This window comes from Mesocricetus auratus, unplaced genomic scaffold (genome assembly GCF_017639785.1).
Source record: "Mesocricetus auratus isolate SY011 unplaced genomic scaffold, BCM_Maur_2.0 Super-Scaffold_100691, whole genome shotgun sequence".
Taxonomy (NCBI): Eukaryota; Metazoa; Chordata; class Mammalia; order Rodentia; family Cricetidae; genus Mesocricetus; species Mesocricetus auratus.
Window position 1 is genome coordinate 10,049,248 of NW_024429267.1, and position 251,512 is coordinate 10,300,759.

Genomic DNA, 251,512 nt, shown 5'->3' on the forward strand with positions numbered 1-251,512 from the left:
GAACTCAATGTTCATGCAGGTAAGCCTATGAGCGGCATTTCTTTTCTTTTTTTTTTTTAAAGATTTATTTATTTATTAAGTATACACTGTTCTGCCTGCATGTATGTCTGCATGCCAGAAGAGGGCACCAGATCTCATTATGGATGGCTGTGAACCACCATATGGATGCTGGGAATTGAACTCAGGACCTCTGGAAGAGCATCCAGTGCTCCTAACCTCTGAGCCACCTCTCCAGCCAAGTGGCATTTCTTATTCAGGCACAAGAAAAGGTAATAGGGTTGATTATGACCAAAATACATGTGGATGAAATGTCACAATGAAACCCATTAGCATATATTTATATATCATATAACTTATTAGTATATATTTAGTTATATTTTATATATAATTAGTCTATGTTTCAGATATATGTAAGCTCATCAATATATATTTATATGTACCAATATATGATCCATTGTTATATATTTATATATATAACACATTAGTATGTATTTATATATTATATAACTGATTAGTATATGTTTATATTTATATATATATAACTCATCAGAATATACATATATAGGTATATATAACCCATTCATCTATTTACATATAACATATATAACCCATTAGTATATATTACATCATTAGTCTGTGTTTATATATTATATAACCCATTAATATGTATTTAATATAAAAACAAAAATGGAAAAGGAACAGAGATTGGAGGGAGTAGTCCTTGGCAGAGAGGGAATACATGTACAAAGAGCCTGAGCCAGGTGTCAGCTCTGTGTCCAAAGAGCAGAGGAAGCCAACATCTCTGGGCAGAGTTCAAAGGGGGCAGATGATGGATGTTTCAGCAGTCAGAGCCAAACCTTGTGACTGGCCTTGGGAAACACACTGACTTCATCCTGGGTACCACCGATGAGAGTCATCACTAGAGTGATGAGCAGAGAAGCCAGTGACCTGATGTGCAGATTACTCCAGCCATCGTGGAGAAGACACTTTTGGATGAGGAACTCTCTTGTGCCACTGTTACTGGGAACACAGGCATGAGCATCTTCTGCCTGAAATGCCCTCAGGCCTTGTCTGAGGTGTAGGAAGTCAGAGCCAGGCTTTCTCATGGTAGTGCTGGTATGGGGAGACCTTCCCTTCAGATAGTCTCTTCCTCTTAGGCCCTGCTCTCAGAGACTCCTCCCATACCCAACCCCGACAGTTAAGGACCTGCCTGCCTATGGAAGCCTACCTTCAGAAACATTGCAATCTCTATCAGTTCTCGAAGGCAACGTTTGAGTCAAAGAGAGAAAGGAAAGATTGGAGGGAAGGGCTGGGAGCTGGGGATGTGGCTCAACTGGTAGAGAGCCTACCTAGCATGCACACAATCCTGGGTTCTGTACCCAGCTTGGCAAATACTGGGAGTGGTGGCTCAAGCCTGTACCCCTGCACTCAAAAGGCAGAGACATAGGGAGCAGAGGTTCAAGATCATTCTAAACTACACAAACAATTTGAGCCTACTGTGGGATACATGAAGCCCTTTCTTAAAAGTGTGTGTGTGTGTGTGTGTGTGTGTGTGTGTGTGTGTGTGTACATTTCCCAAGGAACCTGTTTGAAACTTCTTGGATTCTGTTATAACCTCTTTCATCCTTTGTGGCCACAGATACTGTGTAAAGTATATTATGCGCTCTGACAATTAATATTGGTAGTTATGACAGGTACAGAAAAAAATATACATGTATACACACATACACATACACTCAGTAAATTGGAACTGAATAAGAGTATTAAAGCCCACTGGGTGGTGATGGCGCACGCCTTTAATCCTAGCACTCAGGAGGCAGAAGCAGGAGGATCTCTGTGAGTTCAAAGCCAATCTGCAAGTTCCGGGACAGTCAGGACTGTTCATTAAGAAACCATGTCTCAAGAAACCAAAAATAAACAAAAAGTATAAAAATCATAGTAGGGAAAATAGGCCCAAGAATTACCAGACACCCCAGAGTGAGAGAGGCAAGGGCCTAATTCCTTCACCCGGACCTCATAAAGAGGACACGGAACCCTGGGATCAACCCCTCACTGTCCTGATCACCTAGGGAATGTGTCAAGGGACAAACCAGCAGAGAACTCTCGACTCTCTCAAGGTTTCCAGTGTAGCTCCCCACTGTTGACTTCCCTTCCCTGAACTGCCTTCCATCTGTACATTGATCGGGATCCTGCCCTCTGTGGCCCCACACCTCACGCTTCCGAGGCTCAGCTCAGCTCTGATCCAGCAACCTGATGCAGCAGCAACTGAAGCAGAAGCAGAAGCAGAAGCCTTGAACTCATTTTTCTGTCTCCCTGCAGAGACACCGCGCTCGGCCTCTCGGTTGGTCTCTTTGAACCCTTGAACTCTGCTGCGGCCCCTTTCGCCCTCCGTAGCCATTCTGTAACCCACAGATCCACTTTACCGTGTGAAGTATGATGTGTCCTCTGACAGTTAATATTGGTAGTTAAGACTGGAACAGAAGAACCTGCTGCCTCGGCCAGCTATTTATGGCATCAGGACTTCTTGACAAATTGCTGCCAGCAGAAGCGATATACCTTGTGATTTTACCGTTATTTAGTGATTGTGACATGATGGAAAGACACAGCAAGTCTGTTTCTGACATAACACCCTTTGCCTGTTTAATTTCCTTTCTAATTTCTCCCGGAGATAGCATCCAGGCGTTTGTGCAGGTTAGGCAAGTGCTCTACCGTGGACTTCCCACCCAAACCCCGCCCCCCTTCAGGACCCCATCTCTGAAGACTGACACCAAGGTTGTTAGGGCTTCAGTATGTGAGCTGTGGAGAGGAGCTCAACTCATAATAGAACGATGTGAGTAAACAAAGACAATCATCTGGAAACCCTGGAGCTCTCAGAGCTCTCTTAGGGAGCGTGAGACAAAGATTAAGTGGCTCAAACAGAGAAATTGCAGACTCATAAACTAAATGAGCTAGAACCGCCATCAGTCAGAAGTGATCCTATACACGAGCAAAAATTAAAATTCAACTCACAGACTAGCAACAATTATAATAGCCCAAGTTTCACCAAAGGAAGAATATATTATGAACAACATTTAGAAATACCAGCCAGCCAGGCCGTGGTGGCACACGCCATTGATCCCAGCACTGAGGAGGCAGAGGCAGGCGGAACTCTGTAAGTTCGAGGCCAGCCTGATTTACAGAACGAGTTCCAGAACAGGCTCCAAATCTATAGAAAAACCCTGTCTCAAAAAACAAAACAAAAATAAATAAATAAATAAATAAAATACCAGGAAGTAAGAGGATTTAATTAAGAGAATTGTTAGTGAGGGCTTGGGTTTAGAACTTAAGGGGGAAACTGAAGCACATTGCACTTTGGGACAATAGAGATTTATTAAGAAATTTGTAATGCTCCGGGCAGTGGTGGCGCACGCCTTTAATCCCAGTACTCGGGAGGCAGAGGCAGGCGGATCTCTGTAAGTTCGAGGCCGGGCTGGACCGACAGCCTCCAAAACAATACAGAGACACCCTGTCTTGTAAAAACCAAAAAAAAAAAAAAAAAAAAGAAATTTGTAATTTGTCCAAATTCTGAAACCCCAAAATCATCAAGAGGCCCATTTCGATGCAAAAGCGAAGAGTCTTTTATTGTCATTGTTTAACGAGCTAACCCCATTAGCTGGGCCCTTCCTCTGTTCATGTGGGGGGGGGGGGATGCATAGAGAAGGATCCTGGGGAACCACGAGGTGGGGAATATATTGGGTAGCATAAAGGGAGTGTCTAGGGGTACCAACAGTCTCAGGATTGGTGCACTTCCTGGTGGCTTTGGGCAACCTGTCCTGTATTGGTCAACTGGTTGTCATAGCCAATAACAGGGCAGTTGCTATGCTCTGCATGTCACTGTTGTGCACTTAAACCGTAAGGCACACCCAGAGCTGTAAAGCACAGCCCCACCAGCTAACTTCTGATTGAGTCCTTGCCACAAGGAGGGCATCTGACCTCCTAGTGACTGGGAGGAAGGGCAAGGTCAGACAAGCACGTTAGCCTGTCATGGCTGCTAAAGCAGGAAGCTGGTCCCTTCAGTAAATGCCATGGACGGACACGTGGACAGCAACATGGTAGGAGCAACATACAGTCAGGGTCCCTTTTGATAGATTTCAGAGAAAGGAGGTTTCCTGTGGTCAGGATACTCTCAGGAGTAGCAGAGAAGGGGATGTCTTGCATTGCTAGGAAGGAATGTAGGACTCTGAGGAAGTGGGGAAGTGAGAGGGGACACAGCTAACCTTCCTTGGGGAAGTGACAATGGTGCCTGCCCTTCTCCAGGAATCCCAGCACCTGAGGAGTCCCAAGGGGGAGTTAGAGGCTCAAGAAAAGGTTGGTTATAAAAGAACCAGTGTGTGTGTGTCCTGTCTGGATTCAAACATAAAAATATAATTTCTCCTGAAATTTTTATGTAAAATTTCTAATTTCTAGCAAGTTGGATTTCTTTTTCCTCTTTCTTGTCTTTTTTCCCCCTCCCAGTCATTTTAATTTTTGAAGATATGGTTTCCCTATAATGCAGGCTGGCCTAGAACTCACTACACATAGCCAATGATAATCTTGGAACTCCTAATCCTGCTGCCTCTAAGTGTTGGAATTATGGGTAGGCAGGCACCTCCATGCATGGGCCAGCAAAATGTTTGTGCAAGTTAATTCTACAATTTAACTGGAGAGCTGTAAGTCTTTGAACAGTTAGGAGAACTGTTAAAAGAGACTAAGGAGAGTGAAGACATTCTAAATAGATACCCGTGCCCCTCTCTTTAGCTATCAGATTGTTGAATGGTCTCCAAGGAATTAATAACATCCTCCTGGACAGAAGTCTCATGATAGAAGGAGGAAAAGGCTGGAGTCAGCTACTAGCCAAAAGAGTAACTTGTCCCCCACGAAGAGGCAACATGAAGTTCATCCATGTTGTTGGACTATTTTCCGGGAGAGACTGAAACCAAGACCGTGATGGATTGTAATGGGGGAGACCACACCTCCCTTGTCGGGGGATGGCTTAGTTATGCACCTACCCTCTATTTAAATCCAAATCTCATGTAAGATGCTGAAGAGGTAGTAGGGGGAGGGGTGTCACTAGACCTCTTAGTTCTTCCTCCCCATGTGGCCACACTGGAAAAAATAATTCTCCCTTGTCTTCTTACTGTTACTGTCTTTTTAATCGGCATACCGAGGCTGTGGATGCCATGGGCCAGTCAGCCTAGCCTAAGGAAAAGATACATTATAGATGTTAGTGACTCATGCGGTCTATCCTGGAAGCAGAGGGAGGACTGCATGGTCCCAGGAAGCTGCTGGAAGGAATCGTCTAATTCCAGGGACTTTTCTTACCCTCCCTCTTCAGCCAGCATCAGCTTTTCACCTCTACTTGTCAAGACAGAGAAACAGGTATTTGGACTTTGTGTTGGTCTTTGAGGACTGTAGTGAGACACTTGGATTCTGTTCAACCATTTAAGACAGAAGCAAAATACCAAGAGGAGGTGGAGGCAGGAGAATCAAGAGTTCAAAATCATCTTCAGACATATGTCAAGTCTGAGTAAGCCAGCCTGGGCTACACATGAAGCCCTCATTCGGTTTAAAACAAAGCAAAAAACCCCAAAACAAAAGTAAACAAAACCTACTTTGCCACAAATGGTGGATGTTTCGGGTCTTTGATCCAAACATTTCCGAGGCAGAGGCAGAATCTCCCTGTAGGTTCAAGCCCAACCTGGTCTTTTCTCCGAATGAATAAATGATCATAAGACCTTACATAAAAGGTAAAATAAAACTAACAGAAGAACACAGAATATTTTTGTGACTTCATTGGTAGAAGACGTTCCTAAACAAAATCTGTATGTGGCTATGTGAAGACAGTGCCAGTATCTGAGGGTGTCAGAAGAAGGTGTTGGATCCCCTGGAGCTGGAGTTACAGGTGGCTATGAGCTTGGAGTGTATAAGCCTTGAAGAAAAAAAAGAAATGCTGATTTTGACTCTAGAAAATAGCAAGGATGTTTGTTGTGCATGACAGCATGAAGTTAACAGACAAGTGATAGACTAAAAGTCACTTGCAAGATCTAGAACCAATGATGACTTTGTATCCAGGATGTACAAGGAACATCTACCAATTATCAGCATCTGAAACAAACAGAAAGGGAGCTAGGGAGGTGTCTAGTTGGTTAAATGCATGTACCGCTCTTAAAGAGGACACCGCTTGGTGACCAGCATCCACATCAGGCAGCTCATATAGCCCTGAGGCTCCTCAGGTACCTGCACTCATGCATACCTACGAATACACATACGCATATGCATACACATAAAAGTAAAATAAAATATTTTTTTAAAAACTACACCCAAAATAAAAACAGGCAAACAATGGGTAGTGGTGGCACGTGCCTTTAATCCCAGCACAAATATACTAGATTAGAGAAAACGGAAGGATATTAAGATAATACTATCACCCCTTCACCCCCAAATTAGGATACTGTCCTCATATCACAGTTGTTCATCAATACCTAGGAAAGCAATTAGGATTATTACTTCCTATCCAGATAGAGCAATGATGTCATTATAAAAATAAGAATCCTACGACACCCCCCACCAACACACACACACACACACACACACACACACACACACACACCCTGAACCACACTATAGCAGTAAACAGGACAGTGACCCTGAGTAGACCTCAAAGACTTTGCTAAAAAATACCTTATTCTCTGAGACAGCGAACCATGGAGAGGACGGGGAGAACTCTAGGGTTTCCACTGAATCCCAGAGAAAGAACTCTAACCCATGCATACCTCCTTTGATGGATGACAGCAGCGTTGTTACCTAGCACTGAATACTTCATCTCCTCACGGTGTCAAAGAGCAATGATGCTCTAACTGGGTGAGATGACAAGTTAAAGGACCTTTTAAAAAACTTTATTTTATGTATGGACATCTATTTTGCTTGCATGCATGTCTATGCACCATTCGTGTCCCTGATACCTACGGAGGCCAGAAGAGGGCATGAGAGATCCTGGAACTGGAGTTACAAATGGTTATGAGCTGCCTTGTGGGTGCTGGGAATTGAGCCACGGTCCTCTGCAAGAACAGCTAGAGCTCTTAACCTCTGAGCCACCTCTCCAGGCCCTCAAAGGCCCCTTACTTGACATATCCACAGCTGAGACTGATGCCTTTCCTTTTAATCTCAGAAGACCCACACTCCTATCTCTTACCAGATAAGACAACTGGGAACTGAACCCCTTCCATCACTGAACCTAGTGATTCCTGGGGACATAAGACACCTGGAAAAATGCATTGTTTTAGGCTCTAACTTAAAATAGTCCTCTTATCGGTGTACATCAGAAAAGGTCACTTCTCTAAATATGTAAAGAGGAAGTTTCTGTTCTTACATAAAACTTTGAAATCCTTTGGCTGGAAGCAGGAGAAATATTGTCTTAGTTACTTTTCTAACTAAGACAGGTGTTAACCAAGGAACCTATAAAACTATAAATCAACACTTGCATTAAAGGGAAGAAACACAAGCTGGGTTCAAGGAGGATTCACAGAATCCTGGGGATTTAGGAAAAAACTCTGAGATGGCAGCCAGGGCTGAGATCAAAAGGTTCCTGGGACTGGCCAGCAGGGAGGATGCCTTGTGGCTTGCGGGAAAGCCTTCGGATAGAACCGAGGGCAGAGCGTGGACAGAAAGTCTGTGGAGGTGGTAGAGTGGAAGGAGGGTGGGAGGCAATGCTGCCGGACAGAGAGGAGAGGAGTGAACCTGGCACTCGACTGAGCACGACTCTGGGAAACAGCAGCCTTGGGTTCCAAGTGGTGGGGGCTGGGGATCATGACTGGTGCTATACCGTGAAATGACAGCCCTGGCCGCAGCAGGCTCAGGTAGGAGAGAGGTCAGAGTTGATGCAGCTCACCAGACCTCCACCAGTGATGTTTGCCAGCAGAGGGTATCAGTAGCTTGGACTGGCCTGCACACAATGGTGTGGAGAGAAGGCATGTGGGAAGACACTTAAGGGAAAATCATCTGTGTGGAGGTGCACACCTTTAATTCCAGCACTCAGAAGGCAGAGACAGGTGAGTTTGAAACCAGTCTGATCTACAAAGAGAGTTCCAGGATAGCTGGCTGTTTCACAAAGAAACCCTATCTTAAAAAAAAAAAAAAGAAGGTTAAAAAATCAACCACAAGACACACGATTTATTTAACCTTTTCTGATAGGATCTCATGTAGTTCAGGTTAGCCTTGAGCTTACAGTGTAAGTAAGGGTGACCTTGAACTATTTTAAAATTATACTTATTTACAAGTATGTGTAGGTGAGCATGTGTATGCCATGACATCCACATGCAGTCAGAGCACAACTTGCAGTAGTAGGATCTCACTTCCCACCATGAGGGTTGCAGAAATCAAACTTCAGTCTTCAGGCTTGGAGCATTGCCTTTAACTGCTGAGCCATCTTGCCTTGCAGACCCTGGACTTCCGATCCTCCGCTTCCATCTCCCAAGTGCTGGGATGTCAGGCATTTGCCATCACCTGTGACTAACGTGGTACTGAGGATTAAGCACAGGGTCCTGTGCATGCTAGACACACACTACCAACCGAGCCACATGCCAAGCCCTGCCATGTGTTATTTCCATAAAACAGCCTTCATTGTCTGCTACCCATACATGTGACACAAAATCTGCTCTGCCAGAGTATGAGTTCTTCTCCCAGTGCATATGGTCCCAAAGATGTCCATGAAGCACCAGTGGCTCCTGCAAGTGCTCAGGAAGGGACCAGAAAGCCAGCCCAGTCAGCTCCAAGCAATGCCATGGAGTCACTTCTGATACCAGTCCCCAGCCTGGGTTGACAGTGTCTGGTGAAGCCATGGTTAGTTAAGACTGTGCCCACTTCCTTCCTAGTGCAATTTGTCTCTGATCGAAGAGTGAATAAACGATGCCAAAAAGCCCACAGCAAGCAACAAGACAAAGAAGCACATACCACACGTGTCCTAACTGTCATCTTTCAGTCTATAGTCCATCCTTATGTTGCTGTATTTGGATGATCAAAAAATAAATTTTAAAAATTCTGATGGTTTGGCATTTGGAGTACCGAAAGCAATCTGGAAAGGCCCAGATCCCAGCGTGTGCAGCTCCATCATTAGCTGCCTGGGACAGATTGTCAGCCTGAGTTTCTGCAGGCTCAGAGGAGTGAGCGTATCCGGTGGGTTGCTTCACTGCAAGCAGCCTTAATGAGTTTCAATGATGTGCTTTTCCACAGAAACCAGCAGTGAGTCAGAGCTAATTAGTTCACTTCTTCTCCTACAGCCAACCAGGGGTCAAATCCTGCACGACGGTGTTTCATAGCCTTGTCACACAGTTTCTGCTTTAGTTGTCATGTCTGTGATTAATAGCGGCTCAAAAACAATGTACGCAAAAGTGACAGCGGCAAAGATACAGAGACACGGGACCTAAACAGTGTCCTAGGTATCAGAAATGATTGATAATCAAGCATTAGCAAATGTCTGGACAGATCTGGTTGTCTTTAGCGTTGAAACTGCAATCATGCTGGGCTTATGTACTTAGATGGGTAGATATTTCTGCTATGACAGTTGATTTTGTTTGTTTGATGTGCGTATATGTGTCAAACACTACCGACTGTACCCCACCCACACTCTGAGTGCACACTCTTATGACCATGCTCTGCCTCCGCATATGTCCTCTGTAGGGATAGAGAGAGACACACTCCATGGCCATGAAGCCGTGGGACACTCCCAGGAGACAGACTTACATTTTGAAGACAGAGAGAAGAATGAGGTGTGCTGCAGTTTGGGTCTGGAATGGCTCTGAAGGCCCAGATGCTGAAGGCCTGCTGGACTGCATATGGTGCTGGAGGAGGGCCTAATGGAAGGAAACTGTGCTATTGGAGGGGTGGGTGCCTTGGAAGACAATGCTGGGATCCCCACCCCATGTCTATCTCTCTCTCTCTCTTTTAATTCCTGGCCACCATGAGGTAATCACTACTTGTCTTATTTTGTTTTTCACATAGTCTCACGTAGTCCAGGCTGGCCTCAAATTTCCTATGCTGCCGAGGATGACCTTGAACTTTCCACCCTTTGCCTCTAGTTCCTAGGTGTTGGGATTACAGGTTTATACCACAGTGCCAGTTTATACAGTGCTGGGGATCAAACTGAGAATCTCATATATACGAGGCAAAAACTCTCCCAATTGAGCTATGTCTCAGCCTGCACCACATACATGTTCTTAACATGACGAACCATGCAGCCTGAAGCAAGGGATGACAACCATGGCCTGCAGTCTCTGAACACATCAGAAAAGAAACACTTCTAAATTTTGTCTGATTTTTGTTTCATTGCTGGGCATCTAACATTGTCCCTCCCTTTCTAGCAAAATCCTCTGCCATGCGGCTTTAGCCCCAGTCCTTCCCTCTTTTCAAAGTTGCTTGGCTCAGGCTTGAGTGTGTGTGCGTGTGTGTGTGTGTGTGTGTGTGTGTGTGTGTGTGTGTGTGTGAGAGAGAGAGAGAGAGAGAGAGAGAGAGAGAGACAGACAGACAGAGAGAGACAGAGACAGAGACAGACAGACAGAGAGAGAGAGAGACACAGAGAGAGACAGAGAATGATGGGAAGTTCACTAACCAGGTGAGAGAAATATTTTCTGGGAGACATCAAGGTTGACAGCAGGCTTTACAGAAGTGCAGTTCAGGCCGCATCTTGAGGCTTTGGAGGAGATTATATTGCAAAAGCTATAAGGAGAAAGGTGATGGTGAAGGTTTGTCTTAATTCACCATTTCTCTTTATAATTTTGAACTTGCATTGTGGCTAAGTGGGGAATAGTGAGGAAGAAGGGAGATGACAAACGTGTAACAGCTAACATGATGCTTAGTAACTAAGAGAGGTTTGATAAGTGGGCGTTATTATCTCCTGGTGTCAAAAGCTTGCCTTCTTGATGTGTAGTCAAAATAAGTATTCTGATACGGCATGCATTGGCTGGAAGGAAATCACCCAAGTCCCCTGAATGAAAACAGTCTACTGTATTGGGACACAGGCTCTGCTTGCTTGCTTATCTTAATGTTTAAATGAAATGTAAAAATTGTACATGTTGGGGCCTAGGGAGGTAGTTCAGCAGTTAAGAATGAGTACTGTTCTTCCAGAGGACCCAAGTTCAGTTCTCAGAACCCACATCAGGCAGCTACGAGACACCTTCTTCTGGCCTCTTTGACACATGGCACACACACACACGGGGGGGGAGAGACAGAGACGGAGACGGAGACGGAGAGACAGAGAGAGCAGAGAAAAGAGAAAAATAAAAATAAAATGTATTCTTTAAAAATTGTGCATGTTGCTGCACACCTGCAATCCCAGAACTTGGGAGGTGGATGAGAAAGAAGTGGGAATTGAAGGCTAGCCTCAGATACATAGTGAGTTCAAGGGTAACCTGATCTACATGAAAAAAAAATATTGTAGATGTTTGTGGAAGTGCTTCAAGATATATTACCACTACTAGTTATTTCTTTTAAGATGTATTTGTATTTATTTCACGTGTGTGAGTGTTTTTCCTGCCTGCATATATGTATATGCACCATATTAATCTGGTGTCCTCAGAGGCTAGAAGAGGGAATCAGATGCTCAGGAACTAGAATTAGAGATAGCTCTGGGCCACCAGGTGGGTGCTGGGGCACAAAACTGGGTTCCTCAGCAAGGGCAGCCTGTGTTCTTAACACTGAGCCCCAATATATTGTAAAGTTCTATTTATGTCCATGTGTGTCTCTCTGTGTGGGTGGGTGTCCACAGAGGACTTAAGATTCCAGGAGCTGGAGTTGCAGGTGGTTGTGAGCCACCCAATGTGGGTGCTGGGAACTGAACTCAGGTCCTCTGCAAGAGCAGTAAGCACTCTTAACTGCTGAGCCATATCTCCAACCTCGTTCCACTACTTTGAAGTATATTGTTACTGGTTGTTTATCGTGGAAGTTATCATAGAAATTATTCTTCCTCTACGTTCAACTGTATCCTGGTACCTGCTAGTATTTTCTTCATATAGCATGTCAGGCTTTCCATCAACCATCTTTTGTCCATCCCTCCTCTCTCTGAGCCTTCTCCATTTTCTGTAAACCAGTGTTCTACTGTCTACTGCTTTGGGGGGAGTTGGGTAGAGGGGAATCTCATATAGACTGACCTCAAGTTCACTATGTAACGACGCTAGCCTTGAGCTCTTGATCAACCTGCTTCTAAAAACATACATACATACATACATACATACATACGTGTGTGTGTGTGTGTGTGTGTGTGTGTGTGTGTTTATGGATGTTTTGCCTGCCTGTGTGTCTGCACCTCATGCATGCCTGGAGCCTGAGGATGCCAGAAGATGGCATCAGATCCCGGGAAACAAGAGTTATAGATAGTTGTGAGCCATCATGTAGATGCTGAAAACTGAGCACAGGTCCTTTAGAAAAGCAGCCAGTGCTCTTAGCCACTGAGCCACCTCCTCCTGCTTCTACTGCTCGGTGCTGGAAATACAGTTTATTTGGTGTTGGGATCAAACCCAAGGTTCCACGCGTACTCGGCAAAACACTCTACCAACTGAGTCATAACCTCAGCCCATTTGAGGCGTTGTAGATTTCAGCAGGACTTCTTCCTCTTCATCCAGCATCTTTCCAGTGACCCCAAGTTCACACCTGTGCAAATTTAGGGCTTTGTTACTAAAGAAATCAGAGGGAATCGAAGACTTGAGGACACAGACTTAGCAGATTAAAAGGTAGATGTTATATATTGCTACCAACACCATTGCACTGGTGTCCTTTTATCTCTGCAATCCCAGGATGTTGAGGCAGGAGGAAAGGTAAGGGACAGCTCTCGGTTCATAGTGAATTCAAGGCCAGCTTGGGACACATAATGAGACTATTAGTGAAGTAAAACAGCAAACAAAAACCAAACAGCCCTAAAGCTAGAGTCTGATATGTTCGGGAACTTTGCCGATTGTTACAAAACATAAAGTTTAGAGAGTTTCCAAGAAGGACATGTAAGCTTGGGTTAGAGTCTCCAGCTAGGAGGCTCCAGGGAGAAGAATCTTCTCCTACACATCACCTCAGGAGGGAATTGAAATAAAATGAATCCTGGAGGTCATACTCTGGTAAGAAGACCAGGTTATTATCTTTCTTTCCTCTCTCTCCCTGTCTGCCACCCTTTCCCCTTTTCTGTGTATATCTGTATGCATGCATGTTTTTGCATGTATGTGTGGCTATCTGTGTGTACTGGTACATGTAGAGACCCATGGTTGATGTCAAGAATCATCTTTGATCTCTCGTCCATATTATTCAATGATCCAGGGTCTTCCAATCAAATTCAGAGCTGCCATGCCACACCCAGCACATATGAGGGTTGTGATGATTCAAACCCCAGCACTCACACTTGGGTGGCAAGCCACAGAGCTGCTTCCCAATCTGCCCCAAGGTGTCCAGTTTCTTTCCATCAGTATTTCCTATTACTAGCAGGACAGTGCTCACGTGATCCTATGTTCTAACACCTGTTACCTCTCCTTAACCCTACAGTTTTCTCCAATGACCAGAAGTGCTGCAAGCTTCTGAAGACTTAATGAGAACCTAGGTAAGCTGGCCTCTTAGACTTTATTCTATTCAGCCTAAAGTGCTGGGGAGTAGCCTGATTGTTTTTGACAACTTGACACAAGCTAGGGAAGAGGGAACCCCAACTGAGAAAATGCCTCCACCAGACAGGACTGTAGGCAAATCTGTAGGCTGTTTTCTTGATTAATGATTGATGTGGGAGGGTCTGGCCCACTGTGGGCTGTGCCACGCCCCCCCACGGGTAGTCCTGAGTTGTATCCAAGTCATAAGGAACAAACCAGCAAATAGTGCCCCTTCATAGACTCTGTTTCAGTTCCTGCCTCCAAGTTCCTGCCTTGAGTTCTTGTCCTGACTTCCTCAATAATGGAGTGTGACTTGAGAGTTGTAAGACAAAGTAAAGCCTTTTCTTCCTGAGTTACTTCTGGTCAGTGTTTTAGCACAGCAATAGAAAGCAAGCTAGGGCAGCTGGAGAGATGGCTCAGTGCTTAAAAGCATTGACTGCTCTTCCAGAGGTCCTGAGTTCAATTCCCAGCAACCACATGGAAACTCACAACTGTCTGTAGCTCCAGCTCCAGTAGTTCTGACACTTTCACACAGATATATATGTAGGCAAAATGCCAATGCATATAAAATAAAAATTAATTTAAAAAAGAAAGAAAGCTAGGGTAGAAAGTTAATTGCTTCTTGTCCCAAACTCCATCACATTCCTACTTACTTTCTTCTGAGATGACAACACAGGTATCAGAGCAAATATCAACTTAATGACTTTTAACTCAAATGTAGGCTGACATATTTATACATATCATTCCTTTCAGTGAGATGAGGAGCTGACCCCTGGGAAAGGTCAGGCTTCAAATTCCCCATGACATCTCACCAACCACCTCACTCCAAAACATTTTCTTTTGAAGACTAGGCCTGACATAAGGCTGCTGGTATGTGTGAGCACCTGTGTTTATCACCCACTTCAATCTTCACTGGCTGAAACCACATGGTGCTAGCCTCATGGAAGTCTTTTAGATCCTGGAAGCCAAGATAGGGCAGGAGGGACGCCTTGACACCTTCCCTGATTTCAGGGCGTACTGTTTCCCTCCCGTCCTCTATCACTGAAGGGGAGCAGTTAGGCCTTCTGGTCTACCACCCCACCTGAGCATTACCAACTGCTGACTGCTAGCTTCCCCTCCTTCTAACAAGCCTGGCTGCACAAAAACCATAGGTGTAGAGAGAGGATAGCCAGTGACCTTCTCCAAACTCTTCATCACTCTTTTACTTCCTCTTCCATGCAAGACTTTTTGTTACTGTCATTTCTCATCCCCATGTTCTGGAAAGGAATTCTAAGGAGTCCAAGAATTATAAATTCCACCTGGGCTTCCAGGTTGTTCTAAGGTATTTTTGTTGAGGTAGGAGGACAGAACATGTTTCACATTGATTTTTTTAGCTTGATATATATATATGTATATATATATATAGAGAGAGAGAGAGAGAGAGACAAAAAGAGAGTCGCTATGTAGCCAGGCTGACCTTGAACTTGTACTGGTCCTCCTGCCTCTGCAAGAGGCAAGTGTGTGGGTAATTTGCTGATTAATGATTGATGTGGGCGGGTCTAGCCCACTATGGGCTATGCTACCACTGGGCCAGTGGTCCTAGATTGTATAAGAAAGCAGGCTGAGTGAGCCATGGAGAGCAATCCAGTAAGCATCACTCCTCCACAGCCTCTGCATCAGCTGCTGCCCACAGGTCTTTGCCCTAACTTTCCTGGATGGTGGACTACAGACTCTGAGATGAAACAAACTCTTTCCCTCCTCAAGTTGTTCTTGGTCATGGCATTTTATTACAGCAATAGAAGCCTAAGACAGCTGTATGACAATCTGAGTGGCAACGGGACATTTATACCAAGTTGTGTGTGCTGGGTGGGGAGTTGGGAGAAGGTGAGGCTCAAAGGGCCCTGGAGCAATCTGGGAGAAGGAGAAAGGGCACTGAGCAGCCGCTAGGAGAGGCACTTTAAGGAAAGAGCAGAACATAAGCAGGCTTTTAATTTACTTGTAGGGTTTTACATTGTAACCCAGGCTAGTACAGAACTTCGAATCCTTCTGCCTCAGCTTCTCAAGTGCTGGGATTACAGGAGTGCACCACAACATCCAAATTATGCAGCTGTTTTCAGGAACACTCTACTATGCTTCTGTTTGATTTATTTTTATCTTATATGTATGAGTGTTTTGCCTGCATATATATCTGTGTACCACTTGTGTACCTGGTACCCATGGTGACCAAAAGAGAGTTTCAGATCCCCTGAAAGTAGAGTTACAGATGTTTGTTAGCCACAATGTGGGTGCTGGGAGTCAAACATGGGTCCTCTACAAAAGCAGCCAGTGCTCTAAACTGTAGAGCCAGCTCCCAGTTTCTTTTTTTAAAGATAGGGTCTCATATAGCCCAGCCCCGCCTTAAACTTGCCATATGGCTGAAGATGCCCTTGAACTTCTGATCTTTTTGCTTTCATCTCCTGAGTGCTGAGATTACAGATGTAGGCACCATGCCTAGTTTATGCAATGCAGGGTGTTAAACCTGGGGTTGCATGCATGCCAGACAAGCACATTATCAACTGAAGCTACACGCACATTTGGTGGAATGTGTTTTAACTTCCCAAAAGAAAGTCAGGAAACTCTTAGAAACTCTTATTCCTTTGCTGGTTTGAAGGAGGCTGATCAGGGTTCAAATAATGAGCCCTACTTGAAAGTGATTTTTGCGGCAACTGCAGCGACAGAGGACCCAGGTGCAGCTGGGTTAATTAATTTCATCAGATATGGAGACCTGCCTCTCTCTCCACCAGAACTCACAATGGAAGACACTAAGGATGTCACACTTAGCTCCCAGATCTCTGCAAATGACACAAGCCTCCTACAGTTGCAGCAGGTTTCCTTAAGGACTGGCTGGAAGGTGAATTGAGAGAAAGGGAGTGCATGTTGGGTCTTCTGGGCCCACCAAGCTCCATTTAAATGATGTTCTTTGGCTGTTTTCCTTTTCTGTCTTTATGATGACAGTGTTTGCTAAATAATATTTAGAAAATACAGTAAGCATTAAAAGAAGCTAAGAAATTCCTATGTGGTCTCACTGTCCACTCTAAACAGATTTCTTTCAGAGTGGATTTGTTCTTCACATAGATTAGGAGAGAAGAAAAGGAGGGAGAGAGAGATTTTAACCTAATTGGATGCACTTCCCTGAAGGGCTGTTTTCAAGGCATCGGGGCTAATGTGATTTTAAAATGCCAGGATGACTCATCTTAGAATTATTGAACAATTTCATGATTTTTGTTAAAAACAAAGTTGGCTCTCCTTTATCCTGTCATTAGGAATTACCTACTCCAACTCGCAGTTGCTCCTTTCAGGGTCCACGCTTAGGGAGAAAGGAGCACAGCACAAACCAAGATACTTAAATAGGAGAGGCTGCTGGAGATAGGATTCAATAAGGAAAGATGCTTGTGGCCAAGCCTTGAGTTAAGTCCTAGGCCCCCCATGGTGAAGGAGGGAACCTACTCCTGAAAACCATCCCCTGACTTCGCACCATGGCACGTGGGTAAGGCCCCCCCCAACACACACACACACACCACACACACACACACACCATACACACACACACAACACACACACCACACACACACACCACACACATACACACACACACCACACACACACACACACACACTGAAATAAATAGTAATATTTTTTAAGTTAAAAAGATATAAGGATAAGGGTATGGTGATATCATGCAGGAGAATGGTGAGTTCTAGGACAGCCTTGGCTATCTAACAAGAGTCTGTCTCAAAACGAGCAAAAATATCCATTAAAAATATATATAAGGTATATGCTAGTATGCCTTCAATACTTACATTACTAAACTGGGAGTTGTGGTTCATGGCTGTTATCCCAGCATGTGAAAGCCTAGGGCAGGAAAATATGAACCTAAGGACAGAGGGGGCTACCTAGCAAGACCCTGTTTAAGTAAACAAACAAAGCAAACACAGACTATTAGTCAAACAGACCTTCTTCTTATTAAAGCTAAAAGAGGTTTAAAAACACACAGCAGGCTTAATCATTTAAATTTTCTAAACAATTTCCTCGTGTAATACAGTTGGGGTGGAGCTGAATGGTAGAGTGTATTGACTATACACAGGGCTCTGGGTTCAGTTCCCAGTACCAGAGACATTCCCACCTTTAATCCCAGCTCCTAGGTGTCAAGGGCAGGTGATAGATGTGTCAGAGTTAAGCCAGCCCGATCTACACAGTAAGTTCCAGGCCAGCAAGGGCCGTATAGTGAAGCAAGGCTCTATGTCAAATGAAAGAAAAAGAAAAATCTATTCTAAAATGGAGTCAGATTTTACACAACTTTGTATTTAATAATGACTTTTTCTCAAAGATTAATGGTGGGTGAAATCTGAGGCAGGACTATTGACAGGGAATGAAGAGTATTTTAAATCACTTAACTGGATTGAGCAAAGATAGAAACAAGCTTCATTTTGCTGCAGCCCCAGAGAGAAAGGAGGACTCAGCTCATTTTTCTCAATGCATTTGAGAAAATGTTCCTTGGGGAATCATTAAAAGTCACAACTGTAAGTGTTCTAACCTTTGGGCTTTTGATATGTATTTCCTAAAACCTAGAAGGCCCCATCATCTCCCTAACAAATCCTATCCCATAATTTTTCACTTTTCTTTTATACGTGTAGATACCTGTGGAATGGGTACATGTGTGTACAGAAGCATGTGTGTCTGTACATGGAAGCCAGAGGAAGATGTCAGGTGTCCTGTTCTATCTCTCTCTGCCTTATTTCTTTGAGTCAGAGTCTGCCACTGAAACTCGGGCCCAGAAAGCCCCAAGGATCTCCCTGTCTCCACCTCCATGGTCGTGGTTGGGCGGGGAATTACAGGCAGGAGGTATGGCCCTGCCCAACTTTTTATTTGAGCACTGAGATCTGAACTCAAGTCCTCTTGCTTTTATAGTCAGCATTCTTACCAACGGAGCCATCTCTTCAGTCCCAATGTTTTACCTTTCTAGATAATATTTACAGCTGACCAGCTCAAGGACACCATACTAAGCAGTTCTCCGTGCGCTTCCAGAACCCAACTGCATGACCCCTATTTAACCTTTGTATTATTCTGCTCATGCGGCAATCTACCCGGCTTGATAACAGCAGTGTTCTTACATTTTGAAACTGGGAAGATGGCTTAGTCAGTAAAGTGCCTTCCGTGCGAGCATGAGCACCTGATTTTGGATCCCCATCACCCACGTAAATGCTGAACACAGACAGCACCAAGTGTCTGAAACCCCAGTGCTGAGGAGGTAGAGACTGGGGGTCCCTGAGGGTTTGCTGGGCAGCTAGCACTAGTCAAGTTGGTGAGCTCCTGCTTCAATGAGAGACTTGTCTCAAGACGTAAGATGGGAGGGCTGGGGATGTGACGCCGTTAATAGAGTACTTGCCCAGCAGCCACAAAACCTTTGGTGTCATTCTCAAGACCACGTAAAACCAGGCATGGTGGCACACACTTATAATCCCTACACTTGGGAGGTGGGTCAGAAATTCAAGCCAGGGGTAGTGGCACAAGCCTTTAGTCCTAGCATTCAGGAGGCAGAGGCAGAGGCAGGCAGATCTCTGTGAGTTCAAGGCCAGCCTGGTCTTTGGAATAAGTTTCAGAACAACCAGAGCTACATAGAGAAACCCTGTCTCAAAAAAAAAAAAGAGGCTCAGAAGTTCAAGGTCATCCTAGGTGAAAGAATGAGTTTGAGCCCAGTCCTGGCATCATGAGACCCTGTCTCTGGGTAAATAAATGTTGGGAAAATGGGGGAAAATGTACCCAGTGCTCTGTCTTGCTCCCATCCCTCAGACACATCCACAGACAGTTCTGCGAGTTTTTTTTTTTATCTTTTCCAAAGTTTTGTCGTGGAAACATAAATACCCACCTATTGATGTTTCATCTCTGGCTCCGCCCACCCTATGTTGGTGATCAAAGCCAGGGCCTCAGGCATGCCAGGCAAGTGCTCTACCATGAGCCCCGCCCCTGTCTTCCTATACAAAACTTCATGTACATATTATTGTGTGACTTTGCTGCTTTTGTTTGACCTTATCAATACGTCCCGGGAAAAAGTCCACGTTGGAAATCATTCTGCTTTTAAAGCTTTTTAAAATTTAAAGAACTCTATTAAATGCTGCCTCCTAATGTACTCAGCCAGTTTTGCTTGTGATGGACATTTGGGGTGCCTGCTGTCATCTGCTACGCCAGTGATGCTTTGTACAAATGCCAATCTGCATTATGTGTATGTGTCTTTGGAGAAATTCCAAGCAGTACAGATGGATGGCTCCGACACTGCATGCCCTAGTAGCGCTGAGAGGGAGGCCGTGCTAGCCAGACTTTCACCACTGTGACAAAACACCTGGCCTAAACAGTGTGAGAGGAAGGATGGTTTCTCCTGGCTCACGGTACCTTGCCCTGCCTCCTCGCTTCCAACACCTCCCCAATAGCCTGCCACTTGCGATCAAGCCTTCCACGAAGGGGCCTATGGGTAATGTTTTGAAAGCCAACCAGAACATTCCACACCAACCTCCAGAGCCTGATGACCATCTCATAATGAAAAACATGTTTCATTCATCTCAAGAGTTCCCAGCACCACTCAGAAGTTCAAGTCCAAGGTTTCCCTGATACCTCAGATGAGCTCACAGCTATGGATACCCACCAAAACCAGAAAACAAGTTACATACTGTTTAAAAAAAATACTCAGGTCATTGAGTGGACTCAGCAGGTAAAGACAGCTGCTGCCAAGGTTGATGACCTGGGTTTCCTGAGTTTGATGTCGGGGACTCACAGGGTGGAAGGAGAGAACCAACTCCTGAAAGTTGTCCTCCGACCTCCACTCACGCCTGTGCCACGGTGAGTGCAACACACGCAGAGAAACACGCACACGTAAATATGAATAAGATGCAATAAGAAGATTCAAGATATATTCTATATCTGAGAGAAACTCATTCTGTTTTTAAAGCTTTCTAGCATTGCATTTTGTTACATCTTATTTACTATCATATGTGTATGTATGATGCGGGGCCACACGTGTGCTAAGGCATGTGTATGGAAGTCTTTTCCATTACTTGATAAACCATGACGAAGGAAGGGTTTATGTGACTTACACATGTAGTTCACAGTCCGTCATTGAGGGAAGCCAGGGCAGGGAAGGAAGCAGAAATCTCGGAGGGATGCTGCTTACAGGCTCTCTTTCTCTCAGACTCTCCACCAGTTCCCTATACAGCTCAGGCCCAGCTGCCCAGCTGCCCTCCCACACCAACTAGCAATTGTGAAAATCCCCCCTAGAACGCCCAATCTGATGAAGGGGTTTCCTCAGTTAAGGTTCCCTTTCCGGTGTGGGTCAAGTTGATAGACAAGATTAATTATCATGAGGTCAGAGGGCAATTTTCAGGGTTAGTTCTCTCCTTCCTCTGGATTCCAGGGATCAAACACAGCTTGTCAGGTCTACATGGCAGGTCTTTCCACTTGCTGAGACACTGTATCTGTACCACACTACTGTTTTTTTTTTAAAGACATGTGTTTTTGTTTGTTTTAAAGATGTATTTTATTTTTAATTGTGAACATGGATATCTATATATGGGTTCATGTATGAGTGTAGGTACCCTCAGGACCCAGAGGAGGGAGTCCGGTTCCTTGGACCTGGAGTTAGAGGCTGCTGTGAGTTATCATCTGATATAAAGGCTGGGAACCGAACTTGGGTCCTTGACAAGAGCGGCAAGTACTCTTAATCACTGAGTCATGCTTTTTAAAAATTTATTTGAAACTAGGCAGTGGTGGCTCACACCTTTAATCTCAGCACACAGAGGCAGGCAGATCTCTGTGAGTTTGAGGTCAGTCTAACCTACAAATCAAGTTCTGGGACAGCCAGGGCTGTTACACAGAGGAAACCCTGTCTTGAAAGAATTAAATAAAGTAAAATTTTACTTGATGTGCACAGGTGATTTGCCTTCATATATGTCTGCACCATGTATGTACCTGGTTCCCAAATAGGCCAGAAGAGGGAACTGGGTTTCCTGGAACTGGAGTTACAGGGAGTTATGATATGTGTGCTGGGAACTAAACTCAGATCCTCTGAAGAGCAGCAAGCTTAAGCACTAGCCTGATCTGGGCTGGAGAGATATATGGCTCAGAGGTTAAGAATATTGCCTGCTCTTCCAGAAGTCCTGAGTTCAATTCCTAGCAACCACATGGTGGCTCACAACCATCTATAATGAGGTATGGTGCCCTCTTCTGGCTTTTATGAATACATGCAGATGGAACACTATATAAATAAATAAATAAATATTATGTAGGTTTGATTTATAGGTATGGATGCCTTAAATACATTGACCTACATTTTTTTTGAGACAGGATCTTTCTACATAAGCCTGGGTATCCTGAAAGTCACCATGTAGACAAGGTTGGTCTTGAACTCACAGAGATCCACCTGCCTCTGTCTCTTGAGATTAAATGCATGTCTCTGAGATTAAATGCATGTCTCTGAGATTAAATGCATGTACCACTATGCCCAGTTGAGCCCACATCTTAAAACTACACACTAGACAGCTGAGAATGAGAAGCCCAGATACTTTATTTTATATATTTTGTTTCATTTTACACATTTTATTTCGAGACAGAGTCTCAAGTATCTTAGCCTTCTCTGAAACTCACTATGTAGCCAAGCATGACCTTGAACTTCTGAACCTCCTGTCACTACTCCCAAGTGCTGGTATTGCAGGCGTGTGCCGTCATTGAAGTCAAAGCTCCATACAAGCTAAGTAAGCACTGGCCAACTGAGCTACATGTTTTTGTTTGGCTGTTTGTTTGTTTTTGAGACAGGGTTTCTCTGTATTGTTTTGGAGGCTGTCCTGGCACTCGCTCTGTAGACTAGGCTGGCCTCAAACTCACAGAGATCTGCCTGCCTCTGCCTCCCGAGTGCTGGGATTAAAGTTATGTGCCACCAACGCCCAGCTGAGCTACATGCTTTAAAAACATCTGCCAGATGCTGGGATTATAGTTTAACTGTGTACAAGAGACCAAGCACTATTGGGAGTTATTCTTTGTTTGTTTGATTGCTTTTGTTTTTTTGAGACAGGGTTTCTCTGCGTAGCTTTGGAGCCTGTCTTGTAACTCTGTAGATCAGGCTGACCTGGAACTCACAGAGATCCACCTGCCTCTGCCTCCCGAGAACAGAGGTGTGTGCCACTGCTGCCCTGTGGGAACTACTCTTTTTTGAAAGTCTGAGAGTGGAACCACCTCTTTTGGGTTTTGTAATCTGATACTGGTTGTGTGTTTAGGAACATGAATGAGAGTGTCCAGCTCCTATGTTGATGCAGGTGTTCTTTATACGCATAGAAAGATGTGATACTTCTCAGGGCAGGAGCTTGCCTAATGCTTCATTAATACCCACACCAGCACACCGTGAAGGCAGTGGGTGAGTGGGCAAGTAATGGTTTGGAACTGGGATGTATAGTGTATGCATGAAGCCCTGGACTTAATCCCCTGATTAAAACATTTTGATTAGAGCATTTCTTATTGCTGGTGCTCAGCATGTTGATAACATGGCCTCCAGATCATTGCTTTCCCCGTGTGTGTGTGTGTGTGTGTGTGTGTGTGTGTGTGTGTGTGTGTGTGTGTGTGTGTGTTCATGTGAATGGAGGTCAGAAGATAACCTGAGGTATCTTTTCTCAAGAGCCTTCCATCTTTGTTTTGTTTTCAAGTCAGGGGTCTCTCCTGGAACTAGCCACATAGGCTAGCCTGGCTGCTCAGCAGGCTCCAGGGGTCCACCTGCCTATGCCTTCTCAGTGCTGGGGTTACAGATGCATGCCATCACACCCAGCTTTTGTTTGTGTTTTAAATGTAGAACCTGGGATGGTGATCACATCCTCAGCTTGCTTGGAAGCATCTCACTGACCAGGCCATCTTTGCAGCCCTATGAGGTGTGTTAAGGCAGGAACTTGCTAATTGCACAGACTAGCCTCAAACTCAAGATCCTTTGCTGTCATATCCTGGTGTGATATGACAGGTTGAGACAGTGAGTTGGGCTCTGGAGGTCCCCCTCCCCGCTTCCTCCTTAGAACTCCAACCCAGAAGCCAAGAGACTAGTTTCCAATGAACTCAGACAACCCCGCTGACCTGTCATTCTGAGACCTGAGTCAGGATCCTGCCGTCTTTGCAAGCTGAAATTAACAAAGAAGAAACATTTCTGAGCTAAGCGAGGGACATTTAAATCGATAGAAAGAGCATCCTTTTACACAGAGAGAGGCTACGAGGCTCCAAAAGGCAGAAAACAGGTACATTCCTCTGCGATGTTTTCTTTTTCACACATGTGTGCACTCTTGTGTGTGTGTGTGTGTGTTGTGTGTGATTAATTAAAGGAAGCTACCACTTAAGTAAATAAAAGAGAACTGCATGATGACGGCCATCTGGGGTCAGAAAGCAGAGCAAAGTCATGTCACTCAGTGGTCCCCCAGGAGCTCATGCAGTAAAACAGCACGAACAGTGCTGACCTTGAGGTCTTCAAGCAGAGGCCGCCTGACATTCTGCATTTTTTAGGAAGGTGGTGTCCCTGAGCTTACTTCAGGTGTAGTTTCCCGTTAAGAAAAATAAAGTTTTTTTGGTGCTTTAAAAAAGACAAGGTTCAGGCTGGAGGGATAGCTCAGCCACTAAAGGCTAGGCTCACAACCAAAACTAAAAGAGACAAGGTTCATTCAATGATTTTGTTATTTTTGTTCTTAAAATGGTTCCAGTGCTGGGGATGTGGCTTAGTTGATAGGATGTTTATTTGGCATTCTTGAAGCCCTGTGTTTGATCCTCAGCACCCCACTAATGGAGCATGGTGGCCCTTACCTGTAACCCCAGCACTGAAGGCAGGAGGATAAGAAATTCAGAGCCAGTCAGGGATATAATGAGACCCAGCTTTACATCAATCCAGCTGTCTAGTTTAGCGGGGAAAGGTGCTTGCGTTGGATCTCCAGCACCCGCATGGTAGAAGGCTCAAGCCTGTGAGAGATTCTGTCACCATCACAGTGGCGTGTGTCCTCCCCTCCCCCACACATGTACACAAAAATAAAAAGAATCGGGGCTGGAGAGATGGCTCAGAGGTTAAGAGCACTGGCTGCTCTTCCAGAGGTCCTGAGTTCAATTCCCAGTAACCACATGGTGGCTCACAACCATCTGTAATGAGATCTGGTGCCCTCTTCTGGCCTGCAGGGATACATGCAGACAGAACATTGTATACATAATAAATAAATAAATCTTTAAAAAATAAAAATAAAATAAAAAGAATCTTAAAAATTCAGGAAGAAAGCAAAACTTGGGGGCTGGAGAGACGGCTTATGGTTAAGAGCATTTGTTCATCTAGACGACCTGCACTCAGTTCCCAGCACCCAGATGGTAGCTCACAACCATCTGTAACTCCAGTTCTAATGGCTCTGACGCCCTCTTCCAACCTCTACAAGCAACAGACGCATGGAACACACACATCCATATATGCAGCAAAACACTCATAAAAGTAAGTCTAAAAAGTTTTCTTTAAAAAAAAAAACCAGCAAAAACTGACAGTGGAGGAAAAAACAAATAAGATATAGACACAGAGGGGCTGGATGGGGTGGAGCTCAGCAATTAGAAGCACCTGCTGCTCTTCCAGAGGACCTGAGTTCAGTTCCCAGATCCCATGTCAGGCGACTCACACCCGCCTGTGAAACTGACTCCAGGGAATCTGGCGCCCTCTTCTGGCCTCCACAAGAATTCATATTTGTAAATAATACATTTTCTACATAGAGTGGATCCAAGAGACTTGGCCGTTTGTAACACTTACCTCTGTATTAGGAGTTAGAGTGAGATTATTATTTACTACTCCTAAGCACTAAAGTACGGTGAGTGTGTGGGTTTGTGATAGAATGCTAGATGTGGTCTGGAGTACTGTATGATCCCCAGCATCAGAAAATAATGAGAAGAATGATAACAATAGTGATGACGGTAATAATAATAAACATCTGGGGGAAAGGTCAGTTTTAAATTCTATATATAAAAATCAAGTTAACACTGGAAGAAAAGGGCTGGAGGTGGTGGCACACGCCTTTAGTCCCAGCACTGGAGGCAGAGGCAGGCAGATCTCTGTGAGTTCGAGGCCAGCCTGGTCTTCAAACTGAGTTCCAGTTCAGCCAGGACTGTTACACAGAGAAACCCTGCCTCGAAAAACAAAAACAACATCTGGAAGAAAAAATATATTGGTTTAAATCAGAAAACAGTGTAATTAGGACAGCAAAATGACTCTGTGGCTAAAGGAGCTTGTGGTCAGGCCTGACGACCTGAATTTGATCCTTGAACTCCATATGTTGGAAGGAGAGAGCTGACTCACAGCTGTGTCCTGTGAAAGCCCACACTCCTCCGTGCACATGTGCGCACACTCAGATGTGCACAAATGCACACACATTCCTTTCAACACACATGTACAGCTCCATAGTTACTACATACCACACTGTCCTACTGAAATTCTATCCAACATCACGCTTTCAAATCCTCATCCAAATATTTCAGGGAAAACAATGTGTAGAGCTGAGTTACACTTTTTGTGTACTTGTAATTCTGATTTCCTTTTGTTTGCTGGGGTGCTGGTGATCTGCTCCCCACCCACTCCAAGCATACACTTCCCTGTTCAGCTGCACCCTAAGTCCCCACCTGTAACCCTTATTATATTTCAAGAAAAGGTCTCTGGTGGCTCAAGCTGGCCTTGAACTTTGTGCAGCTGAGGATGAGCTTGAATTTGTAATCTTCCTGTCTCCAATTCCGGGTGTATACTTTGGGATTACAGGAGTATATCAATAAACCCAGTTTATATGACCTTGGAGACTGAACTAGGTAAGCACTACATGAACTGAGTTACATCCCTAGCCCTGGAGTCCTTGTTTTCCCTAGGAGCCTAGGTTTGGAGGGAGTCGGGTTTTCTAAGCGTGTTTCCTTTCACTCCAGACCTGCATTCTGGAAGCCTTCCTCTGAGGACACCACAGTGCTGTGCCGCCGAAGAAGCACCGCCCACTGACGTCACTGCAGCTGAAGAAGCACCGCCCACAGGAGAAGAGCCGAGCCGCAGAGTCGGGCTGATCTATGGATGTGAGGCAGTGTTTGCTTGGACAATGTAGTTTTCATTTGAGACAGTGCCTCTGTGTATAACCCTGGTCTTGTCTCAGTACGTAGACCAGGCTGGCCTTGAACTCGCAGAGATCCCTATGCCTCTGCCTGCTCAGTTTGTGGATTAAAAGCCAGCTCAGTTTAGATTTCTTGACTTCTAATGGAGTTAACAAGGTTGTAGGGAAGATGAAGCACGATCCTGCTGATACCTGCGAAGACAGAAATGGGGTGGGGGAATTAAACTGGACAGTTCACACGATGTGACAAGCCTGTATCCTTAGCTCTGAAGCAGGTTTTCCCCTAATTTTTTTTTCTTAAACTTTGTTGTGAATGCCTGTGGCGTATTCTTTCATGCTATTGCCATGGAAACTAGTTTTCTTGCCTGATCTTATTTTCCGGTTGGCTGTTTTATCGCCCCCTCCAAATGTATTAGTGAGAATTGTTTTAAAATCAGTATTTATTCATATAATACATTTTCATATAAAATTATTTTTGGATCTAGCTTTCTTCCTTTGCATTCAGCTCAGCTACAGTGCAGTTAATCAAGCTAAGGTGTGACTGGGGCTCTCATCTGGACAGTGCCATCATGATACGTTTGGGGAGGGGGACTTTACCTAAACAGTCACCATGTGTCTGGAGTAAGTTTTAAGTCAAGAAACAGGTTACCAAGGCCTTGAGCAAATTCTCTGGGCCGGGTGTGTGGGTTGTCGGTAGTAGAATACTTCTTTTGAACGGCCAAGCCCCTGGGTGTGTTCTGTAGAACCAAACAAGGAAATTCTGAGAGTATATTTCTGAGGTTTCTGAAAAATAGATACAGGTTAGGAAGACTGGAAAACTATTCATCTTAAAAGTTGTGCCATTGCTGGTCAGTCGTGGCATATGCCTTTAACCTCAGCACTTGGAAGGCAGAGGCAGGCAGATCTCTGTGAGTTCGAGGCCAGTCTGGTCTATAGAGAGAGTTCCAGGACAGTCAGGGCTGTTACATAGAGAAATCCTGTCTTAAAAAAAAAAAAAAAACAACAAAAGTTGTGTTGGTTAGTTTTTGTCAACTCTAAGCTAAGGTTATCTGAGGAGAGGGATCCTCACTTGAGAAACTGTTTCTAAAAGACTGACCTGTAGGCAAGTCTGCGAGGGCACTTTGTTAATTAATGACTGATGTGGGAGGGCCCAGCCCACTGTGGGCGGTGCCATCCCTCCGTCAAGTGGTCCTGAGTTGTATGAGAAAGCAGGCTGAGCAAGCCAAGGGGAGCAAGCCAGAAAGCGGCACTCCTTGATCCTTGCTTCCAGGCTTCTGACTTGAGTTCCTGCCTGCCTTCCCTTCTTGGTAGACTTCAAGCTGAAATAAACCTTTTTCTCCCCAGGTTGCTTTATATATGGTGTTTTGTCACAGCAATGCAAAACAACCTAGAACAAAAGGCAGGGATTTAAAAAAAAATCTTTAAGACTTATTAACTTATTACGTGTATGTGTCTGTGTTGTCCACCATTTCAGTGCAGTGCTCACAGAGGCCAGAAGAGGGCATTGGATCCCCTGGAGATGGAATTAACAGGCAGCTGTTAGGGACCTGACTTTGGTGCTGGGAAATAATCCTTGGTCATCTGGAAAAACAGAAAGCATTCCTAACTGCTGAGCCGTCTCTCCAGACCCAAAGATAAGGATTTTTTAAAAACATAATATGGGGTCAGACAGATGTGAGACTTTAATGGATAAAGGCGTTTGTTGCCAGGCTGAACAACCTGAATTCTACCCCGGAGACCACATGGTAGAAGGAGAAAACAGCGTCCTGGAAGCTGTCTTTTAATCTTCTCTCTATCTCTCTCCGACTCTCTGTCTCTGTCTCTCTCTCTCTCTGTTTCTGTCTCTCTCTCTGTTTCTGTCTCTCTCTGTTTCTGTCTCTCTGTCTCTGTCTCTCTGTTTCTATCTCTCTGTCTCTCTCACACACACTCACAAATATAATTCCAAAAGAAATTCATTATATTAAAACATAAAAATAGAAAAAAATTCTGTGAAAAATCTAGAGTATTATAGAATCTCTTACTCAAACTAAAACTAAGACTTTTGAGTGAAAAATAAGGCACAGTTGATGAATTTGTCTAAAGCCTGTAACGTCATCACTTGGGAGGCTGAGGCAGGTCTATTGCCTGAGATCAGGAGGTCAAGACCAGTCCCAGGCATAGTGAGACCCCCACCCCCACAGAAAAACAAAGGTGAAGGAAAGAACCACGAACTGGGGCTCCCCCAGGTAAATCAAAGCTTGTGACCATAGTCGCCCCAACTGACGCTGCACCGCTCCACTCGGAGAGGTCCCAAGGGGATTCTTGGTGAAATTAGCAGCTGAATCATATGATTGACTAGGGTTGATTTTTACACTCAAACAGAGACAAAGGCCCAGACAAACAAGATGAAGGAGACAGAGAGGAACCTTGATAAGGCTGGGCCATCAGCACTCCTGGGAGTTTCACGAACACTCATGCAACAGTACCCATGACTCCACATGCAACTTAGAGGCTGGGCCGCCTGATCTCTCTCAGAATCCCACATCTGACTGCCTGACCTGAAACATGGAGGATGGGTGGAGGAGTAAGGGACTCACCTCTGTGGATCATTTTCACATGTGTTTAATTTCAAACTCATGTCAGGATGCTTTCTTTCTTTTTTTTTTTTTTTTGTTTTTTGTTTTTGCTTGTTTTTTTGAGACAGGGTTTCTCTGTATTGTTTTGGAGGCTGTCCTGGAACTCGCTCTGTAGACCAGGCTGGCCTCGAACTCACAGAGATCTGCCTGCCTCTGCCTCCCGAGTGCTGGGATTAAAGGCGTGTGCCACCATCGCCTGGCTTCAAGGCAGTTTTTAATATATCCTAAATCAATAGATTACTGATGAGTCTTGCCCCAGTATCAATACAGGAGAATTTGGGGGTTCAAGAATAGCCTAGGTTATATATAGAGAGATTTTGTTGAGAGAGACAAGGGGGGGTGAGGATTGATTTTCAGCATCTTACTGTACTAAACTCTTAATGAGGTTGACCCATGGATGGGACAGTAGCTTAGACATGTGTCATTATTTTGGACCTAAAACCTGATGTTCCTTGTGCTGTTTGTAAATTCAGCTTTCCCCTTTGGCAATCTCTGTTCCTGAGTTCTTAAAATGCCTTATAGAACTTTGAAGGTGGCACGCCCCTATGATATAAGGAAGCAGGTCTGGGCACACAGAGGTCACACCTGGTGTGTCAAGTCTTGGCAGGCTCTGAGCTGCTTCCTGTCTGCTTCATCCTGCGCGTGTGGCCATTCCTTGTGCGAACCTTCTGTCACTTCTTCTTTTCATTTTCACGTCTAATTATATTGCATTTGGTTTTGTCTCAATAGGTCTCACTCTCACCCACGATGATCTGGACCTCCCAGGCTGAAGCAATCCCCCTGCCTCAGCTTCCAGAATATTTGGGACTACAGGTGTGTACCATTATACTCTGCTCTTGTTTTGCTTGCGTATGTGGGGGTGGGAATGTGGACATGCATATGGAAGTCAGAGCCCTTTACTCTTTTTTAAAAGATTTAAATTACTTTATTATTCTGGGTAGGATTGCTTTAACTGTGTATGTATATGTGTATCACATGCACACAGGGCTCCAAGAGGTCAGAAGAGGTTGTCAAATGTCCTGGGACAGGAGTTACAATGGTTCGGAGCCACCACATAGGTCCTCTGGAAGAGCAACCAGTGCGCTTATCCACTGAGCCATCCCTTCACCCCCTCCCCCCCACTTTTCCCATTGGCCTGGAACTCATCAAGTAGGCTAGGCTGTCTGGCCAATGAGCCAAACACTTTTTGGCATGCAGGCAGAAGACTGTATACACAATAAATAAATAAAATATTAAAAATTATTTATTTGTTATATATATAGTATTGTGTCTACATGTATCCCTGCAGGTCAGAAGAGGGCACCAGATCTCATTACGGATGGTTATGAGCCATCATGTGGTTGCTGGGAATTGAACTCAGGACCTCTGAAAGAACAGTCAGTGCTCTTAACCTCTGAGCCATCTGCCCAGCCCCATCTCACTTTTTTTTTACATTGGCTTTAGTGATTTAACTCAGGTCCTCACACTGGCAAAGTAGGTAGGTCCCAGCTCTAGGTGAGCCACCCCCAACTATTGCCTGTTCTTATACCAAACCATAAAGCCAGCAAAGTCTGGGTTAGTCGTGCCTCTAGTGCTTGGCTTATCTCCTGTGGAAGGAATTCAGTACTTTGCTGCCCTAACAGTGGGAATAGTTACAAAATTTCAAACAACATGAGCATCTTTCAAATTGGTGTATGGCAGCTCATTGGATAATGGCACTTGATGTGGAGCCTGACAACCTGAGTTCAATCCCTGGGACTCACATGTAGAAGGGGAGAATTAGCTCCCACAAGTTATCCTATGAATTCCACACATGCTCAGAGGCATGTGTGACCCTTTATCTTAAGAATTAACATAATGATGCAATTTGCATGCCCTAAGATTCTTGCTTTAAAATGTATAATCCAGTGGTTTTGGTTATAGTCAAAGTTTTACCACCATCATCAGTACCTCAGGAATATCTTTGGACCACCTCTCCCTAGACAAAGCTCCTTTGTTCAGTGAGTAGTCACTCCACACTCCATCCTCCACCCCACAAGAAGCCAAGATCTGCTACTCTGCAGTGTTCCCTACCTGCAACTGTCATACAGATGGAATTGTGCATTGTGAACTTTGGCCCTGACCTTTCACGTAACTAGTTTCCCCAGGTCCTTCTCTCTAGCAGGGTGTATCAACATTTGCTCCCTTTCCTGGCTTGATCATAGTAGCCCTCTGTAGGTATGCACTGCATTAAAACAAACAGCAAAACCCTTCCTAGCCAAGATGAGGTTTTACTATCGCAATTCTGGGGTTTTAGATTCATGTGAAGGGTGACAATCAAAGCTTACGATTTTCTGTGCCCTGGAACTTTCAGGCTATTCTTTCTCGGACACTAGGAACGCAGCCCCGTGGTGGCCCTGAGAGTTTACTTCCTCAGCTCTCGCCTACCCAAGGAACCAGGCTCCCTAATCCGGTTTAGGAATCTGCGTCCCCTTCTCTCCTAGGCTACCTGGTTTCCTGAAACCGGACACCGCAGAGGACAGAGAGCTCTCTATTCTTGTTTCCCAAGGAAATTAATTCAGGTATAAAGGACGAGTGAAGGAAATACTTTCGACTTTCCTTAAAATCCTGAAAGAAAAAAGGGGGGGGGGGGGGGGATTTCCTTTGGGCTGTGGTCCAATTCTGATCTTTTATGCAGATAAAATATTTCTCTTTTAAAAAAAAAAAGGAAAACTTCTAGGAAAATCATGCGACTTGGGGGCTAAATCGATGCTATGTTTCTCCTTAAAGAGAAGAGATGCGTGAGCAGTTTCCTCATCTCCCCGAGTGTTTTCATCCCCTGGGTTTGGGGGTGTTTCCCTGGGGACGGCTGGGACAGCAGCAGCGTGCTCTGCAAGCTAGTGACGCCAAAGGACTACAGGATCCAGAGTCCTTTGGAAACTTGTAGTTCCACGCTTGTTGGTTACCTCGGCTTCCCTGAGGAGTGACGCTGCGAAAACAAACTCTGATTGGTCAGGTCTGTGCTGAATTCTCCATTTATGGACAGATTGCCCGGCCCGAGCCCAGGCTGAGGCAGAGAAGAGTTTGGAATAAGTGTTAGGAGAAAGACGGTCCAGGCAGGGCAGCTGGACAAGCAGTCCCGCGGAGCGCATCGGGTGCATCTCTAGACAGTTGGGGATCGTCAGGTCCGAGTGCGCACCGGGTCTGCTAAGTCTTGCCTCACCTAAGGTCTCGGATCCCGCCTGGATGGAGTACCATCTGGGTTTCCATTGGCTCCTGTGAGTGCTTGGGTGTCTGGAGCTTGTTTTTTGGCGAAGGGAACCAACTTTTGAAGTTCGCCCAGGAGACCGCGTTCCAGTCCCAGTGTCCAGGCAGCCGGACTCGGCGGAGGCGCGACTGCGGCGGGAGTCACCATGGTGAGTTGGCTGCGCCGCGTCCCAGGACTCCTGACCCTGGGATGGGGCAGGAAGCCCCGGAGCGCCGGCACCTATCTTGGGCAAGCTGCCCAGGCAGGGGGTGGAGAAGGTGGACGCGGGAGTATGCACTTCTGAAGCGCCGATTTCCTGCTGTTTGCTGCAAACCGGGTCTTGGCCGGGAAGAGCGACCGAGGCGGGCAAGGAAAACTCTGAAGTGGCATTCTGAGCCGGGAAAGTTTTGTTGGCAATGTTGCTGTGGCTGCCAGCTGTCGGAAGCCAGGGCGTGAGCACATCTGTTTTCACCGACACAGGCATGGGACCGGGCACCTTTTTCTCCTTCAGGGAAGGTGGGGGGCACGCCTGTGTCCCTCGGGCTTCCCTTCCCCCGGGCGGGCACCAGCGTGAGTTCCCTGGCAAGCTGATCCTACAGCTGTCCCCCTGGCATCGGGTGGGACCCGGACAGTCCCGCCTGCACTGGTGATGGGCCCCTCGCTGCACAAAGGCAGGCGGGGGCACCAGGTACCGCGGGGCACCTGGCAGTGGCCTGGACTGCAGGGACCCTGTGACGATAGCGCAAAGCGGCAGTCACACTGGCCGGGAGCCCAGACCAGTAGGGTCCTTGTATGGGGTAAACACCCCCAGTCGCGGGCCCCACCCGGTGCCCAGCTCTAGAGGACCGCCACCCTGCTTCACACGCCATGAGTCCCCGAGAGCGTCCCTGGTTTTGTTCTTTCCCGCTTGGCATTTGGGGAGTGTGTGGCATGGACTGCCTCTCTCTCTTTTGTCGCTACCCGGAGGAGTCCCCAGTCTCCTTTCTCAGTTCCAATAACCTTAGCCACATCCCCTGGGCTTTGCTGTGGTGTAGTTTTACTTCAGAAGGACAAAAGCATAAATTGTATTTTGGGGAAATTGCCAGTTCACCAGGACCAAAAGAATAAAAAAAAAAACTTATTTTTAAACTTGAAGTTCTAAAAGTCTTCAAAGTTTCCATACTTGCTTCTCGGTGGAGGAACTTGTTCTCCTGACTTTGTCGTTGTTTACTGACCGTGAGGGTGAAGCTTACTAAAATAGATGCCTAGCATAGCGCTCACTTGAGAAATCTGTATCCCAGATCCCAGCGTCAAGCATCGGAGGCACAGGCTGGGCAGAGCCCACATGCAGTGTATACATGGCCCCTGCCCCTTCGCTGTTTATTCAAAAGGACGATTTAAAACAAGCGAAACCTTTAAAAGGCATCCTGGTCCCAAGATTTTAATTTTTACATAATTCAAAATTATGTCACCTTTGTCCCCCAGAGAGAATACTTCATTTATAAATACGCTTCCTCCTTCAGTTTTGAGGTTTCAGAAGTCAGTCTACACACACAGTGTACCCTGAGCTGCGGTTGGGTGGAGTTTCGAGCGCCTCAGACCACTTGAAGTTGAGCAGTGTGATAATCTTGGTGCCTAAGGATTGCTGTAATTACTTTCCATGGTTCGATATTTAAAAAAAAAAATCAATGTGTTTATGTCAAGTACTGAAAAGAATTTTACTGTGTAAGTGGTACCTTGAGGAAATGAACTTTCCCTTGTTAAACTCACTTTTTCTTGCCGGGTAGACCCAAAATTAGCCTGTGATGCTTTTTTCAGAGATGTGGGGAAACATGCTCAGTTTGGCTCCTTGCAATGGGTGTAACTGGTTGATCCATTGGATGTGGAGGAGGTGTGTCTTAGCATCCCTTTCATGCCTGTGTAGACAGGGTATAGTTACCTCCTCTTGGGCTCCCGCCATCAGCTGGGATGGGCATGTTGTGGGTCACTAGGAGGCTATCTGTGTATCAGATATGGATGCTGGGGCCACAATTCACTGCCCAGAAAAGCTGAAACAGCTGGCTGTCCTGAAATAGGTGTGCCATGTACAGAACTCTGGTGTCTAGAGTCATTTGGACAGAATTAGAGGAATTGCTTCTTCTATGACTTGAAAGTATGAGTGGGCCTATCAGCTGGGAGAAGTTGCCTGAAGACAGAGTACCCACATCTCAGATAGTTAGGAGCCCAGTGAGAACGTTTAATGTTTACGTAAGAAGTCTTAGGCTGAATGGAACTTCTGTGTTCTGCATCTGTCTGGGCCTGCCCAGTTGAATCCCTCAGCTGCTCAGGACAGGAAGGGATGGGCCATTACCCTTGGTGGGTGTGGCCAAGAATTAGCACAAAGCACAGGCCCTTGGCCAGGCCCGCAGGAAGAACACCTGTACTGTGAACTCTCCTGTGTGCTTGTGTGATGGCTACTCTTGATGGGAAAGCTGGTGGGATTTAGGGTCTGCACAGAATGAGACCTCAGGGCATATCTGAGAGTTTCTAGCTTACGTTAAACTAGAAGCTGGAAGACCCATTCTTTACATGGTGGCACTGTTCCAAGCTGGGTCCTAGGCTGAATAAAAAAGGAAAATGGGAGCTGAGCACCAGCAGTGTGTGTGTGTGTGGGGGGGGAGTGGAAGCCAATTAGACTATCTATACCTAAGGCCCTACGACTTACTCAGTTATGACTCATGATGAAAATTCACTTCAGACTCATGAATACAATGTATAGTTCACTCTTCCCTCATGAATATTAACTATGGGACACTAACTCATCTCGGAAAACCCAGGCTATATTACCAGGTCTAGTTACTGTTACCCTTTTCATTATGAGGCTTGAAAAGGTGAGAAAAAAAACCCATCTCAATACATCATCATATCTGAGTGAGAAGAGTCTACAAAGATTCTCTTGGCTCTAATACATAGCAGTGTATTGCTAAGGCTTCCTTCATGGACTCTGGCTTCATAGTCTGTGGCAGGATAGTTCTGTTGGTGGCTGTGGTCTGTTTGCTGGGTGATAGACTAAAACCTCTGTGTGTGAGGCTGCCTTCTGTTTTGACCCCAGAAAGTGTGATTCATAGGGTTTCTGTGAAGAGAATATGCAGAAGTGCTTGAGTGGGTCTCTCGTGGCCATTGTCTCTGCAAGTGTCTAAGCTCTGTTCCCTTTTCTCTACTGCTTATTATTCCCGAGTCGCTAGCAGACATAGCACACACAAATACCATAAACACAGTACTGATTTTTTATTTATTTTTTGGGGGGACAGGGTTTCTCTGTGTAGCCCTGGTTGTCCTGGAACTCACTTTGTAGACCAGGCTGACCTTGAACTCAGAGATCCACCTGCCTCTGCCACCGAGTGCTGGGATCACAGGTGTGTACCACCACATCTGGCTGTAGCACTGGCTTATAACTTAGGGATCTTGTAGACAGATGACCAAGGGGGTAAGTTAGGTTCCTTGGGGTAGAGGGTGGTCTGTATTTAATAAGCCTGTTTCCATTGATTAGCAGAGTCTAAACTGGAGAGAAGGGGTAAGTTAATGACAAAGGGAAGGTTAAGGAAAGCTGATTCTGAATGCTTCTACCTTGGGGATGAGAAGCCCAGCTGGGCCTTGGATGGACAGAGATGAGGCATGGGAAGGAGGTGAAGGCAGGCCATCCCGCCTCTTTCTCTGCTGAGGACTCCACTGGCAGGAACTCCAGTGACAATGACAGGCAAGACACAGCGAATCTGTCCTTGGAGAGTAAACAAGGAGCACATGTCCCGCGGTTGCACCAACCACATTACCAGGGCATCTTGTTGTAGACACTTGTGCTGGCACTGCTCATTTTTAAGTACCCTGATGTCATTGAAAGGCCAAGCGTGCTTATCTGCGGGTCATCTGCTTGCAGCTGCTTCAAGCTCAGTGTGGTGCTCTGTGAACCACAACACTTCCTCCATCTACTTGCTAGCCAGAAGGTCTAAATGGCAGCTGTGCACCTAGCAATGATGTCAGTGTTGTGTATCCACACCTTATCCTGGGGCGTTGACACAGAAGGCGGTGGCCTGGTTTTTTGTACCTGTGGAATCTGGTGGCTTAAACAGGGAAAACCCCTGTGCAGCTGCTAATGGGAGTCGTCAGAACACGAGTGGAGATGGCAAGGCTGCACTTCCAGCCTCTCTGGTTACCCTTCATCCCTCTCTTTTGGTGAAGTGCACAATACCCCTTACTCCTTGCCCCTGTCAAAGCACAGAACTTGAGGTGGGTTTCCAGGGTTACCCTTAATGTGTCACATGAGACTAAAGACCAAGCGGTGCTTCTCATCTACTGGTGGGAGAGGACGAGGGTTCCATTGCTTATCATCAGCATCTCTATTCAGATTTCAGCACACACACACACACACACACACACACACACACACACACACACACACACACACGCATGCGCATGCACGCATGGTCTCACTGTGTAGCCCAGGCTGGCCTCCAGCTTGTAGTCTCCTGCCTCGGCTTCCCAGCTGCTGGCATGGCTGAGGTTCTCAACCTTTCCAATGCTGCGGTCCTTTAATACAGTTCCTTGTGTGGTGGTGACCCCCAACCATAAAATTATTTCTGTTGCTACTCCATAACTTCTATTTTGATACTGTTACGAATCATAATGTACATATTTTTGGAGACAGAGTTTTGTCAGAGGGGTCATGACCCACAGATCGAGAACCACTATAATATAGGCATGTGCCACACCTAGCTATAACATGCAGACAACTGTAAGATACTCTGGACCTCACAATGGGATATATAGGGGTACGTTCAGTCCTGCTTTTCCAGATTTGAACTTGAGTAATTTATACATATGGTATATTAATTTATTATCTAAGATACAGATATAATATATACAATATTTAATGTATATTAAAGGGTTTTTGCCTGCATGTATGTCTGTGTACCATGTACATGACCATATATATGTTTGGTGCCTAGGAAGGCAAGCAGAGGGCATCAGAGGCTTTGGAATTGGAGTTACAGATGGTTGTGCTGTGTACTATGTGGATGCTGAGATTCGAACCTGGGTCCTTGCAAGAAGAACCAATGCTCTTATCTGCTGAGCCATCTCTTCAGACCCATTTTGTGTGTGTGTGTGTGTGTGTGTGTGTGTGTGTGTATGTGTGTGTATGTGTGTGCGCTCGTGCGTGTGCATATGTGTGTATATATACATCCATATGTACCAAAATGCAGCAACTTATATTTTTACCATTATGTGATTAAATTTTTCTCAGTAGCATTTTCTTTCCTTTCCTTTATTTATTTATTTTATTTTATTTTTTCTAGACAGGGTCTTACTATGTAGCTTTGGCTGTCCCTTTCCTGTAATTTATTTTGTATCCCAGGCTGGCCTCAAACTCACAGAGATCCGCCTGCTCCTGCCTCCTGAGCACTGGCATTAAAGGTGTGCACACCACTGCTTGGCTTATTTTATTTTCAGTTGATTATTTTTGCAATGCTGAAGATCCTTCCAGTGTATACAGGGCAAGTGCAGTATCTCCCAACCACATCCCCAGGCCCTGATATTTTTATTTCCCACTTTGTTTGGACTTGACATTTACAGAGCAAATAAGAGGTTAAAGGTTAAATGCCAATGGTATTAAAAATAAACATCTTAGCCCTGTAAGCTCATTCTGTAATAATAGCAAGCAAATCAAGTTCTGAATTTTGTACTTCAGAATTTATTTTGGCATAGCCAACAGCTTTTTGGTCATCTTAGCAGAATTTTTTAAAATATCTTTTTTGACAGTTATATCAAGTCAAGCAGAATTTACAGATCCTTTCCTGAAATAACACTGTTGGGTTTGACAGGCCAGGGGCCTTTTGCCGTCTGTCTACACAGACTTGGCCTTCATTTCTGAGGTCCCTTTGGAGAACACCAATATTGTCATCGTTTAAAGCCCTTTCGGTTTTGTTTTGTAATTTTCCTCCTTACACTTGTTTATTTTTGTGAGTACATGCATCAGTAGGGGTTGAAAGGCAACTTGCAGGAGTCAGTTCTTTCATTCTATATGTGGGTCCTGGAGATCAAACTTGGGTTGTCAGGTTTGGCAGTTAAGGCCCTTGCCCATTGAGCATCTTGTCGGCCCTCCAAGCACTTTTGAATGGTCATTTATGAGCTTCGGAAGAAATGCCATTAAAAAAAAAAAACTTCTTTTCTGACCTAAAGTACTAGTGGCCATGTGACTGCCACCCTTCTCACAGGGCTCTGTACCTGGTCCCTTCAGCTGTCTCTATTCTGCCTCTGAGGAGGGGACACCCACCCTACTGTGTGCGTGCAGTTTTATGTAGAGCAGGCTGTGGGGTCAAGGAGAGAGGTAGGTTCTGTCTTAAAGCTTTTTAGAGAGAGGGGGCCTGGGGAGATGACTCAATAAATAGGAGTTTGCCATGCAGGCATCAAGAATTGAGTTCAGCTTCCCAGCACCCATGTAAAAGCCAGGTATGGCAGCACTGGGGTATGGGAGCAGGTCTTAGGTGCTCACTGGCTGGCTAGTTTAGCTGAAACAGGAAGCTCCAATTTATGAGTAAAAGACCATGTCTCAAAAAAATAAGGTGGAGTGACTAAGATATCCCCACATCCATTTCTGGCCTCTACACGTGACCACACGATGAACACACACACACACACACACACACACACACACACACACACACACACACACACACACACACTGAAAAAAAAACTCAGAGCCTTCACAGAGAGTAGACCCAGGCTGCGATGCAGCTGAGTCAGCATGCTTGTCTGGCTTGCATGGAGCCCTGCATCTGAGTCTCACCACACATATACCTGGTGTGCTAGTGCACGCCTATAATCCCATAATTCAGGCGCTGGGTGGAGGTGGCAATACACTTCTGCAGGAGCCACAGTAGTCCAGGGATCATTTTTGGCTATGTAGGAAGTTTGAGGCCAATCTGGAATACACGAAAACCTCTATTTCAAAGAGCAAGGAGCAGGGTCAGGACAGGAGAGTCGGTCTTCCAGATTAATGACTTCTGGAGGCTCTGGGTTTTGACTGAGCTGGTGGCAAAGTACAGATTTTCTGATCCCAGTCTAAGAAGGGGATGGATTAGAATCTTATTTTTTCAACAGTCTAGACACAACCAAGATAGTTTTGTTTCTGAGTCCTTTCAAGAAGGCTCGCTTGAAAATGAAAGTGTGTTATTTTTGATTCATTGCCTCTTAAACTGTAAAAGATTGTAAGAAATAAAGTCTGAAGCGTTCACCCATAATACCATTGCTTGCAATGGGGTAATTATTTTATGTCTTTGGATTTCCTTCCAATCTATTCCAACACACACTGTTTTTATGTCATTGTAATTAAGAGTCAAATATATCACCCATACTCTGTATTTTTCCCCATTTATATTATAAATCTTTCAACTTGGTAGACATATTCATGGTCTTTGCTGGTGGAGTAATACTTTCAAGTAGCCTGAGAGCCAAACCTAAGTCATAACTGCAGAAAAATCTCCCCCATAAGTGTGTACATGGAAAAGTTACCCTGGCACTCACTACAACTGCCATTGTAATAGGCTGCTCATCTTTGTATGTCTCTGGAAATGGGGAGTCCCCTTTTTGGTGTACAGCTGGAACAAGCTTGGGGTATACTCTCATATCCCTAGGTTCTGACTTCCAAATGTGTGTTGATGATGGGAAAGCTCACCCTGATGCCCCCCAATCCTGCCACCATCTACAGAGTGGTACAAGATAAGACTTACTGTTTCTTCTGCAAGTCTCAGCTGAGCGGTGCCTTAAACATAGCTTTAGGGTGGTGGTGGTGGGGCCGAGATCCAGAGGTGATGTAAGGCTTGGGGAGAGAATAGAAAGAAGCTGAGTGCCTCCGATGAAACTCTCACTGATCCTGCAGGCCCTAAAAGCAATGGAGGATGGTGGCTTGCCTCGTCATGGCTGTCATTGGTGTCAAGGTCTCCTACCCCAGATAGCAGGTCCTGTGGCCTCCCCATAGCTGAAAAGGAACTTGTGACCCTTGACCCTTGACTTAGGGAAGGTCCTGGTCAGGGGAGTCAATTGAGGGCTGAGTTGCTGCTATTCCCTCGTTGTTTGAACAAATACCTACTTGGTTTGTGGATGCAGGGACAGGCATCCAGGAGCATAGCCAGACTCTCTGCACTTTGTGGCATCCCAGGTGCCTTATTCCAGGGTCCTGTCTGCTTTACCATGCTGATACCTGATGGCTAGTACCTGTTGCTGGTGTTGCTTGGAGCCTTTATCTTCCTCTTAGCCTCTGGAGACTCCTCTATGATAGTAGAGAGCAGGCAGAAGGCCAGCCAGGGCAGCACGGCAGCGGGCTTGCCTTTGAGTCTGGGTTCTCCAGCAAGCTTTGTTCTCTTAGTCTCTCCAGCAAAGCTGCTCCCTCCCTGTCTTCATGCGCCTGTTTCCACCCCTGCTTTAAAGACAGTCTGTGTAGCAGCTGCCACAGCAACTCTTCCACTGCCAGCCTGGGGTCCTTGGTCCAGTTTTCCAGCACACTCACATGCGTCTCCGTGTCCTCTTTCTTGCTCTCTGAGTCTTCCACGCCAGGAGCTGGCTTGCGAGTTCATCATGGCTCCCTGGTAGTAGTCTGTTTCTTCAGGGTCTAGAAAGTGGTCTCTGCCAGACAGCAGGTGTACTAGATGGTCTGTTTGTTCTGTACCACATCCTTGAGGGCCCCCAGCTTCTTCCCTCACTGATGGGCTTCCCCATGCCTTACACCTCTTGTTGAAGGAGACCATCAATTACACCAGGTACTGGCCCACCTTTTTTGTTTGTTTGTTTGTTTGTTTGTTTTTTCTTTCCCAGTCAGGGTTTCTCTTTGTAGCTTTGTAGACCAGGCTGGTCTAGAACTCGGACATCAGCCTGCCTCTGCCTCCTGAGTCCTGGGATTAAAGGCAGGTTGCCACCCCCGCCTGGCTTGGCCTATCTTTTTGATAGTCTGGGCTTGGAAATCTTCAGGAGTCAGGTCTAATGACAAATACTTGTTTAAAGTTTCTTCCTTTCCTTATCTTTATCTCCTATTTATCTCGAAAGCCCCAGAGAGCTGGTCCAGTTTGTTACTGACCTAGTTTTTATGGCAATACCGTGCACTTCCGGTAGCATCACTTTCTTCAACCTTTAACCCTTGGCGGAGCATAGGACCCACCTTCTTCATTGGTTACAGCCTGTCTCACCAATTACTTTCTATGTCCTTTTGACCTCCCTCCCAGGCGGTGTTGTAAAATAAGGTTTCTGGAGTGTGAAGGTTGTGTGTGTGTAGTTTCTAGATGGGGAGAAATTCAGGCGGCACCCTCAGGAAATCAGCAGCTGTATTAAAATTGCCACAGCAGACATGGTTGGTAGTCATTGTGTACCCTGCTCCTTTTCTGACTCATCAAATGTGTTTCAAGTGTCTGCCCCATGTGCTGTGCTCTGGAAGGACTTACAGGGCTCACATAGCCCTAATATTTTATTTGTTTTAGTCTATATTATTTGTTTTATACTTAGAAAGAGATAGAACACAAATGTAGTTAAGTAGCATTAATTTTAGGCAGCATGCACATAGATTCTTTGTTATTCTGTATGTTTTAACATCTTTTTCCAATTAAGAAAAATGCATATAAACACATACATACAGTTCTTTGTATAATTTTCAGAGCTGCAGAAAGCTGTGAAGCCCATACAAAGTCATCCCTAGAGTTGTAGCAAATGTTATTTTCTAGATGGATGTTAAGGTAAATGGTCAGCTTTGGGCTTCCACTAGGTTATCTTAATTTCTTGACATAAGGTGATGGCAAGAGTAAGTCCCCAATGAGTGTCACCCAGGGCACATGTACTATGCCTGTTGCTCAGTACTCCAACTTATCATTCCTTAGTCATCATTTCTTGCTTCGGGTGTCTGTATATGTTCTTGACATAACAACTCACTCCAGCCACTGTGATTGAAATAATAGACCTGTATTAGTTCTCGGGACCCTGTGGTCAGCTGGTGGCTTGGCTGGGAATGCGTGGTACAGAACGACCTCACTCACCTGCCGGGTAGTTGGCCTCCTTTCAGCCGTGGCAGTGGAGATGTCACAATACACTGGTCTTGGCTTGTTAATGTAGTAGTGGTCATACCACAGCATTACCCAGCACAGCAAGAAGCGTAAGTGCCAAAACATAAAAATTTTCTAAATTTTGTTTGTATCGTATTTACTGTTGTCCTCACTGGCCAAAGCAAGTCATATGTTTACTCCAAGAATCAGTGTGAGAATGGACTACCCAAGGGCTGAGATATAGTCCTCCTCCCCCCATCATCTTTCCTTAATTGACTGAATTATGTGGGGCAGGAATAATCATAGAAGCTGTGCCTTTGGAGCTTCTGTGTGTGACAGATACTCCAGCATTGCTCCTGACACACCCTCAGTTGATTTTTTTTCCAAGGCAGGAAGACAATTAGAGACCTCTCAGTCTCCTTCCCAAATTGCTTCTTTGTTGTTGAAAAGAAAAGGTCAAAGCGATAGTTAACAACAAAAAGAAAAAGTATTTTCTATCCACTGAAGGGAACTCTGTGAAAATAACAAGCATGTAACTTAAGCCCAAACTTAGAGTACCCTGAGTCATGCCAAGCGGGACAGGCCAACTGTCCTTCTGGACTAAAGACTGGAACTCACTGCCCTTCCAAGGTGGAGACAAGACTTCCCGCTGCCTGATGCTGGCTGTCCAGCCAGCACTGAGCTATCCATGTGGAGAAAAACAGTCCTCACACAGACAAAAATGCATAGTTTCCTTGACTGGAAAGCATGTCTCTGGACTAGAAGATGATTCTCCATATCATGTGAGCCGTAGAGCGTGCCGTCTGCAGGCTCCTGTATAACACAAGAAGTTATAGGATTTCTTTATTTTTGTTCAGGGGACTTCAAAAAACCGTTAGTCTACAAATCTTTCCATGGTTCCCCCCACCTCTCTGTCTCCCTCCTTTCTTCTCTCCTTCTCTCTCTCCCTGTATTTTATTTCTTTAAATATTTTTTGAGACAGAGTCTCACTTTGTAGCCCAGGCTGGACTCCAACTCACAACTCCTGCCTCCATCTCCGAGTGCCAGAATTACTAGTACTGTAGGCATGTGCCTCGCCACACCCAGTTCTTTTATTTAGAACTCCACCAGGGGAAAGAAAACTAGCTTACGATAACTCCTGACCCATCTTTCTCTGCTCTCACCTTCCCTTGTCATAGCTAGCACAACATCTCATACTTATTCTATTGGGTTTTAAGCCAAGCAAGACTTGGCACTTTGTGCTCCTTGGTCGGGAAGAAGGGGTGTGTCCCAGACAATCAGAGCTGGTTGCTTCCCTTTGGCTTGTAAGAGGAGAGCCCTTGTTTTATAGAACTGTGTAGAAATCTCTAGTCACTAAGGGGACCTCCCAAAGTGTGGCCCAGTGTCATTCACAGGGCGTCTGGCAGTAATGCCTTGGCATTTACTATCGTGATGTATAGGGCAGGGTGTTTTACTGATCCTCCAGTCTTAGCTTCACTCAGGCACTGCATTTAGATGTAAACAGTAGTGAGAGCATTTGCAGTTCTTAGCTTCTTCATTCCTCCTCATTTGTACCAGTGTCAGCTGTGAAAAGAATACCTAATTCTGTGAATGATCCCATGTCTTGAAATAGAGAATGTATTGAAAGTTGGTATGGGGCCATGGCTCCAATGGTAAGAGTGAGGAGCTGAGTTCAAACCCCTAGGACCCAGGTGCAAAGCCAAGTGTGTGCCTGTAACCCCAACACTGTGTGGGGGTGGAGGGTGGAAGATCCCCAGAGCTCCCTGGATACCAAATCCAGTAAGAGGCCTTGTCTTAGGGGAATTAGGCAGCAATAGAGCAAGACACCTGATGTCTTTCTCTAGGCATGTGCATTATGTGTGTGCAAGCTTACACACACACATACACACACACACGAGAGAAAAACAGAGACAGGACAGAGAGAGAGAGAGAGAGAGAGAGAGAGAGAGAGAGAGAGAGAGAGAGAGAGAGAGAGAACTACCCAGAAACGATTATAGAGGTGGTCTATGAAATCTATGTTAATATTTACAATTTTTTCCTAGAAAAAAGATGTATAAATCCCCAAGTAACCCTCTGATACCCATGTAATTTTAAGTGGCCTGTCCTCCACCTCTAGGTCACTTAGCAACTTAATAACAGAGTTGACCCTTGAACCCAAGTGTTCTGACTCACAGTCTAGGCCCATTTTAAACTTGGATGACTGGAAATGCTTGGAAATAAAGCATAATAAAGATTAGGGAGAAGGAAAGTTGAAAGTAAGTATTACGTTAAATCAACTTATTTATTTATGGCATTTTGAGGCACGGTTTCTCTATGTAACAACCCCTAGCTCTATAGACCAGGCTGGCAACTCAGAGAGATCCGCCTGTCTCTACCTCCTAAGTGCTGGGATTAAAGGTGTGTGCCGCTACAGCTCAGCTGGTTAAATTAGCTTTTGGAGGCCAGTGGGAAGGGAGTAAAGACACTTGTCATCAAGCCTGATAACTTGGGTCTGATCCCTGGCATGCACACGGAGAGAGGATCTTCTCTTACAAGTGTCCTCTGACCTCCACACACCAACTGTGGTGTACAGGGCACACACACACACACACACACCACACACACACACCACATACAATAAATAAAAGTAATCAATTTTTTTTTTCAAGATAGGGTTTCTCTGTGTAGCCCTGGCTGTCCTGGAACTCTATGTGGACTAGGCTGACCTTGAACTCTGAGATCTGCCTACTTCTGCCTTCTGAGTGCTGGGATTAAAGGTGTGTGCCACTGCCACCACCACCACCACCTGGCAAAAAAACAAAAACAAAACAAAACAAATAAACAAAAGACTTTCTGTAAGACCCTGAGAAACATTAAACTAGTAAGGTCAGTGAATGCATGCAGGCAGTAGGAGCTGTTTCCTAACTGACCTGAAACAGAGTCACAGCCCCCACCCCACACTCAGGTTTAATAGCCTCCTGTGGTTACAAATGCATCAAATATAAACTGGACTTCATGGAAATAATAGAATTCCTATTATTATTATCCTGCTAGAGAATTCATGGAGATTAATTATAAAATGAATGCTTACTAGTTGAGGACACCTAAGAAGGAGGTTGGTGGGTTCTAGTTACTGGTCTCTGAAGCAGGTTTCTGCACTTTGTCTCTCTACTGAGAGGTGGAGGCAGGTACGGAAAGGCTGAGCTAGCCTCTTCCTTTCAGGTCTTTCACGTGTGTCCACTCGGTCACGCCAACCTCACCCTTCCAGGAGTGTCCCTTCTTGCCCCACGACGCCTCTTGCCTGTTGTTCCAATTTGCTCTCTATGACCCTGGTTAAAAAACAAAACAAGCAAACACAGGAGACACTTGGGAAAGAAAGAGTTCGCTTTATCTTACAGCTAGCTCACAGTCCACCACAGAGGCCCCTGGCTATTAGCTCGCTCCCCATGGCTTGCTCAGCCTGCTTTCTTACCTAACCTAGGACCACCTGCCCACGGGTGGCGTGGCGGCACCTACTGAGAGCTGGGTCCCCTCACACTGATTATTTATCAGGAAAATATCCCCTACAGACCGATCTGATGGAGGCGTTTTCTCAACTGAAGTCCCTTCTTCCTAAATGATCCTGGCTTGGGTCAAGTTGACAACCAAAACCCCAAAAACCTAGCCAACCCACCAGTCCTCCATGGCTAAGGTGGAGCCTGAGAAGCCCGGGAAGCCTGCACTCTGCACCTGCTCAGAGAGAGAAAACAAGACAAAGGCCATCAGAACAAGAGGCGCTCTCTCCTACCACCTCTGCAACGTCTGTCCTCCTCTGCCCAGCCCTGTTTAGCACTCCTCTAAGCATTGTGAGCTCTGAGACAATGAGGTGCTTGTCCTCTTTGTCTGAGGCTGTAAATCCAGTCGGCAGCACTCTGTGGCAGTGGTGTTTAAGCGTCAGTTGGCAAAGGTGCCTCTGGATGCTGCAGTCAGATTCCATCACAGTTGCTCTGCCTCTTCGGGACTCCCGAATCCGCCCTTTGCTTTGATACCTGTGGATGGTCTGCCTAATGGAACTGTGCGACCTTCCTCTTCCAGGCCTGGATGTTGTTTACCATTACCTTGTCTCTAGGTGGTACTTTCTCTCTCTTTGGGGGTCAGCCTAGTCTACAGAGTGAGTTCCAGTACTGCAGAGACCCTGTCTCAAAAACAAAACAAAAAAGCCCAAAACCACAAAAGCATAAAAACAAGCAAACAAACAAAAAAAAAAAGAAAACACCAAGAAGTAAGCAGACCTGACAGGGGCATGATGTGGGCTTTTGTGTAAGAAGCTAGAAGATGTGGTAGCTTACTGGAGGGCAGCTTAAAATTTCTAGATAATCCGGAGACTGGCCAAGTCCCTCAAGTATCAAAATGGGCAAATCTGCATCTTTGGGGCTTTTTGTAATAAATGTTTTCCATGCTCAAATTCTAAGATCCTACAAAAGTGTCAAAGAAATAGTCCCCTGTGGACCTGGAGGCTGTAAAGATGTCTGGTCCCCAGTCACACAATTTGTAGAGAGGGATTTTAAATGGCTGTAGACAGACAGAAATGAAGGGGGCCTCCTGCCAGTGGGAGGTTTCCAAATGATATTAGATCATTAGATACTGTCAGCTGTTCTGTCCTATCTAGCAGCGAACTCCTGAAGAAGACATTTTCATGCTTGTAGCTGGGTTTGGCTTTTCATTACAAACTTTGGCCTTGGCAAAGTGGAGGCCAGACTGTTTTTCCCCATAGTGCAGAAGACCCTCAGGCCCTCCAATGCAACTCACTTGCATCGCTCCCTTTGGTGAATGAATGATTGATGACAACCAATGGGCCAAAGTAGACAACTGATTGTAAACTGGAAGTATTTTCAAAGATTAAAAATAACACCCCCCCCAGATAAAACCATACTTGGGTTTCCTCTCCAGTCTGCTTTTATTAATAGAACAGGATATTAGCCAGTGTGGCTGCTGAAGGAAGCCAGGAGGGCTCAAAAGGTTTCTGCATCTAATTCTTGTCTCTTTGCTTCCAATCCTTCCTTTGGGAGACTAAATCCTTGCCCAGGGCCACACAACCAGTCCTGACTTGTCACTCCAGGGGTGGTGCTGCTCTTTGCTAGGAGAAATGAAAATAAAATTCTACCAAGGCTCTTTCCACTCAGTTCCCATACCTGCAGGTCAGGGTCCAGTACGGTGTGTAGGTAGGCAGCCTCTGTTCACTCTGACCTTGAATCCTGAACTTGGGGAGTGGTCTGGCTGTTTCTATAGGTCTGAAAAATGGCGACCTGGTTAAGAGGGTGGGAAGGCTGTGGAGGGTTGTGGAGACTTCAGGCTGTGAGATTGCTGTGGTCTGTGTCTGTTCTGGTTTAAACTGGGGGAGAGGGAGTTTACTGCCTTTGTTTACCCTGCAGCTAACAGGTGCTTAGTAGGATTGGTTTTTGCCACCTACTAAAGCCTCAGAGTCTCCTTAGAGGCTTGCTGATGGCTTAATTGTTTTGTTTATTGTGCTGGGTGAAAATTCCAGTACGTTCATCTGCATCTCAGGAACGCTGCCTGGCCTCTTGGCACTTCCTTTGGTTTCAAATGGTTCTTAATGTTTTCTCTTAAGGTTTTGCCCTTCGTATTAAGTTTGACTTTCTCTCAATAGAGATGTTGCTAAGCCATGCAGAAAGTGACTCAGTTTTAAAAGCAAAACAACTATATACATTCTGTCTCCATTATCTTAGAACCTGAAACTTGAATTCACATAATTTAAGTTTTGGGGGTTTAAGAAAAAAAACTACAGGATCACAATATATATAGTGAGTTTCCTACTTACCTGTGATAATAAATCTTTATTATCCACATTTAAGGTGATTCCATGAGGTAAGTGCATTTTTGTTTGTTTTTCTAGCTTTTTTGAGACAACATCTCACCATATAACTCTCTGGCTGTCCTGGAACTCACTCTGTAGACCAGGCTGGCCTCTTTTGAACTCAGAGAGTCACATGCCTCTGACTCCCTAGTGCTGGGATTAAAGCCATGGACCACCAGTGCCTGGCTCAGTAAGGGCATTTTTATAATTTCTATATGAATAAAGCATTTTAGATCAAAGGAATCTGTGATATACTGAGTTCTTCATCTGGGTGGAGTTTGGCATTTGGGAAGGGGAAGTGAGGCTAACTAGGGTTAAATTCATTGATGGTGCTCCAGTCTAGATATGCTGGCCTTCTTAGAGAAGAAAGGGTTCCTCTTCCTGAACACTGGACTTGGAGAGTTCTCCAGCTAGGAAATCATGGGGTGGGTCTTAATGTTATAAATCACTGGAACAAACACAGGATAAGGCTATTTCTGGAAGTGTTTGCAACTATGCAGGCTTCTGGGCTGTAGCTCTTCATGGCTACTCCCTTGTCCAGAGTTTTCTGTTCTCAGTCATTTCCATTGGAGACTTCAGAACCTTCCAGGAGCTGTGTGTACCGCAGAAAAGAGATGGGGCTGGGGAGATGGCCCCATGGATAAAGAGCTTGCCTTGTAAGCAATGGGGACCTGAGTTCAGATCCCTAGAGTCTGAATTCTGGATGCAGTGGCATGCATCTGTAACTCCAGTGATCCTACAGAGAGAGACAGGGGAAGTTTGTGGGCCAGCTAGCAAGAGACCCTGTCTCAAACAAGGTGGAAGGACAGGCCAGACACTTGTCAAGGTGATCCTCTGATCTGTACATCTGTACAGGTGCACCGTGACACATGAGTGCCCACACTCCACAGACACATGTGGAAACACACACACACACACACACCATGTCAACAAGAAATAGACTCTGCCCTTGTTACTAACTGTTACTGAGAGCCGGCCTGTGCTGTCTAGCGTTGATGCATCCGTTGATGTTGATGTGATGGCTAGTTTTGTAGATTTACAGAAGAGGAGGTAAATGAGACAGGCACCCTACTCGTCGTTGCCCATCGGTGACATGGCACAAGAGGGATACGGATTCTGCGTTAGTTTTGGAGGGGTGCCCTCTGTTCCCAGAAGCACACATGAGCAAATTTTGGACTGAGGGACCAGTATCATTGTGACACAAGGAACATTATACACTCAGAACTTCCAGCTCCCACCCAGACCTATGGATTTGGGATCTGCATTTTAACCGGGACTGTGAGGGAGTGCCTGGGAACACGGTAGCTAAGCAAAGCAATGTGGGTCTGATCATGTCTCCAGAGGAAATCAGTTTTTGCTGTCTAGGATGTCATTTCCAAGGACAGGATGTAGGAGTATCTCAAACCTTCAGAATTATCCAACACCGAATTATCCTGCTCACTTAACATCCAAGAGCAGTTCTTAGGAGGAGCATTAAGGAAGTGCTTTTGTTCTGGACAATTCTAGACTCAGCTTATTCTTATTAGATGTCAGAGTGGGCTGCCCATAGCACGCCATGAGACTTTTTAGCTCAGAATATTCTTTCTGTGGCCGCAGCTGATTCCATCCTTGGGTACCACGACCAGAGGCGCTGAATTGGCCTGTCATATCTTCTAGAACCAGTGAGCCGGTCAGCAGGTTGTCAGCCAAGCCTGATAATTGGAATTTGACCCACATAATAGAAGAACTTTCTTCTCTGTACTGGAGAACTTACCCTTCTTTTCCCTCCGCCTTTGGACATCCCTGCATCTCCCTGTACATCCCAGCCACTTTCGAATATTAAATTTTTTCTTTTTTTAAAATTATATTTTTCTTTTTTTGGTTTTTCGAGACAGGTTTTATCTGTGTAGCTTTGGAGCCTATCCTGGCACTTGCTCTGTAGAGCAGGCTGTCCTTGAACTCACAGAGTTCACCTGCCTCTGCCTCCCGAGTCCTAGGATTAAAGGTGTGTGCCACCACTGCCCAGTATTTTAAAGATTTTTAATAAAATAATTTTATGTGTATGAGTATTGATGTGCATGTGTGCCTAGTACCCAAGGAGGCACAAAAGGGTGTTGATTCCCCTGGAACTCAGGCTATAGATGGTTATGGAAAGTGGAGGCAGGAGGATCTCCGAGAGTTCAAGGTTAGCCAGGACTACACTGTGAGAGCCTGTCTCAAAAGAAAACAAATCCACAAACACAGAGAGGTGTGACATCAGTAGCCTTGCCTGCTTACAGAGTCCCCAACCTGTGAAGACATCTGTCTTTAAAAAAAAGTAGTTAGGACACATGGCAGTACAGCAGCGCTCACATACACAACCTCCCCAATCAAGTGCACTAGCAGGCAGGCATGCATTAATAGGGCTGAGGGGGGCTGAGGGTGTAGCTGAGAGGCAGAACACAAGCTTCATAGGTGAGGCCCTGAATTCAATCTCCTGCATGGGTGGGGGCTTTCCTGCCTCTGACCACTTGTACTTTCTAGTAATTCTGTCATATGAAAGCTACAGAAGGAATCCTGAATTCTATGTCCTGCCAATGGCTTGCATAATCAGCTTCTCTGAAATACTGGGTGAATGAATGAAGTGATTTTCACATCTTTCTTTTGTAGTTCAGATAGAGCACAGTCCCCAAGGACATTTTCCATGGACTTTCCCTTTCTTGCCATTTATCTGAATTCCTAGAAGCCTAACTACAGGCTCATTTCCAGAAATGCTTTCTTCCCCCCTTCCTTCAAGACAGAGTTTCTCTGTGTAACCCTGGCTGCCCTAGAACTCTTTCTGTAGATCAAGCCAGCCTAGAACTCAGAGATCCGCCTGCCTCTGCCTCCCAAGTGCTGAGATTAAAGGCGTGCGCCACCATCATGCAGTATTTTTCACAAGTGTGTGTGTATAAATGACGTTTGTGTGCACCTAGGCATGCCACAGCTTACATCAGGAGGTCAGAGGACCGCTTGTAGAATTGGTTTTCTCCTTCGACCCTGGGGATCCTACCACAGATTCGGGTCACCTAGGCTTGTGTGACAAGCAGGCACCTTGACTTTCGAGCCAGCCAATAGCACATCCTCTTTGAAAGGGTTTCACCTGCCTATCCAGGAAATAGCTTCAAAACTGGCAGTAGTGAGTCAGGTTAGAAACACTTCAAGAAAACTGAAGCATCTGTCACTGACCTTTGCTGAGATAAGAAGCGACTGCCACTCCTTAGAGGCAAAGGCAGGCAGATCTCTGTGAGTTCTAGGCCAGCCTATACTCAGTTCCGGGACATCCAGAGCTATGTGAGATCCTCTCTCCAACAAACAAATAGACAAACAAATAGATAAATGAATACCCTAGTCTCATAGTGAGTTCCAATAAACAAACAAATAATAAAATGCAGGAAGTCAGTAGCTTGTATAAATGGTGACAATGTAAATGCCAATAATACAATTATAAATACTCAGATCTTCTCAGAGCCCGTCAAGTTCCCAATGTGATCAAGCTTAGTATTGGTGTCATCCCCTCCCATCCCCCTTTTCTCTTTTCTGACTTCCTCACCTGGCCCCAGAATGGAGGCAAGAATTGCCACTATCATTACCTCATTAGCTTTTTTATAGCCAATTTACTGAAGTTCCAGTGGACTGAACTTCAGGGGAACTCCGACATTCCTCTCTAGTTTTTGTTTTTGCTTTTGCAGATTGTCTCTGAAAGTGTTTCAGGTTGCCTGTTAAGGGAATACTTTCTAATTGGAGGCCAAGGGAGTAATCTTAGAAATGATTCAAGAAACTGAACGCTCTGCTTAACCAGCCTTTAGCTCTGGGCTGGTAGAAACACAACCTTGGCTAGAAGCATGCTTAGCAGGGGATTAAGTCCACTTCAGTCACACTGGGACAAAAGGAAATTACAAGCTTAAGCAAAAGCCCGGTGTGGCGGTGCACACCTGTAATCCCAGCATTAGGGAAGATGGAGGCAAGAGTTTGAGGTGACCAAGTGAGTTCTTGGCCCAGTGTAGGGCTATAGTTGTAAGACAATGACTCAACAAAACCAAAAATTAAAAATTGAAAAAAAAGTTACAAACATAATATCAGAAGCCCATGCATATCCTTATGTATTTAGATCTGAAGTTACAGGAGAGGTAAGCAAAATAATTACCAGGCAATTATTAACACTAATGGGGGTTTAAATCACCCTCTTCCTCTCTTCCGCCTGGATATCTATCATGCTCACATCTTAGGTAAGTTTCTAACCAGTTCCCCACATCCCCAAGTCTTCCCGGAGAGATGCTGTCCTCATTTGTACCATGGTACCTACCTCACTTGAGCTAGTCCTGTACCATGTATCATAGCTGACCTTTGGTTGCAACCATATACTTTTATATCATTAGGAAGCTGAGGTACAGAGAGCAGTGGTCTCTGTAGAGCTTAGCGTCACCTATGGAACTCTTACATCATCCTAGACCGGGGTGGGATGCAGACATAGCTGTGTGACTTATAGAAGCTTCTTGGATGCTTCCTAAAAGTAGTCAAGGTTGAGCGCCACAGTTGGTGGGTATTTAAGAATTATTGGGTTGGGCCTGTAGCTCAGTTGATCAAGTGCTTGCCTATCATATGTAAAGTCCTGACTGATTTCCTAGCATCAAATAAGCTAAGTGTGGTGGTACATAACCTGTAATTCCAGCATTCTGGAGAGTGTGAGTTCAAGGTCATCCTCCAATATAATTAAGGGTTAGCCTGGACTACATGAGACTCACTGTCTGTCTGTCTGTCTGTCTGTCTGTCTGTCGGTCTGTCTCTGTGCTGTGATTTGGTTGAACACCAGACGCAGCTGATCAGGCTTATTAAATACACTGACTTCTGTAAAAAAAATGGACTCATTCTGAGGAGATGAGCGGTGAACCTTTGGCCAGCCTTGGACACCTTCAACGATAGAGATGGTGGCCACCCAGTCCCCTGACCCCTCTCCACTTTGGAGCTCTGCCTTACACTGGAAATCTGAATTTTGGTGGTGACTTGGAAGCACTTGAGCAATTTGGGGATGTGACACAGGCCCATTTTTCACAGGGGTTCCAAGTAATTCAGGTAGGAAAACTAGTACCTAGGGCCACTGCTTTCCAGCTCCATGGAGCTCACTGTTGAGCGGATTTGTATCCTAGGGAGTGGACTGTGGTTCAGATTTTCCTGAAGTGTTTTTCTTATCCCCCAAACACATGTGTATGCAATTTTCCCCCTGGGCTGGAGATGGAGCTCCGGCTCGTATTCACTGGACTACAAGCTCTCTGCCTCTGAGCCACACCTGCACCCCTAACCTTCGTCCTCTACTTTTTTTTTTGTTATGATTTTCCTCCTTTGCAACATTCTGCAATTCTGCACTTTGCTTCAGATTCCTTTTCGGATTTACATTCCTCAGCTGCCTTTCTGGACAGTCACTTTGTGCCACTCCCTGGCTGTTTGGAGGAGGCTGTGGTCAGCGGCCTGACTGTTTCACACCCTGCAGCTTCCAAAGTCCACTCCTCATACAGAGAAGTGGCTCCCGTCCCCTGGGCTTTAGGGAATTAGGTAACCTCACTTTTCCTTGATGCCTCCCTCCCCGGTTCATAAAAAGTTACGGATTTTAGAGACTTTCTTTCTAAATAAATTGTTTCACAAGCTGTGATACTGTATCATCCATATGAAAATAGAATTGAATTTTAGTTACTTATTCATTTATTCAGTTCTGGGTTTTTTTTTTTTTGTTGTTGTTGTTGTTTGTTTTTTTCAAGACAGGGTTTCTCTGTGGCTTTGGAGGCCATACTGGAACTAGCTCTTGTAGACCAGGCTGGTCTCGAACTCACAGAGTTCCACCTGCCTCTGCCTCCTGAGTGCTGGGATCAAAGGTGTGCTCCACCACCTCCCGGCTCATTCATTCATTCATTCATTCATTCATTCATTCATTCAGTTTTGAGACCAAAATCTCAGTATGTACTCCGGGCTGACCTTAATTAAAGATCTTTCTGTCTCTGCATCCTAAGTGCTGGGATTATACAGACAGGTTTTTTTTTTTTTTAAAATTTGTTTGCTTGACACATGTATGTAGCCCTGATTGACGTGGAATTTACTATGTGGCCAGGCTGGTTCAAACTCACAGCGATCCTCCTGCCTCTGCCACCTGAGTGCTGGGATTGCAAACGTGGACCTCCACGGTGAACAGAAAACATGTTGTTTCACTTAATTTAAATGTCTGGCTGGATCTTAAACTTTTTATAGAAAAGGTTTTTGTGAAGCTAGAGTTGAAAGCAGGGAAAACCCCTCTTCTTTTTAGCTTTTTTTATACCCACCAGTCCCACCCACCTTGTGGGTCCACACTGCATGTCTGGCTTTAGTGAAAGTCCCCAGAGAGTTCTTGACAGAGCTTAGAACCCACTCGGTTTGGAGACTTTGAAAGTGACCTCTTTCTTTTTTTTCCTTTGAAGAAATTTAATTTATCCTCACTCAATTGTATTCTAGTAGTATTTTGATTTTTCATTATAAGTGTGTGGAAGAGAGAGAGAGAGAGAGAGAGAGAGAGAGAGAGAGAGAGAGAGAGAGAGAGAGAGAGAGAGAGAGAGAGAGAGAGAGAGAGAGAGAGATCTGTGGGCATGAGTGTGAAGGTCAGAGGTCAACTTTGTGGAGTTGGTTCTCTCCATCTACTTTTATGTTGGTTTTGGGGTGGAATTTGGGTCACCAGGCTTATATGGCCCATGCCATCTCACCAGCCCCCGGTTAGGCTTTAAAAAAGTTTGTTTGTTTTTTTTTTTCTCTCTATTTGGTTTTTTGAGAAAGGTTTTCTCTGTATAGCTTTGTAGACCAGGCTGGCCTTGAACTCACAGAGATCCGATTGCCTCTGCCTCCCAGTGCTGGGATTAAAGGTGTGCGCTACCACGGCCCAGTCAAAGTAGTTCTTTTTTAAAATAGGATTTCCCTTTCCTCTTTCCTTCCTTTCTTTCTTCTAAAGGCAGGGTCTCTTGTATCTCAAGCTGGCCTCAAACTTGTTATGTAGCCAAGGGTGATCTTGGACCTCTGATCTTCCTGCCTCTTCCTCCTAGATGCTGGTTACAGGTGTGCACAGCCATGCCTGGTTTATGTGGTGCCGGGGATCAAATCCAGGGCTTCATACATGTTAGGTGAGACTCTACTACCTGAGAATCATCCACAGCCATTCTGCGGCTCCACTGAATTCTGTCATGCATATCTCCATTTTCTTCTGGTTGCCATGCGTTTTTAGTTCTCACTCTAGGGGATCTTTAGGGAAGAAGAAGTTCTATGGGAAAGAAAAGAAGAATATTAACTGGAGGAGGCAAATAGGTGACAGAAAATAAAAATAGGAAGAGAGTCTGGGAAGGGGAAGCCTGAGACTTTTTTTTCCTTTTCTTTCTTTCTTTCTTTCTTTCTTTCTTTCTTTCTTTCTTTCTTTCTTTTTTTTTTTTTTTTGTGGCTCTTGGGAGGAGGTTGCCTTGAAAGAGAGTGATTGGCAGGCAACTGGACCACTCTGATGTGGAGGAGTTACCTGAAGAAAGCCCACGTTAAGTCATCTAGTTACTTGTATTTCTCTCTGAACTTGGGAGCCAAGCGGTCAGTTAAGCATATGGTGGTAGAGGCGCAGGCACAGTGAAACCTCTTTATGTTATGCAGAGAATCTACCCATAAATGTTATCATCCCAGTGTGCTCAGGACCCCTGGAGAAGACTGGACAGGATCTCTGTAATAGAGGAATGTGAAGTGGGAGCTGCTTAGCCCTTGATGGGACTAATTCAAAATAAGTAAGGCATGCTGGGTATTTTCCTTCTGGAGTGCCGACTCACATTTTAAAGGTCTATCTTTTGGTCTCTTGATGAGATCTTGTGGTTTCACCCACAAACTCTGGCTTGGCTTTCTCTTTTGCATCCTAATTTTTACCCAGAGGGTTGGAGACCTTGCCGCTCTTGCTTGTGGCAGGCTACAGACTTTGAACCTTGCATCTCCAGCAGGCTCTCTTTTCCCCTTCATGACTGCAGGCAAGGGGCTGTTTGGAGACTTCCCAGTGAGCACAGTTGCCAACTTGGGCAACAGGTTGGAAAACTCAGAGAGCTTGCTCTGCCCAGCGTGGATCTGAGGGTCAGGAATGTATTGTGTGCTGTGCAAAAGGAAAATTTCAACACCGACCTAGTTTATGTGGCTATTATAAAATGCCCCTATTAATGATAGTGGAGGGCAGTTCTAACTGGAAGTGGCTACCAGATTCCTAAAGTCTACCCCCACCCTCAAAGCTTAAATGATTCTATTGACCACACTGCACACACAACTCTGGCCAAGGGTCTGATGTAGTTAGACCTAGTAGCTTAATCTGTCTGTACTACCAAGTTTAACTCCTATAGAAGGATTTAGTTTGATTAGTTTACACTCTTTTTTTAAATTATTTATTTTATATACATTGGTGTTTTGCCTGCATGAATGTCTTTATGAGAGTATTAGATGCCCTGGAACAGGAGTTTGGACATTTGTGAGCTGCCATGTGGGTGCTGGGAATTGAACCCAGGTCCTTTGGAAGAGCAGTCAGTGCTCTTAACCACTGAGCCATGCAGAAGGAGGGAGAAAAATAGGGCAGCTTCATCTAAACACACTAGCCCCATCATGAAGGAAGAGAGGCAGACAGTATGTTTAAGCCATCCTCAGTTTTACTCAGGGAAGTTTGGTCTAAACTTGGGTTTTACATAGTCCTGCGACAGCTTTATAAACAATGTACTAGAGCAAGGTACATGCTGTGAGTATTCTGCTCAGGCTGGTGGGTCAGGTCTCTGCCAATTGGGAATACTAGAACATAGGTTTTACAAGGTAAAAAAAGTCATGAGTGTTCATCTTTAGAAAAACCATGATCCGGCCGGGCGTTAGTAGTGCACACCTTTAATCCCAGCACCCAGGAGCAGAGGCAGGTGGAGCTAGCTCCAGGACAGCCTCCAAAACAATACAGAGAAACACTGTCTCGAAAAAAAAAAAAAACAACAAAAAAAAAAACAAAAAAAAAAAAAAGAAAGAAAAAAAAAAGAAAAAGAAAAACCATGATCTACTCATCACAGATGGATCAGATCATGGCCTCCTTTTCTGAACAAAGCCAGTTTCATCGTAATCCATGTAAGTGTTGTAGTGAACTCTCTAGAAGTTTGTAGTAGCAACTGCAGGCTTGATTCCTGCTTGTATTAGGCAGTCCCCTTTGTTTTCATACCTGCAAAACGGAAGTCTTCATAATATTTTGTGCTGAGCATAATGGCACATGTCTTCTGATCCTAGCACAGGGAGGCAAAAGCAGATGAATATATCTGAGTTCTGGGACAGCCCGTATTACGTGGTGAAACCCTGGCCCAAAACAACAACAAAATGAATGTGTTCATAACAACAAAGCAGCTCAGGGATTGGCATTGCTTTAAGGAGCAGATGAAATAGGAATTAGGATGAGTTTTGTAAGCTACGCAGTTTGAACTGGCTAAGGTGACGTGTGCCTATAGGACCACACACGGGAGGCTGAGGCAGGGGGATCTCGAATTGGAAGCTAACCTGAGCTACCATAGCAAGACCTGTCTCAGAAACAAACAAAAGAACTATGAGAAATTTAATAAGTGTAAAAAGAAATTACATAAGCATAGATTCCTTTCAGAGTAGTTCAGAGGGTCTGTCATTGAATTGCTAGAGAATTCTTACATGGCCACACTTTTAAACTCAAGCCCCTCAAGCCCTATTTACAGAAAGTCTGAGGTTTCCAACTAAAGGACACCATGGTATTCTGAGGCCTTAAGGCATAATGGACACAAATGGACACTTAACAGACGGGATTTGGTGGTGTTTGTTTTTGTTTATAGTGACAGGGTCTTAACATGTGGCCCAGGTTGGCTTTGAATTTCTGGTTCTCCCTCAACTTCTTGAGGCTGGCTTTATAGGTGTAGGACATCCTTCCTGCTCCAAGGTTTTTTGTTTGTTTAAATGGAGGTGTGTGTGTGTGTGTGCGCGCGCGCGCGCGCGCGCGCACCGCCGCCGTACACTGTAGAGGTCAAAGGACAACTTGTGGGAGTCAGTCCTTTCTTCCCACTATGTTGAGTCCCAAGGGTCAAACTCAGGTCATCAGGCATGGTGCTAAGTCCCTTTACTTGCTGAGCCATCTTGCTGGTGCCTTGTTTTGTTTCTTTCCATGGGGGTTGGGGGGGTGTGGATTTAAGCCTTTGTGTTCACTGGGTGCAGTAGGGAGAGGGGTGGGCTGTAGGAACCTCATGGGACTCTTATTTTATTCTTTCACACTTCCAGACATGTACACAATGCATGTTGACCATACCCAGCCCTAAGCATCCTGGGTGTGTCTGCTAAGTCCCCTTCTACTTTCTCATCTCGTCTTTTGTGTTGTCAGGGAGACCCTATACTGTGGTGCAGGGTTATCGTAAGCTTCTCGAGGCAAGAGTGCAGACAGCACGGTGTCTGAACTGTGTCACACTAACCTTCCTCCACGTACGTTAGGTCTTTTCCCATCATCCTCCTGGAGACTGGCTTCTACGCAGAGGTGTCCACCTAACCCTTCGTACCAAGCGTAATTGTCAGTAAAGGCTTAGCTATCTAACGGTGACGGGTCTGGTGGGGGTGGGGTGGCATAAGAACTAGTGTGCTTTTAAAGTGAGTCCACTCTAGCCTCTGAGTAACTGGGAAAAGCAGGTGTTGGACTTCAAAGAGATCTGAGGATAGTCCAGCCAGGTCTCTTTTGTTTTTCCAGCCACGAGCATCATGTGGCAAATGCAGGAGCCGAAGGTGCAAAGCCGCCCTTGATGTAGGACCAAGCCCAGTTTTTATTGTTCTTCACATTCAATGTAGATTTATTGATGTAAAAACCTTGCTATCCTGATGCAGTCACCAGCTGCTTTCAAAACCCCTCAGGTCTCAAATTCTGACAAGGCCTGGCAGGTCCCTGTGTGTGCTTGCCAGTGACGTGTCCGAGTGTGGCTTCGAGTAATTTTGACAAATTCTTTGATGATAGTCCACCTTTTACTGGGGGAAAAAATACCACATGTCTACCAACCAGTATCAAAGCTTATTCTTTTTAGCATATGTTTTATTTTAGCATACAATTGATACTTTCTCTATCATAAAAGTTGTGGATTAAACAAGAGATGAGAAGAAAAGTTTTTTCAGTAGTCTTACGTGTCACCAGAGTGTCTTTGTTTCTCATTTTTAGTTCAGTTGGGGGTTGTTAGTTTTAACGGTCACCTTGCTATGCTACAATCCGGAATCTCCTAGGCAGAGGCTGCTGACCTGTACAGAGCAGGAGCAACCAAGCAGGCAGAGTGGCCACATTCATTTCTCTCTGGTCTGTGCTGTAGATGTGGTGGGACCAGCTGCCTTGACTTCCTCAAAATGAGGGACTGTCACCTGGGGTTGTAAGCCAAGAAAACCCCTCTCCTGTCTTGATTGCTTTGAACAGAATGCTGTCTCCCAGCAATAGAAATTAAACAGAAACACCTATTCTGGTACAAATATCTCTTTAACAGGGCCCTTTTTATTTCCTCTTCACTGCTGGAGATCAAACAGCACAGAGTAGGCTGGACAAGCATGCTGCCACTGAGCTACACATGATCACATGATGCAGGCTTTGTACTGTTTTGTTTCCCCCCCAATAGGGTCTCTCTGTGTAGCTCTGGCTGTAGACCTGGATGGTCTTGCATTTACAGAGATCCAACCACCTATGCCTTCTGAATACTGGGATTAAAGGTGTGCACCATCACCGCCTGGCTGTACTAACTTTTTTATTTTTGTTTTGTTTTGTTTTTCAAGACAGGGTTTTTCTGTGTAGCCTTGGCTGTCCTGGAACTCACTCTGTAGAACAGGCTGACCTTGAACTCACAGAGATCCCTCTGCCTCTGCCTCCTGGGTGCCAGGATTAAAGGCGTGTGTCACCACAGCCTGGTAACTTTTTTTTTTTAATCAAAGAACATAAAACACTCAGCATTACTCTCTGCTAGGGTTTGTAGATATAGTTTATAAACTGACTTCTCCTCCCAGACATTTAGAAGTTTGACTTGTGGGTGAAGCACACATGAGTGGTGGAGTAAAATGTCGAGGATATTATGTTAATCTGGAAAGTCAATAATTCTAATAGGTAGCAAGGCTCAGTGAGTTTTCAGCTGCTGAGACGGCTCAGTGGGTAAAAGTTCTTGCTTTGCAAGCCTGTTGACTTACTTGAGTTCACTCTCCAGGACCCATGTAAAAGTGGGAGAGAACCAACTCCGCAAAGTTGTCCTCTGACCTCTACCCACCTGAGAATGATCTTGAGTCTCTGATCCCCCTGCCTCTTCCATGCTGGAATTACAGACAAATGACACCACACCCACTTTCCATGGTTCTGGAGATCAAATGCAGGTGTCCCACATTGGGTGCCAATATGTAACACAATAAAATTAAAAACCCAGAGACTGATATTGGGGTTCAAACTTCAAGCTGAAGGTAAGAAAAGCAAAGCAGCCGTCACCATCCTTACCTCTACCTTAGGCTGAAATGGGTTGATCCTGTCTCCACGAGGTCTCACCAAGCCTCAGACTGTAACCTCTCCTCAGTGTGGCTGGAGGATGAATGCCTCCTACTGAATACCGAAGACCCTGCTTCTATCTTTTATATCCTTCTAGTGCTGGGAATAAAGGTGTGTGATCAGTACTCTTTTAGACTGATTCAATCTCATGTATCTCTTGGTAGCCTTGAACTCAGAGAGATCTGTCTACCTCTTAATCCAGAGTTTAGAATTAAAGGTGTGTACCACCACTTCCTAGATTCTGGCTGCTGGGATTAAAGGTGTGTGCCTGGCTTCTGTGGCTTGTGACTGACTTTGCTTCCTGAATCCTTAGGCAGGCAAGCTTTAATAAATCATGAATAATATATCACCACACTGGGCAAGCATTCTATCAACAAAATTATAAACCTAGCCTTCTCTACTGGTTTGAACAAGACTCTGCCTGTATGACTGGTAGGGGCTGCTGAAGCATTTGCCAAGTGACTTCCACAGCAAGCTAGACTGTGGACAGTATTAAGGTGACACCAGTAACAGTGTCATTACTGCCATCAGATCCCACTTTGAGCTAACAGCCATTTCTGCCTCATTGTCACCAGTGGGAGGAATGCAGTTACCACAGTGGAAAAAATGAGCCATTCAGTAGGATTTTCCTGTTTGCACTTCCGGAGGCATCTGAAATGCAGAGTCTTTGAAGGACATTTTGTTCATGTGAGCTGAGACTTTCACTCCACAGTCCTCTAATGTGAGGCTATGCTGTCAGTCATAACAACAATCGAGAACCGAGAGGAAGCGTGCCAGGGGCATGTCAGGTCTCCTGTGGTTGTGGGGAGGCAGCTCTGCCTTCTTTACCACCTTTCCCCTAGGAGTTGGCACACTGACACAGTCGCTCGGTTTGTTGAGTTAATGGATTAATTAGATGTTTGAATTAAGAAAAACCCCAGGTATAAAATGAGACCCTAAGGCTGGGGAGATGGCTCAGTGGATGAGGACTTTTTCTATAAGCATAAGGACCTGAGTTCAAATCCCAGGCATCCACATAAAAAGGCAGGCACAGGTACCTGTAACTCCACAATTGAGGGCACAGAGACAGGCTGGCAGCTCCTTCGAGTTCACTGACCAACTAACCTGGCTTACACAGTGAGCTTTAGGTTCAGTGCGGGACCCCTCCTCAAATCAGCATGGCGGAGGAGCTAGAGAGGAAGACCCCCCCCATGGTTTTACTCTGGCTTCTCATGGGTGCATGCTCACACGTATGTACTACACACATATAGGGATCCCTGCTAGAATACAGTCAGCGTCAGTTGCTTTGTGTATAGGATAGCCTTTATTTGGCCGAGGATAGGGGTTGGATCTTGAAATGCAACGATATTGGTGACAAATCATAGAATCATGGCAGATGTCAGTCTTCTGCTGTAGCGTTTATGATGTGGTGGAGAAATAAGGGTGGCCATCTCCAGCCTGGCCCCACACTTGGCCTTTATCTTGGATGTCACCAGCTATGACTAAATACCTGAATGTCTATTCCTGCCACGTGAACTCATGCAGACATGGCTGCTGGCCCTGAAGGTATGTGTTCTTCACCTGACAGTGGACTATATGATTGGCTTCTAGTAAAGTTTTGCCTATTCACTTGTTTATTGAGGGCAGAAAAGGGTAAGGAATTATGGAAATAAGGCATATTTGGGAATTATTGAATGTAATCCCAACTAAAAAAATACTAATTTTTTATAAGAACACAAGAATTTGAGAATTAGGGGTGTGTGTGTGTGTGTGTGTGTGTCTAGGTGTCTTCAGAGGCCAGCTCCCGGTGGTTGGATGATGGGAACTAAATTCAGGTTCCACTTAACTGCCTGAGCCATCTCTTCAACCCCAGCCCTCATCCCTGCCTTTTTTTAAAAAATATCCTCTACCACAGAGTTTCCTGATGAGGGTAATTGGTCTATAGTCAGGAAGTTGCCGGCCTGTCATAGGCTTCCCTCTCACTGGGACACGTGTCTAGGAGGGTTCGCTGATTCCAAAGTGTTTACCTACCTGTAGAAACTTAAGAATTTACTGAACCTACTCCTTCCAGTGTAAACATGGGAGCGGGGAGGGGATCTAGAAGCAAGACAGGAGGAAAGAACCAGGAGAAAGTGGAAGTTGGTCTGCCCAGGGCCAAGCTAGCCCCTCCCCCGCCAGGTCAGGCGGGCTGAGGAGGTTAGGAGGCACTTTCTCAGTGGTGTAGGAGATTGGCAAGGTCGTGGATTGTGTAGGAAGTGGTAGCAATGAGGCAACATAGTTAAAGCAGAAGCTTGAAAAGCGGCACATGGAATCGGAGCAGGAGATCTCAGAATTTTTAAACAAGTAGCACTACTTGGTTGATTGTCCTTGGGTCATGCTTGTGAGGGTTCCCTGTAAGGCCACCACAGACGGTAGACTCTCCAAGGCCCCAGAGAAAGGAAAGTCCAACCCAGAGCTCATGACCCACCAGGTTTACTGCGTCATCTCTTTCTGAGGGTGACGGGAAGATGAGAATTGTTAGGCTTCTTTATACGACAGAGACACCTACGTAAGACCCAGCATAAGCCTGGGGTGTGGTGTGTGTGGATTGGGCATTAGGCTGGCCCTTGACCCTTATGCAGGTTTATTGGAGGATGCTCTGACTTGTCATAAGACTGCCGCTTCTGTTCAGGTTGCATCAGCACGCATGTGCACTCCTGTGGCCACCACAAACTGGAAGTCCTAGGCTCCTGGGCTTACACTTTCTTCTCTGTATCAACTTGTGATCCGGGTTTACTTAAAAAATTTGAGATGGTAAATGTTTTTGTGAGTGCGATAGAAAGCCTATAATTTATTTCTATTCAATTGACTACACTGTTGGACATACTAATCTGGTCCTACACTTTTATCTTACAAGGGTGTGGCAGCAGCTAGAAGACTTTGAATCCCCTTTGCAAGCTGATTTTACCTCTCTGGGAACACAATTCCTCATGGGCCAATAAGAAAAGCTGTCTGTCTGCTTACTCTGTTTCAACTTTCAGTTTTTGTTTTGTTTTCAAAGAGTCTAAAGTGGCCAGTCTGGCCTGAATCGTTCTATATGGCCAAGGATGACCTTGAACTGATGATCCTTCTGCCACTAACCGCCAAGGTCCTGGGACTACATGCGTGCACCTCCACACTCAGTTTATATGGAACTTGGGGCTAGAACCCAGAGCTTTGTGTATGCTAGGTAAGCTCTCTACCATGGGGTTTGAAGGCCCCTAAAGATAAAAGGGTGAGAGCAAATGCTCTGCAAAATTGCAGGGTAGCTTTTGCTGTTTGCTTAATTTCTATGTGGTGTGTCAGTTCTTATCTGGTGTCTGCATCCCGGGCTAACAAAGGAGAGCTTTGGGCTGCATTCTGCTTGAATTAGCCTTACCTTATCCTTATTTTAAAATGAGGCCTTTCTGTTTCCCTTCGTGTCTTTTGAACATCACCCCTACCCTGCAATAATAGAAGAGAGCTGCAAGCAGTGAGATCAAACCGGGAAATTACAGGGGGAGTGAGAACGCCTAGATATAAAGAGAAAAGCAGTCTAAGGCAGATCTCGAGTAAGTGAAGCGGGCTTTCGGGTGTAGTTTTGTACACAGAGCCGCCATTGGCACCTTGAACAGATGCGCTGGCAACTAACCTAAGTACAGTTTAGATTGCAGGAGGGATATGCAGTGTTGATAATCTGAACTCTTTTCTCTTGAGCTCACTGGTTTTGAGCTAGGAAAATGGTACCTCTGTGTAACTTTGTATTAAGACACAGTTTGGCGCTGGACACGGTGGCACACACCAGTCATCTGGGTACCTGAGACTTTCTCGCAAAATAAAGATAAAAGGAGGGGACTGGACAAGTGGCTTAGCTGTTGAAAGCTCATTTTGCTTTTACAGAGGACCTGAGTTCTGATCTCAGCACCCATGCTGGGTGACTCGCCACCACCTTAGCTCCAGCTGCAGGGGATCCAACACCATCTTCTGGCCTCCGAGGGTACTCACATATACTCATGCGTGCATGCGTGCACTCTCTCTCTCTCTCTCTCTCTCTCTCTCTCTCTCTCTCTCTCTCTCTCTCTCTCTCTCTCTCTCTCTCTCTCTCTCTCATACACCCATGTTCTCTCTCTGTCTCTCTGCCTCTGTCTTTCTCTCTCACACACAAGGTAATTTTTTAAATATAAAAGACAGCTAGGGTTGTAACTTGATGGTGGAGTGTTTGTCCAGCATGTACAAGGCCTTTGGTTGAAGTATCTCAAACAAACAAATGAAAGAAACAACTTGGAGCTGATGTCAACAATGAAATGGGCACTGACAGTCATGCTACCATCTAGGAAGTACAAACCTGTCCCTTCCCTTACATGCACCACTTCCCTGACTTCTCACCCCCGAATTCTATGCAGTTTTGTGGTTCCCAAGCACCCATCTTCTGACCTCAAACTCCACCTAGGAGTGCTTCCCCTGAGCTCAGAGATGTCCATTCTTTCATCTTAGTCAGAGATTTGAAAGGACTAACAGGGCAGCCTCCATATGGCCACCTCCAATCCCAGTGCTGGGGAGACTGAGGCGAGAAAATTGCAAGTTTGGGGGCAGATATGTTTTCATTTCTTCCTTGCACCATGTGTCTGCGGGATGGTCTAGGCAGAGGGCTGGCAGCAGGCCTCAGGACTATTTGAGAGTGTTTACTGTAAGTAATTGTTCTATATGCACCTCTGCTGCCTTTTGCGCCACACTGTCTGTTTAACTTGAGAGCACTGACCTAACACTAAGTTGGTGCTAGTCTCAGACCTAGAATCCCACAGCAAGGGAGGACACAGAGCCATTTACCTTAAATGATCCTTGACTTGAACATTAGGTACCCCAGAAAGCCTGCCTGCTTTGACTTTCAAGATCTTCAATTACAGCACTTTGATTCTTACCCTTAAGAAAATTCTCCTCTGAGCATTTTAAGCCACGTGGAATATCTATTACTGCTTAGGAATTCACTGTGGTTTTCATTGATCGTGGCCCCAGACTTTGGAATATGTATTAATTTATCTGGGCAGAGAGTACAGAACTCCACATGCAGAATGCCATGAACTCTCTGCTGAAGCAGAAGACTGAAGCTGGGAATGATTAATTCTCAAAAAAAAAAAAAAAAAGACCAAAAAACCAGCATTAATAACCATTGAGTTCTGAGAAGGTACGAATGAGAAGGTATTTGCAGTTTACCTCCTAGAATGTGGAGGTAACTGGACTGACTTCTTGTTTCAAAGTGGGGGTGGTTTTCCCACTGTGGACAGTATTTGTTTAGAGTCATTGGTAAATTATTAATCCACATTTTGATGTTTCATGTTTGAAATACCAATCCACCCTCTCCATGGGGAACTGCACTTACACTGTAAGCGGTGGAGGCTTCTGGGAAGTGAGAATAACTGTGGTTTGCTCTTAAAGACCTTAAGAGGGAGTTTAAAAAAAGCAGTGGCTATGCAGGAAGTGGCCTGCTCAGTGTTCGACAGCTGGCAGCCACCATGTCCCAGTCATATGATGCCCCTGCACTTGGATGGAACGCTAACGTACTGTGGGAAAGTTTGGGTGGGCTTTTTCCTCTTTGCTTTGACTCACAGAGGCCCTTGAGTGCCCTTTACCAAGTTCCTGCAGCTCTTTGAACAAATGTCAAAATCTCTTTGGGTTTGGAGTGACCCCAAATGCTTATACTCTGAGTCTCGGGTCCATTTTTCTTCCAACTATGCGCAGGTCAGATTGCTACGTGGGTGTCTGAACCATTTAGTTATAAGATTCCGGGCCCCCGTGTTCTCAGCTGCATATCACGTGCTAACTGAGATACTATCAGGTCAGACGTTGGGCTCTCTGATCCCCACACTAGATGGAGAGGAAGGAACAGAGACCCCCTACCCTTGTGTTGGTTAAGGAAGATGGAGGAGCCACACCAGGCTCAGTGTGGAGTCTCATCGACTGGAGCTCAAGCTTCATGGAGGGGCTGTATTCCTAACGTCTGAGCCATGCTTCCCATAGAGCAAAGAACTCAGATGTAACCGGACTGAGCACCTAGCAAATGCTTGCTATGTTTTCTTGTTAACCATTTTTATATACTGACTACATATGTAACTCTTTGACTCAAGTGCTATTTTAAACACCTATCTGGATGGCAGGGTTCTAGTTTTACTGATATGTTGAACCCAAGCTAAAAAGTAGGATGGTGACACCCTCTTAGAGTTTAAGTGGTAAACCAATCCTGCCTTAGTTTTTGTGAATATGTGCTTACATATTAACCCTGGTCCCTTCTCCCACCGCATCCCTTAGATTTTCACATGCCCAGTGCTTAATTAAGCCTTGCAGAATTTATCTAGTCTGTGCAGAAGGCCACTCCCTGTCCCAGGGCAGGACAGTGCACCTCATCCTCTCACCTGCTCCCATTGATTGGGCAAAGGCCAAATTCTACAAGGCCTTTGACTGCCCAGGTAACACTCAGGGCAGCAGGTGCTCACCTTCGACGCCCAACACCTCAGTCACTTGGCTCTGTGAGATGCTGTGAGGCTATGGACTTGGGAACTCTGTCATCTCTAGCACAGGCCAACCCTAGCCACCTTGCCTGTCTCCTCAGAGAGATAGGAGCCTCATCCCTGTATTGACAGATGTGTGTGGAAACAGAACCAGCCTAGTCTTTCCTTGGCATCATTCCTTCCCCACCCCACACCAGACATCAACTTGTCTTACCGTTGTTTTGCTTATAAAGATACAGTTGGCCTTACAGCTCAGCATTGCTCTGTTCCTAACATAGCCATACCTCCTAGAGTAATGCAGAATGCTTCTTGTTGCTCTGTCTTCCTTCTTGGCCTCTGGCATTCTCTATACAGCAGTGCAATGTTTAAAGTGAATAGATGCAAATATTTGCATAATGCTTTCTCTGTCAGTATAGAAGCAGATATTTAGGGCTAGATTTCTTTTAAAATTGTATTTTAAATAGGTGTTTGATCTGGAGGTATAGCTTAGTGGGAGAGTACATCCTGTCTTGGGTTCAATGCCTGCCTCCCCACCCTCACGTCCCCAAATAGTAAGTCAAACAGGCACTAGTTCTACAGGTGACCTTGAGCTACGCTGGTAGTGGAAGCCGGAGTGTGGGAGGCACAGTCTTGGAACACTGGGTGGATGACCAGACTGGAGACTGGGTGTGTGGTTTGCACTCAGAGAGAGTCAGGAAGAGACGTTTCCTTGCAACGTGGCCCAGTGTCACTTTCAGTCTCTTTTCTTACTGGGACTTTCTACCCTTAAGCCACACCCAGTGTCCAGTCCCAAGGAGGGAAGGTGGCTGTCCTCTCAAAGCCTACTTTCAGGAGTGTCTTCCCCTTTCTTTCCCAACTGGAGGTTTTACATAAGCTTTTTATAGAGAGTAGGGGGGGTGGGCAGGATCTTGGCCATCGAGACAGGCTCACTTAGATGCTGTTGGTTCTCTCTATCTTACTGACAGAGGGAAGTCACTTTACAGACAACAGAGGGTTGCAGCCCTTAAAATGTAAATCCATTTGTGGGGGGGGGGGGGTCACATGGGCTCAGGGTATTGCTTAATAACCAAAAGTTGGGGCTGGAGAGATGTCTCTGTGGGTAAGAATATTTGTGCTTCTTCCAGAGGACGCAGGTCAGTTCCCAGCATCCAGGCTGGGTTGACTCACAACCACCTATAACCCCAGCTCCAGGGGATCCAGTTCTCATCTCCGGCCTCCTCGGACACTCACACACACATAATTAAACAGTAAAGTATTCACAACTCAACAGTTAACTTCTTGTAACACTGAAAAAGATCTTGGGATTTAAAAGAGTATTTTATTTAGTTTTTGTTCTCTGGCATGCATGTGATAGGCAGGGGTGTGGTGTCCTGTGGCAAGTGTGTGGAGGTCAGAGACAAGTGTATACAGTTGGGTTTCTCTTCACCGTTAGGTAGGCTCCAGGGATTGAACACTGGCTGTCAGGCTGAGCCATCTGACCAGCCCAGATTTCCTGATTTTTGAATTGAAATGTAGGTGGGTTTAGGTTGACCTCATGACTTATTTTACTGTGCAGTTTTCCAGAGGAAGTGAGAATTATTTGCGTATTAAGGGAAATACATAGTTCTCTGGGTTTTTTTTCTCTATTCTTTCTTTCCTTTCTTCTTCCTTTTTCATTTGAGCACCTGATGATAAGCATAAACCCAAATAGACCAGGAACTAAACTTCTGAGTTTGATCAGAGTCTAAAGAACCCAAAACCAGGAGCTGGAGAGATAGTTCAGCAGTTAAGAGAATGGGTCGCTCATCTGGGTTCTGTTCCCAGCACCCACATGATAGCTCACAACTGCCCATAACTTCAGTTCCAGAAGATCTGAGGCTTCCTTCTGGCCTCTCTGAAGGCCAGGTACACAAGTGGTACACACACATACCTGCAGATGAAGCATGTATACACATAAAATAAATTAAAATAAAAAGGGATGCAGCATAGTTGGTAGAGTGCTCGCCTCACAAGCACAAAGCTTGCACCCTTGCTGAATGTGACGCCCACACAGGAGTCTCAAGTCTGGTCACCCATTCATACCAACCCAAGCTGAGCCCCCAACTCTCAAGCCCTCTCAGCTAGTGACGGTCATAGCAAGAATCAATGCCTCTTTAACCTACGTTAGGAGAGAGAGAGATGGGGTGTCATGGATTGAACCCGGTATTCTGACCTTGAGCATGGTAGACAAATGAGCCACCATTGAGCTCTATTCCCAGCCTATGTCTTGTTTTAAGACATGTTATTCGAAGGATGGAGAGATGGCTCAGTGGTTAAGAGCACTGGCTGCTATTCCAGAGGACACAGGTTTGATTTCTTCGTCTCCCTGAAGTAGATTTCCAGTACCCACACGGGTTCTAACTCCAGTTCCAGGGATCCAATGTTCTCCTCTGGACCCTGTGGATACCAGACAGAGATGTGGTACACAGACGTACATTCAGATCACACTCAGGTGGTCATTCTTAGTGACCAGTGCTACTGAGCTGTCTCACCAAGCTCAGAAATATGACTTCTCCTGATGTGAAATTCAAAAGACAATAAAACACAGCTGGGCAATGATGGCACATGCCTTTAATCCCAGCATTTAGGAGGCAGAAGCCTGTGAGTTTGAGGTTAGCCTGATCTATAGAACAAGTTTCAGGATTGGCTCCAAAGCTACAGAGAAATCCTGTCTTGAAAAATCAAACAAAACAAAACACTCAAAAACACAATAAAACATAAAAGTACCAATTTTGGGGGGGGGGTTCAAGACAGGGTTTCTCTGTGTTGCCTTGGCTGTCCTGGAACTTGCTTTGTAGACCAGGCTGGCCTAGAACTCACAGAGATCCACCTGCCTCTCTGCCTCCTGAGTGCTGAGATTAAAGGCGTGCACCACCACCACCCAGCAAAAGTACCAATTTTAAGGCACCATTAAGAAAGAAAAGAAATCAAAGGCAAAGCGACGATTGTGCTTTTTGGAAGCAACAAAATCTGGGTCATGACTTGGTTTGACTTCTCTTTCCCTTAGGCAGACTAATGTTTTAAAAACAACCAGGTGCCTTCCTCCCTCATGCCTGCTTGCTCAACTTCCGCCTCTCTGGTTCTAGGCAAGCAGTTTGGACTTCAGAAACAACTGGGAACTCAGAAGGTGGGCCTTGGGTCTGAAGAGATGGCTCTGAGTTAAGAGCACTGGCTGATCTTTCAGAGAACCTGGTTTGGACCTCAGCACCCATGTGGTGGCTCATAACAGTCTATAACTCCAGTTCTGGGAATATGATGTCCTCTTCTGACTTCCTCTGGAACCTGTCATGCACGTGGCATGCATGTAAGCAGGCATTCACACATGTAAAATAAAAGTAATTCTTTTTCAGGGTGGTGGTAGCACATTCCTTTAATCCTAGCACTCAGGAGGCAGAGGCAGGGGCAGAGATCTCTGTGAGTTCAAGGCTAGCCTTGTCTACAGATCGAGTTCCAGGATGGCCGGAGCTATGCTGGGAAACCCTGTCTCAAAAACAAACAAACAAACAAACAAACAAACAAGCAACCAACAACCAAAAACCAAAAAAAAAAAAAAAAAAAACACCCAAATGTATACATGTGTTTTACCTGCATGTCTGTATGTGTACCACATCTGTGCAGTGCCCTCGGAGGCCAGTGGAGGGCATTGGATCTCCTGGGCCTAGAGTTGCTGACTGTTGTGGGTCTCCATGGAGGTACTGGGAATTGAGCTCAAATCCTCTGGAAAAGTAGCAACTGCCCTTAACATCAGAACCGTCTCTCCAGACCCTAAATAATTTTTTTTGCTTAAATAAATATTTTAAAAAGAAATTTGTACTTTTGTATCTAAGAATGATGTGGGGGAGTCAGGCGTTGGTGGCACACGCCTTTAATCCCAGCACTCGGGAGGGAGAGGCAGGCAGATCTCTGTGAGTTTGAGACCAGCCTGGTCTACAAGAACTAGTTCCAGGACAGCCTCCAAAGTCACAGGGAAATCCTGTCTTGAGAAACAAACAAACAAACAAAAAAATGATGTGGCGTTTTGTTGTTTGTTTTGTTTGTTTGTTTGGTTTGGTTGTTTGTTTTTGAGACAGGGTCTGGACCTAGTCTTGAACTTGATACAAATCCAAGGTTTCTTCATCCGTGGCACAGACAGGTGAATGAGAGTGCCTGCCTCACAAGGTCATAAGGTCAGCCATCAGCACTGAATTAGTCCATAGGAGGGGCCTGCTGATTGTAGGTGATGCCCTTTCCACTGTCACACCAGCCAGCATTCCTTCTTGTCTCTCAGTCTCCCCAGGCTCCTGATGAGTCAAAGTCTGAGCTCCAGTTCTCCATTGTGCACAGGGTTATGGCATCGGTAGACAGGTACTCCCTGTATCCAGCCTTCCTCACCGTGGTGGGAACCCTAGCTAGAGCACTGTCCCTCTTATGGCAGCCTGAGGGCTGTTGTACTTTCTGGGCAGAGGTAGCCGTACATAGTCACCATAACACTGGCCTTTTGTTGCTGTGTTTTTAAAATACTTAACATTTTTAATTATTATTTTTTCACTTCTATGGATGTTTTGCCTGAATGTATATCTGTGCACTGAGCCCCCAGCTCTTCTAGCCCTCTTACTGTGGTCTCACCTAACCCTTATTAAATGGGTGTGTGGATGGGGACACAAGGCTGGATTGTGTACTGTTTCTCTTGGTCCAAACACAAACATCAGGTGAGCTTTCTTCTGACCTGGTGGCGTGGGTGGGTGGGTGGGAAGTCTTAGCAAGAATGCAGTTCAGCATTCTGAAGTATTCTGGGATCCCTGAGGCTGTTCATTTGGCTTTGCAACTGACAGGGTCATGGGTGTTAATTAGGAACTATGTCTTAGCGATACTGCCTTTCACAGACCCTGTACCAACTCCAAGTTTATTTTCCTCTTCAGTTCCAACATCTAGTGTGTGTCACCTGCTCTGTATGACATTCCTTACGAAGCCCAAAGTGTTCATGGAAATATGGAAGGAGATTCTCGCCAACCTGAAGGACTTTGCATAAACCCTCTGTGCTGTGGAAATTGAGAGATTCAGGGTGCAGCCCACGACGCACAAAATAAATGTTATAATTAGCAATCTAGTCTGTATTGGCAGGAAGTGATCAGGAGAGGGATGAGTGAATAGGAAGCCGTCTATGCAGTCATGTGATCAATCATTCCAGAATTCTTTTAGTGCCTTTTTCCTTTTCCTCATCTTTCTGTAATACTGCTGAAAAGAGAGGGAGCTAACCACAGCTTTTGTTTGTTTTGTTTTTGGCAGACTTGGGGATGAGTTAATTAGCATCCCGGCCTCGGTCTGGAGAGCAGACCCTATTCTCTTTGTAAGGGATCTGTCAGGAAGGTTGCAAAAGCCCCGGAAAAATGGCACCACTCTGCTGTCAAGGACTTTTAGGAGGGTTAAGTAGTCTTGGCACAAGGGTAACCCAGAGAGTGACTTGGCTTCAGCAGAGAATGTCATAGCTGCCCTGTGACAGGTTTTATTAGTCACAAACCTGGACGAACTACACGTTCTGCAGAAGCAGAAAAAAAGGAGAGACTCTGCCTTGAAATCAGAGTAGATGGAAAGAATCAGCCTGAAAAGGTGTACCCTGACTTCCTCATGTGCATTGTGGCATGTTGGATCTCTCTCTCTCTCTCTCTCTCTCTCTCTCTCTCTCTCTCTCTCTCTCTCTCTCTCTCTCTCTCACACACACACACACACACACACACACGTAAATATAGCTTTAAAACAATACAGAAAAACTGAGGGCTCAGTGGCAGGGTGCTGCCTGGGATGTGTGAAGGTCCCTCTGCTCTCAAAGTTGCTATGTAAAATTCTTATGAGTGACCCCCATAGTATAATATTCTTTCCTTTCCCAGGTCTCCTTCTGTTTTCTCACTGCCCTCTACACCATTGTTTAAAATAGTTAGGCACATAGTTACCTTTTTTTTTTTTTTTGGCTGTTGTTTTGTGTTTTATACAAGGCCTCATGTAGCCCAGGCTGTCCTGGAACTCTGTGAAGCCAAGGATGACTTTGAACTCCTGATCCCACTCCCTCCGCTCAGCAAGTGTTGTGATCACAGGTGTTTGCCCACGTGCCCAGCTTATGCCGCACTGAGAATGGAAGCGAGGGTTTTGTGTATGGTGGGTAAGCACTTAGCACACCGAGTCACATCCCCAGCCCCAATGCCATTCTACCTCAGTAAAGAGGAAGCTGGAGTACAGAGAAAGAGTGATGATGTGTGCTGGCTGACTACGCACAGGAAGTAGGTGAGACACAGGAAGTAGGTCAGAGAGGACCAGACCCAGGTCCTCTGCAGCCCAGTGCTGGCTGCTTCCAAGACTACTGACTGTCTACTCCAGGGGGACTAAGGAGGAAAGGTCAAACAGGCCTGATCATATTTAGGCAGGATTTGCAGAGCAGGTTGGATTGGCTGAAGGCCTCCCTGTCTAACGCTTGCTGCAGTCAGTCTGGGTGTGACCCAGCCATTTTGGTGTCTCTCGGGCTCCTCCGGCACAGGAGTAATTAAGTCATCTTTGTAATTTCATGTGGTGCAGAAAGTCCCAAGCCACAAATACCATCCCCAGTTCCTACTTTTAAACTTCCAAGGAACCTTCCTGCTCTCTTCCTCCCTCCAGTTCATGTCGCGTCTTTCTGTTGTCTCTTTCTGAATGCATGGGCTGGATGGAAAGACCTGGTTTCCTTAGCAGGGTCCCCGGGGCCAGCTCACGTGAGAGGACATCCAGCCTTCATTTGGCAGGAGTCGGAAAAGTGAGGAAGGTGCCCACACTGAGAGCACAAAAGAGCGTGTAGACCTTACCCCTTGTGTGTGGAAACACACGATCCATCTCCATAATGGGCACTGAAAAACAACAGGGCAACAAGAGAAGTTTCCGTGCCTGTATTTCTGTTCCTATTTCTGTGTCCTAGGTAACCACAGTTAAATCACTTATCTTTAGGCTATAGAATTTCTTGCCCCATAGGGCCACTGCTACACCCCATGTTGTCCTTTGATGCAGGGTCTCATATACCCTAGGCTGGCCTCAAACTTGCTGTGTTTGAGGATGGCTCTGTTCTGGTCCTCCTGCCTGCGCTTCCCAGATGCCGTCATCACCATTGTGTGCCACCATGCCCAGTTTTATGTAGTGCTGGGGTTTGAACCCAGGGCTCTGTGCATGCTGGGCAAGCACTCTACCCACCAGCCACAGCCCCACCTCTCTGCTGCTTCCCTAGACAATAGCCTTTTCTTGATCTCTCTTAGATGTCTGTGAACAGCTCCTTCCTTTCAGTCAAATGATACATACAGTGTGTCTGTGTCTCCTACCTTATATAGTGATCTAGGTGAAATGGATTCTGGGATAGAGACTATGTCAACATTTTCTTGGTAGAAATAAACACTACATGCTCATTTATGACATGTCTAGGGGACTAGAGAGAGCACATACTGCTTTTCCAGAGGACCTGAGTTCAGTTCCCAGCACCCATGTTGGGTGACTCAACATCTGCCTGTAACTTCAGCTCCAAGGGATCTGACACTCTCTTCTGGCTTCTGGGCACCTACACATACACACACATAAATAAAAATGATACCTTTTTTAAAAAATTAGGGCTGGAGAGATAGCTCAGCAATTAAGAGCATTTGTTATTCTTGCAATGAACCCAGGTTCAGTTCCCAGAATGTATATGGTGGTTTACAGCCATCTGTAACTCCAGTTCCAGGGGAGCTGATGCCCTCTTCTGACTTCTGCAGGCACCAGGCACATGCAAAATGTTCACATAAAATAAATATCATATATAAATGTGTGTTTTCATACTACAGCAATTATGTGCTCACACATTTCACTCTGCATTAGAATCACATGAATGAGTTGGTCAGGTTGCTTGGCCTAAGCCCCATGTGTTGAACATCTTTCTTTAGGCTGATGTGGGAGCCATGACTCTGCATCTCTAGGAAGGTTGCAGATGCCTCATGTAGTGTACTAGGATAATCCCGAGTGGTGCTTGATTACTTAGTGTGTAGTTCAGTGGCAGAGCATCTGTCTGGGAGACACGCTGGGTTTAATCCCCAGCGCTACAGAAACAAAAGAACTAAGGGAGAATTGTGCTGCCAGAGCTGCTTCCCAGCAGTGATGGGGGACCCCTTCTGTCGTTGGAAAGTCCCTCCTCCTCCATTTGGCTGACTAAGGCATCTGCATTTTCCGGGCCTATACCAAGTCCCCATCTCTCACAGAACCTTCCCTGATCTGTCAGCAGAGCTCCCCTCCCTACTCTGAACTCTTTCCAGTTTTCAACTAGGCCCTAGAATTAAATCTGTTGTCTTGCATTATGTGTAGAGTGATATATGTCAGTCCTGTTGTCTTGCATTATGTGTAGAGTGATATATGTCAGTCCTTTCCCCAACTATGTGTCACTGACCATAGTGAAAATGAACAGGCCTCAGCAAGACACAGTCAATGAACTAAAGGCTGAAAATATTCAGGGAAAAGAATGCGTGTACGCTGAACATGTGCAGACATTTCCCTTGTCTTTGTTCCCTAGACAATACAGGACAGCAGCTATATACGACTTTTATGCCATGATGGTTAATACATGTGACCTGAGGGTGATTTAAATTATTCAGCAGCGTGTGCATAGGTTATTTGCAAATAGTTCATCTTTTATATTAAGGATTTGAGCATCCATGGACTTTGGCATCCTCCAGGTCCTGAAGCCAACCTCCTATGGATCTGAAGGAGCAAGTGTGGTCTATTGTATGTGTGCATGCGTTGTCGCTCTGAACCTGACACAAAGTGAAAAGTCTGGCAGATAATTCAGTGATCAAATGGGTGAAGATTCAAAGTGAGTAGAGAGGAAACTAGTAACTGTTGACTGCACTGGGGAGCCTGGAGCCCTCAAACACCACGTTCCTTCTTCCCTGGTGTTTTCTGAACCAAAGCCGTGGAGCCTTCGGCCCACTCATGACTTTGGTGATGGACACTCACATGTACTCTCAGGCTCTCGGTCCTGTGCTTGCTAAGTTCAGAAATTGTTGATGGAAGACTTCTCTCTGTCTCTCTCGCTGCACTAGGATGTATGAATGCCAGTGTGCATGTGACATGACATGCATGTAGAAGTCAGATGATGGATGGCTAATCATCTTAACCATTTAAAGCATTTATTTGTTTTTACTTTATGTGTATGGGTGTTCTGCCTGCATGAATGTCTGTGTACACCATGTGGGAGCAATGTCCTCAGCCGTCATCAGGAACTGGAGTTGGTAACAGGTGGTTGTCAGCTGTTAGGTGTGGGTGCTGGGAATCAAACCCAGGTCCCATTAGACTGGTCCATGGGCATGTATGTCTGTGTGGCATTTTCTTGATTGTTGATTGATGTGGGCGGGCCTACCTCACTGAGGATGATGCCATCCCTAGGCAGGCGGGCCAGGGCTATATACAAAAGTAGGTCAATGTGAGTAAGAGCAAACCAGGAAGTTGTGTTCCTCCCTAGTCTTTGTCTCAGTTCCTGTCTCTGGGTTTCTGCTTCTAGGTTCCTGCCTTGAGTTCTTGCCTTGGCTTCCCCTTTCCTCCCTGAGTTGCTTTTGGCAACGACAATCTCTTACAGCAATAGGGACGGGACAGAGGACAAACTTGGTGTCAATATTCACCTTCCATCTGTTTTGAAACAGGTCTCCTGACTGCTAACTCAAACAGCTGGGTGAAGGTCTTTGGGGATAGATAGGAAGCAGACCCTAAGGGTGAAGATGCCAAGGAAACCTCAGATGTAGCTCAAATCTGTGAGACAGAATTGGCTGGGACCCTGCCTTGCCCATGCTGGCTGATCCCTGCTGCCCAGATGCTGTTGTCCGTCACTTGGGGAAAGCAACCATTAGATCCTCACCCTCCCATGACCTCACACATTCCCACAGCTGCTGGAAGAGCTGGTCCAAAACACCACACACACTCCATTGTTGCTGGAGGTACCTCAAGACTGGCTACTGCCCAGGCTGTCCTGGGAGCTACCCTGGGTGATGTCCCCTCCCTTGGACGTGGTCTCAGTTTGCAGTTAGAAAACAGTGGCCTACATTTTTGGCTGAGTGAAAGCTAGGGTGGCTAATGATCTTGTTCAGCCTGTCCTCCTCTGTCTCTGTGGATTAGTTGCTTTTCTCATTGCTGTGAGAAAAGGGAGGAAGGCGTCATCTTGGCTGATAGTTGGAGGGAACAGTCCATCACAAGTGGACGGCACTGTGGCGGGGCGGCAGCAACTGGTCACATTGTGTCCAGCTTCAGGAAGAAGAGGGAGATGGACACTGGGCTTGCTTACTTTCTCTCTCCTTTTATTCAGTCCACATCTAGTCCAGTTGACCGTGAAGACTACCCAGTACCCTCAGTGTTCTCCATCTGCCTGTTGGGAATTTTTTTGTCTCTGTCTCTCTCCTGGCTCACATTTCATCCTCAAGTCCCAAACCTGCAGTCTTGCTTTGGACAGAGAGGCTTAGTCCAGGCTGCAAGGTTGAAGATACAGGGATGCAGGTGGGTGGGGGTGGTGCACGCCTTTAATCCCAGCACTTGGGAGGCAGAGGCAGGCGGATCTCTGTTGCGTTTGAGGCCAGCTTGGTCTACAGAGTGAGTTCCAGGACAGCCTCCAGTGCTACAAAGAGAAATCCTGTCTTGAAAAACCCAAAAACAAACAAACAGACAAAAAAGATATAGCTCACTCCACCTCTGCTCATTAAGGAAAAAGCAGCAAAATAACCCAAAGGTCCCCTATAGGGTTTTTTGCTTTGTTTTAGATGAGCAACACCATGAACAATGCATGTGCATTACTGATGTGTAGGAGTGGACAGTGACATGTACATTACTGATGTGTAGGAGTGGACAGTGACATGTGCATTACTGATGTGTAGGAGTGGACAGTGACATGTATATTATTGAGGTGTGAGAATGGACAGTGACATGTGCATTACTGATGTGTAGGAGTGGACAGTGACATGTATATTATTGAGGTGTGGGAGTGGACAGTGACATGTGCATTACTGATGTGTAGGACTGGACAGTGACATGTATATTATTGAGGTGTGGGAGTGGACAGTGACATGTGCATTACTGATATCTAGGACTGGACAGTGACATGTATATTATTGAGGTGTGGGAGTGGACAGTGATATGTGCATTACTGATATCTAGGACTGGACAGTGACATGTGCGTTACTGATATCTAGGAGTGGACAGTGACATGTGCATTACTGATGTGTAGGACTGGACAGTGACATGTATATTATTGAGGTGTGGGAGTGGACAGTGACATGTACATTACTGATATCTAGGAGTGGACAGTGACATGTGCATTACTGATGTGTAGGAGTGGACAGTGACATGTGCATTACTGATATCTAGGAGTGGACAGTGACATGTGCATTACTGATGTGTAGGAGTGGACAGTGACATGTACATTACTGATATCTAGGAGTGGACAGTGACATGTGCATTACTGATATCTAGGAGTGGACAGTGATAAGCAGGCAAGTGATTTGTAAAGTACAAATGGCTTTGCAAACAGACGGCATTTGCTGAAGCAATAGCAAAAAAAAGCCTCCTTTGAGGCCTTTTACAAATGAAGCATTTTATGCCTTTAAACCCTTTGACTAATAGTTTGAGGGAACAGCCCATCATGGTAAGGAAGTTACAAATTCAACATTTGAGGTTCTGCCAGCCTGTGCAGCAACCCCATTGCGATTTGCAGTTAGGCTAAGGTATGTGCTTTCTCCCATCCACAGATGACTATTTCATATGAGGCCAAGAGGGAATGAATCAATGAAGCACCAAGTTAAAATATGTCTGAATTATTCGTTTTTGTCTCCTCCTTTCTCCTTCTCCTCTTCCTCCTTCTTCATGTGTGTATGTACACGGACAAGAGGATAACCTCATGGGCTTTTTATTTTTTGAGACAGGATCTTTCACTACATAGGCTACATTGGCTGTCCAGCAAGCCCCAGGGATCCACTTGTCTCTGCCTCCCTGACACTGAGATCACAATCACGGGACACCACACCTAGCCTTTTCTTACAAGGGCACTGGGGGTTGAACTCAGGTCTTCATGATTACAAGGCAAGCAAGCCCTTTGAGCCATGTCTCCAGCCCATCTCGGTGTTATAGCAGGGTCTTGCTAAGAAGCTTAGGCTGGCTTCAAGCCTGAGGGGCTGCTGTCGACCCCACCCCCACTACATCCCACCACACAGCTATTCAGTGTTGGCATTACAGGTTTGCACCACTCTGCTTGGCTGAGTCTTTAAATGCTCCTCAAAACAGACATTTCTTTAGTGAAAACTAAGCCAGACCTGTAATCCCAACACTAAATTGAATGAGGTAGGAGAATTGGGAGGTCCAGGTCATCCTGGGCTACCTAACAAAACCCAATCTGTAAAACAATAATTTCCTGGAATTACAGACCAATAAAAAAGGCAGGGGGCTCAGGCAAAGATTTGTGGAAGGGCCTCGGTGGTTCTATCTAAGTTTACTGATGTTCCACCCTTAGGACTTGGAGGTCTGTCGGTGGTTATGGTGAGCTTCGTGTTTCTTTCTCCCCCTTACCATTCTGGGTCTGCTCAGCTGAGCAGGGTGCTCTGAAGTCACGTGGGTTCCATTTCCTGCTCTGCCGCCTTAGGGTGTGACTCCCGTCTTTTATGGATCCAAGACGGAGCCCTGGTCACCACCCTCTAATTTGGAGCAGGAGAGGAGGAAGGAGGGCCGCCCATGTCCTTCTCTGTGTGATACGCCCTGCGACTCTGGACACACCCCTCCAGTTACATCACTCAACCACGCTTAGGTGCTTGGGAGTTTGAGAATGACTTTTTTTTTTTTTTAATTCCAGCAGCCAGGTGCCCGTGGCTGAACTAAAGAGCACAGACACAAAGAAGGGAAACACAATGTGCAGTTTGGCCTCCATGCGCCCATGAACCAGCTGAGGAGGGGAAGGAAATCTAAAGAGAGGAAGATCTGGTCCCAGCAAGAAGACTGTGTGACTCAGAGCTTGTGTCATCTGCTGGGGAGTCTAAGAGCAGTTTAGATCTGATTGTCTTTTGGGTTTCACTAAACAGAGGTTTCGTTTAAATTGTTATGAAATGATTCTCCTTAACTCTTGTCTTAGAAGCCACCGGTAACGGAAGAGACAAGCGCTGACGTCCAGAGCTAATGACGGGGCTAGCCTACAGTGTTACTCAAGCTGGCCTGATGCTCACAGAACACTGTCCTCAGGCAAAGTCACTCTGAAGCCATGGCATGGGAAGACAGAGCAAGGGCATTTTATCATTTTGTCTGAACAAAAACGAAACCCAAGTTTCCTGTAGAAGCCACAGAGCAGCAAGGATGTTCCCATGTATCAGATGGGAGAGGCCTCTTCTCACCAGTTGGCTCTATCCTCATCAGCTCTTGTAGTCATAGAAACAAACATCTTGCTGTCTGACATCACTGATCTAGAGCAAACCCTAGTTTCCTGTTTTTTGTTGTTTTTGAGACAGGGTTTCTCTGTATTGTTTTGGAGGCTGTCCTGGAACTCGCTCAGTAGACCAGGCTGGCCTCGAACTCACAGAGATCCGCCTGCCTCTGCCTCCTGAGTGCTGGCAAACCCTAGTTTCTGAGACCCTCTGCACAAACCCTAACCCATATCATATGGGAGGGAGGTTTGACCATACTCGGCGAGGTCCGTCTCCTCCGCTACCCCTGTCCCCCTACCATGCACAGCTGCCTAAGCCCAGTCAGGCTCCTGTGTGCCCCTGGTGGTCTTTGCTGGAAAACTGAGATGCCTTGTGCAGAAGGAGGATTGATTCTATTCGCTGAGTTCAGCAAGTCTGGACTCATTTGGTGACCTTCTTGTCAGCTTGGGCCAGTTTCTTTGCCTCTGAAAATTGAAATTTCCTGACCTATAAATTGAGAATAATGATATCAACAAATATATGAAGAATGAACAACAACAAAAGGAGTGAAAATTCCCTCCCCCTAGGGCCTCACAAACTGTGCCTTTAAAAAAAACAAACACTTTAATCCTAGCTCACTTAATTCCAGCACTTAAGAGACAGAGGTAGGCGGATCTCCATGAGTTCAAGGCCAGCCTGGTCTATAGAGCAAGTTCCCGAACATCCAGGGCTGTTACACAAAGAAACCCTATCATGCAAAACAAAATCAAAAGAAAAAAAGAGGATTATTTTTTATTATTATTTTGTGTGTATGAGGGAGTGCGTATATATGAAGGTATGTGTGAGTGTTCATGAGTCTGTGTGTGTGTGTGTGTGTGTGTGTGTGTGTGTGTGTGAGAGAGAGAGAGAGAGAGAGAGAGAGAGAGAGAGAGAGAGAGAGAGAGAGAGAGAGAGAGAGATTGTTTACCAAGTCTCTTACTTCAGGCTCCAGCTGAGCTGGCCCACAAGCTTCTGGTCATTCTGTGTCCACCTTCCTACAGGAATGCTGGGATTACAGATGTGCACCACTGTGACTGGCCTTTTTTGTGTGGGATCTGGGGATGGAGCTTGGGTCCTTTGGCTTGGGTAGCAAGTGCTCTCCTCCTCTCCAAGCTAGCCTCCACACACCTCTCTCTCCCTCCCTCCCTCCCTCCCTCCCTCCCTCCCTCCCTCCCTCCCTCCCTCCCTCCCTCCCTCCCTCTCTCTCTCTCTCTCTTTCTTTCTTTCTTTCTTTCTTTCTTTCTTTCTTTCTTTCTGGTTTTGTTTTTTGAGACAGGACTTTTCTATGTAACAGCCCTGGCTGTCCTGGAACTCACTCTGCAGACCAGGCTGGCTTCAAACTCAGAGATCTGCTGCCTCCCCAGTGCTGAGATTAAAGGCAGGCTTGCTCCACCATTGACCCCACATACATTCTTAATCCTCACTCACCTGAGCTTGAGGTGTGCTTGAGCCTAGAGGCTGATCCCTGCTTGTATCTACTAAGGAAATTGTAGAGGACTGTCTGAGAAGAACCCATTGAAAAGTTAATTGCTCTAAAAACTGGGGTCATATCCATCTAGATGGAGGCAAAAGTCACATGTTGATTGATTTTTTTGCCATCTGAATGTTCCTGTAAGTGTTCCCCTGGCCTTCAGAGTTCTGAAGGGAAACTCTAGAACCAAGGCATCGTTCAGCCCTGGTTATTCCCAGCATTACCTTCACCCCAGTGTCATGAGGAGGTGGGAAGGGACTGCTCTCCTCAGGGGAGCCCAGTAACTCCTGCCCCCACCTAGTTGGGAAGGAGAAGAATCGAAAATTTAAGTTTGCATCCAGGCCCCAGTTTAAGCCTCTTGTCTTGGTCAGGTCTTGGAGGAATTGGGAATTTAGCCAAAACAAAGTTGTTTCAAATACCAAGGAAAGTGTCTGACTCAGTATCCCAGCATCCACAAGAAACCTTCTTAATTACCCATCAGAGCCCAGGAGTCACTGCTGAGGGTGGGGAGAGTGGGCCACATGCTCTCGTCTACAGCTTCAAGTGATAAGATACATGCTAAGCCCACTAGGGAATACCGCTCGAAGGAAGGCTAGTTTTCGGTACTGACTGGAATAGGTGGTGCTCTGTGCTCCCGGAAGGCTGGGCAGGTAGATCTGAGAAACTTAACTAGTGGTGGTAAATTGCTGTATCATACTTGGGAAAGTCAATCTCTTTGCAGGTGCTTAGGTGTAGATAGAAATTCCAATGTCAGAATCTTCTCCCCACGCCCATACACCCTCTTGGTTTGGTATTTCTTGGCATGCATGTGATCATTGACACTGCTAACTGAGGAAGAATTTTAAAGTCCTGAGGATCCATCCATAAGCTGGTCCTGCTAAAATTTGATAAGAAAAAGTAGACAGCCCCTCCCTCAAAGAAGCTATTTTCTCCTTATGAAGCTGACTTTATTATTTATGAAGCTGACTTTATTATTTAGGTACTTTCTTAGAAATGCTCCCATGAGCCTGTTAGGAATGTCTGCCAGAATTCCTCAAAATCCAAGTTGCTCGAGAGGAGCAACTTGGAAATTTCTGGTTTTTTTATTTTTAAGAATTTGGTTTTATTTACTGTGGTGTGTGTGTGTGTGTGTGTGTGTGTGTGTGTGTGTGTGTGTGTGTGTGTGTGTGGTGATTGCAGGCACCTTTGGAGGCTAGAAAAAGTTGTCAGATTCCCTGGAGCTGGAGTTATAGGTGGTTGTGAGCCCCCCAACATGGATTCTAGGAAACAAACTCAGGTCCCCTGAAAAAGCAGCAAGTGCTCCCAACCTCAGAGCCAGCTGGGAATTTCTTTTAAATTAAAACATTGCACGATGGCTGGCTGGAAGGTGGGCTCAGGTGTCTCCATCAGTAGACCAGCTCATGTCTCAGCCATCCTTCACTCCCCTTCTAGCATGTGGGCCACTTCCAGATTTCAAAGTGTGACAGCATGGGGACTTCAGAACCACTTCCTCTTGTGACTAAATCTGAGAGTGTGGGAGCGGTCTGGGGAAGTGGGGAGGGGTAGGCTGGGTCCTGGAGAAGTTGGTGATGAATGTGGAGTGCTTCTGAGTTGTGCTAGCATGCTTCATGGAATGGGCGTCTGTGACCTTCAGTGAGCACCAGGCAGGCAGCACCTTGGGAACAGGAAACCCCCCTCCACCCACAGCCTTTGTCCGGGGACTGGTTTAGCCTGACACACCGGTTGATTTGCCTAGAAGGCATTCAGGAGGACCCAAGAAGCCAGAATATTTAACCCTAGCCACTTTTCCTAGTGATGCCTTACCAAGTGGCTAATTGGTCTCTAAAAACTCGTTTTAGGGTCTAATATGGTGATCTTGCATTACATTACATTAAAAAGTTTTTCAGGTTCCAGTCAAGACATTTAAAACTCCTTACCGGCTCAAAGGAAAATGTATCTCACACCAAATGTCTTCAGTTTGTAGCTGAGCTTGTTAGAATAAGAAAAAAATGTTTGTTAGAGAAAATTTAGTCAGTTAATTTATATGGAGCAAATGATGATAAGAGCCATGGAACTCCTATATTTCTAGGATGACATTAAGGAGAGTGCTCTCTAAACAGGGTCACCAGGTTAGGGTTTACTTGCTTGGGAAGACCAGTGATGTGTGTAGACTGGTGTCTTCTCAGCTTACCTGGCAGCCTAGGGTAATATTTCACAGCTTGGTGTGAATTACATCTGTATTCTCTTTCCTGGTTAAGTCACCAGGCTCCTTCGTTGTGAAAGAACTGAATCTCATGTTAACAAACCGCAATGGAACTGTAAACTCGATTTCACTAATTAATTTGTGAACCTCTGATCTTAAAAAAACCTTCTCATATCCTCAGGGCCTACAACGGTATCCTGTACAAGTTTGATGCTTGGGTTAAAGGAATTAGTGAATGAGTAAGAGAAACAGCGGCCCCCGGTTAAGAGGCAAGAGTAGGTACAGCTATCACTAAAGAATGTCGCCCCTGCCATCACTGCATCTCTAGTTTCTGTTTGTATTTATGAGTCCTGAGGAAATTAGGGATAGCAGTTGCACATGGGAACAAAAATGGCTGGAGTGCACGCCTGGAGGGAGAACTTTCTGGTATGGCTTCAGGACAGGTACTCATCCATTCCTCTACTCCTGCTTTATTTATTAACCCCCCCCCCGTCCCTATTGGACTTTAAAGTCCCAATGACTTCCTCTCCTCCTCCACATTTTAAACAGGTTGAAAGGCTTGGTAGCTAAGGCAGAGAGGAGCAGGGTGGGGGCAGCGTGGACATCCAAACACGATGACTAGTGACACGCTAGCGATCTCTCTCATGCATGTGATAGCTTTGTATGCGGTGTGATACGGATGACTCACTAGTGATCTCTCGCATGCGGTGTGAGCTGATCTCCCGTCAGTCTTCTTTGGCCAGTGCTGTTGGTCATTAAGACACAGCTTGACTCATAGTTCTGCTTTTCAGCTTCCAGAGTGCCCTGTTCCTACCCTGTGGAGGTGGAAGACAGCCTTGCAGGTCAGCAGAATATCTGTCCAGCATCTTCACCCTCCCTGAGACCTAGCAGTCTATGAGAAAGTCAGCTGCCATGGCTCTTGGAAGCCCAGATAGACGTCTCTTAGCCCTTGTCTGCCTGGAAATAGGAAGCAACTGGTTTTAAGTTTTAACTTTTAAAATTAATTTCTTATTTTTACTATTTTTTCTATATTTTATGTACATTGGTGTTTTGCCTATGTGTATGTGTGTGTGAGGGTGTTGGATAACCCTAGAACTGGAGTTATAGACAATTTTGAGCTGCCATATGGGTGCTGAGAATTGAACCTGGGTTCTCCTAGTGTGCTCTTAATCACTGAGCTGTCTCTACAGCCCCATTCAGTTTCAATTTTATCAAAGTCAGAAAATGTTTGAAGTATAGGGAATTTATGTGGCCTCCAAGTATCTCCCCTCACACCACTTGGCAGTTACAGTAGGAAAAAAAATAGGATTTATTCCATAGGAAAACTGACTAGGACTTAACCAAGTCCTAAGAATGCACACCACCAGTAACCCTGGATGCTGTGTGATACCCTGAGGACAGCCACTTGCTTGTCTAGAATTTCAGCCCAAATCTTAAGAGCTCAATCTAATTATGAGCAAATATCAGACAAACCAAACAGGAGGGAAATTCTCTAAAATAACTGGCCTGAATCCTTTAAAAAATCAATAATCATAAAAAGCAAAGGAAAATTGTTACAAATGAAAGGAGATAACAAATGTAACAAATAATCCTGAACTGGAGAGAAAGATGGCTTTTAGGAGCATCATTAGGGTCATCAAGAGGCACCAAAGAAATTCTATCAGTGTTTCTTCTGACCTCGGGATATGAGAAAACTCCTCTTTAGGAAATACACATTGTAGGTAAGGAATGGGTAGCATTATGTATCCATATTCTTTTCAAACGTTTTAGGAGAACCGCTTGAGCAGGGCAAACAATGACAATGGGAAGAAGGAAACAGTTTTGCAAACTGGTAGCTGTAAGATATTTTTGTATATTTTTGTAAGTTTTGTAGCTAGAAATTGTATCAAAATAAAAGGTTCCAAAACCCCCATACCGTCTTTATCCTGCCTACAGAAACAAACAAAGGATGTAAAGGAAGGGAGGGAGGATGGTTAGTTATCTTCACTGTCCTGGCATGCACCAGCAGCTGAACTGAAAGGCGAGAAAAGAGCTCTCCATCCTTTTTTTGCCCCACACCCCTGCTCCCAAGTCCAGCCAACCCAGCTGGTGTTTGCCAACCCATTTGGAGGGCAGTGGGTCCAGAGAAAGAAGTGCGTGGTGCCTGAGATTGGCTCAACTCTGCCCTACAGAGCCAAGAAGTCTCTCGGCAGCAGTAATGGTGGCCACAAGTTGAGGTCAGTAAGAAAATAGTCCATTTGCCATGTTGCACATTGTGATGAGTGAACAGTGAAGAATGTCCCCCAGTGAAGGGACGGCCTGGGAACCCTGCATTTGCTTCTAAATATCCTTGTGAGTCCCTGTGTGGAAAACAGGAAGCAGCAGTTAAAACGGGAAATCGCTTTGGGCTGAATTACTGTAATCCCTCGTTTTACTTGGAAGCTGGCATGGACCCTTCATCCACAGCGGGATGCTTCTTGCCTTTCTGTGCCTTGATATTTTTGCCCTTTCACTAGGGTGGAGCATTACCAAGCCCAGAGGCTTTGAGGCTGGAATTGCTACCTTTAAGTGTGCTTAGAAATTGGGATCTCACGGGGCCGTTTGTTTTCTCCCAGGCTCTAGGAAGGAAAACAGCCTAGCTGCTCTGCTAGCTTGGGTTCCCTCCTCCTGCCCTCTCTTGATTTCTAGTAGGCGAGGTTGGAGGTTGAGCACACACAGAGACTTACAGCCCAGCCTAATAATAACCCCACAGTAAGCAACATGGCTATTATCAGACTAGGCAGCTAAACAGAGGTACATCCCCTGAAACACATTGCAGGGTAGCATGCTGGGTGCTTGCTGAGTGAGACTCTGACTACATGGCTTGAGCCTTTCTTCCCACTGGAAGGAGGGTGGTTTTTCTGTGTGACCTGGGCTCACCCTCTGATGGAGATTCCATCTTGGCTGCCTGCTTCCTGTCTCCAGTGCCAAGCACTCAACCATGCCTTCCTGGCCCTCCTGGATGCCTCCTATTTTTCCTATTTAACCCGGGCTCTGATTGCTTTCACACAAATCCCATCTATTCTAGCCTAGCTGTTCTGCAATTTAGGGGGTTCTCGGGAGCCAAGTTCAGTCAAACACAAGTGAGATTATTTGTTTCTCTTCTAAGCCTTTCTCTCTTTGTTTCCCTTCTTAGTAATGTCTGTTTCTGCCTTTCTCCCAATTCAGGATTAAATTTATTTGGGATCTTAAACTCAAAGCTGATCTCCCAGCAGCCCACTGGGATGATTCAACCTTAGTGATTTTTTTTTTCAATCATGAATTCTTTGGACACACATTTACAAACCTTTTCATGTGCTTGGCTCTTCATTAGAATAAGCCAGGCACAGGGTTGATGCAAATTCAGCCCTGGAATGGCTTCTGTTGTAGAAGGAGAGAAGATGTATGGATAAACTGATTATGAAGTAGAAATAGAATGTAGAAAATCCCTGGGAATCTGTGACTGTTGAAGAAGCAGCATTTGCAGTAGGTCCTCATAGATTAGATTTAGACACAGAACATTCAGTCTGGGTAGCAGTATTGTTATGACCAGCAGCAATCCCCCCCCCCCCCCCAGAGAGTATCAAGCTAGCACTGGCAATGGAGCCAGGCTTTGGATGTAGATTTCACTGCCTGATCATGAGGAACTGTCCCTAAAGGCAGGAGAAGCCCAGTATGTATGGAAGGGCACACGTTACCACTGTATGAGGGTAGGAAGGACAGGACATAGGGACCGGAGAAAGCTCATGTGTCTCTCCGAGATTGAAAAGCAGAGCGGAGAGGCAAAGATAGTGACATTCACAGGACAGATGTACCTTACTACCCAAAGGGATTAATTTTCAAGTTCAGCTGGCAAGTGTCTCAGTAGGGTAATTGGGCAACAAGCAACTCTATCAATATGTTTTTCATATTTAGAATAAGGATTCTGGGAAGGAGAAGGTTTCATGGACACTGTATGCAAATTCATTTGGTTCAGATAGAGAGATAGGTACCTGCATTTGACTGTAGATCCTAACATCTAGATGATCCCCAAGAGGCATGGTCATTCTATGGGATCCATACTAACCAAATGTCATAAATAGTTGCCTAGTCATTTGACATAACCAGGGGTAATTTATAAAATCTGTACATATGTAGTAGATGCACAATTAATCGATGAAAATAAGTGATGGTCTGAGGTTCTGCAGATAGGTCAGACTTTTGCTAAGTCTGATGCAAAGATGATTCTTCTTATCCTTTTTCCTTATTTCTTTTTTGAGACATGGTTTCTCTGTGTAACCCTGGTTGTCCTGTTCTTGAACTCAGAGATCCACTCGCCTCTGCCTCCCAAGTGCTGGGACTAAAGGCATGCGCCAACACCGCCCAGCGATTATTCTTTCTAAATATTTTTTTTAGATTTATTTGTATGAGTGCTTTGCCTGTATGTCTGTATGACAGATGCTTGCTTGGTGCCTGAGGAAATGGTGAACCTCCTCATGTAGGTGCTGGAAATCAAACCTGGGCCCTTGAAAATGTTTCTAAGATTTTATTCTTTTTGTTTTATATATTTTTATTCTTTTCTTTAAATCACATTTATTTTATTCTTTTTAAGGGGGGAGAGACAGGTGGCACATGTGCTACAGTGCTTGTGTTAGCGGTAAGAGGACAACCTGCAGGAGTTGGTTCTCTGGTTCCACCTTGTGGGTCCCAGGAATGGAACTTGGGCTTGGCAGCAAGTGTCTTTACCTACTGAACCATCTTGCTGGCCCAGATGCAAAGACTGTCGAGGGCTGGCTTTCTTGGAATTCCCTGTGATATGACCTAAGTGACTGGCAGACACTTAACACTATATCATTTGTGTGTTACTACAGACTCAGTTCAGCTGTGAGCAACTGTGGTCGGTGCCCTGTGTGGGGAGGAAGTGGGTGCCGCCGCAAGTCCAGTATCCCCTTTTGAACTCACCTCTGCTTCTCATTTCCTTTCTCACCTGCTGGTTTTCAGGCTTCTTTTATTATTGCTTTTGTATTCAACGTGACTGTCTTTGTGGGTGGGTGAGTTCGTGTGCACAGGCATGTGGAGGCCAGAAGTTGATCCCCGGTGTCCTCAAGAGCCATGCACCTAGTTTTTAACCTCATTAAAAATTATATTTATTTATTTATTTGTATATGTGTGAGCAAATCCAGAGAGGTCAGAGGACAATTGCCTCTCTTTCCACCTTGCAAGTTTTGGGGATTGAACTAAGGTCATTAGGAATGGCAGGAAGCACCGTTACTCAGTGGGCCATCTCACCAGCCCTCCCCCTGCCTGTTGTTTTAGGTAGGGGTCTCTTCCCGGTGTGGAGTGACTAGACAGTGCTGGCCAGTGAGACCCAATCAGTCCTCATGTTCCTGCCTTCCCTGTGCCTAGGTTACAAGCACGCAGTACTGTGCCCAGCTCTTTTTTTTTTTTTTTTTTTTTTTTACATAGGTCTGTGCATTGAACTCTGGTCCTTATGTTTATAAGCCTAGCACTTTACTTGGCAGGTCTAGAACATGGAGAGCTCGCTGACCAGATTGTAGACGTTTGTCATTCTGAAGGTCTGAACTGGCATTCTGGGTGGAGTGGGTGTGGACCATTTTGGTCACTGTGGTTGATTAAGTTGGATGTAATTGCGTTGACTTTGCCCTGATCAGGACTTGATAAGCATTTGACACTTGAGCCTCTGACCTGGGGCTTTACAAAGACATCCTAAGAGAATGACTGCACTGGCTTTGACTCTGCCCACAAAAACCAGCCCAGCTTCCCTAGTTGAGCACCTAGGGGAAGTCCCATCTTGTGGCCCCCTCAGGGAGTCTTTCTCGTTGGTTATTTTTATTATTGTGGCCCTGCTGAAATCAGTCCTCCAAAAACTCTTCAAACTCCCGACTCCTTCATATCATCTCACTTTTCTCCATAGCATTGTCAGTGTCTAATGTGACATGTCTTTGTCTTTCTGTTTATTATCTCCCATGCCAAGAGGAGCACCACTCTGTGAAATTAGGAGCCCTGCAGACATAGTCTGCTACTCAGCGCCGAGAACAGTGTTTATCTCCTGATATGGTGTCTGATGAATGAGTAAGTGAATGCAGGAATCAACAAATCAGCAAATCAGTTTGGGTGTCATGTTATGCCATGGCTTTTCACCTCATTCCTCAGGTACCTTCGTTTATTGTCTTGGACAAGGTCTCCTATTGAAGCTTCTTCATATAGAACAGACTAGCTGTTCTATAGGACACTATACCTGGCTTTTTATATGGCCTCTAGGGATCTGAACTCAGGGCAGGGGTTCACACCAGTCTTGTATTCCCTCCACCTGGCAGATTAGGTGGATGCTGGCTGCCCCCGCCCCATAAAAGCACAATGTAGACTGAATCCTAAATGATTTTCTCTCATCAATACCAACAAGGGTAGATGTTTTTCTTACCTGTTGCTGCTCAGTCCCAGCACACTGCCTTTCCAAACTGCTAAGCGGAACCCTCCCCTTTGCCGACCCCCTTACCCGCGCCTCCCACCCAGACACTCTGTCCAAGTTCTCTTTTCAAGCCCCAGTCCTAGAAAGTTTGCCCTTTCTTTGGCAGAGTGAATGATGCAGGCAGCAGATAGTGGGGTGTTCAGATAAGGAACCCCACCCGCCGTGCCCGCAATGGGCAGGCCCTGGTCATTTTGCAGCCTTGCTTTGTTGCTGGAGCAGTGTTACAATTCCATTAAGATTTTCATCATACCAGTCAGGAAACTCATGGGAGGGTTATACAGGACCTTCACTGTGCTCAGGGAAAAGCGCAGCCCTTACAATGGGGCCTTTGAGAGCCCGGCCCAGAGCCGGGCAGTGAGTGATTCAGTCTATTCAAAACACAATGGGGCGCCACAGAATAGAAAGGACCTGCACATTGTTTTCAGGCCCTTCTGCCATCTGTGGCGTTCCTGCGCCTAGCATTAGTTGTGCTCCTTTGGGGTCACACTTTTAATTTCACAGCACACTTGCTCACCTGATACCGTCACTTCACAGGCACTTAAGTAGTACAAGATGTATTGGTGTACAAGCCCAGAGTCAGCAGGTTCTCGGAAAAGGTAATAAAACTTTGGTTTAACTGGGCATGGTGGTGCCTGTAATTCCTGCACTTGAGAGGTGGAGGCAGGAGAGTTAAAAGTTGAAAGTCATCCTCCGCCAATATCGAAAGACACCCCCCCCTCAAAAACAAACCGTCCCTCCCCATGAAACAAAACAAAACCGGGAAACAAAACTTGGACTTGGAGACAGGAAAGCATCAGCTGGGTAAGTTTAAAGGTAATTACATCACTCTGAAAAACTAACACATTTGTCCTGGAAAATAGTCACCAGAGTCTGGGGAGATATCTGCCTCGAAAACATGCGGACCTGAGTTTGATCCCCACTACCCACATAAGAAGCTGGTGTGCCATCATGCATTGTAACCCAGCACCGGAGAAGCAGACAAAAGAACCTCCCTTGGGGCCCACTGGTCAGCCAGTCCAGCCTAATTCGTGAGCTTCAGGCCAATGAGAGACCCTGTCTCAAAGAAGGTAGACATCCTCCTGAGAATGACACTCAGCATTGTCCTCTGGCCTTCACAGGAACGAACACTGACACATTTTTTTTAAAGATTTATTTTATTGTGTGCATATGAGTGCTTTGCTTGCATGTATGTATGTATGTATGTATGTATGTATGTATGTATGTATGTATACTGCATGTATGCCTGGTACCTACAAAGGTCAGAAGAAAGCATCAGATTTCTTGGAACTGGAGTTATGGATGGTTGTGAGCCACCATGTGGGTGCTAATAACTGAACCTGGGTCCTTTGCAAGACCAGCTAGTGCTCTTAAGCTATGAGCATCTCTCCAGCCCCGCATGCGTCCTCTGACACAACCTCTGCTCCACCATCTCCGTGTCTGTATCTGTCTCCATCCCCATCCCTGGTCCTTCTCTCTTTCTCTCACCAAGACTATGTAGCCCCAGTGGGGCTTGAACTCTCCAGCCTTCTGCTCCAGTCTCCCAGTCAAATGTACATTTCTTGCTCTAAAAGAATGACTGTTAGAGAGGCATTTTAAAAGCTGAATTGACTACTTAGAATATAGAATATAGACTGTAGTTATACCATGCAAAATGAGCTGTGGTTGCCTCATAATGAGGCTGGAAAGAAACTTTTTTCCTATTTTTTTTCCTCTTCAGAACATGTATGGTATTTTATTTTATTTATTCATATGACTCACTCTGGGATCAAACATCTTTTCTTTGTTGTGTGTTTAGATCTCAAGGGTTGTTTTATTTCCTTGCTTCCTTAATGTTTTCCTCATGTTTAATTTAAATCATTTGCCTTTTATCTTTCTCAGCATCTCGAGCTATTTCGTTCTTTTCTAACCTTTGTTCTCCTTCTTGCTTCATGGAATTTAAAAACAATACATTGAAATGCATTTTCTTCCTAAGTGCAAAGTGAGTGGCTACTGCAGGGTTGCACACACAGTCAGTCTCCACCGAGCAAAGGCTAAAGACTTTTCCTTTTGGCTCCCATGCAATCTTGGGGTGTGGGATCTTTGATTAGTAAATAATCCCATGCTTTTGGCCCAACTCCCAGGAAGGGGAAGGCCTACAGACCAGGGAGGAGGTCAAAAAACCTGGTGCTTATTTCCCAGTATTTTGGGGCATGGACAGAAAGGGACATTTGTAACTGTAGAGACAGAATACACAGTACCAATATTTTCAGCACATTTTTTTTTCAAACAGAAACCATACAAATGTGCTTGTGAATAAATGTATGGTCAGGCTGGCCATTTCTAAGCACAACTTCCTGGGACCTGTTATGATTCTCTCTTCTGTTTTTCTATTCACCGTTGTCTACAATAAAAGGGTTGACACACTCTTTCCCACCTAACACAGAGAGAGCAGGTGTCAAGTTCTCCTCCGTGGTGTCACGCATGGCCAAAACAAGTGAGGCCAGCTTTAGAGGGCAACAGGCTGTTTGGTTTTGGAAATGACAAACATTGTTTTTCTTTAGAGGTTGGAGACAGTGGGGTAAAATACTTGCCTTGCAAGCATAAGGATCTGCAGTCTGGCCCCAGAACTCCAGTAAAAAGCTAGGTGTTTGTAACCATTGGTAATCCCACCTCCAGGGAAGCAGAGACAGGATCTCTGGGATTCCTTGGCCAACACCCAAGGTTGGCCTCTGGCTTTCATGTGCATTCATACATGTATTTGGGCCTGTCTGCACACCCCCTCCCCACATGCACACCTACTGAAGGCAGTAGATTCCTACCCGACTACTCTGGCAATTGCTATTCTGTCTTGTCTATTTTGTCTGAGTACGGATTTCTGTGAGGTGGTTTTTAGTATATTTGACTCCTGGTGGGACTGAGACAACTTTGTCTCAAAGAAAAGTAAAAATCTAGTGTTGCCCTCCACTGTATAAAGTTTGGGTGAGAAGCCTGAAGACCAGCGCAGATAACAAGGCTAAGACCTAGTGCCAAAGAAGGATGGCCCCAAAGCTCTGGCTTCCTGGTAACCTTTAGAGGCTTATCAGGGTGTGTTGGAAATGTCCCTTTGCTTATAGAGTGGCAAGGTCTGTTTCACAGCCAAGATCCTTCCTCTATACCCTCTTTCACCAATATGGGCCCAACTGCAAATTCAATCTCTCTCTCTCTCTCTCTCTCTCTCTCTCTCTCTCTCTCTCTCTCTCTCTCTCTCTCTCTCTCTCTCTCTCTCTCTCTCTCTCTCACACACACACACACACACACACAAATGAACATTAATCTTTGATAAATAAAATAAAGACAGTGTGCCAAACCCCTCACTTAGCCCCGGTACATAGATGGGGCTCATGAGTAGCTGCACACCTGGAAGTGACACAGGTCACTTTCTGGTGTGTCACCAAATACAGTAAAAAGTAAGTAACAATAACCAGAAGTTTGCTCACAGGGAGATTTCTCCACAGTTGTGAGAGTTTCTTGGTGTGACTCATCCATGCCCCCTAGTCACATCAGACACGGTCAGCTCACATTTCATTTTCAATTTTAGTGATTCCAGCAGGAGAAAGTAACTACCGGAAGGATCACCGTGAGATTCCATGGCCAGAGGTCTCAAGGTTGCTCTCTGATCTCTGGGGACCATCCCCTGCTTTTCTTCTTTATCCATCCTATTGCTGTCTGTTTTTTAAAGGCAATGTCCAGGCTTCCCTGCCCCCAACTTACAAACAGGTCCATGGAGGCTGAAGTCACCGGGAAAGTGTTCCCCAAAGTGGGACTGTCACACGAGTGAGGTCACCACTTAAAGGATGTATTAGGATGTACCACCTGTCTATCTTCTCATTAACAAACTGGGAAGACTGTAGGGGGGAGGAACTGGGGTAAATATGATCACAGTGTGCTGTTGATGTGATGTGTGATATTCTATGATGTCTTATTCAAAAAAAGAAAGAAGGAAAAAAGGAAGGAAGGAAGGAAGAAAGAAAGAAAGAAAGAAAGAAAGAAAGAAAGAGAGAAAACCAACTAGGAAGAAGCTGGTTATGCTGGCCCCTGACATTGATCCCAGCTCCCAGGAGGCAGAGCCAGGTAGATTTCTGAATTCAAAGGCAGTCTGGTCTATGTGGAGAGTTCCAGACCATCTCCATTCAGCGCTACTGTTGAGAGCTTGCCTCAAAAAACAAACTAGGAAGAAATTAAGCTCCACCAGTCTTTGTTATGTGAATAGGCACCAGAGTTCTTATCCAGACTGACTGCCAGGGGGGCAGGATTCACCAATAGTGGGGTAGTGAGACGGCTCGGCGATAAAGACACCAAGCCTGGGTCCCCAAGACCACGTGGTGGAGACAGAGAATAGATTCCCATAGGTTGTCCTTTGACCTCCACATACATTGTGGCACATGGATACCCACACACAAACATGCATATTCACACAAATGAATACTAATGTTTCATTGTAGAGTTTAAAACAAGTTTAAGTGCATAGACTCAGTTGGTTATGGTAAACATCCAAAATAGAATCTACTTTTCTCTAGGGCCTTTGGGATAATTATACAGTCAAATTTTTAAAAATTAAGAGCCACCCACACTACAGGTTTGTTAGGGAAGAAAAAAACAGAGAGTCATCCAGGGCAGGGTCAGGAGTTGGAAGACCCAAGTCTTGATTCCTCCAGGAATGGTTCTGTGGACCTGATGGGTCATCTCAGCAGCTTCAGGTTCCTCATTTGTGAAGAGAGCATCAGACTGGTCAGCTATCAGAGAAGGCACCTTCTTAGTGGAGTCAAAATTGTAGGCTTTTGGCCCTGTGGTGGCTGCAGCAGCAGCAGTGGCGCACACCTTTAATCCAAGCACGCAGGAGGCAGAGGCAGGCAGATCTCTGAGTTTGAGGCCAGCCTTGTCTACAGAGTGAGTTCCAGAACAGCCAGGGCTTCGCAGAGAAACCTTGTCTTGGGGGTGGAGGGGGAATAAGGTTTGGAATATGAATATGTAACTATTCTGGGAGTCTTGGGAGATGGGGAATTCATTGCCAAACAAGTAGAAGGGCCTGAGTTTGCTCCTTAGCACCCACATAAAAAGCCAGGTATGTGGAGCACAACTATGATCTCAACACTAAGAGGACCCCAGGGCTTTCTTGCCAGGCAGTGTAACCTAGTCATGAGGCCCTGGCTTCAATGAGAGAGACCCTGCCTCCAAAACCAAGGCAATAGCTCATGAGGAATGACATGGTCTGGCCTTGGTGAGCACACATATCACATACGCACCTGCTTATGTGCACACACACAGTGTTCTGCCCCGGGTTGATGGCATAATTGGGTTCTGAGAAAGCATGCCTAAAGCCCTGGGTTCAATCCCAGCAGGACAGAAACCAGGCACAGTACCTGTACCGTGGATACAGAAGATATTGCATACCTGCCGGGGTCCCCCCCCCCCCCCCGTAGATATTGAATTGTTCAGCTCTCGTCAGAGTGTTTAGCTGCAGGGTTGCTCTGGCCTCTACAGTTAAAGCCCTTCCTCCTCAGAGAGGGTGTTCTCTCTCCTCTGCCCATGAATTCACAGCTTCTTTTGCAGTTTGGGTTTGAAAACGTGTGTATTTGCCTACACTCAAACCTGGGTACCAGTGTGTGGCCACCACAGAGTCACACTGTAGCAGATTCAGGATCAGCAGGTCAGACCATCCACATCCGTGTTCTTGTATAGCCACTACCAGAACTTGCTCACTGAACTGGGAAAGCATGTGTCTACAGCTGTGCCTTGTAGTGGTTTAGCATTCTGGACACTGAATTGGGGTGTGTGTGCATAGCAAGAGCCCCTTTGGAATTCTTCAAGGAGGAGTGGGTCTCTGCTTGTTGCTTCACAAACCGTCCTCGACCCTCTCCACCCTCGGGCCATTGCACACTGCCTCTTGCAGACTGGACTTGCAACTTGGGTGTGGTTCCTGTGAGATAGTCCTTAACAGCGGCATTAGAAGATAGCCATCTGCCTTCTGGTCTACCCTGGGGCTTTTTGTTCCACCATCAAGCTCATTCTTGACATTTCTTGTCCCCTTCCTCCCATGACCTCTTCAAAATTCCTTGAACCCCAAGCCTTCTTTTATTCCATCCCTTAAGTCCTGGGTGTGAGTCTTGAGTGGGAAAGGCAGGGAAGGTCCTGAATCCCTTATGGAGAGAGAGAAAGGGCTTGCCCATGCTCCTGATGACACTAATCTGAACCATTGACTTCCTGGCTCCCTGGTGGCTTTCTTCATTTCTGCTGCCTGATCAGCCAACACCTCTGTGATTCGGGATCTGGTAAACCCTATCCCCTAGTACCTGAAGGGCTCTGAGAATAAGTTCTTTACGGTTCTGTTTCTCTAAAGGAACGTGTTTCCGGGGGTACAGGTCAGGCAACCTGAGGAGCCCTTCATGTTCCTGTCAGAAGCAGGGATTGCTCCCTCCTGGCTTTGGTTTAGCATAAGTGAGACAGTGGTGCCCAGATAGCCTTGTCCTTCAGCTCAGTGTGCCACTACAAAGGCTTCCTCACTGCCAGAGGCTGTGGGTCAGTTAGCACATCCTGTCACCCCCAAATGGCCCAAGATATAGCAACACTTCACCATTTAAAACCTTTTTCCTTTTATTCTTCTTTTTTTAAGAATTGAACACGTGAGTATTGTAGTTATACCTTTTTTACCCTTCTCACAGTAACCCAATTCCTCCCATACCCCCACACACTGCCTCTCAAATTCAAAATCTTTTTGTCTTTATTTACTGTTGTTATACACACACACACACACACACACACACACACACACACGCACGCGCGCGCGCACACACACACACACACAGAGCCTACTGAGTCCATTTAGCATTGCTTGTATGTAATGTGTTTAGGGCTGACCACTGGATTGATAACCTATTAGGGGGCTCATCCTTAGAGAAAACGGATTCTCCCTTTCCCAGTAGCCTTGATTGCCAGAAGCTCTCTATCTAGGGCTGGGGCCTTGTGAGATCTCTCCTGGCATCATTGGTGTGTCAGCTGGTGGGGTCACAAAGCAGGTCTAGGCAACCTTGTTTTTGAGATTTCATGCATTTCCCTGTTATGTCTAGGGAGCACTGTATCCCTGAAGGCATGCCACCCCCTTTTCTGAGAGATTTTGTGAGCCTTGGATGTGTTGTAGATATGCTAATTGGGCCCGGCACCCCATGGTTTGTGTTCTTTTAGTTTTCTGTGTTAGCTTTTAAAAACCACAGGCAGGGTTAAGGAGATTGCTTGGCTGGTAAAATGCTTGCTGCGAAAACTGGAGAACCTGAGTACAGATCCCAGGATCTACATACAGTCAGTACTGCATACCTTGTAATCACAGCAGTGGGGAGGTGGGGACAGGAGTGTCCCAGACCCTTGCTCGCTGGTCAGCTAGTGTAACCATTCTGTAAGCTCAAGGTTCAGTGAGCAACCCTGCCTCAAAAGGTGGAAAGTGGGGCCGGGCGTTGGTGGCACACGCCTTTAATCCCAGCACTCGGGAGGCAGAGGCAGGCGGATCTCTGTGAGTTCGAGGCCAGCCTGGTCTACAAGAGCTAGTTCCAGGACAGCCTCCAAAGCCACAGAGAAACCTTGTCTCGAAAAACCAAAAAAAAAAAAAAAAAAAAAGGTGGAAAGTGGTCAAGAGTGACACCAACTTCCACACACATGAGTATGTGAACCCCCATATATATGTGTGTGTATATATAGTCATATATATGCTAATATAGGAGTTCCTATATATTCATGCATACCATATTATACATGACAATGTATTCATATATGTGCATATTCATGTATATTGAAAATCCATATGTATTGGATATGTGTATACATACATATATATATTCAAAACATGGGCAAGAAAACAATCCCACCACACTTCCAAAAGCTCTTTTCTAAGTTGAATCCTTACTGATATATATTCACACAATTAATTTTCCAGAAAAATGAAATAATATACTGAAATAAAATAATGTTTAAAAATAAGATAGGAGTATTTGGTTATTACACCTCTTTTCCTGTTTTGCATAAGTAAAGTATATTTTTTCAGTCAATATAGAAGAGAAAAGGTGAATGGAGATATATATATATACATATACATATATATATACATATATATATAGAGAGAGAGAGAGAGAGAGAGAGCATATGTGTGTGAAGAGGCTACAGGATTTCAGATAACCCAGGAAAGCCTCAAACTTGCTATATAGCTGAGGATGACTTTGAACTTCCAATCCGCCTGCCTTCTTCTCCCAAGTATGGGATGTATCAATATGGTATCTACCATGCAAGTTCCATGCACCATCACACTTGGCGTATGTGGTGCTTGGGGTCTAACCCAGGGCTGTGTGCATGCTAGACAGGTACTCCGCCAAATAAGCTATATGCCTAGCACCAGGAGATTTTTGGTTAGGCTTAAATGCACTCTCTTGGTAGATCATTTCTCTCAGAATGGCATTAAATTTAGGAACCACTTGAGTCAGAGTTCATCTAGAAATTACCTTCTAGTTTTGTTTCTGTTTCAGTCAATGGCATGAACAAGACCCATGAGAGCTGTTCTTCCTAGCCAGTTTGCCTGCCTGATGACTTTGGCCTCTTCAGTGAATTAGAGAACTACAGTGGCTGTATTTGCCTCAGAGATGATCCATGTCTAACCAAGGTTTAGGACAGGGTGAAATGGTGTTTTGCTTTGTGACTCTTGTTAATGACAGTCTTGTCAATGAGGTGCCCAACCTAAGTCATATAACTTTTCTTCTTGTGAAGGGTAAAATTCTGTGAAACTGGCCTTGCCTGAGGCATGTGAAAGCGAGAGCTTGTGCTCCAGCCTGCCGATTGGTTACCTGTGATCCACTCACCCAAGACCTTTGTACTTGAATGCAGGAATGGTGGGGCATTTCCTTAAGGGACTCTGCCTGATGAACACCTCTCTAGAGCCCCAGCTGTGGAGACAGCCTGCCATTGTCGGGTGATTGGTTCATCACTAGTCTGATTAAATGATCACACACTTGCCACATGAGGCCATTTCAACCATTCAGTTCACGTTGTTCTGCAGTTCGAAATGTACTTCCCTCATTAACGTCAGCCTATTACCCTTAGCTGGACTGTGGAGTTAACAGAAGGATGGTCCAGCTGGGTGTAGTGGTGCACACCTATAACCTTTGAACTCTGGAGGAGGCGGGAGGATCAGGAGTTCAAGGGTGAGGCCAGCCTTGACTATATGAGCCCCTGCTTCAAAAACCCAGAGAGAAGGGATGTCTTTAAGGGGATTGCCTCTTTGTTTTGACTTCCTGAGGTTGGAGGCAAATAGGTGAGATTTGGTAACGTCTTGGTGCAGCCTCTGGGTCCAGCGTCCCCATTAACCCTGCCGGTGACTGCCACAGTGTGGTAATTAAGATATTCTGAGATGAGCCAAAGAGATAGGTCTCACTGTGTAGACCAGGCTGGCCTCGAACTTGCAGTGATCTTCCTGCCTCAGCCTCCTGAGTACTGGGGTTACAGGTATGCACCAACACGCACAGTTTTATTGGTATATCATGTATTCACTCAACTTGTACTGGCTGACACTAAGTGCCACATGTCAGACACTGGCCTGCATGCTAGGGACACCACAGGGGACAAATGCCCTCAAGGCTGGCTACATGCTGAAGAGCTTGGTGTTGTTGGAGGCCATGTTGAACCAGAGTGTTTTGAGTTCTGAGCTTTGGGGCCTCCCACCCATGCTCTCTATACTTTTGTATACTTCTCTTCAAGGAGAAATATTTCATGGCGTTATTACGCAGATGAAAGGACTGTCAGCAGCAGCAAGGAGTGGGCTTTAGAATGATCACAGGTGCAGTGCCACCTACTTTGTTATGAGCGGCAGTGTTTAAGTAGGATCCCCTGAGAGCCGAAGGCCTGGCTCTGAAACATAGGATGTGTAAGTATGTGTGGTGCTGAGCAATTTAACCTTTCTGTGTGCCAGTTTCCTTCCTGGCGATATTGCTGAATAAGTTATATATTAGGTATTAAAATGAATGATACTTAGTTATTCTATAATAATTATTATATTCTATATCATTCATTCAACAAATATGTGTGAGACACCCACACGCGCATTGATCACTGTATTGGGTGTTGGATAGATGATGAATGAGGCATAGTTCTGGGAGCCTGGCACTATGCTGCTGTTGCATGGGGGTGGGTGGGGTTCCCAGAGAGAGCAGCCTGGGCTGATGAGACAGGAGGTGTAGGAGGTAGAGTAGGGAGGAGCTTGCTGGACAATATTTTATCCAAATGGGACAGTGTGACTCAGTGATCCCAACACACACACACACACACACACACACACACACACAGAGAGAGAGGGGGGCTTGGAGCTACAGAGCAAGGGGAAGCCAAGATAGAGAAACCTCACTAGGATTTGCACATCAGATGCAAGGCCAGCTGCCCTATCGGGCGTAGCTTCCAGGGTCTAGACGAGGTTTGAAAGGATAGATTGTTCCCCGGTTTCCTGTCCCATTCCCAAGGGAGCCTCCAGCACATCTTTCAGCATGGGGGTTTGCACCTTCAGGGAACTCAAGCTTCCTGAGCTGGGTCATGGAAACCTATGACCCTCGGCACCCAGGACATGTGTTTAACCCTGCTCTAGATAAGGGGTAAAGGGGACTTTTGATGAGGACCAGAAGGGCAGGAGACATCCTCTTTTTCTAGGGGTTGAGAAAGAAAAGACTCAGAATCAACCTGGCAGTTGTTGAAGGGAGCTCTTTCAGGGAAAAAGGAAGAAGCAGTTGCCTAAGAGGGAATGTCTCCTCAGCTTCAAGCCCACCCTACCCTGGAGCCTCTATAAGGCATCCCAGTGTGACTCGCTGGGAGCGTCTCTGAGGTGAGAGGACTAGAGCAGGGAATTGCGAGATGAACAGCACAGTTTGATTTCACATTTCACCACCACTTACCAACAAAAGGGAGTCTGGTCTCGCCATTCGAGACTTCACAGAAAGGAAAGGCCTTCTGGGACGTAGAGTTAAACTCCGAATGCTCCCCCACGACTGTCAGAAACAGGTGGGGGCTGACCCAGTACAGGACAGCAGTAAGTCACTGCAGCAAGTCACATGGATGTGGACAACGTGGGGGAGGTGTGTGTGAGTGCACAGGCCACAGTGTCTGTGCGTGTGCCCACATGTGTGCACATGTCTGTGTGTGTGCCCCTGTGTGTGTGCGCATGTCCCTGTAGGTGTGAGTAGGTCAGAGGACAACCTCGGGGGTCTGTGTTGTGTGAAGCAGGGTCTCTGTTGTCATTTGTCTTTGCACACATCAGCCTAGCTGGCCCACCAACTTCTGGAAGTTCTCCTGTCTCTGTCTCCCTTTTCCTCCATAGAAATGCTGTGATTACTGACATATGTGCTACCGCACCCAACTTTTACATGGTTCTGAGAAGTCATACGCAGGTCCTCATACACTGGTGGCAAATGCTTTAGCCACAGAAATAGCTCCCCAGCTATTTTACATAGTGAGGCATTAAAAGAATCACCAAAGTAGCCGGGCGGTGGTAGTGCACGCCTTTAGTCCCAGCACTTGGGAGGCAGAGGCAGGTGGATCTCTGTGAGTTCCAGGTCAGCCTGATCTACAGAGTGAGTGCCAGGACAGATTCCAAAGCTACACAGAGAAGCCCTGTCTCGAAAAAACAAAAACCAAAACCAACAAACAAAAACCAAAATATCACCAAAATAATGCTCTAAAAAAGGAATTTATTTTTATTTTATGCGCATGCATGCTTTGGCTACATGTATATAAATAAGCTTATTGTATGAGTACCTGGTGCATATGGAGGCCAGAAGAGGGCATCAGATTCCTTGGAACTAGAATTGCAAATGGTTATAAGCTGCTGTATGAGTTATGGGAACTGAACTCAGGTTCTCTGCAAGAGCCATCTCTAGCTCCACTTTAAAAAAAAATGAAAAATGACTGTTTAGATTAAACAAATTAAAATGAATAAATTAACCAAAAATTCATGGCAGAAGATGGGTGGAACTTGGATGTTGAAAACCTTTAAGGAAGTTTAAATTGGTTGGGGTTTTAGGAACGGTTGGGGTATGATGTGTGCTAAGTACCAGAAATCTTAGTAATTGCATATAAACATTCCATTGTGGCGGGCAGGACACAGTCTTGCACACCAGGTATGTGAGCCCGGGTCTCTCTACCCATGGAGCTAAGTCCCTAGCCCTGTTTCCTTCATTTCTGTGGAAGTGATATATTCCAGTCAAGAGAAGAAAGACAAAAGGCAGAAAGCCAGAGGTCCACGAAATCGCAACTTGTAAGATAGACCCGCCCCTTTCCCAGTGTGAGTCATGGGCTAAAACAACTGAGCCCTCTGCTTTGCTGGGCATTGAGCCACCATCCCGTGCCTCCAGTAAAACCAGGGCTTCTCAGCTTCTCTGAGGGATGTACTTGAGGGGTGTCCAAGACTCGGGGATTTTGGAAGCCAAATGAGCTGTCCTGTTCTATGCAGGGACCAGCTAAAGCCCAAACGGGTGCCAGTATCTTTTAACTTCCTCCAAAGCACCTTCCAAAACTATAAGCCATATAGAATCCTGGTCAGTTAGCTAATGCCATCCTAGGATGTTATGTTCAAATTTTGCTATAGTTGAGCATCCATAACATGAAAACCCCAAGTCTAAAATGCTGCACAGAACAGATCCAATGGTGCCCAAGGCTGATAGCCTGAGTTCAGATCCTTCAGACCCCACTTAAAAAGCCAGAGCATCTGCAATCCCAGCATTCCTATGGGGAGATTCATAGATGTATCTCTTTGCTTGCTCTGTGTAGCCTTGGCTTTCTTGGAACTCACTCTGTAGACCAGGCTGGCCTCAACTCAGAGATCCAATTGCTTATGCCTCAAGAGTGCTGGGACTAAAGGCATGTGCCACCATTCCCAGCTTTAAGTAAATGTCTCAAAATAAAATGGCCAGATCAGAAAGTATGTGGATTTTGTTTTTATTTAGTTGACTAGTTTCTAAAATTCCAATACCTATTTTTAGCTTGCTCCCTAAAAATATTGTTTATGAGTCTGTGAGTGTATTTTTAGTGTTCCATCCTTCCCAACACTGGGTTTACTGTGTTTCTGTTGTATTTAACAGCATCCGTTTTCTTGACCTCTGAAGGGCATTGCCCATGAAGGACTCCTCCTCTCCTGGGTGAAGTGGGAAAGCCAGAGTTTGCAGAGGCATGAGGCAAGGGCCACCTCAGGGTGTGTGAGACTCCAGAGGGGATAATGCTGCCTGTGTGTGCCTCTGACTCACCCTTGCTCTCCTAGTCCCCACCCTGGTAAACACACAGAGGGAGGGAGGGAGGGAGAGAGAGAGAGAGAGAGAGAGAGAGAGAGAGAGAGAGAGAGAGAGAGAGAGAGAGAGAGAGAGCACCAGGGAGGCTCCACCTTTTAAAACCAGTCACAATAGTCAGCTTACCAAAGCTCCTGCATGTCACCCTTCCTTCCTCCTGGTGAGAGACCCTGTGTCTGGGTGTGGCCATCTTCCTAAACTAGGCTATTATATGGATATAGACATGCCCAACTTTCCAGAACCTTCTCATGAATTAACTGCTTTTCCCCAAACTGAATGGTCATTAGAAACTAACATGGGTCCGAGAAAGACCTGACAGGAGAATCGTAATGGTTGATAATTTCAGGGCTACAAGCAAGTCTTCAGTTTTGATACTACAATTCTCAATACTATTCATCCGTCTCCCTCTGTCTTACTCTTAATCTGTATTCTTTTTGTTTAAAGCCCTACTGGATTTTTTGTTTGTTTGTTTTGTTTTTGTTTTTTGAGACGGGTTTCTCTGTGGCTTTGGAGGCTGTCCTGCACCTCTCTCAGCAGACCAGACTGGCCTTGAACTCACAGAGATCCACCCGTCTCTGCCTCCTGAGTGCTCGGATTAAAGGCGTGTGCAGCCACCACTACCTGGCAGCCTTACTGCCTTTTAGGGAGAAGGGGACAAAAGGAGCTACTCAGAAGGAAACAGAGAGGAAAGGAACAGCTCTTGAAGGAGAGGAAGGGTGACATCATGGGGAAGTCTTACCCATGTTCCATCTGAGCGTGCCAGGCTGTTGCTGCCCAGCCAGGAGTAGGCGTAATGAATGCAAGGAAAACGAAACGCATGGTCAGAGTGATTTCCCCAGAACTGTGGCACATCGTCACACTTCTGAGACAGTAGTTGGTGTCCTAGGGCAACTGTCAGTCACTTGCCTCTCCTTAGAGGGCCATAAATGGTAACTGTGTTCCATCATGGCAAGCATTCCCTGACTCTGAAGACCTTTGTCATTTAGCTCAGTTGCCTCCTGTACATTACCCCAGGTACCTTTAAATTCTGTTGGGGAGTTGGCTGAGAGCCCTGAGGTCCACACTTCCCTGAGCACAATATCACCTCTGTGTGTTTCCCTGCCTGCTGGGTTCTGATCCCCTCCTCCAGTCTAGCGGGGGCAGCCTCCCCCCACCCCAAGGTGCTTGTCCTCCTCTTCTCCCCTCTGTTCCCTCTATCTTTATCTCAGCTAATTTTTAAAAATTTAAAATTTTCATTTCTAGAAATTAAATATTTTAGGTTAGCATACAAAAGTAACAGGTTCCTTTGTGGCTTCTTCATACATATGCGTCGTTGTATTCTAATCTTTCTTGTGACATTTCCTCTCCTGGAAACATTTTTTTCCGGTCTCATCTATGTGCCCGGTAGTTGTCTTTTTGTGGTGGGTTGGGACGGAAGGGAAAAGGAAGGTGAGAAGCTGAGAAGATTCTTTGTAATTTTACAAGACGTTCACAATGTTGGGGGGTTGTGGGGATGGAGTTCATATATGCAGCCATTGTTGCCTGGGACGTGGGGGAAAGAGAAAGGGAAGTAATTACACATTTGTGGTAAACATGAGATCTCTCTCTCCCTCTCTCTCTCTCTCTCTCTCTCTCTCTCTCTCTCTCTCTCTCTCTCTCTCTCGGAGATTCACAACCAATTAGATACAGAAAAGTTGTCTAATTAGAAACAACTTAGTGTTTCAGTCTTTGACATTGAGAAGAAGTAGTCATTAACAAAGATTATGTGTCTTCTTTAAAAAAATTCACACACATTTTATGTGTAGAATCTTTTGTCTGCATGTACGTATGTGCAGAGTATGTACCTATGCCAGTGGGAGGCTGGAAGAGGGTGCCCGATCCCCTGGAACTGGAGTTACACGTGGTTGTGAGCCACCCTATGGATGCTGGGAATTTAACCGAGGTACTTTGCAAGAGCAGCACGAGGTCTTAACTGCTGAGACATCTTGCAGCCCTGATGATGTGTCTTTTTAATGAGGAGTTCCACCCAGATGCAGTCTGGTATCCTGTTGCCATTTTAGTCTTGATAGACAGACGTAAATGCCCTATGGGCCGCTGGGAAGGCAGTGGGAAGAAGCCATGTTTGGGCGTGTCTGTAAAGAGAACCGGCTACACTTGTTGCCTTTGCTGCCTACTCACTGGAGGTAGTATGGAGTATAAACCCGTCTCTTGTGAGATTGTTGGGGATGATAGACAGACTGGTTACTGCAAGTGAAATAATTCTACAGAGACAATCACCATGACCTACGATGGTATCCTGACAAGTCATAAGCTGAAAAACTGAAATGCTTTGAATACAACTTGGCTTAGCCACATAGTATTGCTGTGCTGGGCTTTGGGGGAAGAAGAGGTGAGGTGGATTGTTGACACGGGGCTGCTTAGAGCTGTGGCTCTTTGCATATTACCAGCCAGGCTGGGAAAAGATCAAAGCAGGAAGAATAATTTTTTCTGAATGTCACCTTAGTGCCATTGTAAAGTAAAAAACAAATATCATCCAACCGACACTGAGCTGGGTTCACTTGTGGCAAGCGCTGGGCCATATTCTTGGTTCATGTTCTAGAGAGAAGTCTGGGAAGTGAGGAAAGGGAGACATAAGAGGCTTATAGCTTGGTTGGTAGAGCCCTTGCCTAGCATGCAAGAGGCCCTGGGTTCCGTTCCCAGCGTTGCAGAAACCAGGAATGGTGGCTTGTGCCTATAACCCCAACACTCAGGAGGTAGAGGCAGGAGGGTCAGAAGTTCAAGGTCATCCTCAGCCACATAGCAAATTTGCGGTCAGGATGACAACTTTTAATGTCAATTTCTCGGACAAAGTCAGCCAGTAGATTCAGCAGACAGGACTGTAGGATGGAGAGGAGACAGTGGACCTGGTGGCTGTCCACATGACACAGGCTACCTTGAGGGTCTGCATGAGAATGCACACTATGGCACCAATCTCTCCTGTCCCTCGTTCTTTGTAGACATTAAATAGCTACTTATTGTTGGCTTTCTGTTATCCTCAATCATGTTTACATTTTCACAAGGGAAATAACATTTTTAGCCGTGTGTGGGGGGGGGGGGGGCGATGGCCAGAGAACCAGAGGCAGCGTACCTTTGGCTGTGTCTGGTTGGCCTTGAGCATATGATGGGAGCCCTGTGAGTCAAGCTGTGGGCAGAGCCTTTCCGTTCTTTCTGCTTGCCACAAAGGAGGGAGGAACGGTGACATCTGAGGTAATTTTGCAGAATTGATGTTATGTGTGGTTCTGGGAAACCCAAATATATCATATGGACAGTTTCTCTCCACTAGACAGCATGGGTGGTAAACCCTTTGGAGCCTCTTTCCACAGCTTGGACCCTTGGCGTGTGGTGTGCTTTTCCTGATGGTGGCTTCCTCTTGGCTGGATTTTGATGATTGCTTTTCCCTCTGAGCCTCTTGGACTTACCTTCATATCTGTGTCCTTCTCAGACAAAACAAAGCAACTCCATATGTTTTCCCCACGGACGTTAATACAGCTGCCATCTTGGTTTTTTCCCACCTCTCCTGTCTCTCACAGAGCCTCTACTTTTGTTTTCTCGTGCTGGTTTCGATGTCTGAGCAGCTGGCCTTTCTAGATACCCTTGTCCATAAGTTTTCCCTGCTTTGTTGAAACTCCCCCAGGTCATGAGCTTACACAGTGTGGGCAGGGTTGAGTCTTACTTGGTCCATCATGGTACGTGGCACCTCTGTGAAGATGCCTGAGGTGTTGACAGCAAAAGACAGTGCTCCAGAATCTTGTCTCTTGTCGTCAGGGACACACGTTTGCTCCGGTTCCTTTTCTTTTTCTGTTTGCATGTGGGTTTTTTTGCTTGATGATTATACATGAGAACAAATGCCTTTCTTCTTCTAATTTCCTTGGAAAATTCAAGTGTTTTGAGATCTGGTTCAAAGGCCATCACTTCATCGTGCCACAGGGTAAAGAGCCCCGTGCCCTAGGTCTTATACATTTTGTGTGTTTGTTTTTTATATTATTAATTATTACTTATCAAATAAACAAAATATACTGTTTTCATCGTATATTGGACCACAGTGACTTTCCCCCACTTATCTGTAGGTGGCAAGGCTGGAACTCAAAATTTTTGCTGTGCTTTATAATACATTTTGTTTGGGAAAATACATATATTTGTGTGTGTGTGTGTGTGTGTGTGTGTGTGTGTGTGTGTATTAGAAAACTCCAGGAGAATATGAACTACCCTAACCCATTTTGTGCTTTTGTCTCCAGGGCAGCAAGGGTGCCTACCGGTACCACTGGCAGAGTCACAATGTCAAGCATAGTGGCGTGGACGACATGGTGCTACTCTCCAAGATCACAGAGAGCTCCATTGTGGAGAACCTGAAGAAGAGATACATGGACGACTACATCTTTGTATCCTTTATCCTCCCTTTAGCACCCCCTGGAATAGGACAGTCCCATAGGAGCGTGGGTCTCTGCCCCTGAGCCCTGCCCCGGAAAGTCTGAGCTGGCTCTCAGTGTTTTCATTCTGAGAATGGGGAGCTGCACTTCTCAGGGCAAAGATGAGACTGGAGTGCTTTTCTGGAAATTCACGGGGTCACAGTGCAGCTCCAGGAGTGTCCCTTTGAGCTACAGCAGCATAAATTCTAACTGTCAGACCTCTGCCTATCCTGGACAAAGTCCTGGTCTGCAGAGTTCTATATCCTGCAAAGGTTTAAAAAGATCACCTCATGAATAGAAAGGCCACCTCCCCAGTTTTTCTGAACCTTTATATTTACCGAAGGAAACATGACAAGGGATGATGGGCTATTGGAAATGCCTGGTGTGTTTCCCTGTTAGCTTGCCAGATGTCATTTTATAATAGGGCTTTAAAAACAGAGAGTGCAAATCTCATGGAAATGCGTGTTGACTTCATGGTAAAAGAGAACTGTGGTTGTAGAGGGTGTTCTTCCAGCAGTCAGGAGTTTTCTTTGGATCAACTATCCGTTAGTGAAATTGTCACCCAGGTTAATCACTGCCATGCAAAGTCTGTGTTATCTGTACAGTGGTGGCAGGTGCTTAATGCTAATGCTGGGGTGACTCCTGACGGTACAGTGTCTAAGAAACATGGGTGCTTTATGGCATAACATGCATCTTGGATTTCACCCAGAATGCCTGGGGAGCTTTTCTTATCAGGGTTCTCTTTTCATTATTTGCAATGCTTACCTGACTATTAGAATCACCGAAACCTAGACAGCTATATACTTTTGCAGGCTGCCTTGGCTACCTGCCCATCACTGGTGTGTTTAGGTGTTTTACTCACTAGATACTCATATGTCGATGCCCATTACTTCAAGACACTTGAACCATTACAAGCAGTACTGTGCTGTTTCTTATTGACCAAAAATGAATTTCTTCTAAATATTTATGCAGTTAAATTCCTAAAGTCCTCCTCTGAAGGCTAAATATATATTTGGATTTGTTGACTGTTATAACAGCATTATTTAAATTTTTAATGGACAGCAATGAGTTGTTCATATATTTTTAAAAGGGTTTTGTGGGTCTCATTATTATCCCTTGCTGGCCTGGAAGTTGCTATGTAGACCAGGCTTGCTTTGAATTCATAGAGATCTGCCTCCTTTTGCCTCATAGGTGCTGGCTTCAAGGGTATTTTTTTTATTTTTAATTATGTAACGCTGTGCGTGCACGCGTGTGCACTGCCCAAGAAGACCATAAGAGGTTCAGAACTCTGGTTCTCTGAAAGAGCAGTACAAGCTCTTAACCACTGAGCCATCTCTCCAGCCTCTATATTTTGGTGATAAGATGTGATGTTTTGATGCAAGTGGACTTTATAGAATAATTAAATAGTGCTAATTAACATGTCTGTTGATTCCTATACTTGGATATGTGGTATAACCATTTAAAATGATCAATTTTGACATACATATTTGTTCTACATACATAAAGTCCCGAGAATTATCTACAGTAGCTCTGCTTTTGGCTTGTTTGTTTGTTTTGTGTTATTGTTTATTGAGACAGTTTCTCTGTGTAGCCCTGGCTGTCCTGGAACTCACAGAAATCCTCCTGCTTCTGTCTCCCAAGTGCTGGGACTAAAGGAGTGCACCACCACAGCCTGGCTATGTTTGGTTTTTGAATGAGTGAGTTTATTAACCATGTAGCAAGCAAAAGTAGAAAAACAAATAGCACGTGGCAGATACAGAAAAACATCAGATATAAAACATTAGACCAGGCACACGACACCCTGCAGAGACAACTGGAGTAATTTGATTGAGAGAGCATAGACAGCATCATCAAACTGAGAGTTAACAACACCCAGCAGAAACTGACTGGGGAAACTATATTGAGACAGCCTACTGGAGTTTCCGACTAAGAGAGGCACACATGGAGCAGATTGTCCCCTGGGATGAGGTTCCAATAAAAAAACAAAACCAAAACCAAAAAACAGCAGATAGATAATATCAAATTGGATGGCTTACAAACATCCAGCAGAAACCTGGGTCTTCTGTTCGTGGATGAGCTTCTCCAGGCTGAGCTCCGGCCTCTTGTCCCTACTGCAGATATTTTACATTGTGAGACAAACAATAACAATAAGGTCAGAAATAGTGTGCTTTGTAGATATTCTCAAGGGCACAGTGTCTTTAGTGCCCTTAGCTGCTTGCTGATCATCTCCCCCACACCAGCCCCCACCCCCCCCACCCCACCCCACCCCCACCCCGTCAAGAGCCAGGAAGCCACCTGACTCAGGACAGGTAGTTTCAGAAGATACTTGACAATAACATGCTTAGGGCTGAAGGGGAGGCAGCTGCTTAGCTCAAACAGCACATGGCAATTTGATGATATAATGCACATTACAATATGGCATTATGTTAACTTGGAGTAAACAGAATCTTGGTTAGCTGTGGCCTGCAGCTTACAGACAGATCCTGCCCACCATGCTTTTTTTTTTTTTTTTAAGCTGAAGTTGCCCTGGGGCACAACTGTGCTTGTTCAGTGACAGATTCTGCTGCTTTCTTGGTACCATGGCCTGGCCTAGCCATTGAAACAGACCATCTGACCCCGTGAGGTCTAAAGTAATTACTTTCCAGACCTTTCCAGAGCAGTTAGTGACCCTTGCCCTACCACCTGCTCCGTGTCCCTTGATTTAACTGTGTGGAAGCAGTTGTGTGAACTTTTAGTTTTCATATTCTCTGGTCACACAAACTGAAATTGGCTCATTTCATCTGGATTTGACACCATCAAAAAAATGTTAAGCGGAAGACCCATGGCACATGGAAACTGGCAGATGAGGTTAGGAAGATCTGGGTGTGGGTTGTGGTTCTGGACATCCTGGCTCCTACCAACTGAGCTACATCCCAGCTCTAGAAACTGTTTAAAATGGAAGATCAAAAAGCCTTGGGATGTAAGCTTGGTTTTTTTAAATTCTGTACAGAGAAATGTGGTTTTCTCTCTTTGCTGGTTTGGTGTGTGTGTGTGTATGTGATATGCATACGTGTGTGCTGGTGCACATACCCATTCATGTACATATGGAGGACAGAGGAGTGTTTTTCTCTATTGCTCTCCATCTTATTTTTGAGACAAATGTCTCCCACTGAACTTGAAGCTCACCGATTTGGCCAGGCTGGTTAGCTAGGGAGCACCTAACATGAACCTGTCTCTACCTCCCCAGTACTGGGATTACAAGCATGTGCAGCTATGCCTGACTTTTATGTATGTACTGGGGATTTGAACTTGGGTCCTCTTTTTTTCACAGCAAGCATTAGTACCCACTGAGCCATTTCCCTCCCTACCCAGTACACACATGTGGTTTTCAGTAAACTGAATAAGAGAAGACAAAAATAATGATGGTAGCAGTTGCCTAAAGTCAGCCCAACCTCAATCCCGACAGCCTTGCTCCTCACTGGCTGTTTTCTAGTAAGAGCCCAGAGCTTCTTGCAGACAGACAGCACGACTTTTATACAGAGAACAGATTGTAAAAGCCCTTTCAAGCTGTATGTGATCATTTGACATGACTTAAGAAATGCAGCCTAGCAAAGGGAAAGACACTAAACCACCCGAAATCCTACCACCCAGGGCGAGTTCCTGTGGACGTACAGCTTCCTCCCTCTCGCACACACACATACACACGTGCGCTTTCTTGCTGTTTAACAAATCGCACCAGCCCTCCTCATGTATTTTTGGCTTTCCCGCACAGTTCTTGGCACGGGATGCCTTGTATTAAGCGTTCGCTGAAAATCTGTTGACTCTCAAGACTTTTTAAATTCAGACAGCAGAATTTTTTAATGACTCAACGGGGAAGGAAGTGGGGGTAGTGAATGCCTTTGAGTCAATAACTGACTAATGGCGTGTTCTCCCAAGGAAATGAGCTACTTGACCACTAATGACTTTATGATTTAGACATCTCTACCCACTCGGTATAAATGTGCTTTCTTTCGGCAGGTGGGAGGGAGTCACTTTCAGCTCTGAGGAGGCCTGGCGATGCTGACGGGTGTTTTAAACAGGAGGCTGCATCTGCCATCCCATCTCTCACCACTTCAGTCTTCTGAGATAACCCATGGCATGACATTCCTGTACATGAAAGCTGGCTTCTCTCTTTGTTTCTTCTGTGTTCGTTAAGGCAAAAGAGATGTCAATATATATAACCATTCCTTTTACCTCTCCTGCCCATAATACCAGCACTGTTTAGTATTGTAGGTCAGCACAAAGGGCAATTGGTGGCTAATGCATGCAGGCCAAGCATAGCTGCTTTGTTCTCCATTAGGAAACAAAATCCACTTAGAACACGCTGACATTGTCTGGCCGATAAAGCCCTGCATTTTGAGCTATTTATCCCCCCAAAAGGAAGGCTGAGTTTACCATCCATCCTTAGAGATGGCTGCCACACTGCTTACAATTGTTCTCTAAAATGTGTGAGGGAAGAACGTTCTGGAGTTTAGAGGGAAAAGAGCTGCAGCAGCGGCATTCTGCTGTCCATCCGTTCCAGCCGCTTGGCTGAGGAGAATTCCTGTGTGGAGCACTTCACACTCGCCTGCTCCAACTGTCTTTAAACAGTTTTTCCTCAAAGGCCACACTCAAACGTGTTTGGCATTTTTAATCCTTCAATGAGGAGTTCAGGCTGTCCTGCCAGACCAATGATTTCGAGAGGCAGCGTGCTCTTAATCATTCAGAGTGAAGCTTGTTCGTCAGCAGTCGGTTCACACAGAGGGGACAGTGAGCTGGGGTGAGACACTGGACTTGTGACTGGAACCAAATGTTTGAATCCTGGCTCAGACCTTCTCCAAATAAAGGACTTTGGCCACTGGTCTCCCCTTCCTTCACTTTCCAGTGCGCTGAGGTTGGCTTATCACTGCAGGCTGTCATCACATTCAGTAGTACAATGCTTTTCGCTTTACCTAATCTTCAAAACAAATATGAAGGGCTGGGCATGTAGCTCATTTGGGAGAGTGCCTCCTTAGTGTGCATGAAGCCCTGAATTTATCTCCACTACCCTACAAACCAAGCACTGTACTCCCAAGAGATGGAGACAGGGAGGTCAGACCTTCAAGGTGATCCTTGGCTGCGTTGTAACCTTTAGGTCAGCCAGGGATATCACAAAAATGGCTAAATAACAGACCAGAGAGATGGTGAAGTAGTCAGCAGCGCTTTCTGCTGTTCAGGGGCCCCCGGGTTTCCGTACCCTCATTGGGGGCTCATTCTCAAGTCACTGTGATTCCAGCTCCAGGGAATCTAATACCCTTTCCTGGCCTCCATGGCACCGGACACACTCATACAAGTAGAAACATCTTTAAAAATAAGAACAAAATGATTTTCGAAGTTAAGAATAAGGCAAGCAAGGCAGAATTATGTCCTAGCTCTACACCCCAGAAAATACTGCCTTACACTACATGTGTCAAAAGGAAGTATTCTAAATCCAAAGAGTAGTCCTTTATACCAGACGAAATGAACTTTATTTGTTGAATTCATCATTACTATCGGGGGAGGGGCACAAAGGTCCAGAAGTCAGATTCTCTCCGGGCACCTTTATGTGGGTTTCCAGGATGAAACCCGGGACATTAGGCGTGGTGGTGAGTGTCTTGACCGGCTGAGTCATCTTGCCAGCCCTGAATTGAGAGCCTCATGAAAAATTCAATGTGTTGTTCCTTTTTATTTCCCTTGTCACTTGTGCTGCCGGGGAATGAGCATTCACGGAAGCATGGACCAACATCTGGGAACCAATCAGTCGAAGATCTGCCTGCTTCCTCCTGCCTCTCATTGTCTATTAAATGAGGTGCCCCTCCCCCGCTTTCATTTGCTGTCATAGTTTCGTATCTGCCTGCAGTTTGAAAATTACCTTTGAGCCACACCTTTACTGTGGAAGATTATGTGTGTAGAGATAATGGCCTTGATGGTGCTCCCAGAGGCACACCTGAATTATGTATTAGGTGTGGGAGGGAGTGCTGAGGGACATTTTCAGGAGCTCCACCCCCAACCTGGGCCCTGAGCTCTCTGGGTATTAGCTCAGGTCTCTAAAGACCCAGCCAGTTGTTTAGATACACAATGAAGCCAAATTCCAACTGGAAGTGACTGATTTTGTTTCCTTGAAGTACGTTATTTCTGGCCAGTTCTGATGTAGGTATGTTTATACTCTCTCTCAATTCTGTTTCCATGTCAGATCTCATTTTAGATGGTTTTGAGCCACTATGTGGTTGCTGGGATTTGAACTCATGACCTCTAGAAGATCAGCTTGTGTTCTTAACCTCTGAGCCAGCTCTCCAGCCCCCCCATACCCCCCACATTGACCTTTTCAAACCAAACTTTGTTTTTATCAGTCGTCTCAAATGCTGATGCTCTTGGGAACCCTGTTGGGAAATCTAGGGGAGAGGCTGTGGAGTCCCCTTGCTCTCACCTGCATCACTGCCTTAGCTTTGGCCTAGAACAGTCTAAGAGAGATTGTTCATAAAGCTCACTAAAACAACCATGGCTCCATTTTCAGCCCATACTCACCTGAGTTCTATTTATTAGTTAGCTGAGGTTTGGGGGCGGGCGGTGCCTTTGTCCCCAACATCACGCTAGGCACACTTATAACTTAAACGTTTTCCTTGTTTACTTGATGTCCAAATTTGATGAGGTAGCCTGTATTTGTATTCACTAAATCTGGCAACTCAACTCATGATAGCAATGAAAGGACTTGCTAGTTACATAAAGATGTTTCTCACTGCACCCCTCCCCTACCCATCCAACAGAGTCTCTAGCCTAGGCTGACCTTCACCTCCCTAGGTGGCTGAGGATAACCTTGAACTTCTATCTCTGCCTCCCCAGTGCTGAAGTCTCAGGCATGTACCCTGTACACGGTTTAAGTGAATACTGGGAACAGAACCTGGGATTCCATGCTGCTGGATAAGTGCTCCTCCCGCTGAACTGTACTCCTAGTCCTTTGTTTCCCTTTTAATCAACACTATGGACTCTGGAGCCAGCCTGTCTGGACTGGGAAGCAGAGCTGCAGCTTCCTGGCCTGTGCCTTCCAGCAGGTTTTAAATTTTCCTTTCTTATAGCAAGGCAGGCTTAACAAGAGCCATGGCCCTGAAGGGCTGGGGATGTTGTGCAGGGGTGAGAGCTTGCCTAACTAGAATCATGGGATTGTTGTTCACGTACTGCATAATGTGCTGCAAAATTGAGTTTTGTCACCAATTATGAAGTCTTGGCAATAGGGATCTTTCTTCTCTTAAACAATTAAAATTAAGTAACTAAAAACACTTCCCTTTCTCTACTATTAAGTTTTTTTCATCTTTTCAGCTTGGAAGGTCTTTTAAGAACGTGAGTTGAGGGAATGGCATCTAGGTGCTGATTGCTGTCCATTGGTTATTTCATTTATTTCCATGGCAAAGTAGTTAATTAAGTAGGTCTTGGTTTATCCCCATCATCCATTAACCACAGCTTAGAGATATGTTCTGTACAGTCTGGAAAATGATCTACAATAGCTGTGCTTTCGATTTTGAATGAGTGAATTTATTAAGTATGTAGCAAGTAAGAGTAAAACAGTGAGGGGGGATAGATGGATGGATACATAGATGATAGACAGACAGACAGACAGACATCATCAAATCAGGTACTCAAAACATCCATCAGAAATCAACTGGGGAAGCCTCATTAAAGCAGTCAGCTGGTGTTCTTGACTGAGAGACTCCCAGGCCGAGTGGAGTGTCACCTGGGTGAAGCTTCCAAGTAAAAGAAAAGGATAGCAGCAGACAGGGATGATATCATCAACCCGGGAGCGCACAGCATCCATCAGAAACTGACTGGGGAAGCTGAGGTAATTGGCTATAGTTCCCAATTGAGCTTCCTCTTCCCCTTGGTAGACACTTTTCTATCAATGGTGAGCTCTGTTGGAAATAGTTTACCAGCTAGCTATACTCAGTGGCACAGTGAGTTTACTTTTGGGCTGTTCCTCTCCCTTGTCACACATGCATCCTTGGATAAGGGATCTTTGAGGACACTTGACATAAACATGCTTGTGTCTGAAATCAGGCTGGGGACCCAGAGCCAGCTTCTGAGTTCAGACAACACATGACATTTACCAGTATAATGTTCCGGGTAAGAGTAGAACACAGCTTGGGGATCCAGCTAACTCCCTGTTATGTATCCCTATAATAGAAATGGCTCCCCGGGAAGGGATCTCATAGCTTTGTGTTTGTTTCTTTGTTTGTTTTCAGACAGGGTTTCTCTATGTATCCTTGGCTGTCCTGGAACTCACTTGGTAGGCCAGGCTAGCCCCGAACTCACAGTGATCCAACTGCCTCTGCCTCCCGAGTGTTGGAATTAAAGGCGTGCACCACCATTGCCTCCCCAACACCCCGAGAAATCTCACAGTTTTATATCCCTTTTTAAAAATGTAAAACTGTTTGTTTGCAAATCAATTTAGTTTCATTGATTTATTTGTTAAAATGGAGCTATTTCTAATTCAATGATTATTGAACAATTTTGACTGGGACACAGTTGTGCGCACCTGTAGATCCCAGTAGTTGGAAGGCTGAAGCAGGAAAATCACATGAACCAAAAGGTGGAGACCAACCTAAGAAACATAGCAAGAGACACTATCTCAGAAACAAGAAAAAGGACAAAAATCCAATGGGGGGAGTGAGTAGTTTTTCATGATTTTCTTCCTCAGTGGGGACAAGATGCTTCATTGGTTTTCTTTGTTCACTGCTGGATTCCCGGCACCTAAAAGTGCCAGCTGCGTTGTAGGCAACCAACACAGAGTAGTTGATTGTTGACTGAGTAAAGGGGCGGGAGATAGGCAATCTAATAACATCCCCTTACTTGAATGCATTAAAATGTATAAAACTGGGTTGGGGAGCTAGCCCAGTGGACAAGAGTGCTTGCTTTGTGAGCGTGAGGACCCAAGTTCAAATCCCCTAGCATCTGTGAGAAAAGCTGAATATGGCTGTGCATTCCTGTAACATCAGCACGGTGGCTGGCAGAGACAGAAGGACCTCTGGGGCTCTCTGGCGACCAGCCTAGCTCCAGGTGGAGTGAGTGATAGAGGAAGACACCCAGTCACCTTCTCTAGCTTCTTCGCATGCACAGGGCACAGGTACAGACACCCTCACACTAACGTGTGCATGTACCGCACATACACCATACATCTTTCAGATACACACTCCATTTGTTTTTGTTTTTTGTTTTTTAATTAAAACCACTTCAAACATACATATGCAAAGTGAGACTTTAAGGGGAGCTAAACAGATGGCTCAGTGAGTAAAAGGGTTTGCAAAGTCTGAAAACCTGAGATTGGTTTCCGGAACCTTCGTAAGAGTTGGATGCAGATATGAAGTGCCATCACTGCAGGAACCACAAGAGAGAACCTGCCTCAAGAAGGTGGGAGGGGCGGACCAACTCCAGGAAGTTGTCTGGCCTCCATACAAATGTGGTGGACCCATCCCAACCCATATAACATAATTTTGAAAAAAAATTTTGTTATAAAAAAATAAAACTTTACAGCCAGACGTGGTTGTGGCACCCATGCCACAAGCAAATCTGAGGTCTCTGGAAATGAGAGACAAGACATGCAACCATTTGCATTTAGAGAATGTGTCTGCTGCCTTTATTGTCAGAGAATGCGTGTGTATACGTCTTTATTGCAAGTGCTAAGAGATCTCTCTGTCTGTAAAGAGGGAGCAGGCGTATATACAGACTTACAGCACAGGTGTAAGAGCTCGTGTTCTCCTCGTGCTAGATATTGATTTCAGGCAGGTAAGGCCGGGGCTGTAAGCCAGGACTAGAGAGCAGGATGCTCCTGTGGCTATCAGCTGACAAGCAATGCACCAAATCCCTGGAGGCTGGGACCCAACACGTGGTGGCACACACCTTTAATCCCAGCACTCAGTAGGCAAAGGCAGGAGGATCTCTGTGTGTTCGAGGCCAGCCTGGTCTACAGAGTGAGTCCTAGGACAGCCAAGGCTATACAGAGAAACCCTGTCTTGAAACAAAAACAAAACTCCAAAACTTTCCAGACAGTGCATACTTCTTCTCAAAGAATTCTTCATGGATCCCCAAATAATATCTTTCTCATCTAAACTATACCTATGTTGGATTGTTACTTTCTGCTCAGAATGTATATGGATAAAGATAATGAGATGCTGATCACTTTGAGAATTAGAACACTGGTAAGGTTGCTGCCTCTCATTTTCCTAAACTTCAGGGTCCCTCTATTTGTTAAATGGGGAAACTAATGTGTGGGTCATCTACCTCAGAGGTACACATCCCAAGGGAAGCAGAACATCTCATTTCAGGAGAGGATGCTAACTGACCTAGCTGTACCGTGTGTGTGTGTGTGTGTGTGTGTGTGTGTGTGTGTGTGTGTGTGTGTGTGTGTGTGTGTTTGTCCCTAGCTCTCCATTGCTGCTAGTCTGAAAAGAATGTGCTTTAGTTTCTGTAGAATAATGACTGATTCTTTCTGCAGCACCTTGATAATGAACCTCATTACTGTTCCTGGGGAGGAGTGAGACCTGAGCTAATTGACTAATTGCTTTTGTTTTCACCGTGTCTTTCAAGTGTCCACACTGGCTTTCCTTCCATTCAGCAACTCATTACATGTTCTGTAACATCTGTTGACTGACTGGAAAACATGTTTCTATGAAGGTGAACAATGGACCTTAACCAGGTTGCAATTCAGACATACATAGGGTCCGTATTGATCTCCGTTAACCCTTTCAAGCAGATGCCATATTTTGGAGAAAAGGAAATTGAAATGTACCAAGGAGCGGTAAGTTATGTACTTAACAAGTTGCTGTAGTGTTTAGGGATTTTGTCATTTATACATAGTTTTTCTTGAACTTAGCAATGCATTTGCATTTTCTTATGAATTATTTATCGGGGGGAGGTCAAGTAAGTGACATTGTTTGATTAATTTTTTTTAATTAGAGTTATCTTCAGCATGTAGCTCAAAGGCGGATAGACTAATGTGTGGGTTAATTTACATATAGAATTAGTTAAGTGGGCTTCGATACCCAGAGTTTGGGGTGGTCTTCTGCCTTACACATGTGCTTCAGAGTTGTAAGTCACACAAAGAAGCACCATAGGAACTGGAGAGATGTGTCACAAGCATGAAGACCTGAGTTCACACCCCAGAACCTAGGTGGAAATGCAATGCATAGTAATGTGTGCTTGTAATCTCAGTGCTGAGGAGATGCAGACAGAAGCGACCCCGGGGCTCACTGTCCAGTCCAACCTAGTGATGAGCTCCAGGCCAGTGAGAGACCCTGTCCCAAAGGAGTCAAACTCCACTCCTAAGAGTAACACCTGAAATTGTCCTCTGTCCTCCACACAGAAGTGTGAACACACATGCTGTGTTTACACACACACACACACACACTTAAAAACAAGTCAGCCAGGAAGTGGTGATACACTCCTTTGATTCCAGGAGGCATAGGCAGGTGAATCTCTGTGAGTTTGAGGCCAACCTGGTCTACAGAAGTCTGGGGCAGCCAGGGCTACACAGTGAAATCCTCATAGGTAAAAATAAACGAGATGCTGGTAACTTTGAGAATTAGAACCCTTGGTGAGCTTTGGCCATGGCTTGAAAGTGAATCCTTCATTACTTCATTTACTAATGTGACAACTCTCCATTCAAACCCACTCTACAGTCATTTCATCTGTGGGTTAAAAGTAAAACCAGCAATCCTTGCCAACGCGTCTTATTCTGCAATTTATCACACCCCTCAGCCCTAGACCTCTGCATGCCCTTCCTTCCTTCCTTTCTTCCTTCCTTCCTTCCTCCCTCCCTTCCTCCCTCCCTTCTTTCCTTCCTCCCTCCCTCCCTCCCTCCCTTCCTTCCTCCCTCCCTTCTTTCCTTCCTTCCCTCCCTCCCATCTTTACAGCAGAAGCACAGAGCCTTTATGAATCCTGGCCCCTGGAAGCCAAACAAAAGAACACATAAATCCAGTTGAAGCAGAAGGCTTTTACCCAGAGCAAGTGTGCACCCCATTGTTGCTGGATGAATGCTTCTGGTAGCCAGAGCCCAAGGAGGCTGCCACAGGAGACCTTTGATAATGCTGCCTTTATGGGGGGGGTGGGATACAAAGACCCTGCCCTGGTACCCCAGCCCATGATTCTGGTACCCCAGCCCAGCAGCTGGCGTGGAGCTGGAATGACTCCTCTCCCCCCATAACAGCAAGGCTTCAACATGAAGAGCTCACACAGACACACACACACACACACACACACACACACACACAAGCACAGACCTGTGTTTCTTTCTTGTTCTCTGAAGAATCACTGTGTGCCAGCCCCCCTTTTACATTGTTGTTTATCTTTTCAAGAGTTCTCAGTATAGAAATGTCATAAAGAAAAAAATCCTTTTTCATTGCTCATGGTAGCACTGTTATACAATTGTTTTTTTTTCTGCGTATTAGGTACTATATGTGCTTGCAACAATACTAAACCAGTCTGTATGACTGCTGCATTACATTATCTACCCTACTTCACAGAGGAGGAAGCTGCTGCCCAGGGGAGCAGTATCTTCCAGAAGCTATTGAGCTAGGAGTTAAACTAGAGTCTTAATGGCTTTGGGGGTCTCCACTGAGAGATAGGAGTATCAAAGGCGATGTCTACTCAGTGCTCCATAGGCACCCAGCTCAGAGGCTCGGTGAAACTGTAGATGGGAAACCCAGCTGAATCTATAGGACTCCAGAGATGGGGCTGTAGCTCAGTTGGCAGAAAGATTGCCTGTTATGCACAAAGTGTGGGCTTCCACCCCCAACACTCAATAAACCAGGCCTGGTACAATGTAGTTCAATATCATCCTCAGCTACATAGGGAGATGGAGGCCAGTCTGAACCTCATGAGACCCTGTCTGGGGGTTGGAGGAGTATAAGTGACCCTCAAGGGCTAAGGTAAGGGTATAGCTTTCATTAAGCAGTTTTGGAACCTTAATGGGAAAGGCTTGTGTCCTAGTCAGGATTACATTGCTATGGTGAACACCATGACCAAAAGCAAGTTGGGGAGGAAAGGGCTTATTTGACTAACACTTCTACATTACAGTCCATCACTGAAGGAAGGCAGGACAGCAACTCAGACAGTCCTGGAACCTGAAGGCACATGCTGATGCAGAGGCCACGGTGGGGTGCTGCTTACTGGCTTGCTCCCCTGGCTTGCTCAGTCTGCTTTCTTATAGAACCCAGAAATCCCCAGCCCAGGGATGACTCCACCCACAATGAACCGGGCCCTCCCACTTTAGCCACTAATAAAGAGAATTCGCTACAGGTTTGCCTACAGCCCAATCTATGGAGGCATTTTCTCGGTTGGGGCTCCTTCCTAGCAGATGACTCTAGCCTGTGTCAGGTTGACATGAAACCAGCTGGCACAACTTGTCTTCTCTTTTCCCTCCACCACTCAGCATTCTCTCCATTCCCGCTCCTTCTGGTCTTCCCCCTCTTTTCTTCCCTACAGTGTTCTGCTTGCCTGTTTTCAAAGAGTCATTCCACAGTTCTGATTCAGTGGTCGTGTAGAAAGAAAGCCATCTGAGACCACGTCCTGAGGTCCCAGCAGGCCTCCCCTGGCACCGTGAAGGCAGGCTTAACATACACCTTGACCCCTGTCAGGAGCCTGCATTCCCAGGGATAGCCCCCCTCTTACTAGGTGTCTCCCTATGGGTGGGGGACTCATGAATTCTTGACTTATACGAAGTGTCTCGCCCACTTCCCCCACTCCCTTTTGCCACTGAATCACTGCGGCTCAGCTTTGAGCTTGGCGGTGAGTAGCAGGCCCCCTCTTCCTCCATCCCTACGTCAGAACATACGGCAATGGTTTAAGCGAGTTGTTTCTTATGCTTCTGTATGGCTTTCTCTTTGAAATTTACTGTCCCGCTCATATTCTCACTTTGTGAGACCCTCAGAGACAGGACAACGTGTCGTCACCCTAGACTCAACTCCACGGCCTCAAGCTTATCGAGTCTTATTTTCTCCACACCAGCGCCACCTGAAGCAGTTTTAGTTTTGTTTTAAAAATATTTTCTTGCACTTACCTGTTTTCTTGTGTGCGCCGTGGTCTGCGTGGGGGATGTCAGAGAACAACTTGCAGGAGTCTGTTTTCTCCTTCTTCCGTGTGGGTCCCAGATAGCACTCAAGTCAGCTGGCTTAGTGGCAAATGCGTTTGTTTGCCGAGCCGATTTACCAGCCCTGCTTTTTGTTTGCTTTGTTTTGACTTTTGAGGTTGAGTCTCATGTGGCCCAGGCTGGCCTTGAACTCACTAAGTAGCCAATAATCCTCCTGTTTCACCTCCTAAATTCTAGAGGTATATGCCACTGTAGTAGTTCTTTTTGCTAATTTTTGAGGGTTTGGTGAAGGCGGGTGCCTAGCTGACAGAATGAATTAGGCATAGGGCATGATTTGACTGTTGGGCTTTTTTTTCCCCCAAATTTAATTTTGTTCTGTGTGTATGAGCATCTGCTTGCATGTGTGTCTGGGTACCACCATGTGTATGCAGTGCCTGAAAAGGCCAGAGGAGGGCATCAGATACCCTGGAACTAGAGTTATAGATGGTTGTGAGACACCATGTGGGTGCTGGGAATCGAACCTGGGTCCTCTGGAGGACTAGCCAGTGTTCTTAACCACTGAGCCATCTCTTCAGTCTCTAGTTTAAAATCTGTCCAAAGCTAAAGACCCTCTCACATACCCAGGAGACTCTTCTTGTATCGTGTCACCTCCAGCCCTCCACTTTAAAAAGGAGACTAACTAACTGAATAGTTCATTCCCATGAGGAACCACATCTCTTGCCATCTCCTTGGGGAAAATCTGTAAGTTTCCTTCCTCATCCATGGATATATCCCTTAGTCCCCAGTGCGACCTCAGGATAGCAACTTACCTCTCAGAGAAAAAAATAAATGGCATCAGCACTTAGAATTCTGATCGAAGTGGTACCCAGGTCTTGGCAGACCCTTTTCTGATAGTTGCCAAGTGTCTCCAGAGTTCAGATGCAGACTGTCCTTGCAGAGGCATGCCTGGGTGGAAGGGTGGTGTACCTGTGTCATGTCTGAGGGCTGAATCACAGGCATGCCTATGGAGGAGTCCTTCCAAACTCCATCTTCGCTTCCCCAGCATATAACAGCCCATAATCTAGGACATTTTTATGAGCCATTGAATCACAAAACCTTTGCCTGTAAATGCTAAACACTGGAGCTGTATGCCATGGCGTCATTGATCAGTCCGCACAAACAAACTTACTGTGGTTTGGTTTTGGTTTCTGTTTTTGCTTTTCTAGGCTCAGTATGAGAATCCACCTCATATCTATGCCCTCGCCGACAGCATGTACAGAAACATGATCATCGACAGAGAGAACCAGTGCGTCATCATCAGGTAGGAGAAAGACCCAGGGCAGCAAGCCTCTAGCCCGGCTGTCAGAGCAACCCTAATTAATGTTTGAGGCCACTCAGCATGTCTGAGGAGCCAGCAGGCACTGCTTGCTTGGCTTATTTTGCAACTGTCCCTTGTCCAATGCCAGCTCATAAACACTTTTAGGGGAGGAGCTCTTGAGACCCCACCCCTCAGTTAATGATTGTTGCGGGAGGGGAGGCATTTTCTTCAATGGTGTAACCTCTGGCTAGTCACCGAAAAGAAACAAATAAATAAGTGAATAAGTGATGTGAAAGTACTAGGGGATCCGGGAGATAGTGGCACATGCCTTTAATCCCAGCACTCTGCGACTTTGAGGCCAGCCTGTTCTACAGAGCAAGTTCCAGGCCAGCCAGGGATACACAGAGAAACCCTGGCTCATAGGAGGAAAAAAAAAGTTTTCTGCTTCTGTGAGGTTGATGTTAGCCCTCAGTTGTTCCAGGCACTGAGACTTCAGGGTGCATGGTGACAGGCGGGTTGATAAAGGATGTCATCGTTGTGGGTCTGGGTGACATTTGCATGCATCTCCCTGTGCCTGTAAGTTGGAGATCCTCTACATCTAAGCATAACAATTGTGAATCACTGTAGCATCTGCTGCAATTCCTTTCCCAAGCCCAACTCTTTCTTCCTTTAGCAATGAAATAGTTCGGGTTTGAATGTGTGTGGTTTGTTTTTAAGAATTTATCATTTGCATCGATGTTTTTAGGGTATTAGTAGCAAATCCCAGCATTAGGTACCTTCACCTATGCTTCACAATCCATGTAACCTGAGCTGTCCCCACGTGGTGGCTGGGTTTAATTGCTTTAAAATTCATTCACTGTTGTGAACACTTTCTACATTAGAAAGTGTAGCATCCATATCCTATCACTTAAAAGTTACTAGTTTTGTTTCAAACCTTGACTTACATGTTTGTAGTCATCCTTTTTTTGTGTGTGTCTGAATTTTAAAAATTATTTTATTTTTTTGAGACAGTTTCATGTAGTCCAGGCTGGCCTCAAACTCAATATTATATCAAGGATAGCCTAAAACTTCTGATCCTCCTACCTCAACCTCCCAGTGCAGGCTGGTATTACGCTGGGTTTTTGAAATGCTGGGATTGGAACCCACGTGCATGCTAGGCAAGCATTCCAGCTGAGCTGCACCCCAACTACTGAAGTCTTTTTGAAAGCGCTACTTGTGATGACATTCACAAACACTCAAAATTAGACAAAGTGTAGTATGTTCCTCCTTCATTCTGTTTGGTTGTCGATATGGGGACAATCCTTATTTACCTTTCCCTCTTAGCCACCTTGGTTATCTAAAACAAATCCTAGAGAGCAAATCTTTTCATTTGCCAATACTTAATATATAACTTTAAAAGAAAAATTTTCGTGCCTGTGTGTGTGTGTGTGTGTGTGTGTGTGTTGCATATGTAGAGGTCAGAGGATAACGTGTGAGAGTCCCTGGTGCTGGGATTCAGGTCATCGAGCTTGGCAGCAGTCATCTTGACCCATGGAGAGCATCTCTCTTTGTTTTCCAGTGAGGACTCGGGAGATGGAATTCAGGGGCCCTTGTTGCATGTACTTTACTGACTAAGCCCTTTTCCCAGATCAAGATAATTCTTATCACACCTTAAAAATAAATCCTTCCTGGTTTGGGTGCAAGTACTTAGCATGTCCAAGACTTTAGGTCTGGTTCCCGACACTGCTGCACAAATGGAAAAGGAATCCTGTTATTATTTGATCTGTTCCGTACTCCAATGCCAGGACTGAGTTACATACACACTCTTTTCAGCAGCTGGCTTGTTTGCATTTAGAAGCCAAACAGAGCCCACACATCATCGCCCCTGGTTGCTGTGTCTCTCAAGTCTCCTAGTTGCAGAGCCATCTCCTTCATTCTGTTTTTCTTGGCATTCATTTGTTAAAGAGAAGGGCTGTAGACCTGTCTGTGCTCTGTCTGGCTGCGTCCTGCTATGATGCCAACACCTCCCACCATGCCCTTTATTTCCTGTTGTCATAGTTACTTGTCTCCTTGTAAGGACAAAATACCTGACAATAGCCATTTACGGGTTGTCATTTGGAGGTCATTTTCATTGTAAGCATAATAGTCATGTGTCCGTTTTTATTTGGGGGTTTACTTTGGCTCACAGTTTTAGGATACAGTCCATCATGGACTCAAAAGGGAGATGAATGATTTCTCCTTTTTATTCAGTCAAGACCCCAGCCCATGATGCCCCCACATTCTGGCTGGGTCTTCCTGCCTCAGCTACTCCAGTCTAGAATCTTCACAAGCATGGCCAGAGTTTGGTTCCTGGGTGATTCTAAGCTCTGTCAAGTTGACAGTTGATGTTAGTGACCACAGGTATAAATTGATACCAAATACAGATTCAATTTTTGCAAAAACACCTGTTATGCAATGAGGCTTATTCCTGTTGGCCTGTCTTTATTCGATGTTCAGAATGCCAAGAGACCCATCCATTTCTGCTTTTATTATCATGCCCATTGCTTAATTAAAGTTATTTTCTCATTCCGTTATTTCTTTTACATGTGCTAGTTGGACTTTTTTATTGATCTTAAAATATAATCTTTATGGGAAAACTAGATAAAATGCCTACTCATTGTTTTTTCTCCTCACTTTTCAAAGTAATGAGTTGTTGCCCTGGCAACCTCTGAAGGTAGCGTGTATTTATTTTCAGTGTCATTTCTAACTAGTGAATCTCAAATAGCTTTCCTGTTTACATTGCAGTTATCCCTTTAGTATCTCAGGTAATCTCCTTTCTCCCTTGTCTTGACCTCCATGTCCTCTGACACATCTCTAGTCCCCTTGGATCATTTCCTTTTTGCAAATGGTCAAAGTTCATCTCGTTCATGTCCTCTTGCATCCTAGAACTGGCCCTTTCTCCAAGGGGTCCTTGTTTCATGGACTGGGACATGATATTTAGACACCACTGTTCTGGGTACCACCTGTCAGTGTTTCTATTCTCTTCAGTGGACAAAGCTAAGGAATTTGAATTTTTAAAGAAAATAATGAGGCATGAGTTTATTTCTGCTATTTCTAGCTTCTTTTTAAGGTTATAGAGAATTGTTTGTTTTAATTCATTATTACTATTTTGTGTGTATGAATATTTTGTCTGAATGTATGTTTATGCTCTATGCATGTCCAGATTGTAGCATTTTAAAATATCTTTTTTATATTCATAACTTATCTCTCCTACTAAAAAGTCTTGGTCTCTGATGACATAGACATAATTACTTGCTTTATACTGTATGCATTATAAATGTGTATATATGAATATGTATACATATACATGTATTTAAAATAAATGATATCAATATTACTATAACACCAACAATAATAATGCAAATTCGTAGAAATACTGAATTCATTTTAAAATTTCTTTTTGTTCTTTTGGTCCATATAGCCAATAGTTTCATATAAATCTTAGGTAAATATAAATTTATATATGTAATAAAGTTAAATTAATTAGATCTAAATAAAGACTTAACTCATTTTTATTTTATGCATATGAATATTTTGCCTGAATGTATGTCTGTGTACTGTATGTATGTCTGGTGCCTATAGAAGCCAGAAGATTGCATTGGATCCCCTAGGACTGGAGTTATAGATGGTTGTGAAAGACCATAGGGGTCCTGGGAGTAGAAGCTGGATCTTCTGCAAGAGCAACCAGTGGCTCTTAATGACCGAGCCGTCTCTCCAGTCCCTAAATATTGGATTTTAAAAGTCAGCTAATTTAACTTTTTTCTATGCTCTCATGTGTTCTACCTTGGAGTTATTTACGCTCTTAATTTAAAATTGTAAATATTACACCTATCACTGACTTATTTGGGATTTTTGAGGAAGGGTCTTGCTGAGCAGCCTGTGCTGATTCCCGCTTCCTAGTCCCCCTGCCTCAGCTCCTGAGTGCTGGGATTAGAGCTGCGTGCCATCACACCAGACTTAAGATCTGAGAACTTGGTTTCTTACCACCTTCTGAAGCACTTACTTGGTGCAAAATGAAAACAGTAAAGCAAGATAACAGAAGCATTTTGAGGTAAATGCAGGTCCCCAGGGTTTCAGGATGACGAGAGACTCAATGACATTTTCTCCCAGGGGTCTGGAGGAAAATATTCCAACCAGAGAACTAGCAATCCTTCATTCTCCAGTGTCTCTGACGCCCCGAAGCCTGTGTTCAGTCTCTCAGTTGTCAACAGCTTGCTCTTCAGAGTGCTTTATGCAAATGGAGGGAGGATAGTTGTACTTTCTGATGAATCCTGAGTTTATCTTTGTGTTGCCACAGTTTCCCTATGCTCAGCTTTTATTTCCCCCATAACATTGGCTTTCTGGTTCATTTTGCTCCTGCTGGCTGCTGGCCACAGGTCCTCGAGTGTGTTAAGCGTGCACTCTCCCTCTGTGTTCTGCCCCCAGAGCCCTGTGCTATAGGTTGTTTTGGGAGACCATGCCAGTTCTACTAAGGGTGTCTTTTAGGTTTGTCTGGCTGATTCCTCATGTGCTTGCTGTACTTATTCCTTTAAGGGATTCTTCCAGAAGTCGGAAGTTAGATATAGATGGTAGATTAGATACAGGTTAAACCATTTCAGGGATGCATAAGGAATGGTGATTTTGCTTGAGCAACAGGAAATGCTTTTGTATGACACCAATTTGAGGTCACTGGAGCGGAGGGGGTGTTTCCTTCACTGTGTTTAATGACAGAGGTCAGTATGAGTTTTCTGGCAGGTCCCTGTGTTCCTTCGCCTTCCTCGTTCTGCCCCTCTCCTGGATGTTTCCTGGGAAGGGAGGGATTGTGTTTGTTGCACCAGTGGGTGCCTCTTCCACACTCAAATGGCAAGGGTGCCCCTTCAATTCCCATGCCCCAGTGTGGAACTAGAGACCACTTCCAAGATCCATCTTATTTTTGCAGCCATTCAGACGAGATACGCTTTCAATTCAGGAGTTGGTAGAACGGGGAGGCAAAATTAAGATTAAGGATCCTGTCCCCTGACAAAACGGCACTCCCTTCTGTCTGGCTATAGTCAGTTCTCCCTAACTGTGAGGTTCAAACATTCATAAGAACCACTCTTATGGGGGTTGGGGAGGCTGGAGAGGTGACTCTGAGGTTAAGAGCATTGGCTGCTCTTCCAGAGGACCTGGGTTCAATTCCCAGCACCAACATGACAGCTCACAACAGTCAGTGACTCCAGGTCCAGGGGATTCAACCCCCTCACATAGACGTACATGCAGGCAAAACACCAATGCACGTAAAAATAGATTAATTTTTTAAAAAAGCATTGCTCTTGGTACCTGTGGTTATAGTTCTATTGTGGTGACAGAATACAAAGTATAACTGCAGGAAAGAGTCAGCATATCAGATGAGGTGGCAGAGGGTCCAGATGTGAAGCTTCCAGTCATGGAAGGTGTGCACATGGAAGCATGGATGGTGTGATCTCCCTCCCTCCCTCCCTCCAAAGGGGATGTGCAACAGCTACTTATGGACCATCAGGGGTATTTGCTTGAGTGTCTAAGGTCTAGAGTTTTTATCCAGCCATCTACTGATGGCTCAGTCAGTGCCTCTAGCCTCTACTTCTGTGGAAGTCAGAGGTTCTATTTTGTGGTACAAAGTATCTGCCATAAATCACTTTTGATGGTTTGGTGGCCTCAGTTCCCAGGCAAACAAAGAGGGATCTAAGAGGGAGAATGTTGCACGCACCTTGACTTTATTCTCCCAGTTACAGAGGCCAAATGTCTAACCTCTAACAAACTATTCTTCAGTATGTAGGTTTCTTTGCTTTATGACAGATTTTCAGCCTGGCAGACTCACCCTTGACCTCAACAGCTCATGGAGCTCCTCTCTGGGCTTCAGTTTCTTCTTCTGCTCATGAACAGATGGAGCCAAGTTCATAGATTTCTTGGCTTGAAAATTCTTTATTTCAAGTCATGCATGCTAGGTTATCATCTTGCCAACTGACCAGCCCCCTAGTTCTGATCTTGATGATGTGAAGATACCCCTGGACCATTCTACATCCTTTTGCCTTGCTGTCCCTGGATTTGTGTGGGGCCCAGAGCTCTGTCATCCGTTTCTTTTTTATTTCACTATGGTCTGTTTCTACAGTATAACCACATGGCTTTTATACAATAGTGTAAAATTGTTTGATCCGGTGGTGGATTCCTCCATAGATAACAGGCTGGGTAGCCTTCGGGTAAGGTAATGTCCTGAAGGTATCTGCATAGGGTCCTGAAATCACAAAAGGCCATTCACAAAGGTAATACCCTTTATTCGTAGAGAGAAGATGTCTTTAGGGATCCAGAAATCTAGTACTGGGAGGAGGGCAAGGCTGAGTAGGGATGGCAGGTACATGGCATTCGTAAGCCTGAGAAGGGACACAGGAACCAGCAAGCTAGTGTGGGCTCCAGGCAGCTCCATGTAGGTATTTGAGAGTCACGAGCAATTGAAGGTTTAGGGATCACCCTCAAACCTGGTCACCAGGCAGCCCATGTCTGCTTAGTTCATTCATTATCTATTCTCCAGAATCCATGTCTGGATCTGAGTGTTAGAACTGTGTCTGGGATGCTTTTATATGTCAGAGACAGTTACGCAGATCTTCATGGTGTGGTTTAAGATGGAAGAATAAGGCATTCCCTGTCATCTCTGTGTCATCAGACAAGCTCTTGGCAGTGTGCTCACATACGGTTCTGAAGCCTCTGCCCCCTAGCCTCTGGGGGGACCATAGTAGACCTCAAAGAACATGTCTATGGCACATGAATTCCTGTCCCTTTGGGCCTCCTGCACCTGGGTAACCTTAGCATATTTAAGAACTGAGATATCACATATATCACATTTGTTATAGTTTCATTATTAAAAAATATCTTGAAGCATTTGCTTTCTGAAGAGTAGGTTGTCAGTCTTTAATGAATCCACTAACATCTGGCAAAGTTTTCTTATATGTTTGTCCATTTGTTAGTTTGTTAGACATAAGGCTTCATATAGACATAAGGCCTCATGTAGCTCAGCCTGGCTTTCAACCCCCTCTGAAGCCTAGGATGATGACTCCTGATGCTCCGTCTCCACCTTCTGAGTGCTTAGATTATAGGCATCTACCATCATCGTGCCTGATTTACATGGTGCTGGTGTGAAACCCAGGGCACTGTGCATTCTGGGAAAGCTTTCTGCCACTTGAGTTACATTCCTGCTACCCCCATTTCAAATTTATTTGTTTCATGTACATGTCGGGCGGGGGTGGGCAGTGCATGTACGCACTTGGTGCACAGAGGACAACTTCCAGGAATCAGGTCACTCCTTCCACCACATGGGTCCCGGGGATCAAACTCAGGTCTTCAGGATTGGCAGCAGGTGCCTTTACCCACTAAGCTATTTCACCAGCCCCCTCCTCCCTGCCTTTAGAAAGAATACATAAAGATAGGGCAGGCATGGTATCACCTGCCTTTAATTCCAGCCCTCTAGAGGCAGAGACCCGTCAGATCTCTGTGACTTTGAGGCCAGCCTGGTCTGCATAGCCAGTTCCAGGTCAAGCTGGGCTGTGTAATAAGACCCTGTTCCAAAACAAAGAGGAATTAACAAAGACATATTTTGAAGGGATTTGCTAACGAGTTGACTATAATAAGTGGAGTAGGGCGCCAGCTGCCAATCCTGGATCTGAGGCTGTTGACCTGCCTGCTTGAAAAGACATTTTGTGTTTGGCTTCTCTAATACTTGTAGTGGTAAAGAGTAAAAGAAGGCAGTGAGGATGCCTCTAATGTGTGGCTGTGTCTGCTCCGCTCTTGGCATCTACATCATCAAATGTCTCGTCTCCTGGTTCTCAAGCTGCCTTCCTGTCTTTGATGTATTTCAAGAGCCTTTCATTATTATCACTGGGACCCTTGTCAAGGCTCCCCTGGGTTTCTGATGGCCCACGCAATGTCTTGTTTATTCCGGCAACCTCGGCCTTTGATGCTCACCGTCTCTCTGATGGGCCCTGTCAGCTTTTGCCTCTGACTAAGAAAGGTGGTTGTGAATTGCTGTTTTGTGTGGATTGGAAGAGTAGAGACCCACATCTGGGCAGCATCCCCAATTTAGCTTTTAGCTTTCATGGTTCTAAAGATTCCCTGAGTCAAGGAGGGCTGGCAACTTAACATTATCTCAATCACATTAGCATCTCTTATGTGTATATGAGTGCACACGTGTGCATGTACATGTGTTCCTGTGACTGTGGAGGCCAGAGGTCAGCCTCAAGTGTCATTCGTCAGGTGCTGTCCACCTTGTCCATTTGAGACAAGGTCTTTCACTGGTCAGGAACTCAACAAGTAGGCTAGGCTGGCTGGCCCATGAGCCTGTTTCTTCCTCTCCCACCCCGGAATGTGACACATGCCACCAAGCCCAGCTTTTAAGTTTTGTCTTGTTTTGATTTCTTTTCCTGTAGATTCTAGGGATGGAACTCAGGTCCTCATGCTTGCAAGGCACACACTTTACTAACTGAAACATCTTCCAAGACCTAATTATACCATTTTTGTCAACAATGTGGCCAACTAGTAACTGTATGCCTCTTTGACAGATCAAGAAATTGAGTGTTAGGTAAAGAAACTTGTGAGGTGTCTTGCATTTGGAGTATGGTCACACTGTGGTTCAAGGTAGAGCAGCCTGCCCCTAGGAGTCACCTCTCTCTGCTGCTGTGAACTAGCCTGTGTTCGTTTAGCTGGTACATAGCTGTTGCAGCCCAGAATAACTTGAAAAGATCTCTGGATGACTCTGGACCTGGACTCTGTTTCGTTCTGTTTTGGGTGCATGCCTTATGCAAGCCTTATGCTGCATTTAAAAATTGGAGACTGCTGGGAGCTGGAAAGATGGTTCAGCAGTTAAAGAGTACTTGCTGCTCTTGCAGAGGACCCAGGTTCAATTCCCAGAACCTACATGACAGCTCACTGTCTGTAATTCCAGTTTCAGGGGTTCTAATAACCTCTTCTGGCCTCATAGGGTGCCAGGCACAAAATGGTACATACATTCAGGCCAATAAAATAGAAACAAATATTAAAAAAACAAAAGCAGGGATCAATAAGTTAGAAGAACATAAAAAGGTTAATAAAGAACTAAACATCCTTATAAACTATTCAATAATGATTTGAAATATCCTCTAGTAGCATCAAAGGTAATTTTATATATAGCAAGGAGCCAACTTTGGATTTAAACGATCTTCAGACTAAACACTGGGCCTTTCCTGTTTATTGGGTTGATCAAGGTGCACCTTGCCACACAGCCACTTTCTGGGCAGAATCGGAATGCTGTCTGTCTGACAGCATTAATTCACTGGGTGTTTGGGGCTTAGGGAAAGTAACAGCTGTTGTCTTAGTTACACTTGGCTCAGTGTGTTAGCATGTTTTTCCGTATTGTCTGCTCAGGATAGCAGTGGGGCTATGGCTTAGTATTTTAATGCAATGGAACCTATTTGAGAGTTTATATTTTAGTGTGATTTCAAGGTCTGAGTAAGGATCCTTTACTCCTCTGCCCAGAACCTCCCAGGTAGCCAGCAGAGAGGCATGCCACATCTGACCAATGCCAGTCTCAGGCCCCATGGGCTTTCAAGAAAAGAAACTGAACACAGTGGTTGGAGAGGGCTGTCTAGAACCTTCTTTGATGTGGTTTCCCATTCTTGCAAAGTTTCCAGCTTCTGATCATAGCTATGTAGACTGCTATTTGTTCGAACTGTGTGTAAGATAATATTTTTGGCAGATTTGCTTAAATGGGTATATATCAGTAGACTCAAGAGTTGTTAAAATTTGACCATCTGGAGCTGAGGAGGTAGCTCAGTATGCGTAAAAGACCTGTGGAGCAAACAGGGACCCGAGTTTGGATCCACAATATCCACATAAAAAGATGGACATGGTCATACACATCTGTAACCTTAACAATGGGCATGGGGATCGAGAAAACTCATGGAGCTTGTGATCATTAGATTAGAGTCAGTGAGCACCATATTCAATGAGAGATTGTGTCTCAGAAAACAAGGAGGAAGCAATAGAGGAAGACACCTGATGCCAACTTCTGCCAGTCATTACACACACACACACACACACACACACACCTTTAGCTTCTGTCAAGTTGACATAAAACTAGCTAGCACACATTCCAGAGGCCCTGGCTTTAATTCCCAAGGCAGGAAACAAAAACAAAAACAAAAATTAGGAACACAGGGGCTGGCAAGAGGACTCAGCAGGTAAAAACATTTGTTTCCAAGCCTCGTGACCTGAGTTCAGCCCCTGGGACACGCAGTGGAGAGATAGTACTGAGTCCTACAAGTTGTCTTTTGAATTCCACACACTCACTGTGGCACTCATGCACACACAGAGGTACACAAAAAATGAATGAAAATGTAAAAAAAAATAGGAAATGAAGAAATCTCATCAGTGGTCCTTCACTCGGACAGCCAACAGAACCCAGAGTATTTAAATTACCGCTTTCCAGATTCTTCTCTCACCATCAGAATTCTAACCACCAAGGGCAGTTCCTAGAGTAGGAACACTTAGATAGTGTAGTGCCCCTGCTTGTTCCCAGCCGACTGGAGATCGGTAATTCAAAATCAAAATCAACACAGACTTTATAGGAAATACCTACCCAAATAGGAAATAATAGGACATTTGTGTGTTAACTGTAAAACTTTAAACTTCAGCCATTTGCAATATTGTATTACTAATTGGATTCAAGAAGACTGTAACTATATTTGTAAGTCAGGCTGTTCCTTGCATACAAAGCAACGGTGCTTCCAATTTCCATCCTCCACAGGTTGCTTTTGGTCATGGTGTTTCATCAGAGCAATAGCAACCCTAGCTAGGACAGCATGAGGTGAGCACTCTCCCACTGAGCTACGTCCTTAGCTCTTAGTTTTTGAGATTTTTGAGACAGTCTTGCTGTGCATATCCCAAACTGTCACAGAATTTGATCCTCCTGCCTCAGCCCTAGGGTTGAGATTGCAAGCACACACCACCATGCCTAGCTGAACTTTTGTTGTTTTCTGCCCTTCCTCCCTAGAAGTCAAGCAAAGCAATGGGTTAGGAAAGGTTGTCTGTATACACAGGCAAAGCCAGTTGCTGTGACTGTTGTGAGCAGTAGAGTGAGTGTTTTGGGCTGTGCTGTATAATGTCTCATGCCTTCATAGTCTTATCACTTTAGACAGTGCTTTCCCCTCCCAAGCAGACCAGTGCAATTATGGTTACGTATACTGTAAGCTTCAATAATTGTTGAACATTCCATTATTGTGCCATTATTTTGAGCAAATTACCGGCTGTGATCAATAAAATTTTCCTTTAAGTGCCTATGAACTGAAACCAAGAAACGAGCATTCAGATCAATGTTTAGCCAGAACTAATTATTTTAAATTGCCTAGAAAAGAAAATCACAGCTACTGAGGATATGGATGTCCTATTTTTGGAACTGACATACTTATTTTAATATATGAAAAGAGATAATTTTTCCATTATAATTCTGTTCTTTTGCTGCAAACAATGAGATACATTGCTTGATCAGGCCTGGGAGACTGGCCTGGCCATCAAAGATGCTTCTTGCCCAGTGACCTGAGTTCATTCCCTAGGATCCACATGATTGAAGGCAAGACATCTCCCTCAAATCATCCTGAATTCTGAGTTCCACATGTGTACCATAGGCATGAGTGCCTCCCTCCCTGCCCCATTTAAAAACTTTCTTTTTCTTTTTAGTTTTTTGAGACAGGGTTTCCCTGTGTCGCTTTAGAACCTGTCATGGAACTCACTCTGTAGACCAGGCTGGCTTTGAACTCACAGAGATCCACCTACCTCTGCCTCCTGAGTGCTGGGATTAAAGGAGTGCACCTCCACCACCCAGCTAAAACATTTTTAGAGAGATGCAGTAATTCATGTCTGGTCACACTGTTAAAACAAGGGCACTACAGAGGAATAGTTAGACTTTTACTTTAGAACTGTACTAGGGTTTTTTTTTCCTCTCTGGCAGCTTATTCTAAGAAGTTCTGAATACAAAAATCTAAATTTATAGAAATCTGATTAGTCATGGTGATATATAAAAAGTTGAATAGTAATGCAATGAAAGTGATGAATATTCAGTTTCATCATGATGTGATCCTTCATTCTTTGTGAAAAGATGTTTTTAAAAATATAAAATACATGGTTAATTGATTGTCTCAAAAACAAAAATATAAGTGGTTAGCCCTCTGTAACCTAGGCAGTGGAAGGGAGCAGGAGAGAGACAGCTCCCTGGAGCTCAGTAGTCAGCAGTCTGGCCAACCAGTAGTAGGCTGTGGGTTCCATGAGAGACCCACCTAAAAACAAACAAACAAATAAATAAATAAAGTGTAAAGTAATGGAATAAACTTTCTGACATCCTTCTCTGGCCTCCACACACATGTATGACACCTGCGTGTACATAAATACCACATACAATCACACACACACACACACACACACACGAACCATAAAAAACAAATAAAAATGTTAAGTGTTAAGAGAATCGCAGGGTCTTTAAGAAGTAACCCATGGTTAAGAGTATGTACTATTTTCACAGTGGACTGGAGTTCAGTCCCAGCAATTGTGTTGGGAGACTCTCAACTGCCTATTAACATCAGCCCTAGTGGAACTGATGCTCCCTTCTGGTCATCATAGGCACTGCACTCACATGCATGCACATACCCACACACATATACACATAGTTGAAAATAATTTTTTTAAAGAAGAAATCAGTATCAGGGCTGTGTTTGTAGCTCGGTGATGGATCACTTGCCTGGCATGCATGAAGCTTGGGGTTCAATGCTCACTGCCATGGAATTTTAAGGAGAAAATAATAATTTATGTAGCAACCCCCTGACAAGTCTATGCTGGTTATTTTGTCAACTGGCACAAGACAGAGGCATCTAGGAAGATCAACCTCAATTAAAAAGGTGTCTCAGATTGTCTGTAGACATGTTGATGGGGCATTTTCTTGATTAATGATTCATGTGGGAGAGTCCAGGTGATTCTGGGGTACATAAGAAAGCAAACTGAACAAGCCATAGGGAGCAAAGCAGTAAGCAACACTCCTTTGTGGTCTCTAAGTTCCTGCCTCCAGGTTCCTGCTTGGGTGTCTCTTGTTGCTGACCTGCTAGAAACCCCACCTTCCTTAAGTTGCTTTATCATGATGTTTTATCACAACAACAGAAAGAGCAAACTAGGACACAGGCATTCTTTTTTGTTTGTTTGTTTTGTTTTGTTTTTCGAGACAGAGTTTCTCTTTGACTTTGGAGGCTGTCCTGGAACTAGCTCTTGTAGACCAGGCTGGTCTCAAACTCACAGAGATCCACCTGCCTCTGCCTCCCGAGTGCTGGCATTAAAACCCAGGCATTCTTTTCTGGTTGCCCTACCCTTTCTTTTTCCTGTATCGTTTTTTATATTGTTATCAAGCTGTTGTAGATACATTGTTGCCATTGAGCCTTAGTCTCCCCTTCTGTACTTATTACACAGTCTCCTAATTTTCTTAACTGATTGTGTAACTTTACACTTCCTTTTTCCAAAGTTCTTCAGTGTTTACATTGTTACAACTTAAAAAGTAAGTCATAAAATAGAGCAGCTGTGAGGTCAACTGCAGCTGGGGTAAAATAAACAGCTGGAAAGGAGAGAGTTGCCAGGGGGCTCCCTGGAATCCAGGTGAGGATCCAATGACCCTCTCCCCTGCAGAAATATCAACACCTAACAGGCAGGCTCTTGAAAGTCACTTATAAGGAATCACAGCTGCACTGACTGGTGGCTGGGAGGATATGGGTCTACAATTGGCTACATCTGCTGATGTCAACTAGCCTGAGTTTCATAGGATGTGAGATGTACACCTCCAGTTTTTTGACTACCAAGAGAAACAAGTCTGGACCTATGAGCTTATGTCAGCCTGCAGTTTTCATGCTATAGATGTGGGTTTCTTTAACAAACTGTTTTGGCAACAGCAAGACTACCCACAGAAAGATGAGACTTCAGATGGAACCGAACATGTTTTGAATTGAGGTCATTATGAATTCAGGGGGATTTTGAGGGAAGAATGGGGATTTTTGGAGAGCAGACTATTAACAAAAGGCTACTGCTGTGCAGTCAGGCTGCCCAGCGGAAGGTAGTCTTTGTTTCTCAGGATGTGATTAATATTGCCTCATCATTTAATTTTAGCATTTCTAAAATAAGGAAGCTTGCATTACATCAAAGCAGAGTCTGAAGCCTCAGAGTGCCCATTTTTGCATATATGTGTATATGTTCACATGTATATATATTTATATATACATCTATGTATATATACATGTCTAGATACAAGTTTATTTGTATGCATATATATAAACAAAAATAGCACCATGACAAAAAGATTAGAAGATAATTATCTAAAATAAACAGCTCTTCCACTGTTGCCTTAGCCTGAACAAAATCTCTGCTAATATTTTGAAAAATGGGGCTTTCTGTGCTTGAACTTGAACCCTGGGTCTTCGTGCATCTAGGGAAACCTACCTCTGTGCTATACCTTTGGTCCTTCAAAAATCATTTTTGTTGGCTGGGAGTGGTGGCTCTTGCATGCCTATAATCCCAGCACTGAGGCAGTAGGATTTTGAGTTCAAGACTAGCCTTAACTATGTAGTAAGACCGCATCTTAACAATAAAAATAAAATTAGAACTATGTTTTATCTATAATTAGAATGGAATATGTGAGGTGAAATTACTTCATAGCCTTCTTTTTTCTGTTTATAAGTATGGGTGTGGATGTCACTTGTAATTTCTGGATAATTCCATCCTTCTCCATTTATAGTTTCCTAATCATGCCTCCCTGTGATTGGACAATTAGAAAACTCTACTGTGCCTCTGCACAATAGCAACGGTAAAGGCTCAGTCTGTGTCCACCTGGGTCTGAGGAGTGAGCTGGGCTTTCTGTGATCCACCTTAACTAGTGTGGTGCTGGTCCCCACCCCCACCTGAGTTTCTTTCTTCTTAGTTTCCCTGTGATTTGTTCCTTTGTTGGAGATAGTAGATGAAGGAGCTGGTAGGGACCGCTTGATGGTGTTTGTCTTTCTTTCCTCAGTGGTGAAAGTGGTGCTGGAAAGACAGTAGCTGCCAAGTACATTATGAGCTATGTCTCCAGAGTGTCCGGAGGTGGCCCCAAGGTCCAGGTGAGTCTTGGCGTGGTCAGGGACTCCGTTTGTAGCTGGCCAGGGTGACACACACCTTTGATCTATTTGTAGTTTTGAAAAGAATTTACTTTGCAGAGCACAGGTTGTGTAATCAAGGTACATGAAATGCACAAAGAAATGGAATGTTTCCATAGTGACATGTCTAATAGATAATGAGCTCTCAGAAATTAATCAAAAGGGCCACTGTTCAAATGGAGAATAAGAGACATGAAAGATAGCTCAGATGAAAGGAAGTATAAGTTATTCATCAAACATTAAAAAAAGATAAATTTGTATTAAAACTGCACCAAAACTGGGGCTGTGGATCTAACTCAATCAGTAGAATGCTCACCCAGATGAACAAAGCCCTGAGTTCCAATCCCAGTTCCAATACCACTCAGAGGTAGAGACAGGAAGATCAGAAGTTCAAGGCCTTTCTTGACTATACAGTAAGTCCAAGGCTATTGAGGCTAGACTGGGCTATATGAATCTCTTCCTCAACAAAGCAAGAAACCCAACAAACAAAAATCCCACTACCATCATCATTACTTATTAATTATACCCATCCCATTGTCAGAACCCCTGTAGCATAAGCATTGCTGGTAACAACGTTGGGGCACAAGTCACTTTTGTTACTGGTAGGAGCATAAAACAGTTCAGGTCTCAATATCTCAATAAAATCTAGGAAGGTACACACAGGCACTATCTCACACAGCAGTTCTGATGTTGTCGTTGTTGTTTTGAGATGGGATCTTACTAAGTTGTCAAGGATAACCTTAAACTTCTGCCTCATCCTCCGGGGATACAGGAGTGCGTCACCATGTCCAGGTTATTTGATGCTTGGGGCAGAACCCAGGCTTCACAAATGCTAGCTAACCACTTTACCAGCTGAGCTATAGCCCAAATCCCACTTAAGGGTTAAGTAGCTCTCTTGAGCTGGGCATGTGGCTCAGTGTCAAGAAGCTTGTCTGGGCTGGGCAAGAGTACTTCCCTATCTTGCACAAAGCCCGAGGTTTCATCCCCAACACTGCATAAACCAAGTGTGGTGGTTCCATCGTTGTAATCCTAGCACCAGGGAAAGGGAGGCAAGCAAATGGGGGCAGCCACAAATCAGTGTAGTGTGCTGGAGGGCAGTCTGGGCTGTATGAAACCATCTTTTGAAATGTAGTAAAAGCAAGTCAGGTGTTGGTAGCACACACCTTTAATCCCAGCCCTTGGTGGGCAGACTCAGCAGGATCTTTGTGAGTTTGAAGCCAGCCTGGTCCCAAAGTGAGTTCCACGACAGCTGTGACTATTACACAAAGAAGCCCTGCCTCAAACCAATCAACCAACCAACCAAACAAACAAATAAATAAAGTAATAAGATAAATAAAAAACAAATTAATAAAAGGGAGGAGAGAAAGAATGCATGCCTAGCAAGCCTGAATCCATTGTCCTGAGTTTGTTTAATCCTAGTACTGCAGCCAAAAATAAAAATAATAAATAAGGCTGTGATTTTTTAAAGGAAAAGCTTCAAGATCTTTTCTTTCTATTTCTCCCTAAGAGAAACTGAGTATCATTAAGTGGTGTAGCACATCTATCCCGCAAATAGGAGATTAAAAAGAATAATAAAGATACACACATTCCAAATTGACCTTACACAGAAATGTGAAGTTTATGTAAAGCCCTGGGTTGTAAAGGAGAAAGGCAGTTTAGATATGGAACTAAGTCTGGATGATGGGACCACCCAGAGTTTGCCTCGGTGCAAACTTATCACTCCCTGTGTGGAGTGGGATGCTCCCTCCCAAGCCTTGTGGCATTCTCTCTTCTGGGATGTTTGAGTATACCATAGGAGCACATAGGCTTGTCCCGTAGTCAGTTTTACTGCCTTCATCTTGCCCTGTTTGCTATGGCCTGTGACCCAGTGGCCGAGCTGCAGACGGTTAATGTTGATTTTTCTCTTCCTGTTTTCCTTTGAGGAGACTGATCCAGAACTCTTGGCTTCAAATTAGTCAGTAGCTCAAGAGCACAAGCCAGAAGACTTGTTATTTCTGGAACACATTTAACCATAGCATGTGAATAATTAGACGTACAAGGAATGAGTCACTGTCAAAAGCCCTCTCCAACACCGGGTCCTATCAGCTGAGAAGCCTCATATCTGTGAAGTGTTTTTGCACACTAAAGTCTGGCATGGGACTGGGGTGTTCACACTAAATGCTTCTCCTGTTGCTGGCCAGGAGTTGTGTCACACAATGTGGTGTTGCCCCTGGCTGACCTGAGTGTGAGCCCATTCTAGAAGTAGCAGTAATGTCGGGGCTGCTTTAAGAGTATTGGTTCACTCCTTCCACCATTGTGGGTCCTGAGGAACAGACCCAGCCTTGGCAGCAAGCTCCCCGGGAGCAGGGATTGCTTTGGAATGCAGCTTCCTGGGTCTTGCCCCAGACCTATTAAACCTACCTCTGCATTTTAGCAAGACCCCCAGGTGACTGGTACACACCTAAAGTTTGAGACAACACAAGGTTGTGTTTCTATAGATGTTTGGGAAGGAGAAACTTATTCATTGCTATCTAGCTAGTCTTGCCTCTAGTGTTTGGAATGGAACACATGGGGAAGATGCAATGGCAAGGAGACCTCACGCTTCTCTTTCCTCCCCACTGTGATCACCAACATTCCCAGGAGTGCAGGAGGGGGTCACAGCAGGCAGCATGGGAAACCAGTCCCAGGCTGTGTGGACTCCGAGCTCCGGGTGGCACCCCAGCTTTGGGATGTTGCTTCAAACCAAGAGGGTTTGGGAAACCTAATCACATAAGTAAGATGATTCTGTGGCCATGCAAGAATACATTAGTAAACTATTAACTGGAGAGGTGACTCAGGGAGCAGAGTACTTGACCAGCAGACACAAAGTCCTGGGTTTGATTCCCAGCACTGTATAAACCATGTGTGGCACATACCTATAATCTTAGCACTTGGGAAGTGGAAGCAGGAGGATCTGGAGTTCAAAGTTATCTTCTGCTACATATCACGGTTGAGGCTAGCCTGAGCTACATTGCACTCTGTTTAAAATAAAAATAATTTTAAAAATACAGCTGGGCATAGAAATGCACATCTTCAATCCCAGCACTCAGGAGGCAGAGCAGATCTGTCTCTGTGACTTTAAGACCAGCCTGGTCTACATAGTGAGATCCAGACCAACCAGGCCTACATAGTAAGATCCAATCTCAATAAAAAACAAAGCAAAACCACAATGAATTCTCCAGAAACTCTCCAGGACACATATAGATTAGGCCTCTTACCTTACGATATTCAGAAAGTGGGACTTTGGGGAAAGTTGAATTCGACATTATGTAATAGGCGTACATTATCTTCCTAACACCCTCTTGTCTGTCTCAACAGCACGTTAAGGACATCATCCTGCAGTCCAACCCCCTCCTCGAGGCCTTTGGGAATGCCAAGACAGTTCGAAACAACAACTCCAGCCGGTTTGTGAGTGTCTTGTGCGCACCTCCCATATCCTGAGGAGACAGGCTTTTCAGCCTCTCCTTTATCTTCTAAGCACTGTGCCCTTTGACAGAAATTACTTTTAAGCTTTGAACACAAACATTTCAAAATTGCCTCACCTCTTGAGTTGTCTTAGCAAGAAAAATAACAGTTGATGGAAGGTAGAGCCATTGTCCTGAGGACGTTTGTAGGTGCCTGGAGGAAAGAAATAAGTAGACTAGAGAAAGCCAGAGATCCAGGCCTGCTTGTGGGGACTTTGCTCCTCTGAGCTTGGTCTGAAGGGAGTAGACGCTTCGGCTAAAGGAGCACCTGGGAGATTTTTCCTCTCCTTTAGGTCTCTTCCTGCCTCACCTCCTGGATTTCTGAACCTGCTTTCTGTTTGCTCACAGAATGAAGAGTCCCCGGCCTCGGTGCCTCCCAATGCCATGTCTCCAGGGTTAGGACAAGGTCACCCTTGTAGTGCTGTGAATGCCTTTCTTAAATGTTTCTGACCGAAAGTCTTGGCAGTGGGGTATTGAAATATGACCATTCCAAAAGGTGTATTTCAAAACAGAATACAGATGCCTAGAGATTGAGTGTCCTATTTCAACCATATAGCCTGTCTGGCACTCAGGCAAGAGCCATCTGCAAGGCTGACAGTGAGCTGTCTGCAAGATAAATAGTGGGTGGGACTTTCAAAGAAAAACAGTTTCTTTTTCACTTTAGAAAAAACATTTACTTAAGTTTTTTCATTTAATTATTTTTCTTTAGAGGTAGTCCCCCCCACCCCACACACACACCGCAGGTGCTGGGTCTGCAGATGTATACTACCATGCTGGCATTGGTCTTTATCAGAAAGGAAGGTCTTATTTCCGAGGGAAGCCTTCCAAAGGTCTCGGGCAGTCATTGTCAAGGTCTCTAACGACTATCTGTAAAGCCTGCTTCATGCTCCTCATGGTCTGGCATTATTCTTGCTTGCTTCCTCTTTCATATTTGGGATGTTTTATTCTGATCTTTCTAGGTAATGACAGAAGAAAGATGCTGTGAATGAGTTTTCCACATGACCTTTCTCCCCCTAATTATCATTCTTAACCTGCCTTGTAAAAATAGACACTGTCAACTTTGGCCCTTTAGCTAGCCTCCCCCCACCCCGTACTCACCTTCCTTAGAAATCAGGGAAAACATGGTTATGACTTCCCTTGCCTTTTCCTGTTATAATACGTTTATTTATTTTTTTTTAATTCTGAGAGGATAACTAACTCAGTCAATCTTTAGGAATAGCAAGAGCCCAGCATTTATAACCAAATAACCCTAATAGAGAGAGGGGGAGAGTATAGATTTTTTTTTCTCTGTGTGTCATGCTTAATGATGTCAAAAAGGGGGAAAGTCTGTCTGTCTGTCTGTCTCTCTCTCTCTCTCTCTTTGTGTGTGTGTTCCATGTCCATAGCATCAAATGATATTCTTGCTAATTATTAGGAAATGTAAGTGTAAAGCCACATGCAGTTTTCTGTGTCTTAGGCAAGCATTACAGAGAATGGTAATAACCAAGATACTATTGATTGAAGATTAATACATTCATCTAGAACAACAATATGGCAACCTTGGCGTTGTGTGGTTGTCTGTCCCAGTCTTCAGACAAACAGATGGGGAGAAAGTGAGCGAGTTATAAGCATCTCCTTATTTAGTCTGGCCGTGGGATTGATCCTCTGAATGCAGAATTGTGTGACTGGCAAGCTCGAGGGTATTGTTTTCCATGAAAAAAGTAAGGAAGTCTAGCCCAGAGCTGGGGGCAATCCAGAATGTCTTCCATTGATGAATTTCCTTGAATTATACCCTGTATTCAAAATCTGTTTGGAGCAATGTGTGTTTGTTTACCAAGTCCTAAAGGAAATTGCTAATTTTCTTGCAGGGAAAATACTTTGAAATCCAGTTCAGTCCAGGTGGGGAACCAGATGGTGGCAAGATCTCCAACTTCCTTCTGGAAAAGTCCAGAGTGGTGATGAGGAACCCGGGCGAGAGGAGCTTTCACATATTCTACCAGGTTTTCCTTTATTGCTTTTTCCTTCCCATTTCCCTATTTGTTCTCCATTATTAAAAAGCAAAGCTGGGGTGGCCAGCGAGATGGCTCAGAGGGTAAAGGCACTTGATGCCAAGCCTGAAGACCTGAGTTCAATTCCTGGGACCCATGTGGTGAAAAAGGGCCCTAGGCTGTCTTCTGGTCTCCAGGTGTACAGTAGCATGAATAATAATGTCAGTTTTTCTCCTCAACCCTCAGGGTTAGGCGGTAGTCTAATAAGCTCAGATTGATGCCCCTGGGGTTTGTGCAAGTGTCTAAAAGGGGCATAAGAATGTCCCTGTCCTCAAGGAGTATTGAGTTCTAACTAGGGTGACAAGGCAAATTTCCCTGAAGTTAAATAATTAAGAAATTGTTGACAAGCTTCAAAACAGGAGTAGGAGTGTTTATTTGACTATTTGCCAAATAGGAATTTGTGTGGGGAGAGTTGGAGGTATGGGAAGTCAGGGAGGCAGGAAGCACCCTAGGTAGAGAGGGGGATGTGTTGAGCAAGGAAGTCTGGTGATGGGAGTGAAGTGTCGGGCAGGGCAGTTACCTCCAACAGGTTCACTACTTGATGAGAGCGGTTCAGTAGGCTTGGGATCCTCAGAGCAAGCTAGGATGCCCCTACTCAGACCTCAGAACCAAGCATTCTGGACCAGTGTAGAGGCCAAGACACACACACACACACACACACACACACACACACACACACACACACACAAAGGCTTTGTTTTGTTCTTCTTAAATTATTTTATTTTATTCAATGTGTATAAATGTTTTGCCTGCATGAATGTCTGTGTACCGCACATATGCCTGATGTCAATGGAGTTCAGAACAGGGTGTCAGATCCCCTAGAACTGGAGTTACAGATGGTCATGAGTTATCATGTAGGTGCTGGGATCTAAACCCAGGAGTTCTGCAAGAGTAGTAAGAGTACTTACCCACTAAGCCATCTCTCCAGCCCCCTAGATGCTTTGAAGTCTGTTGCAGGCTTTAGCAATTGTCCAGTTCAGTTGTTATTTCTATTGTTCAGTCTCCCATGCACCAGGCAAGCACTCTTCCACAAAGCTGTATCCTCAACCCTCTTTTTACTTCTTCCATTTTAGACAGAGTCTCACTCCGTTACTAGGCTGGCCTTGAACTCACTTGGTAGCCCAGGCAAGCCTCAAAGTTGTGATCCTCCTACCTTAGCCTCTCGAGTAGCTGAGATGATCATAGACATGCACCTCTAGACCTTGCCAATCCAGCTACTTAGAAAGCTGTTTCTGAGTAAATAGAAATATAAGCATGCCATATTCGAAATTGTAATGTTTTCATTAACTTAATGATTATTTTCATAATAGGAATTTGTAGTTTGGTTTCTCTTTGGTCTGGTTTTGTTCTAGGATCTCTAGTTTAGAAAGAAATTAGCTTGTGGGAGATGCTCACAGTCAACCTCAGTTACATAAGCATCTTCAATGGCAACCAATTCTTTTAGTACCTATTTGTTGAAAAAGTACATAGTGGGTATGGAGAGAAACATGGTGTCTCTCCAGGACCAAGGGAACACATATGTAGGATAAAGAGGCCTGACAATGTCAGTGCTGCTCACCAGAAAGCCTGAGGGTCAAATCTCTTGGAAGAGGGAAGCAGGCCAGGACCAAGAACAGCCTGCTGGATTGAACCATGAAAAAGGACAGGAGAGCAATTTTGTCAGAGCAGTAAGAGGAGATACTATAGGGTGTGGCTCAGTCTTGGTGAGGAAGCAGACTGTGTGGCTTGAAGAAGCTCAGCGTCAAGAAAAAGCATCCAGTGAAGGCAGAGAGCAGCATGCACGGACGGAGTTGGAGATGCGGGTGTTTGGAGATGCAAGATGGAAGGGTGCGTGTGTCTGACGGAGAAGACTGAACTGGAGGGAGTTGAAGGGAGGAGGGAACTGGAGGGAACTGAACTGTTGTCTTCAAATGAGAGCAAAAATAGGGGAAGGGAAGATTCTGCAGGGGCTGGGATGTGGCCTAGTTGGTAGACTGCTTGCCTAGCATGCACAAAGCCTCAGGTTCAATCCCCAGCACTGAATAAACTGGGGACAGTGATTGTATTAGTTACTTTTCTGTCGCTGTGATAATGCGACATGACCAAGGCAATTTGTGGAAAAAAGCTTTTATCTGGGTTTACAGTTTAGAGGGTTGGAGGTCATCCATGGTGGGGACAGTATGGCAATAGGTGACAGGCATGATGACTGGAACAGGAAGCAAATAACAGGCATGATGACTGGAACAGGAAGCAAATAACACTTATCTTGAACCATGAGCATGAAGCAGGAGGTTTCAGGACATCAGAGAAATAACCCACAACCGTTCTAAAATATACATCCTGGGGGAGAAGTGTGGAAGAGCTAAGCTGGACAGGAATTCAGTGGCTGCTGTCTGTTTTGCTTTCTCCTTTTCCACAGGGTCACTAGTATAGCATTCAGTTCCCGTACTAACAGGAAGAAAACCTGAACTCTCTCAGGCTTTATCAGAGTTGAGAACTGGGAATTGGGCTGGGGAGATGACTATTAAGAGTGCTCTTTCAGAGGACCAGGTTCAGTTCCCAGATCCCACATGGAGCTCATAGCCATATCTAACTCAGTTCCAGAGGATCTGGTGCCCTCTTCTGGCCTCCATGGGCACTGCCTGTGCACATGGTACACACACACATACATACATACATGCATACATACATACATACATACATACACATAGGCAACTCCCATACTCAGTAAAACAACAAAACCTGGAGCTTGCAGACTGATCTGGGGCTTAGACAGATGCAACCCCAAATGATATTTATAAACTCCCTCAGATACTTCAGGCTGGAACCACTGAGAATTTTTGGAATACAAGTTTAGAGACTTTTCCCCACCTGGGCTCAGGATGGTGTTCCTGAAATTACAAGGTGTCTGTGGTGCTTTGTGGACCATGTCCTGACACGTCCTGTGTGCTCTTGTGGCAGCTCATCGAGGGTGCCTCTGCAGAGCAGAAGCAAAGCCTTGGCATCACCAGCATGGACTACTATTACTACCTGAGCCTCTCGGGGTCCTATAAGGTGGATGACATTGATGACAAACGGGAGTTCCAGGAAACCCTGGTAAGTGTGGGTAACAGGTGGGGCTGTCTCTACTCTCCTGCCTGAGTGTCAACTGAGGCAGGAGAGTAGAGAAGGTCACTGAAGCAGACAACAGTGTGACCTGCTCCCCTCAGTCACTGTAAGCACTTCTGAAAGCCTGTGTTCAGCACCTTGGAGAGCCATACACCCAATTGCCAGGCAACGGTTTGAGATGAATCAAAATCTAGTTTATTACTGTCCTGCAAGACTAGTCTGATAAACAGACCAAGACAACTGAGGGGGTGTGTTTAGCATGCTTGTCTGCTGAGCAGCCAGTACTTGGAGAGCTGTTCCTTAGGAAGGCCACAGACAATGAATTTTAGGGGTTGGAGAAAAGTGCTTGCTGTTCTAGTAGAGAGAGGACCCAAATTCAGTTTCCAGCAGCCATATCAGACAGCTCACACCTGCCTAGAGCTCCAGTTCCAAGGGATCTAATACATTCTTCTGGCATCTGTGGGCTCCTGCACACATATCTACCACACAGACACACAAAGGTAAAAATTATATATGTATATAGTTTTAGACTGGACATAGTGGCACACACCTTTAATCCCAGCACCAGGGAGTCAGAAGCAGGTGGATCTTGCTGAGTTCAAGGCCAGCCTGGTCTACAGAGTAAGTTCCAGGATAGCCAGAGCTACATAGTGAGACCCTGTTTTGTTTTGTTTTGTTTTGTTTTCTTAAGTTGAAAACACTTTGAAGTTTTGCTTGTTTCATCCTCTTGACCTCGTTTTTTTTTTTTTCTTTTCTGTTTCCAAAGACTTTTTTGTTACCTCTGACTTTTAAGGTCAACGGACAGTCACTGTGCTCTGGACTGTCTACATCATACACATGTCACAGTCTGGGTTACAACACTAGATCTTCAAGAGTTTGTGACCCACCTGAAATTAACCTATATCACCCAGTCTAGAACATCCTTCAAGGACTGCACTGCCACTGTCCTTTGAGTCAACAACAAGCTCAGGCCTGTTTGTCTACTGAGAACTGAGGGGGGACCCAGAATGAGCAGGGGAGGGTCAGCTGGAGGGGTGTTGGTCTATTGCTCAGAAGTGACAGGAAGAGTCCCAGGTCCCAAGACTATCCAGCCACAATCTTCAAGGAACAAAGAGGAAACTGTGGATGAAGGATCCAAGACTCTCCTTGGGAATGCTTTTCTCAAGTTACAGAAAACCAAGACTCAGCCACTTTAATTTAATGTACTCGGAAACTTGGCTTTTAGTAGTAGTCTGTTGTTCTAGAGGTTTTAAAAATTTTTTTGCTAATAAAAATATTTTTTGCTAATAAAAAATGCCTCCCTCTCCACAAAAGGGAAGGCATTTTGGTGTGGTTGGAATGGGATAGTAGTATCCTTGGAGAGGGTTGGCATCCAGAATACACATGGGACAGGACAAAGCTGGAAGTTTGTGCCCAGACTCCTGTCCCCCGAGTGTCTCTCTTCTTGGAGATACTCTAGGGTTTAGGGTGTTCCTAGAGAGTATATATTTCTCTCTCTCTCTTTTTTTGTTTTTTTGTTTTTTTTATTTCTGAGACAAGGATTCTTTATATAGTAGTCCTGGCTGTCCTGGAACTCAGTCTGTTGCCTAGAGAATATATTGTATTTAAAAACAGACTTGCCCTTCCAGCAGGACTTCTAATAGCACATGAAGACTACTAGGGAGATGGTGGGTTGGTCAGCAAATTACTTATAACAAATTGTTTGAGGCCCTGAGTTCAATCCCAGAACCCATGTTGATGATGAAGAGGAGGAGGAGGAGGAAGAGGAGGAGGAAGGCTTGGAAGCATACACTGTAATCCCAGCTCTGGGGATCCCTGGGACTTGTTGATCATCTAGCCTAGCCAAATCAGCAAGCTCCAGGTTTCATGAGATATCATGTCTCAAACAAATAACATGGAAATCAAATGATGAAGACACGCCTAACATCAACCTCTGACCTCCACATGCACATGCTCCTGCACACATGAGCACGTACACACACTTGTGCTCACACACAGAAAGAGGTGAGTGAGTACCCACGTCACTGATCACATTGTATGCTGGAGATTTCCCATCATGGCTGCAGGCTAAGCGACACACTAGCTGTGCAAGCCTCTCTGTGCCTTCTCTGTCACCCGCTTACCCAGTCAGCAGCCAGCCTGCCTGCCTGACTTCTCTCTGTCTTCCAGCATGCCATGAATGTGATCGGCATCTTCTCAGAAGAACAGACTCTGGTGTTGCAGATTGTGGCTGGAATTCTCCACTTGGGAAACATCAGCTTCAAAGAAGTGGGCAACTACGCGGCCGTGGAGAGCGAAGAATGTAGGTAGCTCTGTCCGGGCTGTGGAGCAAGGGATGTGAGGGGTTATCTGCAATCAGACACGACCTACGCCTTTGCTTGGCCTAGTTCGCTAGTAAGGTGCCTTGGAAAGCAATGAGAAGTCGTGTGTCCTAAAGAACAAAATGGCTTCAGGAGAGACTGGATCTTCCATGTCCCTCCCCTCCCCCTCCCTCTCCTCTCCTGTTTTTTCGCTCTTCCTCTCCCTTATCTCATTCCCTCTTCCTCTCCTCTCCCCTTCCCTCCTTTCCTATGTGGTTTTCTCTCCCCCTCCTCTCCCTCTCTATTCCTCTTCCCTCACACACCTACATGTCCTACACCACAGATGATTTGAAAATTATTTCTATTCATTACTAATCTTGGAGAAGCCTTGCAGAATTTAACCTTGAACTAAACGTGGTATGATAATAAACATCTCGTTTATTGTCATTTTTTAGTTTGGGGCTACACACACATGCCATGGCATGTATGTGGAGGTCAGAGGACAACTTCTGGGAATCAGTTCTCTCCTTTGACCATGTATGTCCTGGGGATGGAAATCAGGTCATCGGAACTCACTGAGCCATCACACTGGCTCTTCATCTAGTTTCAAAGATGACATCACACTTTAATGATGACTGGAGGACTGGCTTAGTGACTTAGATGAGTCACTGGGTGAAAACCTTTCCTGTGCCTGGCCTTTATGATGAATTGGTACCTGAATGTCCTGACAAGCAAGTGACAGGATGCTCATGGGTTTGCAGTTTGTCCCATGGATCTGATTTAGATTAGATTTCTGGACACAGAGAAATGAACTTTGACCATTGGGTTGACAGTTCTGGTGACCATGTCTGTCTTAGCCACATCCTTGAGACCCAAATGGTCATTTTTTATTCTTTCAGAGGAAACTAGAGTCCTTCCTATAGTAAGTTCCACTGGTCCCCTATGCCTGCAATCCACCACAAACCCTATGACCATGTGACCCCAGCCCCTCAGGCACCAGTGGTACTCCAGGCCGTTCTCAGAACTCACACCCACTCTAGCCACCCAGGAAGGCATCTCTTCCCTTCTCAGCATTCTTCGGGGGATAATTTTAGATGCTTGGTAATAAATAGTATCCCACTCATTGCTGACAATGCAGTGGGGAGATTTCCATTCCAAATAAGGATCCTTTTTTATGTTTTTCTTTTCTCATAAAAGAGGGAAGTTCTGCTAACGTCTGATGTCGATGCCTATCTTTATCTGATAAAGACAAAATATATTTAACAAGGGAGGGTCCAGAAAACGGTGAAAATGCAGAGTGTTCATGCAGCTTAGGAATATGACCTAGTCATATGGTAACTCTGCCTATGGACTCCCTGGACTTCACCCTTGATATGAAAGAGGTGTACCCATGTGCATGGCTAGAGTCATTGGCACCTAGCCCTGTCACTTTAGCAGCTCTGGTGTGGTGGTGGTGTCTATGGAAGGGGCCTGGAATTCTCTGGCTCCCTGAGAAGTAAAACCCTCACTGCCTCCTTGTACTTGAGTATCAATTCAAGACCCTGACCCAGCAAGCATGTCCCTGGGTCCTCCAACTAACAAGGAGTTCACTGCTCAGTGATGACATCTGGGGTTAGCAGCCTTCCCTGGTACATGTGGAAAGGCTTGTGAAACTGGTAACTGCTTGTGAGATTCCCTGAGGGATGGTGGGTGGTACAGTGGAGGTCAGAGAAGGCTAAGCTATGAGCCAAGTCAGTTTAGCAGAGAAGTAACACAGCCCTAGCCATCATTCCTGAGTTCTGTGTTCTTCATTTGGTTGTGTAGTAACATGGTCTGCTGGATACCTGTTTATGCCTTTGCCAACCTCTGCCTCCTCTCCCTACTGGTCACTAGGGTTCCCAGAGACAGGAGCTGCAAAGTGGCCATATATACATTCTCCTATTTTCAGACTATGGTGTGAGCTTCTTTCACCATGTTCCACAGGTGTTTTTCCAGGTAGCATCGTTTATGGAAGATTATTCCGTGTCCATTTCTTTTTTATGGCTGCATAGCATCTATTGCTTGGCTATACTTTGACTCATTTGGCCACCATCTGTTGCTAAGTATGAAGATGGTGACTGGGGTGTGTAGCTCAATTGCTATCTGATATTCATAAAGCCTTGGGTTTGATCCCAGCATCACATAAACAGGGCCTGGTGGAGCATCCCTGAGACTCTAGCACTCAAAAAGTAAAAGCAGGGTCAATAGCCTTGGTTCATCCCATCTTTCTTATGTCTGAGTATATCTTTGGAATAAATTTATCAAAGGAAGCTTTATTAAAGACTAGCCAAGCTGGATGATGGTGGCACACGCCTTTAATCCTAGCACTCAGAAGGCAGAGACAGGCTGATCTCTGTGAGTTGGAGGCCAGCCTGGTCTACAGAGTGACTCTCAGGACAGCCAAGGCTACATAAAGAAACCCTGTCTTGAAAAACCAAATAAATAAACAAATAAATAGCTACCTGAGCATTTCATAATTAGAAACAACAGGTTTCCAGCCGGGCGTTGGTGGCGCACGCCTTTAATCCCAGCACTCGGGAGGCAGAGGCAGGCGGATCTCTGTGAGTTCGAGACCAGCCTGGTCTACCAAGCGAGTTCCAGGACAGGCTCCAAAGCCACAGGGAAACCCTGTCTCAAAAAAAAAAAAAAAAAAAAAAAAAAAAAAGAAACAACAGGTTTACTAGTAAAAAGCTAAAATCTCTTTCAAACTGGCCCACTAAAGCACTCTAGCCATCTAGTGGACCTTGGACTAATGGGAGCATAGATTTCCTTTATGTTGCTGAGAAGCCAATCAAACCTTAATGCTGTGTACTTTTCCATATCAATATAGTAAAACTGTGTACATTGAGTCAAGCATTACCTGAATGTGATTAAATATTAAATTAAGAACTTTGTCGATGAAAAAAAATACTGCTTTAAAACCACTGAGTAGTTCAAGTACATATGATGTCACTGATCCACCCATTGATAAACGGGTTAGAAACCTTCGCCAAAGCCTAACAAACCTTATTTACTTGATCTTGGCCTTCCTCCTCATGTAGCCCAGGCTGCCTCAATAGCCAAGGATGACACTGAACTTCTGGTCTTCCAGTGTCTGCCTCCAAAGTGGCAAGGTTACAGGAAAAATATGCCTTCTCATTGAGAACTCTGGCCACACACTTAGAGATGAAGAAATACTGTCTACTTAAATGCTTGGCCAACTGAGGCCAACAGCCAAGTAACAGTCACCCTTGAACAGGAGATCTTACTGGCATATTTCACTAGGTTCATGCATTCCACAAACACTGTCATTCCTAAACCTTTCTGGATAAGCCCAGGTTACACTTCAAACAATTTAAAAAAACAGGACTGCAAGTCTGGGCACTCGAACAGATAGATTTACACAGCTGAGGCATTGCATATTGCCAGAATTATTTAAGTACACCAGTGTTGTTCTTTTTCAACCTGGCAGAATTATGTTTTTCCCCATTAGAGAACAGTGGACTTAAGTGGGACAATGGAACAAGACTTAATGATAATTATCATCCTGTGTTGCCCATCTTGAGTAGTATGTCTTTGAGGATGGGAATGGAGTCTATTGGCTAGTTGAAAGTTTCCTTTGTCATAGGAATGGAGCCTAATGACTGGTCAATCCTGGAGAGTAAACATTTAAACCCTAGTGTCAAAAAAAAAAAAAAACCCAAACCCTACTGTCCTAAGCATCCCTTATCTCTAACAGGCCTCATTAGTAGGCTACTTATCTTTGGGAGGTTTTGGAGGCAGTGCTCCTTTAGCTAAATTCCATTTGTGTGACTTAATGTCCCCTAAGCAAATATATTAGTAAATCCTGTATAACATCAATTTTATTACTTTGAGTTTCCTCTACATCACTGCCACACCTGTTTTCTATGATGTTTGGGGGTGGAGCCAGGGGCTTGTGTATTCATGGACAAGCTCTCTTCTGATTTACATCTTCAAACCTGCCACTTCCTTAACTGTATGAAGAAATAATTTTATTTTGCCACATCCTTCTGACTTTTCTGTTTTCCTTGTAGTTCAAATTTAAGTGGGAAACTTAGGTTGAACCTCACCTTACATGCTAACGTGTTGAAATAGTCTCCTAACAGGTTCTTCCTGGTTCCCATGACTGAATGACTCCACTGGTCTTACACCAGCTTTTTATGATCAGTCCTTGCTTCTTGCCTCTCCTTCCAAAAGCCTCAGTGCTCGAGTTTTTCCCCAGCCTCGGTCCCACTCACACACCCTCATGGAAATTCACAGCCTGGAGGAAATCAGACTGAGCAGAACTATAATTTCAGCACCAGGGCAGCCACAGAAGAAAATACAAGGCCATAAAACCTTGTGTTTGAAAAACATGGCATGGATTTTGTCCAAACCAAGTGCCGTACTTCCTCTCTAGTCTGCTCAGCTCTCTCCCCCAGCTGTGGCTCTGGCTCTTGGCCACACTCCATGCCTTGTTTCCGAAGAGCCTGCAGCCCTTCAGACCCACCCTCTTCTGGTGGAGAGCTACAAGATGTGGAAGGATAGCACATGTCCCGTCACTCCCCCCATCTGCTTTGTCTCAGGGGGTCTCATCTCAGCCTTGTTTGGTTTTCTTAGCTGAGGCCATAAAGATAACAGCAATAGCCGTTTACCAGAGGCTCAATTCTTCCCCCCTTTTGGCATGGGTATGGGCTTGGGGAGAATTCCATGTTTACTAAACAGACACACTGAGCTAACTATTCACTGTATAAAGCTGTTCACTGTGGAGTTCCCATAAATGACGAGAGAAGCCCTAGTGAATATGCTCCAATTTAATGGAATCCCAATAGGGAGATTTTCCAATTTTTAATGGAATCTTAATAGGGAGACCAACATGGATTTGACCTGGAAGGCTCCCACCTCAGCTTCATGAGTAACTGGAATTACAGGTGTGTGTTACCACACTCAGCTACTATGCTTGTATGTGTGTCTGTGCAGGGGCACATATGTACATGTGGAGGCCAGAGGTCCACCTCAGGTGTTGTTCCTCAAGATCCATCTGCCTTGTTTATTGAGATATGGTATCTCACTAGCACCTGGGACTCCCAGTTATGCTAGGCTGACTGCCCAGAGAACCCCAGGCAACCCCAGCTCTGGGATTACAAATGTATAATTACAAATCCCACCACACCCAGCGTTTCTATCTTGGTCCTAGGGATCGAACTTGGTTCCTCACACTTACTTGCACAGCAAGAACTTTACCACCTCAACTGTCTCCCCAAACCCTTCTATAAACTGCCAATGAAAAACCCATGACATCTAGTGAGATGTCCTCCTTGATGCTCCTGGGAATGGCTTATTCCATCTCTGACACTTGGTGAATGCTTTCCTGGTGCCTACAACTCTACATGTCCAGTGTGATTGATGGATGTCCTCTGTCCTTACTCAGTGCAAAGGAAGAGTTAGATTCTAAGAGATAACCATTGGGGGAAATCAATGCCTAAGAGGTAGATTTTTGTGAGAGGACATGTGTGATATCCTCATGGGTGAGAAGTACACTGCTCTGGGATTGGCTTTTCTTTTTTTCAGAGACATGTTCATTGACTAACTCTATTAGAAGTTAATGCTGAGAAGCATCAGTTGGTTAAATCACAACACTCTCTGCAATCTAAGATCAATCTTTTTGGGAGGCTGATGATGTCTTCCCATTGTCAAAGAGCCCTTTAGTGATTTTGTTTTGTTGTTATATATTTGTTTGTTTGGTTTTGAGATGGAATCTCACTGTTTAGCCCAGGTTGGCCTTGAATTTATAATCTTCTAGCCTCCACCTTCTCAAGTGTCTGGATGATTGATACGTGACACCATCCACAAGATCTCAACATATTCTTTATATCAGCAACATTTTATACTGAGACAGAGAGTGCTATTCAAGTTCAGATTTTTCATTTGTATCTGTTCCACGAGTCACGTGACAACACATAGATGAATAGAAATGGGTTAATTTAAGTTATAAGAGCTAGTTGGAGCCAGACAGTGTTGGCACACGCCTTTAATCCCAGCACTCGGGAGGCAGATCAGGAGGATCTTTGTGAGTTTAAGGCCAACCTGGTCTACAAAGCAAGTTCCAGGACAGGCTCCAAAGCTACAAAGAGAAACCCTGTCACAAAAAATTAAACAAACAAAAAAGAGCCAGTTAGAAGCAAGCCTAAGCTTGTCTCCATGTTGTTTATTGGGGAGCTGGCAGTCCTAATGAATAAAATCTATTTACATTCTATAAAGTCCTTCATTTGTATTAGAAAATCTGAATACTCTTTCATGCCCAAGAACATTTATCCAGATTTGAACGTTCTGACCAGAAATCATGGGAATTCCATTGGTCCTGATAGCTTTTCTCTTAGAAGTCTATGGTCTCAAACAACTTGTTACACCCATGGTTGTTTTTGGTTTTCTCTTTGAAGACCCAAAGATACCCCAGTACATGTTGTGAGGCAGTGCGAGCGTATGTGATACCAATAACATCAGTTCCCTCTGTTCACTTGTGGCCTCAGAGCTCTCTCCCTGTGATGTGTCTATTAAAAGCCCTTCTGGGTGGGGAAATAGCACCGTTGGTGAAATACTTGCCATGCAAGTATGAGGACTTACTTTCAGGCCCCAGAACCCATCTACAGAAGTCATACTTAGAGACATGTCATCCCAGCGCTGAAGAGACAGTGACAGGAGGATCCCTGGGTGTTGCTGGTCATCCTCAATGGCAAATCAATGAGCTCCAGGTTCCTTTAGAGACCTTGTCCCAAGAACTAAGGTGAAGAATGGCCAAGGAAGACATCTGTCATCGACCTCTGGGCTCTATGTGTACATGTGCGCACCCACACAGACACAGGAATACATACACACAGGCCTTCTGACCCCTCTGCCTCCTGCTCCCCCAATCCAGAACACCCTTCCCCAGTGCATGGAAACCTATCCCAATCTTTTAACCATAGCTTCCAGCTACAGCAGACACTTATCTACACAACACAGACCACAGCCCAGCCATGCCCCCCCCAGCTTGTTCCCCTTAGCAGATACCGCTCCCCTCTCCACATCTGTACAAGTCCTACCCTTCCTTGCCTGCCTAGTCTCTTCCTTGATTACCCCAAAAATCGTTAATAGTTTCCTGTTCTAAATATAGTCTGTTCAGATGCATTCTGCTCTCCAGGAGGGTGGTTTCCTTGATAAAATTTCTAGATTGTCTTCTAGGTTCACTAGTTATTTACCATCTTTTCCTCTTTGTTTTCTACTTTTTGTAATCCTCACAGTGTAAGCGTTTGATCAGTAGGGGATTGTTGGATTTACTGGGTCCATGACAACAGATGTTACAAGGTCTCTGTAAATGAGGCCCATGAAAACATTGCACCAAAGGAAGGAAACATTCATTATTCAGAGGCAGAGAAACGTTTGGTGACTGAGTTCCTGCTGATGCCTTTGCCTTAAGCACGTAGAAATGTCCATTTCCAGTATCTTGGTGTGATCTCAGTGGTGGGAGAAGCGGGGAGGACTGGCTTGCATCCTTTTTGGACCACTGATTTGAGTGACTGGAAGTCTCAGTAATTATAGGGATTGATTTACAGAATACAACAACTGGGGGAAACAAATAGGGGTGTGCACAGCGTTGGTGATAAGTCTTCCCCAATAGAGTGGAAAGTTAACTTTGGTGGCCATTATCTGTTCACACAAGGGCTTCAATGTGCTTGGGAGATAATGGTTACAATTCTGAAAAACAATCGTGTTTTATATTCTGCAGTTTTGGCTTTTCCTGCGTATCTGCTGGGTATAAACCAAGATCGATTAAAAGATAAGCTAACGAGCCGGCAGATGGATAGTAAATGGGGAGGAAAGTCGGAGTCCATCCACGTGACCCTCAATGTGGAACAGGCCTGCTACACCAGGGATGCACTCGCCAAGGCCCTGCACGCACGGGTCTTTGATTTCTTGGTAGATGTAAGTAAACATGGGTGGACCTGGGCAAAGCTTCAAGTTTTAGATATAAGGAATACAATGACTAAGAGTTTGTTCTCATTGCTCTGCATCATTACCGTGTCCCTTTCTGCCCTGTGTATCCTCTCTCTCTGTTTCTCGTGAATCCTGAATCCAACTTAAGATATCCACAGCAGCACAGAGTAGCTAAAACCAACACAGCAGCACGAGATATTCAGTAAAAACCAGGACTGGGATTGAGGAAGCCTGTGGTCCAGGACCATTCTTGATTTCTGAGTATAAAAGGCTAGGAATGTTGTATCTGGTAATGATAGTTAATTTGTGACAAGTAATTCCAAACATGCTATGATAAGCACATGTCTTGCTTTGCATTTCTGTGGGGGCAGAAATCTACTTAGCTGATCAGTTCTGACTCAAGCACAGTTAAAGCTGCAATACTGATGGAGAGCAGTTTTCCAGGCTGGCCTGGAGCTGGGGACATTGTGTCAAGTAGAGTCTTCATGTGCAGTTGGTTAGAGGTCTCTGTTTGTAGTTGTGTGGACCTCTTCTTAGGGCAGCTCAGTGTCCTCATAGTTGGCAGCTGGTTTTCCCCAGAGTCAGTGATCTAAGACAGAGTGTGCAAGCAGAAGGCCGTGAGTTGTTTATGTCTTGCTCTTAAACTTGTTATCACTTTGACATATTCAGTTTGTTCTGAGCAAGCCACCAAGAGTAGTCCACCTGGGGTGGAAACCTTTCAAAGGGGGAAATATCAAAAGTTTTGGATATCTATCTGTTGAGAGAGATTTTTTGTTTTGTTTTGAGATGGTGATTGTCTGTTGGTTTGGAGCTTTTTTTGTTCTTGTTTTTTTGCCTTTGTTTTTCAAGACAGAGTTTCTCTGTGTAACCCTAGCTGTCCCAGAACTCAGTCAGACGGCCAGACTGGGCTTGAACTCACGGATATCTACGTGCCTTTGCCTCTTGAATGCTGGGATTAAAGGCCTGTGCCACTTGAGATAGTGTATTATGTAGGCCATGTTAGCCATAAACTCAATATACAGCTGAGGATGAGCTTTAACTTTTGATCTTCCTGCCTCTACCTCCTGAGTGTTGATATAGAAATGTACCATCACCTATGGTACATTAATACCTAGTTTATGCAGGGCTGGGGATCATGAACCCAGGCCTTCACACATGCTAGGCAAGCACTCTTCCAACTGGGCTACAACCTCACTTTGACTTTGGATGTGCTTTTAAATTAACTCTGATACTTTTAGACACAGCATACAGCATAATCATATACACGCTGATATGTGAATATACTTATTTTTTGTTGTTGTTGTTGTTGTGTTTGTTTTTCAAGACAGGCTTTCTCTGTGCAGCCTGGCTGTCCTGGAACTCCCTCTATAAACCATGCTGGTCCCAAACTTGGAGATCCATTTGCCTCTTCCTCCCTAGGGCTGGGATTAAAGGTGTGCACCACCACCACCACCACCACCACCACCACCACCCAGCTACTTAAGATTTTTCAAATTTATTTTTAGTTAATTGTGTGTGTGTGTGTGTGTGTGTGTATGTGTGCATATGTGTATGCACTCAAAAGCATGCCATAGCACACATGTGGAGGTCAGGAGATAGCTTGCAGAAGTTGGTTCTCTCCTTCCACTGTGTGGGTCACAGGGATTGAACTCAGGTCATCAGTATTGGCAGCAAGCACCTTTACTCACTGAGCCATATTGCTGGCCCTGTCTCTGGTATAAAGATGTATAATTTATATTGTCAGGTGGAAAGCCAGCAGCGTAAATCTGGGTTAACCAGCAATATCTTTAATGTTAGAATAAGATACAGTCTATACTCTGCTCCAAATATTACTTAAATATTTCAGAGGGAAAAAAAAGGATCTCATTTAATTTCTCCAACAATGCCAAAGCTTAGATATTGTGTTAGTTTTCTAAATAAAAGGAAGAAGGAACAGAGAGGTTCAGAAACTGGCTGGAACCTTCATGGCTCCTGTGTGGCTATTCTAGGAAGACCTAGATTCCTGCTGTTCCTACTTCGCTATGTTAGAGCAGGAAACCCAAGGCAAACCCTAGCCAGGAAAAGCAGCCACTGGGTCCCAGGAGTCTGTGCCCAGATCCACCCACAGAGCTAGGTGGGATGGGAGAGCTCGGCACGTCAGAACCCTGCTCCCCACACTGCTTGTAATTATGTTCGATTCTGTGAGAAGTTCAGGGTCAAGTGTTACCCAGACCTCTTATTTGCTGAGAAGGGAGTCTCGGGCGGAGATGCTGGTCCATGAGCAAATCTGAGGGGCAGGAGAACGCAGCAGGGGGCCCAGGACCCGCAACTTTGTGTCAGTTCAGGGTGTGTGGCTGTGTGCTGGTTGCCATGCAACTGACATTAATTTGACCTGGCATTGACTAGGCTGTGCTGTCTGTCTGTCTGTATGCTGTGCTGTATGTCTTTACTAAGTAGCTCATGAGAGGCTACCGTCTTCTTTGCCCAGGAAACACCCCATGAACACCAAAATCAGGAATGGTCTTTTATGTTCCTCTGCTATCTGCCTCCCCCGCTGCCCCTGTCCTGCTGGGGTTGAATCTCTTCCTTTGGATCACGTGGCCTCTTCTCTGAGTGACCTAGAGCTCAGACTCAGGCATTGTGATGCTTCGGTTTAAACCTAAGCCTTGCTTCTTGTCCAGTATGATCTTGGGCATCCATCTGGAAAGTGGGGGCATGGTAGCCTGACCGCCACTGTGAGCCTTGATGAACTGGCCGGGCTTTCTAGATGAAACATCCAGTGAGAGACTGTCTCAGAAACTAAGGTGCAGGGGCTGAGGAAATAACTTAGTGCATAAGAGCACTTGCTGTGAAAGCAGGAAGACCTGAGTTCAAATCTCCACTACCCCCACAAAGGCCAGGCTGCTCATGCCTGTAACTCCAGTACTGGGGAACAGAGACAGGCAAATGCCCGGAGCTCACTAACCAGCCATTGTAGCTAAAACATTAAGTCACAGGCTCATTGACAGACCCCTGCAAAAACTAAAGTAGACGGCAATAGAAGAGGACACCTAATGTCTCCTGGTTTTCACCTGAGCACACACACTCACATACACACTACACACATGCCAGTAATAATAATAATAATAATGGAGACAGCAATAGAAGAGGACACCTAATGTCTCCTGGTTTTCACCTGGGCACACACACACTCACATACACACTACATACATACCAGTAATAATAATAATAATAATAATGGAGACAGCAATAGAAGAGGACACCTAATGTCTCCTGGTTTTCACCTGGGCACACACACACTCACATACACACTACACACATACCAGTAATAATAATAATAAATAATAATAATAATAATGGAGAGAGCAATTGAAGAAGACACCTGAGACAGATGGCTGGCCTCCACATGCCCGTACACACGTGTGCATATACATATGAATGTGCACACATACACTCTTGCAATAGTCGATATTATGTGTAGATGGTTCACCTTCTGCACACGCCCCTGGGAACTTGGGACCTCTTTATCTTCAGCGTCAGTGACACATTGTGTCCTGTGAGGGTTAAGCGGCTGCTGAGTTGGGGACATCTGACTGGCAGTTGCAGATTTTGCAAGAGTGGAGACTCATTCAGGACAGGTCTTACTGTGTCACCCAAGATGACAGCTTCTTCCAGGTCTCCGGACTTCTTAAGGAGAGCTAGCTCTGCTGTCACTGTACAAAGTCCCTAACTGCAGCTGTTGATTGAATCCTCCTGAGAACTTTTAAAGCATACACCCCACCTTCAAGCTGTCCTGTCTCCAGGGGTCAGTGTGGTTGCTGTGCAGGGCCCCTGCTCCACCTCTTGTCTGTTCAATAAGGACGAAAGAAGTCATTTGTGCTGTCTTTGTTTTCTCCTAGTCCATCAATAAAGCCATGGAGAAGGACCATGAGGAATACAACATTGGTGTCCTAGACATCTATGGCTTTGAAATATTTCAGGTAAGGAAGACTGGGGAGATGGCTCACTAGGTGTGAGTACTGCCATGCAGGCCTGAGGACCTCAGTTCAGACTCTTAGCACTCAGGGAACATTAGCTGCACACACCTGTGATCCTGATGCCGGGGAGGCAGAGACAGGGCTCACTGGGACTTGCTGGCCACCAGCCCCACTCTACGGTTGGTAGGAGACTGTCTTAAGAGGATAAGGCAGGGAGTCATCACTCCAGGGCCCTCTCTTAATTCTGTATTCACAGTGAAGGCTCCTGCAAACATACTCATGAATGTACATACACACACGAAAAATAAAAGAAAGGAGGGAGGTGAGAAAGCAAGAAAGAAAAAGGGGGGATGCTGAAGAGATTGCTCAGTGGTTAGAAACCCTGGCTGCTCTTCAAGAGGACCTGGGTTCAGTTTCTTACACCCACATCAGTTAGCTCACAACCACTGTAATTCCAGCTCCAGGAGATCTGAGGCCTTCTCCTGAGCCTCTGTGGTCATGCCCACGTGTGGCACACACATATGTACACACACACACACACACACACACACACATATACACACGTACACACACATATGCAGGCATTCACTGATATGCATACACACATGCATGCATATAAATAAAAGTAATAGGAAGGAGGAGGGAAGGGAGGGAGGAAGGAAGGAAGGAAAGAAGGAAGGAAGGAAGGAAGGAAGGAAGGAAGGAAGGAAGGAAGGAAGGAAGGAAGGAAAAAGTTGATTCAGGGTAAGTCAGTTTGAATTAGCAGACCTTGGGTGGGGGAAGGTGATGTTTCCTCTGGCCAACAGGAATAATTCTAAGCACTGAAGAAGCAGTGAGCTCCGGCTCGTCTTTGCCATTGTAAGTTCTTCGTGTACCTTGACCAAATTAGTTTCTCCTAAATATAAACCATGCTTCCTCTATTGACGTAGCCAGAGTTTCTGAGGCAGCTCTTTCACACAGACATTTTAGTGCATCACCAAGAAATGACTTTTAAATGATTTTGTGAAATGATTTTAGGAAACGACCTTCTTTTTTTCCCTTCTCCTTTTCCCCCAGAAAAATGGCTTCGAACAGTTCTGCATCAATTTCGTTAATGAGAAATTACAGCAGATTTTTATTGAGCTGACCTTAAAGGCAGAGCAGGTAAGTGGTCCCTCTTCCTTTATGATCTTCTCTGTCTTCTTCACTTCTGAGATACACATCTCCCCTTGGATGACTGAGTTGGGTTTCTGTCTTGTATTAGGAAATATACCTACTAAAGTCAGCAGTAAAGCCATATGCCTTTGCAGTACTTCAGCCTCTGAAATGCAAATACCATCTGCTGCATGTTTCTTTCTCTGTCAGCAAGTGAAGCTGGGAGGCTGGACTGACAGTGGGCTGTTTGTTCCTCTCTGTCCCACTCACTGACCCAGGCGAAATGGGCAACCTTGAGCTGACCTCCATTGTCTGGGAAACACGTGGCTTTCCCAGATGTGCAGCACCCCCAGTCTTCCCCCTAAACTACACACATTTCTAACAACGCTTGCATTGGAATTCTTCCTTGAGCTATGCCTTGCTTACATTCTGTTAAAAGTGCAGTGCAGGCTCTGAAATTCTTGGTGCCATGTTGTTTTAGATTTCCAGAGTGACTCATAAATCAAAGCGGGGAGTTTGAGGTCATAGACATTTCTTGGTACGGTTAGATACCAAGAGTTTAAAATCCAGTCTTACAGCCCCTCCAAAGGCTAGAGGGAGACTCCTGGAAAGCTAGTGTTCTTTCTCTGCCACATCTTGGTGGCTCTTGGCCTTCTGTGCCTGTGGTGCCCAAACTCTGCTCTCTACTTTACCTTCTGTTGCTCCAAGCCCAAGCTTCTCTCTCCTTTCTCTCATTAAGACACAAGTATTTGGGTTTAGGGCTCAACCTATGCCCGGAGTGATGTAATCATGAGGTCCTTTATAATTATTATCTACAATGATTTTATTTCTAAACCTTGACTCCTGAGGTTCTGGGTGCACATGCAATCTGGTTAGAAGCTAGATATATCAAAAGCTGTTTAGGGACCAATTAGTTATTGGAATGTTAGCTGTCCACCACTGAAGAATGCAGCCAAAGGAAATGGTGATAACAACTAAGATAGAAGGAAGTGGGCAGGTTCTGGCTCATGTAGGCACTTTATGAGGCTTAATACAATCAAGACCAACCTGGTGACAAGAGAAGTTTGGGGTGGAGAAACTCAGAAAACAATGGTAACTGTAGAGGGGAGATCTAGTATTTATTCTATCAAACATACAGGATTTGTTTAAAATAATTAGCACTGGAGAGATGGGTCAGCAATTAAGAGCACTGGCTGCTCCAGAGGTCCTGAGTTCAATTCCCAGCAACCACATGATAGCTCTCAATCATCTGTAATGAGATCTGGAGCCCTCTTCTGGTGTGCAGGCATACTTGTAGTCAGAACATTCTATACATAATAAATTAATTAATTAAAAATACAATAATTAGCAATTAGCTAAGAGTCACTCAGAATGACTCCTAGTTTTGTGTCTTCTTTTAAAATTTTACTTTATGTGTATGTGTGTATTACCAGCATGTATGTCTGTGCGCCACATGTATGCCTGGTGACTGTGGAGGCCAGAAGAGGGCATCAGATCTTTAAGAACTGGAGTTACACATGTTTGTGAACTACCATACGATTGCTTAATTAAACCTGAATCATCTGCAATAGCAGCCAATGTTCTTAATCTCTGAGCCATCTTACCAGATGCCGGGCTTTGTATCTTGAAGAATCGGACAATGGTAAGGTTGTTACTGAAGGACAAAATTAGAAGGGTCAGGACTATGGTGCATGTAGCAGGTGTAAGAGGCTCTCTGTACATCTACCTGGAGATCTGCATGAGGGATTATGTCGATTGACTGAAACCACCGATAGAAGGAGGGTTGAATAAACAAGACAGATGAAAATCGAGACCCCAAACTGCCCATCACATACGAAATTCTAGAAAGATAAAAGATCTGGCCCTACTTTTTTTCTTAATTGCTGTGATAAAACACCATGGTCAAGACAACTTATAAAAGAAAGCATTTCAGCCGGGCGGTGGTGGCGCAGGCCTTTAATCCCAGCACTTGGGAGGCAGAGGCAGGCGGATCTCTGTGAGTTCGAGGCCGGGCTGGACCGATAGCCTCCAAAACAATACAGAGAAACCCTGTCTCATAAAATAACAAAAAACAAAACAAAAAAAAGCATTTCATTGTTCTTATAGTCCCAGAGGTTTAGAGTCCATGATGTTAAAGTGAAGGGATGGTGGCATGAACAACTGAGAGTTTACATCTCAAACCACAGGCAGAAGGCCGAGAACACACTGGGAATTGCAGTCTTTTGAAACCTCAAAGCCCACCACCAGTGACACACCTCCTCCAACAAAGCCACACCTCCTAGTTCTTCACAAACCGTTTCACCAACTGGAGTCTGTTAGGGCCATTCTCATTCAGACCACCACATAGATTCAGGAGGATCAGGAGTTCAAGGTCATCCTTGGGCCAGCCTGGAATACATGAGACCCTGTCTCTAATGACAAGTAACAGTTTATGGCATCAGTTTTTACTGCGCAGAGGAAACATAAAGACCATTAAGTTATGAGATGTTCTGTTCCTATCACCTCTCGTGATGGGAAAGTTCTCAGTGTATGTGAGAGGGATGCAGGTTCTCTTTCATGGTGGTTTATGCAAGCTTCTAATTTCTGTCACCCAGGAAGAATACGTTCAGGAGGGAATAAGATGGACACCCATTGAATACTTCAATAATAAAATCGTGTGTGACCTCATAGAGAGCAAAGTCGTAAGTACTAGCCTGTGGTTCTCTCCACTGGTCTACCCTACCCTTCAATGAGCTTTCATTCTCTGCTGTTCCTGGTGTCAATTGCTTTTCAGCTGACTAGGAAACTACCCTTGTACAGAATGTCAACAGTAACATTAGTAATGTGCAAATGTGCAGCGAGAAAATAAAATAATAGGCTTTTATTACCTCAGTAAATGAGAATGTGTACAACGTGCCAACTTGCAAATGGAAGTTGTTCCTGAATTCTAGAAGATAGCTCTTGGTTGTATGACATAGCCAATGGGGAGCCATAAAAAGGGTCACACCTTCCAGCCCCATCGTGCACCTACATACACACATACAACAAACAAACAAACAAATAATGATAAAGCACTCTAGAGAGCTAGCTAGCTTCTTGGAAATGAGTTTCCTCCATCTTTAGGTCTGAATGATAAACTCTCCTCTGGGAATGTTAAGTGCATTCTTCCTGGAAGGAACAGCTAATGATCAAGATGGTGTCTGGGTCTGGGGACCAGTCTCCTGGCTTAAGAAGTGACCCCATAGATGCTGAGTATTTGGAGGGGGTCAGTGACCTGGGCCTTGCCTTCTTGGTCCCACCAGAACCCTCCTGGAATCATGAGCATCCTGGATGACGTGTGTGCCACCATGCACGCCGTGGGGGAAGGCGCCGACCAGACCCTGCTACAGAAGCTCCAGATGCAGATCGGGAGCCATGAGCACTTCAACAGCTGGAACCAGGGCTTCATCATTCACCACTATGCCGGGAAGGTAAGGCCCGAGACCACAGTTCAGTGGGCCAGGATCCATCCGTTTTCCATGGACCAGTAGATACCCGTGTCATTTATTCGTCTGATAAATAGGACCTTTAAAGAATTTGAAGAGTTAAAGCAAAGCACTGTCTACAGGGCCGTTTGCTTTTTTTTTTTTAATTGTTCTCTTTTATTTTTTATTTTTTTAAGATTAATGTATTTATTACATATACAGTGTTCTGTCTACACGCCAGAAGAGGGCACCAGATTGAACTGCAGATGGTTGTGAGCCACCATGTGGTTGCTGGGAATTGAACTCAGGACCTCTGGAAGACCAGCCAGTGCTCTTAACCTCTGAGCCATCTCTCCAGCCCCATGGGCCGTTTGCTTTTAAAGCACAAATCTCCGTGGTGTGAATTGCAACTGCTGAAGCAATGGATTTTTTGTCTTGACCGTTGCAATCACAAACTTGCATTCTTTTGCTTTCCCATGGACATGGGACTAACTTTAATGTTTCCCCTACAAGGTGAGTAACTAGGTGCCTGCAGGGTACACAACCATGTAGGGTCCTAACAGAATTTGGGGTCGTGGCTCTTGGATGCTTCCTGGTTCTATGGAACTCCACAGATAAAATCTTTCCTCCCTGCTAGTCTCTTGTTAACCAAGGTCCCTGAGCATCGAGTTCAGGGCAGATGGGCACAGCTCTGATGCCGCTTCTAACAGCAATTCAAGATTCAGTTGACATACTTGATGAGTGAGCACGAGGGCTCTCTTTTTCTTCACTTAGTCAGAACTTCACGTATTGCTCAGACATGCTTAGGGGTCCACAGACAAATGGACATGTGCTCTTGAGAGCTGTAGTCTCACTCACAGATCATTAGGGAGTCACATTTTCATCACCCACCATTAGGTCATGGTCATCTAAGCCAGCTGACAGCCTTTATGGGACAGCACACGTGTGAAACCTCAAAGGCTACAACTAGGAACGTCCACCTTTGATGAGGATAGCCATACCCACTTAAGGATGCTTTTAGCCAGAGAAATGTGTCGGACAGAATTTGATTGCTTCCCATTCTTGACCAGGTTTCCTACGACATGGACGGCTTCTGTGAAAGGAACCGGGATGTGCTTTTCATGGACCTGATTGAACTCATGCAGAGTAGTGAGCTGTAAGTGGCCTTTATCTGCTTCATCTGGCATGCAGTTCATTTGGGTTGATGTTGTTGCTGCTGTTGTTGTTATTGCTTTGTTTTCATGTGTATGGGTGTTTTGCCTGCTTGTATATCTGTGTACCATGTGTGTCTGGTATGCACAGAAGACAGAAAGGGCCTCAGATGCCCTGGAACTGGAGTTACAGATGGTTTGTGAGCCACCATGTGGGTGCTAGGAATTGAACCCGGGTCCTCCAGAAGAGCAGCCAGTGCTCTTAAACCTCCCCAGCTCCGTGTCATCACAAACCAGTGATGGTATTGTTTCCCTGTGCAAACCAGAGTGATACTGGAGTGCTCAGCATCCAGTTCCTTTAGAGCTGTTGAGTCTGGTTTATAATTTGACTATTTGTTTTCTCCAAAGGGCTTCTCTTCTTCCAGGCTTTGTCTCTCCCTTCTGTCATTATGTTTCCTTCCCCCAAGTGCCATCTGTATGTCTGGCTTCAACACTGTTACGAGGGTGAAGCGGCCATATTGGTGCAGGCCTGGAATAGCTATTTCTGATCAGCAAGAGTAGAACAATCTACTTCTATGGTACTTTGCCCTTGGGGCAAAACTGAAAGGATTTTCCATGGTCACTCCATTTTTAAAGGTGGCTAATTAGCCTGAATTGCTGAAGCAATTGGAGGCTGAGAAGTCCAGGAGAAACTTTCCCCTGCTTTCCAGGGAGGGATCTCTGTGTTCTTTTTCTTTCCTTTTTTTTTTTTTTTTTTTTTTTTTGGTTTTACAAGACTGGGTTTCTCTGTATTGTTTTGGAGGCTGTCGGTCCAGCCCAGCCTCGAACTCACAGAGATCCGCCTGCCTCTGCCTCCCGAGTGCTGGGATTAAAGGCATTGGCCACCACCACCTGGCTTTGTGGCTTTGTTCTTGATTCCCATTGTAATGTAAAGAGAAACTCACATAGTATCTGGAGCCCTTGATGTCCTGCAAATGTTGGAAAAGGATGTCCTCACATTCCTTGCCACAGGAACATGCTTAGGTGGCACTACTCTTGACCTCCAGATGGAACAACATATCTACGAAAGGAACAGTGATGGCATCTACATCAAGAGCCTGAAGAGGGCCTAGGAGAAGCTGCTGCTGGCAGCTCAAGCCTTTGTTGTCATTGAGAATTCCGCTGAGATCAGCATCATCTCCAGGAACATTGGCCAATGAGCTGTACTGACATTTGGCTGCCACTGTTGTTGGTTGCTTCATGCCTGGAACAGTCACAAACCAGATTAAAGCAGCCTTCGGGGAGCTATGGCTTCTGGTGGTGGCTGAACCCGGGATTGGCCTTCAGCCCCTCACAGAGGCATCTTATGTCAAACTGTCTACCATCACTCTGTGTAGCACAGATTCTATTCTGTGCTATGGGGACATTGCCATCCTATGCAACAGTGGGAAACTCACCTAGTGGGTCTGATGTAGACGCTGACCTACGAAGGCCTCAGGATGTGTGGCACCATCTCCCACCTGTGCCCACTGGAGGTCATGCGCCAGCTCTGCTTCTACAGAGACCCCTGAGAAGACGGAGGTGATTCCTGAAAAGGTTTTGACCAAGGAGGAATTGCAGGGAGAATGGACCTTACCAGCTCCTGAGTCAGTGGTCTGAAGGCGTGCAAATGTCCTCTGTGTCTGTCTAGCAGCTCCCTACATATCCCTGAGGAATGGTCTGCAGCTCCCATTGCTCAGCCACTGACTGGGCTGGAACCAGTGGCCACAAACTAGTCTGTAAGAGCAAAGTAGAAAGGTGGATGGGAATAAAGGTTCTTAAAAAAGAAGAAAAATGAAAAAAAGAAAGGAAGGAAGAAAGAAAGAAAGAAAGAAAGAAAGAAAGAAAGAAAGAAAGAAAGAAAGAAAGAAAGAAAGAAAGAAAACCCTAGGAGGAGCCTCTACAGTGGGATACATGCAAATATTCGTTTTTATTTACTTATTTCTGAGGTGGTATCTTCCAGGCTGACCCTGAAATCCTGATCCTCCTGCCTTCACCTCCCCAGTGCTGGGATTATACACTCCTGTATGTGATGCTTGGATTGACTCCGGGACTTCTTGCATGCTAGGCAGGCAGTCTACTGACTGCACTTACATCCCCAGCCAGTGATAACTACTTCAAGGAACAGCAACAATTATAGCAGCTTTCTGATAAAATCCTAACTGCAGATGAAAGCAAAACAGGGCTTTTTCCCCCATAGCCCCAGTGAGGAGCTATTCTTGCTTCATTTAAATGACTCCCCCCAAGCCCACCATCTTCCCCTCTCCTGGGGCTCCCCTCCCCGTCCTCCCCCATGCTGGGGCTCCACCACCATCCTCTGCCAGAGCTTCTCCACACTCACTTCAGATGTCCCCTTTCTTTTCACTGAAAATGCACAGCCTCAATGTGCTGTCCTCCGAGAAGGTCGGGGAGGCTGCAAGTCCTGGCTTGTGGGTTTCGTGGCCAACAGGTGAAGGCATCTCACTTTCAGAGATGGCTTTTAATTATTAAAACTCCTGCCAAGTTAAAGAGCGATTGACGGGCCCACATAAGCTCCTGTCATCTCGATGCAGCGTATTGTTTTTGTGATGTGATTGCTATAATAAAAGTCTGTGGTTATGTCTGGCCAGGTTAGAAGTAGATGTCTGGGGAAACTTCCTGGAAATTTCTAAAGACCAAAAGGTCACTCGGGGGCAGGGAATGAGTTTGGGTTAGCATATCCAATTGTCAACTTATGTGGGCCACTTCACTCACTAAGGCAGTTAGAAGATATTTATTGAACTATAGTTCAGACACCAGGTGCATCAAAGTACCTAAGCAAGCCCCTGCGCACCTGTTGGGGGCTTGGTTAGCATTATGAAGGGAACATATCCTGCAGACAAAGCCTCAGTGACTTGTCACTGCAGCACTTGAAAATGTTCCTACCCAAAGGCAGTTTGTCAAGGGAGTGGGGCCAGTGTTGCTTGCTGGCCTGTAGCCAGCAACAACCACTTATGCTACCAGATGCCCTGCATTGCAGGGCAGGGTATGGCTCAGTGCTTGCTTAGCATACACAACCCCCTGAGTTTCTTCCTAGCCCCTTATAAAACCTGGCACAGGGGCAAAGGCTTGTAATCCCAGCACTTTGGACTGCCAGCTCCCAAATAATGACATGGAGACTTATTAATTAGGAAAGCTCAGCCTTAACTTACGCTTGTCCCACTAGCTCTTATAACTTAAATTAGTCCATATTTTTATTAATCTACATCTACCATGTAGCTGTCACCTCTCTCTGCCCAGAAGTCCCACCTATCTCTCTTGCTTAGCTATTGACCATTCAACTTTTTATTACACCACCAGCAGCAATAACTCTTCACAGTGTACAAATATTCCACAACACACTTGGGGATCAGAGACAGGAAGACATCCTGGGCTACATGGAGAATTCAAGGTCAGCCTGGACTACATAAAACCATGCCTCAAAAACAAACAAACAAAGATCCTAAGTTGTATAGGACATTCTCCCTTAAGCCCCATCAAAGAATTATTCAGGTGTGACACCCAACCATGATCAGACTCAGAAATAGGTTCTTGCAAGCAGAGCAGCATGAACCTCCAATGCTCCCAACTCACACCGTCCACAGGGCTCCAATCTAGCCAGCCTGTCTTCACAAGCACATCCCATCCTCCCTCTCCCATGATAACCCTTCGTTCCAGAGGCCAGGAGGTTCCAAACGCTTTCTTTTGTGTTTTCTGCTGTTCATTTGCCCAAGTTACATCTTGCAAGTTTGTACTGCATGTCACATGGCTTTTCTGTGGCCAGCGTTAGATGCTTCTGGACAGCACATCCAGCCCCCACAGAACTGAGAGATTGCTGACCCATCCTCTTTCTCATTTTCCAGGCCTTTTATAAAATCTTTATTTCCTGAAAACCTGCAAGCCGACAAGAAAGGCCGCCCAACGACCGCAGGAAGCAAAATTAAGGTTGGTTCTATTCTGGGAAGTGTTTGGATCCCTATAAGAGCCGGAGTTCTCTGGTAGTCAAGAACTGTGCCTTGGGCAATAAGGCCAGGTTAGTATAGGGATATGGTCACAGAAATGCCCAGAAGTTAGGCTACTTGCCAAAAAAAAAAAAAAAAAGTCACAGGATATAACTGAATTTGACTTGGCCATCCTGATCTCCCAGTTGGAAATCAAGTACCTTGTAGCTTAATGGCTAGCACATAATAATCAGTTCTTTTAAAGAGGAAATGGCTTTAAAGCGAATCTGGAAGAATTTATGTTAAACTATCAGGAATTTTGTGGTTCGGAATCATGTTCTGGATATCGATGGTGCTTTTCCAGGCCAAGCCCTCAAGGCATGCCAAGTATGAAACTTGCCAGAAACCCCAGTTCGTCTTTAGGGGCGATTTACACATCCCTCCTGCCTGGGTCTTACAGGCTCCTCCTTGCTGTTAAGTGCAAACACATCTGGCTGTATAGTGGTAGCAACTCTGAAATACTGTGGGTGGTGAAGAGTTTGCATCAAGGACACTTTGTTCTGTAACTTTGACAACTATTTGCTGAACTTTCTAAAGATAATACCAGCTCAGAATGTTTTTTAGGACTGAGGATGGTCATAGCTTAGTTGGTAAAGTGCTTATATAGAGTGTACAAATCCCTATCTTTTGGGTCCACCCCTATCAACCCATAAAACAAGGCATAGTGTTGCATATCTATAATCCCAGCCTTGGAGAGGTAGATACAGGACCATCAGAAGTTCAAGGTCATTTCTTGGCTATATAGTAAATTCAAGGCATATCTGGGCTTTATGAGCCCGTGTCAAAAAAAAAGTTTATCTGTACATATGACTGTATATGTGTGTGTGTGTGTGTGTGTGTAGTAGTAGTAGTAGTAGTAGTAGTAGTAGTAGTAGTAGTAGTAGCAAATCATACTGGTTAAATATGTCCCTGGTTTTATAATCAAAGAGATGGCATGATTAATATTTGGCATTTTGGATTCAGTTGCTTGTGACTTTTACTATCTAAGTTATTACCAACCCATGATTTAAATTTTCAGCATCTGGAGCAGGATAGATGACTCAGTGGTTAAAAGCACTTGCTACTCTTGCACAGGACCCAGGTTCAGATCCCAGCACCTACAATGTAGCTCATAACCATCTGCATCTCCAGTTCCAGGGAATCCGAGGCCTCTCTTCTGACTTCTGTTGGCTCCTGCACATACATGGTGCACATATACGCATAAAAAGACACAACTAATTAATTTAGTAGTTCTCACCTCTTGCTTATTTGTAAGGTGGAGATTGCATCACTGACCCAAAAGTGTTGCCTTGATGGTTAAATTCAGTCTTCCACCTACAATCCTGCATCCTACTCTGTAAAAATGCCCAGTGGCAGCTCTTACATTCTTGACTGTGAGTGTGTTCTCTCTACCATGCCCAAGCCCTCGTCTCTACTTACAGCTGTGGGTGTTTTGTTGTTGTTGTTGTTGTTTTGGGTTGTTTGCTTGCTTGTTTGTTTGGTTGGTTGGTTGGTTTTGCACATGCTCATTCCCTGCCCTAGACTTCCGTTCATCCTCCTGCACTCTGGATTCCATTCCACGATGCCCTTCAGCCTGTGCCTTCCTGATTGACATCAGGGTCACAGATGCCATGGTTGTTACTGCACCGCTCTCTGCCCTTTCGCTTCCGACTGTTTCCTGGATGAAGCCTGCCTTCCCAAGGCTTGATAACCTTCCTGGGGATAGAAATGCCGGCTTCAGCAAAGGACGTGGCTCCGTAAGAGAACCCTTTAGGGTTTTTGGATGAAGTGAGGTGGTGGTGTGGCTTTTTGTTTGCTTTTATTTTTAGAATGGAATATCTGGAATGTCCAAATGGATCAACAAATAGTTTTTTGATTCCCAGCACCATAAACAACAACTAGACAGTTTAAGCTGCTCCTGCCTGAGTGTGGTAGCACACAGACAAGATCCCAGCACTTAGGCAGCCTAAGCAGGAGGATTACAAGCTTGAGTCACAGGAAGATGGTGGAGGATGGAGCAGTCTCACCAGGTTTCTGATACTTGCCTTATGTTCTGGTGCTTATGAGACTGTAGCAAGAGGACCATGAGGTCCATGCCAGTCTAGTTTACAAAATGAGACTGTCTCAAAGAAACAAAGATGAAATCTTGTCATTGGACCCAAGCCATCCTCCTGCATCACACCACAGACATGGGCTCCCATGTCCACTAGTGCAGGCTGTTTTGAGCTGGTAGGGGGAGCCCTCTGGTTATAGGGACATTTGAGCCATTCTAAGACTTGACTGGATTTGGGTCTCTGGGACAGAGAGATGAGGACAGAGAACAGATGTGACTTTCCTGATGCTAACATCTGCATGAAGGTCTGACTCATGCCTTAGCCTGAAGGACCTGGATAAGGACAAGCTCTGGGCTGGAAACTCTAGTCATGAGACTGTCACGCTTAGATCCAAGGGCTCAGATCCCCCAAGGTTGCAGTGACTCATTTTCAAGTGGTCTGGAATATGCCTCATGACTGGGGGTTGGAAGCCTTTTACTTCTCCTTTGAAGGCAGTTTGCTTCCTTTCCTTCGTATTTGTGTGTAGTTTAAAAAAAGTTACCATCTTCTGGACTGTACCCAGAATGTTTAGAACAGCACCTTTGGAGCCTTCGAGGTCAGCCTGAAGTTTAGTTATCTGAAGGGATTATACTTGTATTCTCACCCAAATCCCACCCTCTCTGGTGGATCCTGTGACCAAGGTCTGTCTGGTGATCTACAGTAGAGGAAGTCTCTATTTTATGTTCCCTCCCGAAACATCTATGAGGGATACATAGCCATGACCCTTGTTCCTTCCATATTCACATGATCTGACAGATGTCCCAAGAGTATATTGAAAGGGAGCTCCAGGCTTCTGAATAGAAAATTTTATACTGAAGGTAGTCTTAGTGTTGTACGTTTAATTGTTTTAATTATTTTTTTAAACTGATCTACAGGATTTAATTAGAATTGTCATTTGATGGGCACTCCTATCAAGTTACTAAAGCAAAACAATATATCACATTTATGTAGCCAGAGAGATGTCTCAGCAGATCAGGTTGGTCCAGCATCCACACGGTAGCTCACAGCCATCTGCAACTCTGGTCCCAGAGAATCCAACTCCCAGTGTAGGCAGAGTTTTTCTCTGTCCTAGCAGCTGCTTCCAAATAACCACAAAGAGGCTGAATATTAATTATAAATGTTCAGCCGATAGCTTAGGCTTGTTTTTAGCTGGCTCTCATAACTTAAGTTAACCCATTTCTATTAGCCTATGTGCTGCCACATGGCTTCTTACCTCATCTCTGTACACATCCTGGTCCCTCTGCGTCTGGCTGGCAACTACTCTGACTCCACCCTCCTTCTTCGCAGCATTCTCTCTGCCCTGAAAACCCTGCCTAGCCACTGGCCAACCAACCCTTTACTAACAACAAAAGCAATACACATTTACAGGGTACAAAGGTTGTTCCACAGCGCACTATCCACAGCGCACTAAGGGCACTTACACACACATACATGCCTACAGAACACTCATATGCATAAAATAAAAGTAAATGCTTTCAATAAGATCACGTTACATTTAATAATGCTTGATTCTGAGGCCTCATTCAATTATATGTTATGATTGGAAGAGGCTAGTGTTGAGATCAGAGTGAAAGTTTGATGGTAAACAGAGAAGACCCAAGCTCCTAGTAAGCCAAGGTAGACCCCTCCCCCCAGGCATTACCTGAGTGAGCCAAGGTAGACCCTCCCCCCAGGCATTACCTGAGTGAACCTGGATCTGTGAGTAGGAGAGGGTGAACTGCAGCACCATGCGCTGCGGCATCTGTTCCTGCCTTTAAATAAGACATCAGGGATTTTCTAGTTTTATCCACCTGCGTGTAGGCTGCAGCTGGAGGAACTGAAGCCTAGAAGTATAGATAGACTCACTGGGTACCGCCTTTCACATACCAGAGCCAGGAGCACCACTGAGGCTAACTGGTCAGTACCCTGAACCTCTCCTCACTGTCCCATCTTATTTTGTATTTTGATTCCCGCTCTGCTGAATAATGCTGGTACCTCGCTATGTAACCAATGCATTCTTAGCTGGAGTCGGAACTAATCCAGTTTACTTCATAGTCACCTCAAGGACATGGAGAGTGATGCATAGCCACTGAAATTCAGGATCACGACAACTCATTTGTATTCCTGTTTGTTAAAATTAGTTATTCCGTAATATGGCCGGTCTATCTTGTCCAGGGTCACCCAGTTAACTCCTTCCCTGCCACACCACACTATTCCGTATCGCTCACAGGAAGGCAAAAGAGCGCTGTGGGTAAGAACACATGGACTTGGCTTCAAATCCACGTGGTTGCTTACAGATTGTGTTGTCCCAAGGAGTCCTTCTTCCCGAAAAGCTTGATATTCTCATTTGAAAAAGCAAAAGCATGAACAGTGATGCCCATGACTGTTATAAAAAGAACTATGTCAGGTGACATGCACTGGCCGCTGGGTACTTTTCTTAGGCTGCGGTGCAAAGGAAGTATGATGCTACTACCTGCTTAGGGCTGGAGAGCAGTAAATGAAAATTAGTATCAAACACTGAACATGAGCAGGAAATTTAGAGACTTAAGAATGGAGAGTTGGAAAAGGAAGAAAAAAAAGAATGGAGAGCTGAGTGTGGTGGCACTCGGAGGCAGAGGCAGGTAGATCTCTGTGATTTTGAGGTCAACCTAGTCTATACGGTAAGTTCTAAGACAGCCAGGGACCCTATTTTAAAAGACAGGAAAGGAAATGCCAGGACTGGAGAAAAGGCTCAGCAGTTAAGTGCCCTGGATAGAGGACCCGCATTTGAATCCCAGCAACCACGTGCTGGGTGGTTCACAGCCATGCATAACTGCATGGGATTCAATGCTCTCTCCTGACCTCCATGGGCACCATGCACACACAGAGTGCACATAGGTACCTGCATACAAAACACAACACACGTAAAACAAGTAAATAAAACTTCTAAAGCTTTGTCAGAGAGATCCTCCCTCCTTCCCTCGCTTCACCTGGCAAGTAGCAGAGATCATCAGATTTGTTTCCAAATGTAACTTTGTCAGCAAAGAAGATAGACAATTTCCTTTGTGGTCAGACTCTTTACTATGGCGGCAACCTCTGTACCTCTGTCCTCAATCACAGGCGGTGCAAAGAATGTTGTTTTCTGCACGCTCACACAAGAGCTCCATTCACTGATGAACATCCTGCTTTGCTACCCATCAGTTTTCTGAGGGTTTCCGATTCCCAAGCACAGGAAAACAGAGAAGCCCTAATTGAGAGCGGTTGTCTCTTGTCAGCAGAGCCCTTCTGCTGACTGGGAATCGCTCCCTGGTTTCCTGGCAGGCCTCCCCACTATTTTCTTTTAGAGGTTTTTTTTTTCCCCCTCTGCATGCTGACTGGCTCAGAAGGAGAGTTTGCCTAAGTGGAGCATCATGGACCCCCAGGGTGTACTCAGCTGTGTGGTGGGTTGCTGATGTGAGCGCTACTCCCGTTTCTTCCATGCATGCAATTCTCATGATTTGAAATACATCCTAAGCAATTCCAGCTTTATTTATGTGGCTTTTTCTGCTTGAACTCAGTCCTGCTCTGGGTACCCAGGGCACAGTTAATGACACATGATTTTATACAGACTCATTTTGCTATGTGATTAAGTTCTGTCCCACAAGAAAAGTGCAGAAACCCTGCAGAGAGCCTTGTAAAGGGACAAATCGAGGGGCACACTGGATGAAATGACAAGTAAGACATTCATGAATTATATATTTTAATGAATTTCACTTTGTTTAGCTGTGAGTTTACATAATTAAAATAAATTGTTATTATTGGTGGTGGGGTGTGTGTGTGTGTGTGTGTGTGTGTGTGTGTGTGTGTGTGTGTGTGATATGTGATTCTGGTCCCCAGAGATCCCTTAGAGCTGGAGTTATAGACAGTTGTGAGCCACCCAATGTAGGTAGTACTAGGAACTGAACTCGGGTCCTCTGGAAAGTAGCCATTTCTCTAACCTCTTCCTCATTTTAATAAAGAGATTCTTCATAGATGGCACTATCAGGAAAGAGATTTGAGATTTTATCCCTGCTCATAATTTTAAACAAACAAACAAAAACTTCATTAAGAACCAGGCATAGGCCAGGCATTGGTGGCACACACCTTTAATCCCAGTACTCTGGAGGCAGAGGCAGGCGAATCTCTGTGAGTTTGAGGCTAGCCTGGTCTACAGAGGGAGTTCCAGGACAGCCTCCAAAACAATACAGAGAAACCTTGTCTTGAAAAACCAAAAAAAAAAAAAAAAAAAAAAAAAAAAAAGAACTAGGCATAGTTGTGCATGGCTGTAATCCTGGCACTTAGGATGCTGAGGCAGGAGAATCAGGAATGCAAGGTCATCTTTGACTAGATAGTGAGTTAGAATAGCCTAGGATGCGTGAGATCCTGTCTCAAAAACCAAAATCAAAGCACACACACGCACGCGCACACACACACACACACACACACACACACAGAGAGACAGAGACAGAGAGAGAAAGAAGGAGAGGTGTATTTACAGTGACCTCAGTCAGTACAAAGTGGACTTTGTTGACAATGGCATTGTCCCTGATGAAAAGAATCCCATGAGAAGATTTACTTCGGTGTGTATATATAACTTTTATTTATTAGCTGTACTAAAATGCCGAATTGTTTTCAGTGTTCAATCTTCTAACTCTGGGTTTGATGAAAATCATCGTAGAAGTCAGCAGCACTTCAAAGCTCGGGCACAGCGAGCAGAAACGTGATTTGTTTCCAGCCATGTGCTCCAGAGCTAGAGTCCTATAGGCTTTGTTTGGAAACTGGTCCACCATAGAGAGTTCCTTATCTCTAACTGCTCTTATCCCTCCCACTAGAAACAAGCCAATGACCTCGTGAGCACCCTAATGAAGTGTACGCCCCACTACATCCGCTGCATAAAACCAAATGAAACCAAGAAGCCCAAAGACTGGGAGGAGAGCAGGTATGTTACTGGGAAAAGAGGAGTGGGCGGGGCAGCTGGGGTGGGCGTGGCATGCATGACCTCCCCCTCGGGTGAACCAACCTCTGTCACAGAGGAGGCATGGCACTTCCTGTCTCTTCTATTTTTTTTTCTTTTCCTTGACAACATCTTTGTAATAGTTCACCTCATCTTGTCTTTAATATGTTTGCAATATCATTCCATTCGGAATTAATTTTCGATGTTGATCTTGGCTAGTTTGGGGGCAGGTGTTAAAACAAACCTTTGTACTGAAAAGTCACGATGGTTTTGAAATTAGTTTGCAGCTCTGTTTAGATGTACAGCATGTAGCCTGTGTAGGAGGCTTAGCTCCGGGTGGCAAGGAGTGGTGTAAGGTGACCTGCCAGTGACTGTAGCGCATGAAGACGCTCAGACAGGCTAGAGGCCCTGAACTCTCCGTAGACAGAGTGAAGGAGGCATGAGCCAAAGGAAATGGAGGGGCTGTGAGCGCTCAGACGTCCTGCTACCTGAAGAACCTGTGTCACTATTGTGTTTGGGAAGTGACCCATGCAAGGGGAAGTGAGTTGACAGCTGTAGGGTGTTGACTGAGGAGATACGATTCATCTCCAGGGGCTGGAGAGAAGGCTTTCCAGTTTACAACGCTTATTCTTGCAGAGGACCCAGGTTCAATTCCCAGCCCTCACATGGTAGCTTACAACCATCTGTGATGCCAGTTTCGGGGGATCTGACTCCCTTTTCTGACCTCTGCAGGCACAAGGCATGCACATGATACATGCATGCATACATGCATGCATGCAGGCAAAACATTCATACACATAAAAATAAATATTTAAAATGTATTTTTAAAAGATTTGTCTCCAACTGGGAAATTCAGGGGCCATTCCTAGGAGGCCTGATCTTACTGTGCCCTCGTGGGAAGAAGATCTGGGGAGAGGCCTCATGGTGGAGTAATAATAACTACAGAGGTTACCCCGAATACCACATCACCAGGTCCTAGCTGTGAGCCTATCCGAGTGCACTGTTCTCACCTGGGAGAAAAGAAGACTGGATTTTGTAAGGTGTCAGGTGACTAAGTAAAGGTAACAATGGGAAGAGACCAGACATAAAGTGGACAACTGCTGAGTACATCCTCTGAGAGGCAGGGGGAGTCCCTTTCCCTTGCTGTCCCCAGGCTCCATTCTCAGCAATGAAGGATGGATGGTTTGATACTTAAGCCTGTGTAGAGGGTGAAGGACAGACAAGGAACAAAAGAAACACAGGCTGGCCTGGGTTGATATCACTGTCTGAGGGGTGTCCTTTTGTTATTAATATTAGGGGATGGGCCGGCATGTGGTTGAGTTGGTAGAGTGCTTGTCTAGAATGCATGAAGACCCGGCGAGGCTTTGACCCCCAACGCTATATAAACCAGGCACGGTGGAGCAGGGGTACCACCAAGTCTGTAGCGACTGCTGTTTTGCTTCCTTTGATCCACGGTTGTATTGTGTAGTGCTGGATGGCCTTGACTCATGTAAGCCAGACTGGCCTCGAACTTACAGAGATTTACCTACCTCTCCCTCCCAAGCTCCTAAGTGCTGGGATTGCAAGCATGTGCCACCATGCCCAGCCTAGCTTATTTTAGACATGGCTTCTGGGGATCAAACTCTGGCCCTCATTTTTGCAAGGCAAGCACCTAGACCCAAAGTGCCACACTGGCGTCACACCCAGAACTAGACTGGGACTAGTTTGACTGTCAATAACTGATTTGCATGGGACTCTTTGTCTTCCACATTGCTAGTCTGGCCCATTTCATATTTTTGGTTGTGAGCCTAGCCTTTAACGGCTGAGCCATCTCTCCAGCCCATCTGGCCCATTTAAACAGAGGGTCTAGGGCATAATGTCTGTCTGAGATCTCTAACATGTAATATATGCATGGCCTACCCACTCGCATGTACAAATGCATGAGCTCGTGCACACAGCAGGGTGGTGTCATGGACAACCTCAGAGAAAATGTTGGCAAAAGAAGTACCGCTAAAGCCAGGCGGTGGTGGCGCACGCCTTTAATCCCAGCACTCGGGAGGCAGAGGCAGGCGGATCTCTGTGAGTTCGAGGCCGGGCTGGACCGATAGCCTCCGAAACAATACAGAGAAACCCTGTCTCATAAAAACCAAAAACCAAAAAACAAAAAAAAGAAAGAAGAAGTACCGCTAAGAGGTACCTAAGTCCACTCTTTCTCCATTTCAAACTCTCCCACTTCTCCTTCCCCACCGCTTTCCAATAAGCAGTCTTAAACAAGAGCATGTTACTTGAAGCTGGAGCGCTGGCTCAGCAGTCAGGAGCGCGCACTGCTCTTGCAGAGGGTCCAAGTTTGGTTCCCGGCACCCACACCACGCGCCTCACAACCAACCTCCTGTAACTCCAAACTCCTTTGGCCTCTGCAGGCACCTGCACTCACTTGTAGGTGGTCACACTACAGACACACAAGTACACAAAATTAAAAATAATAAAAACAAACCCAGAAAAGTAGAGTACTCCTCCCAACCTCAAGCAAACACCTGTGCTAAAAGGCTTTCTTGTGAAGAAATTGTGCCATAGCTACTGCTCAGACCTGCCCCAACCTTGATGCTTCCTTCACACAAAATCCACCTTGACCTGAGCTGGCGTGACGGCTCCGTCTGTAAAGTGCTTGCCTTGTGAACATGAAGATCTGAGTTTGATTTCCACTACCTTTATAAAAATTCTGAGCCTGGTGACATGTGCTTGTAATCCCAGCACTGGGGAGCAGACACAGGCAGATCCTGAGGCTCACTGGCTCAATCCATGTAGCATAGTTGGTGAGCTCTAGGGAAGCGAGAGACACTGTCTCAAAGGAGATGCATGGTATTCCTGAGGATGGCACTGAGGTTCAGTGATAGTGTGTGGTTTTTGCACACATGTGAGAACTGTGTGTGTGTGTGTGTGTGTGTGCATGCGTACGCATGTGCATGCGCGTCCAACCTGATTCACTGGAATATCAGAAAAATAAAAAGGCACACTATAATCTTTATGGGATTTCATGTGGTGTTTTCCTCGGTCTACCCCCTTCTCCCTCTCTTTCTTCTCATTTACCCTCTCTCCCATGACCGGTATTAGCTTGATTTCAGCAAAGACACAATAAGCATCCGCAGGTCATGGTTTACGGAAATGCAGGGTGCAAGCTGATGAGTCAAATTGGTTCACATTTCCAGCGGGACAGCTCCCCCATAGGCTTAATCTCAGATTCTTCACTCCCTGTGAGTATGGAGGGCTGAGTCGCTGGTGGGAATCACACGCTCAATTGAAGTTCTTGGTGGAGAGGGTTACTTATTCCACAAGTTTATGAGGTACGGGGTTTTTCTTTTCCTGTTGAAATGTGTTTTTGTTTGGCTTCTGGCAAAGTGGCTGGCCTTGGATTCTGAATTGCTGCCCTCACAGAGTTCTCAAGCTGTGGCTTTGCTTGAGGGAGGGAGGGAGAGAGGGAGGGAGGGAGGGAGGGAGTGGAGACAGTCCTGGGGGTGACTCCTCCCACAGAGTGGAAATGGTGAAAGGGGGAAGAGTCAAGCTGTGGCTTTGCTTGAGGGAGGAAGGGAGGGAGGGAGGGAGTGGAGACAGTCCTGGGGGTGACTCCTCCCACAGAGTGGAAATGGTGAAGGGGGGAAGAGTCAAGCTGTGGCAAGCCAATGCCTACCCATAGCGATACTCCAGCAAAGGTATCTTGGGTCCTTTGGTGCCTTGAAGTTTTTTTTACACATTACAGGATTGGCTAGACTGACATAACATCAGGAAGTCTATGTAAGAAGTGCCCTGGACCTTGAGTTCACTTTAACAAAATCTAACTGATTCAAGCTGAGGACCAGAGTTCAGTTCCCAGCATCCTTGTTGTTGTGTACTCACAGCTGCTCCAGGGGGCCCAATAAATAACAAGGTCCCAATTCAGTGAGAGACCCTGACTCAAAAAGCTAAGGAGATAATTAATGGACTGAGGAAGACACCCCAGTACTAACCCCTGGCCTCTTCATGCACCAGGATGGACAAGTACATTGCGTGTGGGTACTCATGAGCCACACCATGTGTCAAGATCAGAAGACAACTTGCAGGAGTATAGTTTTTGCTTTCTGTTATGTGGTCTCAGGAACGAAACTTAGCTCATCAGCCTTACTCGATGAGCAATCTCACCAGGCTGTGAAGCAAGATCTTCACAAAGAGAATATCCTTTCCTGTGTGATTCACGGGCAAGGACTATGTGTGGTGAATCCGTGTGTGATGTGGTCCCTGCATGAGCCTTGGAGAGAAGACGGTGTTTGTGGATAGTGCATTGAAAGCAACAAACATCCAGAGTTGGCACTTTTGGGATGGAGCAATGGCTCAGCAGTTATGAGCTCTTGCAGAGGACCCAGGTTCAATCACCAACACCCAGTTATAGGAGCTCTATTGCCCTCTTCTGGCTTCTTCTGGTATTGCATACACACCATGTCCATAACATAGCTACAAGCAAATACTCGCGCATATAAATTGTTTTGTTTTAAGATCAATGGGCACATCTGCATTTTTCTTACTAGAGAAAGGGGTTGTAGTGAGTTTGTATTTGGAGAAAGGGAAATTATTTTTCCAAGTCAGGTTTTTATAGTGTTTCTAACTCAAAGGAAATGTGCATATTGAATATCAGTCTTCATTAAAGCTGTTTTGGGGGCCAGGGGAAGAGGGGAGGGAGAGGGAGCTGGAATTGACATGTGAAGCAAGCTTATTTCTAATTTAAATTAAAAATGGGAAAAAATTAAACACCTCATCCAATAAATAAATAAATAAAAGCTGATTTGTCCTGGAGCTAAAGAGATGGCTCTATGAGCAAAGTACTTGCCATGCAAGCAGGAGGACTGGAGAGCAGCTTCCCAAAGCCAAAGGGAATGCCAGATGGGTGTGGCAGCCCACTTCTAATTCCAGCGCGGGAAGGCAGAGACAGGGGCTCCCCAGAGCGAGCTGGCTAGAGGCTACCATGTCCACAAGCTCTGGGTTTGAGCAAGTGACCATGCCTGTTGAGTAAGGGTGAAAAGAAGATGACGTCCCACATCCGCCTGGAGCAGCCCCACACACGTGCACCTGTGTGCACATGCCGCCATGCACACATGAAAATGAAAAGTAGGAAAAAGAGTTGTCCTGAAGGAGTCAACTCTTGATGACTGAGAGGAAAGAACCATGCTGTGGGCCATGTTTCAAGGAAGACCTGTGAGAGTCCAGCTTGGAAAAGCATAGCTAGAAATGAGCCATCATGACTGGTGGGGCGCTTGTCTGATCTCTGTAGAGATGGGCTGGGTCTGCACTCCAAGTGGGCTGGCTGAAGCTAGACCCTTGGAAGCATGCTAGATGGTCACTATTTACAAACAAGCCAAAGAGACAGAGACAGGTGGGTCTGTATGTGTTAAAGGCCAGCCAGAGCTACCCAGTAGACATATAACTGAAATATATTTCCATTCTTAACCTGGTCATTTGAAAAATCTTACAAGTGTAGCTCATTGAGTCTAGAATTGGTATTAAAGTTTAATGATTAAAAACACCTCCAACAGCATTTAATTCAGCAAGTTATTTTGTTGAAAAAAAACAATTTTGTTTGTAATCCAAATGTCAAGTGTATGGGGCTTTATTTTTATCGATTAGTTTTAGTGTTTACATTTATTTGTTTCTTTGAAGGGGGTACATATGTGTGCCAGGGCACATGGATGGACGGCAAAAGACAGCTTATGAGTCTTTTTTTCTCTATCATGTGGGGCTCATTTTATCAGGCTTGGTGGCAAACGCCTTTAGCTGCTGGGCCGTCTCACGGCCCCACTTATTTTGAGCTGGGAACTCACTGTAATATTCAGGGTGGCCTTGACCTTCTGTGCTCAATGGATTGGATCTCTCGCCTCATCCTCTCTAGTAGCTAGGACGATAGGATAGGCACACAGCTTCATGCCTGACTTTGGGTTTTTATTTTACTGTTGTTTGCTAAATAGATGTGTATTGTCTTCTTGTATGATTGCAGTGGTTCATATTTTTAGGTTAATATCACCCAGTTCAAGAGTTCAGCTTGGACACTATAATTACAGTCTTGTAAAAATGTTCCCTGCAGCTTGGTAGTAGCAGGTATTGGGGGAGGGGCAAGTGGAGGGCAGTTAAGAAAGTTGTCGAGGTGGCAGGGTTACAGAATTTCCCAGTAACCTCCATGTTCCATATTCTTGTTTAGGGTAAAGCATCAAGTAGAGTACCTGGGTCTCAAAGAAAACATCCGAGTGAGAAGAGCTGGTTATGCTTATCGGCGTGTCTTCCAGAAGTTTCTACAGAGGTATCAAACCAGTTACCTTTAGACTATGGAGTTTTTGGTCCAAATAAGCTTATTTGTCCACTCAAAGCGCCTATCAAACAAATTTTAATGTAGTCCCGAAGTGGGCATCCATCACCACAACTAATTTTAGAGTATTTTATTGCCCTGAAAGTAAGTCCTGCTTTCTGTGGTCCTCGTCTCTCCTCTACTCCACGCCAGGCAGTCACGCATCTGCTTCCTGTCACTGTCGACTTGCCTGTATGTGTCCTCTGTGACTGGCTGCTTTTAGATCATGGTGTTTTCAAGAGCCGTCAATGGCATATAGAGCATGTCTACATCTTAACCTTATTCATTGACCAATAATATTCTGTTACGTGGATATACCACGTTTTACCTACTCATTCATCAGTTGGTGAACAGCAGTTGCTTCCATTTGGGGGCTGACAGGAATAATGCTGCTGTGACAGTTCTTGTCTAAGCCTTGGAGAGAAAGAATGTTCCAGTTCTCTTGGATGTCAACTAAAAGTGGGTTGCTGAGTCATATGGTAATTCTATGTTTAACTCTCGGAGTTGCCACCGGGCTATTTTCCCAAGTGGGTGCATCATGTTGTATCTGTACCCACAGTATTTGAGGGTTCCATTTCATCCCAGTCTGTGCCAGCATATGCTAATATCTGACTAACCTTGCCAGTGGGTGGGAAATGGTATCTCAATGGGGTTCTGATTTGCATTTCCCAGATGGCAAAGGATATTCAAAACTCTTCATGAGTTTATTAGCCACTTACATTTCCTCTTTAGGGCAATGTCTGTTTAGGTTCTTTGCCCCTCTTTTTTGGGGGGGTTTCTTTTTATGAAGACATAATATAGAATATGTCACAGTAAGCCTTCTGTAGACTGAACCACCAAGTACAAGAATTTATGATAATCATGGCATGGGAGGGATGGGGCTGGACCTGACTGGATGGATTAATAATATGAAAATGATTGGAAGAAAATATTTAGCCTAGGGGACTGGAAAGCAGTTAAGAGCACTGGCTACTCTTCCAGAGGGCCTGGGTTCAATTCCCAGCACCCACATGGCAGCTCACAACTGTCTGTAACTCCAGTTCCAGGGAATCTGGCACCTCACACAGACTTGCATGCAGGAAAACAATAATGCACATAAAAATAAAAATAAATAAATCTTTAAAAAAATACTTAGCCTAACAATTGGAAGAAAATATTTAGCCTACCTAAGAAATAAATTAGGACACTTTGTAGAATCCATGTTTAAATTCTCTATGTAGCTCTGGCTGTACTGGAACTTGCTATGTAGACCAGGCTGGCCTTGAACTCACAGAGATCTGCCTGCCTCTGACTCCTGAGTCCTGGATTTAAAAGCATGGGTCACTATGCCTAGTTCATGTTTAAATCAAACTAATTTTTATATTCCCTTGAAGGTGTGTTTGACAGGACATTGTTTAAATGGTCTCACTCTATGTTACAAGTTTTGAAAAGGATAAATTTGGTGTTCTTAAAATATGAAGTCATGCCGGGCATTGGTGACGCATGTCTTTAATCCCAGCACTCAGGAGGCAGAGGCAGGCGGATCTCTGTGAGTTCGAGGCCAGCCTGATCTACAGAGCGAGTTCCAGTACAGCCTCCAAAACAATACAGAGAAACCCTGTCTCAAAAAACCAAAAAAAAAAAAAAAAGAAAAGAAAAGAAAAATGAAGTCATTCTAACCTCCTGGATCCTTCTGATGAACTGTTCCATTTATTTAATTTCCTTAAAAAAAAAAAATAAGGTAATGGGAGTCAGATGGTGGTGGCACACACCTTTAATCCCAGAATTCTTGAGGCAGAGACAGGCAGATCTCTGAGTTCAAGGCTAGCCTGGTCTACAGAGTGAGTTCCAGGATAGCCAGGGCTATACAGGGAAACCCTGTCTCAGAAAAAAAGAAAAAATAGAATAGTGGAAGCATTAGGCATATAGCTCTGTTGGTAGAGTGTTTGCCTAGCTTGCAGGAAGCCCTGGGTTCAATCTCCAGCATAGCACAAAACCAGACTTAGTGATGCCTGGAGAGATGACTCAGCAGTTAAGAACAGTGCTTGCTGCTCTTGCAGAGGACCCAAGTTCAGTGCCCAGGACACATGGTGGCATCTCATAGTTGACTGTAACTCCTGTTCTAGGGGATCCAATGCCCTTCTCTGGCCTCCTAGGATACCAGGCGTGCATGTAATATACATACATATGTGCAAGAAAATTCTTATGCATATTTTAAAAGTTTGTAAAGCTAATAATAATAAATCCATAAAAAACGAAAGAAAATATAAAAACAAAAGCAAGACTGGGAGTATATCTTAGCAGTAGAGCTCTTGGCTACCTTGTACGAAGTCCTGGGTTCAGTTCCCAGCACCACAAAAATAAAAAATAAAAAAAAATTAAAATGAAATTTAAAAGAAATTAAAATCTCTATGTGCAACAGCTGTAGAAACAGTTCCGAGGTTAAAAGCACCCACTGTTTACCAGGGGACCAGGGTTCGGATCCCAGAACCCGGCTCACATACACTTGTAGCTTCGGCTCCCCAAGGATCTGATGCACATATGAGTGTTCCAGCATGGGTGCTGGGAATTGGAACTGCTGAGCCACCCTCTCCACCATACTGTTTTATATGATGGGCTCTCTGGCTGGTCTGTGGCTCACCAAGTAAGCTGCACTGGCCAACAACTGTAAGGACACTCGCGTCTCCTCCTCCCAGCATGAGGGTCACAAGTGTGTACCGCCATACCTGGCTTTTTCACGGGTTCTGAAGGTTGAACTCAGGTCCCCATGCTCACATGGCAAACATTTTACCAACTGAGCCATCTCCCTAGCCCAGCTTTGTGAAACTTTTTGTGCTGCTGAGTGCCCTGAGATCTGAACAGATTCGGATTAAAAAGGAAAATAATATTTAGCTTTGCCTGAAGAGTGTCGTGGGAACCCCTAAACAATGAGGGGGGAGGAAAGTGGGTTTCTATCAGGGTGTGAACACAGAAACACCAGGATAGGTCAGGCAATGGTGGCTCCTGCCTTTAATCCCAGCACTTGGAAGGCAGAGGCAGGTGGATCTCTGTGAGCTCGAGACCAGACCGGGTTCCAGGACAGCCAGGGCAGCACAGAGAAAAACCAAAAGAAACACAGGATAGGGAGGGAGGGCTATAAGCACTGTAGCAGTTAGATCAGATGTGGAAGACCTTTCTAGTCACTGAGACCCTCACCTGTCATTGAGAGAAGTTGAGGGAACCCAACTGCACAGTGACAGTGTTTGCCTTCAGGGCCCTTCTTGCCCCGCCAAGAGCTCACGATCCCCCCTAAGCATGACCTCCCGACCTCATAGGTATGCCATCCTGACCAAAGCCACGTGGCCTGTGTGGAGAGGAGAGGAGAAACAAGGTGTTCTCCACCTGTTGCAATCTGTCAACATGGACAGCGACCAGTTCCAGCTCGGGAGGAGTAAAGTGTTCATCAAAGCCCCAGAGTCTGTAAGTACCAGCTGCAGCCCCGCCTCTCGTTGCTGCTGCCAACTGCCCCACCACACAGCGGGATGCTAGCGCTCCTCTGCCTCATGCCCTTCATAGCCTTTCCTTGAAGAAGCCTGTCGCCTCCATGTCTCCACTCCTCTACCAACCACACCCACGTATCCAGTTGTTTAGTAAAACACCACCCAGTGCAATGGCTTCCTTTCCTCTTTACTTCTTTCCCTCTCTACTAGGTCAAGGTCATGAGGTTGCTTTTATGTACCAAAACCTCAGCAGAAACTGCCCCAAGGTTGCTGTATTAGTAATGCGCCTCACGCTACAACAAAACGCCTGCTGAAAACCCCTAAGGAAAGGAAAGGGTTGGTTTGGCTCGTGGTTCCGGGAGATGTGGTCCACTGAGGAAAAGACAGTATGATGGCAGTCACAGTGTGTTCACGGCTAAGAGACAGACAGCAATGGGTCCTGGTGCTTACCTTGCTTTTTCCTTTTTATGTCACCTGAGAATTGAGCCCGTTAAATGGTGTCATTCACATTTAGGGTGGGTCTTCCCTTCTCTATTAGCCTACTCTAGATAATTCTACTCCAACATGCCCAGAGATTTGTTTCCATGGCTACTATAAATCCCATCGAGTCAACAAGATTAATAATCATCTAAGTTATGAATGACGTGAGCTGCAAAGGGGGGCATTTGTGCTATAAGGGAAGTTTGGGCAGCTGTGTCCTCGTCTAGGTTATACCAGACAGGCCAGTTACACATGGACTCGGGATGCAGCTGAGCCCAGAGTGGGAATTTCAGGAGGAGCCAGGGAGTAACTCTGTGGGGACGAGACAAGAGAAGTGTCTGGACTGTGGGACCAAACCCCTTGAGACAGCTATGCATGTACATTTATACTTCATAAACTTAAGAGAATTCTACAGGTGGATCATTCAGAGTTTTACTCTATCCTGATGCAGATGTGGGCGCTGGGGTCCTAGGGAATGTCTTCATGTGTAGGAGTCCGACAAAGCCCTGAGTACTTCTGCCCACCTAGATCCGCGGCTGTACAGTAAGGACATTGTTTTGCAGAGATGGCAGTTGGATCAGAACTTCAAGGTCAGCCTCAGCTATAGAGTGAGTCTGGGGCCAGCTAGGGCTACAGGAGACCCTGATTTAAAGAAGAAGAAGAAGAAAAAAAAGAATTGATAGTGAAGTTGGCAGATTTACATTGGAGAAATTGCTAGAACTGAAATCCGACCCCTTGGTTTTCTTTCCTGTTGCTGTGATAAAATTACCCTAATAAAAGCAACGTAAAGAAGAAAAGGGTTCAGTGAGCTCACAGTCCATCATTGCTAGGAATTTGAGGCAGTAGCAACTGAAAGCAGCTGCCAGTCACATCCACAGTCAAGGGCACAGGGCAATGAATGAGCGTATGCGTATTGTACTGATCTTACTTGCTCTCTTTTTCGTTTGTTTGTTTGTTTGTTTGTTTGTTTGTTTTTTCGAGACAGGGCTTCCCTGTATTGTTTTGGAGGCTGTCCTGGAACTTACTCTGTAAACTAGGCTGGCCTCGAACTCACAGAGATCTACTTGCCTCTGCCTCCCGAGTGCTGGGAATAAAGGCATGTGCCACCAACGCCCGGCTTTTTCTACTCTTAAGTAATCTAGGATCTCCAGCCTAGGGAATGGTGACACCCATAGTGGGCAGGTTTTTCTACTTCAGTTATCATAATCAAGATACACTTGCCCCAGATAGGCCCATAAGACAACCTGGCCCATAAGACAATCTCACATTAAGATCCCCTTCCCAGGTGACTTTAGAGTGTGTCCCACTGACCATTAAATTAACCCTCATAGGCACCATCATTTTTCCAGGTTCCTATAACCATCACAAAACTCCATCTCAAGGACTGGGGGGGGGGGCGGGGGAGTCTGGCTCAGTTGATAAAGTGCTGACTTAGCCTGCTGGAGCCCTGAGTTCCGTCCCCAGCACCACATAAAATGAGTGTGGTGGGACAAACCTGCAATCCTAATAATTGAGTGGTAGAGGCAGGAGATCAGAACTTCAAGGTCAGCCTCAGCTATATAGTGGGTTTGAGGCCAGCTTGGGTACACGAGACTGTTTTTAAAAAAGAAGAACTGACGGTGAAGTTGGCAAATAACACTCATCAGCCCAAGAGGAACTAGCATGGGCGTGAGGAGTGTTGCAAGAGATAGGCAAATTGTGCTCTAACGGCAGTCTCCCCATCCTGATTCCAGTCTTGTCTATGGGATGAGCCCGAAACTCAAAAGTGATGGAGGCTGTAGCTGAATGGCTTGGCAAGCCATGGAAATTATTAAGGAAGTAAGTGGCACCCACCAGTAGACCAGCTATAAGGTTGTGGTAGTGTTTCTCCACTCTGAGTTATTTATAGCCTCGCGGCAATTTCATTTCCAAATATAAAATGAGAATGTTGTGGCATATGCCATTAGGCAACCCACAGCACAGCTCCTGTTCTACTAAAATGGGCTGGAATGATTAGTCAGAACAACACAGAGCTTCGCCGGCTCATAAGGCTCACTTTCCGACTTAGAAAACCTTCATGTATAATTAAAACGGCCTGATTTTTTTTATTCTGATTTAATTGAGCTTTGGAATTTATATCCGAAACCCATGTTTATTTTGGCTTTCCGTTAGCGTGCCGTCCTCCCAACAGCTGTTAGCCAACGTTTGATTCTCCTTTCTCCATCTCTGAACTGGTGCGCACATAGGCGCCCTCACCTTCCCCTCCTGCTCGCCTGTCCGAGTCTAGCCTTGACTTGGAAGCACTTTCCCCTAAGTGTAGTTTTTTAAACCCACCCTAGGGAGCTGCTCCATGGTGAAGAGTGCTTCCTGCTCTTCCAGGGGACCCAAGTTCAGTTCCCAGCAGCCATGTCAGGAGCTCCCAACTGCATGTAACTCCAGTCCAAAAGATCCTGTGTCCTCTTCTGGCCTCTAAGCATACCCACACTGACACACACACATAAATAAAAATAAATCTGCAAAACAGCAAAGCCACCTTGTGATTTTTCCCCACCTCTTATAGTGTTTGCTGAATACACACCAAATAACCTCTGTTCTTCAAAACGGGTGTAAGGCATCAGACACCAAAGCGTTTGTGTTTTGTTTTATGCATCTGTCTGTTTGACTTTTCTCTTTATTCTCAAACCTCCCTGATGTCTAATGCCCTGGACCTTTGATGGGTGAAAAACAAAAACCAAAGAAATGCCTAAAACCCAGTTAATCTTTGAAATCATCTCTTGGATGTTGGGAGCTGTTGATGTCGCCTCCTTTCTGGTCACAGGTGTGTTATGTGTGTCCTGCCAGATTAGTCGGAAGTGGGAAAAAGCCAAGATGAGAAATATCAGCGAATGTTCTTCCACAGGCAACCATGGAACTGAGATTTTAGGCACCTGTCTAGTTACTAAGTTGTGGGCCCCATTTTAGGTCTAGAAATATGTTCTTTTGTCCAGCTGGGACTGCACTGAAGGCTGTAGGTTTAGTGTTCCTCCCCATTGGCATTTGTTGTTCTGGATGTTTCTAGGTGGTCAGGGCTGTGAATGGGAAACACTGGGTGGCAAGAAAGTGGCTCCTATCTGTGTATATGCTCAGATGAACACAGACAACATTTTCAGCTTCCTTCAAACCAAAGTCCTTGTTTAAAGTTGTATTTGCATTCATTTTTGTTTACGTGTGTATGTATGCCTGTGTGGGTGTGAGTGCAGCTGGGTACAGGTGCCTCTAGAATCCAGAAGAGGGGGGCAAGAGTCCCTGGAGCTACAGGCAGCAGAGCGCTTCCTGATGTGGGTGCTAGGAACCAAAGTCAGGTCCTCCACAATAGCAATTGGTAGTCTTAACTGCTGAGCCTTCTCTCCAACCCATTTCTGGAGCATTTTTCAGTGATTATTCACCATCTTTACTTGGAGTTTATATTGAGCTGTTTTATTTGTTTTCCCCTCAATGGCTATGTAAACTGCTACAGGGAGATGGATTATGCTTTCCACCCACAGTTTTACAAGCTGATGAAATCTGGAGAAAAGGAACCTGCAATGCCTAGAAAACTTAGGCTCTCTGCTTAGCCGTACCCAATCTAGGTCCTATGTTCTCATCTGTGAAATGGCCATATGTGTGCTGAGGAGTTAGAGCACAGTCTGAAAGGACTCCTGACTATGGTGGACACTTGGCACACTGTGGCTCCTTGTTAGTCTTCATAGTTCCAAAGCCCAGCTGCATGTGAGCTCGTTAGCATAAGCTGTCCACGTGGCCTGGCTCTCCAGAGTCTGATCTGGGCCATCTGCTGTGCCAGCTCTCCAGAGAGCCCAAGAACGACGCTCCAGTCTGGCTGCAGTCACTGTGGTTTCTGCCCTGTGCCCTAGACAGTCCTTGGAGATTGCATGAGGCAGGAAGTCTAGACTTCAGTGCAACCAAAAGTAGGGCAGCCTCTCCCACAGCAACACGAACTCAGTTCTGGCAGAAACTGGAGGCTTCTGTTCTGAGACCATTCCCAGTAGGCTGCATTTTCTACTCATTAGACCTGGCTACCTGCTTCCTTCTTGGACCAAGGAAGGAGAACAAGTCACAGAGACTCTGAGCAAGGGAAGACAGAGACCATTCATGTACATGCAGACTCAGCCATTTTCCATTTCCTTTCCATTAAGGGAAGAAACATAAATTAAAAGCGGGCAGTGCTCATACATCCCATAGTAATCATTTCACTATTTGTTATAATATAATATAACAAATTAATATTATATTATAATGTTATAATATAATATAATGGGAGATGCGTTTGTATTTCTTCAGTACAGAGAACCTCCTTGGAAGGACAAGATTTGATGCTCAGGGCGGGCAATGTCTTAGTTGTTACAAGTACCTGCTCTTCTGGCTCTTCCCACTTGGTGTCTCACAACCATCCTTAACTCTTCTTTTGGAGATCCAGGGGCCTCTTCTGGCCTCCAAAAGCACCAGATGCACATGGTACAGACATACACTCAGACAAAACACTCAAACATGTAAAATAAATACCTTCTTTAATTAACATATAACTTTGTTCAGATCATGTGGACTGACTCATGTGTTTTCTCTGCTGTTGCAGCTGTTTCTTCTAGAAGAGATGAGAGAGAGAAAGTATGATGGGTATGCCCGAGTGATACAGAAAACATGGAGGAAGTTCGTGGCCCGGAAGAAATATGTCCAAATGAGAGAGGAAGGTATTATTCATTTAGCATTTCTTAAATCATATTGTGTGTGTGTGTGTGTGTGTGTGTGTGTGTGTGTCTATCTATGTCTGAGTATGTGTGTGTGTACATGCCACAGTTCACATGCAGAAATCACGGGACAGGCCGGGCGTTGGTGGTGCATGCCTTTAATCCCAGCACTTGGGAGGCAGAGGCAGGTGGATCTCTTTGAGTTCGAGGCCGGGCTGGACCAATAGCCTCCGAAACAATACAGAGAAACCCTGTCTCGTAAAAACCAAAAAAAAAAAAAAAAAAAAAAGAAAGAAAGAAAGAAAGAAATCACAGGACAGATCTTTCATTCCACCCTGTGGGTCATCAGACTTGGTGGCAAACATCTTTAGCTGGCAAGCACTTTTACCCAGAGAGCCTGCTCCCATTTAACAAAGTTTAAGAATAAATGTGAGAACCAGGAGTGCTGGCACACTCTTAATCCCAGCACTCAGGAGGCAGAGGCAAACAAATCTCTGTGAGTTTGAAGCCAGACTGGTCAACATACTGAGACCCTCAAAAAAAACAGTTTGAGCTTAAGATAAATTTCATAATGTTTACTTACTGTTTTTTTTTTTCAAGACAGGGTTTTTCTCTATGTAGCCCTGGCTGTCCTGGAACTTGCTCTATAAACCAAGCTAGCCTCAAACTCAAGAGATCAGTCTGCCCCTGCCTCCCGAGTGCTGGGATTAAAAGCATGTTCCATCACGCCCAACACAAATGCTTTTTTTTTTTTTTTTTTTTTTTTTTTTTGGTTTTCAAGACAGGGTTTCTCTGTATTGTTCTGGAACTCACTCTGTAAACCAGGCTGGCCTCCAACTCACAGAGATCCGCCTGCCTCTGCCTCCCGAGTGCTGGGATTAAAGGCGTGCACCACCAACACCCAGCACAAAATGCTTCTTATTCAACAAATGGCACATGTTAACTAAGCTTGCATCGTTAAGAATCTTTGGATATTTTGCTCTAAGTATCTTCCTCCTCTTCCTGCCTGATCCATTTCCCTTCTCTGCTCTCCTGGGCATCATAGCCTCGGACCTGTTGTTGAACAAGAAGGAGAGAAGGAGAAACAGCATCAACCGGAACTTCATCGGGGACTACATCGGGATGGAGGAGCACCCGGAACTGCAGCAGTTCGTGGGCAAGAGGGAGAAGATTGACTTTGCTGACACTGTCACCAAGTACGACAGGAGGTTCAAGGTACACACTACTACCTGCCTCGAAAGAGTCAGAACAGAGTTCTCATTTACAACAATAGTTTGTGAATTTGCAGACTGTGTTCATTGAAGAAAAATTGTAAAGACTCAGATGAGTCAAAAGGAAAATAGGAGCCAACAGTAGACAAGCATCCCTGTTGGCATGTTTCTGGGTGTCCTTCAGACATATTTGCATATTTAGCTTTGCAAAATAAGATCTGTTTGCATTAAATGTTCTTTTATGTCCTATTTATGCCAGGAAGAACTTCCCATACTTAATATGGTATTCTATTTAGTAGATGCTTTGCATTATGTTTTGTTTTTGACACAAAGCCTTGTGTGTTTGAGTGGTATCAAATTCCATATGTGGCCAGACATGACCTTGAACTTCTGATCCCTTTGCCTTTACTTCTGGAGTGCTGAGATCACAAGTGTACAGGACCAAGCCCTGTCTATGCTTTGCAGTGCTAGGGACTGAGCCCAGGGCTTCATGTATCCTGGGCAGGGGCAGGTTCAATCACCTGAGCCACACCCCCATCTTACTTTTTTTTGGGGGGGGTTTCAAGACAGGGTTTCTCTGTATTGTTTTGGAGGCTGTCCTGGAATTCGATCTGTAGACCAGGCTGGCCTCAAACTCACAGAGATTTGCCTGCTTCTGCCTCCCAAGTGTGCACCACCAATGCCCGGCCAATCTTACTTTTTAAAAAGCAACTTCGTGTATTAGTCATAAAAAAATAATGGCGTGAATAACAGCACTGGCTTAATAAGACAGATGTTGTTTGACTAAAAGGAGGTCATTACTCTCACCCTGAAAATGGACCAGCTGCTGTGAAGTGTGTTCTCAGGGCTCCTGAATTGCACTATAATAAGGTGGTCGGTCATATATTCTAAAGCACATTATTTATTTATTAATGGCTAACTCCAGCAGGAGGCCTGTTTGGAAACCATGCTATAACAACCCTTTGTAAAGTCACCATGTTTGTGGGTTTACTTGAGACTGTCCCTTTACACTTGTTGTCCTGATGCCTTCCTATAGAATCATATGCAGATGCCATTTTATAAGTTGAAAACAGCTAAATGTCATTATCATCATGTATGCCAGACTCTTTTCCGTCAAGGGGCCTGAGTCAGTAGTCACACCATTCTGGTGAAAGTGAATGTTCACCAGCCAGGACAGCTGCCCTTCCGCTCAGCAAGAATGGCGCACTGTTGTCACAGTTGTCTTTCTGACCGTGTCTAGCTGCCTTCTGAAAGTCTCTCTCCTCACAGGGTGTCAAGCGAGACCTGCTGCTAACCCCGAAGTGCATGTATTTAATCGGAAGAGAAAAGGTGAAGCAGGGCCCAGAGAAAGGTCTTGTGAAGGAAGTCCTGAAGCGGAAAATCGAGATGGAGAGGATCCTGTCGGTGTCTCTCAGGTAAGTGGGACATGGCTGAGGCGGGGCTTCTTTCCTGGCCCTCCTCACATCACCCACCACCTGCTGTCCCAAGAGACCACCAGGCCCGTGATGAAGAGAACAGAATTTCCATTCTCTGGGGGTGTAGCTCAGTTGGTAGAGCACTTGCCTGGCACTCATGATGTCCTGAGTTCATTCCCCAGCATCAAATAAAGCAGGCATGGTGGCACACACGTAATCCCAGTACTTAGGAAGTAAAGACAGGAGAATCATAAGTTCAAGGTCATCCTTGGCTACATAGTCAGTTCTAGGCCACCCTGGGCTACATGAGACCCTGTCTCAAAAAGAAAGTAAAACATTCTGTTCACTGGAAATGGAATATCCCTCTCTAAATGAAGCTGCTGGTCTCAGAGGAAAGAAGGTCTTCACAGATGCAGGTCTCTGACTGACCAGGATGGAAATCATATCTACAGTAGGATAATCCAAAACACATTTGTGGTATGTCCATTCTTGCCTGTGGTTCTGTGGCTCTCCCTTTATTATGCATTCCCAGCATTCCTGAATAAAGGGCCAGGTGGGACGGTGAAATTAAATGTTTAAAGCACTAACTCAGGATGTGGTAATATCTCACAGCTGAGGAATATACCAGCATCCTTCCTCAACACTACCTTAATAAGAGCCCTGGGTCACCTGGACAGGACGGCTGTCTGGGTCATCTTTAAGCTTTGGTTCATTGGCTATGTTACACCTTGCTGGTCACACCCTTCCTGGCTACCTTTGGAGTTCTAAAGAACCCATGGGAAGATGATTTTCTTCTTGTCATGCCTGAAGAGAGACACTGAACCAGGACGTAACTGGGTGAGATGAAATGTTCTGGGTCCACCTGAGAGCTGTGGCTGAGAGCTAGGAAATCACACCTGGAGGCTGCTTTTGTGGAAGCCATGGTTGCTTCCTCTGTCCTTAGTGTCCAGGCCTGTCACTGGGCCATCAGACTTCATCTTTTGTCGAGATCCTCACAAAGCTGGCCACCCTCTCACCAAGCACTTCTGTCCTGCTACTGCGACTTTAAGGTTTACCCAGTGTGATTTTTTAGTCTCAAATTCTTCCTTCTGGTTTCCTAACCCCTTCTCCCAGAGCCTCTGGGGATAGAATATGCACTGGTAAAGCCAGCTTTTTCTCCATCCCTCTTATAGTATGCATGGTCTACAGGCCCATTTCCTAATGGCCTTCCTTTCAGAGGTTCCTAGCCTAGAGGCTTTCCTAACTCCAAGGGGAAAGCTTGTACCTTTTAGTCACTTTGCAGCTACTGGGCCTCCCTCTTACCAAGACTACTATCATTCCCTCATTTTCCTGACACATTGGGTTGGGCCAGCAATTCAAAACCAGGTTAGTTAAACAGCTGGGAGTAGAGGGTGGTGGGCTATGCAGGATTGAGCCCAACGTTGAAATGAATCGTGGTACCAGACTCCGGAGTGGTGGTGTAGGTGTGATGGAGGGTGGATGTGTCTTGGAACTTCGATGCTGGTGTAAAGGCATCGAGGGAAGAGCTGTCTGGTATTTCAGGGAAAAAAATGTTGCAACATCTGTACGTGTTTTCAAGAATTTATGAGACTTACTGTTGACTTTTGGCTGAACTGACAATCACCGGATATGTTTCTCTGGTTCAGACACTTGATCTCTGAGCCCACCACTAACTCTTAGGACCTCAGTGTTGGTAGGAAATAGCCCTCTTCAGATAAACCAGCCATCCAAAAGCAATTAAGAAGCAATCTGGGAAATGTGCTCAGGAGTAAATATTTTATATGAAGGGTTTAATGCTAGTTTCTCTTAGCATGATAATGGCCTCGTGTTTACTTTTATATATAAAGAAATTTTCCTTTTTAATGGCACATACTGAAATATTGAGCATAAAATAATATAATATTTATACTTCACTGTAAACTTGATCATAGCCAAAAGGCTGAGAAGAAACATAAAGTCTTCCTTGAAATAGTCTAGTTTGTGTACAGAAGTATCTATAGTGTGGATAAATACAAGTGTTCTTTCCTTCCCACTGTGGGTACCAGGAATCGAACTCGGGTCATTAGACAGGATGATCCCTGGGGCTGAGATCCAGTTCAGTGAGAGATCATAACTCAAAGAAGTAAGGTAGAGAGTGAGTGAGAAAGGCTCTGGATGTGGGCCTCTGACTTCTGTGAGTGTGTATGAGTGTGCGTGCGTGCGTGCGTGCCTGCGTGTGTGTGTGTGTGTGTGTGTGTGTGTATAAGAGAGTGCGTGTATGAGTATGTGTGTGTGAGTGTATGTGTGTGAGTGAGTGGGGGGGGGCTCTCACCATCTGTTTTACTGACCTGAAATGGTATTGAAACTGAACTTGCTGCCTGTAATTCAAAGAGAAAGAGATCCCAACCCTGCCTCTCAGGCTCCCTCCCCTATGGAATGGGGAACAGACACTCAAGTGAACTTGTGACCAGAAGGATGGGAAGGAAAGAGATGGACCTCTTGCCTGACAGTCGGGGAAATCTTCTCAAAACAGGCCCAACGCAGTGTAGGGGAGCTCTGGATCTGCAGCCTCTAGTCTAGTGGTTCTCAACCTTCCTAATGCTGCAGCCCTTTAATACAGTTCTTCATGTTATGGTGACCCCAATCATAACATTATTTTGTTGCTACTTCATAACTGTAATTCTGCTACTGTTATGAATCATAATGTAAATATCTTGGGTGACCCCTGTTAAGGGTTCAGTTAACCCCCAAAGGGGTCACTATCCACAAGTTGAGAACTACTACTCTAGCTTCTCTGGGGAACAGAATTCTGGGCAAGCTTTTTAAAAATTCATTCACCTCTTTATTTCCAGTTTATCAAGAGGAACATGTATTTCGTGGTCAGGAAAAAAGGTTAAAAAGACTTAAAGACATGCTGTATTTGGAAATTGCCTTTCAAGCTTAAAAAACAAAACCTCCTTTAGGGCTTTAGTCTGTTTTGTAACAGACAGTTTATAAAGACAGCCTGTTGGCTAGGAGAGTGAAAAAGAATTGTCGAGTGTTGTCAGCAGAGCTGTAAGCCACAGGGGAGGAGAATGAAGAGCAGGTCAGAGCCAAACCAGAGCTGGTACAACACCTAGCACAGAGGGCTGCAGATGCCTGTAAGGAGTTCCCGAACCTGCGTGCGTGCGTGTGTGTGTGTGTGTGTGTGTGTGTGTGTGTGTGTGTGTGTGTGTGTGTGTATGTGTGTGCATATGAAAAAGACAGGGGTGGCAGGGCGGTGGTGGCGCATGCCTTTAATCCCAGCACTGGGGAGGCAGAGGGTGAATCTCTGTGAGTTCAAAGCCAGCCTGGTCTATAGAGCAGGACAGACTCCAAAGCTACACAAACCCTGTCTTGAAGCCCTCCCACCCAAAAAAAGATAGGGGTGAAATCTAAAAACAAGTTTGTTTGGTTTTTTTTTTTGTTGTTCATTTGTTTCCAAGTCCAGGGGCCTGACTGATGTCCACCTGGGTGACTGAAGGGAGGGGCTTTTGAATTTGATGATTCATAACTGCAAATGTCCACCTGCATCTCATGTTCAGATTCATGCTCCTAACTGGCATGAGGTTTGAGTCTGCTTGCACACATGCATGCACTAGCACACACACACAAATGATAGACAATGACACTCAAGTCTAAGCACATTAAACATCTCAAGTCTTGCTCACTTCATCCTGTTAAATAATGAGTAGTCTTCCAGAAACTACCACTAGGCTGGTCCAGACATGTCGGAGCTGGAGCAACAATAAAGGCCCGTCAAGGGAAAACTGGTCAAGAGAAGAAATCTCTGACCTGGGTGGAGACTCAACATTCCAGTTGGGCAGGTCAAACACCTGGCCAAGGGAGCACCCTAGGAAGGTGGGTTCTCCTTACGCCATATTAAAGAGATAAGTGGAGTAATTATTCTCTAATGGGATACTGTACTTTTCCTTCCCAGAATTCCTGCCCCTAGTACAATTCCTCCAAGCCATCAATCAGGTTACCATGAGGTTCATTGTAATTATAATCCCCCAAATAAGTCAAATCAAATAAATAAAAGTCAAAAGCTTTTTGAGACAGAAGTTACATTTAAAATTTATTTTTAATATTTCCCTCTGCTTTTATTTTATGGGTATGTCTGTGGGTATTTTATGGGTATATATGTATGTCTGTGCACCACATTGCACATGTGTGGTACCTACAGTGGTCAGAAGAGGGCATCAGATCCCTGGCTACTGGCATTACAGACCATTGTGAGCAACCATGTGGTTGCTAGTAAAGGGGTCTTCTGGAAGAACAGCCAGTGCTCTTAAACTCTGGGCCATCTCTTTAGACCTTAAAATTTATTATTTAAATATAGACCACCCTTGATTTTGAGACCACATGGAAGTGTTTTACTTACCTTAGTGGTTAACCATTAACTTTTTTTAAAAGATTTATCTTAAATTGTGTGTGTATATGTGTCACACATTGTTATTAGGAGGCCAGAGGAGCTGGATATACAGACAGGTGTGAGTTGTCCTGCATGAGTGCTGGAAATTGAACTCCAGTGCTCCTAACCTCTGAGCCATCTCTCCAGCCCTTCAACTTCCCCTTGAAGGCAGATTTCATCGAGTTCGTTATGTAATTCTTGGTCTCTGTTCTGTTTTAAGTGATACCTTAACTTATTTTTCATTCCTACAATTTATGTGTTGGGGGAGAGCAGTGTACACATTGCACAGAGTGCTTGTGGACATCAGAGGACGGCTTACAGGAGCTGTGTGTATCCCTGGAATCAAACTCAAACTCAGGTCATCGTTAAAAAGCTTTACCTGCTGAGCCATTTCCTGGTCCTGTTTCCAATATTATGAGAGGGAGAGAAGAGAAAGGGACCAAGGGAAGGAAGGTAGGAGAAAGGCGCTTGGGATTATGTTACAGGATGTTTTTGAAATAGTAAAAGTAGTAATGACAGGCCTTGTGTGTAACACAAATAAATAAGAGACCCAGAGACAAATATTGGGCTTCAAACTTCAAGCTGAAAATCAGAAAAGCAAAGTAGCTGGCCACTAAATACTGAAGACTCTGCTTCTATCTTTTATATCCTTCTTGTGCTGGGACTAAAGGCATGTGATCTGTTACTCTTTTAGACCAATTCAATTGCGTGTATCCCTGGGTGACCTTGAATTTAGAGAGTTCTGTCTACCTCTTAATCCTGAGCCCTAGGATTAAAGGTGTGTACCACCACCTCCTAGCTTCTGGCTGCTGGGATTAAAGGTGTGTGCCTGGCTTCTCTGACTTGTGGCTGACTTTGCTTTCTGAATCCTCAGGCAAGCTTTAATAAATCATAAGTAATATATCAGTATACTGGTGTGTAGCTTAGGAATGTTTGGAACAGGTTTGGTGTATACGGTGTGCAGAAGTACAGTGCTGTATGTTTAGCATACATAACCTTCTGCCTGTCTCCAAATAATAAAGATGGAGCTGGTAGGTAAGCAGAGTGTGGCCCACGTTAACTCAGTCTGATCTCTCTCAGTACCATGCAGGATGACATCTTCATTCTCCACGAGCAAGAATATGACAGTTTGCTTGAATCCGTCTTCAAAACAGAGTTCTTGAGCCTCTTAGCAAAGCGATACGAGGAAAAAACCCAGAAGCAGCTACCTCTGAAATTCAGCAATACGTGAGTTGGGATCCAGAGTCCAGACTGAGAGGTGGGGAGGCCTACAGGGCAGGCTGTGTGGTCTCAGCGGTTCCATCCCTTTAGCTAGCCCCTCTGGGTGTCTCAGTATCTCCAGGAACAGGGATGCCTGCTGAAGACAGCCTAGGTGCTCATGGGCTTTGCTGGGTCACATTTGTGTTTCCCTGAAATAATCAAAACATCAAAGGATATTTTTTATTATTTACATAAAGAACACTCAGGTAAGACTGGGTAAGGCAGGTATTAGCAGAGTGAATGGTAGAGTCAGGCTGGGAGCAGGAAATAGGGACTAGAATAGGGTTCTGACCCCCCCAGTTGTTGGTGGGACTTGGGGTATGGGTAGTAGCCCCTTATGCCTTGTCTCACCTAATGGGTAAGACACCACATGTCGTTGAGCTTCTAATCTCACTTCTGCTGAGTGAGAGTTGTTTAGCTTTCTTGAATTACCCATCTATAGAGTAGAAATAGGATCCATCTCTTCTTGCTCATAAAAAATGAGGCGATCACAAGACTGTAATGCCCAGATGAAGGAACCTGTCAATAGATGATTACTTAGAATCATTATTATTCCTTAAGGGAAAAGAGAAGAATATGCAGTGTGTCATAGATGTATAGACATAGTGTTAAGTTTGGCTTCTGAGGTTCGGAGTCCAGTCCATCATAGCAGGAATGTCAAAGCAGGAACTTGAAGCAGGTATGGAATCATATCATATCCATAGACAAGAGCAGGGAGAAATTAACATAACGCATACTTACTTGTGCTCAGTACTTTCTATACATATACAGTCCAGGATCCCCTGCATAGGGAATGGTGCTGCCCACAATGGGCTGGATCTTCCCACATCAATTACCATTAAACAAAACAATCCCCACCGGGCGACGGTGGTGCATGCCTTTAATCCCAGCACTTGGGAGGCAGAGGCAAGCAGATCTCTATGAGTTCAAGACCAGCCTGGTCTACCAGAGGGAGTTCCAGGACAGCCTCCAAAGCCACAGAGAAACCCTGTCTTGAAAAAAAAAGAAAAAAGAACACTGTAAACACTGTAAACAAAACAATCCCCTACCTGCCCACAGGTCAACCTGATCTAGACAGTCCCTTAGTGAGCCTCTCTTAGGTGATTCCAGAATGTGTCAAGTTGGTAATTATAACAAACCATCACACCCTCCCTCCCATTTGGATTTCGGTGTCCCCATCCCCACCCCCAGCCTAGGTGAGTGATGGTGATGGAATAACAGAATATAACAGAACAGTAGCCGCAGCCTATGATGCGGAATCTTCTGCCCTCTTGTATCTGGCAGCTCAGTCCTCCACACAGCAAACACAACTATAAGCACAATGTTACAACACAGGGAAGCTGTCCCTTTCTCCTGTCCTCCATCCGTGACCATCTAAGAGTGATCCTGTGACATAAATGAGGGAAAAGCACTCACCAACTGGATTCTCACAGATGTTGCACTCCAAATGCCTGTGCTTCCGGCATGGCACTGACCCAGCAGCTGTGCCACGCCGAGGTGTACCGTCCCCTATGGGAGGGCTAGGTGGTTTGGGCTTGCCCCCATCCCGTAGTTGTCACCATCTGGGAAGTAGCCGGTTCATGAGCACGGTTTTCTCACTAGTTCCTTCTGGCTTATAATTTTAATCAATGTGCTTGTCACAGCCTTGAACTGAAGTTAAAAAAGGAGAACTGGGGTCCCTGGAGTGCGGGAGGCTCCCGGCAAGTGCAGTTCCACCAAGGCTTCGGTGACCTGGCCATCCTCAAGCCCAGCAACAAAGTGCTGCAGGTCAGCATTGGACCTGGGCTGCCCAAGAACTCTCGTAAGTGTCCCCCAGGCCCCGCCTCCACTGGTGCCCTGCACTTGGCTCTTCTGTGCAGATCTGGGGACAAAGAGTCTATGTTTCTGCTGCTGGCTATGGTGGGGCTCTCCAGAGATACGGCACTGCAAACTAAAGCAGCATCAAAGAGAATGGGCAGGCTGAAGCATGCTACCTGTTTGTATACTTGTACACACTATACCTGGCATTCATGGCCTAGTTATATCTAAAGCAACTTGTTTGGTCTGATATAAAGACAAGAACCTGAATTTGGGGCTAATGAGATGACTCAGTGGGTAAACGTGCTTACCACCAAGCCTGATGACTTGAGTTGGATTCCTGGTTGCTTGTTTATTTCAGGCCCTACCAGAAGGAACACCATTCAAAGCAGAGGGTATTCTAGTGGAACAAAGAATGCCAATTACCCAATGAGAGCTGCCCCTGCTCCTCCAGGTAAGCCACGCTTGCGCCATGGAGAGGTACCAGTAAGTCTGGACCCACAACTTACAAAGGATGTTTGGAAAGCTAGAGAAATTCTTCAGCCTGACTTGAGTATCAAGCTCCAGCATCCACATAAAACGCTGGGCACTGTGGCGTGACTTGGAATCCCAGTGCTAGGAAGATAAAGACAGAGAAATTCTTGTTTGCTGCCTTACCTAATCAATGAGCCTTAGGCACTAGTGAGAGACTGTCTCAGGAAATAAGGTGTATGAAAAATAATTCATGAAGCTGACCTCTGACCTCCACATGCAAGTATACATACACAGGTACACACACACACACACACACACACACACACACACACACACACACACACACACTAAGGAAATAAAGAGTGAGTGTTTGGGAGGAAACCCATATGCTAGTGAATACACAGCAGCCAAACACATGACCCTAAAATTTAGGAAACAAAGTCAGTGAGCCCGCACTGCAGCAGAGTGAACAATCTGGGCTTCATTCCCCAGCTCTGTCACTTCCTAGGGCAGAGAGAGACAAACGAGTTCCTCTTCACCACAAGCAGAATGCTGCTGGTTTTATGATGCCAGATAATTGCCTTGATTGGCCCAGGAGTGTTCTGGGTATCCACCCACCAGCACCAGGTTCCAGCCGCATACTGTAGCAGTGGTTCATAACTACTTAATGGCCTGGTGAATTAATAGAAAAACATCTGTTCTTAGTGAAATGAAACCCATGAGACATCTCTAATGTAAAATAATATCCGAGAGAATTACAAAATGTTACAAAAGCCTTTTGGGCCCTTGTTTCATATTTTTCAGCTTGTTGTTTGGTTTCTAAGACAGGGTCTTCTGGGCATGGTGGGGTGCACATTCAATCCTAGCTCTTAGGAGGCAGAGGCGGGTGGATCTCTGTGAGTTGGAAGCCAGCCTGGTCTACATAGTGAGTTCCAGGACAGCAGGGGCTACACTTTGTAGAGAAACCCTGTTTCAAAAAATAAAAGCAGGTTCTCACTATGTAGTTCTGACTGTTCTGGAACTCAATAAGTAGATCAGGCTGGCCTCCAACTCAGAGATCTATCTGCCTCTGCCTTGGAACACTGGGATTAAAGATGTGAATGACCCAGCATTTCTGTTTTTAAAGAGGGTTTTATAGCCCAATCTGTCCTCAGCTTGACTGTGTTGCTGAGCATGGCCTCGAGTTTCTGACTTTCCTCCTGCCTCTGCCTCCAGAGTTACTGGCATGGACAGCAATAAATACCCAGTTTGTGTGACACTGAGGCTTGAACCCAGGGCTTTGTGCATGCTAGACAAATGCCCTGCCAACTGAGCTACCTCCCCAGTCCCCACACTTTCCAGTAGTTAAATTAAAACAAGTCTCCATCACTCACGAAGTTCAGACCGTAAGATGCTGTCCTCAGAGTAGGCTATTAGTCATTTCAGTATAGGTCTGAACAGGTCAATGCCTCAGTGTCCAGGATTCCAAGCCATTCTTGAATCTCCTCCCCTGGGATCTCACACTTGTACTCTAAGCAGGAACACTGCCCAGCAGTGAGAAATGAGTTCGCCTCTCTTTTAGAATCTCAGTCCTACCTTAGCCCAGATCTCTTTCCTCTTTTTTTTTTCTTTAACCCCTGGGGAGCATCCAAGCTCAGAGGGACCCCAGAGAAGCAGGGTTCACACATACTGTGTTACTGTTTAGAGCTGGCCTCCTGCAGGACCACCTGGACACTCCTTTGCCTCAGCTCTGGCTGGAGTATCCTCTAACCGAATCAGCCCACAGTGACCTTGAACATAGCCTCGACTTCTAAAATAGTTCCACATCAGTCAAATGAGGAATTAACCCAAGTCCATTAAAACAGCACTTCTCAAAAGATCTATAAAAGTGATGACCAGAACTTTATATTCCTTGGGTTTGTTTATTTATTGGAGGTGGGTGTTGGGGGAAGTGTGGGGGTGTGTGCACAGGGCTTGTGCGATTGTTGGTGGTTTGCAGGTGGAAATGGAGAAGGGGTGCACATATATGTTATACACATACATGTAGAGGCCAGAGGCCAACTTCAAGTGTTGATTCTTGGGAACGATGTACCATAGTTTTTGTTCTGTTTTGGAGACAAGATCTCTCTAAATAGCCCTTGCTGTCCTGGAACTCACTCTGTAAACCAGGTTGGCCTTGAACTCACAGATATCTACCCTCCTCTGCCTCCCAAGTGCTGGGATTAAAGGCGTGTGTACTACCATCAGGCCACACAGAGTCTCTTCCTAAGGCCTGAGGTTAGGCTGACCTGGGTGCCTGCCCAGCCACAGGGATTCTCCTGTTACCATCTCCCCAGTGCTGGGGCTAACAACATGAGCCACCACACCTGACTTTTAGTGTGGGTGCTGGGGATTGAACTCATGTCCTCATACTTGCAAGGCAGCTGAGCTACCTCCTGAACCCTCAGTTCCTTTGAATTTTAAAAAGTTTCCCAGCCTATCACAAACCACACTTTTATGAAATGTAATAAAAATGAATCTGTAGAACAATGAAATCTGAAAAACACATATAACACAAGCCAAATTTTATTATTAATTTTAACAGGCATAAAATATATCTGCTGAGTGCTTATTCTCAGTCTCTGAACTCAGTGTGGACAAATGAGTCTCTGGTGACATGGGGACACTCCCCTACTTTTCTTTGCCCTAGGAAACACTCCACTCTAACATACTCCTTTCCTCTCCTTAGCACTCTGGGCAGGGAGTGGGGCCTCGATGTCCTCCCCAATCCCAGATGCTACAGGAAGCCCTTCAAATTCTTATTCACTGGGTCAGATGAGGAGAAAGTGTTATTTGTCTCAAGCATCTAGTTTCCATTCAGCCTGGAGCCTGTGGGAGGAAATGGCAGGTTGGATGAAAAGCCATACTTCTAAATGCTCTGCCCTAGAACACTACCATTAGAATAGGAACTTGCCTCACTGTTGCCGGGGAGGGGAAGTTCACCTGGCCCTTTAGAAGGGTGCCGAGAAATGAGTATCAGAGCTGGAAGAAAGCAGGGAAGTGCTGGACCAGTCTCCTTGCCCTTTAATGAAGAAGCTGACCTGAAAGATTACAATACTTGCTCCAAACCAATGTGGTTTTCAGAGCCAGAACTGAGTCTCTGAGCCTTGGCTGCTCCATTGCTGAATTCTGCAGTTTTCTGGCCTGCCTACTGAAGTGGGCCTCGTTTTCCACTCTGCCTGGTGTGTCCACAGGAAGGGAGACAGGGCTACTTCATACATGGCAAGGAGTAATGATGCCCTCATGATTGACAGCCCACGCCACCATCCATCCATGACTCACTGGCTAATGCAACTTTGGAGATCTTAGCTAGAAGTCACATTTGTGTACACAGAACTCACTTCATCTACTTGATCTAGCTGGGTGGCTGCATTTCCCTCGCCTATGTGAAGGGTTTCCCCGCTTCACACAGCAGTTTTCAACCAAGGACACCTGAGACTGACTCCTTAAAAATGATTGTCCAACTATTTAACCCACTGCCCACTGTCCTCCTGAGTCATGACCGCATGGACCCAAAAATGGCTTGCCAGCTAGCTGCAAGCTCAGCTTGCTCTGACTGTGGACTTGAACCCAGATATCTAGAAATTCTATTGCCACATTCAACAAGCTCAGCTGAGGCGCTTCCTAACCAGGTGACATTTGTGCTATCATGTTATAGTCCCCAAATACAATCTGATTCATCAGTTATACCTCAGTAAAGTTAGGAGGAAAATAGTGTATTAACTTTCTTACAATAGATTACCAGTAGTGATGTTTTCAGATGGGAAAACTGAGGTCCAGAGTTGTGAAGTTGCTTGCCTTCAGCTACTTATAATGGAATAAGTATGAAGGACCTTTTGGCAAAGCATCAGAAATTGACATTGTTTCTTCTTTTGCCTCTCTAGGATGCCATCAAAATGGAGTCATCAGAAACCAGTTTGTGCCTCCTCATGCTCCTGGAAACCAGAGGTCCAATCAGAAAACCCTGTACACCTCTATGGCCCGCCCACCTTTGCCACGGCAACAGTCCACAGGCTCAGACCGATTGTCACAGACACCAGAGAGCCTGGATTTCCTCAAGGTCCCAGATCAGGGTGCTGCTGGGTAAGACTTCCCATGTCTTGTGGTAAAGTCAGTGAACTCTACTCCACCAATCATGCAGACAGTTCAGGCACTCTGTGAACTCTGATTTCTGAAGTTTAGTTTTCTACCCAAGTGCTGTAATCTAGGACCCATGGCTGTCTCCTGGGAAGGGGCTTACCTTGGAAATATCATCAGCACGTGGTCTCAGCTGCAAGAATCTCCTAGTGAGTGATCTTTATGTTTTCCTCTAGTGTAGTTGAAGAGTGATAGTTGTTTGTTTTATTACTTGTATCTGTGCCTTCAGTTGCATAAATGGAACAATTCATAGTCTTAGCAACATTTAGTATAGGATATCAAGGTCTGGGAAGAAATGGCTCAGCAATTAAGAACACTTGCTCTTTTTGTAGAGGACCTGGGTTCTGTTGCCAACACACACACACACACACACACACACACACACACACACACACACACACACACACACGCCAGCTTATGACTGTTATATGACAAAACATTTCCTGGGGAAATGTAACACACATGTCTACTCCCCTCCAGATAGGGATCCCACAACATGCCAAAGTATGGATACCACTACAGTCTAACTTGACAAAGCAATGAGTTTTATTGGGGTTATTTACAGGGCTAGGGGTGAGGGGTTACTTACAGAAGCAGAAATGGCTCACAGACAACTGTGTCACCAAGGCCCACCCCAACATGGGTGACAGCTCACAAACCTGGAGCTCGCCTGCAGGCAGCTCAGCAGGTTACAGAGTGTCCTTTACAAGTGTCTCTGGTCTAAACCTCATCCGGGCAGGTTGGCTGGCTTCTGCTTCTTCCGGGCAGCTAGTCTGGTCGCAGAGTCTTTGTAGCTTTTCTGAGAGTTGTCTTGGCCTCTCAGCTCCTCTGGGTCTTCTAGGTAGCTCTGCTCCCATCTCAGAGTCTTCTTTGCAGCTCAGCTCTCTTTAGCCTGAGGGACTCTCAATTTATATTGTTTATATTGGCAGGGAGGGCCACAGTGAATCTGGTCAGTTTCAGGGACTTCCTGAAGCTACCTTGAGCTGTTTGCCTTCCTGTTGAAGGAGCTTCCCTTCAGGATGGAATGTTTCAACCTGAGAGCAAACTGTTACACAGCAGTGACAACAGTGACCCTTTCACTCCAGCTTCAGATCTGCCACACCCCTCTGGCTTGCACCTGCACCAGGACATAATGTGGTGTGCATAGACAGACACACACATACACACCTGACATAATGTGGTTCATGCATACACACACACACACACACAAATAAAAATAAGTATGTTTCCATAAATATTTCAAAAGCATCCAATCCTCATGTCCTATTAGATGGGATTGTCTAAGCCTATCCATCCTGAAAGCTCCACAAGAACCTGTGCCTCTCTGGGAGAGAAGGAACCAGGCTGTTCAGCCTGAAGAAGGGAACACCCTGCAACTGTGTGTAGCTAGTTGACTTTGAAAGGGCACACAGTTAGAGACAGGAAGGAGACCCTGCCTATGTGGTCCCAGAGAATGCACTGAAGTCAGGGGCAAGACCAGTGAGGGATCTCTGCCAGGAGGTATAGTTGGCACCCAGTGAAAGAAATATCCCCTAGCCCCTCAATAATCATCATGATGGTTAAGCAACTACTAAGTTGTCTTCTACATACAGGTACCATGCTAAGCATATAATGTATATTATACTTCTAACATGCCTGTGAGCATGATGGTATGACATCAGTCTATACAAAGAAACTGAAGCTCAGGAAAGGCGAGGGGCAAGTTTAAAATAAAGTGTCGTTGTCAGCTTGGCCCTTCTGCCTAGGGTTGGTACCACGCAAAGTAGACTAAGCTCTCCCACATCTATTATTATTATTATTATTATTATTATTATTATTATTATTATTTGGTCTTTCGAGACAGGGTTTCTCTGTATTGTTTTAGAGGCTGTCCTGGAACTGGCTCTGTAGACCAGGCTGATCTCGAACTCACAGAGATCCACCTGCCTCTGCCTCCTGAGTACTGGGATTAAAGGCATGCGCCACCATCTCCCGGCATCATCCACTTTCTTACCACCTTATTATTTGAGATATTGTCTCTTGCTGAGCCTAGAGCTCACTGATTGGCTAGGCAGCCTCATCAATCCTCCTCTCTCCACCTCCCCAGAGCTGGGATTACAGGCACACACTGCCCCATCCAGCCTTTCGTGTGGGTGCTGGTTATCTGAACTCAGGTCCTCATGCTCATGTAGCAAGCCAAGTACCAACTGAGCCGTCTTCCCAGTTACATTTCTACCAAGTTCCCAGACGATGCTGATGCCATTCATCCCAGGAAGGACCACATGGTGCACAGAAATCTAGAGGGCAACTGGTGTCCTATTGATATGCTTCATGGAGTGGTGGGTTGGGAAGGTACTGCTGAGGTAGTGGGCTTTTCACTCCACCCAGATGCTATTCATATGCGCTAGCATCACTAAAACAGTCCTGAGTTTGCTCCTGGGCCCCGTTTTGTGTTCCAAAGTAGACAGGGGATTATAAGCAGCCACCCTCCAAGTCTCCTCGCTCTGTCTGCTGGCTTCCTATTTGCTTTGGTTTTGGCAAGCAACACCATCTTTTCAGCCTGTCTTGCAAGTTGCAGACTTGCATATGGGCCAGCTGGGAGCATCTGTCAGCCAAAAGTAGGAGCGCTGGGTCTTCACCAAAGCTGCTCCCTTCCAGCCCTGTTGAAGTCGTATCACACCTTCCCGTGCCTCCAGGCCCTGGTTCTGGGTACACATGGTGCCACCTGGGAGACTAGCTGGGAGGCCAGGAGGAAGGACAGCTTCACAACTGTCCCACAGGCAACTCGATTTTCCTGTCTGCTGCACGTATACTCTGACATTAGCATACTAAGTCCAGTAGCTACAAGAATTCTAGCCAGTCTTCTCATTACACACCTAGACATGCTTCGTAGACAGTCCTTAAAAAGTAGGAACTTAGCTGAGCATGGTGGCTCCTGCCTTCAATTCCAGCCCTTGGGAGGCTGGGGCAAAAGGATCATTATACTTTGAGTTCCAGGCCAACTTCAGCTAAAGACAGAGACTATGTCTCTAAAGAAAGAAAGGAAAACACAAGGAAGTAGGGAAGGGGGGAAGGTACGGGGGAGAGATGGTTCAGTGGTTATGAACACCAGCTGCGTTCACAGATGACCTACGTTTAGTTCCCAGCCCTCACAGCCCCATTAACTCATCTAGGGTGATTAGACACCCTCTTTTGGCTTCTGGGGCACTGCACTTGTGGTGAACATACATAAAACACACAGGCACATAAAATAAAGATAAATACTTTTTCTAAAAAAACAAACAAAAAGGGGAGTAGGAAGTAGGAACCTAGCATTTGTTTTCTACAACACAAACTTGAAAATTCAGTTTCTGATGTGGCAGAGAACTTGGCTGTGGCATTTCAGGAGTCTCGTGGTTACCTAAATTTTACAGTTTCTCTTTGCCAAACTCATAGAGAGTTTGAAGCTCATAGAGAAGCCCAAACTTGTACTTTCTCCCTAGACATGGAGATTCCTATTGAGACCAAAGTGCCAAAGGCTCGCCTTGAATCTACCAGCCTAGAACTGGACCACCAACTCCCTCCCAGTCCTCCACATCCTGGGCTTATCTTCCCTTTCCTCCTCTCCCTTCGATGTTCTTTTTCTTCACAGACACATTTTGTACAGCCTTCATTTCTTTTGGATCTTGTACCCTGGCTGACACCAAATGGTGTCATTAGTGTAGGAAAAGGGACCAGTCAAAGAAACACACCCTGAGCAGAGCCAAAGAAACACACTTTGGCCCTGCAACCAGAACCAAAGAAATGTACCCTGACCCTGAAACCAGTGCCAAAAAAATACACTTTGTCCCCAGAATCAGAGCCAAATCTGACCCTAATCCTGTGCAGAAAACTAACCAATCCTCGAGCAGGAGCTCTAACCAATGTGAGCTCAGCATTGAAATCTGACCAGTCCCTACCCTGGAAAAACTTACCCTGCCCCCAAAAATTCCTATATAAACCCTGTGTATGTTCAGCTTGGCTGGTCCAGCTGCCTTCCAATAAACCACTTTGACCAGTTTTGGGTGAAGATCTTCTTTTGGGGTGGAACAAAGGCGATCCTGGGCAGAGCAGAGCGAGCAGGGCTGTAACACTTCTGCTGGGGAAACCTTCCCTTGGCAGAGCTCCCCTCTCTAAGCAGAGCTGATACACTTGGGAAGCCTTTCCCTGAGGCAGGGCTGTAAGCAGCTAAGCTCACTGCAACCTGTGGTAGTCCTTGGCTCCCGAGCTCCAGGATACCTTTCCACCTGAGCTGTGTAACACTCAATATTCTGACTCCCGAGTTCCAGAATACCTGTCCCACCCGATCTGTCTGAAACGCTTACAATTAGCACCTTAGGTTTGTTCAGGAAAGTGTCAGTTAATTTCCATTTAGCCAGTTGGTTTGGGAGAGAGCAAGAAGTTCACTAAATTTTCATTCCAACAAAATATTGTCTGTCTGTCTGTCTCCTCCCCTCCTCCTCTTTGTCCTGTTCTTTATACTTTTTCTGTAATGTTGGGGACCCTACACATGCTAAGCAAGTACTTTACCACTGAGCTACATCATCGTCAGCCCTCATCCCATGCCATCACATCATTCTCCAGATGACACTAAGCTTAGTGATACTGCCAGGGTAAATGTATGTCCTGATTTGTTTTCCAGTCATGGCAGTGCACACTTTAATCCCAGCACCCAGAAGGCAGAGGCAGGTGATCTCTGTGAGTTTCAGGCCAGCCTGGTCTACAGAGTGAGATAGTGCGCTCCAGGCCAGCCAGGGCTATATCGTGAGACCTGTCTCAAAAGATCCGCCCTGCTTCTCAAGGGAAGAAGGCAGACTCTGCAACACTCACCGAAGCAGCCACTCCCCCCCATCTTCACACTGATTCTATCCACCCTTGACCTGGCCATCCAGTGTGCCGACAGCTTTTCCCCTGGTCACTGTAATGGGATCTGCCTACAGGCCGCTGTGGAAGAACTGAAGCCAAGACTGGAAATGTCTGTTGCTGCTTTTAGTCCTGTGTTCTGTTTCACGAGAGAATGGCTATAGGGGCTTCCAAAGATGCTTCAGAGGTTAAGCCAACTAGAAGTCAGGGAAACAGGAATAGGGCAGGTGCTGGGTGGCAGGGCTTCCCTCCGTGCAGCAAAGGAAGATTAGCTAGGAAGCTGTAAGTGCTGCCTGGGTGTCTCCTGTCAGGCAGGACTCTCCTAATGCAGTCATATTTTCAAAAGGCTTAAAATTTCCAGCAAGTGTCCAATAGCAATAGTCTCAACCTACAGTCTACAGGAGCAGCCAGAACCTGGCCCAAGCCAACTCCAGGCCTTAAGAATTCCTGGCACCCGCTTTCATACTTCCAGTAATGTCTATGGTTTCAACCTTTGGAGCAGAACGTGATTTTTAAAGCCAATACAATAAGACTCTATTCTTCTCCTTCTTGGAAATTCAAGACCCAAATTTCACATCTGCAGAACAAATGCAGTGATATTGAAAAGCTTAAGCCCAGCTCTCCCTGGCACACCCACCTTGGGAATGACGGGAACTGCTCAGAAGGTTCACAGAAAGTGGTGTAGCGCGGTTGGAAGGGCTGGGCATGAGCCTAGCTCCTTTGTCAGTTCCTTTTACCTTCATTCATCAAACATGTAGTGAGCCATGCTTGTCGGGCAGCTCATGCCTGTCGCTTAACCTGCGTGCCTTGGTGTTTTCCTATGTATAATGGGGAGAGTGAGTTGCCAATAACTGAGGTGACTCAACAGGGAAGAGTATTTGTCACCAAGCCTGAGGACTGGTGTTTGATCCCCAGGGCCCACGTGATAGGAGAGAACAGACCCTCTGACTTCCACACACACAAGCCCTGGCAAGCTTATACACCCTGGAAAATTGATTATTTAAACCTTTAAAAATGGATAATGAATGAAAAGCCCACTTTTCTGGGTTTTCTTAAAGATTATAGAAGGACTAAATGTATAAGAAAGCACAATGCAACTTGAGTTGGGGGGAGCTGTTTTTCTGTGGTTGTAGGGGTCAAGGTCAGAATCTCACACATTCTAAGCAAATTCTCTACCGTGCTCTTTTGCATTTGCTCCTAGGAAGCCAGGCAGGGGAACACTCCCTAGCACACTGTGGACTGTCGTGCAGTGATGGTACAGAGCAGAGGCAGGGCACACCGACACAGGGATGCTGCAGCTGTCCCTAGACACAGAAACCAATAGGGACAACTTAAAGCCACAAATTCCTTCTTGCTGTAAGCTCCATGTGCCTCATAGAACAACCTCATCACTGATCAGCATCACACCCACATCCTATGGACCAGGGCAGGGGCATCAAGTAGTCCTCAGTTTAGAGGTGATTGATGCCAGTTAGGTTTTCTGATCTCAGGAGAATCGCCCAGCTCTATGAGGCCCTAAATGTCAACTGGCATTGATCTCAGTGCCTGCATGATAGTCTTCCCAAGCCACTAATGAAGGATTCACCTTGCAGGGTAATTTCTCAGCATGCAACTCAGATGTGCTGTGCATATGTCCTTAGGAAAAATGAGTTGCATTCTGGGTTATAGTGTGATTCTACTTGAGCAAAATGCCCTTCAGACAGAGAGAGAGAGAGAGAGAGAGAGAGAGAGAGAGTCCATTTCTTCATACATTCATAGTTAAGGGACAACGTGAGTATGCAAATTGCCTGAACTTAAGGGGTCCATCAAGTCACAACAGGAAAGCTAAGTTTCTTTGTGCAAAAATTCCATATGGGGGCCAGTGAGATGGCTTAGCTGTTAAGAGCCCTTGCTGCTCTTCCTGAGAACCTGAGTTTTATTCTTAGCACTCATCCAGCAGCTCACAAGCCTCTGTATTCCATTTCCAGAGTACCCAATGCCCTCTTGGCTTTCAAGAGCACCAGGCACACACATGGTACACAGGCATACATGCAGACAAGACACCCATATACATAAATTTTTTAAAAACTTAAATATAGCAATAGCAGGATGGTTCAGCGGGTAAATGTGCTTGCTACCAAGCCTGTTGACCTGACTCCAGTCTCCTGGATCCCCTTGGTGGAATAAGAAAACCAATGCCAGCAAACTGCCCTTAGACCTCCACAAATGCTATGGTATGTATCTCCTCAACACATGCGCGCGCACGCGCACACACACACACACACACACACAAATAATACAAAAATTTTTCAATTAGGAAAATTACATATATTCAGGTGCTAGATTTGTTTGGTAGTGTAAGTCTCATAGCTATATACTAACGTTTGTCTGCACAGATACAGACAGGCCCATAAATAAAGTAAACTTTGGCCATTGCAATATCAGCAGGGATAGAAGCTTTATTGCTAGACTGATACTCTCACTACAGTCAGTCCCCATTCTCCCAGTGAAGGATCTGCCTTTATAACATGATTTCAATCCTGGAACCGGGGCGGGACATAATTAGAAATACAAACAGCACAAAATAGCAGAGGGGACAAAATTACCCAAACCTTGTACAGCCAGTTCAGAACAAGTGGAGAGAAAGCCTGCTGCTTTTTTTTATTTGATTTCTGATACCTGATTTGTCTGAGTCTGGCCTTGAGCTCACAGAGATTTTCCTGCCTCTGCCTGCTGGGTGCCAGAATTACCTCGGGAAAGCGTTTTCATTTTTATCTTAGTTTATGTGTATAGGTGTTTTACCTAGGTGTCTATGCACTATATGTGTGCCTGGTACCCTCAAAAGCCGGAGGAGAGTGTCAGATCCCTAGGAACTAGAGTCACAGACAGTTGTGAATCAACATGTGGGTGCTGGGAACCAACCCAGGGTTCTCTGCCAGAATAGCAGATGCAGGCTGGAGAGATGGCTCAGCAGTTAAGGGCACTGACTGCTCTTCCTGAGGTCCTGAGTTCAATTTCCCAGCAACCACATGGTGGCTCACAAACATCTGTAATGAGGTCTGGTGCCCTTTTCTGGTGTTGGTGTACAGGCAAACAACATGCACATAGAGCACTGTATACATAATAAATAAAAAAATCTGTAAGAACTCTCCAGCTGCACTCGGGAGGCAGAGGCAGGGGGATCTCTGTGAGTTCGAGGCCAGCCTGGTCTACAGAGTGAGTTTCAGGACAGCCTCCAAAACAATACAGAGAAACGCTGTCTCGAAAAACCAAAAAAAAAAAAAAATTCTCCAGCTTCAGAAAGAACTCTCCAGCTTCAGGAGAGCATTTTCAGATGAGGATGAATTTGGGTTATTATTATTATTGGAAGGGTCTCCCAAGCAGTGACATATGGGTGAGCAATGGAACTGGGCAAAAGTGCCTGAATTGCAACAGTTTGCCAGTTCCTTTGTCACCTTGACATAAGCTAAGCTTGTCTGGGAAGATGGGCCTCAACTGAGGAATTACCTCCACCAGATTTACCTGTGGGCAAGTGTCTGGAACATCTTCTTGTTTTATGACTGATGTGGACAGGGCTACCCCTAGGCCCTGGGTTGTGTAAGAAAGCAAGTGAACACACTAGTAAGCAGTATTCTTCCATGGTCTTTGCTCAGACCCTGCCTTGAGTTCTGCCCTGACTTCCCTTTGTAGATGAACTGTAACCAGGACAAGCAAGCCAAAAGTCTCCAAGTCACTTTGGTCAGTGTTTTATGGGCAGCAATAGGAAGCAAACTAAGACATGTGGTAAACACACGCACCATGGCCATATGTCAGGCCTCGACGTGGCTACACTGAAGGGGGCGTGATTGGCAGTCACACCGAGTTAACAGTGTTTCCATTTCACATCAGTAAGAGACTCTTGTAACCTCCAGAACAGAGACAGAAAACCGGTTCTAAAGGGACGAAGCTTGTATGTGTATTTCCTTTGCTATTTAATTAAGTTTGTAAGATTTAATTTCCAATGACTGTGTTTCACAAGTAGTTGACACAGTTCCTGGAAGTCTGAGCCATCAGTTCCGATGGGGACTGAGCCAGCTCTGCTCGGGGGCCCTTCTGCACTGAGTTGGCAGTCACCCTGGCTGAGAGTGGCCAGCTCCTAGTACCTAGAAGACCTCATTAGCCAATTTCTGGCAGTGTGTTGAAAGCCATTGGTTCTTCATATCTATGATGAAGCATTGCCATCTAGTGATACAGAAGAGATTGGCTGCGTCTCCCAGGCTGTTGGGACTTTTGCTAAGCTACCCTGGGTAAGAGCTGTTGTGACTGGCTGTGCTCTGTGCTGCTTCCAGATCCCCAGTCCGCCAGGCCCTAGAGACAGTGGGCTCTTAGCGTAGACCTTCTTGTTCCCTAGCTGCACACTGAATTCAGGTACAGACCCTGTCTCAAAACAGTAAAGGACATCAAAAAGACTCTGTGTAGCTACACGGAGGCAGATGTTTGAGCAATCCTCCTGCTTCCATTCTAACCCAGCTGCCCATGTAGATCGATTGTCTTATCTTCCCACGCCATCCCTCAGGGGGACTTCCATGGAAGAGTGTGTGCTGTACCCCAATATCCTTGAATACCCCCATCTGCCCACACCAGACTTCATCACTCTGCCCTTTGGATGCAGGAACCTGAATTTCCTTATACAAGTATTTGGGGGCGGGGCTTGCGAACCCAGGTGTATGTGGGCATCTGTGCGTGTAAACTGCCCACCATGCCCCGCGAATTTTCAGGTTGCAGGCTTCCTCTATCTTTCCTGGGGTGTTTGACCCATCACATCCCTCTGTCCCCCACTTCTTGTTGCTGAGAAATCAAACGTTAGCCCCGGCTCAGGGCTCTTCTAACCAAGTGCTGGCACATGCCCAGTATATATAGGTGATTAATCAAAGGCTTGCTGGCTGGCCAGGAGCAAGCGCTCCTCAGAGAAGGGTGATGTGCAGTGGATGCTGAGTGTGAAGTGATGTCATTGTGATGATCCATGGTTTAGTCTGTCAACAGCATCACAAAAGAGCTTTGTGTGATAGCCTGAGATGGAGAGCTGGAGTTGTCCTGGGGTTTGCTGCTTTCCCCAGGCCTGGGGACAGAGACCAGGCTCAGGGGCCTCACCCCCACCTGGTACCCAGTGCCCACCTGATGCAGCTAGTTCACACCTAGTGCACATCTGTCTGTCATCACAGGGACTCAGCAAGTACAGCCTCTTGAAAGCATGGCTCAAAATGGAGTGATGGGTCTGTCCATCAGGCTGTCCCCTTTGCCCTCTTCATATAGGTATTAGTAGATGTGGCTAGGCCTAGGAGACAGCAGCCCTTCCCATGTTGATACTTACCTCAGGCCCTTCTGTTTTTCATCACATTTATTTATTAGTGTGTTATGTGGGTACGCACATGTTGTGGTGTATGTGTAGAGGTCAGAGAACAATTTTTGAGAGTCAGTTCTTTCTTTCCACCACGTGGGGCTTGGGAATCAAACTCAGGTTGTCAGGCTTGGCAAAAAGTGCCTTTTCCCCATGGAGCCGTCTCATCCCCCCCCCCCCCCCCCAGACCCTTTTAGGAGAGTGCATAGTCTAAGTTCCCTTTGTAGGCTTTGCTTTGGGTTGGCCTTAAGCAAAGTGGGGGGGAAATGTTTTCTGACTTTCTCTGTCCTTTTTAAAAAGTGTTCTTTATAAGCATTCACAATAACTGTTACAGATGCAAGTTTCAAGAACTCGCTCATAGGACTGGGGATGTAGCCCAGTTAGGAAAACGCTTGCCTAGCATGCATGAGGCCATAAAGATGCGATGGTGCATGCCTGTAACCCCAGCCCTTGAGATGCGGAAACAGGAAGATCAGAAGAAGTTCAAGGCCATCCTTGGCTACATATCGAGTTTGAGGATAGCCTGGGGTACATGAGGTCCTGTCTGGAAAAGGAGCTCACTCAAAGGAACACGTTGAAATTACGCACCTTAGAAACACTGTAAATGGTGAATTGAGGCAGCGTAGTATAAAGGCTGGCAAGATTGAACTCAGCAGGTAAAGGTGCTTGAACTAGACAGTGTAGTCCCTGCTGCAGCCACCAAAACATACTGCCGCCTCCTGGTGGTGTCTGTCTCATATGGTCCTGCTCTCTCCACAGAGTCCGAAGACAAACAACCAGCCGGCCTCCCCCAGCAGGGGGCAGACCGAAGCCCCAACCTAAGCCCAAGCCTCAGGTGCCGCAGTGCAAGGCTTTGTATGCCTATGATGCTCAGGACACAGACGAACTCAGCTTCAATGCCAATGATGTTATTGATATTATTAAAGAAGGTAAGTGTGTGGCTGGCTTCAATCGCTTCCCAAAGAGCATGTCGGGAGTGCATGAGTTCTCTTAGCAGAAGTGTGTAGACCAAATGTTCCTCAACCTGTGGGTCACAAACCCTTTGAGGGTCAAATGGCCTTTTCACAGAGGTTGCAGATCAGGTATCCTGTATTTCATTATGATTCATAAAAGCAGCAAAATTACAGTTATACGTAGCAACAAAAATAATGTTACAGTTGGGGGTCACCACAACATGAAAAACTGTGTTTTAAAGGGTTGCAGCATTGGAACAGTTGAGAATCACTGGCGTAGACAGAGGGAAGCCAGGCCTCAAACTTTTCACAGTGTCAGGGCTTGAACCCAAGGCCTTGAGCATGCAAGGCCTGTGCCACTGGGCTGTGCTCTCAGTCCTCTTTTGACTTTTTGTTTTAGCATAGTCTCACTAAGTTATCTAGGCTGGTCTTGAACTCATGCTATAGCCAGGCACAAGTTTAGACTTTTGATCCTCCAGCCTCAGCTTCCCAAGTAATTGGGTTTATAGGCCTGGGCTCTCAGGCCCATTGAGACTTCTTTTTTAATGCCCTCTTTAAGGAAGGAGGGGTTATGTACAAGTGTGTATTCATGACATCATATTTACACACATGTGTGTGTGATGTGATACATCGAGTGTTCACACTCAGTTGGGGGAAAGTTCCCAGACAAATCCATATCAGTTCAGGTCAAGTTTTCCCACCTGATGAGTACCCAAAACCTTGCTTTTCAGAACTTTCTAAGTGCTGGGATAACAAGCATGTACCACCATATTGGTTCATGCAGTGCTGGAAATGGAACCCCAAGGCTTGCTTCATGCATAGCAGGAAAAGCACTGTATCAACCGGGCCATATCCTCAGCCCGAGAGCAGGTCGTCCATATGAGAAACCTTTTCACAACAAAGTAAAACACAGAAGGAAGAAACTGAATGGAACCAAGTCACCTGAGCCCACGGGAGCAGGGGTGAGGCTCTCACGCACCTGTACTTTTGCCTCCGCAGGGGTGAGGCTCTCACGCACCTGTACTTTTGCCTCCGCAGATCCTTCCGGCTGGTGGACGGGTAGACTACGAGGCAAGCAGGGCCTGTTTCCCAACAACTACGTCACTAAGATCTGAGGCACCCAGAAACTGACATGCAGGCAGAGGAGCTCCAGGCGTGGACTGGGGAGGGGACTTTCTGGGGACTCCCCTTCTGATCCACAGTGAACAAGGCCTGAAGCTATTCTGGCACCTTCCCCACGGAAGACACAGAAAAGCTTGGATTAGGGACAAGGAGTGTCACTCCATAAATGATCCTAAAAAGTAGCCTAATCCCCAGGAGTGCAAAAACAACTACCCACTAAGATTTATTTATTCTATTTAAATCTGGTGAGAGTAGCAGGGGCCCACTCGATCACTCTCAGTGTCTATCCCACAGCCCCTAGCTCACTCACCAGGCCCAGGGAACAGCGGGTGGCCACCCTTGACAAGTGCCTTTAGTTGAAGTGCACATTTCATTCATTCCTCTTGCACCTGACACATTCCTCTCTGCTGATCCTCCTTCAGGGAGGACCCGCCCCCTGGAGGCTGGACTTGGTGTGAACAGGCATCCTGTGTGAATGCCAAGGAGAGGCCGCTCTCAGAGCCCCCAGGAGCCAGGGCCACTAAGACTGCTGGTGGGGAAGTGGCTGGATGCCAGCCTGATGGTCTTGCTTTCTCTTGGTCTTTGGTTGTAATATGGCTGGCCCATGTTGGTTTTATGTTTTAATGCTGTGCTTATAATAAGAAAGATCTTTTCCCCCCAAGCTGTACATTTATAAAAAGTGATCTATACTGTATATAGAAAAATCTAGAAGCACGTATGAATGCAGCAGGTAGTATTCCACTGTACCCATTCATGAAGGTAGGTTTTATTACAGGACTCGCACCAGGTACTTACAGATGCGCCCTCTCCTCTTCGCCTACAGAAACAGTCACTGCATTCCTGCACAGCCCCGCAGACCTCCCCCCTTATCTTTTCCCTGTAGGTAATTCTCCTGTGACCCCTCTGCCACCCTCCCCTACCTCCTAAATAAACGTAAAGGAATCAGTGAAATGCCTTGTTCTTTCATGACATTTATTATGGGTTATAATCTCCCCACCCCCCCAAAAAAGGGGGTACAGTGGTACCCACTATGGATTTCTCCAGTTTCTGTGACTGGAACAAATACCTGGGACAAGCAGCTTGTGGGCAGGAAAGCTTAATTTCAGCTTATGGTGTAAGAGGTCTCTGTTCATGCTCCCGATCCTGGAAGTCTAACAGGAGAATCAGATGAGTTAAGAGGGAGCTAGAGAGACGACTCAGTAGCTAAAAGCACTTCCAGAATGCTGGATGGTGGTGGTGCACACCTTTAATCCCAACACTTGGGAGGCAGAGGCAGGTAGATCTCTGTGAGTTTGAGGCCAGCCTGGTCTGAAAAGTCAGTTCCAGGATAACCCAGACTGTTACACAGAGAAACCTACTCACAAAAAAAAAAAAAAAAAAAAAAAAAAGCCCTCCAGAAGACCCTTATTCAATTCTTAGCATCCACATGGCAGTTCACAGCCACCTGTGACTCTAGATCCAGGGGATCTGACACCCTCTTCTGGCCTCCATAGGCACAAGGCATGCTGGAAAAACACCCATCACATATAATAATAATAACTTTTATGATTAAAAAGGGACACACAACTCCATAAACTCAGGGGGTGATGAATGAATGCCTATAATCCCAGCACTTGGGAAGTACAGGTCTGAAGGTTGGGAGTTCAAGTTCATCCTCAACTACATAGCCAGCTTGGGACACATGGGATCCTGTCTACGGACAAACAGAAAACCCAAGGAAAAGCCTAACAAGGCTTCAGAATGAGTTCATAAACTACCGCCTTTGTGCTAGAGACCATGCTGTGATGGCTTGATCCATCATAGCCTGGAGAAAAAAAATCCATCCTTATCCCCGTGGGTAACTTCTACACCGTAGGAGGCAGGCAGCTCAGCGGAAGCAAGCCCAGGCCATCACCTGTGGGCACATGCTCCTCTGTACCTCACTGAAGACATCCATCTCATCCTCTAACTTCAGAATGTCGGGTTTTATTACAGCATGGTTTTCATTTTTACCACACGTATCTTTAGCTTTCAGTACTAATTGTGTGGTGTGAGACTCTTCCAAGTGCTTCTTGACACCTAGAAACTCCTGGGTCTGGGCATTTAATATTGAAGGGAAAAAAATATAACAAGGGTGATGGCTATTCTTGGTTGTCAGCTTGACTACATCTGGAATTAGCTAAAACCTATGTGGCTTGGTACACCTGTGAGATACTTTTTTTAATTACATAATTTGGAGTGAGAAAACCCACCTTTAATCTGGGCCACATCTTCTACCGGCAGCCTATATAAAGGACGTGGAAGCTTTCTCTCTCTGCCCACTTGACCTCACCTGGTCGACAAGTTCATTTTTTTTACTGGCATTGGGGCCTACTTCTTGGAGACCCTGGCATATACTGCAGACAGGCTGAGACATCCAGTCTCATAGACTAAACCACTGGATTCTTGCCTTTGGGTTGGCAGACAGTCATTGTTGAACTAGTAGGATCACAGCCTGTAAGCCACTCTAATAAACACACACACACACACACACACACACACACACACACATTCACCATTCACTCTATCTGTTCTGTTCCTCTTAAGAACCCTGACTAATATATAAGGACTTTATAAACCATCTTTGGAAAATGCCCACAAAAATCTGTCCTCTCATGACATCCAAGGTTGTTCTCTGGCTTCACATGCACACGCATGTATGCGTGTGAATACATGTGCATGCACAATCCATCCTCTCATGACAGCCAGGGTTGTCCTCTGGCTTCCATGTGAACATGAATGCATGTGCACGCACGTGCATACACAATCTGCCATCTGCTGGGAGAAGCTGAGCTCAAGCATCCTTGAGAAGTCGTGGACTTTTGGTGCTAGTAAAACTCTGTTCCATGGTCTCACTTCCTTACTGTTCCTTACGGAAGGAAACCGGTCCAAGGCTGCCATGGGAACAAGCTTTACTAACTCAACAAGGGCTATTTATAAAACTGCAATAGGATTTCAAACCATAAAGATGTTCGATGCCACAAAATGCTGGAGACTTACAGACGTCCTCATCAGGCAGCTCTGACATGTTCAAGGATGGGGAAGGCAGCCATCACTGGAAACAGGCCTTCCTCTTGGGCCTGCTGTATTCAGCGCACCAGATCACAAGAGACCAGACAGTGGGATCTGCTGTCAGGCAGAGGGCAGCTTTCACCGTACTCTCAGTAGAGGAACTGTTGAGTGTCTTAGGGTGTCTGTTGCTGTGAAGAGACACCGTGGCCACAGCGACTCACAAAGAAAGCATTTAATTGGGGCTGGCTTAGAGGTTCAGAGGTTTAGTCCATTGCTGTTGTGGTGGGAAACACAGTGGCATGCAGGCAGAGGTGGGGCTCATGAAGAAGCCAAGAGTTCTGCATCTGCATCTCCAGATGTGTAGGCAGCAAGAAGAGAGAGCCACTGGGCCTGGCTTGAGCCTCTGACACCCCAAAGCCCACACCCAGTGACACACTTCCTCCAATAAAGCCACGCCTATCCTTTCAAATAACCTATGAGAACCATTTTCATTCAGACGACCACACTAGGTTAAATGTTGATTGTGGAGCTCAGAGCATTTGTGAATCCTGAAAAATCTGCAGTTTCTTGGGTTTGACTTCTTCCCTCCAAACACCTGTCAATGTCTTCTCACATTAAGATGTTAGGAAGTGGTTGCTATAAATGGCACTATATGGGGGCTGGAGAGATGGCTCAGCACGGTTAAGAGCACTAACTGTTCTTCCAGAAGACATTTGATTCCCAGCTCCAATCCCAGGGGATCCAATGCCCTCTCCTGACCTAGAAGGGCACCAGGCACACACATACACGCCGGCAAGAGCTTATTCATAAAATAGACTTATGCTTATAAATTTTGTTTGTTTTATATCAGTTGCTGGAGATGAAGTCCATATCACAACCCCCAGCCTGCAGGGGGAGCATCTTAGGATGAGGTAGAGTTTAGTGGTAGAACACTCTGGATGAACTTGTACCCCTGTGCCAGGCCTAGGGTTCTATCCTCAGTAGTGAAAAGGACGTAAGACATGATGGAAATGCTTGATCCACTTGTAGCTAAAACAGCATGCCAGGAAAAGTCGTCCTAGTTTCACACCAACAGGATGTCCATCACCCAACAAGATGTCTCTCAAAAGCCCCCTACTTGTTTGCATAGTCACCCCAACTTGGCTGCTCATTCTAGTCTTACCCATCATGAAGGTCTCTGGTCTCTGTGATGGGCCTCACCCTAGTAAGACAGCTGTTTCTATGCAGGGCTATCCACTCATTTTAATGTGTGTGTGTGTGTGTGTGTGTGTGTGTGTGTGTGTGTGTGTGTGTGTGTGTGTGTGTGCATGTGGAGGCCAGAGGTCAACCTCAGTAACTGTCACCTTATTTTGAGGGACAGGAACAGAAACTGCCTGTCTGAAAGAGAGTTGGAGGATGTAGGTAGACTCCGTAAAATGGGGGAATCCTTGTTCCTGGAAGACATTGCCTTGAGAGAGGAAACTGCAGGAAGGCATTGGTGGTTGGGTGGGGTAGGATATCTAAATAGGAGCAGTCAAGGAGAGGGGAACACCCAGAGGCCTTATAAAACACCCAAGCCAGCTTCAGTTCAGGGCCTCTGAGCCTCAGGCCTCTGCCTGCCAGAGGTGTAGAGCTATTGCATCTCCTTTCTCTGCTGCTTGATCTTGTCATTCCCAGCATTCAGTTCTTCCCACTGAGACAGGAAACGAGTCCAGCAAGCGCCAGACAGCCACCAGCAACCCTGTTATGTTTCTTGGGAACTCTTGTCTAGGATTTGAGAAGATCTCCACTCAAGGTCACAAGCCTGGCTAAGAATCCTGGAGGACTGGGAAGTGTCCAAGACCCATCTGGCACTCTGAGGACCCCTTCCAACTAAAGGGACACCCGAATTAACCACCGCTTTGAGGATGGCTCTACAGCTGGAAGATTTCTCTCCTGAGAACCACAGCAGAACCAGGCCATCGCTCCTGAGCCAATCCCAGGAAACAGACCATCTTCCTGGGGAGGAAGCGGGAAGAACGCAGACTCCACACTCCATACACCTGGAAAAGGTGGGTGGGGACAGTCATGCTTCTGCTTGATGGCGCCCTACAGGCTTTTGAGCTGTAAATAGCTAGGTGTAGGCACCTGGGATTTGGTTGTCTGGAGGAAGGGAAGACCCAAAGAACTTGCTCAACTTTCTGTTTCTCGAGTCCCCAGGTGTACAGGTAAGGAGTGCCACCAAGCTTGCTGTAAGTACGAAGTGGAAAGTGCCTGAAGTTCAAATGGAGGTGACTAGGAGGGCAAGTCCTGTCTCCATGCTGGTACCCCTGAAAGAACCTGGAGCCTACATGGCTACTGGAAGTTTACCTTTGTATGGTCTGTCTCAAAGCACAGTCACAGTATGTGAACTCAAGGGAAGGGTCGGGTGCAGGAACAGGGTCTCCCTTAGCTGGACTGTGAGGGGGATAACAGCTCTGACCCTGCACACATGCTCCTCCAGCAAATGCCCCCTCCACCCATGCTCCTCCAGCCCAGGTGCCCCCTCCACACATGCTCCTCCAGCAAATGCCCCCTCCACACATGCTCCTCCAGCCCAGGTGCCCCTAGCCTTGCAGGAGACACTGAGCCTGCAGTTCTCTTGGCTTATGGGGGTCCGAGCTGACTGCCTGGGGCGGGGGGGAGTTGTCGCCTAAACACTCAAGAGGGCCTGGCTTCCATTCCCAGGACTGCAACAGTCATGGAGAAAATGATAGAGGACTGGCCACCCCACTGGCAGTTTCCCAAGTGCCAGGAACAGCTGGAGGCAAAGCAGAGACAGCTTGCTTGGGAGGGAGGCTGAAGATGAGGGCTCTGCTGGCTTAGTTAATTCTGTGGGTTTTCTTGTGGTGTCCTTGGTCCCTCTGGCTCCCATAATCCTTCCTCTTCCACAGGATTTCCCCGAAGTCCGTCTAATATTTTTCTGTGTGTCTCTGCATGTTTCTATCCGTTGCTGTCTGAAGCCTTTCTAATGGTAACTGGGCTAGCTAACAATCTATGAATATAGCAGAATATTATCAGGAATCCTTTCACTGACCATTTTTTTTTGTCATGTTTGGTTGTATCCTAGGTCTCTGGGCTGTCCAGCCTCTGGGTCCTGGCCCTCTAGGCAGGATCAGAGATGGGCTCCCTCTCATGGTATGGCTCTCAAACTGGACCAGTCCCATAATTTCTGTGCCACCTTTGTCCCAGCATGTCTTTTGGGAAGGCAAATTGTAGGACAAAGATTATGTGGCTGGGTTTGGGTCCAGTCACTCCAGAGGAAGTCTTGCCTGGTTACAGGAGATGGCCGGTTCAGGCTCCATAGCTAGGGCCACCCTCATAGATTGCTGGGAGTTTCCACTGCACTAGATTTCTAGCTCACTTCAGAGTTGCCCCTGATTCCCGTTGTCTTTCCCAATGCTCTCTTCCTTCCCCCACCTGATCCCTCCTCTTCCCATGCCCCACCCACCCCATGTAGACCCCTCCCTGGCCCCATCCATCTGTGATGTCTTTTCCATTTCCCCTTCATGTGTCCCCCCTTCAGCACTCCTTGTTTCTTAGCTTCTTTGGGTCTGTGGATTGTAGCATGGTTATCCTTTACTTTATGGCTAATACCATTGCTTTGCCATGTAAGTGAGTACATGCCATATTTATCTGGGTTACCTCACTCATTTTGAGACAGGGTTTCTCTGTGTAGCCCTGGCTATCCTGGAACTAACTCTGTAGACCAAATTGGCCTGGAACTCAGAGATCTGCCTTCCTTTGCCTGGGATTAAAGGTGAGTCCACCACCTCCTGGATGATCACCATCCAGCTCTCTGCTGGGTCCTAATGCCTGCTTTTCCAGTCCAGCATCCCCAAATCTATTTCTCTCTATTCTTTCCTCTTGGGTGACTGCTTTTGTTTCTGTCCAGTGACACTTTTGTTTTTACTTTTCAGTTTCTGTGACATACACAGGCTAAGGATAAAGGACATTCCATAGTATTTAGATTATGAGTAAATTATTCAGAGTGATCTAAATGTCAAGATTGCTTTCAGATTATAAATTAGAGAAAAAGTCAAAGGGAATTTTTACTCGAAGGCTTTTAAATGCTGGATTTTTTTTTTCAGGATTTCTCAGTGTAATAGGCCTGGCTGTTCTGGAACTCACTTTGTAGACTTGGCTGGTCCTTAAGAAAGGCATATGCACCTGGCAGTGGTGATACACACCTTTAATCCCAGTACTTAGGAGACAGAAGCAGGCAGATCTCTGTGAGTTTGAGGCTAGCCTGGCCTACAGAGTAAAGTGCCAGGACATGCAGCATCCAGCATCCAGGGCTACACAGAGAAACCTGTCTCAAAAAAAAAAAAGAAGAAGAAGAAGAAGAAGAAGAAGAAGAAGAAGAAGAAGAAGAAGAAGAAGAAGAAGAAGAAGAAGAAGAAGAGGAAGAGGAAGAGGAAGAGGAAGAGGAAGAGGAAGAGAGAGAGAGAGAGAGAGAGAGAGAGAGAGAGAGAGAGAGAGAGAGAGAGAGAGAGAGAGAGAGAGAGAGAGAGAGAGAGAAAGGAACACTCAGGAATTCAGGAATTCTTGTACAAGGGCCTGGCCTGAACTGGAGGATAAAAATGGGTCCCTGTCAGAGTATGTAACTACTTAGTGACTAAACCAACAAGGTACAAAGTCTCCACCATGGTGAGCTGATCCTGGGGTGGGCTGAGAGTTAGATGGACCAGTTCCTTGCTGGGTGAAGCTACAGAGGCTACTGTGCCACAATTTCTACCAAGTGTTAGCAACAGGAAGCACTTTCAGGGCAGTCCCCAGAGGCAACAGAGGGCACATTAGGTGTCAAGTCATTCACCAGGTTAATCACCAGGGCTCTGAAGTCAGTCTACTCTGTTCTTAGTACCCAGGGTGATTCTCATTCTGGGTTCTGGCTTCATATAGTTTTTTGGGGGACAGGGAGTTCAAGACAGAGCTAACCTGCATAGCCCTGGCTGTCCTGGGAACTGGATCTCTAGACCTGGCTGGTCTCAAACTCAGAGATGTACCTGCCTCTGCCTCCCAGGTGCTGGGATTTAAGGTGTGCACCAGCACTGCCTGGCTCTGGCATCACAGGTGTGCAGCATCCATTTTTTTTTTTTTTGCTCCTTATGTTTTTCCATCTCAGACACCCCTCACCTGGTCCCCATGGCCAGGGGCATTTCCTGAGGCCAGAGGATACTATTATCCTATTGTACCAGTGTCCTTGGAGGCATTCATCTCTGGGACCATGACAACTTTTCCTCCCCCAAATCCCCCTGACACCAGGGATGACCCTAGACCTCTCCAAATCGAGGATCCACCCTGACTGCTTCCTGTCACAGGTACTACTTGCACAACCTTGAAGGCTTGGCCTCATGGCTTTGTAGTGAAATGCAAGAGCAGGTGGATATGAACAGCCAGTTCCTGCAGGGAGAGATCTTAGATAAAGCCGCTGACCATGCCTGCTTTGGGGTGGCTAGAGGTGCTTATTTTACAGTGACAAGTTCCCGTTGAAAAACAGAAAAAAAAAAAAAAACCAGTAGCCTTGGCTGCATACAGGCCCAGCGAGTGTCTGAAAACTTACTGGACAGCCTGAAAGGCCCCATGAACTGTATGTAACCTATTTCAGTTGAGTGACACTAGATTCAGGGCCACATAACAAGTGTGAAACTCCCCAAAGCTTCCAGCCTGCGCATCTGGAGACCAGATCGGCACGATGGGCACAAGAGGAACAGGAAATAGGGCCAACTCTGCTCGCCAGTTGTGGCTGGAAATTAGAATTGCTTTCTGGAATTTCTGCAAGTGACTGACACTAGGATAGTTTCTGATGATGGATTGGCTCCAGAATGAGGCAGAACCTGAATTCTGAACTTTTTAGAAGCTATCCGTGATTCATGTGGGCCCCAGGCCCCCTGGTAGACAGGCTCATCTCTTTGAATCTGGCTGTCTCCGGCCCTGTGAACTGTGGGGAGTGGGAGTTCCTAATCACTGGAAATGGTTTAACCTCTGGTTTTGAGATCATGTGAGGATATAGCAGAACAGTGGTCATCATATTACACGTGTTCAACGAGCTTGGTAAATGGGGCTTCTGGTGTCTCATGGAGCTGGTGGGGTTCACAAGAAAGTGGCTCTTAGGACAAACCAAGTGTTTTAAGGATTGGTGTCATCAAAAAATGGAGCTATAGGGCCGGGCGGTGGTGGCGCACACCTTTAATCCCAGCACTCGGGAGGCAGAGGCAGGCGAATCACTGTGAGTTCGAGGCCAGGCTGGACCGACAGCCTCCAAAACAATACAGAGAAACCCTGTCTCGTAAAAACCAAAAAAAAAAAAATAGGGGGCCTGGTCCTGAGTCCCTATGGCCAGAGACGCGATGGCAATACGGACCTAAGGAAGACTGAAGGAGGAAATGGGAGATGGCAGGGGACTCAGCAGTGGGCAGTTGTGGAAATCCCTCTTCCCTGGGACACTCTAGACAACACTAGCTGCTCCCTGCTGACAGGCTGGATATGCTCATCCGGGTAGACTAAAGAATGAAAGTGGGAAGAACCTTGACCAAGACTTCTCATGCTCCAAGAGTCCCCCAAAGTCACCATTCAGCTGCCTTCTCAGATACTAGGCAGCATTAGCTCATCAGACACTCAAACTCTTCTGTCAGGAGGCGTGACCCCGATACCCCTTGGGATGTTTACTTGCAAGAATTGACTGACCTGTGTTTACAGTCTTGTTATCATCAGAGCCTAAAGAAAAATACAGTACTAAGTGTTTTGGGGGATGTCTCCACTTACAGGCACACAGCAGCTGATTGTGGATACAGGTGTTCAAGCAGGTGCTCACCCCAAGTCTAGACAGGGGCTGTCTCAGGTTAGGTAGAAGCAGATACTCCTACTGGATTGATCCGGGTGCTCACTGCCACTCACTCATGAGCTTATAAAGCTTAAAGACTCTAAAAGGAATGCTTTTCAGTCCCCATTCCCAAAGCACAGACCAACAGCTAAGACTCATCTGGGGATAAAGCTTAGACCCATTCAGTACAGACTACAAAAATATACACGGATACCTTAAGAAATTCAATAGCTTTATTTTTTCCTCAATACACAATTAGGAGATTAGTCTGAGAAGAGGTTTTGTGAAGTAAACTACAGGAGTATGTACAAAATCAGATGTGCATGGCGGGAGCCCAGCCACCTAGAGCCTGCCCATCAGAGGGGAGGCAAGGTCTTTGATGGTTTTGGAGTTCAGCTGTGGGATCGTGCTGATCTTCAGGAGTCTGCTGCTGGCATACTTGTTCTTGACAGCCTGCGGAAGTCAGTTGGGGTTTAGTAAGTCTCGGGACAGCCCAGCATACCTAGTCTAACCTGCAAGTGTGAAGGTCTATGGTTGTCATCTCCAGACAGCCTGATGATGCACAACCCCTGGGCCTCTTCCTCATACACTCTGCACCAAGCTGCCTCCTCCAACCCCGCTGGTCACACAGACAGGGGAAACAGTTTTAAGATCTGAGGACCAGGCCCTCTTAGGAGGAGAGGTGAGGGCTCTCTGTCATTGGTAAGTACCACTGGGACTGACAGCACAGACTGGAAAAGGGCTGGAGAGAGGGTTCTACGGTTGAGAGCACTGGAGGTTCTTCAGAAGGACATGGGTTCAATTCCCAGTGGCCACAGCCATCTATAACTCCACTCCTAGGGAACTAGACACACTCTTCTGGCCTCTACAGGCACCTGGCATACATGTGACAGGCAGTCAAGACACTCATAAACGGTTTTCTAAAAATGGAACTAAAGGCTGGGTGGTGGTGCCTCACGCCTTTAATCCCAACAGAGCGAGCAGAGGCAGGCAAGTGCATCTCTTGAGTTCGAGGCCACCCTGGTCTGCAGAGTGAGTTCCAAGGACAGACAGGGCTGTCTTGAAAAACAAAAGGCAATAAAAGTGTGTGGCAACGAGAGCTTCACAAATCCCAGCCACTGTGACTCCACGGTTCAGTCACCAGAATTACACGTCAGCAAGATGATGAGGTAAGGACACAAATGCTTTGTTCTTTGTCATTGGCCCCTCAGGGATATTCTGATATTTTGTGTCCCACAGGCATAGCACACCCCGCCCCACATTTCCCCCTCATAGGTCCCTCTCTCTTCTCCATGCTTGTTCAATAGGAGCCTTTTCAAAAGGCCTGGATGCAGGCCCTGAGTAACATCAGCTGAATTTGAGTTCACTAGAGGGGACCCACTCTTCCCAGACCCATGGCAAACAGCCTTCCCTGCATCCTGTGTGCCTACTCAGGATGCTAATGCCAAGTGTGAGAACCCATGGGCTGGCTGGCCAGGTGCCGAGGGTTAGATCAGTACATTCCATTCCGTAGAGACTATGCTGTAAGACCACCAGGCTTGCTAGCAACACACTTGCACACACAGCCCAGAATCGAAGGCTCTCCCACGTTCAGGACAGCAGCACTTACGATGAACTTGGTGAGGTTTTCGTTGACTTTCACCACGTTCTTGGCCATGTGCTGCATGACTTCCAGTACTTCAGTCTCCATGTATCCGGTGTAATACTGCTGCTTTAAATTCTGAAATGCAAGCAGAAGTCATGAAGGGCCGGCAAAGGCTTCCTTCCCTTCGGAAAAACACACACCACATCTCCCATGAAAGAGGTGTGAGGGAGCCTGTATCCCGGCCATTGCTCAAGGTCTGTCAGGATACCTTAGTGAAACCCTGTATCAATGTGGAAACAGCTGGAGGAGATACAGTTGTGACAGCATGTGTGAGGGCCTGGGGTCAACCCCCAAATATGAGTAGAAACTAAAAACGGCATCAGGAAAATTCTTACCTTGTAAAATCCAGTCCAGCCTAATCACTTCCCCAGCATCAAGCTATACAGTGTGCTTCTGTCCCCGGGACAGGACTAGCTTAGGGCAGTAAGAGGCTCTCAGTCTTAACAGACCAAGTGCTCGTGGCAAGTTTGAAAGCAGCTGCACAGGTCTGGAGGGTACTCCAAGCAACAAGCATCCGGCCACCCCTGGCTGGGAAAAGGCAGGTGCAAACACATACACCAGCCCTCTGCCCAGAGTGGTACCCGCCTCACAGGCGGGATGGCAGTGCTAGTCTAAGCACAGTGACAATTCTGACTTGAGAAGTGGCTGTGTCAGTTAAGTACATGCCTCGCAGACACAGGGCCCTGAGCTCATACTACACGGACTCCTTTCTTAAACTCACCCATTTGCCCTGGCCCAGCACCTTCTGAGAAAGGCAGGAAGCAGCCGCTGCGACCTGAGAAGGGTGATAGTGCACCATGTCATAGTCGATGAGCGTTAGCTCCATCAGATACTTGGCTAGCGTGTGTTGTTCCACGTCCACCTAGGAGAGAGCAGCATGTGAGCGCCACAAACTCAGCCCACTTCACCCCCATCACACCCCGAGTTCAGGACACACCCTTCTCAAGAAGACCGTGAGTTCAGGACATCCTTGTCAAGGACACTCTGAGTTAAGCACCAGACGCTCCCTAAAGCTTTCTCTTAGATATTTTGGAGTGACACAGAGAACAAGCCTGTCCCACAGAGACAGGGCCACTCACCTCCCCAGCCTTTGAGGCTCGCCTTAAGAAGTGGAGCGGCAAAGGCCGACCCAACTCAAATTTTAGCTCTTTCAAAATCAGAGTCTCCATTTCTCGGATTTGGGAACTGGTGTAAGCATTGTCTGTGATATAAACAAAGTCTTCGATATTTGGAGAAAACATCTCCTCGTATTTGGAAGCCAAGAGCAGAGCCGTGATCCCAACCAGCTGCAGCTTCTTCCGGCAGACCGGCTGCGCCTAATTGAAAACAAACACACCTGGAGTCACCACTGACCAGCTCGACTAGGGCTCTGGGTGGATGGTATGAAGAAAGCAAGCTCTTGCAAGACACAGGAGACCTAAGGGGTGGCAGTAAGAGCTGTTACTGAGTAGTAACTGTGCTGAGCATAGTGATAAAATTCCAACATGCTAGCTCACTGGGTCCTCCCAGATGACATGATACCAGAGATTCAGGTAATGGTCCCAAGGGTCTGCACAGCCTTGACCAGTACTTAGTGTGGTCTGTACAGAGATAAATCACAGCAAAAAGTGATGGGCTGAAATACTCTCTACTCAAAGTACACCCATTAACCACCGTGAAAAACCTCTTGTTAAAACAAATTGCAACACACACACACACACACATACATACACACACAAATCTCTCACGAATGCGGCAGAGTTGGGGGGAACGGAACTGCAGTGTGTAAGTGTGTGCTTTAAATGTCCTAAAATGGGCTGGTGAGATGGCTCAGCGGTAAAGGCTTGATGACTGCCACACCTAGACCTGAGCTCAGGCTCCAGCACCCACACGGTAGAAGAGCACCGACTCTCAAAGCTGCCCTCTCACCTCCACAGGGGGGGCAAACACTAAGACTTTCTTTTTTTGTTTTTTCTGTTTTGTTTTTACAGACAGGGTTTCGCTGTGTAGTTTTAGAGCCTGTCGTGGCACTGGCTCTGTGGAGCAGGCTGGCCTCAAACTCAGAGATCCGCATGCCTCTGCCTCCTGAGTGCTGGGATTAAAGGCGTGCGCTACCACTGCCAAGCAAATGCCAGTTTCTTGAAACAAGAGGTGAGGAGGGGAAGAGACACCCACCTCAGGAGGTAAAGGCACCTGCTCCCAAGCCTGGTGACCGGAGTTCAATCCCTGGAACCCACATTGAAGAGGTGAGAACCAAGTTGTCCTCTCTAGCTTCATGCTCTGGCACACCTATGCCATGCCTTAAGCATACACAAGTAAAAGTGTGGGTTGTTTTAGTTTTTGTTTTTAAATTACTTATTTCATGTGCATTGGTGTTTTGCCTGCATGTGTATGTCTGTGTAAGAGTCTCAGGTCCCCTGGAACTGGAGTTATAGACAGTTGTTAGCTGCCTTGTGGGTGCTGGGAATTGAACCTGGGTCCTCTAGAAGAGCAGTCAGTGCTCTTAACCATTGAACTATCTCTCCAGCCCCTTTAGTTTTTTTTTTTTTTATACTGGGACTTTGCTTTTTTTACTTCTGCTTTCATTACTGGACATCTACACACAAAATAACATGTCTTTCTCTGCCCAATAAGGATGCTGAGAACCCTGCAATCCATCAGCTAGAATTCGAAAGTGTCTCACAGCCATTATTTTAAGTGATACTTATCACTATATTGTTAGGGCAGAATCTGTACGAGACCTGACCATATATTATGAGTATTGACTTTTAAGTCAGTCTTTGTCTACAAGGGTGCTTTGATGGATAATACGCTAGCCCTGTTTGTTTGTTTGTTTTAAAGATTTATTGTATGTGTATGAGTGCTCTACCTCCATGTACACCTTTATGCTAGAAGAGGGCGCCAGATCTCATTATAGACGGTTGTGAGCCACCATGTGGTTGCTGGGAATTGAACTCAGGACCTCTGGAAGAACAGCCAATGCTCTTAACCGCTGAGCCATCTCTCCAGGCCCGCCCTGGTTGTTTATTGTCTGGCATCTGGGCTGGGGTGGAGCTCTGTGGGAGAGTTGCTGGCCTAGCAGGCCCCTGTCTGATGCCTTTTCTAGCCACTCAGCGTCTTGTGCATTAACAGCTGATAAATGTTTCCAAGGTGACTCGAGTGTCTCAGCCACTCCCTACGTTCCTCCCCCCCCTCCACTCCAGGTTCTCAGTCTGTTCCACACCTGCATCCCCGCTCTTTGTTTTGGCCTCTTCTCAAATTTCTACAGTGATTCATTGCCACAGCTGAGTAGGAGCCAAGATTCTTAGCTGGGTGGTGGTGGCGCACACCTTAGAGGCAGATGAATCTGTGAGTTCTAGGCCAGCCTGGTCTACAAAGTGAGTTCTGGGACAGCCAGGGCTACACAGAGAAACCCTGTCTCAACACAAAACAAACAAACAAACAAAAAAAAAAAACAAGGTTCTCTCACTCAGCTCATTCTGAGATGAGGAAGCGTTGACACTGAAGAGTAGCAGAGTGTGGGCGGGGCTGGAACACCAGCATCAAAGGCACCAGAGGCTCTGCTCACCTCTGTGACATGTGATGGTATATACTTCCCTAATAAATGACTGCAGTCATGCAGGACCCATTGAACACTCTTTTATAAACCTAAACTCCTTTGACCAAAATACCTGTCCTTATGTGATAAGTGGTGGTCAAAACATAAACATACTAAAATTACTGTATAAAACTACATTTAGGCTTGCAATATAGGGTATACATATAAGAACCCACACAGTGACCTCAGGATTAGACCTGAGGCACATTCCAAGATACTTCCATTATCTATGTGCAAATCAAATCAAATTAAATTTAAAGAGGGGCTGAAGAAATGGCTCAGTGGTTAAGAGCACTGGCTATTCTTCCAAAGGACCTGGGTTCAATCCCCAGCACCCACATGGCAGATCACAACTGTCTAACTCCAAAACCTGACACCCTCACACAGATGTACATGCAGGCAAAATACCAATGCATATAAAATAGTAAAAGAGATAAAAAAAAAAAAGACTTTGGTCTCAAGTACTTCAGGAAAGGGCACTGAGTATGTGTGTCCTGGAGCCTTTGCTAAAAGGATGGACCAGAGTTGGTTTTCGGCATCAAAGGTCCGGCACCTGTGGCCTACTTCTTCATTTTGGCAACTGCAGTTCTCTGGCATTTCAGCTAGGCTGCCAGTCTTTTCCTTCAGAGGGGCCTCAGCTCAGCTTCCCATTTCAGAAGCATCAACAGAGCTAGCACCACAGCCCTGAGACCCCACTCACCTGTAGGAACCGGTCCATGATGGCAATGCACATGTAAAGAGTTTCCTGCAGAAGCCTAAACTTGGAATGGACTTGGACCAGCCAGTCCACCAGGATGGCACGCATACGTCCATTTATATCTCTTCCATCTAAGAAATGTGGGTTGATGGACTGCAAAACCTGTTGGTGCAATTCAAAAGTTTAACGAGTTGATGTCATTTCCTCTCCATACCCCTGATAAAGTCCACATCGCTAGTCTAGTGCAACCCAAACATAAAGGCCTGCCTACCTCAAGCTGCCTGAGATACTGGTAGATGTCCTTCACGTAGTCGCTGCAGAGCTGAGGGTTCTCCCAGTCTTCGTTATCTATATCCTCGATCTTGCAGAGCAAAGCATCAGAGAAAGCTTGGCAGAGGTTCTCTTCCTTCATGGAGACATCCTCAGGGGCAGGAGGATCCTACACCAGTAAGTGGAAGACTTGAATTACTGCACTGCTGGAGAGCCTAGTCCTGCATCCCACACTGTTTACATAACTGGCTTGTTTTCTGTCTCCCGGTGAGTTTCTGTGTATTTAGTTAGCTTTGCTCACACAGTAGGTGCTTAACAATGAATGAGTGACCACTGAGGTCAGAGAACACTGAACTGATGGCTCCCTGGCAGCAACCTCTCCTGCAATCATGTTTTCTCTCTTCCACTACTTCCTTCTAAATTTAGACCCTGGCAAGCAGAAGCTTATTCTAGTCTGTGAATAAGCAGGCAACGACCAAGGTTTAGAAGGCTGCGGTCTGGATCTTTTTGTTTGCTTGTTTGTTTTTTCTGGATCTTATGTACTTATGCTGACAGGGTGGTTCTTTGTAAACTCACACAAATGAAAAACTTATGTGGCGCCGGGCATTGTGTGGCACACGCCTATAATCCCAGCACTTGGGAGGCAAAGGCAGACAGATCTCTGAGTTCAAGGCCAGCCTGGTCTACAGAGCGAGTGCCAGGAAAGGCTCCAAAAACAAAACAAAAAACCAAAACAAAAACAAAAAAAACCTTGTGTGACTCAAACAAAGATTTGTTTTGTTTTTCTGAGACAGGGTTTCTCTGTGTAGCCTTGGCTATCCTGGAACTCACTCTATAGACCAGGCTGGCCTTGCACTCAAAGAGATGCCTCTGCCTCTGCCTTTGCCTTCTAAGTGCTAGGTTTAAAGGTGTATGCCACCACGGCCTGACTCAAACAAATTATTTCATAATGAAGTATAAACCATTATTTGAAAAATAAGCGGCTCTTCTTAAAGTGACTAGCAGGACTTACTTCTAGACCACAAAGAATACTGCTAAAGGAGTAAACAAAACCAGAGCATAGTTCTACAACCCAGCAGGGTTAAGAGCTGGAGGTGCTGACTCTGGCCCGCAGTCCCCGCTCTAGGGAGGTTGAGGTAGGAGGATAGTCGGGAACTGGAATCCAGCCTGAGCGAGAAAACGATTCAAAAATAGCAAAAACTAAAAACCACACAGCGAATTTTGACTAAGTTGAAGATTAATAAACAAGGGCTGGAGGGCATGGGAAGAGGCAGTTCAAAACACGATCCAGACCAACAAAGGCTAAGCAGGCATGCCTGCCATTCACTGAGAATTCACAAACCTCGGAGAAGCAGAATAAATGAGATGCATGTCCTGGGGACAGTGAGCTCTTCAAGGACTCCTCACTGTTAAGACATGTCACTAAGTACTGAGGCCCACTGTGCCATGCTCTGTTCAGGGTCTGCTGCAGAGTTTTAATAAATGAACCCAAATGAGGAGGTCAGTGCTTAAGACAGCCTGGGCTACATAGTGGGAGCCTGTCTCTAAACGGTAGTGGTAGCAGTTAAAAGTAGCATAATAAGACAAGGATGGTGACAGGTACTGCAACATCTCACCTGTGTGACCTGAAAACTCAGATCTCACTCAGAGCTGGTAGAATGGTTATCAGATACCTGAGAGTGCATAGGGAGGGGCAGGGCTAGGAGCAAGGGTCAGTGGGTTCTAAGTCAAGGGAGTCAGAGGTATGCTACTACATCACAGGGCAGCAACAGACAGCAACCACACTGCTGGCCAGGCCACACCATATTGAAACACCCCCCTTTTGTGTTTTTGAGACAGGGTTTCTCTGTGTAACCGCTCTGACTGTTCTGGAACTTGATTTGTAGACCAGGCTGGCCTCAAACTCACAGAGATCGACCTGCCCCTGCTTCATTGTTGGGATTAAAGGCATGGACCACCACTCCTTGCTAAAGCTTCTCCATTTTAGGTGAACACTGACAATTGCTGAAACTAAAGTACTCTGGCTTCTAGAGCTAAAGCAACTTGTTTTTCTAGTTTCCTGCCTCCCCACTGACAGCACACTCACCTTGTCTCTATAGCTACCCTCAGTAACGGCCAGCTGCAGACAAAAAAGGAAGACTTCTAGTTCCTTTCCACCCTACAGCTACCCCCATCCTGTAAGCCAAAAGCGTTCCAATTCTTACAGCAGAGACCCCTCGACAGGTCCATTCCTGAATGCAGCCTATGCTGTTACTGAGTGGCTGTCCCTCTGTCTTTCCCTCAGACAACCTCACAATGTGCTGCACATTTCTTCAAAGCTTAGGGGAAGGAAGGACTCTGAGTGTCTCACCAGTAAGAATGGTCCAGGAGATAAATGTTAAGCTTCATTTGCCTGGTGTGTGTGTGTGTGTGTGTGTGTGTGTGTGTGTGTGTGTGTGTGTGTTTCAAGAGGTCACATGATTACTCAAGAGTGTCATTTTTATGCATTAGTTAAAAAATAAAAAATATGATAAACATGCAATTTAAACATCATTAGTTAGGGTCAGCAACTCAACATTTGCCCTTAAAAATGAATTAAGAGCAATTTTAAAATGACAGAATAAGCAAATTAAAACCTTCAAACTAGACTAACAAAGAGGCCTATTGGTTGTCATGGACAACTGAAAGGCCAATCAGAAGCTGAGGACGGATTGCCATCTGACTTAAGGAGCCTCTAATTTGGAGGGATGGGTGGGGACTGTCAGAAGGGGAGCACAGGGAACACTCTGGTTTTGACGGTGGCTCCTATGCTGCCCTGCGCGCTGTTCCTTTGTTCTGACACAGGGTCTTGCTGTGAAGCATCAGGCTGTCCTAGCCCTTACAATCCTCAGTGCTGGGGCTACAGGCCACACCATGCTCAGTAATGGAGAAGCCCCGCAGGGAGGGGCTCCGTGAAGAGCCGCTCCGAGTCTAAACAGCGGATGACCTGTCACAGTGAACAAGCACACTCATTCACTCAGAGCAAGGTGGCGTGGAAGCAGAACCTTTACGTGACCATCTTCAGGAGCACGGCACTCGGTACCAGGAGGCAGCAACAAGGAGGCTCAGCTCTGTGTGCTTGTCTCCCTGTTTCCCTGTTTTGTAGATGTTTCTTGTGAAGTTTGCTCCATTTATTTAAAAGACCAGAGCACTGTGCTTCTTTTCCTTTCTCTTCCAGGGTTTATTTATTCATTTTCTTCTTTCTTTTGAGGCAAGGTCTCATGCAGCTCAGGCTGACCTTGAACTCCGTGACCTTGAACTGATCCTGCAGCCCTAGCCTCTCAGTGTGGAGATATATGCCTCCACACAGTTTCTGGAATTGAGATTCTTAGCTTCCTGGTCTGCCTGGGTCTTAAGAAATTTGCTTGCCGGGCTGGAGAGACAGCTCAGAGGTTAAGAGCACTGGCTGCTCTTCCAGAGGTTCTGAGTTCAATTCCCAGCACCCACATCGTGGTTCACAACCACCCATAATGAGATCTGGTGCCCTCTCTTGGCCTGCAGGAATACATGCAGACAGAACAATATATATATATATATATATATATATATATATATATATATATATATATATAATAAATCTTAAAAAAAAAGAAACTTGCTTGCTTTGTGCAGCAAATACTTCTTTCTTCAAACTATTCAGTGTTTACTGAATAAAACACTGGTTCCCGCTCTTCCAAATGCTGTGTGAGAACTGCTGTGAATGTCCGAGTCAAGTCTCAGCCATCTGAGAAGCAGCTGCCTCACACACAGCAAGAAGCTCCCCCACCACGTTCACACAGCTAGGATTTTGGGAACACCTGCTTTTATGGACACAGGGATCACTAGCTTCCTATGGAAATCACTAGAACCCCTATGCTCCATTGGTATGTGCACAGCTCCAGGGACTGTCTGTAAAGTGGCAGCAAACAGAGCAGGTAATAACCAGTGCCAGGCACAAGGAGGGCTCTCCTGCCAGAGGTGGGGTTCTTCTACCTACACTGTGGAATTGATGGTCCCTTTGCTACAGTCATTCTGAAATCAGTGTGTCTGTGTGGGAGTAACTGCTCTGCCCTGCCCTGGCAACTTCCAAAGTCACAGCATCCAGCACATCCTAACTATATAGTGGTATTTTAAAGACTGTTTTAATACATATATTTTTGGGATGCACATGAGTGCAGGTGCTCACAGTGGCCAGAAGAGGGCACTGGTAGAATATGCTGAAGCACAAGTGCTGGGAACCAAGTCCTCCAGTCCTCTGTAAGAGTAACATGTGCTCTTAACCACGGAGTCATCTCTTTAGCTCCTCGAAGTGATTTTACAAGGACCAAGCTCTTAGCCCATGTTTTGTCTGAAACAGGTGGGCTTGATTTTGTTAGGAAACAGAAAAAAGCAGCCAGCCATGGGATAGAGGAAACCAGAAAGAGGGAGCATTCCTTCTTTTATAAAAGCTCTTGTTTTCCAGTGCTGACGAATGAACCCTGGGCCTCTTGCATGCTAAGCACATCTTCTCCATCTGAGCTATTGCCATCCTGATTGATACAGATGCCTTTCTCCTTTGCTTCAGTTTTAGGTAAAAGCCCAAATTAATTAATTAATTAATTATAGTTTGAGGTAAAGCCATATGTCCTGGGCTGGCCTCGAACTTTGATCCTTCTGCTAGGATTACAGATGGCCACCACCATGACTAGTTCATGCAGTTTTGGACATTGAACCTAGGGCTTCGTGTATAAAAGCAAACGCTCTACCAACTGAGCTACTTGGCGTGCCCCCAAAGCCTGAATTCCTTAAAGTCAATATTCAAAAATAAAACTACCATTAATATTTTACATAAATGCATGCTTTTAAGAGAAAATCTGAGCCAGGTGGTGCGCACCTTTAATCCCAGCACTCGGGAGGCAGAGGCAGGTGGATCTCTGTGAGTTCAAGACCAGCCTGGTCTACAGCATGAGTTCCAGGACAGCCTCCAAAGTCACAGAGAAACCCTGCTCCCTCACCTCCACCCCCCTGCCAAAAAAAAAAAGAAAAAGAAAACCGCCTCCAACCAAAAGAGAGCAAATCTGATTTTACACAGTACATGTTATAATCTGATTTTGTAACTTAATTTTCCAAACATTTCAGCATCTTTAAATGCTATAACCAATTCATATTTATGGCTGCATAGTATCTCATTAAATATATTGAATGGCTCTCCCAGTTAAGATCATTTCTGTCCTACAGATATTCATTGGCCAGGCATGGTGGTGACACATGCCTATAGTTCCAGCACTTGTGAGGCAATGGCAGGGAGAATATTGAGTTTGAGGGCATCCTGAGCTACACTGAAAGAGAGGGAAGGGAGGAAGGAGGAGACAGACGGCTCTTATAAGATGGTTCAGTGGCTAAAGGCACTTGTTGCCACCCTAACCCTAGGACTTTCATGAAGGAAGGAGAAAAGCAACTCGGTAAAGTTGTCCTCTGACCTCCAAATGCACACACATAAAGCAACATTTTTAAAAAGTAAGGGGGAGCCTAGAGATGTGGCTCAGTGGGTAGACATTAGCCTAGTATGCTTGAGGTCCTAGTATCCTCAGCATCACAAAATGCACATGGTATTTCTCATTGTGCCTAGGGCTTGCCAAGGTAGAAAGAAGCAAGAGGATCAGAAGTTCAAGGTTACGCTAGGATACACAGAGTTTGAGACCAGCCTAGGCTACATGAGATCTTGCATCAAAGCAGACACAGACACACACACACACATACACACACACACACACACACAAAGAGAGATAAAATCCAGACCCTAACTCCTACTATTCCAACTGCAACGTTCTTCCCAACTTTATTTCCTGCTTCCTTTGACAAGCCTCTGACTAGCGTGGACCTGCAGACTCCTTGACCACAGGATTATGTCTGATTATATACAAGTCTATTGCATCTTGGTGCTGTGATGTTGTTAATGCCCTTTATCACTAAAAAAGGCACTGTCTTAGTTAATCGCTATTGCTGTGGTAAGACACCACGACCAAGGCAACTTCCAGAAAAAACATTTCATTTGGGTCTCACAGTTACAGAGGGTGAGAGCCTATGACCATCATGTCAACAGGCAGGCAAGCATGGTGCTAGAGTAAGTAGTAGCTGAGAACTTACATGGTGGTCCACAAACACAAGGCCGAGAGAGCTAAATGGGAATGGTGTGAAATTGTGCAATCTTAAAGCCCACCCCTCGTTACAGCACCTCCTCCAACAAGGTCACACCTCCTAATCCTTCCCAAACAGTTCCACCCACTGGGAACTAACTGTTCAAATATATGAGTCTATGGGACTATTCTCATCCAAACTCCCACAGTCACCTTTGCCTGTCAAGGTTTTTCAGAATCGTACTGGAGCTGGGGAGATGGCTCAGTTGGTAAAGTGCTTGTCCAAGTTTGAGCCCCAGAATCCAAATCAGTATAAAAAAGAGCAGTGGGAGCACATGTTAGGGAGTCTGAGACAAATATTAGGGGACTCACTGGCCAGTCACCATTGCCTACTGGGTGAGTTCTTAGACAGTGAGAGATCGTGTAAGGAAAAAGGAAAAAAAAAAAAAAAAGAGTCAGGCCTAACATGATGGTCCAGGCCTTTACTCCTAGCACTCAAGAGGCAGAGGCAGGCAGACCTATGAACTCCAATCCAGCTGGGGCTACGTAGTGAGACCTTATCTCAAAACAACGATACAAAAAACAAAACAAAACAGTCCATGCCACCAGAGGAACAGCATCTAAGATTATCCTCTGACCACACACACACACACACACACACACACACACACACACACACACACACACACACACACACACACACACACACACACACACGCCCATACCTCTGAGCACCAAGTAGCCCTGGGCCATGGAATCCCTTAGAATCAGTGCCCTCCTTGAGGTATCTTCCGCAAACTGAGGGATACTCAAGCCATCTGACACTGCAATACCTAGAGTCATTAGTGACACTCTCTATGGTTGCTAACTTTGTTTCTTGGAACATATGTCCCTCCTAGATAGCTTCCTGAGGCAAGAAATCTCTAGAACCTTAACACAACTGGATGTGGACAGTAAGTGCTCAACCTAGGTATTTCTCCAATATGTGTGAAGTTTCACTTTTAAGTTTCAATCATGCCATCACACACACACACACACACACACACACACACACACACACACACGCAGCACGCACAGAGACAGAGAGAGAGGAGAGAGGGGGGGAGAGAAAGAGAGAGAGAATGAGGTGCTTATTGCTATATCTTGGCACTCAATGTCTTTCTCATAGTAATTATATATGAGAGCATGCACACACTTGACCTTATGGGAAACAGGGTAAGCCACCATTAATCAATGTAGAATTATGGGGTTACTGCCAGGTGGTGGCTCACACCTTTGATCCCAGCACTCAGGAGGCAGAAACAGGAAGATCTCTGTGAGTTCAAGGCCAGCCTGGTCTACAAAGCAAGTTCCAGGACAGTCAGGGCTACACAGAGAAACCCTGCCTTGAAATACCAAAAAGAATTATGGGATTACCTCACTTGTACGTGAGTTTCAAACTTCAGAGTGGTGGGCTTCCAGTTGTTAGGAATGCCATTCCTACTGTGTAGTATTTGAATAAAAGCCACCAAGTTGTGGGCTGGAGAGATGACACAGCAGTTACCAGCACTGGCTGCTCTTCCAGAGTACTGTGGTTTGTTCCCAGAACCCACATGTCAGCTCACAACCATTCGTAACTTTAGTTACAGGGGATCGATCCTATGTCTTCATTTTGCCTCTTAGGGCACCAGACTCGAAGGTAATACATAAACATACATGCAGGCAAAACACCCATACTTGTAACATTAAAATTAAAGAATTTAAACGCATGCAGCTAAGTCCAGGGCCTCCTACCTTCGGAGCCAGGGTCTCCATCTGTACCGGTTTCACAGAGGCTGTAGGTTTCGGCTGTTTGTTGACATGTGTCACTTTGGTGGGCTGAACTGGTATTTTGGTGTTCTGAGGTTTCTATAAGAGAAAAACCAGTGAGCAGTGTGCCAACCAGTGCAGCCTGTACAGTGGGACTCACCACATGTCACCTCGCCCTTCTTACCTTAGCCACTGGGGCTGCTCGGCTTCTAACTTTATTTCCAATTTCTTCTAAAACTGCCCGCCGAATGGTCACATGGCTCTTAGCTTTAGGATTAACTCCTGTGTCAATATTCTTCAAATCACTGGACACCTTAAAACAAAACAAAAACAAAAACGGCAGCCCACAACAAGTAAGCACACAAACAAAAGAAAAGTTAAAACAGAGAAAATGAAAAATACCTACCTACCTAATGTCAGAAACTCCAATTCAGAATTGCTCTGGGAAAGGTGATATACTGAAATCTATTTATAAAGGGGAAAGTGGGGCAGGACATGGCTCCCAACAGTTAAGAGCATTGGCTGGCTGCTCCTGCAATGGACAAGCCCAGCAGCAACCACAGGGCTGCTTACAACTGCCTGTAATGTCAGTTCCAGGGAACCTGACGCCCTCTTCTGGCTCCTGAGAGTACTGCACATACATGATGTACACTATTTTCATGCACATATAACTTTTTTTTTCCTGAGACAAGGTTTCTCTTTGTAACAGACTTAGCTGTTCTAGAACTAGCTCTGTAGACCAAGCTGGCCTAAAACTCACCTGCCTCTGCCTCCCAAGTGCTGGAAGTAAAGGCATGTGCCACCACTGCCCAGCCAAAAGCTTCATTTTTGTTTCTCTGTGTAACTGCCCTGGCTGTCCTGGAACTCACTTTGTAGACCAGACTGGTCTCAAACTCATAGAGATCTGCCTGCCTCTGCCTCCTGAGTGTGCATCACCACATCCGGTGTGCATTGGTGTTTTACATGCACTGGTGTTTTGTCTGATGTATGTCTGTGTCTAATCTTGGAATTATAGACAGTTGTGAGCTGCCATGTGGGTGCTGGGAATTGAACCTCAGTCCTTTGGAAGTGCAGGCATGGCTTTCAACCACTGTGCCATCTCTCCAGCCCCCCAAAAGCTCTTTTTTTTTTTTAAGGGCAAAGGTGCATTTTAGGGAAATCTAAAAATGCTACTTGAAGTATCACTCTAAAATTAGGCAAATCACCTACCTGCCTTACATATAAAACAAAGATCTCCCTAATGATTTTATGCCTTGTTTTGCATATTCAAGCAGTTTTTTTTTATTTTATTTTATTTTTTTTTTGGTTTTACGAGACAGGGTTTCTCTGTATTGTTTTGGAGGCTATCGGTCCAGCCCAGCCTCGAACTCACAGAGATCCGCCTGCCTCTGCCTCCCGAGTGCTGGGATTAAAGGCGTGTGCCACCACCGCCCGGCTCAAGCAGTCTTTAAGAGACATCAAAGTTTCACCTCAGTGATTATTTCTTATGAACACATGTGTCTCCCATTAAGTGATCCTTGTAGGTTAAGTCATTTAGTAAGAAACCTCCCTTCACAGAGTATATCCATGATAAAGAGCTTTGATCCCAACAGTTAATAATAGGTCAGTTTGTTTCAAACTCCATGTCTCAGAACCACAGCTGCTTCATGACAAACCAATCAAAGAATAAGAAATGGCACCTACAGAAGTAGGCCTTCAGAAACACAACCTTTGATAGCACAGACTCTCTCAAACTAAGGGTACTTAGAATGAAAACAGGATGCGTAAAATAATTTTACCTCTTAAGTTTTGAGAGAGTTAGAATTGTATGAAAAAGAAAAAACTTAGTGTCAGTTGGCTGTAATCAGCTTATCCAGAACACAGTTAAAAAACAAGACTTGCTATTCATAGCCCAAAGTTTACTCTGCTGTAGAAGTAATAAACATTTCATGAGGAAAACAGTTAATTCTCTGAGAGTTAAGGGGTCCCTAATTCTAAAATACCCCCCAACTGGGGGTTTTAACATTGACTTATCAGGATAAGCCACGAAAAACTGTAGCCTACCACAAGAGAAAGAGTTTAAGTATTAAATAACTTGAAAGGACCAAGTAGACAAAATTTACTTGTTAGTAGGAGTTAAGATCTACAAGACCAGATCCCTAACTGTATATTCATTATTGTTTAGATTTGGATTCAACAAGTCAAGACATTGAATCTTTCTTGCCAGCACCCCACTACTAATTTCAAATGTGTTTGAAAGTTCGAGGTCTCATTAGTTAAAGCCTGGTAATGAAGACTACGTTTAAATTCATGTGGAAGAGGAATTGGCAGCTTTTAACTAGCCAGGACAATGGCAGCCAGCTGTGTCAGGGCCCTGTAGTTTTCAACAAAGGGAAAGTAGACCCAGGTACAATTACAGCCTAAAATCTAGTAATACTTTCATTCTCAAAAAACGAAATTGGACGTTCCCCCCATCATCTGCAATACTAAGGCCCAAGTTTTGTATTTTTCCTATTACACTTGGGTGGGTTTTTTGTTTTTATTTTGTTAGTGTTTTGTTTTGTTTTGTTTTTAAGAGGACAAACCCACATTTTCATGAACGTGGCCTGGAAGGTAGTGTGCAGACGCCAATGGGAAGTTCACACAAAGCAAATTGTAGAAAATAGGAAAAGTAGAGCAATGGTATGGACGGCTTCCCGGTTCCTCCCGGACCTTATCCCCAGCGCAGCGCAGTGAGTGACAGGGATAGGGATCCCAGGCCTTTGCTTCTGGACAGCTCTGTCCAGGCCTTACCGGTAGCCGCTCGGGCCACCGGGCAGGGTAGCCCGAGTGCACTCACCGTCGGGCGTCGGAGCAGCGCCATGAGGGCCGCGCTGGGACGGACGGACTCAGCACAGCCACCCGAGTCCGCAGCGCCGTTGGGCGACTCAGGATCTCGCTGCTTCCCTACTCCACGGCCCGGTCACCGATTCAAATACCGCGCCGCTCGCGCTCCATTGGGCAGCAGCACGCACGGCGCACTCTCCCTATTGGCTAAGCCGAGAGGCCTTTCTGCACCCTGATTGGCTGCTTGCTATTTTCTTGTCATGGAAACCAGCGAGGACGCAGGGCTTTGTAGTTTCCTTGCCTACAGTTTTATTTTTAAATCCCAGTCCCTGAGATAAACAAAATAATTTTTCCTCCCACTGGAAAAGCTAATCTGAATTTTGACAAAAAAGTTCATCTACGGACAGATATCTTTAGAAGTTTGTTCTGGGTGGGTAGAAGTGGGCTCTAGGGAACATCCTGGAACTCCTACTTCTGACCTTGCTTCCTCTTCTGGAAACTTCTACTAGGGAGTTAGGATTGGGTTCCCCTGGAGAATAGAGCCTTCGTGTCCAGGTCGTTCAGGATTGCACGATGACTGAGAATCGACCGTGGCTTTCCTAAAACAACGGATCCCCAGCAGAGGCACAAATCAAACTAAAAGTGATTTGTGTGACCCTAGCATACTGTTCGCGGCCAGACTCAGAATTAGTTGTCAAGTGACAGACAGGGTAATGTGCACAAGGTGTCGACAAGAAAAACAAGGTGTATCCCGAGTTGTGAACAGTGAGAGAAGAGGCTAAAGAACAGAATGTTACCCTGGGGAAAAGAAGGTGGTCAAGGCAGAGAAAGAAGACTTAAGTGGGGAGCCCTTGCTTAGTGGTATGATACATGTGCAGAGCTCTGAAGTTTTCAGTACAGAGGAAAGAAAATCAAAACACAGAAGCCGGGTAGTACTGGTGCACGCCTTTAATCCCAGCACTCGGGAGGCAGAGGCAGGTGGATCTCTTTGAGTCCGAGGCTAACATGGTCAACAAAGTAAGTTCCAGGGCAGTCAGAACTCCACACAGAGAGACCCCCTTCTCAAAAAACAAAACCAAAACAAACAAACAAAAACCCAAACAGAAAACGGTCCAGTGCCCAGATAGCAGAACCATGTGAGGTCAGGCTCTACTTGACACTTGACTCAAATCAGGCTTCCTCATCACTCTCTTGTTTTAATTCAAGTCTCTTCTGTTTGGGAAATACAAACACTGGTTGGAGAGCCTTAAATAAAGCTAACGACCAGGACAGATCCTCCCCTTTTACCCAAATCCACTGTAGCATATTTGACATTTCCAATCTGAGTCTAAGGGCAGGAAGAACCAGTGTCTCTTCCACCTGGAAAACAGGCTGGTGGAATTGTTCCTCCCTCTAAATTACACAAGGATATGGGAAAATCAAAGGAGCAGAAACAGCTATTTAAATTCTATTAATTTCATTCTCTTAAATACCTCTGACTCCTTTAGCCATCATCCTTGATATCAAAGATGTCACAAACAGCCTTCTCTTCCTGCCAAGTTTTGGGTTGGGTTGGGGAAGAAACTATGCTTAGTAATTTGAACTATGGCTCATGCCTGTAATTCCAGCTTCTTGGGACGGCTAAGACCCCTTAAAGCTCATGATTTCAGTACCAGCTTAGCAACACAGTGAGACCCCCATCTCTAAATAAAAGGAACCATTTTAACAAAACAATGGGTTTTGCCTTAAATTACTGTGATCAACTTTAAAGAGGGTCTCATATATCTCAAGTTGATTTACAACTTTCTTTGTAGTTGAGGGTGACCATAAATTTCTAATCTCCTTGCCTCTACCTCTTGAGTGGGATGGGTTACTACCACGCCTAGTTTACATGGCACAGGTCAGAGCCCAGGGCTTCCTGAGTGCTAGAGACTACCATCTGAGCTACACGGCCAGCCTCTACTGTGTTAGATTTAAGGTGCCTAAATTGTGTTGGTTTGGAGGCCTTCTACCACCCCCTCCCATCTTAGCTAGCCTTGATAATCTCTTGGCCAACAGGATGACAAAATAGATGGCACTTCAATTCCCGACTTAAGTCTAAGGAGAACTGGCAGCTTCAGGATTCCTGACCAACTTTGTAAAAGTCTGTTCCAGTAGCACTCCCAAGTTGAATGCAGACACTGGAAGGCCACAGTGACTCCATTAGCCCTAACCAAATTGAGCATCTGTGAGCAAACAAAAGTGTCTGAATGATGTCCTTCTGTGTGCTGTGAATATGTTTCTCTTACTAGTTGGTGAATAAATGCTGATTGGCCAGTAAACAGGCAGGAAGTATTGGTGGGGTTACCAGACTAGGAATGATGGGAGGAGAGTCAGGAAAGAGATGCCATGTAGTCACCAAAGGAGTACCATGCTGAAACATTACAGGTAAGCCACAGCCTTGTGGCAATACATAGCTTAACAGAAATGGATTAATAATTGAGAGAGCTAGCAAATAAGACACCTGAGCCATTGACCAAACAGTTTACAATTAATATAAGCTTCTATGTGTTTACTTGGAACTAAAGGGATGCAAGACCAGGCAGGGGAAAAAAACTCCCTCTTCACCTGAACCCACATCTTGTGGTAGTTTGTCACAAAACACATGACAGATATATTTATCTGGGGTATTTCTGTGACCTACAGTAAGCCTTTTATCTCAGGCCATCTATATGTTCTTGCCTTCTCTTAGGATCACAATTTAATCGAAAGAACATACTTTAGTGGTTGGAACATGGGATCTCTTTAAAATCTGAATTCTCAATGCTGTCTTGGTGATTTGAATGGAAAAACTGAGTGCACATGCATTTCCAGATGTTTTACCATTTGATTGAGTCTTGAGGGTAAGTTTATCCAACATGGAAGCAAGAATCAGAATCAGAACACTGAGAAGTCCTGACACCAGCTAGAGGGAATGTTTACCTACAAAAGGCAGTATGTCCAGAGCAAGGTCTTGGCAAGAAACCTACATTTAAAACACTAGATATCCAAAATGGCATGGCTCTGGCCAACAGGAAGCAACTGGAGAGGGTGCCCAATGTTGACCTATAACCTCTGTACACTCATGCATACCACCACCACCACCACCACATACAAAATGTAATTTTGCAGCAGAGGACATCAATTCTCACCTTCAGCAGTAGCTGACTATGACATAGTATTAAGCAATGCTTCTGCACACTGCTGCTTTGCAGTGTGAAGCAAAAGACATAGACTAGAATCCTCTGTGGCCATAGGTTAAAAGGAAACTAATGCCCTTGTGAATGCCAAAGGGGACTGTTTCTGCCCATTTAGTGACTACTTGCTTGGACACGATGCAGGAAAAATGTTAGCAGCATCTCATGAAAATACATTTGCTTTGAAAAGCCAAACATTTGGGGATCAAAGCAATAATTTGTATTATCTTTTTAAGATTTATTTTTATCACTGTGTACTTCTGTGTGGTATAGTAGACAATTCCAGCTTTATATAGGCAGAGGGTAGATGGATGTCTGAGTTTTGAGGCCTGCCTGGTATACATAATGAGTTCCAAACCAGGACTTAAATAGTGAGATCCCATCTCAAACAAAACAAGCTGAATGAATCAGTATCAGTTATAAAACAGGGCAACAAGTATGTAGCTAAACCACATATATGTGTGAGAGAAATCTAATGTTTTCTTATGTTCTGAAAAACACTAGAGGATTAGCATAGCAGTGGTGGTGTATGCCTTTAATCCTAGCACTCAGTTGGCCAGCCTGGTCTACAGAGCAGGTTCCAGGATAGTCAAGTTGCACAGAGAAATCCTGTCTTGAAAAAAACAAATAAGATATGCATGTATGTTCATGCAGGTGTATACACATGAGTGTGGGTTCCCGCAGAGGCCAAAGGTGTGGAAC

General features: G+C 45.5%; 2 protein-coding genes across 2 annotated transcripts; one reads left to right on the forward strand and one right to left on the reverse strand.

Annotated features, from left to right (window-relative positions):
* The first annotated feature begins 32,374 nt into the window (after positions 1 to 32,374).
* Positions 32,375 to 221,822, forward strand: Myo1e (myosin IE). Its single transcript, XM_040740350.1, has 28 exons — positions 32,375 to 32,741; positions 108,569 to 108,712; positions 119,448 to 119,537; positions 124,031 to 124,125; positions 139,187 to 139,274; positions 142,647 to 142,736; positions 144,640 to 144,771; positions 147,760 to 147,894; positions 150,076 to 150,208; positions 157,969 to 158,165; positions 162,056 to 162,136; positions 163,190 to 163,276; positions 165,862 to 165,948; positions 166,549 to 166,716; positions 167,781 to 167,866; positions 171,740 to 171,821; positions 178,758 to 178,864; positions 185,076 to 185,174; positions 188,513 to 188,657; positions 193,746 to 193,860; positions 194,903 to 195,072; positions 196,338 to 196,483; positions 201,975 to 202,121; positions 203,798 to 203,955; positions 204,313 to 204,405; positions 208,328 to 208,526; positions 219,556 to 219,725; positions 220,788 to 221,822. The coding sequence occupies exons 1-28, from the start codon at positions 32,739 to 32,741 to the stop codon at positions 220,862 to 220,864; spliced, it is 3,324 nt and encodes a 1,107-aa protein (XP_040596284.1). The 5' UTR covers positions 32,375 to 32,738; the 3' UTR covers positions 220,865 to 221,822.
* Positions 221,823 to 230,946: 9,124 nt separating this feature from the next.
* On the reverse strand, positions 230,947 to 247,729 carry Ccnb2 (cyclin B2). The gene is given in 9 exon segments (NM_001281383.1): positions 230,947 to 231,174; positions 232,331 to 232,441; positions 233,088 to 233,228; positions 233,446 to 233,682; positions 236,644 to 236,802; positions 236,912 to 237,079; positions 244,797 to 244,910; positions 244,996 to 245,124; positions 247,630 to 247,729. Coding segments are annotated over 9 exon segments (1,194 nt in total). The 5' UTR covers positions 247,654 to 247,729; the 3' UTR covers positions 230,947 to 231,063.
* Positions 247,730 to 251,512: the final 3,783 nt, after the last annotated feature.

Coding starts and splice junctions, on each gene's coding strand:
- Myo1e (XM_040740350.1), top strand. Junction 139,275..142,646: donor GAGGTGGCCCCAAGGTCCAG/GTGAGTCTTGGC, acceptor CTGTCTCAACAG/CACGTTAAGGACATCATCCT. Junction 219,726..220,787: donor TATTGATATTATTAAAGAAG/GTAAGTGTGTGG, acceptor TTGCCTCCGCAG/ATCCTTCCGGCTGGTGGACG.